The following is a 242451-nucleotide window of genomic DNA, read 5'->3' on the forward strand; positions in this document are numbered from 1 at the left end:
ATCTGATAAGTAGCCAAAGATACTTCTTGCTTGACCTCTCCGCAGCAACACTCTAACAAAAAAGATTTTGCAAATGGAATTTTGAAGGTAGAGTACTTAAAAATGAGAATATACAGCACAAGTGTAGAAGATAGATAGATATAAAACCAGTAACACTTTAAAAGAAAAGTGCTGACAGACAACCAAAATAGCAAAGTGGATTCAGGGGTGAGTGGGTCTCCAACAGCACTACTGTATAATGTCGGAACAATAGGCAACCAGAATAAGCAGTGAGAACTGGAGATGGTACAAATTAGCTTTGTTGTGGTGAGGTCAGGAGCACTGTGCTGATTTACACCAACAGGGACTAAGGACTGCAACTAGGAAGGAATGTGTAACAGCCCTGTGATTTTCCTTTCTCCGTAGAAAGATGTTTCAGTCACAAAACCCAGCAAGTCCAACCCCATGCTAAAGAAGGTTCCCTACAGTGGGTTACACAGGAAAATACTTGGTAGGGATTTCAGTATCTCCAAAGATGGAAACTCAACAGCATCTATGGGTAGCCTGTTCCAGTGCTCTGTCACCCTCACAAGTAAAGATTTTTTTTTTTTTAATTTTTTTTTCATGTACGTATGGAACTTTCTATGTTCCATTTCGTGCCCACTGTCCCTTATTCTGTCACTAAGCACTGCTGAAGAGTTTGGCCCCATCCACTTAACTCTTGCCTCTTAGATATTTATGATCATTGATATGATCCCCTCTCAGCCTTCTCTTCTCCCATCTCAAAAACGCAAGGTCACTCAGCCTTTCCTCGTTAAAGAAAATGCTCCAGGCCTTCACAATTCCTGTGGCTCTCCACTGGACTCTCTCTATAAGTTCTCTGTCTTCCTTGAACTGAGGAGCCTGGAACTGCACATGCTGTGCCAGATGTGGCCTCGAGGCAGAGTAGAAGGGGAAGAAAACCGCCCTCAACCTGCTGGCTGCTCTCTTTTAATGCATCCCAGGATGCCACTGACATTCTTGGTCATGTGGCACACATTAACTGTAATAGAATATTGGTGGAAAGTTTCAGCCTCTACTGCCATACCACCATCTCCCTTGTGGGCCAACATAATAAAATAGAAGGCATTACTTTCAGAGCAGCCCTTGCATCTGCAAACGAATCTTACCCACTCCTTTGTTCTCAAAGCACATCGGGGTAAACCTTATGCTCAGTTCTTGTAGTAACTGACTGGAGCCAGGAGCCACATCCCTTTTTCCTCTTCCCTGAAGGAACAGCATGTTCCCTGTCGTTTGCCCCACAGTGAGAGAAGAGTCCTTTAGTTTGTTTCAAGTAATCTTCAGATATGGGGAACTCCATGGTATTAGACTAAAATCAATACTGAGAGTTTGGAGTGTGTCTTAATTTGAGATGGAGGCAACACATTTTACCTCACCTCTGAATATATTCACAACAGAAAGTAGAAATTAGAAAGAGGCTTGCCCTTCATTTTCTTCAGGGCCATGGCTGGATGGGTACAGAATGTTCTGAGGGATGAACAGTGCGATGGTTGTGATGCCAGGAGCTGTGGGAAGTGGCCTGTTTCTCCTTGTGATAATGCTGTTCCTAATGAGTGACCAGAATGGACCATTACCCTGTAAGGGTTTGGGACTAAACTGGACTAGGGAATTCACTTGATATATTTGCATTTGCTGCCAGTGTACACACACATGCTTACAAGAAACTGTGGATACAATCCCACTAAGATTCAGTTTGTGCTTTGGATTTGCAAAGTAGTTCTGCAGCCCTTCTGCAGCATAAGGAAGACAGAATTCAGTGTTCAGCTACTGCTGTAAGATTTGGTTGACTGAGATTAAAAGCTGAATGCTGCAATATTTAAGAAGTTAGAGATCGGGCTGTGCTTAGTATTCACAAGGCTGTGTTACAAGCTGATTGGGGCTCAGGCAGGTGGGCTGCAGAAGTTGAAGGTGTCACTTCACAGCCTGTGTATCTTGCCCCTCTGCCTACATCTCTAAGTAAGCCTACAAAACGGGATTTCAAAAGCAACAGGAGGGTTGCCTTTATACACAATAATATTCATGAATCATTTCTCTGCTATATTGGCACAACCTTGCTCAATGAGATGGGAAAAAGCAGGACTTATATTTAAGAGAATAACTTTAAATGTATAAAAGATACATGCACATTAGGTTCCTCTAGTTCAATTTGCATTTGGATAAAAAGCTATTTGTTTTTACTGTTCTTCTCTTCCGTTAAAACCCATTTAAACTATGGAGATTTGCTTTCATTTTTGAGCGATCTTCTGTTTGTTGGTTTCCAAGTCAGAGGTAAAATGGATAGCCTTTCATTTTACTTAGCAGAAAATGAATTACAAGAAAGTGGAACCTCTAGGAATAAAAAGCCTTCAGACTGTATGTTCATGTAAGTGTAAAATGTACTGCAAGGCAGAGTGCTTCTCCAATTCTGCTACACATTTGTAATAATAAAAGAATGGACTCCGAGGAGAAGTGAGCCATGAGCTGTGTGATTTGAACTGTTACATTAACATACAATAAAAAGGCACAGAGGTTCAAGGCAGCTAATAGGGAAAAAAATGCAGAATGCAGAAAAGCATTAAAAGGCAGTAAATGAAAGAGTGGATGACATACTTGATAAATGCACATCTAGACTTCCATTTGAAAACCAACAGAAACACACAGTTGCAACGATAGCAGGAAAAGGAAGACACGAGTAAATGATCAGACAAAGAAATGAAGGAAGAATTGTATACATCGTAACACACAGTTATTGGTGCCTGGATAAAATACGGTGTGGGTATGAATGGGAACTGGTACATGATGATAATTTACAACACAGAGATGCACAGAACATTCTGTTGGTGTTTGGTAGGAGGGAAAACTAATGCCTGAGTCATTCAGAAAGCACTGACAGTCTGTAATACCCACATCTGTCACACTGCACTCTGTTGCAATCACATTTCCCTTGATGAGAATGGAGAAGATTATGTACATCCCCAGGGAAGGATGTACTCATATGAATCCACAGACAACATTCAAAGAACAGTCCACTAAGAAGTTGCCTAATTCAAGATGCAATAGAGCATACATTGCCAGTGAACCACATCCCATATTTAACAACGCTAAAAACAGGGAAGCAGACTCATTTCTGAGTAGGCCTTCAATAACCACCTTAAAGCAAGAGAGCTGTAAACTGGGGGGAAATGCCTGACAAATGCTAATTTCTTCTTCCTGAGTTGGCTCCAGCTAACCAAGTCTTAAGGAGATTGGCAGTGTGGCTTTCTTTGGGGGTTTACTCAAAACTAGGTCATATTTTGAACGTAACCCAGACTGATAAGATAGGATTTTGAAGCCTCTGCCTGCCTAGGCTTACCAGAAAGAGAACAAGCTTCAAGAGAATGAGCTGGTCAAAGATTTGAACCTTTAACATTTCACAGAGGCAAAGAGTTCACAGGTCCATTCTTAGGGAATTTGGGGCTTTTGCTTTTATTATGAACGTTTCACATAACTGTCACCCTATTTTCTCTTTGTATGACAGCCTGGTTGCACAGATAGCTCACAGGGCATGCTTGGAGAAAGAATAGGATAAAATGCTTTAGAAGGAAGTCCTGCTTATTGAATACTTAGAAGGAAAAATAAATAAATAAATAAAATAAATCTCTAACTTCTATTTTAAAAGCACCTCACAGAAAATGCCCATCTACTATGGGACAAAAAATAAATTTTCAGGACTGAAAAACAATGAATTTTCAGACACAGAGTTCAAATTCTGGGATATTTGAGTAAATATTTCCTGCTATTCACTTTTCTTTGGGGCAAACCATATTGAAAACAAGCTATAGTACTTTCAACTTAAACTCAGTGCTAAACAATTATATTCCAGGCTGACTATGCTGACATTCAGCTCAGGTGTTGGGAAAAAAAAAAAAAAAAAAAAAAAAAAAAGGCCTGAAGAATCAATAGGATTTTGTACTAATTACGAATCTGTAACAGCTTGGAGTAGCCTGTGCTCTTTTGCTGATTTCTTCAGTGTAATGATAATGCCAAGGAAATGACAAAGATCTGAGCCCTTGCAAGATAATAATAATGATGGAGATTTTAGCAGTACAAGCAAAATGGCAACTTAGAAAGAGGGAGACTAAAATTAGAAGCAAATATTACTGTTGGATTAAAGCCCTTGCATAGACTTTGGAGCTTTGTTAATCAGTCACTGAAGTCTTGCTCCCTCTCTCCTATTTATCTTGTAGAGCCATTCTGGGGTACTGCATCCAAATGTGGAATCCTTGGTACAGGAGAGACATGGACCTGTTGGGGAGCATCTTGTGGAGGGCCACAAAAATAATCTACAGAATGGAATGCTTCCCCTACGAGGACAGGCTGAGAGAGATGGGGCTGTTCAGCCTGGAGAAGAGAAGGATCAGATGAGACCAGAGAGAGGCCTTTCAGTATCTAAAGGAGGGTGTATGTAAGGAGACAGACTTTTTAACAGGATCTACTGTGGCAAGACAAAAGGAAATGGTTTCAAACTAAAAGAGGAAAGATTTAGATTCAACGTAAGGAAGGAGTTCTTTACAGTGTGAGGCACTGGCACAGTTTGTCCAGAGTGGTGGTGGATGCCCCATGCCTGGAAACATTCGAGGTGAGGCTAGATGGGGCTCTGAGCAACCTGATCTAGCTGTAGGTGTCCTTGTTCATTGCTAGATGACGTTTACGGGTCCTTTTCAATTCAGACAATTCTGTGATTCTATGATTTTCTTGGCAAAAAGTAAACAGACTGTAGTTGCATTTATGTGGTGGTCATGTTTTCCATTTTCAAGGAGACAACCAGATATTGCCACATCTGCTGCTTACCTGTGATGCTTACCCCATGTCAGAAGCTCTGCCAAGATCCCTTCCCAAACCAGACAGGGGAGCTGTGGATGTGAGCAGGGCTGCACTTCAGTAACTTCCCCCTAGATGAAAATGTCATTACCAGCTCTGCAGGATATGGTTATTTCATGAGTTGAACTCCTATGCTGAGGTACATATCTTTGCCTGTGGTAAAGTAGCAAGCTCTTTCCTATACAGCAGTGAACACATAGCATGCCTGTCAGAGAATTACACCTAAAAAACTTGTGATTTTTCTGGGAAAACAGGTGTACTCAAATAGGCGCCTGTTACATATGTGTTCTGTGCTCTAGTTGTACAAATGACACTGACACATTTTGCAGCACAGTTTTTAATTTTTATCTCAGATCCCCAGCCTCCTATATAGAAGGGGCTCCTTGTCATTAGATAGTACTCCAGCTGTCTTCATGCTTTGTGGATTTATTCTGTTTTATGCATGTTGCATCAGAATAATTACACACTTAGGCTAGTAGAGGATGACACATGTAAAGCGTCATAGAGAAACTCATACATCCTTCTAGCACCCTTTAACTATGGTCTATTGGTCCATGAGGTATTTATTTACATTACATGACCAATTTGTTTCATGTATAGCTGTACAGGATCTTTACACCCCTCAGACTTCAGTTTATGCTGTTGTCTTTACTGTTCCTCTTCCCTTGTATTTTGCAAAACAAATCTATTGTGTATCTCTATTTTGTGTCTTACCCTTAAGAAGTGCAGCAAGATCTTCAGCTCATCAGTTACTGTCCTTCAAACTGTCCTTTGAGTAACCTGCAACTGGCAAAACACAATCTTCAGAGAACAAGCCCACTCTGGAAGACACTGAAAGATGGAGAATCCATCACTTCTCCTGATAGCTTGTTTCAATCACTCCTACCAGAACAATGTGTGCCTTGATTTTAGAATTTCCTGCTCTTAAGCTTTGTGGTTCTTTCCCTGCCCTTGCTTGATTGATTAGATAGATGACTCACTCGCAGGATTTTCTGTCCTGGGTGTGAATACACTATAACTAAGGAGTTTCTTTATCGTGGATTCCTTATCTAGAAACAAGTGTATGCTCAACCTTTATACAATGCTACAAGGGATACTGCTCCTTGGAGAGAAACAAGTTAGACCATCCCTAGTCATTTTTATATGTACAATTGTGCATGTTTGTAGCAAACAAAATCAGTAGGTTGTTCTCTAGCTAACCACCCCTCACACTGTTTATTGGAGCTTCACTGACCTGTCACTGTGTGCTTCTACCTGGAACAATATGTTGGTACTGCATTTCTCTGTGAGTTTAAATTGAAACATGTCTATACTTGATAATGTAAATGTATTTTTAATTCCAGACACTATCAAACATGTCCAAACCACAGCTAACCATGCTGGTGCATGACCCTTTTTTATACAATCTTAAATATATGGTTTCATCCCACTGTACTTACACTGAGTGATAAGTTTATTGTGATGGTTCACTCAAAAATCAAGTTCTATAAATCATATTTTTTCACATTAGTTATCTAAGTACATCAGCGGTGGTTAATGAATATAATCAGGCTTTCCCTGGAACCACATCCACGATCCTTTTAGATTTCCCTTTAGGACCATCAGATTGATACAGCTTCTGAGCAATTCTCTTCTACCTGTCAAAGCCCAGTGGTGTAGCAGTCTGCCAGGCTAGGCCAATGCTGGGGATGCTGGTTGCTTACTCCATCACTAGAGTCCCTGGGACACTGGTCTATTGCTGCTGAAACTTCTCTCTAAAATCAACCCTCAGCCTGAGCTGCAGCAGGTCTGGCTCCAGAGACTGTCCTTCCTCCAGGGAATTATTTTGGAGATTTATTTTAACCACATTCATTTCATTGATGCTTTTGGTGGGGCAAGTTACTGCGCACAGTTGCATCTGGAAGATGGGAAGTGCAGAGAACGAAAAGCAAGAATGTGGGAATCAGAGGGAGTGCCTTTAAAGAGAATCATAAAACTGTTATTTTAAATCACAAACAATTGTTGACGTGAAGTGCTTGAATTTATCAGTTCTACCACGATTCCTTTTCAAAATCAGAAAGGTGTAAATTTGAAAACACAAGTGTTTTTCTAACCAGATAAAAGGTTTCATTCTTGATTATAATTTTGAAAGCAAAAGCATATAAACAAAGGCAGCACAAAGTCACCCTGCTTAGTATTTAGTGTTGGATCCCTTCTTACCTGCTACACGGGCTCTGTCAATGATATTACACTGACTCCCTGAATTGTGAGTTCTTAGATTTAAATGCTAGTTTAGATACATATAAAGTTAGCTCCAGTCTTAGAGACAATCATCTGAATAATAAAGGGCAAGAAAGAACTTTTACAAAAAAACTGTTTTTTTAATTGCATGTCATGTATTATTCTTCAACTGCATACTTTTATCAATCCTAACCTCAACAATTCCATTGTCATAAAATTAAAACCGGAATTTGAGATTGTATTCCCAAGTTTGATCCTCTTCTTTTTAGATCAGTTCATTCAAATCTTTACGTATGAAACTGAGAGTAGTTCTTATTTGAAGCATCACCTCAAGAGAATCAACATTCAGTACTTCTCTCTTAAGTGCCCAAGTTTGTTCACAAAAGAAAGGAAAATGTTTTTTTCAAGTGCTATATTTGATGTTTGATATTGCAAAAATAAAAATATTAATAATTTAAAAAAAAAAAAGATAAATAAAATTAACTAATAGGAGAGAACTATGACCAGAAGGCAAAATCTTAGTCTATTCCAAAAATACAGGTTTGCATACAAAGAATGGAGTTGCTCATACATTGTTCTGTATGCAGTAGGCATCCAGATTTTTGTTAAGCTCTGGTCCTTTAGAAATTCTTTGTATTTTCTGAACACTATTTTCAGGAAAAAGTCACTGAATTCCATCAACATAAGCTTTGCAGTCTTTCATTATTCTAATTTTAATACACCTTAGAAATTGTTATTGTGAAAGGAGAGTAAGAGAATTAAGTATTCGTTTACTGAAAATGTCTTTTCATTATCCCTATCTTAAGCAAATAAGTAACTGCATCATAAAATACTGAAAAGCTTCTAATATAAAATAAACATTTTCAGACTCATTCATTTCCAGGATTTGGAGATAACCACCTTGCCAAGATGTTACTCAACATTTTCATGCTTTTAAGTTTGACAAAATGAAAACTGCCCTATTATTCAAAAAAAGCATTCAGGAAAAGTAGAAAAAGAATTTAAATTTTCTTTGCACACATTCAGCACCCAACATGAGTCAAAAGCTTCTGCCCTTTCTGTATTATGCAGTGTGTGGACAAGAAGTTTAATTGGATTTCTCATATTAAATTAGCATGTAGATACGGACTGGTGGGAGGTGTGGAGGCTGGGAGCTGTCATGAACAGAGTGACCACGGAATGGTGGAGTTCTCAATTCTTGGTGAAGTCAGGAGGGGGAGGGGGGGCAGCAAAACTGTCCAGACTCCAGACTTCTGGGGGGCAGACTTTGAACTGTTCAGGACACTAGTACAACGAGTCCCTTGGGATTCAGTCCTAAAGGGTAAAGGGGTCCAGGAAGGCTGGTTGCTTCCAACGCTCACGATACAAATTCACGTTGTCTTCAAAGAAAGCAAGTAGGTAGTGGACTAAAGAACTGCCTATCTATCTGTAGAGCTGGAAACATCAACTGAAGTATTCTACTGTCTCTCTGTGTTGGGGTATCAGTAGCCTTTTTAATCTGGGGGGAGAAGGAAGCCTTTGCCACTTGCCAGTAACAACTTAGTTCTGAGTGACTCTTGGACAACGTTCATGGTCTTGTCTTGAAGAAGTGATGTGGCACTGTGGCACTGGGATCTTCGTTGCTTCTGAAGTCACTTCACCTCTTTATAAGCTCATGTTTTTCTTAGCAACAAAAAGTTGGTCTTCTAAACTATGCTACACTTAGGCTTATTATGGCCTCCACTTTCATGGTATTGTACTTCTGGCAGTCTACCACGAGCAACTGAGGTTCTTCACATAAATTGCAATAAATCCTGTAACAATTATTGCTATCTTTACTGATCCTGCAAAATTATTTTTCCATTTACTCTGGAAATTGCAAAGCTCTTTCTGTTTAGGGAGTATATTGTGATTTACTAAAGGAATTGCTATTGCCATCACTGCTAAAATTACAATCACTGTAAAGAGGCAGCTCAGCCAATGAACTATGCTATGGTATTTAGGCTCAGACCTAATCTGCTCATTCTGTGCTGATCCAGACATTAGATACTGTATTCTATACAGATATTATTTAGTTATAATAAAGATCTGTGATAAAATGTTCTTTATTTACTGGAAGCTTGAATACTTAGATTAATCCTAACAGTAATTCCTCAAGGTAGACTTAACTATTCTGATAATGGCAATACAGAGATTTTAAGTGTTATGAAGTGAAGTTTCATCAAAAATAAGTTTAATTCAGTAATTCAGAAGGCTGTGAGCCCTCCACCAAGCCTGAAGAAGAATTTGCAGTGAGCCCATGCTGTGATTCCAACCTGGAAACTTCCAAGTTCTTTCTGAAAACGAGTGTTTCACAGTCCCACTACACACACAGAAGGTACTAGTATTTCACAATAAAACACACTAATGTCTCTTTGTGTCAAGTATTTCATTTTTACATAGCTATTGATGGATCTCACTTAAAGATGGTTTTCTTTTTTTCTTGCAAACTGACTTTCATCTAGGTTATAAGGAGAGAAAACAGCAAAAGTTCTCACACCGTGCCACAGTTATGAATTTATTTAAAGGAAGGCTTGGAAATACAGATAGATAAAAAAAGGAAAAAAAGAAAAAAAAAAAAAAGAATATGTTTTATAAGATTTGTGAATAGTATTCATTTAAAGACCAGCCTTCTAGTCTTCTAATCAGTAGAAGAGCCTTGGCAACACCTCTTGACTCGGTCTTTCTCCTGTAATGATTCCCCTTTCCTTGGCTCCTTACTTCAATGGCAGGAATGCTATGAGAATAGGGAACACTTTATCAAAGACAGATCTGGTACATAACATTCTGTCCCTACTCAATTTCTGGAACTGCACTCTTAAGTATCAAATGTAAAATACCTCCTTGCCCTCCCAGAGAATGTCCTGAATTCATAGTCAAGGCACATTCTTGAATTAACACATTCATTCTGCTTACTAAGGCCTTCCTGGAGGTCAGAACCATTCTAAGATAATTTCAAGATACAACATTTTCACAGTGTTTCATGAAGTATGTATCATAAATTGTGTTCACTGTATGCATACTTTATGAAGTACATAATACTTTGCTCCTTCTGAGACATAGTGCATTAGTAATGCAGATGACAGAGTGCTTTGTCAAAACCACCTTCCTGCTCCCTTTAATCTGTTCAAGAAGTTCATGGCATTGTGATGACCAAAACTGACACTGTAAGATTCAGAAAATATATATATATATCACCTAGGAAACAATGCATTCTTTGGGTCCTGAATAAAGACATCTTTCTGTTACTCTGTTTTTATTGCCTTCCTGTTGGGAGAGGATATTTTTTCTTCCATATGTAAGAAATTTATATTAGATACATTTTCAGCACGAAACAGATCTGCTTCCCTGCCCTCAGAGAATTTCCTCTGAGTAATTACCCAACTAGTGGTCACTGAGCTGTAATTACTCCAGATGAAACCAACTGTCATTACTCCTTGCAGTACAAACACACACTCCAAAAAGCATTCTCATTAGTCAGACCTCCAGCATAACTTGCACTTTTTTTTTTTTTTTTTTTTTTGCTGAGAACAGGTATTGATTTGACACAGTGCTCAGATGATACGATGTATCACTGATTGTACATTTTCGTACTGTATTGGATTAAACTAATGCAGCCAGATTTTCAATCTAATTATCTCTGCTCAGCTGATGGAGAGAGTTGTACCCTGTGCAATTGCCTCGGCAATTGTCAATACTGCTTTATGATAATCCACTTAAACTGAAAGAATCTTAGTGAAACAGGAACAGGCTGAGCTTCTTCCAGAACTTTTCTAACGTTCCATGTACTTTTAAAGGAACATTAAGTTATTCTGAATTGCTGAAGCAACATTTGAACTACATAAATCATCCTGCAAATATCCCAGAAGAAAGCAGTTGATGTTTCCATAACCTTTAGAACACACTGCCTGTCTAGGCTTCCCCATGGATGCACTCCAGTGTGACTTGGGTCTTGGCAATATATCACACAAAATACTTTAATTCCTCAGGCTGTTCTGGATCTAGGTTGAGGACTTCCTCATCTGTAGGAACAGATAATGCATCTCTCTACACTCTACAAACAACACATACTTGATAAGGAATATAATCACAGATAGTCATGCAGTGTTCATCAGGAAAACAACTATGTACAAAAATTACAAAATACATTAATATACAGTTGAACACGAGGAACTAAAGCTCACAAAATGAGCAGAAGACAGTAAGTATTGGTAGCCTTTGGTCACAAGTAGCTCCAGCTTTAAAGAAAGGAAGATTTGACAAAATCCCACAGATTTTTTTCTGTTTTCTGTTATCCTCTGCTTCTCAGGGAATATAAATTCCATCTTTTCATAATTCTTGGCAGTGAACAGCCCATTCATACAATGGAGGTCAGGAACTGGTGGACATCCACATCCATGTGTGTGGGAAATGGTTCTCGTTAGCATATTTGTAAATGAGCTGTCTGTGAAGAACTGAACAGTTTACAAAACTGAATGCCTAGGTAGATCACAGTGGCAGATAGATAGCTTTCAGTACAGACAAGTATAAAGTGATAAGCACTAGAGTAGTGCTAATGTCACATCTTTAATGATGGGCTCTAAGCTCAGTGTTAATGCTCAGAAGTGAGATCATTGAATAAACCCATCAGCTTATTGTTCAGTAGCAGTCAAAAAGACCAACAAAAAACAAAAATAAAAAGTTAGGAATTAGTAGGAAAATAGGAGGCAGAATAAACAAGGCAATTATACCACTATGTGAATCCACAGTTTGCCCACATCTCAAAAGCCATGCAGTTTTAATCCTCTATCTGAGGTAAGTTAAATTAGAAATAGAAAATATTCCAAGAAAAGCGAGGAGGATAAACTGGAATGGGAAGCATCTGTACAAAGAGCAATTTGCAGGCTGTGATTTCTCAGCTTGAAAAATTAGTATTTTTGGTGTGATAATGACTGTTAAAAATCATGATTGGCATTGAGATGGTGAAGAGGAAGTAACTATGAGCTATGTTTCCTGCTACAAGAACTGTGGTTCTTCAAATGAATCTTGTGAGCCAGATACAGAACAAAATAGCAGTGGAAATTATTCTTCCTACATCAGGTAATCAACTTGTTGAACAATTTGTCAAAGGGTACTATGAAATTATAGAGCATTTTTTATGATTCAGAGAGCATCTGAGTGATTATATGATTTCTGGTCAGGACAGTTGTATGAATCTGCATGTCCAGTCCTGCTTTTCATTGATGTTGGACTCAGAAGGTTAGTTAAGACCAGGAAGAAGAAAATTCAAAGCAATAGCAAAATGTATAGTAGGAAATAATACTGCAGATAAATCCTTTAGAGTCATTATTTTCTTTTCATTTAATTCTGTGTTTTCTGAATAGGTAAGAGTCACACCCAGCTCTCACAGGTGCCAAGACAATCGCCAAGAGTGAAAATGCACTGGCTGGAAACCAGTAATTCACTGATGTAATGTTCCAGGTGTTTGTAAGTGGTAAAGTAAGAAGCTCAGGGTCCTGAGGCATTGGTGCAACCCATAGCCACGCTTTGCACAGTAAATCAGGGAATAAACTCTTTTTTTTACTTCTTAGCATAAATATCCAAAACCTCTGGTTCAGAATCTTAGTGGATATAAATTCAAATCAATTTATGTTAGATATTTAAAGTTTCAAAATCAGAAATCCAATTACAAAAGGAAAAACAATCACAAAACAAGGATAAAAGAGACAATTGCCCCTCTGTCTCTCTGACAACTACAAAAGCCTGCTCAAGCTTCAGCCAGAATGTTCCAATCCAGTGATGCAGTTGTTATTTAGATAGTTACCCATTTTGCTGTCTTGTATTCATCTTGTATCCATTATCCCTAAAGGTAAAACATAATAATAATAAACCCATTTCTATTCTATATTCAAGAACTGTGATCTGATCTAAAACCTCTTCAAGTTAGTGCAGACTTTCATTGACTATAGTTGATGTTGGAACAGGCTGAGAATTTAAATTTGTAGTCTGCTAACAAACTTAGTAAAGGTCTATTCTATGTTGAACTGAAGTTGGAAATAGATGCGACTTACATATTGACATCAGTGAACCTATACAGGTCTGCAAGCAGACTGGTCTTCATTCTGTTTGTTGCTTTCCAGTTTACTTCAGTAATTCACTGCATGAGGTAACACATCAAAATGACACTTGAAAATGATTTCAGTATCAGTGGAGACATGAAGCAGAAGATTAAATAGAAATAAAACCAAGTTTCCAATAACAGTACTCTATAAATGGGAAAGGTGGCTTTGCACTATTTATGCTGTGTGCAGGGTTTCAAAAATCAAAGTCAATCATTCTTTCAAGACAGCATGAAATCAAACTATATCTAAAAATGGTGCATTTATTAGGATTTCAAGAGAAAGTATTCTTGCTTGTATATCTCTGGAATAAGATAGACTGTGCAAGAAAGACATAGAAATACTCTTGCCTCCAGAGTTTCATTGGCATAATCTGTAACACCAACAAAATACGATACTGAATTGCAGGAATGTGGAATTGGTCATTTTTAGCAGGAATATCTGGTTCATCTTGAAGTACATCATTGTCACATACATGCTCATGTATATGACACCTGTTGTTCTTTTGAGTTGTTTTCTCTTGCATATAAGATTACTAATTGCATTCTTTATCATAGCATAGAGTCATACTCTTTTGTGGTATCTGGTCAGTGAGGAAGACAGTAAAAGAGAAAGAAAAAGAAATAATTAAGTATTTCTGACATTTGAGTAATTACTTGAATAGAAGAAACTACAACCTGCTGCCAAATTTCTATTCACAATTTTTTCCATTGCCATAGAGCAGGTCTCATAAACTCTCAGTTTCTGCCAATAAATTATACCAAGTTGTTCTTAGCTTCTGGCAAAATATTTCTCTTGACCAGATCCATCTATGAGAGATGACGCAACACTCCCAGCCCAGCTGTTAACGCAACAGGTAAAGCATCCTCTATTTGAAGAGGCATGAAACTGAGGTTGGCTCAGTTCAGGGAGAGGTGAGTGAGAGGAAATCAACAAGTGAGGGTGCAGAGAGTGGGGTGGGAGCTCAGGATGTTCTGAAGCATGAGGAAGAGATGATGGAGACGGGGGCCTGCAGAATGGTTGGGCCATATGGAAGGGAGTGGAGAGTCATCAAAGCTCATCAGGGCAGCACTAACAGACACACTGTCAGAAAGAAATCAGCACCACAGCAGAAAATGCCCTACATTACTCTGCAGGGAAGTCAAATTCATTCACAGCCTTACACGCACGATGCTATACATCTCCAGCCAATCAGGTATAGACTCACCATCATGTCACAGCTCTGCTATGAGTTTCAGTTCTCACAAGTTGTGATTAAAAATATACCGTAAAATTTTTAGTTATGTCATAGATTTTCCTCAAATGTCAGAAAGCAAAGTCAGTCTTGGTGCTTTTGTTGGCGTTCATGGTTTTCTTTTATTTATTTGTTTGTTTGTTTGTTTGTTTATTTTAATTCAAAGACCTTTTCCCCTTCCCCTCCCCCCCTTTATCTCTTAAAGAAAACCTACCAATATTCTTCTTTGCAGTGATTACCGTAAAAAACCATTCTGGTGCGGAAAGAAGACAATCTGCAAGAAAACCATTTGTAATTGACCAGCTCTTGCCCAGGTCCTTCAACTCTTATCACATAGCGAGAAACTTGAATGGATTTCTTGTTATTAAAAGGACAACATACAGTACTCACAGGATCCCTTCCAGTCTCCCATGCTCCTATGCAAAACAGAACCAGATGCACAATGTAGGAGGCAGTGAAAAGCCCATATAAATTCCAGTGGTCAACAAAATTTCCAATAACCCAGAAAAGAGTAGAACTAGAGATTAATTTGTAGGAAGTTCTTCAAATCTGACCTCCTCCTAACTGATTCAGGTTGCTTTGGTACTTGCCTAGTTGAATCTTTAATGCATTCAAAGACATTTCTGCATCTGCAGAAACAGTTTCTTCTCACTATTCAAAACTATTCATGTATAATATGTTAACTTCCGCTACCTCCTATGGGAACTTCTGGGAGTGTCACTGGAACTGCCCTGGGTTCCTTCACTGAGGGAGTTAATATTGAAGTATACAAGTAATGCCTACCAGTTGATTGAGCCACAACACAAAAGTGCCTGAAATTTCTACCTGAATGGCTCTAGCAATCAGTCAGTTGCTTTGTTGTGGAGTAGGAAGGAGATAAGTCTTCTGAGTGGCCTCAAGTGAGGCCATTGACTTCATCTATGGAGAGATCACCTAGGATGTTCTGGGGTCATCCAGGAAGCTGAAGACAAAACATCATGGGTATGTGCAGATACAGCACTGTAAATTTTCACATCTACATCACAAATATTAATTTCATCATTTTAATCACAATCATAGTTTAAACTAAAGCTTGCCACTAGTGTTTCATTCATGGGTTTAGTGAGGCCTATCATTTTCAGAGGTCATGCACTGAATGTAATATGAGCACACTGATCATTATGGGGTATGTTGAATTTCTCACTTCAGCACTTCCATGCATTCAGCCATGTGATGCTGTCATACTTATGAAGCATGTTTCTATTTATATGTTCAAGTACCTGTCATAGCAGCCTCAGCATCAAATAGCTGCTCTACTGGTGTGAGCAGATTGCTGCTAATGGGAAATGTTATAGAGCTCTTGTGAATAGAAATGGCCAGATCTCATGCTAAGTGCTATTGTTACTTACTGTAGGAGTAAATTGAGAAAAAATTCTCATATCTAAAAAACTGCCCCTACAGAAACATGTGTTTTTAGCACAAGGTGATGCCACCATGGAATTACCTCACTATATGGGCTCCATCCACTCATTTTAGAACAAGCTTTAGGAATTGGTGTCCATCTCAGACGAACAGCTACATTGTAGTTTTAGCCCTGGGAGTTTTATCTAATCAAACAATTCTGACAGGGCACCAGAATAACCTTTTGGTTTACCCCCAAGACATATGGCATTTACCATATTAATATGATAAATGAAATACAAGACTGCTAGACTATGTGAATTAATCTAGAAAACAAGCATCATAGGTTTCATTCACACACGTAAACCTTAAATAGGGTAATTGTTAGTACCTCAAAAATCCCATCATCTTTTCCACTAGCTTTTTCTTATTGAGCTGAATACTTTGAGGTTAGGCATTCCTCCTACATGCTACAGAACAGGGACAATTTTATAGATTTCACAGTGGTTTTCCTTTTGTTTATTGCTTTCTTTAACATGGTGACAAAAGAGTATAGTTTTGTTCCTGCCAGTGATATTTTATTGAGAAATACTGCCTGCTGCAATCTTTTAATTGGCCTTTTCCAACAGAACAGTGTTCACAACACTTATTCTTTCTAATGGGAAAGGTTTGCCATTTTAGAGTAAGAGATGCAGTCAGATTTGACCTTGTCTCAGAAGGTCAAAGTTGTCCTATCTCATGGATAGTCTAGAATTGCAATAAGAATAAAATGGTTTTTTTTTATAGCCTAAGGTGTTAACAACATGAAGACCAGACCTCTGAATTTACAGTTTCATCTGCTGTATAAATTCCAGCACTTCCCTTGACAGAAGGAAATGTTTCCCCAGTTGCTCAGATAGGACAGCCCCATGAGAAGAGTTCTGAACATGACAGACTCCAATACTCTTTCTGCATAGGCGCCTCTCACCATGCAGGCAAGCTGGCAGGAAATCAGGCCTTCAGTTCAGTCCTTCCAGAATCTCATCACTATTTTACTACTGCAGTCATGCTTCCAGGGAACATTTCAATTTTGGTTACTAAATGGAGTAACATTCAGAAGAACTTTTTAAACCATCTTTAAGCCCTGGTGTCTATTCTAACTAAATCCTTGCTGAAGCAATTCCTATAAAAGCACCACTAATAATTTAGACTAGTATGCCATGATTCCAGGGGATAAAGATATACAGAAAACAGGGGGACTTTTCTCACTGAAAGACAAATACATGCCCCAAATCTCCCCTTTGCTCCTTACAGATATTGCCATTGATTCTTCACCTGTGTCCACAGCAACTGAAGTTACATTATCCAGAACCGACTATGTTATATGCAGTGCTGCCAAACCTAACCTTCTTGTGGAGGTGGCTGGAATTACTTTTGGTATGTGCACAAAATAACCTATGACAGCTTGTGGAGCCTGGATGTGCTGTACATGTCTTCAGCACTTCTAGTTCAGTTGAAAGGAGTAAAATCAGCAGCTAGAGATCTGGTACAAGAAAAGTACCCAATTAACCAGTTACAAGATGACATGTTAAACATTTTTGAGTTTTAGATAGTCACGAACCCATATCCAAAATTTTATTTGGAGTTCACCACTGAGAATGGATCACTATTTGGATGGACTGTGAGAGCCTGGGCACCAAGGATACATATATATGGGAGCTATTAGTAATAGGTGAACGGTTGGACTGGATGATCTTTTAGGTCTTTTTCAACCTTGGTGTTCTATGATTCTATATGCCAACCAGGGGTCTATATTGTTAACATTTACTTGCCAAAGGGTCAGTGCTAGAGGATTTTGCTTACATTGGAGAAGTCATTAGATACATCAGGTCCTCATTCATCAGAATAGGATGGAGACTTTGGGGCAAATTGAGATTTTAGAAAACTTTGTTCATGAATGAGGCCACAAATACTCTTAACACCAACAAGGAGCACAAGTATACTTGGCCTGACTGCCATGCTGGCCAGAGTAGTACCAGATGCCTCTCACCAGAGACTATGATTGCTCTTTTTTGTTCTGTGATTGTACTTTTTGACAGAATAACTTTGAAGAGAATATAACAAATATCTGCATCTATTAAATGAGGTGTAAGGATGAAAGGGTGTTTTTCTGTTCCAAATCATTAGGTAGCTCCCACCTATAACAGCTGTCATGACTTAACTACATTCTAGCACCCTTGGATGAGACAGCAGCATCTTACAGTGACAAAGATAAAATATAAATGGGTACTGAAGGGAAAGAGATCATTCTGTACCCATTAATGCCAGATCATCTACCAATGATGTAACACAGCTTTATTCTGGCTGGAGTCCAGACTTTGCTACAGTTAGCATATTAGCATCAATTACGTGAGCCTGTAGCTAACCTCTAGGTAGTTTCTCTGTAATCTATCTCAGGAAAAAGAATGATTTTGTCTGTCTTGCACCTGATATAGCTTGATTCAGATTGAGTTTCACACAGAATATTCCTTATCTGTTTGACACATTGCCTACTTCTAACAGGTTTGGAGTCAAGACCCTTCTTCACATCTCCAGAAATACTTGAAGGGTTCTCCTGTGTGCACAGATGAGTGCTACATGCTTGCAGGTGTCAAAAATTTCCTGACAAGGTCTCACAGTGTTACAAGATGCATAGCATAGAAGGGTCCGACCGCAGCCATTCAGTTCAGGAAAAAGCAGGACCCACAGCAGGCAAACACTGCAAAGCTGGGAGAAAGGTTTCACATTGAAGCACAGGCTTCTTACTTAGACTTGAATAATTTTCTGTTTTACTGTCAACTTTGTCTGTCTGAGCTGCACAGATCTGTTTTTTCTCTGTGTTTTCATGCAGGATGATACAATAAGAATAAACACACAGATATCTGCGATGCATTTAGACAATGCAGTGAAAGAGGCTACAGAAATAACTGGCCAGAACTGTCAGTTCTTTGCTTTATGCCAACATATTAACCTTCCTCCAGCAGGGTAGAGACCCAAAGGGCATACTTTCTTTTCAAACAAATTCCTTCTCTCCCCTCAGAACATTCAAGATGTAGTTGAAGCAAGTGAGAAACAAAAGGCTCAAGACTGCAAGGAAACTGAGCACAGTTTAAGCTAAAAGGGAAAAGGTTATGAAAGATTACAAGAAAACCTTGTAGCCCTCCTATACCCTCAGTTTAGCAGAGAAAACCATGACCTACCCTTGTGTTGACCCTGAAATAGTTTAGGAAGACTGTGGCAGCTCAAGGTTTTTCAGCCTTACATCCATCAAGATAAAGAGTCTTACATTAATTCATGAAAATGTGGGACAAAAGGAAGAACAGATATTATTTTCTTTAAAGTAAAATGTATGATAAAACATATCACCGCAATAATCTCTTAAAGATGACATCAGAGAAAAGAAGAAGTATCCCAGATATGCAGTATTCATGGGAGTTAACTCTCTGTGGATAATCCATATTACTCTTTCTTTTTTCCACAGAGATATGATCCAAAACTTAATTTTTCCCAACACATGGTGTTTTATTATGATTCTTTTTAATTATCTGGTGTAAGAACAGAATTTTTTTGTAGCTTTAGGATGACAAACTCAAACTGCTGCAGGGCAATACTGAAAAACTGAGAGAAAAAAAGGAGACTTCAGTGATGCGCAGACCTTATGTGTTGTTTTGTTGCAAGACATATATCACCATCTTCCTACACATTTATTTTTTTTATGCATAAGATATATGGGATGCTCTGCTTGGCACTTTACAGTGTGCCATCACCATCAAACAAATGACAGAAATTTGGCAGCAGGCTGTGGATTTGCTTTCTGAAACTGAATGGAAAATACTGTTCCATACAGACCTCCTGCCCTTTCTTACCTCACCACTCACTCCTACTGTACCTTCAGGTACTGAAAGCAGCTCTCAAGCTGAAGAAAGTCTAAGACCTTTATAAGTTCAGTGTAGTTTGTCAGTGTACTATAAAAACTAGCCTCCTCTAAGGTGTTGCCTGAGCGCCAAACAACCTTCAGTCCCCTCCCTGACAACACTCTACTGAGTATTTTATCTTTTATAGAGGGGCAAGATGAATGAGAAAGTATTTCATAAGGGATTTTAAGAAGAATAAAGATGAGTGGGATGTGATCACTCCATCTCTGATTTCATTACAATTTCATATAAAATCTAAGTAGCCCATTGCACACGCTGCTCTAAACAAGTCTATGACCCAAGCAGTTCACCCCACAGAAAATGAAGAATTTCAGTTAACAGTGTTCTCGGCTGAACAACTCCATGTCACAACTAATATTTTCAGCATAACACTAGTCATACACCCTATAATACACTGAAACATTCCACAGGCTATTAACAACAAATTTGCAAAAGTGGTTGTGAAAAGCCTTGAATTCTTGCTTGAATTAGTGGTGACTAGTGTGTTTCCAGTGTTGTATCCTCCTGTTCTTTCATCTCCAGGGTTAACCTTGTCAGCATGCAAGCTGGAGGTATCTGGATGACCATCTGATCCAGGGCATAGCCTGGATCCCATTAAAAACAAGGACACTAGGCATGTAGTCCCTATGCACCTAGGAGCTGCAAGAAGTTCCACAGAGCTAGGTGTTTCACGCCACTCTTAAAGACCCTAGGCTGGACTGATTTCCCCATGGATCATATATATAAGTAAGTATACAGCATGACCACACATTTAAGCACTGATACTGATAGCATATGTTATTTTATAACATTTATTGGACTGTATATGTACAACCTTAGAGAGTGGTTCTAGACACAATCCAAGGCAAACAAGCAATCTTATGCACATCTTATCCACATCATTTACCTGCCAAAGGTCTCCATCTGAAGGAGTTTTGATGATATTTCTCAGGAGAGAACTTGGTTCTCTCTGCTCTGAGGTCCGTGGTACTGTGGATGTCTATCTCTGTGTCTGCAATTTCAAGACAGAGGTGATAATGCAACTTCATTTCCATGATACCTTTTTCTGGTGCAAGGGCATGTGTGATTGTTAGGTTACCAAACCAACTTGGACTGAAGTTCATCTGCCCAAAATAAATCACAGGATCACAACATGGCTGAAGCTAAAAAGGACCTCTGGAATCCAACCTCCCTGCTCAATCAGGGATACCCAGAGCCGGTTGCCTAGGGCTGTGTCCAGATGGCTTTGGAAGATCTCCAAGGCGGATTAATCCACATGCTCTCTGGTCAACCTGTGACAGTGCTTGGCCAATGTCAGTGTAAAAATTTGTTTCTTGATGTTCAGAAATAGACTCCTGTTTGGTTCATGACCTCTGCCTCTTGTCCTGTCACTGGGAGCCACTGGAAAGAGACTGTCACCACTTCTTTACTCCCCAACACTTCCATCACTTATTTATGCACACGGATAAGTTTCTCCCCATGACCCATCTCTTCTCCTTTTCCATGTTCTTTGCCCCAGGGTCCCCTAACATATTCAACATCAAAGCTACATTTTCCTTAGTCTTCTTTTTTCCAGCTGTATATCTATAGGCATTCTTCCTGTTGTCTTTGTCATTTTCACAGGATTCACTTCCAGTACCTGTAATGTACAGGTCATCCAATCCAAGGATGGGTTGTCAAAATCAGAAACAGGTGGCAATATAGACTATATAGAACAATGTTGAGGGGTACAGCATGATCAAAAGCTTTGCTGATTCTCCTTGAAGCATGTTTTAGAAACATAAATAAACATGTGCTTCACACACATTGGACTTAAACTTGGATAAAACTTCCTCAAATAAAGTGAGGTGTTTTGGAAATAAGATCTAATAGGAGAAATGCCATGTCAAACATAAATGTCTTCCTAGGTTTTATCCAATCTCAGTAACCAGATTTAGATGCAAGCATTTATGTGCCTGCACTGTTATTTCTCACAAGATGTTCTTGGCAGGAAGGCATGTAATTTCCAGCAGAGCTGACTGGGAAAGGAAGTACCACAAAGCCTGAAAACTGAGCAAAAATCTAACCCTAAAAACAAAGAACTGCTCAAAAAAATCAATTAGCACAACAGATAAAACTCATCAACATGTACAAGGATAAACCTGAGGAAGGACAGATCTGAGGCTGGTGTTTTAAGATAAATGCAGAAGTGCCAGTTTAATCCCAGCCAGGTACTCTATGATTACAGAATAACACTTCAGCAGGATGGTGAAGTATGAGATTTCCTATAGTCTTACAAGAAGTAGCTTCAGATGAGTTTCAACAAAATAAATATGCACCATTGGCTTTTATTTAGCTGTACTTAATAGACTCCTGCAATACGCTTTTAAAAATGTACTTCCATTTGATGACTGTTACCTCGTTCTCTCCTCCTTAATCTCTCTCCTCCTAGATCTTTAATTGTGTAGAATAACCACTGTGATGTATTTAACTTTCATATAATTCCCCTGTCTGGCAATACTACCCCCAATTAACTACAATTCTCATTAACCAATTTACTCATTTATAATCAAGGTCAGTGGCTTTAAGAGTTCTAATAGTGTGCCTTTCTAATAATGTTTTAATGAGGATTATCCTTATACAGCTCTCACAGTGTTCTCTTTTTCCCTAAAATGATAAAAGGCTTATTAAGGCAAAATAACCTTCTACCTCCTCGCTGAGTGTTTTGTTGGAATGAAAAGAAAATATTGAAAAGTACAGTAGATTCTTAACCTCCATGGGCTACCATTTGGAATGTCATTGACTTACATGGTAGGTGGAGTACATGATAAACCTGTCTGTAAGTCAGTTCTGGCTTCAGTGCTCTTTCTTACTCATTATTATTAGACACCAAGAATCTTCCTCATATTTTCAGTTGTGATATGGGCATTCTCATCAGTTTCACTGAATGTAGCAAAAGAAATATTGTTGATTGACATAGGAAAAGATGAAAATGAAAAATGAAAATCAAAATGAAAAGATTTAGTCAAGTCTCGATCAGTTTAAACTGAAAGCTCAAATCTAGAAGAATCTTCATCTGTAGAACTATCTAAAGAAACATAACAAAAGTACAGAGATTGAACATATGTTCTGCTAGCAGTAAACCTGCAAATTTAGCATTTAGATTAGGCAGCTAATCAGCCAGGTTAATTAACAATCAACAAAAAGAACTTTTCACAGTTTTATTAAAAACAGAAGCTTACACATATTCAGACTCAATTAAGAAGTTTTTTTTTAAAAAAAATAACTTTCATTTAAGATAAAAGAGAATAGAAGAATAAATCAGTGTATGGACAGACAGCCTCTGGGAATTTAGAGCTTGGAGGAAGAAGCAGTTGGTAAAAGATATCTCTATAATGCTTCTGAACTTAGAGAAAACTGAATGCATCTCTTATTTTGCAGCTTTACCGAAACAGAGAGCACCCACAGAATGTTCTGATAGACTCTGGGGAATAAATATGTGTTCACTATTACTTGTGCAAAGTACATTTTATTATGTTGCGTTCTATACAAATGGAGATTCACTGAGTTTTGATGATTATATTTTGAAACCAAATAATAAACTCTTTAAGCTTAAACCATCTTCAATTACGTTTTTCAAATGTTGCTGTATATCCTCTTTCAGAATCCTGCTTTGGTAATGAATTAGGATTTTAAAGCATACTTCGTTGAAGAAAATGATTTATTTATTTTTTTTTCATTTTAAGCACAGGAGAACTTGGCACTTGTTATGACAAGCACCACTGATGAGATGAGGGTAAATTTATACTCAAAAGTCTAATATTATTAACCAGCTTCTCCGGTTTTTAATTTGCCATGATCGGTATGCGTTTTTCCTGCTATTTTGTTTTTATTGTGTAGAAATTAGAAAGGGAAAAAGAGCAATGTCATGACAACAATTGTCTTTCAGATAAACCATAGCAGCTATATCTAGGAAGTGGCCAAATGTATCAATTTTCACCATACTGGAAAAATGATGAACACCACTCTGTTTCTCAGTATTTTACAGACAAATATCAAAGCCAGTTCATCCTACACATCTGACCACACCCTAATCTGTGCTTCTGATTGAAAGTCAGAAGTAGCCTTAAATTTAATCTGTACAAGAGAGTTCTCCAACATCAAAATAAATAATGTAGAAACATAATTTTGCATTATTCCCTGAGGGCTTTGTTGATATCAAAAGATACATATGGACAAATACTTAGTTCCTCTGAACTAATCAGACATTTTTGTATTGACTTCATTGGAGGTACTACTTAATCTAAGGTATTATGAGGCGTAAATTTAACTCTCTCTATAGTAGTCCACTGCCTTTACTGTTAGGCAGCAGAAATGCTTTATATAGCAATTCCAAGGCAGTTTTGCAAGTGATTGGAACTCACTGAACAAATCTTATGGATTCTGAGGTCATATGAAAAGACAGTTCTACAGATTTGAAGAATAGTTTCAAAAACACTGGGGTACCTTTGATCTCTTCCTTGGTCTCCAAAACAATTTAAAACATCTGAATTTTAATTAGGAGCTTGCCTTGAACTGCATACAAGATAATTGTAAATCACTGGCATGCCAGTTCAATTGCATCACTTATTTTTTTCTGCTGAGAGAATTTAAAGCCAAACTTAATTAAGCTGCTGACACTGTGAGAAGGCATACAGGAAACCATTTAAAATATGGTCCTTGTGTGACTTGGCTCTTGATAGCAATCCAATTTTGAGCTCTTAAGTTATCACTGTTTGAAAACTTATCTTAAAGGCTTTAGTTTTTCCTGTGTTAGGTGTTTGTCATATTTAGCACAGATCTGAGCCTTCCCTTATGCTGATAGACATAAATTTTCACATAGCATTCAGTTGGATCTTGATTACAATATGTTCTTCCCTAGAAGAAAGTTCTTGGGGTGCATATTGTTCAGAGACAGACAATTTCATTTTTTCTTTTCCCTGTGAAAAGGTATCTGGAGCTAGAATGGAAGAGTTGGGATGAAGACAAATAGCACTTGGATCAGATTTTTTATGTCTCCCTCACTTCTAAGGATACTCATTGTTTGCTTCTTGCTCGTAAGTACTGTATTAACTATGAAATAAGCAGGGATATGACAGGCCACAGAGAAAAGCAGATAGAAAAAAAAAATACTGCTTAAGCTTGGATATTTATGTATTAGGCTCACAAAATGTTGGTGAAAATATGGACAAAACATGGCAGTCATCAAACAGAGCATTGGCACAGTAGAAACCATAACTTTTTTAATTCCAAATCTTTCCATAAAACACTACATATTTTCGGGTCACCACCAGACTTTGTCAGTTTTGAGAAATGAAACCAGCAGTTGCTTTTTTCATACCTTCTAGCCAGTATGTTGGCTGTACTACACTTCATTGAATTACAAAACACTTCTTTGAAAGCCAAAATACAAACTGCTCTTCTCATTGATATAGCGATGTCTGTCCATTCACTTAGGGATGCAAAGTGGATTTGCAATTTGATTATACACTAAAGAACACTGAACTAATCAGTAAGAACCAGTACAACTGGCAGAAAAGGCCAGAAGTTTCAAAATGTCTCTTAATGTCATGTTAGTCCTTAGCTGAAAAATTAAAAATGTATTCTGTTCAAAGCACATGAGTAGCATATGTTTAAAGGAAAACATTTGTTTACACAGTCCAGACTGTTTTGATTCAAGAAATAGATATCATGAAAAATTGATTACTTCTTGATACAGCATAATCAGAGACACGGATCCCCATCATTTCACTGTAAATAATTATTTCACACTTCAGCTTTTGCTCATTTAGCATGAATCCGGATACAGTACCTGAATACTTTCGTCTACTTCCTCTGCAGGGCACTGTCAGAGACAAGAACTTACTCCATCCTTCCTCACCCTAATTAAAGAAAAAACTCCTTAGCTCAAGCCTGTGCTAAACATTGGCACTTGCGATCCATCTTCATCTATTGAGTGAGATCTCTCTTCTGAACTCCTAGTCCAGCTGTTACCTCTTCAAGCTTGTGATGGAAAACTGGCAAAAAGTAATTGAACATCCTGCAAGCAGAGGTCTGGCATATTCTTTTATTTCACTGGTTCAATAGCCTGATGTTATTAAATTTTCTTCCAGCCTCCTTGCTATAGGCAGAGCCTTGTTTGATCACTTATGAAAGATGAAGCAAGCCATTAGCTTACAGAGTTTCCTTCTGATCAGAATTACATAATAGTCTGATTCTACATGTATGAGAGAATAAGTAAGACTTCCTTTGCCATCCTTCTTACTTTTCTGTTTGATTACCCCATATTCTTTATCCAAGACTGTCATAAACTAGAAACATCCTGTGATTCCATTTCATACTTCCTTAGCAAGAGTATTTACAGCTTACCTCTGGTAGCAATCTGCCTATGTGAAGGTAAGCATCTTGGGATCAAAGAACACCTTGTTTTCCTCCTGTTGTACGGTAGTGTTTTGGCTAGCTACACTACGTATTTCCCACTACTCCTATTTTGCAGCTTTTTCAACCTTTGCTTCTAGAGATAGGAGGCTTAAACATCAAGATGAATGTCCACTTTTACAACTCATTCCTTGGGGAAAAAAGCAAAACAAACAAACAAACAAACAACAAAAAACAAAACAAACAAACAAATAAAAAAAAACATAAGAATTTGGCTTGAGCTTCAACTGTCTTGGATATTCTCAAGATACAGCAGTGTCCATATCATTAACCTCATATTTTTGCACAGCTCTTTAAAGAGCTGGTGTTGAATGTTTTAATGTTTTCCTAGTAGCACTGGATGTCAGGATGTTCAGTGTATATTCCACAGATGAAACAAAAATCATACCCAGACTCAGCTAACATATAAAGACCAATACATATTTAAGCAAAAACACTTAGATGACGGGAACTTCATATCTATTTTTTGAGATTATTTATGATAAGCACCCTAACTGATGGCATGGAGTTGGGCTGGCCACCACAAGGAGTAAAAGGGAAATTCAGCACTGTGTTAGAATCTAGGCTGACCTCACATCAGATGTTTTCATTACATTTTGTTATACTTTATAAACACAGAACTGTGTGATTCCTACTATTCCCCATAAAAATCCTGTGAGAACCCACCATGAAACATAGAATGGTCTCAATAAACAAGGTCCATGTAAAGAATAACCAACTCGTTTGTAGAAAAAAAGGCTTCAGAAGGCATAGCAATGTGACAGGGCTGACATACATTTTTGTCCTTAACCATATTATCCCTAGCTTTCTGAAGTGGTGTCCCTTTTTATCTGTCTTTGCCCCAGTGATGTATGATTTGTTTTCTATTACCAATTAATCAATTCTGGATACAACCAGAATCAAGCAACTTAAAACCAATATAAATGGCTGAGATTGCACAAATATGCATAAATGTCTACCTACAGCTGATTTTGCCTATGCTGCAATATTGATGATAACACAGAGATAGCTCTGCATGCCTCAAAGGGACACATCCTTCATGTTTCCTCTTTTCCTGCTGAGTCTGTGACTAGAAAACTGTCAAAGACTCACTGTACTGGAGAATACCCTGTAATTATGAGCCTAAGAACTGTTTTCCTCTTCTTTATATTATTGCATAAATTCATCCGTTCCCCAGTTCTCCTCTACTGCATTCATTTTCTATGTCTTCATGTTCTTTCATCTCCTCCTTATTCCCTTTAGATTACCTGTCAATGTAGAATTGTAACAGCATAGTAACCATTTCTTACACCTTCAATGGCATCTCATAATTGCTGACAAAAAGGAGAAGCAAGCCATGTGAAATTACGTATGCATAAAATTGTCATAATGTCATATACAATGCTGAGATCAGTAATGAGAAGGCTGGATCTTAATTAAGATATCTAGACAGCAAATATATATCAGAAAGAAGAGGCAGAATAGTAAGAAAAAAAAATCAAATAAGATAATGGCTAAGCAAATGTAGATGAATAACAAGCACAAAGCTATGTTAGAATCAGATGGAAAAACTCAGTCCCCTTCAGATGGCACAAAAAACACGGTCAATAACTGCCAATATATGACAGTTTTGGCACCCAGTTGATGCCGTTCAACCATTATTCTTCAGGAAAAGTCAGGATAAGAGAAGCCCAAACAGATACCATCTTTCTCACTGTAATCACTGCCACCTGAAAACACCGTCTTCTACAAACCACAGCATCCCATTTAAAGACAGGTTTCTGGGACCAGGCTTTGGATTGCATGGGTCATACAAGCTCATGAACTTGTTGGACAACCAACAATTAACTGACTGATTTTTGCACCTATGCTTCTCAACCCATGCTATTTAACTTAGGCAACAGACCAACAATTTCAGAGCTTTCTGCTTATCCGGAAGATGAGATGCCTGTTTTTGCCAACCATTTTGGAGAATGCAGCAAAAGGGAGATTTTATGACAGAGGGTTGGAGATGCTTCACAGTTTGTTTACTTCTGGAGCAATGCCTGCAGCTCCTGCTTCCATTGGTATCTTTTAGCAGCATACTGTTGTTCACAGTTTAGTTATAAACATTACGAAAATACAGGTGTAATATTGTTCATTATAGAGTTTATGGCTGAATGGGAGATATTGCAGTCCTTCTCAGCTATAAAAAGTGGCTTTACAGAGGCCAGCTATGCTAAAGCCATCTAGTTCCAACACCCTGCTGTGGGCTGGTTACCACCCCAGAACAGGCAGCCAATCTGACCTCAAATACCTCCAAGAATGGGATATTCACAGCTTCTCTGGGCAGAGAGTTCATAGACAAAATTGCATACTTTCACAGGTATGTGTCCTAGCTGATTTATTTTTATAGTAATTTGGTCCTGTGTGGAGCTGGACACAATGATTTTTAAGGGTCCTTTCCAACTCAGGATATTTTATGATTAAACAGCTCTAAGAAAATACTGGTTTAATCCCAAACACAGCTTGCATCTCCCTTCTTTCTGCTATGACTCCAATCTTAGTAAATCAAGGTAGTGGCTGCTTAGTCCTCGGCTTCACTTAGGAAATACAAACCAGTTCTCATGTAGTATTTCCTTCATTGTACAATCCTTTAAGGTACTAAGGCAGAAGAAAGCCTGGAATCTGAATGAGATGGCCGCAGTCACAAGGTTGTCTCTGTATACTGATGGGTCAAAAAACATGCTTGTCAATTAAGCTAAGGAATAAATAGAATAAATATTCCTCATGCTTAGCTGATGTTTTCAGGATGAATAAATGACTGAGTTTCACTACTCCATCCTCAATGTGCATCTCACCAGCTTTCCATGTTACAGAATGCTGCTTGATGTCTAAGATATTTAGATGACTTTCAAACATACATTTCTTTGCTGCAGTGCTTTCCATACTTAGTGCCTATTCTCAGAAACATCCCATTAACATTCTCTTTGCTGTAAGTGCCCCTGGTGACTTGACATTTGGGAATAAGCAGCTTACGTAGCCTAAGATGTCAGTTAATTTTAGCAATGGCAAGGCTACTGATGGCAGTCCTCTCCACCCAGAAATATGGGTGGCATGCTCATAAATCCAAATGTTAGGGGTTTGAAAAGGCCGAAAGCTTCTCCTCCTGTTTCAGGAAATTTAAAAAGAAGTAATTTCAATATGAAAAAGAAGGCATCTACATATATTTGCTACGTGAGTTCACTGGCACATATCTCTTCCGGCTTTATTAGTATCTTTGACAAATACTCTAATCTGGCATATTTTACTGCTTCACGTCCTTTGTCTTCAAATACTAAGTCCAGAGTGCACTGCCAAGGCAAAAATAACCTACTGAACATTACATAGCAGTGCTTCCAGTGTAGCCTGGATTGTGTCAAGCAGCATTTCACCTGAGGGAGACAGGAAGGAAAAAAGTAACTCCTTGTATCCCTAATCCCCCTTGAGCACCTAACTGATTGGTGCTATCTTGCGATGGATCCTGTGAGGAAATGCTTGTTGGCATCATTCCCATATCAAGTGGGAGTTCTAGAAAAAGTACTTTCAGTGTAGCTCTGGTCCCAGGGAGAGATACACCTCCATACATCTCTGCCCCTAAAATCTGAGTTGAGAAGGATAAATCACAGGGAGTCATCATGAGGCCTGCAGCATGCACTACCTTATTCCCATCCCCATGTAATGACAGATGCAGTACACATGGCTGGAAGATGCCACTGCACAGAAAGCAAAATGGAAAAAGAAAGATTTTACCTCTCTTCATTTAGTCTTGCTTAAAGGTCTGCAGAAAAGATGGAGTTCATTGAGTCCTGGGAAATCTTCTTCTCCAAAAGAGTGGTCAGGTGCTGGAATAGGCTGCCCAGAGAGGTGGTGGAGTTATCGTCCCTGGAGACATTCAAGAATCAAGGTGTTGTTCTGGAAGAAATGTTTTAGTGAGAAATATTAGTGACAGGTGAATGGTTAGACCAGATGATCTTGGAGGTCTTTTCCAGCCTTGGTGATTTTATGATTTTATAGTTACATAAGAATAATTTTTATGGAACACAGAGTTCCTGGATGAGATGGATAATTATTCCAATAGAAGATCTTCAGATGAAGAGGTCTGAACAAAATAAAACCCCTCCTGCCTAGAAGTGACATTTCTGTTATCCTGAGTCTGTCTAGAAAACGTGGCAGGAGGTCACACTTGTATCATTCATTCCTCAGTGCATTCCTGTATTCCTTGACCCTGCCCCCAGATAAGTATTCCCAGCTTATTCAGTCTACTTAGCACACTCCAAAATGAGAGTAGTACCCTTCTCCATTCTTACTAGCATAAACCTTGCTTCAGTGCTTAAATTAGAGGTCCAGCCTGGAAAGAAGAACCACTTAGACACATCTTGTTGCTGTTGTTTGTGATGCTGAGTTCAGAAACCATTTGAGAAGATGATGAATACACATTGGAGCACTTTCTTTTGTCCTGTAACATGGAGAAATGTGCAAAGCTAAGCACATAGGGGGAAGATGATAGGATAAGCTTATCCTTGCAAAGTCAGTCACAGGTAATCTGCTAGTCTATGCCTGCATTTTCAGACTGGGCCACTACCAATATATTTACTGGTGCGCTGGCTGAAAAAGGGGAAGCTCTTCTCAAAATTTTGGGATTCAGTGGAAACTGGTAACTCTCAGCAAGCCCAGGTATGCCAGTGCTAGAAAAAGTAATGCTGACAGAACACTTTATACTGTTGAAGCAGAGAGGAGAAAAACACCAGTTTTGTAGAGTTCAGGATATAGTAAGCAGCTAGTATTAATTTTTTTTTTTTTTTTTTTGTAGGTATTCTTTAAGATCACCCATTGTTGAGCAGAGATCTCATTAAAGTAGGACACAAAAAATGTAAGCTCTGGACAGAGTGATAACTTTAAAGTAGATTTTGCAGCTTTTGTTAAATTTCACTGCTTTCTTAAGCTGTCTGTATTGCCAATAACAAGGAACTGCATTGTGCTGGGGGGGAAGAGGGGAGAAAGAGGGTGCTAATGTGCACTTTTTTGTATGCTTCTCTGTATTTCAAACATTGGCAATTAAAATGATGAAGGCTTATTTTCCTGTTGAATTCCAGTCTCAAAGGAAATACAGGACAGTGCTCTGCCCCACCCTAATGCACTCTTTTTTGAGGTCCCAGAAGTTATTTCTGGTGATTGGAAGACCCTAGGACAGTGCCATTTCTGAGGTAAACCAAGCTTTGATGGATTACAGTCAAGTCCTCAAAGTACTGAGCATCTGAAAGGATCGGTCTTTGGATGAAAAACAGTCCTGTAATACTAGGTCCTGGGTGCCCACATTTGGCTCTGATTTACAGATCTGTTGTAAAACTGTAAACCTCAAAGCATTCAGGACATACAAAGGCAGATCCCTTGGAGCACTAAAGATCAGTGGTGCAATGAAATACTTAAATATATTTGTGTGACTGTCCCTTTATTTGCCATTGTGCCTCCCAAGGCTCTGTCCTGCTGAGGTGCAGGCCTTGCCAAAAACATCTTATATGTAATTAAATGAAGTAAAAAAAAGATTGGGCATCAGCCCCATTCTCCATCGGGAGACACAGACAAAGGAAAGTTCACAGAATTGTGCTTTGCTCTCTCACAGGACTGTTTTGCTGTGTGTACCTTACACCCTGCTGTTAATTCTGATTCTCTTCTGTCTCTTTCCTATGTCTTTATTACCTTTTTCCTGGGTGACAGCTCTCACCAGGGAGGACTGGTTTGTCCTTAGATCATCCTTCACTATGTCTTGTCCCAGAAAAACACGGAACTTCTTTAAAATCAACTTTCCCTGTTACTTTGACAACTAATAGATCATTTTTACCATTATAGCAAATTCTTCTGATCTTCAACAGCATCACCATCATAGTTTAAAACATGCCAATGAAAAAAAACAAAGAAATCTTTCCAATTTTTATTAATATACTCAAACAGAGCTCTGTTGGTTACTATAAAACTCCCACATATTATACCAGATTTAAAAGCAATGAGCCAAAAATATGGAAAAATATATAAATATCTTTATAATGTATGATTTGAGCCTAAAAGTCAGAGAATAAAATTGCAGGTGACACTGTTCCCATTAGTTCTGATATGGCCCAGCCTGTGTGGCAGATTTGGCTGTGCACCTCAAATAGAGGGGACCAATCAGTCCTGATGTAAAGTTATGACAGTAAATACAAAGTTTCTGAGGGACTGCCTTTATGGTGCACTAGTGAAAACTGCAGTAGAATGGATAAATATGCACAGACTTCAAAGCCTCACAGGCTCTACTCATATATTGTTATTTAATTATATATATATTTAATATCATAGTATTTCCTTATTACAAAAGATATATCGCACAATTTGAAATAAAATGTTTCTGTCAGAAAGTCAACCCCATCACACACTGAGTGCTCTCTCACCTGACAACGTTAGTATGTTCTTGCAGGAATGGGAATCACTTCACTGACAGTTATTCCTAGATACTGCTCCTACACTGATGCCTGTAGCTTTGTAAACCAAGATAGAACAACAAACAAATCTCATCATGCCTCCATCAAGATGAATAGCTGAATATAAGCTACTTATGGCAAATGTGAACATTCTTTCAATTCCTGCTACAGTTTGAAAATAGTGAGGAAAAAAAATTCATTTCTTAATAGATTTTCTTTTCCAATTCCACTGATCTGCTCACACCTTTAACTGGGCACATGAAAATTCACTGACATTTTCTTTTATGAAGATTTGTACAGGCAAGGCAGTTTGTATTAGAAAGTGAAATCTGTCACAATGAGCTTTAGATTCTTGCTGTTCAGTGATGAATTTGTTTTCTTTCTCATGATAAGCCATTAGAAGAAACAGAGAAGCAAAAGAATAAATATCATTTTTTTCCAACAAATCTCCAAACGTGACAACTCACATGAGTAGTGTGTATATTTACCTGACAGTAAGCATGCATTTGTTCACATGAACAAAATAGATTGTTAGCTACACATCCCTCTGTGAGCACAGAACATCCCTTGGCCTAAACAAACACAACCACAATCAAATACCCTGGAAATATCCTGGCAGAATGACTCACGTTTGCCTCAATAAAGTAAATGGGATTGGGAACATTACTCTGATATTCCTACTCAATAAAACTTTTTAAGCATAGAATGAGAGGTTACCTTCCTCAGGTACCTCTGCATGCAAGTCTGAAGTCCTAAGGGTCAGTCATTTCTTAATGACGGAAGAATCACATTTTGTTACAAAGCAATTTCTTTTCTCCTGGTTTTGTTTTTGTTATGTTTGCACTGAGTTCAAGAGAACAGAGAAAAAAAAGACTTTTGGGAGAAGGACAAGCATAAGTAATCTGTGCACAAACAGTAATTTTGCCAGATGAATGGAAGGTTATATCCTGAGAGTATTTTCTCAGCCATAACTGTAATGCCATGTTATAATGAATGTTAGAAGTCAATCCCTCATATCTCAGCAAGCATCAGAAGCAACATAGAAACACAGCAGATGATTTAGATTTATAACACAGTGGTGATATATTTCCATCAGTCCAATTTATCTTTCTTTTATTATCATGCCTATATTTTTCAAATGCAAATTTTTAGACTGTCTCAATAGCCACTCTTTGGGAATATTTGGAAGTGCATTAGTAGACATACAGCCATTTCTAGCTGTTACAATAAGAAGCATTAATCAGTAATCCTTATTTGAAAGTATCTGATGATGCTGTACTTTGAGTCTTCATCCTAAGAGACAAAAGGAGAAAATTGACTGTTCCATTCTTAGGAATGTGCAGAAAGCCACAGAGGTCTTTTTATAATTCATAACTGCATGCTGGAAAGCAGCAAGTGAAGCAAACAAAGTATTTCATTTATCAAGTAGAAAAACCACTACTTTCTAGAAGACCATTTTAGTTTCCTTCATTACCAAAGAGAAGCTTACACTCCAGCTATTTATTTACTATAGGCTAGTCTGTTCTGTTCAGTCTCTTTTTGTGGCTCACCTTATAGACACTGACACAGCAAATTATTTCTTTCTAGACTTGATTCAGGGTGGAAAAACACTGTCCTTTGGAAGTGATATGGGAGAAGGAATAAGGGAGCCATTACCATTAACATTATCTTATATGGGACATACTGCCAGAAGAATGGCCAAGGCAATGAGAAGATACTCACTAGCATCAGCATTACACAGGGGTCTGGGCTCTCAATGACCTCTTAGAAATGGTACTAGTCTGAAATCCACAGGAGATCTATGCTGGCAGGTCTCATGACCAAAGACCCATCCTTATAAAAGACTGCCTATGGGCTTGCAAATTACTTCTCCCATATAATCCTAATCCTGGAAGAAATCACAAGTTTTTGACACTTTTGAGAAGGACCTGGGTTTTGATATGGAGAATAAAACTTTTTATAAAAACGTAAAATACTGAGGTTAAAAAAGCACATTCTTTCAAAACTGGACAACTATTTTTCTATTATAGCCATGTTCAAACCATGGCCTGTTTAGTGAGAGATTAGTACACCTGCTCTTAAACACTGCTGTTCATGACAAAGACAATCAGGGTAAACATCAGGCAATTCAAAAGACTACAACACTGGAAACTCAGATTTACCTTCCTGTTTTTCAAGCAGAAGTAAAGGATTATTCTGCTAAAATTTATAAACAACTCTATGTCTTCACTGATTGACTTAGTAGAATAGATGAGTAGATCCAGAATACAAATAGGAATTTCCAGTCTCTAATATATACAATATTAGCTATGCAATTTTAGGTAACTGCTTGCACATATCTCTAGTCTGAATAGTAACAACCATTCTCTGAGCTGCTGAGTGAGCTTTTTTTTCAACACTGAGTCACTCCAGAAATTTAGATTAATGCTCAGTAGTAAAGAGTTGAGAGCACTGGGTTGAAATAAGACATCTCTTAAGAATCAGAAGTGTTCTCAGTGGCAATCCTAAACATGATCCAATATGAAAACTGTCCAAGACAGCTTTTAGTAGTATTTCCACCCCTTTTCACTGCAGGCCCACTACAGACTCTTCAGATAGCCCTTGGGTATCAGGGAGGTTTAGTTCTTTAAAATAATAGGGCTGAACTCAGAGCACGCAGAGTACCACATTGAGTCTTAACCATTAAGTCAGCTCCCAGCACAGTCTCCTGAGGAAAGACAGGATGGTTGTAAACTGTTGTTGTATTATAGTTTGGCAAAAGATAAGACAAAGAAAAGAGCAAAATAAAGACATATTTAAGAACCAAATCAAAGGAGATCTATTAGGGGATTGCAAACTACACTACAAAATTTCTTTAATTACTTAATTTAATTAATATGATAATCAGAACTTTCAACATGAAAACAATATAAAAAATAACATTTCTAAAGTATTTCTTCAAACATTTCACATATACAACATTTACCAGAAAACAAAGATTCATTAATCTTTATAGCACACCTGCTGCTCAGATGTCATTGTGCTTTACATAAGAGTAAAAAGTGAGACTTTGAAATTAAAGCAAAAGAGATCATTCACAGAGTTACAAAAGCATCTGTGTGCACAGTTGTTGACTTCTTAGCAAATGTCCCACAGATACCTTAAGACATCAAAGCTGGGATCAGGGAAGAATTCCAAATCAATAGTATAGTTTTGCAAAACTCCCATGAAAAATAACTGAAGAAAAAATGTACCATCATATCAGTGGCACATAACACATATTGACACATATGGAATAGAATGGTAACTTCTTTGAAAGCTGAACCTAAAAGTCTTGCCCAAGATTATACAGTGTCTGGAATTTCTCTTTACTAACTTTAACCACTCAAGACAGTGGCTTGATGCACCTGAAACACAAACACCTCCAAAAGAGCACAGTTTTTTCATGGACCAGTGTACCAGGGCAATTTAGACTGCTTATCTAACTCTCAGGTGGCTGAAAGTAGCAAGAGGGGTTTAAACCTTAGACAGCCTTAGACAGACAATGTGATTTCACGTCATGATACTCACAGTTCTCTAAAATATCTTCATCACTCTCTCTGCCAAAACCAAGATCTAGTAAAAATCTTCTGCTTTTTTTTTTTGTTTGTTTGTTTGGTTGGTTGGTTGTTTGGTTGGTTGGTTTGGTTTGCTTGGTTTTGTTTTTTTGTTGTTTTTTTTTTTTTTTTTTTTTTTTTTTTTTTTTTTTTCATCTCCTTTCACTATCAACTATTTATATTAGAAGAGATTTATTTTTCAGTAAATAACACTACTTTCAGAACAGATCTTTATTTTGAATTATATGCAGTTACCAGAGGCTAAATACACTTCAGTACCTTCCAGAGCACAGCCCACATTTGGGTAACTCTTGTTAAAACACTGAACTAGCTGTGGGTTGTTGGGATTCAGGGGCCAGTGAAATGAGATCAATTCAGTGCAGTGTTGTCCTTAGCCATATCTTACATGCTTATTTTTCAGTTTAATGATGAATACTCAAGCAAATTCTTTACCTGTAGCCACTGTTATCACTAGGTTAAAAAAGTCTTAACTGATCACAGAATCACAGAATCACAGAATGACCTGGGTTGGAAGGGACTTCAAGGATCATGAAGTTCCAACCCCCTGTCTGGCAGGGCCACCAACGTTTTACTTGGTTGGAAACACAGGGTGCTCTTTCAAGGCTCAACTTCAAAAATTATAGAATTATTATCACACAAAAGCCTAAGAAATGTCCACATGTACATTTCAGGGATTTGTTTTGCTCCTTTTAGTGCTTTCCACACATTTAACTTACAGAAGCCAGAAGCTGCGCAGAGCTGTAAGCTGACAGGAAAATATCTATAATCTTTCCACTGCAGAGATGGAGAAATAAAGAAGCGTTCTCATTGACTAGAAAGCAACAAGGAAGAAAATTCTTCACAAGGCCTGGAGGTCATGAAGATGGTCTCTGCTGATCCAGGAATAAATCAGCTGCCAGGTGGAAGACCTTTAAGATAGTGTCTCAGGCTGTGCCAACCTCCAGATACATGCCAAGATTTTCAAGGGAGGAGGTTTGAAAATCTTGGAAATGTGAGATCTGTTACCATGGACACTCCAAGACCCTGAGTGCATCAATAGGCTCTGCAACCTCTTTCTCCTGCTCTTCTACCAGGACAGCAAGGTTGTGAGAAAAAGCTGCAAGGAACCTCATGTTGGGCTTCAACCAATATATCCTTTGCAATCAGTTATCCTGGTAAGCATCAATAGTCCTGTTCTGTTCTTATTTCATAGAGACAGAGCCATGTTGGTGAAGCCACCCCTGCCTCAAAAAAATACTTGATGTTTAGGCACTTTTTAGTGTAAAAAAAATCTTAGCATTTCTTTTATGAAAAATTGCATGGGATGTCATGTGGCTCCAGACAGCCCTATTTCTGTGTTCTCTGCTCTTAGATTTGAGCTCCATGAAGGCTTTAGTTAGGTTGCAACAAATTATTTTTTTAATATAGTCTGTGCTCCTTTGGCCCCCACACAGTACATCATTTCTGCTCCATAATCCTGTTCCTGCAATGCTCTGTTCTCACTCTTTAGTTTTCAGCTTAACTCTACATACAGAGAATTGATTTTGTGGCAAGAAATCAGATGCTGGTGGAGGTCACTGAGCAAGACTACCTCAGTTCTAGTACCATGACACCACAGAAGTTTGTTCCTCAGACAATACAGTCAGTGTTCCAAGCACAACCAGCCCTGATGACTAATGATGACAAATGACTATCTCTGTGCCACGCTGTCACTTTCCTTTCTATAGTAATCTTACTCATTCAATTACTGGTTAACTGAGGCAACATAACAAAACCATAATAACCTGGACCAAGAGAAGTGTCAGCAGCAAAATCTACTCTTTCAGAACTTCAGTCACTCTGTTGATTTACTGCCTGTCCTACTCAGGAGCAAAAAGAGGCTCTTGGGTTAGCTTAGGTCATAAAAAATACTTCAGTTTGATTACAGCGGGATCTGGGGAACAAATGATATGAAGAACGGTAATACATTGGCAAGACCAGATGGTAATCATTCAAGAGTCTTAAAGCAATTCAAGGATGAAATAGATGAATTCCTGGTAGACTTGTGTAGCCTTTCATTTAATACAGTCTGGACACTTAGGACTGGTGGGTAACATGTGATATGGAGGGTCCACTGGAGACTAACAGGAAAATTAAAGCGATGTTAGTACTGGTCAAGCTAATAGGAAGTATATGAAATTATCAGGGTGCTGCATAAACTTTGTATTGTAAATAATCCATCCAGACAAAGTGGGTGGGAACAGAGTTATACAAAAGGCTGTAATCTTGATTTATTATTTTTTTTGTGCATGGAAGTGTGAAGTGTCTTGTGGGGTGTGGTCATCTGGCCAGTGCAGCCTATTCCTAATTTCAGGCTTCGACAATGACCCCAACACAAATCAGCTATTAGAGGCAAGGTTGTACATGAATACAAGGCAGGAAACAGAACCATCAATTCTTTCAATGGAGTAAGGAGTAAAGAGGAATTTTTCAGGATTCTGTGCTGGAACCTTTACTGGTCAACATATTTACAAGAAAACCTGGAAAAGGGTTGAAAAATGGAATGAGAAATCTCGTTGGTGACACCACATTTATCAGCGTAGCAAAAGTGCAGGCTGACAATATGAAGTCTTGGAGCAAGACTTAGAAACAAAATAAAATATGTAATGAAATCATAGATTGTGCTTAATAAAGTTAAATGAAAAGTGCATGGGAAAAAGTAATAATTTCACATACAAAGTGATGGGCTTGAAACTGATTTTTATCACTTAGGAGGTCCTGGGGCTCTTGCAGGTGGCTCGGCAGAAACAACAGTTCAATACCCAGTAGTGATCAATACAGCAACTCAAATGTTAGGCATTTCAAGAAGAGAAATGGAGAGCAAAATGAAACATTTTTCTGTGACTGCACAAAACCGTGTTTGTCCACAATTCGTATATATTTCTGTCCCCATTTCAGAAAAGATACCAGAGAATTTCAGAAGGCATAGAAAAAGGCAACAAGGGTAGGAAAGACTTGTCATATTAAGGACAATTAATAGGAAAATTGAGAGTGATGTGACAAATATTTTAAAAATGTAAAAATAGATGGGTAGGGATTGATTATTCAGAACCAGAGAACAGCAAATAAGGATAACATGAACCAGGTCCAATACAAACAAAATAATTCAATTATTCACAGTATTGATTATTCACTGTAGGCTGTGCAACTTACTGCTAAATTATTTGGGAGTGCTAAAAAATGTACATATATTCAAAGGAAAATTGCACATATGCATGGAAGAAAAATATAATAGAAATAGTTAAATATACTAAAAACACATATCCAAGTTGGGAGGAGCCTGAGAGAAATTTAGGAGGAAGTGTCAAATGCCATTTCTTACTTTTCTTTAGTCATCCTTTCACAGATACTTTGATATCACAATAATTGGGTTAGATGGATAGTTGTTCTGATTCAGCACAGTTCAACTGGCCTCACATATTCCCTTTTGATCTACAGAATTAGCAGAAGATTTAAGTGAATGAAGCCCCTTTGAAATACACAATTCCAAACTGTCACTTGCTGTTCAGTCTGGCACTCCAGGGAATAAGCTATCCATCACACCAGTAGCCGTCCTTTAAGTACAGTTGAGAGAGATTCTAAATTTCTTTGAAGATGAGTTTTCAGTGTTGGAGAATGAGGCTTTCTTGTGAAAATCGTCTATAATCCTTTGAAAGTTGTTTCAGGCTAAAGGTGCTTCATTCACTTCTGCCTGTATAAAATTTATTTCTGGTAGCCACAGCACAGATCTGGAAACCTCAAATACAGAATTATAGTAAATGGCTCAGGGTGAGAGGAAATTGTTTTAGATATTCCAGAATGATTCAGCTTTTGTTGAATACATTAAGACTATATGAAGAGAGTCTCAGCATCTCAGCACTGCCTTGCAGATGAAAAGGAGTAGGAGCAAGGAGAGAGAATGCTAAATCTGCTGAGCAGTGTGGCAGGAGAAACACAGAGAACAACAGATAAGCAGCACAGTAGCTATCAGAAACAATCAGTGATAACAAAGGAAAGGACTGTGAAAGCTTAATCCATTCTTGAGGGCTTTCAGTCAAGAGTCTTACCTTGATAAAGACCTAGATTCCAACACTCTTACTCACATTTAATAGCATCTGTTCTGTCTAGATGCAGTTTGGAACATGTCTCCCAGAAATCGCCAAGGCACCTGAGCTGAGATGCTATTAGTATGAGTAAGAGATAAGGCTCTCAACAAATTAACACAGGCCAGAAATTGTCTGTGTGCTGAAGCCAGTCTCTAAGATAACTGAAATTCTTGTGGAATAAAATTGGTGTTTCAAGTATTTTATTTTTCGTTTGTTTAAACACCGAGTTTTATTTCTTCAAGGAATTTATGGTATACCAAATTCAGAATAAAGATCTTTCTTTTTCTAAAGAGTAATTTGAGTTAAAGGTGATTGGTCATCAGAAAAAGTGAAGCCGATGAGACCTACAGAACTTCTGAAGCTTGAGTGACAAGATAAATTTTGTTGAAGGAATCTTGCTGTCAGTCTGCAGTTACCTCTACCCTACTCACCAGTGTTTCTAGAGTTATAGCAATGGTGTCCTGACATTCCTGAGCATAGAGCTCTAAACTCTTGAACTCTGATCCTTTTCTCCTATGTCCTGGATAGTGCAATGCATTTCCAAGGCCGCCAATAGATATGCAGCAGAGAATTAAAATTCACTGTCTAAAATAGTTCCTGTTTTCAGTCCTCTGTCCCGTCTCTCCCTAAAGGTGTCAGCTGGATAGTAGAAGTCTTGGTCATGAGACAGCTCCTGAACCACTACAGGCTTCATCCCAGGTACCCAGCATCCCAGCATAAAACTGAACTGATTTCGTATTCTGTCTCCCCTTGTTTGTCAGTCTTTCATCTTTTCCTCAACTATTTGTTTCTTTGGCACTGAAGAGATTCTCTGGTAATCACTTCTAGCAAGTTTACACACTGCAGGAAATCTGACTTCTGAATACAGTACTTTCAAGCTCTAATATTACACCATCTTGAATTCTGTCAGAGAAATACTTGTAGGTGGAAATGCAGCCTTAAGACTGAGAGTTAGCTGTAGACTTTTGTAGTTTAGGTGTATGAGTGAGGTATGAGTGCAGAAAATGCCAAAGGAAACAATACTTCTCACTGATCTCTGGGTTTATCCTTGCCTCATAGTGAGAGGCTTCAATACAGCTACTGCTGTTTGCCTTTGGCTTTAACGTTTGCTCTTCTAAGTCCTCAGAAGTGGTGCTAAACAGAATGTGAAACAAAGCGAAGGTTCCTGCTGAAACAGGCTACCTCCTGGAGAATTGGCTGATACTTCAGAGTTGCGCTGCCATTGAGAGGGATCTCGACATGCTGGAGATACTGGCTGATAGGAATACAGGAATCTCATAAAAATCAACACAGGAAAATGTTAACTCCTGATGATGGGAAGGAACATCACCAGACACTACTACAAGGTGGGAGCCACCATATGGAAGGCATCCTGGCAGAAAAGTAGACACTGAAGTGATCAAGAGTCAACTTGCTGATAAGAAGGCTAAGGGAAGCCTCTGTGAATATGGGACACTTGAGAATCCAGGAAAGGAAGGGCAGCACCTAATAGCAACTTCATAAACTGTGCTGTATCCATGAATCTCAGGTGAATTTGATGAAGTCCTTTTTATTAAACTCTAAATTTCAGTGCCTAGAGTTCTTTATACAATAGACTTCTCAGTACGTTAATCACTAGTATTTCTGTTTTACATTATCAGAGTGTATGAAGTGTTTAGTATATTCTGTTTACAGATATTCTAAATGCCCTCAACATTCTGTCACTTTTCACCATTAAACTCCCTCTCTTCAGACAGGGAAGTACTTCAGGCAAGCTGGAAGGAGAGGGAAGTTTTCCTTGAATAAAAAAGCTTGGTGTTCAAACAGAACTAATGCTAACACTCTCCTCTTTGCAAACAGTTCTCAGAAAATGTGTGTTATGGTATTTTTGAGATAGATAGGAAGAATCTCAATGATTTAACTTAGGAGAATATCCTAACTTAAGCATCTCTGTGTGCATTATACAGCTAGGCACTAGTGCTGTTCTCCTTACACCTTCTTACATATAAAGTCTGTGTTTTCTCCAGTTCTTGGTAGGCCTGAGCACCAAAAAGCCACAGGCACTCTGACACTCCTTCAGGTGACACTCAAGCATCTCAGAATTTTCTCACCAAGGAAAGACATTAATTTCTGTTTTGCAGGGGCACAAACATACCATGAGATCACTGAAGTAAACTGAAAAGTAGAAACTTAATCAGACTCTCCCAAGTCTCAGGTCTCTATTCTAATTTGGAATCACTTGCTTTGATTTCAGATGCTTTAGATTAAATGTTTCCTATCTTCTCTTATACCCTGAGCCTCTGTTCCCTCAGAAGCCAAGCTGCAATATTTATCATACGGAACAGTTTCTTGAAGTTGCACACTGTCTTTGCTTTTGCAACATGAACCAAGCTGGCCAGGACTTTGGCATGGATCTGTCAGTACTCTCCTCAAAACAAATATACATCAAGAACAAAAATAGGCTGCATTATTAACTCTATTTTGGTGGAACAAAGTTACTCTTTTAACAGAAAATTCAGGCAGGAATGGATGAGATAGATGAAAATAAAATGAACAGAAAATAAATAACCCCCCCCCCCCTCTCTCCTGGCACTATCTGCATTCTTGCAAAAATGATATTTTTTTCCACTCTTGCTCTTGGTCCAGCAGCTGCCAGTGACTTCATAGGTTTATCAGCACTCTCTGGATTGGTGACTGGAAACTCAGGCAAGTGGGTTTTTTATAATACAGAAAACTGTCCTTTGCTCTTTACAACATTTCATCCTCTCTCTTACAGGATAACTCTTTTCACCTTCTCCATTCAAGAAGTTTCCTAAACTGAGCTCATAAAGAAACATCAGAATCATGGTACCTTTCTGCTTTCGTTGCTCTCTTCTTTCCTCACAGATGCAGCAGTCAGGCAAGTGATTCTACTACTGTCTCTCCGGCTTTTTAGCTTTGAGTTGAATTTCTTTGAAACCAAGAAAGACACAAATGAGGCCTTGCTCTTTTATGGGAAAGAATTCAGTTGTTGTTTCAGCAGAATGAGGTCTGAGTGTCCTACAAAAAAGAAATAAATGCAATTTTTGTACTGCATGCCACAAAACATTACTTTGACTGCAAGTTGCACTGAGGACATACACTTTCTGTACTTTCACGATGACATTTAAAGAAGCGTTTGGGCCTTGGATTCCATAGTTATAGTAGATTAATTTTTCATAGTTACTTTGTCTCAAGGACTTCATTGTAAATGATTGTGGGCATGGTTAAGGGAAAATAAATAAATAAATAAAATCATAGTCATAAAGAATAAAATGTTAACCCTGTAAAATTATTTTTAAAGCAGCTGACTCAGGTTTAACTATTGAACTATCAACAAAGCATCACACTGTCAGTTACTGAGTTCTAAATCATCAAAAGCTCAAGAACTTGTGAAGTGGAAATAAATGTGTGCCAATATGATTTTTCCTAGATTTAAAGAGGTAGAAATAAAGGACACCCAGACAAGTCTGACTCAGAAGACAATGGTTGGGTGCAACACGAACTGGCAAATCCTAATACATCTGCTGGTTTAATTAGAGAGGTCTCTGCAGCATTACTTTGGCTACGCTGATTTTTTTGCTATTTCTTTTTTCACAAGGATTTTTTGGAGCTCTCACATTTCTACTTTCTGCATATCACTTATCTTTTTGAAAGAATTCCTGCTCTTTTTCATGATCCATTTTAAATCAAGTCCCACCCACAGCATATTCTGATATTTCTGAGCTGTCACTTCTACCTATGAATCATTTTTGCATGTTTTGTCATTCCTAATTTTGCAGTTTCTAGAAGTGGCTGAGGAAGATGGCAGGTGATAGAAAGTTCTACAGAAGAGAAGGAAGAAAACATCTTGTATTTCTCAGTGAGCTAAATTGCAGGCTGTGACATTTTCAGCAGTCCATATGGAGGTGATCAAACTGTCTCTAAAGGACAGCAAATGCTTCCCTACAGAGATTGGAATATGCATATATAAGACACTTCAATCACATTTCTATTGCCTATTGCCTGTCATTTCTGCTTAGACTGTGCTTTCTATGTGTTGTGTTTTTAGTCCTTCAAGGTGGAGAAGGAAACTTTCATCACTGGGTTGACTGAAGTTGCATATTCCTGACATTGGAATGGGCATAGGTGCAGTGGAACTCTGCAGAATATATTTTTATTGATGTTGTAAATCTTTAAAGAAAGCGCATTTCATAGAAACAGATCAGTCTTGTGGATTGGTGTATCTTTAGCTTGTACAATTTACCAAGTGATTTTCAAAAATCATTTCTGAGTTAAAATCAGATAAGAAAACTCAAATTAGCAAGATTAAAAGAACTAGAATAGGCAAATATATTACTTCAAGTACTGAATCTTGTAATACCTCTGCTGTATTGGGACAACACTCAGATGTTGTATGCACTGCATTGAGTCCATCATCTTTCCTTTTTTGTGGTTGTTTTGGTCTTTCGCTTAAACAGAAGAGTCTCTAATCAATGTTGTATGTTTTCATTGTCATAATGACTTCCTTCTTTTCTTTCCAGATTGATAGAACACTGTGAGGATCGAGTCAAACTAGATATTCATTCAAATTCATGAGTCTAGACTCATTAGTTAGCCTCACAAGAACCACATTTTACTTTTTAGATGCAAGCTATAATGACAATTGCTTAAATTTCACATGGCTTTCTTCACTGTCTCTATTTACCTCCTCTTTTTGATGCATCTTGGAACTCTTTCAGTATGAAGTGTAGGCAGGGGTGTCATTAGCAATTTGATATATGTACACATGTTACTTTTAGTGCATCCTAGTCTATCTTATTCTAGCCTATTCTATAGTTAATAAAATTTGGCTTCTCTCTGCAATAAAGTATAGGGACTGCTTTCATCTTGAAGGTGCTGGTCAATAGTTTCAGTTTCTTTTAAGGACTGTCCCTAATGAGGTTAATGGGAACAATTTTTTTCTTGGTATTTCTGAAAATCATTCTGCAAATCACTCTTTCTGAGAGCAAAACCATAGAACAATCAGCTTGGAGATATCAACAGCGCACACTGTGATATAAGGGCTTATAGCTGCATGTACATTCCCACTTAGCCTACATCTCCAGAAGAGCAGCCTCATCTCCAATGCTGTGACACGTGGGGCAGTTCCCTCCATCTGAAAAAAAGTGCTGGCTGGAGGTTCTTGAGACAGATCCACATCCAAGACTAGAAAAGGAAAATAAAGATCAAAGTTGTGCTGTTTCTATACCACAGAGACCTGTTCAGAGCCCAAGCTCTGTGCAGTACTGACGTGACTATAATCAATTTCCTGGATTTTCTGCAAAATGCTTCTCTGTGTGGATGTGGTATTTCTAGGATCTCACACACACATATGTCTGCATGTGTTTGTTTTGTCAGACACTTCCCCTGGAAAGCAGTCATTCAGACACATAGAGACAGGAGATAGAAGCTAAACTGGTAATGCTGGCAAGCTATTCCTGAGTTAGAAACCAGCCTCCCACTCATGGTCAAACACTGGTGTGTTTCACCCAGACCAGGCTGCCTCTCAAAGGTCAAAGAAGAAATAAATGCCTCACATAGTCATAAATATTATGGGCTTTAGAAAACAAATGGGAGTGCTGTTTTTGAGGTGAATTAGTCATCCTGAGACTTGCTTGAAGACTGAAGCAGATGAACTATTTTCCCTGCATGCCAGTACACTCTAATAGAATGAACTTCTTATTTCCTATGTTTTGCATAAAAGAATTCAAAACCCATCAAGGTAAAGGCCTAACTGCTACAGTGTAAGACAGTTGTTAAAGACATTTGGGTGCCAACAATTGCAATGGAATGAGATGAACAAGCTTCTCAAATGCAAGGAATCTATCTAGGAAACACATGAGGGAGAACTTTAGAAAAAGCTCAGCATATCATTTCTAGAGAAGTAACACAGTCATCAAAGAATCACAGATTTCTCTATAGAAATAATAACCTTGTTACTTTCAGAATGTTGGCTCAAATCTCCTTTTTGCTTTCATCAAAAATGTGTAAAGTAATGAAGGGATGTTGATTTCAGGTGCAAGGTTAGAGGCAGAAGACTTCTGAATTTTGAATGCCATCATGCCTACTATCACATTAAAGGCTGCTTCATGTTCAAACTACAGAAAATTCATAATCAAACCTCTTAAACATATGTATGTTCTTTTCCTTGTGTATGCCACTCAGCTAGTAAATGTAGATTACACAAGTTCATTTCCATCTTTGAGGTTGCTTGTGATGTGGGCTCAAGGCTAAATATGCATTGGCTTGGTTCAGAAACTTTCCCTTTATCAGCAGGACTCTTGTGAGTTTAAAGAGTTATGACGGAGTCCTTGTGCAACAGTGGGACAATGTAGCGCAGGATGTGCACATCTTTTCTTCTGCTTATATAACTCGTTTAAGGTCTGTTCAGTTTGTGACAGAAAGCCCTTCCCTGGCAGTTATTCTCCATTAGATTCAGTTTATTTTTCAGGAAAGCCTCATCCAGTTCTGTTGTGGAACTGCAGAATTTTTTTTTCTGGTGAAAAACATGTGGTTCGTTTTGTCTACCAGAGATGGTATCATCATATGTACACATGATCCAGAACTGTACACATTGTCTGACAAGAAAGAAAGCAAAATCAAACTTATTTTCCAAGATTTTCACATGGAGGATCCTGACAACAAAATAGCTCTACCGATTAAATAGCTTTTTACCTTTTCCTTGTCAGTGAAATGCTGAGGGCATGAAGAACCCGCCAGAAGTCTATTGAGAGCTACCTATGGAAAGATGATATTTGAAATATGGTTTCTGTAGCAGTCAGTCTGTCTTTGTCAGTAATGTAGCCTTTTCTCTTTATCTCCACTTTATATTGCATCTGCCTGCCTCACAGGTTCCTTTGCATTTCAGCTCCATTCTTCCCATCTGCCCTACACTACCAGCTCTTTAAATAACCACAGCTGTTATTTGGTGACTTTTAGCAGAGTGAGCTGAGCATAATTTGCAATATATTTCCCAGTAAATTCATTAGGCAAGGGGAACACATTTTTTTCTATTACATCAGCCCTTACACACAGGACCATCATTTCATTTTCCATTTTAAATTTAAATCTACTTCAAAACTTTCCATATCGTATTACATTAGACCCCGCCGTTCTCCACTGCTTATAAATGGCAGAAGGAAATTGTGAGTAGCAGGCTAATGGACTAATTTATAGATATGCCAGGGCAGCTGAAAATCAGGTTTCTTCAATGACCATTATATGGGAGCATTTTCTATTTTAAGATCTTTCTGGAACTTAGGTACAGAAAGATTCTTCAAGCTGCTTCAGTGGCCACTGACCGGGACAGTGTGTAGAACTTTATGAAGTTGTCTTCGACCACCTGAAGACATTCTTGGTTATTTTGCCTGTTTTGTTATTTTATCTCAGCTTCTTTTCAGCAAGCAATCTTTCTTCTTGCTTGCTTAGTAAGGATGTTACAGGTAGGTGAAGAACACATCTGCTCCCACCTTCAAGACACTGGGGACAGCAAAACTGCAAACTGCTATTACCTGCCAGCAATAATGGCTTGCTTTTAAAACGGCCCATTGCACAAGAGTGAGGAATAATCTGATTCTCTTCATACTTTATCAGCCACTGAAGACATTAAGTCAGTAAAAAAAAAGGCATTAGGGAAGGTAGAACTAAGCACTTTTGCCTGTCCTGAGAGACCAAAATTGACATTGCCCTGATTCATCTCAGCTGACTCTGCTCTGTTATATAGCACTTTCACCCACATTAAGTAGAGAAAAGAGGTTTCCTGATGTTTCTCTGGGCTGGCACACCACTTCTGGAGCAGCAGCAAGGGTGCCTGTTAAGTGGTAATGCAGCACAGAGCTTTACAATTCTCATGGAAACTATCTCAATCTGAAGGACTTGGATGTTTTCTGATGAATGCTGGAGAGCTCTCCTGGTGCCCTCCTTGGATAATACTTCTGCCAGATCTTAACTTTCCATTGCCACAGGTCCCATGCAGACCTGCCCTAGCTGCTACCAGGTACCTATCCATGGAGTGTTTGATCAACAGATAACGAGAGGGTTATTAAAACTATAGAGGAAAGGGAAATGATACTTTAAGGCTCTAGACATTATTTACTGTACTTGAGTAGCCTATTACCAACTTCTTAGCTCTCTGAGAGGTAATACACTTCTCTGTTGCAGTCTCCAATAATTAGAACATTTGTGGTATAGAATACTTCTCAGTTTTTAGGAAAAAATTTCTTTAAATTATGAGAGGCAATCTGAGGGCAAGACTCTCCACTGCAGGAAGGCAGAGATGGTTTTCGTGTCTGTATCAGAGTTGTCTCTATTCTGTTAATGGGTGTCCCCAGTCCTTCGTGAACTCAACACTGAGACTGGCTGACACAGAACAGCAAATGAAGCTGTCTCTGAGATGAACAACAGGCCAGTACTCTAATATTCCAGGATGTTTTGGAAAAATAATGTTAAAAATGCAGCCATTCTACAAGCAAAAGGAGTAAAACTGACACTTTGCTTAATTACCAGTAAGGAAATTCCTTCAACAACTAGCTGAAGAACATCAGAAACTAAGGCTAAATTATTTAGAGATAAACCTGAGTCTGGGTAATTATTGAAAACGCACATTACTCATAGAAAATCCTTTTAATCTTTGCCTGCCATAGTCTGCAGACTCACAGTTTCACTGCAAGTTTTCTGTCCTCTGATATTGTGACAACTCTCCTGGTCTTTGCTTATTTACAGCTGTTCAAACAACCTCTGTAGTACAGCAAAGTTTGTGTGCATCTTCCTATTGAGTCTGTTTCTTTTTTCTTTCTGATCTATAGCCTCTGTCTGCCTTGGGAAATGAAACCCAGCAGTTCAGATTATTTTTCTTCCTGCTTCCATCTGCTGAATACACGTGCTGCAAGTTAAGGAGCTATGAATGATGAAGTGCATGCAATTTTAGCTTAATGACAGTTGGTTAAAGAATGATGGGTCAGAAAGGAAAACACAAGAGCCTTTGGATTTAGTATGTTGCGGGAGTCAAAGTTTGCACCTAAAGAACTATGTTATTAGGGAGAAAGAACCTGAGAACCAGTGGAAGATTTGAAGGTTGGGAGTGGGATTAAAAGGTCTTGATTGCCACATTGAAAGATCTAAGGCTGCTCAGTTTGGAGAAGTCACCAGGGAGACCTGGTAGCAACCTTTCAGTATCTAAAGAGGGACTATAGGAAAAAAGGGAACAGACTCTTTAGCAGTGACAAGGGAAATCTCCCCTATTTTAGTACCAGTAGGCCAGTACAGACATTGACATAAATTCAAACTAGAATAGGGGAGATTTAAATTGGAAATAAGGAAGACATTTTCTACAATAAAGGTGGTGAGGCAGTTGAACAGGTTGCTCTGAGATGTGGAGGATGCTCTGTCCCTGGAGATATTCAAGGTCAGTCTGGAGGGGCTCTGAGCACCCTGATGTAGCTGTAGGTGTCCCTGTTCATTTCAGGGGAGTTGGACTAGGTGACCTCTAAGGTCCCTTCTAACTTGAACAATTCTGTGATTCTAAGATTTTTTGATCTTTGGATATCTGTAGGGAGGCAAAACCATTTCTTTGGTGAATCAAATCAGGTAGAGGCTCTTAACTACATTGATCTGTTTATTACTAAAGTTTAAGTGAGACTCCTGATAGGTAGAATAGCTCTGATTCATGGTTCTCTAACTTGGATGCAGTCTTAGACCATGGTTATTCCATTCTGTGCTTCAGTGCTTCAGAAAACACTAAAAGCAGGTTTTCTTATACCCCTAACTTGTTTGGTTTCAGAATATTCTGCGTGAATTCTCTAATTTGTCTGTTCAAATGGAAAAGATCACTAGAGTGCTGCAACTACTCATGACCCCATAAGCATCTTTTGTTCGCAGACTAGACAAACTATCTTCAGACAAACTGGCATCCCTCCAGTCATAATCTTTCTACTTGACTGATTCATGTTTCCCAAGTTTGAAGCATTTATCAAGAACCAATTAAACAGACTCTAGAAGAGGCAGGGAAAAAAAAAAAAAAAAAAAAAAGAATCAAACATATTTTGAGTTTCTGGTTACTCATTATTTATAGTGAAATGGAAATTGACATTTATCTGGGAGTTTTTCCACATTATTTCCTATAATGAGTGGGTTTTTATGCTTAAGCATTCAATGACATCATTGCCACAAGCAAAGATGAGAGACACTACTCAAAAAAGAATAATGCTGCAAGCAAAAATACAGAAAACATTCCTGACAGTATCGGTTATAGGGCAGACTCTAGATGTTACACTCACAGTTTCTTACTATAATTAAAATAATAATTAATATTTGACTTGTGATGCTAAATAATTGAGATGCCAGTACTTAAGGACAGAAGGAGTGACAGCAGGGAGAAAGGATGACATGTCACTGCTATTACAACCTTTTCCTGCTGCTAGCACTTTCTGCAGATTCTGTGCACTGCCAATGAATTCTGCAACCTCAATACAATTCTAATTGCATTATGAGATCTGAAAATATCCTCTCACAAACAAATGCTGTTCTGAGCTGAATTCAATAGAAAACGTGCTCATTGTGCCAAAACTAATAACTGAAAATGAGATTTAGCTATCTTCTGGGAAATGCTTTTCATAAGACGGGTCCTGTGGCCTACTACACCATCTTATCTAAGGACACAAGGATGATTTAAATAGTGTAAGGTGAAAGATTGTTGAGCCTAGTCTCCTCCCTAAACAAATAGACTGGACTGAGTGTCTAGAGAACTTTTCATGCAGCATGTCTTCAACATCTGTGCTAGAGAGTTTTTATTTACTCTAGGCAGCATCCAACTCAACAAGAATGAGAGCCAGCTGTTACTCATGCCCCATGCCCGCCCTTCTGGACCTTGATTTACTTTCCACTATAGTTATATTTCTCAGGCAGTAACAGCCACAACTTCTTGAAGGAATAAACACTTCCCTTTCTTTCTCTTTTTCTCTTCCTTCCCCTCTTTCAAGGGAGTAGGGAATAGGGAAGGGTATGTTGGGAGGAGGAAATTTGTCACACATCCTCAATGCTTTTCTTTAAGGTCCTTCAGCCACAGAGTAATTGCTGCCAGTCCATCATCTCCATATCAGAAAATGTGCAACATTTTCATTCCCCCTCGCAGCACCACTTTTCTAAGCCAGCAAACACTAACCCATTCAGTCCCATTTCTCAAGAAAGCTATTCAGCAGTCATATAATAGCTCTGACTTCTTACCTTGTTTTGTCCAGCAGAGGCTGGAACACGTGGGACCAGTACAGATATTAACATCTCTTGGCTGCTGCACAAAAAGAAGGGGAAAGCTGGTGCTGGTTTCAGCACCACCATGCCTTTGGTTGTCCCACAGCTAGAAACATAAGAACTGGAAAGAGACAGAGGAAGGAGTTAGTGTCACTCTTCTGCATGAGGTGGACAAGAATCACAGAATCACGCAGCATTACAGAACGGCCCGGGTTGGGACCTCAAGGATCATGAATCTCCAACCCCCCAGCCACAGGCAGGGCCACCAGCGTCCACATTTAATATTAGACCAGGCTACCCAGGTCCTCCTCCAACCTGACCTTGAACACCTTCAGGGGTATCCACAACCTCTCTGAGCAGCCTGTTCTAGCACCTCACCACTCTCATAATAAAGAACTTCCTCCTGACATCCAACCTAAATCTTCCCTCCTTCAACTTAAAACCATTTTCTCTTGTCCTGCTGTTATCTACACTTTCAAAGAACTGACCCCTTTCCTCCTGTTCATAGGCTCCCTTTAGGTACTGAAAGGCTGCAATTAGGTCACTCCGCAGCCTTCTTTTCTCCAGGCTGAACAAGACCAGCTCCCTCAGCCTGTCTTTGTAGGGGCTTCAGCCTTCCGATCATCTTCGCAGCCCTTGTCTGAACCCTCTCTAACTGCTCTCTGTCTTTCTTGTGTTGGGGGCTCCAGACCTGGACACAGCACTCCAGATGGGGCATCACAAGCACAGAACAGAGAGGGGCAATAACCTCCCTGTCCCTACTCACCACCCCTCTCCTGATGGAGCCCAGGATACCATTTGCTTTCTGACCTGCAAGAGCACACTGCTGGCTCATGTCAAGTTTTTCATCTGCCAGGACCCCCAGGTCTTTCTCTGCAGGGCTACTCTCAAGGACTGCTCCTTCCTGGGATTCCTCTGGCCCAAGTGCAAAACCTTGCACTTTGCTGTGTTGAACCTCACTAGATTCACTCAGGCCCACCTTTCAAGTCTGTTGAGGTCCCTCTGAATGATATCCCTCAACCACACCACTCAGCTTGGTGTCATCAGCAATCTTGCTGAGGGTGCACTCTATTCCATCACTGATGTCATTGATAAAGATGTTAAAAAGCACTGTCCAAAGACAGATCCCTGGGTGACACCGATTGTTACCAGCCTCCACCTGGACATTAAACCATTAATCACCACCCTCTTGCCTGCGGCCTTTCAACCAATTCCTTATCCATCAGGTGGTCCACCCATCAAATCCACATCCCTCCAATTTGGAGATAAGGATGCGGTGGGGAACCTTGTCAAAGGCCTTACTCAAGTCCAGGAAAATGACATCAGTCACCTTCCCTTTGTCCACCAATGCTGTCACTCCATCATAGATGGCCACCAGACTGGTTATGCATGACCTTCCCTTGATGAAGCTATGCTGACTGTCTTGGATCACATGCACATGCTGCATGTGATCAAGCATGTTGTCCAGGAGGATCAATTCCATGATCTTCCCAGGTACAGAGGTGAGCCAAGAGGAGCACCAAGCTAAACAATAACTCAAAGACTGAGCTGATAATTAATGGTAGATGAAGTTTCTCACTCCTTGGAAACTTGCTCTTATCATATTTATTGTTATTACTTTAGGTCTCTTCCAAAACAAAACACAAATCTTGCCAATTATTGACAGAAGCATCTTCCAGCTTACCCTGAAAAGTGGATATGCACAGGGACAGAAACATTAGTAAAATGCAAACTAAAGCACTAAGAAGACGCATTATCAAAATGAGAAATTAAGGAAAATGGAAAAACAAATTTTCTGATGGGTTGATTCCCATTTTCTTTCAAAAGCCACATGACATGTAGATATCTCTGACACAAAAAGTAGCTTTCCCAGACATCTTGGAAATATTATCAGCTCCATGCCAGCCCAGCCCTTTTCTATTTGCATGACATATGTCTGTCACTAGAGACCACATGCAGCTAAAGCACAAGCATGGCCATCATTGTTAATTCTTTTACAAATGGTTTTCATGTCATATATCTGAACCTATGCTCAATTTTGTATGCTTGAAGCATGCAATGCCAATGAATCAGACCTATCAAAAATGTTGTAATTTTTTGCTTAAACATATTTTTAATTAAAAAAAAATATTGATTTTCTAATTTATCCTTCTATTTCATGGTATGTCTGTTTGCTTCTTCACATTTTCAGGCTTTGTTCCACAACTCCTGAAGCAAACTCTGAAACTGGGTGATTCTATACATCGTCTGTCAGTGGGTGACTTATTCATGGCAGTGACTAAGCTTCATCCTTGGTAGCTGAACCTGTCAGACTACTGGGGATCAGATATATGAAAAACTGTTCTCTCATATTTTATAAAGAGCCCAAGAGAGGTTTTAGATAAATACCTATTTCATAGCGTTTAAGTTCTAGTGTAGAAGAAAACGGACACTGGGAAACTACCCAACATCTCTTGAAATGTGAAAACTCACTCCCACATCTGCATTTGCAGTACTTTTTTGCTCTCAGAGAAGGGCATTAGGAATGGGTAGAAATATTTCATGCCTCAAATAAAATTCTACTTTCTTTGAAGGAATATTTTAGGAAAGAAAAAAATAAAAATAAAAAATAAATAAAAATAAATAAAAATAAAAATAAGAATAAAAATAAAAATAAAAATAAAATAAAAATTGAAATTAGTTTGTGCTTTTTGATGTCTGGCAGTCTTCTAAAAGTGGATTAGTTACCAGAGAGCTGGAGATGGTTGGGCTTGAATACCTGCTTCACTCAGCAGTCCTTCAGTTTCTGTTTTGCTGTGTGAAATTTGATAAAAGAAAAAAATCAAAGCTGGGTAACTTTTCTAGGGAGCTGCAGGATATCAGATATTCCCACAATGAGACAAGCAGATGACATGTCCTCCTGTTCATCTTGGTCATTTTCCAACACACGCAGATTCTTTTTTTCTTCTAGTTTTGCCTCTGTTGTGCACAGAGTCACAAACATACACACACTGAAAACTCATACAACCAATTATCCTTTGTTTTTCCATTCATATCCTAAACAGTCAACCATGAAGTTCTATATCTATGTACATAACATTTTCCATAATCTTGGGAAGTGAAAATGATATATCATTAAAATGAAAATCATTTTATAAGAACACTTAGCTTTAAGCGTTAGAGCACTGATACTGCCTAGTGTTCTTTTCTCTCAGAAGTTTCACTGCTATACTTAGCAAACACCTCTTCTTTATTGGCTTAGGCACAAGATTAATGCAAAGCTGCATTCATTCCATACTGTTCAGAAGTCTTAAATTGGTTTGCATTGCATAAGCAGAGCCCATTTTTTTCTACTTTCTTTTAAAATATATCTAGCCCATGGCCTCAGTCTGGATACTGGTCATGTAGATGACTAGACATAGATATAGACAGTAGTCAATCTACCTTTGTTTCACATATAAATTTTCCATTGTGTTTGATGACTTCCTTAAACAAGTCCTTCCCAAAGCCTGAAAAATCCTCAGAAAGGCAATGATGAAAATCTATACATGTATATATAAATATAAAAATATATTCTGATATATAATCTGCATTTCTATATTGCTACATGATATTTTATATACCCTTCTTTTTTTTTTTTTTTTACAAAAACTGCATTTCCATGTATTCCTTCCACTGTTTCTCAGGATGAAAAGGAGGAAAGAACCTGCCATGCCAGATTATTCACGCATGTTAACATATTGCTGGAAATTATTTAGTTACCATGGTGACAGCTGAAGTAACAACACTTGTAGTAAAATTAATACATTAACTGAAAGAACCTGATTTTTCACTCTGTTGCTTAGAGCATACTATTCTTGGTTATTTATGAAACTGATGGGAAGCTTGTAGAATGTGTAAAGTGGATGCCAAGGGAACCTCCTTTTACCCATAGAACAAGTGCAAAAATGACTGAGAAGTTCCCATCTCCCCAGGGTTCTAACTCTGATCTAGGTGGGCCTCCTTTAGGATTAAAGTTGACTTCTTCCCAATCATTCCCATCCTAGTGAGGCCACTCTTAAGGCTGCTAAGTTGGAGGCAGCATGTCTAAAAACCCAAGTTAACCTACAGATCACAAAAATGCTTCCATGTTCTGAGGTTCACTATCCCAGTTGTTCCACAACATCACCAGGTGCATCATCCTTCTTATATCCTGATAACCAAGCAAGGTTTTCATGTCAATCTTTGAATCTGAATAATGAAGACATAGGGACTGTACTACAAGGTTTATCTACTCTATGTATTGCCAGATTCATAGAAACCACCTAACCTGCAAGCAATATTCAGATGGGTGTTCAACAATTGGATGTCCTGTCAACAATGCAACCACCCATCCTCTTGATTATTAAATCATATTACCACTGAATTATGTCAAATTTCAAAGGCTACGCCATGATTAATTTTGCTAGTACTTCTTCAGATTTTTCAAATGATAACAATTAGCTTTTAATGTAAATGCTTACTTGTGGGTCTTGGCAAGTTGATGCCATGTACACACAAAATGTTAATCTTGTTAATGACACGGTTTTATGTTAATTGTAATAATAAAAGTGCAAAGGAAGAAGCAGTCTCTTGGGTGCAACTACAGCACAAAGAGTGCTTCTCACTTTCAGAGTTTTGTTTTTGCCAGAGGAAAAAGCCCTTACATGCTCCAGAGCTCCTAGTCCTGTCTGCCACAGCCAGCTCTTTATGATTGTCACCTCTCATTTAAGCATTCGGATCATTCATGGCCTGCTAGGCTCTACGCTCCCTAGTGCACAGGTGACAGGCATCTGTCTATGTCACCAGTTTCAAGAGCACCAATCTCTTGGCAGTGGCAGAAGTTCAATAACCAGTCCACAACAAAACACTCAGAAATGAAGCGTCAGAGGCATTGACAAATGGCAGAGATGCTCTTGACAGTTGTCAACGGGGTCACACACCCAAGCAAAGCTTTGTTGTGAGCAAGCTACAAAAGTCTGCTACAGTCAGGAATTCTCCAAAGGAAAGCCAAGCAAAGGAACCACCAACGCTCTTTTGTCCTGAAGAAACATAAACCTTTTCAGGTATTGTGACTATTAGTTCACATAAAGTAGAGATAGATTCAAGCTTCCAGATTGGGATGCAGATCTGGATTACAATTCACAACTATATCTTTTTTCCTGATCAAAAAATGCCTTTTCTGTTTTGTTCAGCAGCTTGAGGTTGGCCTTATCTCTATTGCACAGGCTTCACAGTGCAAGAAAACTCTTGTAGGAAGCTCACTGGAAAGAAAAACAAATCCTGTGTCAAAGTTTGAAATAGACTACGCATTGATTGCCTCCTGGCAAACAGAACTCACAGGTTCAGAGGTTATGTTTTCATGGAAACAGTCCTAAACTGATGAGGACTGTTTTTACTGAAAAGAGACCTTCTGAGGCAGCACTACAGGTGAAATTCAATACAAGCAATGAGGTACTGATATGCTGATTTTTTTCTGCTGAGCGTGCAGAAGATTTTCCTCTTTCTCCTTGTACACACGTCATAAACATGAACTTCTCACTCAAGTACTGAATCAGTTGTTGCATAACAATTATTTGTACCAATGGGGCCTAAATGTCATCAACACAGACTTAACTTTGGATTGTAGTCAATGTCGTAACGGAATCCTTACTAAAGTAGCCACCAAAATAAATGTCATCAGATTTGTAGTAGGCTGCACTCTGAACACCGACTGAAAGCTGAACTCCCACTTTCCTAACTGGCTTGACTTCTCTGAACTTCTAATGTATTCAGTTTATATTTGTTTTCAGCAGTAATGGAAATGGTTAAATATATTCACCTAGTTGCAACTACTCTGAAAGAGAATAAACATGTATTCCATAACCCATGGACCTGACAAAGAGGAGAGGTCTTGTTGATTGAACTTAACGTTCAATCTGATAAAATTCCAACAGGAATTAACAAATTACAGTCTCAAAATATGATTTCTCTTACCGTGGTTCTATTAAATTAGATGATCAGCTTGAAATCACTTTCAAATACCTTACAATAAGCAAAAGATCGGGTGTTAAACTGGAATATTTGGCTTTGTGTGATAATATCTCAAAAACCTGGTGCACAACAGCACTGAAAATGATCTAGTCATATAGAAACAACACAGTAGTCACATATATAAATGAGTATTTACATGTCAAAGAAAGCTGAGAGTCAAATAGGACAAAAATATTAAAACTGTCTATAATATGCATTAAATCTATGCAGACTAAAATTTCCAAGCCTAAATTGAAAAGGGATATTATTATTACATTCTTATTCATCCAGAAGAGTGGCTGTTGTTGTGGTACGCTAAGGAAAATGAGAGAGTGCAGAAGATTAATAATGGAGACGATTTATCTCCATATATGCTTGGTAAGCGTCACAATGGAACATAATAAACAATTTTACACATATTTAACTACACTCGCTTGCAACAAATAGTACCCAGAAGAGGAGAGACAATATTTGATTGTTTCCTGAGTGCACTATTAGATTTGGATCAAAATAATACTGAAATAGTGACCTTCATCATTTAAATTCAGTATGTTCTTAGGAGACAAGTCAGTCACCAAAGGAGCACAATTTACAAAGGAACAGCTATGTAACAATAAAGAATCTCAGTAGAAAATTAAAAGAACTAATCCTGATATGACCACATTTTCAGAGAGCAGAAGTAAAAGTTCAGAGGAAATATAAATCATCAATTTTTTTAAGAATAACAAAGAAAAACTAGCACCATTATACAGCAATTTACAGAGAAGCAGGAAGAACAATCTCAAAAGAGAGCAAGTCACATTCACATCAAAAACAGCATTTAATCCTGTCACATTAGAAATACAGAACATGATAGAGCAGCAGCAACCTTCTAATGCAAATGACAGCCTTGTCATCAAATGCATAAGGCAGGAGCCTTTTGGCTCATGGACACTGTTGGTCTGATGGTTGATGAGGGCATGGAAGTGCACACTCATAGAGGTATAACTGATTGAACATCTTGTAATGGTGTTTGCTATGGAGGAGCTTTGGTTTCTTCATCCATGCTGCTTTGGAGAAACAATTTGGAGAAGTTGATTAAAACTGATAAGCCAGTAGCAGAGAACAGATCAAAAGAAATAGTAAAAAATGTTCAGAAAGCAGATATCCCTAAACAGTACTAAAGGAATTCCAATATCATCCCCTTTGGATTTATACAATTCTGTCCCTTCTTACTCTCTAGCTCGGTGGTCTCCTAATCCTCTTCCTTTACAGTTTACTTCTAGTATTCCACCGCTGTGTCCATTATCCCTTTACTTCATTACAGTCTTTGTTTCTCCTCACCAGCAGGACATGACTCCCCAATTGAGAGGATCAGAACGTGGTCTTACAGACATCGAGCTGGTGGCTCTCTTTTGTTCTTGGCATACAAAGGAGGAATTCAAGGTATTGTGAATACTTTACAGTGTGATGAAAATTTGTATGTTAAAATATTTTTGAGTTGCTGTAATTTTGCTGAACTCATCTCAGTGGCATGAACATACCACTTTCTCCAGAAAAGTATTTATAATACATTGAAGAGTGATAGGAGCAGTAATTACCATTAGTGAGAATAATGCCTGGAGGATTCAAATCTGATGTTTCTGTTTTGTTAAAAGCTCTCCAGGAAGATATATTTAGTTTCTCTGCCCTTATGTTAGCATGTGATGCTAACATCACATCTTCAGTGCAGTTTTCCTTCACAGCTGCTATCAACTTATTTGGTTTGAAGGTTTTTAATGTCTTACTTCTCCTTTCTTTCTACTTCAGGTCATGAAACTACAAAAACTTGACTCTGAAAATATCTACCCATTTCATTTTTAGCATTTTCTAACCAGGAAATATTAATTTACTGTTCCAGAACACATGTACAAATTTAAGAAGTATAAAAATAGCATTTGATGGATTGTGCTCCTGTGGTTGTGGCTTCTTAATTTTCTTAGGTCTTCTGCTTACGCATCTTAAAAACTGCAGAATTCAGAGCAGAGAAAAATGGTTCAGTCTGTTACTTTATGTTATATTGTAAATCCAACATATCAAATAGGGTGATATGCTTGCTTGGTTGGGTAGTGTCTCTGCTTCAGAGTTCACATATGATCACTTTCTGCAGCTTGTAATTCTATGCCATGTTTCATGTCATCACTTTTTGCTACATTCTCATTTACTCTGCCTTAGCTTGTTCTTTTCCTTCCTCTGATTGATTTTTCCATTTCTCACATATCATTTATCTCAAGATACTGTGCTGACAACCAGTTCTCTGGTCAATGCTATTCTCTTTAATATCTAATTGCATCCACTCTTGCTGCCCAGCTAGTTTTCAGTATATTTCCTCAACTGAATATAAATATCTGTTGATACACCTTTCAACTACTTCTGCACAACTTCTTGTATCATTGGTGTTTAATCCCATAGAGCACCCCCCTTGATGACCATAGCTCTAGTTTCCCCTTGTCACAGCGGGATATTTCTCCATAACTACTCAAATGTGATTTTATCTGATGAATTTGCCCCTGTACTCAGCATTGGTGAGGCCTCACCTCGAGTACTGTGTTCAGTTTTGGGCACCTCAGTACAAAAAAGACATGGAGGTACTGAAACAGGTCCAGAGAAGGGCAGCGAGGCTTGTAAAGGGCTTGGAGAATCAGCCCTATGAGGAGAGGCTGAGGAAGCTGGGGCTGAAACAGTCTGGGGAAAAGGAGGCTGAGGGGAGACATTATTGCTCTCTTCCAGTATCTAAAAGGTGCTTACAGTGAGAGGGGGCAAGATTCTTCTCACTTGTGACAGGTGGCAGGACGAGGGGAAATGGCCTCAAGTTGTGCCAAGGTAATTTTTGGTTGGACATTAGGAAATACTTATTTACAGAAAGGGTAGTTAAGCACTGGAATAGGCTCCCCAGGAAGGTGGTCAAGTCACCATCCCTGGATGTGTTTAAGAGCCGTTTGGATGTGGTGCTCAGAGATATGATTTAGCAGAGGGTTGTTAGAGTTAGGGTACTATGGTTACGCTGAGGTTGGACTTGATCTTTGAGGTTTTTTCCAACCAGGGTAATTCTATGATTCTATGATTTGAGCTCCAATCTTAGTATTTCATCAATAATCATTTGGCATAAAAGTTCTGAAATGACATGTTGCATTTCATCTTGCTTTTCATATGCCTTTAGCTTCCTGAGCTTCAGTATTCATACAAATTTGTGGCTTGAGAAGAGCACTGATCATATTTTAAGCTCTTTTTCTTTTAAATGACCATGACCTAATAAATTTTTAAACAATTTGTAGTTAACTCTTAACCAGTAAAATAGGCTCTATACTTGCATGAACTGCATGACAGTTTCCTCCAAAACAAATAGAGAAAAAGCATTAAAAATATTCTTACCTTAACCATTCTGTCAGAATTTTTTGTAGAAAATTGTTAAGCAATTTTTAATTTAATGAAAGACTGTAAATTGTTTACAAGTTTCCATAGTCACTCATGTTTAGTTATGCCAGAACAAGTGCAAAACTAAATATTGTTGCTGTAAATACTATGAAAATTGCTCTGAAAGTAATACCTCCTATTTATTCCCATGGAAAATACAACAGATACAAAGAGCACAGTAGCACTACTTGATAGAGCAAATTCTAAGCTACAAAACACTGATTTTCAACATAATCACCACCATAAATTTTGCATTCTTTTCAGTAATGAACAAGATCTTGCATGCCCTTAAAAATCTGCTCCAGAAGAGGTGACCCATTGTATCAGAGCATTTCACCACCCACTACAGTGCTGTGCTCACACCCACCTTTGACCTCCATAAATGTTCAGCAAGAGTCAATGAATGTCAACAGGTGTTATTTTTTCTGTGTAGAAGAATTCATACCTCAGCTTCATATGCACTTTCATGTCAGACACTATTCTGTCAGACTGTCCCACTGCTGCCATCTGTCACATGGAAAGAAAATGTAACAGAATATCAGTGTGAAGGTTCAGCCTCTGCTGCCATGACAGCAACATCCACCTCTGACATTATGGGCCAACATAATGAAATAGGAGGCGTTACTTTCAGAGCATCCCTCATGTAATCAGAACACAGTATTGTTATCTAAAGTCATGGGTTCATATTTATCCATAAATGTACTGAAATTATGCTTGTGAAATTAAACTGTAATTACATGGAAGTATCAAGACAGAGATAAGGTACAGCACAGCATGTAAGGTTGACTCATAGTGTCATAGCAGCAGATACGTATATTCCCTTATACAGATATGTATATATTCCCTTTTTTTTCCCAGGGAAACTACATGCAACATCTCACCAACAGCAAGACTTTAACTGCTTGTATATCTGACAACAGTGAGCTCTATTAAGAACTTGAGTCAGTCATCCAAGCCTAAGGAAGGCAGGGGTACAGAGAAACATATTTAAAGAATGTAAAAAGTTTTGCAAAGAGAAAAATAACGGTGCTTATATAGAAAAGGAAAAGAAATAAAAATGAACCGGATTATCACCTCCCCGCTCCTGCTGACAACACTGTTTCTGATACAAACCAGGATGCTGTTGGCCTTCTTGGCCACCTGGGCACATTGCTGGCTCCTGTCCAGCTGAGTGTTGACCAGCGCCCCCAGGTCTCTCTCTTCTACATAGTCTTCCAGCCACTCTGCCCCAAGCCTGCAGTGTTGCATGGGGTTGTTGTAACTGAAGCGTAGGATCCAGCACTTGGTCTTGCTAAAGCTCATACAATTGGCCAATTTAGCCTGCCCATACCCCACTTGGACTTATGGCAAAGATCAAATGTAGAAATTTAAACAGTCATAAGTGACCCTACTTAGAGGCAAAGCAATCAGTCCTGGTATCTTTTCCAGACTTATATTCTCTAATGATCCAATTGGCCTAGATAAAGGAAGAAAGGGAACTATCTTTTCCACCATCTGCACTAGCAAATGCACTACATGACATAATTGCGTTTTAGTGTTTTTGTGAACATAGATATTTTTAAAGCTATTCCTTTTAAAATAGTTCAAACTAAGCAGAGATAAGGGACTTTTATTCCACATTAAGGAGAGCATCTACTCATGCAAGTATTCCAGATATGTTCTTCCAAAATAACTGCATGTACACTGAAGCCCTTACTTAATAGAAGCATTATGAAAACTCAAAAACAAACAAACAAACAAACAGGCAATCAAAAAAACTCTAACAAAGAAGGCTTGAGAAATGGCTTTGTGTATAATTTACAGAAAACAGAATACAGACGATTCTGTTTTATTGCTTTGATTGAACCTTTTCTCTCCATCCCACACTTTTTTTTCAATTCAGAAGCAATCATTAATCAAACGTGAGGATGTGACATCAAGCTAGAATCAGACATCCAGTAATTAAAAAAAGCTATTTAGAGTCAGGCAAGAGAGATAGCTTCATCTCAATCCAACACGTTTGTTATGAAGAGGTTGTCTAACACTTCCAAGAGTAATGAAGAGTAGTGGAAGTGAAGGATCTAGAGCAGATGGGCAGCGAAATGAAGAGCAGAAAGAATTGCCATGGGACCTGTTAAATGGCAGTGAGAAAGAGAAGTTGGCGTTGTAAGAAATGTAATTATCAATAGCAGTCATCTGTTCCTTTTATTTAGGAGCAAAAGTTACCTACCAAAGCTAGGATAGCATCTGCATTGGCTAACCTTTCACAGCATTTTATATCAGCCAAGAACAAAACTATTCTAAAATTTTGGGATAAATAACCAGTCCTTCAGAATCTTACGTTCTTTTATTATAATTAAAAAATTATTTTGTCCTAAGTTTTCAAGAGTTTCTTTTTTTGCTACAACATTCACAGATTCATCTGGATAGTTGATGTAGCCATTTGCTATCTCCACTCCCTCAGCTCGTACTGATAGCAGGGGTTGCCACAACACATGTGCAAGACCTTGCACTAGGATCTGTTGAAACTCATGAGGTTAACCTGGGCCCACTTGTACCTCTCTAGATCTCTCTGGGTGGCATCCCATTCCTCAGGTGTGTCAATCGCACCACACAGCTGGGGTCACCCGCAAACTTGCTGAGGGTGCATTTAATCCTGCTGCTGACATCACCAAAGATGTTAAAGAGCATTGTTTCCAGCACTGACCCCTGATGGACATCACTTGTCACCAGTCTCCACCCAGACATTGAGCCACTGATCACCACTCTCTGGCTATGATCTTGCAGCCCATTCCTCATCCATCAAATAGCTCACCCATCAAATTTGTATCTTTCCAATTTGGAGATAAAAATTATATGCGGGACCAAAGGCCTTACTGAAGTCCAAACAGATGGCATCCATTGCATCCCTCGTCCACTGACATTGTTACACCATCCTAAGAAGTGACAAGGTCAATCAGGCAGGATCTGCCCTTGGTGAAGCCCTGCTGGTTATCCCATATCATCTCCCCCTCTTCCAGAGGTTTCTAGTCAGAAATTGAAAACAGAGTATAATAGCAGCTAGTCAACTCACCTGATTATCTTGGAAGTGACAAATAAGATAGAAATATATCCATCTGCTCATGTAGATAGAGAGTTCTATATCCAAAGCTGTTGGCAGACCACATTTTGCAAACATTACCTCCACTTCTGTTGTATTTTTATCTGGTATTCCTGTTGTAATTATCCTTCTGGCTACACTTTAAAATACTTAATTCAATTAAGTATTGACAGATGAAGATATCAGGGGTTGCATGCAGTTAAAGAAGTGTGTTAGAAGGCCTTTACGTCTTTGGATATTGTTTTGGCAGATGTTCTGATTGCAAACACAATTTCTTTAATGTTCAAATGATCTCTCAGTGCTGTTTGCTCTCACTACAGTGGCTATAATTTATAAGATGTAAAGCTACTGTTCCAGTTTTTGCTCATTAGTGGGAGTATTGTTGCCCTATTAATACCTATTAAGTCTCTGAAATATATTAAAACTCACTTTCAACGCATTTGTCATGGAATGTTTCAGGCTAATGAATATTAAATAAAGGAGCTAATAGGCAGGAAGCAAATGATACTGTCTGGAATTAAAAAAAAATAATAGGAAAAACAAAAATCTAAATGTGTTTAAAAGGCATAATTACATTTGCACCTGAGGAACAGGCTAACAAGCTAGAAGATATTTGTAGAAAGTCAACACTTAAAAGGACACTGTTGTTAGTATAAGCAAGTAGCGCTAGCAAGCAAGCAAAATCCAAACCAACTGGAAGGTTAACATTTATATCCCTACCTTACATTTCTAGAAGGCATAAATAAAAGCTATTGCTTCACCAAGCGCCAATAATATTTACTTACATCCCTAAATTCTGTGAGTAAAGACCCTGCATTTTAATATGGATAAATGTCAGCAGGGTTTTGAGTCTGCCTCATAGTGTTTTGGCACACCAATGTCTTTCTGGCTAACGGAGAACAGAACTATCTTTGAGTCTGTAACAGAAGTACTATACATCTAATGTGATCAAACAAACAATATTCCAAAAATTAAGAAAGAAGAATTATGCAAGGATTTTTACTGAAAAAAAGCTGAGAAATAGCCAGTCTGAAATTAATGGTAGGAAGAGCTTGAGGGCAAAGTACAGACAGATGGGGAAAGAGAAGTGTATGTGCAAGAAACAGAGTTTAGTGCAGTAACTGTGAGACCGAAACTGGAGATGATAGTTTTGCTTGCCTGTTTCACATGTCATGAACTGAAGAATAAGGATGAAAGAATATCTGACACGAATTTGCAACTCATCAATAGGAAGAACAAATGAGGGTTGCCATCCACTAGATCACATTCATGCCCCATCCAATTTGCCCTTGAACACCTCCAGGGATGGGGTATCTATAGTGTCCCTGCAGCCTGTGCCAGTACATCACCACCTGTTGAGTAAATAATTTCTGCCTAATAGCTAACTTAAATCTTCTTTTAGTTTAAAACCATTCCCCCTTGTGCTATCTCTATCTGCCCGTGTAAAAGTGTGTCTCCCTCCATCTTATAAGCTCCCTTCAAGTACTGGAAAGCTGCAATGAGGTGTCCCCCAAGCTTTCTCTTCTCCAAGCTGAACAAGCCTAGTTCCCTAATCTTTCTTCTTAAAAGAGGTGTTCCAGCCCTCTGGATGGGGCTTCATGAGGACATAGTAGAGGAGAAGAACAAATTGAGCAAATCAGTCAATTTTAACTAAGAGCAGGACAAGGAGAAATATGTTCATTGCTGATTTTCCTGTACAGGAACACAGTACCATTGTCCATTATTACTTCATATCAGTAACATCTATTTCCATCCATTGTATAATTATTTTTCAAGACAAAATTACATTCAGTGTATCATCAATTAAAGATGAACTCTCAGGAAAAGCTCTTTCTGAAGAAAGTGGGCAGGTCACTCAAGGCAAAGTTCTAACTGACTGCTAGGCTTCCTCATTCAAACTGAAAGGATATTCAAACTGTATGTAAAGGACCATGGGGAATGTCTGTCCCAGACAAAGAAAGATGACAGAAAGGTCAAGATTAATTTAAGACTGACTGAAGATATCTTTAAAAATAGCTGTCTGTAGTTACAGAGTGCTACACCTCCCTCATTTATTTAGTGCCTACTGTCTGCAATACAAATCTAATTGAAGGAATTATTCATTCAGCACAGCATAATTTAAGACTAAGAAATTGCATTGTGGAGCTTTACAAAAATCTCTGTGGTTTATTGTGCTTCTGGCTCCTCGAGGCCTTCACAGTAGGACCGTTCATACCACCAACACTGCTGAGAAGTGTAAAGTTGGTCATTCCTTATTCTGCTTCGTACGTTGTTCCCTCTAGTTTATTTTTATGTACTGGATTTGGACCACAAGTGAATCACAACAGATACTAGATACGTAACCCTCCAGGCAGATGCTGTGTCATCAGCTCTGAGCCTGAGCACTAGACCCACTACATCAAGCTGACGTGGTGTGCCAACATTCATCATCCTGTATAATTCCAATGTATCATGACCTGTCTGAGAAGCGAAGAATGAATCATTATGATCAATTTAAAGAAATGTAAACCTCCAAGTCTAGATACTGTTTATTAAAATATTATTTTAAAACATCTTTCTAAATGAGGCAAATCAAATGTGTCATTTCAATGAATTTATGAAGATAGAGCTGAATTTTTAGTCCATGTGTTACACAATTGAATAAATTCATTTAGGAAGGTATCCTATGGGCCAGCTCCATCCCTATGTTGCCTGAGGACCAGGTAGAAAAGTCGAGAAAGGTAATTAGGCTTAAAGAGTAGGTTATCTGGCTTACTGCCCTCCAGTAAGATATCATCTTCATAATCACCATGAACTTTTCAGTGGCCAGAAGTTGAATTGTATATTCAGAAGCCCCACTGTGAAACAGCCCAGATGCCCAATGGATGGCTGCAAGACAGCAGTGGAAGGTAGTGTTCTGTTCAGTTCACAAAGGCAGTGCTCTCTTCTCATTTGTCAACACTGCAGCACAGGCTGCACCAGATAGACAGGCAGCAAGTCCTCAGTATTCAGATCCCTTCTTTTGCAAAGATCATGTTCTCTCCTGTACAATAGATCTGTTTTTAGCTTTTACTTTTTTATTCTACCATGGCAGTTTGTTGCTCTGAAAAAAAAGCTAACTCACCACTTGTTCGGCAACATAGTCACAGTCAGAAACAGCAATGCACATTTTGGCAAGCTCTAAAGCACTGCCTCTTTTCAAATGAATATTGCTAATCATGCATCAGCTGGACCCTACTGACCACGCTTTTGTAACATGGCCTTTCTTTCAGATGTACGGGAATATTGCTAGCATGTTAAGAACCTTCTGAGTGCACTAAGAGCAGCATACAGGCTACATAGGCAAACTTCAGTGCATTTCAAAACATTCTTAAAGCTGTAATCCTGTAACTCTGAAATACAGTAGTACCACTGCTAATTACAGGCCACAAGTTTCACACTGAATTTGCAAGACTTGCCAGGCTTGCTTTGTCTGAACACATCTTGATTTGTTTACAGCTTTGTTTTACTTGGTGTACCCATAACTTTAACTGACCAGGTGTGTGTCACTCATTTGATCAATAATGGATTGATAATAAAGAAACAGCAAAGGTATAAAAGCCTGTTAGTGGTGAGTTCTAGAATGAGGAGGAAGGAGCCATCAATATGAATATCATGTTCCTCCTGGCATGGCTCAGATTTTGACAACTCACAGTAACATCCCCAACAGAATTAAACCACTGACCCTAGGAAACACAGGAACAGTGAAAGAGTGAAGAACCCTCTCAAAATGAGAAGACAATAAATGTTTGCAAAGCAATTTTAACTGAATTCTTATTCTTTCTTTCTGTTCTGGAACAAATTTAGATTAACAGTGACTCTTGAGTTAGACTGCTAAGATTTCAACTATAAGAATAAAAAAAAATCACATGGTGCTCTCTCTCTACATATATACATATCTCTACAGAAACACATAAAAATGTTCTGCTGCCTCTTTCCATAAACAAGATCCTGAGTGCAGCAGACTACCAATTTAATTGATAAGACAAATTCCCAACACCATCTATATTTGTGTATTCTACCAGTGGAGATGGAGGCAGACAAAAGATAGTACTCTAGCACTTATACATCAAAGTTCTGAGCAAAACTGAGTAAGTCCAGTTACAGAATAAATGAAGGAAAGTGTTGTAGTTGTTGAAATTAAAAACATACTGGAGCTGTTTTGAAAGTAGGGAAAGAAAAGTTAGGGCAAAACATGGCAGTTTTGTTTACTCAAGGAATCAAAATTCTAATAGATGCAAGTTTTCAGTTTCATAGAGAATTCAAGGACTCAGATGTCAAATATTTGTCAATGAGTAGTTTCTTGTTGTGAACTTCACCATCTACTGTTAAGAGCAGCTGAACAGACAGAATCCATCTAATTAAGCTTCCTTCAAAGTCAAGAAACAAAATGACTCAGAAGACCTTTCTTTTCCATTTGCTGCTGTCTATGTAGGCAAATTGAACAACATAACTTTCATATCTGAAGATTTTAAGTGCAAATACATGGCTGCTTCATACAGTCAAAATGAAAATTCTCAAGTGGTTTTCTCCTTTCACCTCTCCTGAGATTCCTAATTGCCAGTTCTTCCCAAAAGCAGGCTAGAATTTCCCACAAATTACAGACATGCTAGAAGTGTGTATATTACTGACTTTGATGAAGCCAACACTAACAGTTTTCTTGGTTTTAACAATGAGTGTCATTGACCTTTCTTCTTTAATTAGCATAATTCCATAATTCCATGAGCTAGTTGCCAAATTTCTTGATATGTAATACCAATAATGAGGTAGTACTTCTGCAAGTTACACTGACTGTAAGAAATACAATCGTTTAAATATGTTATTTTGTGACTGTTTCCAGGAATTCCCATATGGAATAACACCCATTATCTTATCTACTGTCAATGCTTGATTATTCAGGAATATGACAGAGGACTGAGAAATGAGTCAGATAGAGCAACAGATACGTAAATCAAGCTGCATGACATTCTGAGAGTGCATTCTCCTGAGAACGAATTTGTGATTAGATGACTATAGAACGTAAGCAAAAGTATGACCAATAGAAGGCACAACACTACATAACCTGAGGTACTCCACTGCAGCCATGAAAATGGAAGGAAATGCCTGTGTAAGCCATAGTTTAGATTAACTCACAAATAATCAAAAGTTAGCTGTGTACAGTTGGTGCAGTGCCTTCAACACTTATCAGCAAGCATCACAGAATATTTTTCAAGTAGTGAAATAATTACAGCTACACTGTTTTTATCATTTTTTGCACAGGCCACATTAAAGATTACAAGCATACAAGAAAATAAAAGATACACACCTTGAATGATACAAGTTCTGTAGTGGATCGGAACTCGAGAGCTGTAAGTCACATTCTCAAGTTTTTCTGCTGGTACTGGGCAACTTGTATTTGTTTTCTGTCTTTCCCTAAATATGCTGTGTCTGTATTTTCTATACAGAATTTAGCCAAACAGAAATTATTTGTGGCAGAACTGGCTCTTGTTACTTCACATACAATCTAAAACATTGTATTTTACATTGTGCCCTGATTATCAGCCAAAGACATCTATTTATTAATTCCATTAATTAATTAATAGCTAAGAGAAATAAATTTCCTAATTGCCCTACTTTTGTTTTGTTTTGTTTTGTTTTGCTTTCAAACCAAAAGAAAAGTTCCAGTATTAGAGATACATGGGTTATAATTTAGTGACATGCATCCCATATATATTATTTCAAGGGCCTGGAAGAGTGATCTAGATGAATAAATATTCTCTGAACTGCTTGCTGTTCTTTCCAGGAAGCACTGCATCATAAATACAGTGTACTAAGAAACTCTCATTTACAGTGTGTATATGGTTTAAATCTAATGATGCAAGCAGATATTTCATTTTCACAAAATTATGTCCAGACAATATCTGTAAATCCTTATTTATGTCATAAGAGGATAGGAATTCACTGACTAGCTGAAATAGGCAGTATTCTTTGTATTTAACATCACTAAATTACTTTCATAATTCTTAGTGAATACTCAATTTTAAGAAATCTACTTTTCTAGTTTGGAAACAATCAAATGACTCATTTCAGAACTATTCAGAGCAATTTAATATCCATATGCGTTCACTGAGCAACACTGACCCTTGATAGCATTGGTGGTAAGCACAGTGATAAACAGGGTCAACTGAGATGCATTATACCAACCGTCTACCATTTTAATGCAGCCATTTTCCTTATCATTACACCAATTTGCCTGAACTGATGGTTTTAAAATGAGTAACAGCACAAGGTCAAAGAGTGGTAAATTACTGTAGGTTTGTGAGAAGCTGTGAGAAAGCATACTTGTCTCCAAGACTGTTCAGTGACACCCACCTGAGACCATGATCAAGCCGATAAGAGGAAATCATGCGGTTGAGTGACCAGAAAGAATTGACTCTCGGCTGATGTTTGCAGGTCAGGCTACTTCTGGGGTAGCTTTGGAGAAAACAACCATCATGCAGTCAGTATGTATGTCCAACAGCCTGCCATGTTGCAGGCACGTGACTGCTGCATGGTCACTGTGGATCACCCGGTGTGGGGAACATGAGCTGTTGCCCTGAGTAACCAGAGGTGCACAAAAGCAGAAGAGGATAAAAACCTGAAGAGTTCAGAAGTAGAATGGATACACCCTTCAAGAAACTTGCAGACAAGCAGGTCAAGATGTTGCTGACTGACCTGCAGCCCACTACAGACTAACACAGCACCACTGGACCCATGACAGTGACCCACTCGCTAGAATTTTTCTCTTTACCATTTCTAATCTTCCCACCTTCCCAGCATTCCTTAACTGCTTAGAATTTGTAATAAACCAATCAGGCAACATTTGACCCTGCTTTTGTCTTAATCTCACTCTGGGTATATACACATATCAAACCATCTCCCATAACTGGAATGAAACTACATTAGATAATCCAAAGAGCACAGAAATGTTGAATAAAAAAAATAAAAAAAAGAAAAAAGAAAAATAAAAAAAACTCAGCTCTTTTCTATGGTAGCCAGCATGTCAATTCAGTTGCAACCATGGGAAAAAAATATATCCCAGTGAACTCCACTGAAGGGATAAAGATCAATGATTCTATGCTTTCTTTTGTCACAGCAGGTCCAGCTGTATACATCATCAGTCCATATCCAATCTTGTAGTTACTTGGAAGAAGCTTCCTTTCTTCTGGCCACTATCTAGAACTCCATCTTTAACAGTTAAAAATGAACACAAATTTACTTCAAAGTTAACAGCATTACAAATATATTAAGAGAAACAAAATAGGAGTGATTCTATTTCTAAAGAAAAAAAAAATATTTCATAAAGTGTGAATGAATGCTATACTACCACACGTATCCTGACAAAAATTAAACAGTGCTTATACAAAACAGAGTATTTCTAGTGCATTCATTACATTCTGACAGTTTATATGACTGACCGTGATGTTCTCTGGGACATTTAGTCTTCTTCTGTGAGCAGCACATTCGTCAAAATTATCCATGCTTTATCGTGATGTTATGATGTGGAATACTGATAGCAAAATTACAAAATTGCAAAACCATGACAAAAATTTTCAGACATTTTAATGGTAACAACATTGCTAGAAGTGCAACATCTACAGCAAATAAAATTGTTTTTAAAACAGTAACTGGGGGTATTTTAAGTCTTGGTCAGGCAAAACGTCCAAGTACTTTCTTACATCAAAATATGAAAGAGTTTGCCTTAGCTTTCTAAAGATATGTATAAAAACTGGGGAAATCATATCATAGCTATCTTCAGGTTTGCCAGGCAGAAAATGACTGTTTTTGAAGATACAGAGAGTAAAAACATTCATTTTCATTTTGGCCTAGATACAGCATATACAATCTTTAATTTTTTGTCATTAAAGCAGGTGACATTTAGAAGTTACTAGCTAAAAGTACACTTAAAAGAATATAATTTAATGTCAAGGTCTGTATTCAGTAAGGTGTGATGGTAAAGTAGTAGGCATGACCTGTTGTCACCATCAATCACTGCCTGTTGTTAGGTGGCACTCTCCTTCAGACAGGCATAAGGAGATACACTTGTAAAAAACAATTACAATAAGCTGTAGCAGTAGCTACAGGGAAAAAAGAAAATAGGACATGCAATGATGGTAATTACTAAAATGAGAATATTTGACTGAAGACCAAACTGTTTCTTCTCCTTTACATTAACCATTCCACAAGGACTGCAGATGCTGTTTTCCTTCTTTTATCTATATCTTTCCTTCTTTTATCTATATCTCCACCATAAAATATGTCATGACCAACTTTGCCTTTTTAATTTGATTTCTAAAGCAGCTGTTCATATACCTTTGTTATCACAACTATACTATTCAGTAAGCGGAAAGATAGCACCTGGCTTTCTATACATCATGTATATGAAAAGAGGGTCATTTTTCTCAGCTTCACAACTTGGATCATTGAAGTCACTCATTATAGGTGAAATAATGCTCTTGAATTGATAGGAAATTAATGCTAGTTAGCAAATGGACAGGGTTAGTTAGCAAACCTTTGGAGAGGGAGGACAGGGGACAATGACTTGGCCAGCCTATAGGAGAACAGAGCATCCCTCTGTATTTAACTACTTATGAATTGTTATATGTTGAACATAATCTTAATCACTTTCAACAGTTAGCAGAACTAAGTCACCAAGTGTCTTCTGGTGCTACTGCAGTGATATATTTTTATGTCATTTAATGTATAGTGAATAAATGTTGAAATTCTCAAAGTGCTTTTAAGTACTTCAGATTTGATTAGCAGCAAAGCATGTATTTAATGTAGTCTGTTAATAACTGAATGTATATATATGGTGCATGTATATGACATTTTATAATCACAGATCTATATAAAATATGCCTAATGACTGACATATAATAAACACAGTTTCAAACAGCAGTAAAAACATTTTGAAAAACAACAGTCAATTCAGGTGCTACGCCAGCTGCAAATGACTATGAACATGTCACACCAGCATTAGAATTTGCCACTATCCAATTGTAAGCAGAAAAAAAATCTAAATATTAAAATCACACTGATGATGTTTAATTTGTTCTTAATTCTCATGCACGGAGCCTACACATGTTTTCTGTATGGTGGTATTAGAAAGCTTTTTTCCTTTCCAGAGAAGACATAAATGGACATGAATAAGGCTACAGGCTTTGAGCTAGAATTCCAGAAAACTCAAATTTGCAACAACTATTTTTAAAAAGTATATAAAAATAGGAGATATGTGCTTCTGGGAGTCGTGCTTTTCTCCTGATGTGTAAACCTGGAAGCATCCTTCCCAGTGTTCCTTGCAAAGTGCTTCTGCTGTAAACAAAGCTAAAGTTACTAGTATAATCCTGAAAAATCATGAGGTTTCTTGAAGACATTCAATGTTGGAATCGCTTCAGGTTGTTATTTAACAAGCAAAACTTCCCTCTTCGATACCAGAAGCATTAACTGAAAGACAGGCAGTTTGTCTTCTCGTCTTCTCTGGTAACAGTTCTGAACCCTTTGATCAGAATTATGAGTTTTCTTCTTTTGCTGGATAGCTCTTCGTTGGATAGTAAAAATACCTGGAGAGGAAAAATATTGGTAGTTAGTATGTGTGGGAAAAATTTTCTGCTATTTACATTCACATGCTCTGGGATCAACCTTTGCCCTAACAGCAGAAAGCTACCATGCTGTGACTATAATGCACAAGCCAAGAAACCTCAGAACTCTGTCCAAATGAATGTTTTAGTTCAGAGTTTAGAACAAAGTTTGGGGCAGAAATGTCTGGATAAAATTATATCACTTATACTATACACAAGGAATTTGTTTGCCCAGTGATCCTCTGACTCAAGATTTATGGATTTGTCTGTACTGCACACAAATAGAATTAAAGTAGCATGGTGCAAAGGTCTCCCACAGCTAATCAATGAGGCCTGAGTGCAACACACTGCATTTGTGGGCCAACTTATGCTGCTGATGTAACGTCTCCAGAGAGTTCAGCACAATGGACAACTTGTCAAAAGCCTTTAACTTCCTTTCCTTTTCTTTTCCCAACTCCTCTTTAGAATGCTGCCCAGAAAACTGGTACAGAAGGTGATGGAGCTGCATTTTTATATTAATAAATAGCTTCTAACAGATATGGGTAACTATCCTCCTGTGCAGACAACACCAGATGATGATAACATAGAATCACAGAATCACCAAGCTTGGAGGACATGATGACCTACACACTTTTCTGGCAGTATAAGAAAGGATATTGTGCACGAGTGCTCTAGCTGTCATAGGCATCCTTTTCAGCTTAACATTTGAGCTTGCCTCCCTTTCTACATATTTCTTTTCTAGGCCTATGATTTCTTCTACCACTCCTTGCTGCACACCATTCTCTTCACCTGGTCAGTACCAGCCACAGATTCTTCCTTCCACATAGCAGTATCTCTTCCAGGATTCCTACATTTTGCCTCCTGCTTATCTTGACTCTATATCGGATTTATCTGCTGCTCATTTTCTAGTCTTGATCTCATCAGTTTCTACTTCTTTGCTCAGATGTTATCTTCCAATGATCAGATTGACTTTCTGTTCTGATGCCTAGACTCAATCTTAAAGCATTTCTGTGATCAGTCAGAACAGTTCAGCACATACATACTGTGATTTTTTTCTCAAAATTACACTTGGTTACACTGGCACAAATGTCTAAGAGAATGGTAAAATTCTGACAAAAGAGCCACTTCTGTGGACAAACTTGAAATCTTTCTTCACAGCTTAATAAAGAAAATGACTTTTTTTTATTATTATTATTATTTTCATTTTTAATAATAAGCAAGAAGTGCGGGGCAAAGCTTTATATTTTTAATGCCTTCATCCAGTGCTTTAAAGCTAAAATCTTTCAGTTCCTTCAGCAGCAGAGATATCTATAGCTATAAAACTCCATGGAAACCTGGACAACTCAGGAGACCACAATGTTTTTACAGATGCGAAATTCCAGAAAGACAAATGGCTTTTTACATAGCTTTCACGTAATTAGTCTTAAGTAAAAGGTTTGAAATTGAATTTAAAAACTGGAACTGACGCTTTGATGAGGTCCTAGAATAATTTTGAGGATTACCATGAAGATCTGACTCCTACTTATCTGTAAATGGAAATTCTACTAGCAAAAAGGCAGTCTTTAAGGGCAAGTGATACAACTACAGTATTTAGTGGAACACTGTGACAGTTACTAACCCTACTGACATCCCAGAACAGCTTTTGTTGTATACTACACTGCTATATCAAAACAACAACTTGTGTGACAGCCTTCCCCTACCACTCCTCAAAGATATCTTGATGCTGTTAAAAAGTTTTTTTCTTTGTATGAATGTGACCTTTAAACACTGAGAACAATCAAGTCTTCTGTTTGTCAGAAAGCTTCCAGATCATCCTACATTTAACCTTAGAAGAATACAAGCCTGTTGCTAAAACTCTTTTCATTTGCATCTTGTTGCAACATGGAAGAGTACTCCATTCTTCTCAGCTAAACTGCCCCAGCTCAACCAAACCATCAAAGACTCAAACTAGAAAAAAGAGCAATTCCCATTCACTTCTACTCAAAGCATGCAGTTTACAGACACTTTATAAGAGTTCTAGCACAAGAATGACTCCAGCCTACAATGAGTTTTCTGAATCTCTGAGTGGGTAACTGCCTTCATATCTGATGTTGCTGAGCAGGCTTTATCTATGCTCTATTCAAGAATTCTGCCAAGCAGATATCTCAGACAAAAATAAATCAGTCTTGAGGTAAATCTTTTCCTTAAGCTATAGAAAGATCCACTGCAGAAGCAAGAGCAAACCTTTATTAAGTCAGACAAACAAGTCTGTGATGACAGATGCATCTAGCAATAAGATGGAAGCTCATATATGTAAGTCTGAGAGCTCAGAGTATACGATCTCTGCAAGAGATCAGTGCCATCTGCCTAGTGTTGAAAACAGTCATTCCCACAGTCTAAAGGCTGACAGCTTCATAAACTTGCACTTTTTCTACAGACAGTATGGACTTCAGGCATTGAGACCATTTGATTTGTGAATTCATCACTGAACGGTATCAATGAGCCAGTGATCCAAAATTCCATAGCAGTTGAGAAACTCCTTTGTTTTTTTCAACAGACTAAAAGGCCCCTTCTCACCCATCTTATTACTAAAGAGAATCTTCAACATATTGAGTGAAGTGAGATGTTCTGTATCAATGACAGTCCTACTGTAGGATCTATTTTGGTACTATAGGATCTACTATTTTGGTACGTAAACCAGATGGACACCTGGCTCACTTCTCTGTTCTGCCCAGCACAATCTCATAAATCACAACCAGGTTCTAAATCTAAGTTACTTACACACAGAAGACCTGACACTATCCAACTGCAGTACCCTTGACACTGACTGACTAGTAGAACCATAAACAGTTTCTGCTACAGTTCCTCTAGTGCTGGTTCACCAAAAATAGCCCAAAATAAAGACCTTAGACTGATTTACTACCCAGATGGGTAAATGTCTTTTATTTTGATAATATATTATCAGAAGAATGAAAATCTTCATGTGTCATTAGGAACTGCCTATTCTTGAAGTGATAGAAACATTTCCAAAGTTCTCTAAAGATCCAGTTAGCAGTAAACCTTCACAGATTTGACCATTTCATTTTGACATGTGCAACTGCTAATATCCTTGCACTTAAGGTTTGGTTTTTTTTTTCAGTTTATGAGTCAATATGTCTTTAAAGCTTTACTGTACCATTATCACAAAGTCTTGGAATTTCTCTTGTATTTCCTCTTTTGAGCATAGTCAATACTGGTTCAGCTGTAATTAGTCAATACAGTTTATTCCTCTAGCAACTAAGGAGTTTATGTCTAGCAAGTGCTGTGTGCCTACTGCCATGTGCAATGATAAACTCTACCTAGCAAGTGTCTTTAATTCATCTCTTGCTCACATATTTTGTTGTCATTGGAACACTCTCTATTCACCAATGTGACAGCAATTAATTACCACCTTATCCTAAGAGGTGGACGGAATTATGATTCCATGTTTTCATTCTGCTTCCTTTCCTAATTTTTGTAGAATCTGTGATTTGATAAAGGTAGACCAATACTGCCTCTCAGTGGAAGACGGCTTGCTTAAAAGATGTAGTCTTTGGGAACAGGGGATATATCAAGGACTCTTACAGACACAAATGTTTGTTAAATAAAAATAAAAATTAAAAATAAATAAAAATAAGATAAAATAAAATAAAAATAAAAAATAAAATAAAATAAAATAAAATAAAATAAAATAAAATAAAATAAAATAAAATAAAATAAAATAAAATAAAATAAAATAAAATGGCCCATTAAGCTTTTGCTTTTTTACCTCACCAGGGAGAAGTGCAAGTCAACAGACTGCTGGTACAACTCTAAGAAACATTTCTGGTGAAAACAGTCTTACTTTTGGTTTATGAGACATAATAGGAATCAACATGGACTATCATTCAGAAGAAGAAACCAACAGAAAATGCCATGCAACATCAACAGAAAGTGGAATAAAAAGTAACAGAAGGTGTTAAAACACCCAGACATTACAAAATCAAAAAATTCATTTTAGATTTCAGGAGTGCTGGAGCTATGTACTTTCATCTACGGGCTATTTTGATCTGTTCTAGAACATTAAAAAATATTAACTAAGCTAAATACAAATTTGAATTCTCTAGTAATTATGAGCCACAATTAAACATATATTAATGTTGAAGAATAAATAGGGCACAGTGAATATTTGCAGCTAGAAAAAGATCCAGTAATGCATTTTTATTTTCAGAAAGCACACCTGTGGACCATAGCTGCAGTAGAAAAGCAGATGCTTCAAACAAGCAAAATTCAGAATTCCTGAGCTATATTATCCTTCTATAATACCTTGAGCTATTCTTTGAGTAGTTAAAAATGTAAAGCTATCATTAGAAGGAGATTTGACAGTGTTCTTCATGAAGCAGCTCTAAGTACATGAATGGTTATTTCTCTAATTCTAAAACTTCAATAAAAATGCCAAAGGTTGCACTGGACAGTCATGAAATTATAACTGACAACATATTAATGCATGCACTTAATTACAGAAACATTTTTCTTCTATTCTTACTTGTTTTGCAGCTGTTTTTGTCTTACAAAATTAATGCTGAAACGTTTTTCTCATAGGTAGACCTCTTACATCATATGAGCTGTATCTCTCAGTTAAACCCAACCACTGTCTCAGACCACTGTTATTTTTATTTATTTATAGCAAATCTTTTTTTCATTCAATCAAGTTACTTATTGGATTAAGTTTCTTATTGCAATTGATTAAAAATAGATTTTCCCATCAATTTGGGTATTACACATCTACTCTAATATAAAGGAACATGCTGAAAGTTTAAAACTAGTATTCTTTTCATAGTCACAAAAGGACTCACAAACGAGGAGCCTGCTTCAGGTGCAGTATAATATTAAATCAAGATAGAAAATAAGAAAGAATGGCACAAAGGGTGTGAATAGAATACTTTTGAAACGTTACCTTTTTATACGTGTTTGTGTAATTTCTATACAAATAAGTAACATCATTGGAGTGCCGAGTAATTTCAGGACATTAGTGATAAATGGGCACAAGTTGATTATTCAAGATAGAGCTGATGGTCATTATCCTCAGCTGGGCATTAATTCCCATGAAATGACTGGTATTGAGATAGTAATTACTATTATAATGAAACGGGGGGAGGGGGAGAAGCATGACATTTTTCTTATGAACCTGCCTCATTTTCTAAAGAATTCATGTTTCTTTCATCACTCAATCAAGTTGCCTGAATCCTTTTTAACTCTTTATATAGTTTATTAATCTTACTACAGTCTTCATGTCACTGACCCCAGCTGAAATTTGGTGTTCTATCACATATTCCATGAATTCTGGGATCACAGCAAGGGACAACAATACTAGGAAAGAAATATTACACATTTCCCCCTAGAAGAATGCATTAGTAAAAATATGCCGTAAAGCTATTTATTCCAAATTTCCTAGTAAAATATAAAAGCATTCTGTATAATTCTTTGTTCCAAAGCACAATTGTATGTATGTTTGAAACACTAACACTGTCAAATTAAATTGCTCAGAAATCATGACAGGAATTGGTCCTAAGAAGAGGAAACAAGCCTTAAAAAAATTTACAAGTGAAGTCTGTGTTGTTCTGAACTGTCTTCTGAGGAACCTTGAGCCTTATCATAGAATCACAGGATGGTTTGGGTTGCAAAGGCCTTGAAGATCATCTAGTCCAATCTTCCTGCCACCAGACCAAGAGGCCAAAAGCCCCATCCAACTTGGCCTTGAACTAAGGATGGGACATCTATTGTGACTCTGGGCAACCTGCTCCAGAGCCTTACATTCTCAAAGTGAAAAATTTCTTCATTATTTCTAATCTATATCTACTCTCTTTCACTTTAAAATCATTACCACTATTACCACTTGTCCTATTACTACAGGCCTTTGCAAAAAATCATTCTCTAGCTTTCTTGTAGGCCCCTTTTAAGTACTGGAAAGTCACAGCATGTCCCCAGAGATATTATAGGATAAGTTTTGTCCTCCTGGATCATTTAAATTCTTTGGAGAATTGGAGGCAAATCCTAATGACACACAACAGCTTGCCGAATAAATCTTTCAGCACTCAACAGCTATCGAGACTGGATTGCTAGGTTACTTGGACAGAGTATGAGATGAAGCAAAAAAGTACTGAAAGCTCTTAATGGCATGGAGTGAAGCATATTTTAGAAAACATGATGAAATCTTACAGAAAAAGAGACAGATGTTCTTGACAGCCAGAGCCAAAGCATGGTGTGTCAATTTTCTGAAAGAGGGAAAATTACTAATTTATTTGGGAGCAGGACATTTATTGAAACAAGATTAAAATAACAATGACAGGGGAAATAAATGTTATTATGCATCACAGCAGATAACAGGATTTGACAGTATAGTGAAAAATCTAGAGAGTATATTGTTGCTGGTGACAGATCAACAATTGAGTTGCAGTACAGCTATTCTGTATCTGCCAGCCAAAGCCAGAACATACTAGAGTGACCCATGTGCAATGGAGGAGGTAAAGACTATGCAACTCCATTTACAAGCAGATATTAACAACTGTAAGCAAGAAACAAAACAAAACAAAAAGATCAGATTAGAGAACATAGTCCTAAATTTCTAAATAAATTTCATTTCATTGCTTACTGCTAGTCCAAAATCAGTTTGGGCTTTGCTACAAGTCTTGTGAACAAAGTATAAATCAGCACTGTCTGTGGATAACACATTATCAGTACTACTGAAGAAGTTGCATGACTTGGGGGAAAAACAATGTGAAGAAGGATGCTGAGCATTCAGCAGACTTCTTCCCCAGTCTTTACTGTATGTGTGGAAATATATTTTCTGCTCATTTTCCATTGTAGGATAAACTTGACATGAGGAAAAGAACCTATACTACCCTGTTAACCTGGGTGGCTATGAAGGATGTTCTCATATGTTTCCTCTAAAATAAAACTTAAAAAAATGTACAAATACGTCTTAAGATTCTAAAGAACAACTACTCTGTGTTGAACTGCAACACAGTAAAAAAAATAAGTGGTCCTGAATAAATGCTGTCACCAGAAAAAAACAATATTAATTACTTTGTTGCTGTTAGTCTCATGTGGCACTCCTGTATTACACGTGGAAAATACTAGTTTTTTTTTTTCCTGTAAACCTTAAGTGTCTATTACATGTCCTTTAAAAGGTATCTTATTTTTATAGCAGCTCATGTAAATACTCATGCCCATATTCAGTACAAACCTGCTTTGTTAGAGTAAATTGCAATAACATGCTTTTTGCCAGTCTGTAAATTAAATGCTTATTCAACACATTTCTACATTTATAATAAATCCTGCTGGATCTCAATGTGAAAAATGACCTGCTGTTACATAGTTTTTTCATTAATCATATAATATTCAATATTTTTTCTACTGCCCCAAATATTAGGAGCATGTGATTGGCACAAAAATGTTCAATATCTGAGAACACTTAGAAACAAATTTGCTACACCTCATGGCTGCAAAAGTGATTTGTAAACATGATGCAAGCACACTCTGATTGTTTAAAGACCAAATTATTATTTTATTTAGGGAGTTCTGAATCATGATATTTCAGTACTTGCAGCTGGCAGCTGCCAGACATTTGTACACTGGAATTCCAATATAGTGAGTAGGCTATAAAAATATTCAGAGTAACATCTGAAACTTCTCAAGCTCTAGTCTATGAATAGTTTCACATTGAAAAAAATTAACAGAGGTAACAAAGAACTGAAAAATGATCACTGAAGCATCAGGACCTGCAGATTCTTAAAACATCTTTGGATTTGGGGTAATTTTTAAATTATTGTTATTTAAAACAAACAAACAAACAAAACTATCTGCAGTATCATGGGAATTAAAATGGAACAGCCTTGGTGGAAGCAGTGAACTTCTTTTTCTACTAAAGAATCCAGGCTTGTAGGTAATGAGAGTAAGAAATGCTATGCTTATGGACTGTATGGACATTTGTCTATTCTTGCATTCCTTGAAGGGTTCTTGCAGCAAAGACTTACCATCTATAGGACAAGGCATATGTCTTGTTTCGAAGACCTCCGTTTTTTCCCACCCTCTACACTTCTGTGCTAGCAATCCCTTTTCCTGCTTTCTATGTTTACTAAGCAGGCCAGCTCCATCCTTTCAACCCCGTAATGTCCCCTACTAAATATACATCTACTAAAACGAAACTTTTCTTCATCTAAGGCTTTATATAGGAAAAACTTGATGAGACTGTTGTCAGACTTGTAGCACTATTGCCTGAGTGAAGAAAACCGATGCAGCTAAAATTAGATTAATTATGCCCATACCAGTTCTTCCTGTGTCCATCCATGTGTGACTATAGTGATGTATCACACTAAGCTTCAATTGAAATAGCAATCATTTAAACAGGCAGATGATACATTTATGTCTAACACATCATAATTAAATATTTTTTAATTTGAATATTCAAACTCACCTGTTCGAAGAGAAACTGTAATAACCACTTTCCTCTAGAACCTCCTCAATTAAGGTCTACAAGTTAAAAGAAATTCATTTCAATAAATTACTTTAATTACAAGCCATAAAATACATTAATACATATCTATAAAGCTTACCTGTAACTGTTCATAAGTCATCCCTTCTGCTATGTCAGAAGTGCCAACAATACCTTAAAGTAAGAGGCAAGTAATGTTATACTCCTGAAACTGGGGTTTATGTTATTTTATCAGTTCCTTAGCAATTCTTAATAATTTAGAATGACACAATATGTTTCTTAATTTTGGTTATCAGCAGTTTATTTCACTGACTATAATGACCCCTTGCAAAAGCAGGAGGGATCTTACAGTATGATGTGGACATTTGAGTCAAAAAATGTTTCCACATTATGAAGGAGTCTCAACTGAAGGAAAATAGTGATTTTTAGAAACTATTTAATGCAAAAGAACACAGCAACTTTGTTCTTTCCCACTTACAGTTTAAAGTGAGAAGGGCACATAGCCCGCAGCAAATTCCGACAAAAGTATTATTTACAGATTAAGAGATTCAAAAATTACCAACATTTGAATGTTTTATCAATTTGTATTGTTATCTCTGGGAAAAAAGGAAAATACTTTACATTTTAAGTTACTGTTAGGAATTAATTTCTTATTCAAATGTCACCTTTGACACCTAGTATTATTCTTAGTTTTTGCATTATGCCTAGAAATTGACAGTTTCAAGACAAAGGCCAGCAAAACCAAGGTTTCTAACCATTCTTCCTGGAATTATATTTTTTAACCTTACTGCATTCTCTAGTTCATTCATAGCTATATGTTTTTCTGCATTTAGAAAAATGGAAATGGCACAAATGTGGATGCTCATTTCTCTTACGTTCCTTCAATACATAGAATCATAGATTCATAGAATCACAAGGTTGGAAAGGACCTACAAGATAATCTAGTCCAGCTGTCCTCCCATAACCATTGCTGTCACAAGCCACTAAACTCTATCTCACAGCTCCTCATCCAGATGCCTTATTCTCTGCTCTATTGAGGTATATGACAGAACACATCTCTGAACTAGAGACTGTAGTTCCTCAACATGATTGCTGCCAATTATAGGACTAAAGATGGAGTTCATGATTTGTCACCGTGCATTTCTAGTCCAAATTATATTTGACTCTATTTATTTTCTAGAATACATGTATGCACTTCACACTATATAGGTACAGTATAGAATCATAGAATTGTTTGAGACTGAGGGGACCCTTAAAGGTCATTTATTACAACTCCCCTGCAGTGAACAGGGATACCTACAGCTACATCAGGTTGCTCAGAGACTCAGGTTGCTTAGAGCTCCATCCAGTCTGACTTTGAATGTCTCCAAGCAATGGAGACATTCCTTCTACCACCTCTCTGGGCAGCCTGTTCCAGTGTTTTACCATCCTTACTGTAAAAAGCTTCTTCTTACATCCAATCTAAATCTCCTCTCTTTTACTTTGAAACCATTTCTCTTTGTTCTATCACAACAGATCCTGCTAAAGAGTCTGTCCCCTTCTTTCTCAGAGCCTCCCTTTAGATACTGAAAGGCCTCTATCAGGTGCCCCCAGAGCTTTCTCTTCTCCGGACTGAACAGCCCCAGCTCTCCCAGCCTGTCCTGGCAGGGGAGGCATTCCATCCCTCAGACTTCTGTACTTTTATTAGAAAAATACATACCACTACAGAAGTCTTGTTGCTTTACCTTTTCTATCTTCTGGAACTAACATATTGCCAGAGGATGAGAGAAATACCATATGCCAATCTGCTGTAAAAAAGTTGGTATCAATCAATTCAGGAGAACCTTGGAGCAGCTGGGAGAAGGGAAAAAGAAAGAAAAAATAAAACCAAAGGACACCTGAAATCTCTCTTCCTGGGACTTCTGTAAAGCAGTGCAGTCCTTCCTACATAAACCTCTGATTGGCACTCTGCCTTTCTCTGTTTTCCACACAATCAGAAGTCAAAGGAGATTTCAATACATTTTAGCTTTATGAAACAGTAGTGAACACAAACACAAATGTTCTACTTTCTTCTCTCCAGAGTCATCCAGTGAACACTGCAAGCTCCCAGTCTGCACATTGTGTAAAGCACTGAGTTACCTCCCAACTATATCACTGTTATCCAGCATAGCTGCAGTGGTGATTATGGTAAAATTCTCAAAATGTCCTTACATGTAAATACTTATTTGCTCTTACTGACTCAAAATATGTGCTACTCTTTCACTCATGCTTATCAATTCCCTGTTATTCTCCTTTTGCTGTTTTCTGTTTTCTTTCAGACAGAAATGCCCAGAATTACATTCAGTATTTCTAACATCTTCAATTTACTACCATTCACTTTATAGGTACTGCATTTCTTTTTCCTCGGTCATAAACACAGTATTTTTGAAGTTAACAGCTTCACAGTTGAAAGAATTTATAAAATTGAAAATTAGATTAAATTTTATAATAAACATTTTCTTTACTTATCATATTTTTGGGCACCCCTTCCTAACACCCACTCAGTAAACATTAATAGAAAACATTTTGTTAGATTCAGTGTTATGGTTAAAATATAAGAATAGGTTAATGTAAAAGCAGGTTGATTTACAGAATAGTAAATATCCCTGAAACTGATAGATTAATGAAGCATCTTTAATTATCTTTCAGATACACAGTGTAAAACACTGTAAACATTACCTAGCCACTTCCTATGGAACTTTAGCATTTCAGATTAACTATTTTAAAAGTAGTGAACAGATTTAGTAATTGGGTCAAGAATGAGTCTGTTCCTTCACAAACTATGATTCCACAATTTGTTGTGAATAGGTGACAACCAGATTAGGTTAGATGGGTTATATTATGTCTCATATCTGAAAAGGAGGTTAATTAATTACCCCTATCAGCAAATTCTCTATACACTAACTTAACTGATTTGTCATCAACTCAAAAATGAAATATCTTAGCTTCCATCTCTTGCAAAACACAGGAGCTGAGGATGTGGCTTTTGAAATCCTCTACTGAATGCAGTCTTCTCTGGAGATTTTATAAGAGCTTTTACAAATTCTGATGTTAGTCATTAGCTCTTTCCCAGTTGGAAAGTATTTACTACACTATGGGAAAACATGAAGGCATGGTTCTTCAGTCACGCAATTCTTGCAGATCTGTAGCATTTTTAAACTGATGATACTACACTCATGCTGACACACTACACCACAGTGGGACTTTCTATATTTTGGACACAATGGATGATTTATGCACTTTCTCAAAATTCATAGTTTGAGAGGGAGGTCATGCCAAAATATCAATAATAGTAGCAATATAATTATAAATGAAAAAGAGCTTACAAAAATGCTTACAAAATATGTTTCAGCTTTTGCCATTAAAAAGTTTATTTTTTCTTCCTTGTCCCTTTCTGAACTCTGATGAGACAAATCGTGTTTTGCAGGGCCTCTCATTTACAACACGAGTTCTACTGATCAGAGACAAACTTGAAATCGCTATATAGCAACTGCTTATTTAAGAGAGCTCCATATTTTCCAAATAAAGGATATGCTAAATTTCCTTCGAAAAAAAGTTGCAAAATTACACTCATATTCTTATGATATTAATATTGATAGCTTAATTCAAATAAAAGAAGAGACCACTGATAGTAATTAATGTACTGCACCTTTTTCATTTCTGATTTCAGATTACAAGGATTGCTCTGCTGGCTGAAGAGGGACTTCTTGAATCTCTCAATGACTCTCCTTTTCAAGTTGTTCTGCAGAGCTGGAGGAAGCTACACAACACAGAGAAACAGATGTTTTCTCCACCCAATTACACTTCCCATAAAGTTCACCTAATCGGCAGTACGATTATTGAGAAAGTAGCTACAGTGCAAGAAGAAACATTCATGCTTAATAGCCTGGTGATAGGCAACAGTACAAAATCTGATTTAAATATACATTAAAATAATTCTCCTTAGTTCACCAACTCTGTTAGGCTTGGCAGATCATATAACATAGTCCTTCTGGACTCAAAGGTAAGAGTCATTATATTAAGCATAGTATAATTAATTCTAGATTTGCTTCCTTGATCTTTGAGATGTCAACATCATTTTTGTGCACAACAACAATGCTGGAGCTTCAACAGCTTCAGCTGTTGGTCATTGCAGTGATACTGATAGCCGCATCCGTCACCAATCCATTTGATCACCATTCCATGTTACCTGCTACTCTTTGGAGAAAATCTCCTATACTGTTTCTCCATAGTATATCTTATTTTCAGACAGTGTTTGTAAAACAATAATTATCTGTCATTTAGTATGCACTTTATAATCACTATCACTGATGTACATTCATGTAGTGCCACTCCATCAAATTCAGAAAGTTATTTAATTACATAAGAAAGCTTTGACCCTTGATGTTTCACATTCAAAACGCTGTCACAGTGTAAATCACAAAGACTGTTTTCCTTCTGAAACAAACTACTGTTCTTAGATAGCTATAAATTTGGAACCAACACACTGGCCTCACAGGAATGACTCCTAATTTCCTCTGGCAAACCAGAGACTGAGTTTAAATTCTAAAACTTCATCAGACAGCTGGCTGCATACAGTTCTCTGTTGCAGATGAATATTATTGCTGTTTCAGGCCTATACATGAGGGGAAGAAAATGATGCAAAAGGAATGGCTGCAAGATACTCTAATAGACTGCATACCACTGCAATGAACCATCTGCAGTTAATGTACCATGGCAGTGATGGGAGATTCTGAAGCAACAGTGGTAAAGGATAAGTTCAATGCATGAGAAAACCAGCAATGCTCTAGGCAGTACTGTTCATTTTTAGCTTTTGTTTTAAGGAAATCAGATGTCAGATCAGTTAAAAAACAAAAAATAAAAAAGGCTGATGATTTACATTGTGCTTTTTTAAAAGCTTTCCCTTACAGTTTTTTCCAACAGATCAGTCTGACTCTTGTTCCCATAGAAACTGGGTTGGGAAGGCTGCTTTGATTGCCAAGAACTAACAGCAAAGAACTCTGCTTTGTAAAGTTCAGTTTCAAATTGTCAGCTGAAATATGTAATTGGGAGTTGCAGAAACAACTATGTATTATAAAAAATATTCCACCTTGTATCTGCAAGAATCCGAGCACTCAAAAAGCATATTGTGCGCAGGAACAAGTACAGGTTTGGATCCTGGTACTCCTACCTTCTAATTCTGAGACCAACTGATACTCAAAGGATCAAAGGTGTTACTACTGCCTCAGTGGCCAATATAGATAGAAAGAGAGCCTTTGAGTTACTGTTAGTTCCTAGCTATGAGAACTGGCATTGACTAGTAGGACACTAGAGAAAACCTTCTTCACTATAGAGGGTAACTTCATTAATATGCATCTGGCATATACGAATAGTATAGTAAAATAGTAATATAGCATATAAAGTCTGAACTGCCTCATTTCATTTGCAGGAAATGAGATTACTATTGCAATAAGTTATGCCAAATCCAGTTACTTTAAATTACCATTTTTTCTTTGTTATGATAATTTATTTCCTGTTATCTCTTTCAATAGATCTGACAGTTTGAAGAAAACACTCAAGACATGTCCAATGCATCTAATTTCAGTTATGCTATTATGTTTTAAACAAGTTTGGCTCAGCAATGTGAAATGCCCTGAGGTGATAAACATCACTTCCAAATACAAACCATTCATTTTACAGAGCAAGAAGATGTTTATTTATGAACAGAATATTTTGCAAGTAACTGAATGACAATCATCTTTCTGGCAAACGAAAGTCTTCTATCACATTTTTAGCTGAGAGTTCAATGCAGGTTTATACCAACTCCATTTTTGCTTCAGAATCAGTGTGAAGTAACTCTAATGCTCTTTCATTATTAAACATTCAAACAGTTTTAAAGTAAGGCTGAAACTTGAAAAAATTTATGTTGACATAGTAAGATATTTAAAATTCAATATTCAGAATAGGATTTCTCGTGTAATATTTCTTTAGAAATTATTACCACATGTTGATAATAGAAATTATTACTTAGAAAATATTACTATGGAGGAAAGAATTTTATGTACTCTTCATGTTGGTGCACAGTATCATCACCTGAAATGTTCATTTTGCTGACATGACAGAATGTTATAAAAATAAACCACTGTATGATCCATTTTTCTGAGGGGAACCAATGAATTTTTTTCATGACTCAATTATTGCCATCCTCCACACACTAATATTTGAGGTTAGTCTTTATTTAAATGATGTATTTTTAAAACATCCTGCCATCTGCAAAAATGTCAAGTTCTGTTGTTTTTAACGAACAGCAACTAAATTAGCAGCACTTTGACAACAGCAAATAACTGAAGTGGATAGAATGTCAGAAGCAACAGTAATGCATACTTGAGTGATGAAGATAATTTTGTGCAGCTGAATAAGAATCTGCTGAACGGGGTCACTGATCTGACGCACTTTCCTTTGTGATACAGCAATTCCTGCCGATGCTGTAGACAACAACACTAAAATCAGGACAGCTCATTTTACTGCCTTTACACATTAACAGTGAGCATTGTTTATAACCTATAGATTTAAGTATTGAGTTTGTATGCATGACTTATTTTCCTAGTAGTGTTAGGAACAACAAGAACAAAAAAGAGTAATCTGAAAACTTAAAAGATTAGATAATGGAATTAATAATGGGTTTCAAGAGGAAATCCCTTCCTCTGATTCATTACACTAACGTTTACTTTATCTCAGAGAAAGAAAAACAAACAAACAAACATTAACATACCTTACTAATGATAAAAGCTTAATTCATAAGGAAATCTAAAGATACTATAAACAGAATTTACTTTATCAAATTGATCCTTTCACAGAATAACACACTTGTTTTGTTCTTTTAAGTACTTTGATGCCATGAAATTAATTCCCCTTTCACTACTAAGAATTCCAAGATTATATCTCATGTGGACAATTTGGAGAATATTAAAATTTATTTTCAAATTGCCTTATAGTGTTGTGCGTTGCTTTATCACAGCTACTTCTTGTTTCCAGTGTCTAGCAGATGCTTGTTTTTACAGAAAGATGCAGAAAATTTGCAAGAAGATCTGAATTTTCTGTGTCTTTTCAGTATTGCTTCAGAAAATTAGCACTTTCTTTTCTTTGTCAGAAATTACTCCCCATGAGAGATAACCCTACCTAAAAGGAGGAATAAGAATATGCTGATGGAGATTGCTGGCTTGTTTTAAGTGATATGGCAACCAGAATGAAAATTCCACTGAGAGGAAGAAATACTAAAATTAATTAGTCCACCACTGAACCACTACCATTTCTTCCTGCTGAATTTCTTTCTCAGTTGTCTCCTATAAAAAGAGTCAGAAGAGAGACATTCACAGGTTGAAGTTTTTAGGGACTAACCAGATCTGAGTTGAAGCCTGCCAGAAACTAAATATAGACAATGCAATTCTTCATGACACAGGTGCACTTCTGGTACGATCATAAGATAAGGACATCATTTCTATTGTCAGATTTCTGGTTGCAATCCCTTTTGGCAGATAGGCTGAGAGTGGCATTACAATTCTACATTTTTTCTGTTCTCCTCTTAACCACCAAAGAGAGAAAGAGAGCATTTCCCTTGAGCTACTTAAAGAAGAATTCAGCTTCACTTTTCAGCTAGGTAATGCCACAAATAGAACATTTTTTCTTTGGCTCTATTCATTTCATTTTCAGCTATCTGCCAACTGTTTTCCAATAATAGATTAAATTCTAAAAGCAGTATCATGGTTTTGCCATTACAGCCTTGGAATCCTCCATTATTGTTAGGACACTAATAAAAACTTATTTCCTCAACATGTTACCTTTCTCACTGGTTCCTATCCTGTGGTATTTGACTTCTTTGTTGCTACTGGCTTATATAAAGAAAATTTTAAAAAATTAAAAAAAAAAATTAAAAAGCAAATAAATCAGTCCCCTTTTTTTTTTTTACATTTCTAAGATGCTTTTTTTGTCTTAAGAAAAATATGCTTAATATGAGAATAGAAATGACTGAGCATAACATAACATGTATTTCTCTGACCTTCAGTGGATAGAGCTTTGTTTCTTTTCTAGTATGTCAACAGTAGGACTTACCAGACTAAGTGGTAATAATTTCTATACTTAAAACACATATAACGTCTGTTTGTTTCAAAGCCAGATGGAGACCTCAGTTTAGCTAGGAAATTCAGGAGTTTCCATAAAGTCATTTACTTTGGGCCACTCTACAGTAATTGTTCTGTTGTTTTTAAATAAAGAAAAGCATTATTTGTGCAATGAAAAAATGTGCCTGTGAATAGGCTCTTCAGAACTTAACACTTTTAAGAGCATAACAGTAACAAAACTTAAAGTACATTGGAGGATTCCAATAAATCAATATATTTATTTGAACTTTCATTTAACAAGAAAGTAGATTTTATTTAAAATATATCTAGATCCAAAAGCAAAGGCAACAGGTTAGACCTTATGAAAATTGTGTTGTTTTTCTCAAGAAGAAAACATCACAGACAGAAGATATCAAAATTGTTTAAATTACCCACAGGACTAAAATCATTAGCAAAGGCTAATGTTTTTGTCTCTAGATCATTGTATCTCTGATGGATTATGGTTGGATAGTTGAAGTGTGTGTCATTATTATAACAGCACTCATCAGTAAACAGCACTGAAAAGTGCTAAAAGTGGAGGACAAATTTTGATTTGTACTCTGCAATGAAAATTCCTAATACAATTTCAATATCAAGAAGCTCTGAAATAGAACTTAGCATGCACATACAGTACTGTTTTTATGAAGATCAATATTCCAGCTACTCAAAATAATTTTATTTCAACTATTATTTAATTCAGTGAAAACCAAGTACTACAAAGTCAGAGCTTAGCAACTTACAGTACCTGCAGTTTCTGAGTTATGAAAGAGAAGTATCATAAGTGCAATATTTGTTTCATCAATGATGATGGATAAATACATAATAAATAATAGATATTCCTTTCATAGAAGAAATTCCAAAAGCATTTAGAAGAAGCAGAGCTAGGTTAACAAACATCAAAATGAAGTCATACCAATGTAGTATTGGAATTAACTTTTTTAAATTCCATAACAATTTTTCAGACAACATATTTCATTTGAAATGTCTCTGCTTTTCTATCATTTTAAAACTCTCATATTGAATAACATCATCACTTTTCTTATTGCAAAGAACTATGAATGGAAGACTATAGGACAGCAACCTCGTTTCTAATCTTAGTTCATGCCTTGTGCATAAGTAGAGGCACTTCCAGGATGATATCAAGTGGAAGTGAAGTTGAAGATAAAAGAGTAGATATTAGATAGGCAATAGAAAAAAACAAATTTTGAAAATTATTTTGGGATTTATTAAGTTTAATTTCAGTTAAAATTTTATTTTATTGCAAGCACAAAATTACCTGGTCGCAGTCTTGATCCCAGGCCTTCAATACAATCTCTACTATTAAAATAGAGTAAAAGAGGGGGGGGAAAAAAAATAAAGAAAACAATGAAGAACTCAGAACAAAACTGTTATAGTTATGCTGGGCATTAGAGGCTGTAGAGGAAATATTAGTATTCACTGAATCTTTCTCATTCCTCTAAACAAAGTCTACCACATTTCACTATCATGAACAATGATATTGATTGCATGACTATGATTGCAGTGCTATGAACTCAAGCATCAGTTTAAGCAGACTACTCAGTATGAAATATCTTAGAGATGTAAAAGCAAAGCAGCTAGGTATATTCTGAAGGCAAGAAGTCTGAGAGGCATGCAGGTTAAAGCAGAGGCTCAGATCTCAAGGTATTATTGGTCAGGATGGATAGAACTAGAAGCACAGGCAAGCTTCCTTGTAGTTATATAGAACTCAACTGTAATTTCACGGTCAAAGAAAAGATCTTATAGAGATGAGCTTACAGAGACATAAGCTCATGATAACAATGCAGTATCCATACAGAAGTTAAAGTTAAAAAGAAAACAATCAGGAGGTTTTTTCACCTGTGAAAGAAAAACAGTAATTAAGCTATAATGAACAGAATCTATGGAATAGGAGAGTGCCAAATACATCAGAAAAAAATATGATTTGTAAAGAATGCATTTGAGGCATTTCTGAATTAATTACCTCAGGAAAGAAAAGGTCTTTGCAGGGAGAATGAGAGTGGCCATACAATATTTTGTTTTGCTTCATTTATGTTTTGGAAGCAATGAGAAGGACTATAGAACTCCAAAAAATCAAGTTTGTAAAGACAGTCTACATGAACTCAAAGGGATGTGATATTATTTGACAATATCAAATATATAAATATGTAAACACAATTTTGTATGGAAAAAAAAACAAACGAAAAAACAAACAAACAAACAAACAAAAAAAAACAGCTGCAAAAAAAAATTAAAACCAGAATTTCTAAACAACTTATTTTCATTTTAATGATGATGTAGCAATGTCCACTTAAAAACTTCCCTAAATTATTCACATAAAGCTGCCATGTGCAAACATCTTCAAGGTCTTAAAGCACTCTAATTATTGTAGGCTGATACAAAATGAAGTAACAATGAATAAGGAAATGTTTAATGGAGGTAACTGTGCACCTTTCTTTTGTGAAGTGACTATAAGTGATCATAACAATGACCATTTATATAATCTATATTAAAATTATAAATCATACATACCTAATCTGAGGTTGTCTTTCAGAAGTACCAAGGCTTTGTTTTATGATACCTGTAACGAATGCATAAATATTATCTCTGCATTAAAAAGTAATCATAAATATTCATGACCATTCTTTCTATTTCTCAGATATGGTTTGAAAACAACTTTTAAAAGGCAGAGGTAGACAAACTAAATTCATATTTGCTCTTTGACATGTCAAAAATGTGCTTGCATTTTACTTTCAACCCTGCAAAATTCAGATCTTCACTGAAACAAGGAACACACGCAGACCACAGGACCACAGATGTATCTGGATTAGCATGAATTACTAAACTCAGTTACTGCTATCGCTATAGCCACAACAGTATCTCTTGTCTGTGTAAGAGGATGAAATATTTACCCACTTTCTAAGAGGACCTTGGATGGGTTGTCTAAAACTTGTTTTACTAGAGTTTCATTGCCACCATTCTATTAATTAACTATTTAAACTTACTTCCTTAATAATTTAATAATGATTTTAAGAGAAGGGTATGATCAGGTACTGGTCAAACATCCAATTAGCAATAAAACTGAACTTGAACATGTATGTCGCATATTGTATACTGCCAAAAAATGTGAAAAAAAGGACTGATATTTGGTAAAACTGATTATTGATGCCTTTGGAAAGTATTGTCCTAAAGCAAGCATTTGTCTTAAGCTACCATCTTAAGCTTAAGACTTAAAATATTGCTACAAAACAATTTATTTGACACTAATTTTGACACGAGGCCACTCTATTCTACACAGTTTCTCACTTTGAAAGAGAAGGAATAAATATATGCTTAAATCAACAGCTATTTCATCTGGCCAAAGGCCTAACTAGAAAATGTGGAAATTTATTTTTCCCATACAATCAAAAATTTTCAATACAAATCCCGACCTTCTTGACTACATATGATGTTCTTCCACACTAGTAATATCACAAGCATTCTTATAAAACAAGAATAGTGCCACCTAGTCATTCAAATAGCTTAAAGGAAAAAAAGATAAACTTCATACAGTATTTTACTTACTGTTGGTATTACTACTACAGTCATATTAGTTTTAGAACAACAGTAGCTTTCAGAGAGCAAATATTTCTGAGAATCTTAAATCTTCTTGTGTTCAACCACATTTTCAACTGTGATCTGAACTATAGTTCCTCTAGTTTTTGTACTTAACTAAGATCCTCTGCCTTAAATGAAAAAAAAAAAAAAAAAAAAAAAAAATCTTGCAGAAGGCTGGATTCTGTCACACAGAATTCACTTTAACCCATCCCTAAATTATTTACCTTTTATTTAAGTCCAACTTATCTGCTTACAAGGAAGAACTAAAGATTGAAAGAAAGAAGAAACATCATTTTATTCCTTGCTCATGTTTGCAAAACAACCATTGAAACTCTGTAGTGGTTAGACAAAAAGTAGGTTTTCTAAAAGTACTTGCTATACACAATAGAAAACAATGTAGTTCCTTCTAGATGTAAAAATATTTCGATTAACTTTAACACAATATGTAGAAAAATGCAGCGTCTACTATCTAGAAAAACTGTAACAGAAGCACATGGCTAGACTGCTAAGTTTGAACACAGTTGTTTCCCACAGTATTAAAAACAAATCCCCTATTCCAGTATTCATATACTAAATTGGATTTGAAATACTATACTCTTTGTTTCAAATAAATGGTCTCTACCAGTAAAAAGCTCATATCCAAATTTTCTTGATCATTTACTTGACTCACAACATTTGACTTGCAAATCTGCCAGCTTATATTACAAGCACAGGATATTTCACACCAAAGAGACTGTCTCACCACTCACTGTAGAGTAGCAGAGATGTAGTATTTTCTGATACATATGCTGAATAAAATACATATTAAAATTTACCGAAAAAAAATAGAAATCATGTTGCAGAACATCACTAAACACCAGTCAACACCCTTCAGCTCCCTTGGTATCACTTATTGTGCTAGAACCAAAATGAGCAGCTACAACAGGGAGAGAAGTCTCTTCATACTAGACACTTTGAAAACACATTGGAATAATTTCTTCATTAACTAAGGACAAGGAGACTGAGACACCTAAAAGCCATTACGACACATATTCACATGTGTATACAAGCATCCATCCAACACTCTCAACTTTGGTTATAATCCTTAGTCTTTTGTGTGGGAGTTATACTAATCAGACTAAGCCACACAGAGAGTAAGAAAAAACAGGCATGTAGGAAACTTAACTAGCGTTAGTCATGGAGCACATAGTAAATTCTGATGTTCAGCTCAGGGTGTTAACTAGATCATATTTCCTTTTACCATGCTTACTCCTTTTCCATTTTCCCTTCCCATTTTTGGGGATCAGGGGGCCCACGGGCCTACTGTCCCCTGTTACGGACACAGATTGATAGATAACTCCGTGACACTCCCTGAATAGGCAGTCTTTATTAAGGAAGCAGTAACTTCTCAAATCCTGAAATCCACCACAAACTATGACTGTCCTGAAAAATAAAAAAAGCTTTGTGATCAGAGAACTTGCAAGACAAGGCAGCTGCCTGCAATTAAGTGCAGAATAAAAATGAAACTACAGTTCCAGACAGCATTTGACATTGCTGAATAGGTATTCATTTCCTAACAAGTTTGTTGTTGCTCTCAAAAACAGTTGAAGTCAGAGCTAAAGGATGACTACTTTGGCACCCCATCATTTGCTATGTACAACATGTAGAATTCTTATATTGACAGTATCCTAGTCTTGGAAGTCTCCAATCACTGAACTGCATTCTTTTGACTGCTCTGAGCATTATCTGCACAAGACTCAAGTTCTAGCACTGTATAAACAAGTTGTTTTTCAAAACACTCAAAGAAATCCAAAAGAGAGTCTTAAAGAGCTATTTCACGAGAATATTCTGGCAGAGCTGTGGTGTCTTACATAAGAATCCTAAATACTATTTGATTACAGAAATTTTGTCAGGAAAAAGGAGTCATGAATCTCAACTTCTTTGATAACTAGTCACAAGCCAGTTAAGATCAAGGATTCCTTCAAATACTAGACACACAAACAGTACGAGGTAAAAGAAACACTTGAGCAAGATACAGAACAATGACAGGACTGTGCATTAAGCCTTGTTAGCCTCGTGAAAAGCTAGGAGCTGAGCAGTTCTGAAATTGATCTGTTATATCCTTATCTTTTTGTTGTGAGGAAGGTCAGAGGTCAGGCATATAACACAAACTTGGGAAGCAGGATTTTTTAACAGCATATTTTGCAGACAACCAGTCTTCTCATGCCTTTCAGAAGCATTATTTACAATGGTATGTTGTCCTCATTGCAGTGCAAGTGAACGTGATTCAAGGAAAGAAACTTTTTTTCCAAAAGGTCTTCCCAGACATAAACACTTAAATTCTCTCTAACTCATCTGACATGCTAGCTTTAGTGAACTACTATTCATTAAAATATATCACATATTTTCTTGCTGTTTGTTTTTACCACTAGAAATGAAGAACAGTTACACTGTAAATAAAAGCAAAATAAAAAGAATTATGAATAAGTTAAGATGCAGTTGGGATGGGAAAGTTCTTAATTTTAAAACAAGAAAAAATTACACAAAAATATAAGCTGCTGCCATCACTCTTTATTGCTTTTTGACTCAGTGTCTTTATCTGTCCCTTTATCATTTCATATTATAAGGATCTGGGGGAGTGGGGAGAAATACTGCCTCTATGCACCTGAAATTTACAAAATCTGCTCCTGTAGAATTAATGGTGTCAAGGAACATGAATCTGTTATTCAGAGTCTATGCAGATTGCATCTGAAAATTTTAGGGATTGCTGAAGAAAGTTATCTTCTGGAACTATATTTTCTTAACTAAGAAAAAAAGTTTATTTCTAAAAGCATAATTAAAAAGCGAAGTTATTTAAAAATAGTTACAACTTTTGGGATATAAAAAAAAAGTGAACTATGAGCATATCAGCTTCTGTAAAACTGAACAAAACAGCAGAGAACACCTTCTTAAAAATAGAACCTAGTTCTAAATTAGAGGGATATTTTTCAACATTTACAGATTATGATCACAGTCAATGCACCTGTAATTTAAACTCATATTTTCCTGGTAGCACTTTCTGAGTATCTTATATGAAAGTTGGTCACATTCTCCTCTCTATAATGTTGATATGACTGACGAAGTTATGTCTGATACATGTTGAACACATTGTTAGCTAATTACTAGCAATCAATGGAGCATAACCCAAGCTGTACTGGAATCTACAATAATTTTGTTAATGTTATCTTTTCTTTCTCTATGAAAAGAAGAAAACTTTGCCAGCATTTATTGCAATGGATTCATACTGCCAAATTCATTATATTAAACAGAACTACAGGTGATCTAGGGTTGTCTGACTGCAAAGGTTGTTCACTTGAAAAAGCAATCCTGAGCTATTTATACATCATCTGAATTGTATATGCTTGGAAGAAAATGTGTGACAACTTCTGAAAATGATGACTTCAGTTACTAGGAATAAGTGGAGCTGGTTGAAACTTTTCATTCAAAATATTTCATTTAATCGGTGGAAATGTGGCAAGAAAATAGAACAAACATCTGAGAATCTTTTAGTGTCCAGATCTTAACACAGAAAAATGAACAACAAGGAAATCATTATCACCAACACTTGGGGTGTGGCAAGTTATAAATTACATAGAGATTTCCAATATCTGTGGACATTGCTGAGCTAGCCCACAAAGAATTCAGTAGGTATCACATAATGTGAAACACAGAACCAGAATAATTCAGCCATATGCTGTTGCTCCTACAGAGATTCTCTCTGTGCAGCCTTCTCTCAGCATCACACTATGCCTCTCTCTATCTGGTAACCTTGCGCTGTCACAGTCTTAGCAGAATAGAGCAACAAAAAAGTTCACCAAGAAAATTTTGGTAATAAATACAGTTTTTATACTATAAAATGTTCTTTAATTTCCACTAACATAATCAGAATCCTATCTCATTTAATAATACGATCTTGGACTTAAAAATTAGATCATATTTAGCAGGCAGCCAATAGTGATTACTGATGTCACTTTTTTTTTTTTTTTCCATATTTTGAGCATAATCCAAAATCTATTACTTAATATTCAACATAGCTGACTCCTAACTTTTTGTAATAAACAAATTAAAGACAGAATGAATGCCGTATTTTGTCATGTAACTCCTTAATTCAAATCTAAACTTTAAGTATTCCTGTAACAGCATTCAATGAACTTACACAGCTAAAACTTGCCTCTATCATCATTTTCTTTTTATACACCCAATAGCTGGGCACTCCATTTCTTCATATGCATAGAATTATTGTTACTGAGACAAAAGTTTTCACATTGTCTGTCTTCTTTCTTATCTACTCCAATTATCTTATGCTTCAAATATAAAGCCAAATTCATTGTCAAGTTTCTCAATAATATTCCCATTTCCATAGCTGTTATTTGAAAATAAAGGTATGAGCTATATAAATAAAATGTCGTGTAAAATGAATTATACTGGAAATGAATGCTTTAGAGGTGGAATTAATTTAGTTTTCTTTTACTTAGGACCCGTAACAGTTGGTGAACCTGCAGTGAATCATCAAATAGCCTAGCATTTCAGAATAAGTGGCTATTTTGCTATTAGAAAGCACTGAACACGCTCATTCTTAAAATTTCTTACCAAAAGAAGCCTGTTTCAAATGACTTGAGCTAGAACTACTTGAGTTGTCCAATGCGTCGAGCTCATCATCTAATTCTGAGAACAAATCTGCAAAGAAAAATTAAAGGAAAGCATTTTTAATCCACTTCCAAGCAGTATAATGATATTTCTGATGATTTTTTTGCTAACAAACAACTACCTTTCCCAGAGTTCTCAAAACTACTGTCGTCCTCTATAAGGATTTCTTCATAAGTTCCCTTCTCATCCTTTCTACATGTAGAATGACAGTTCTCTGCCAGGCTGCCAAAGTTTTCTGAAAAATCTCTTTTGCAACTGGCTGTTCCAGTGGTGCTTCCTTGAAGTCTCAACTTGTCATAATGGTTCTGACAACACAGAGCAAAAACGAAATGTTAGACACTGTTCTTATACAGCACCTGTTAGAAAACCTGCAAATGAAAGAGTCATGAGTTTATCTACACATATAGGAATGCACTTTTAGTTTCCACTTACTAGATGGTGCAGAGAGTGTTCAGTCACTAAGTTTAAATTTGAAGCAAATAATTCAAACCCTTAATCTAAACAAATTATTTTGAGCCTTCACATAAAAGGCATCTCTGTTCCTAACAAAGAAAAATTAAAAATTGAAACAAATGCCAGGACATAAAGAAATTCTGAACATAGCAAAAATGTATGACAAAATAAAGATAGTAGGATCCCATATACAACCTATGGGAAATTAGATTTATCTTTTCTTAAATAATAATAAACAACTGAGTTCTGGACAGCACAAAACCTGCACAGCAGTCAAGCTGGTAGTAAAATATGAAGTGAACTTGATGTGATGGGAGGTGACATCATGACAGAGAGATTCCACAGGGATGAAATGACCAAATGCCGATTTGCATTACCAAAGCATGGCCAAGAAAATCAAAACACGGAATACGTGTAGGTCACTCCAAAATAATGTCTCCTATTTATTTCCATGGAAACCACAAGAGTACAACAACGTTATTTGATAGAGCAAATTCTCAGCTACAAAATACTATTTTTCAACACAGTCACCACCATTAGCTGTGCATTTTCACCAGCACTGAGCAAGAGTCTGCCTGCTGTGCTCAATAAAACCTGCACCAGCAAGGTGAATGTCAGTGTCGCTGTCATTGCTGAATTGCATCATCCACCACCTCACTGTGTCCACATCCACTGTTTGGTCTTCAGATACATTCAGCAAGCATCAGTAGATGTCAGTGGCTGCCACTGTTTCTGCGTGGAGAAATTCAACTCCACCTCTTTGCTCAACTGCACTTCCATGTTAGACACCAGTTTTTCAGACTGCCCCTCTGCTGCCATCTGTCACACAGCAACAAAATGTTACAGAATATTGGTGGGAAGGTTCAACCTCTACTGCCCTACACCGACATGTGCCTCTGATATTGTTGGCCAACATAATAAAAAGGAAGGCATTACTTTCAGAGCCCCTCTGCCTGCCACATTTAAGTACTAAATCTCATCTGTAGCAAAGGGTTCTTTAATGGATATAAAATTCTACTTCTGCTGCTCTCTTTGTTATAGTTTTTCTGGAAAGAATAGAAATACTTGATTTTTGTTATTTCGCCTATTTGAATGCAACAAATTTTGAAAGCAGACTGCTTTTATGATCTCTGTATATATTATTCTAAGTCTTCTCATATTATTGCTGCTGTGCATCAATAAATTCATGTTTCTTTTAGTACTGCCAGCACAAAGTGTGATAAAGAACAAGACATAAATTATGCAAATCCATCAGGTTACTCTGCCCACAGCAGGGGCACTGAAACCAGATGATCATTTTGGTTCTTTTCAATCTAGGCCATTCTGTGATTCTATTATTCTATATCCTGAAATTACCTTAATATTAAAGATAGTCATTTGTTTAATCTGATAGATTTGCATAATTTATCTCTTGTTCATTATCACACTTTGCACTGGCAATACTAGAAGAAGCATATAATACATTTCTAATTAAGTCTATTCTTACAAGGTGTGTCAATAGCAATTTGGACTGTATCTAAGGCATTTTTCTTCCCCAGTCAATCGAATGAAGCATTTCTACCTTATTGGGACACAGCAGAAGGCACATCCTGCAAACCATTGTTTCTCATCTGCACCCAAGCTGGTGCTCATAAACATATGTAACAGAAAAGTTTTACTGAACTTGTTAAGTACTTCAAGTGTTTACTAAACTGAAAATGGGTGGTCAGTAAATTTTTCAGTATCGCTTTTGACCTGGGTCCAAAATTGCTGAGCACAGTCACTGAATTCCAATGACAGACTAGATGAAATTTTGATTAAATGTGCATACAAGCATATCATGTCATATTACAGCATACACACCATATACAATGTTGCATCAGGGCAAATGACAGATTTTGAAGACAAATTTAACAAACTGGAGAAACAAGGGAAAAAACCCTAACTTTAAAGATGAAAAATGCAAAGATCTATACAGGGAGAAACAGCTGTGCACGGCTTGGAAAAGGACTGACCAGACAGCATCTCTACATGAAAAGATATGGGGATTTTGATGGATAAGATATAAAGCAAAAATCAGCAATACCATGCTGTTATGAAAAATGATCACACTGTGATGTGTGAAGAGGAGAATAATCTCTAAGAACTATATAATCTTTCTGCTCAGCATCAATAAGGTTCTCAGTAGGAGAAACTAAGTTCAGTTTTGACTAAAATTACTTTATATATATATATATAGAGAGAGAGAGAGAGACACATCAAAGAAGAAATATGAGAATAATCAGATGTCTTAGAAGACATGAATTAGAAAGTCAGGCTGATAGAATTTGATTGTTCAGCCAAAGAAATGAAATGACAGAGGAGACATACAAGTTATTTCCATTGTTGAGAAAAAGTATGCAGCTTAAGTTGCAACAAGTGCAATTTAAATTAAACTTTAAGACCACCCATTATGAATGAAGGATTTAGCCCTCTGAAATCCTGCAAAGAGAAGTGGGCACACGTTCTCTGTAAATTTAATGCTGAACTTATTGCTCTCAGAACAACTGTATGACAGCTAACAGTGGATCTGGAAATTTCAGAATCAAACATCCCATATATGGACATGCTTATGTCCATCTAGTATCTCCTGGAAATAAGACACAGATAGCAAGTGTATTCTGTCAAGCATACAATGTGAGACTAACATTTTCTTGAATAAAAATAAAAATAAAAATAATAAAAAGAGAGACAAACTGCAGATACATTTTATAGCACAGTTTAGATGTGCTATGGACATGCCTAGAATTTCCAGTTACTATAGGACAGTTCAGTTTTCTACACATTATCTTTGGATGGCATAAAAGATCACTGATGCTAAAGTGAGTTACTATTCATTCAGTTCTGGTTCCAAACTGCTCCCTAACACAGGAGAGTTTACGTTGGCATGATAGAGACTTTCTATCACCAAACACTTTTATGACTGAAGGGTGAAACCCCTGTCAAGAGTGACAAGTAACTATAAGGCTTTCAGACTTGTCTCAAATTCCATGATTTTATTGAAGTACTTTGACATACACATTGAAGCTGAATTAAACATATTATTGTTTATATATATGTTCATCCTAAACAGGAATGTCCTTAAAAGCAATCACTTCCAGCATTTAAACCCCATTTCCAATACTTGCTACATAAATTCCAAAAAAGGTTGCCAGAACAAAACCAATGGGTTGAAAGGTGGACAAATTAAAAACTTGTAGACTGCTAAGCTTCCATGACATCTCTGTGACCTCACCCATGATTGGGCCATATTGCTGCAACATTAATAACCTGTAACATTCAAAGTGATTTAAAGGTAATACCTCTCTTTGCATCAAACCAAGAGAAAAGCACTTGCTATGTTCACACACAGTTGTTTTAAGAAAAAATAAAAAATAAAAAGTATACATTATCATAAGGTCACCAAAGTTGGAAAAGACCTCCAAGATCATCCAGTCTAACCATCCACCCACCACCAAAGCTTCCGCACTAAACTATGGCCCTTAGTATAACATCTAAACATTTCTTGAACACCCCCAGGACAGTGACTCAACCACCTCCCTGGGCAGCCTGTTCCAGCACCTGACCAGTCTTTTGGAGTAGAATTTTTTCCTAAACTTCAACCCGAATCTCCCTTGGTGCAACTTGAGGCCATTCCCTCTCATCCTATCACCAGTTTTGCAGGATAAGTATTCAATCTCCACCTCACCACAACCTTCTTTCAGGGAGTTGTGGAGAGCTATGAGCACTGATTGGCTGAACTAAACAAATAGAATATACATCCAGAGAAAAAAAGAGACTAATATGAACATTGGTTTCTGTTTCTACACTGACAAGAAAAATAGACAAATGCAAACTAAACTGCTAATTAAGTATTACTTTGCAATGCGTGTGGTGGTGCTTGGAAACTACCACCGTTATTATTAGCAGGATCAAACTGCCAACAGTGCAGAACTGAACTTGGGTGTGGAGGAAAATGAGTAGATGAAAATGGCTGAATCATTTTGATCTTTGCCTTTCAAATAGCTGTGAGCCTGTCCTTCTGTTTTTAGAAACTGGATGGATTGATTACTGTTTTTCTTATCATGAGAGTTGCTAGTTGGCTGCAGTGTGGTTACAAATGTATGGATTTGTAATGTATGAGTCTTAGCTCTTCTCCTTTGGCCACACATCACTGCGAGTGAAGAAACAGATTGGGAAAAAGAGAACTGATTCCTGTGGATTTAGAAAAATGGGAGCAGTAACATGCTCTGCATTTAGGGGTGTTCCTACAAAATAGATTATTTATTTTCATTGGGGTCTTTCTGATGTAAGGGAAATACAAAGGAGTCTCAACTTATTTTTAGACTTTTGGTGTGCTGCTTATGTTTCTAAACCAATCCTGAAAAGACATAATACAATATTCTAATTATGCACATGTGGATGATGAAGGTAGATTACTCATGCCACAAATGACAGAAAACTGCCTCAGCCATTTCTGGCTCTTTAATATTAGAATGTTGTCCTGCTGTATTCCTTCTTCCACTATTTCCAGACAATAAACAGACAGTTTCTGCAAGAGTATAAGTCAGGTTTCTTAGTTTAGCCTGGAATCAAGCTGCTGCAAGAAGAATAATCAAAGAATGTTTCCAGTCAGTGACATCTTAGTCTACCAGAAATATAAAACCGTGATATCTGCAGATGTAGGCCTGAAAGAATTAGTGCTTACCTGAAGATAAAAATTCTATCTACAGGTAAGATTACTCATCTAAAAATATCTCATATTTTCATATAAATAAATAAAAATTTCATATATTTATACAAATAAAAAATATATTTTTATATCTCATATAACACTCATATAAAAATATATAAGTGAGAAGCTGATGATAACTATTGTTTATTTTTAGGATTATTTTCAAGGATGGATTTTATGCCATTCTTGTCAGGCAATGTATCCATGGTTCTTCAGCATCATTGGGTGATCTGTCTGTCACACTGCCATTTTCTATACTGGTCTTAAGTTATGTACGAAAGCGATTCTACACTGGCTTTAAAAGACCTATAGTGTATAGTTCCCATAAGCAAAGACATGGAACATGCTCTTTATTTCAGAAACATTAACAACATGACACAACTGTCACTGAAAAAGGAGGCAAAAAGTACATTTTAGCAAAGAGAAAACAAAGAATAAGGCAGCTGGCTTCAACAAAGCACTGAACTACAGGCAGAAAAACTGAATTCTCTGACACCCTGGAAAAATGACAAATTACCTAGCTATGGACTTGCTGGAGCCTTGACTAAGATTAATTAGCTTGTCCATACCTTGTAGCTTTTATTTAAGGATCAGCTGCTTGAAATTATTCCTAATATATGAAGTCAGGATAATGTCTTTTTTCTTAAGTAAAATTTTTCAGGAATAATTATTCTTTTTATTAGAAATCCTCCAACTTTGTAAAGTTTCCCTTCAGTACTGAAAGCAAAGAAACAACTTGGCTCCTTCTAATTCTAAGCCCTGTAACACCTCAAAGATATGTGGAAAAATCCCATCCTGATATGTTCTGTCTTGATTAGAACAAGAACTTACAGCCAGGACTTCCACTTATCATTAGTGAGCCATACTCTCTCAGTTTCCATGGAGTTCTGGATCTTTCTTATCCACTGCAGTGGAAATAGAGTATCCCTTCCTTAAGAAGACTAGCCATTATACCCTAGAGTAGGGAGAGACTTTCCTTCTCTTTTTGTAGATTGGTGTAATTTTTTTCATTTATTTTGTTACATATTTATACAAAGCTGAAGTACTCTAAGTTCAGTGTAAAGCTAGTAGTCATATCATATCATATCATACAGGTTTCTGGATAGGGCACTCTTCTCTAAAAGCAAGACAATTGCAATGAAATCCAAACTCAACCAGTTTTACATCTATTGTAAGTATTTTTGCAGATTTCCTCACAGCTACACAAGAAAATGACTAAACCAAGACACAGAAATTAATGATACAGAATAAGTTCTCAAACATGTAGGGTAAGGAAACTCAAAAAATAGGGAAAATAGTTTTTCATACTTCTTTAACTCATTAATCCTACCCTGTATCATTGTTCTGTATTAATACCTCTTAACATTTCAAACCACATTGGCAAAATTTTATTGAAAATAAATATAAAACAAATAAAAGTGTTGTACCTTTAGTAACAATTTCTAGAATCCTTACACTGAATCAGACACATGAAGAAAACATGAGTCCATGAGTTTGGGTTGAGGTAATCCTGAAAAGCTTTTTAATACACAGAGGTTCTTCAGTGCAAACTATTGACCCATGATCAAAGAAGTCGGTGTTTCTAACAGTGATGCAGTAGTTGGATGGATAAGGGCAGTGGTGTAAATAATAATTTTACTTTTTAACTGTCCTTAACAATAATTATCATGGTGAAAAATAAAAAAAATAAAAAATAAAAAAAATTTTTTTTAAAAAGTGCTTGTACTTTTAAGTGAATTCTCCAGGATCACATTCAAGTTTGGTTCATCATGTAAAATACTGATATCCTTCATGAAGAGTGCTTAAAACAGCCTGTAGCAAATAGAAGAACTTTAAGAGGTATATCTGCAAAAGTGTGTCAGACAGTAAGGAATTATTAACAAATACCAACATCAATGGTCTTTAAATCTCTAATTTAAAGTTCTGTATTTTCCATTTTCTAGATTCCATTGTTTGAGAATCATACCCTATATTATCTATTTGTTCTGCTGTAGAGGCATCTTATTCACAAGTGCAATTAAATATTTATATGTAATTAAATATTTATTAGTAATTAAATATTAGTAAGCATTTATTAGTAATTAAAAACCATCAGATTCTATCAAAACTGGAAGTATCTCCATAATAATATCATTTTCCATTACGGAATGAAAGCAGTTTTTAAGGTTCTGCTAATTTTGCTGTATGAGGACATCCACAACAACAACAACAACAACAACAACAAAACTGAATGAGTATCTAGTTGAAATAAATTAAAAATCCCACATGGAAAATGTTTTAACACAATTGGTCTTTTCATTTTGATTTGTTTTTTCTGTCTCCTATTATTTTTTTTCTTTTTTTTAAACCTTGTTTTCTAAGATATGGCAAACAGTGATAAGCAAAAATAAAGCTTAATACACATACTTACTTGAGGTAAAATAGAAAGCTGATGTTGGCAGGCTGCTGCATTTCGGTTAGCTTCCGTGAAGTACCTCTGAGTTCGTCTTCTCTCCCTATCCAGTTTCTTCTCCAAAGTGAGATGGGATGTTGATAAAACATCCAAATATTTCATCATCACATCAGACAGCAGTGAGCTGACCTCCACTATGTCTGGACGTGTCTCTGCATCAGGGGTCAAGCACCTATAAAAAGAAACATTCTCTAATGAAAGCTAATTACTTCATTCTAAAAACTTTGCTACCACTGCATCCTCTCATTGGTAATTATCAAACCATGCCAGCCAGCACTTGGGACAGAACAGAAATTTAGCAAGGGAACAATTTTCATTTCTTCAACTCTCAAAAATTAAAAATGGATGCACTTCAGAAAGGCATAAATAATTTTACACAGAAAGACTGAAGAGAGAACATCTGCTAGTTTATAAAAATGTAATTTCAAAAGTCTTCATAGTGAGAAATTTATCAAGCAGTATCTTCCCATTTGAGATTGCAACAAATACAGTAAGATAACAGAGATGTGGAAGCTGTCACAACAGGTAGTACAGGGGGTGCACATAGGGGCCCAGAAGCTCTGCTCAAGCCTATGGGGGACTGTCTGACACTGAGTAGCTTTGGTGTTGACACACCAAAGGCTATTGTAGAAACACTAGCAAGACTCATCTGACCCTTGGGTCACTACCCCCCTTCTGCTCATCCATATGGACACCAGTTTATCCCTGGGGCTAATCCTGAAAATACCAAATGTGACTTCAGAGCACTGGGATGGATGGAAAAGAGGACAGGAAGCTGAAGTGGTGATCTCTTCCACTCTTTCAATGACGGGGAAAATATCGAGTCAGAGAGGAAGCAGCCCATTGGTCAACACCTGGCTTGGAATAGTCAAGAGATTATGAGTAAGGATTAGAAGAACAAACCAACATGATTTTTAAAACTTGCTATACCAACAACACAAAAGACATGTATGTGATTGAGAACAGCTGGAATGGATTTATCATGGGCCAGTCATACCTGACTTATTTGACTGGTCTCTGTGATGAGATAGCTCCTCTGTAGACAATGGGAGAGCAGTATATTCTGTGGAGACCTTTACTGCAGCAAGGCCTTTAACATAATATTCTGCAGATGACAGGTTGGGTAAATAACTGTCTGAAATTATTGGCTCAAAAAGGTGTTATCAGAAGTGCAAAGTCCAGATGGTGGCTGGAAGTAGCGTTCTTCAGGGGCTGGGTCTGAGCCAGTACTGTTTAATGTCTTTATTAATAACCTAGATGACGGAATGAATTCTCAAAAAGCTTATGAAAACTAAATTGCTGGGAACACTTGATACACAGATAGATAGTACACCTTCATCACGGGGACCTGAGCAAGATAAATAGAGCTGACTTCTATTTATTCAGTGGGATAGTACAGAAGCTAAATAAATGAATTTTCAAAGGTGATAGGGAAAGAAGCAATATGCACAATCTGCAAAACAGTTAAGTCCAACTAGATATGAGGATATATTTCTACTTCTAAAAGGTGAACAAGAACTGTGGAAGAGGATCTAGGAAAGTTGTGGGATCTCCATCTTTCAAGACACTCAAAACATTGACTTACTATGTCTAAAGTCTCCACTTTAAGTAAACTGAATAAATGTCCTTGTCAACCTACATTAATTTACATTTCTATGCTTTGTGTTTCAGGAGCTCCAGATAGCTGTTTAGTAACCGCAAGAGGTCAATTTTTAAATCCCCAGAATATTTTGTGCTTAGTGAAGGCATGAAAGCTGATAGACACATTTTTCATGTACTATACATGGTCTTAAATCTAATAAATCCAGTGATCTGATAACGTTCTATTATTTTCATGCAGAGTAATATTTAACAGTTACTATACAATGACCCAACACTCTTTCTTAAAGAAAGTGTCACAGAATGATTGTATTATTTCTAAAATAGTACTTTCTAGGGGAAAAAAAAAAAAAAAAAAAAAAAAAAAAAAAAAGTGGTTTCATCATCATAGTATCATAGTATCGTGCGAGTTGGAAGGGACCTTAGAGATCATCAAGTCCAGCTCCCGGATTTCGAGCCCTCTGTGTAGCGAAGTTGCACTTCTACCCCCTGCGCCACAGGGGGGATTCGAACCCGGGCCCTCCGGTGCTGCAAGCAGCAATTCTACCACTGTGTCACCGGGTGCACACGGTTTAATTCAATAATCTTAATAATGAAAAAAATACTGAATAATAATAATACTGAATGCAATTTTTCAGTTATAAAATTAAGTTTTCAGCGTTTCCTATTCCTTAAAAATAACCTTGTTTAATAATTTATTCCTTTTATCTTTAACAGGTACTGTGTTAGAGTTACTTAGAAATTAACTTCTTCATTTATGATGTTTTCTCATCTGTACTATCAGTACAAATTCCCTATTACTGAATTTGTCTCATGTTCTCTATTCCATCTAAATATCACACAAAAATAAACTAAAAACTAAATATAATATCTCATTTAAGGATTAATGCATACTAAGAGAATAAACTTTTTTTCTTTAAATCTTTTCATGCTTCCCACTGCTTTTAAAATAAGCTGGAAAATGCTTACACAACAGGGAAAAAAAATAATGTTTATTTTACATGCAGATACCTATTTAATTATCTATTTAAACCAACTAATCTTCGTAAATAATTAATATTTCAGCCAATCTCATAATTATATGGGACTTAGAGTAGACCTGTTTTATAAAGGTACTGTATCTACAATTATAAATTGTAAATCAATAGCTGACCACTGTAGAGTTTCTTCTCAAGAATGAAAAGGAGAAGATAGAGGGACCAGATTCTCACATCTATGTCATTAATAGAGATATGTTAAAAATTTATGAAAATGTAATACATACAAATACTGATATGTATCTTGACATCTTGACTTGAAAGTATTTTCTGGAAACTTATGGGAATACTACTTTAATCTTAAATGGTGAGCAATGAATTAGTAAATCCAGCTATTCCAACTACAAATACTTGTAAATATTCAAAACATTTCATGACCTTTTAAATCTTAGTTCCATTCTACTAGTTCCTGTTCTCTCTTCTTGTTATTCATCCTCAAGGTCTTTAAATAATACAAACCTATTTGTGCAGAAAATATAATACAAATATGTTACATTCCTTGCACTATAAAGCACTTTTGAGAAACGGAATTCAACATCCGACTGAAAAAGAAAGCTATTAAAGTTGCTTTTGGAGTTTTTCTAAAATGAGCAATCAAAAAGAGCTAAATCTCTTAGAAGTTCTCCAACTCACTTTCTATACTTCGCCTCACACGTTACATTAACACCAGGAACATGTAATCATAACATAAACATAAAAATATGTGGTGAGTGAGTGGAACAAATACAGGTTCTTCTTTTCCTCCATTATTGTGTTCTCTCTGCTTTGTTAACAGGATTGGAAGGTAGCAGGAAATGTACTATCAGTCACAAAACTATGAATGTGATCACACAGTGCTTTATAACAGTACTTGAACATTACTTAAAATGCTGTAATTCTATGGAAAAAAATAATTTGATGTATAGTGGATTAACTAGAGCACTGGCAGTATTAAAATTCAGTGCTGAGTCAGCAGAAGTCAGTGTCAAATAGTCACCATTGGAAATATATAAAACATTTTCAGCAAGATACCAGAACAAAGCAAGATTTTACCTCTTAATGGTAAGTGACACTTTTTCAGAGTACAGTCCATCTGGCACAGGTTCATAAACAGCCCCTACAATCTGTAAAATAAAATATCTATACTTAATTGAAAAAAAAAAAATTCAATGTTTTATTTAGAAATTTCATATGATAAATACTTCTCCTTGAAACAATCTGATGGGAAAGCATTACATAATCAGCTGTAACTAGCAAAATAACCTAGAACACATCTTCTAATGCAAAATATCACTTCTAATCAGGTATCCACGTTGAAGTACAGAACCACTGTAGACCAAGGGGCTGCAATATCTGAATAAGGGAAACATTTACAAAAAACAATTATTTACTTTTATTTTTAATCATATCCAAACATCCACAGAGTTCTATAGGGCAACACACAACCCTACAGAAAATACAATATTATAATAAGAAGAAAATGTATACCTAAAGATCGTATCACATAATGCAACAATAAAAATATGACAGCCTGAGAAGTAACAATATATTTACGAGCAATTTTTGCAAGTAGAATGGAAAAACAGTAACTCATACTGTGAAGAATGCTCCTGCTTATTCACACATCAGAGCAGAGAGCATTTTGTGCTTCTACAGCCCGAAATACAAATTTTCATGGACCTTGTGATCACATGTAGAAATAATTGGTGGGTTGAACTGGCAAATCTGAATACCTTAGTTGCCAAGGAGAGCATATTGGTGCTGTAAAACGGTGGGTTCAGAGTTGCCATCTGATAAAGGATACATCCTGCAGCCCAGACATCAGCTTTCTCTCCATATGGCTCACTCTTTACAACTTCAGGGCTAAGTGAAAAGCAGTGCAAACCACAAGTATTTAATTATTAGTTTTCACCTAGTGTTAGCCTCAATTAAAAAAAAATTCATTAGTCACTGCAATATATCTCCAGAGCATATACTATTACCTACAAGAGTTTGCATTTCCTTTACTATTCTAATTATCTAAGTGGAAGTACAATTAATAGATTTTATTTATTCTTCTGCAATTCTTCTCACAACAATGGTAGTTTAAATTTTGTTCAACGTCCTTTCCACTTATTTCATTCTATGTCTTCAGAACTAGAGCAATCGGAACTTGCTTATGATTATGGCTATTCAATAAAATGAACTAGAGAATGAGTAAATGTATCGCATACTGCTGTAATTCACATGTCAGAAATATTTGAATCATTCCTAATTTAGAATATTAATGTATGTGATTTTGTAACTAACATGAAAAAACAAACTTTGCTCATTATACCATTTTCATCCTGCTAAAACTACTGTAAAACGTTATCAGTGGTGATTCCAAATAGACACTCAGCAACCTAATGACAATTTAAATAAATACATTTAAAATTCTACTTAGAGCAAGTGAAAGAGGGCAGCAATTTCAATTCAGTACAAGGCAGATTCCACTTCCTTCTCTTAATTTAATAATTTTAATAAATCTGGATGACAGTAATTTATATTGGTAGGAATATTCTGACATTGGACTTTCAATTTTAGCAAGAAGTAAAACTCATGTCACATGGTAGTTTTTTCAGTTCACGTCTTCCCTCTGTATCCACTGACAAAACATACTTGTCTGTATTCACAGATAAAATCAATTTGAAAATTGATTTTACTTTACTTTTTTTCATTTCCTTTCAGATTTCAATTCAGTCGTATCAACATTATGACTCGTTCTAATACCTTTGGTAAAATACCTATTTTTGGAGTTAAGAGGCACTGTGCAAATTCAGTTACTGATGCATATACTGGATATGCTGCTAGAAGGTGTGCTGCCAGTATGTACAAAATAAATGCAAAAAGTACATTTTAAAACAAACGGGATGACATCCCTTAGATAAATTATTATGTGGAAATTAGTGATCTTAATAGAACATAAATTCAGAAAGGAGGTCACTGAAGGAAGTTATACAGACAGACAGGTCACACATTCATCAAACAAGATAAAGTTTTCTGTGAGAAAGTTCAATACGTAATTCCCTGGAATTTTGCTTCTGCTATTGTAAAACCATGGAGATGAATAAAGGGTGTTGAACATAATGTTAAAACACAACACGTTCTCTAGAGTTGGACTGTCATTACTCCTCACTTGGATAGCAGTTCTTCAGAAGGCCTCAAAAACTTTCACTTTTATATATCAAATATATCTAATAGAGCAAGGATTGGTGTGGCCATTTACCATACAGATGGTGGTAGTATGGTTTTGCATACCAGACACCAAAAGAATATGTTGAAGACAAAAGGCAATAGAGACATACAGAAGCAACCATGACCTGCCCAGAAGAATCTTGTATTCACGTACAAGGCAGAATCTAGCTTGATCGTCAGAGTAAACAGCAGCCCATTGGGGTGGTGCCTAGCAAAAACATATTTGTAGATACTGTGATTTGGAAATTACAGAAAAAAATACAGTGGCAATAGGTTTATGGAGATTGTGGTTTAAATGCGGTTTCACAAGAACACGTAATTGATTGAAATTATTGAAAATATTTGGTCTGTTTGTTCATGATGTTCACATGTTAGTGTGCCTCCGGTGGCGCAGCGGTAGAATTCCCGTTTTCAACACCAGGGGTCCCGGGTTCGAATCCCCCCCTGTGGAGCAGGGGGTAGAAGTGCCGCTCTGCTACACAGAGGGCTCGAATCCCGGGAGTTGGACTCGATGATCTCTAAGGTCCCTTCCAACTCGCACAATACTATGATACTATGATATGATATGATATGATGAAAGATTTCTCATTCTAAATACCTATCTGATCCCTAATCCTTTTATTTTATATTTATTTATTTATTTATTTATTTGATTCAAAAGGAGGACTTCTAGAGGAATACTACCTGGTCATTTCTTCCAGAACAAATGTCTGATATTTAGCACAGGAAGATGGCCAGTACCTTACTGTATATACTATCTCATGCTTCAGAAATGTTGCAGATGACTGAAGTAAAACTTACATAATGAGACCACAAAAGGGATACAGAGGATCTAAAATCCTAAATGCATATGATACTGTGCTTTCATAGCAAATGAATTCAATGCTTAAGAATTTTAAATAGAATTTTCAAACATTATTTATTTACTTTTGAGAGATTAAGTAGTGAAATTCCTCACTATGTTCTAAAGGCAAACCTCACCATCTGCTAGTTAGAAACGTGGGTGGGGTACAGTACTTGTTGACTAGTAAAACAGTTTTGCAGTCAAGCTGCACTGTTTGGATCTGCACTAGTGAGGGATGTCAAACAGAGAAAGATCCTGGTTCTGTTCCTGTGCTCTGCTGCCCACAAATAGGAGGGTGGTGGGAATACTTACAGTTTAATTCATTTGACAGCTGTGCATAAATTCTTACTGTCTGGTCAAGACAAGAAAGAATGAGTAGAACCAAACTGACATTTATCCCATAAAAATTCTAAAAAAACAACTGTCTTAGTAAAAAGCACAGAAAAATGACTAAAGGGAGTGGCATTGGTATGGTCTCTGGCTTACTTGTAAAAGCAGGCCTTTAATTCTTATATTAAGAGATCTGGATTGGATGAAACAGAACAGTGGCACTAATTAAATTTCTTGCAAACAGATGTCCACATCATAAAATGCATTCAGTGTAAAAATAAAATACTGAAAGGGAGAAACTCTAAGAACTGATAAAGAATTTCCATTGATTCAAGGGCTGATCATACTGCTGCAAAGCAGCAGTTCAGATGCTATACTCTATGACGCCCACAGTCTCAGATATTAAGAGAGGCAGCAGATACTTTAAAAATTAGTCACTTTGTGCTTGCAATTAACTTATTCATAATAATCACTGCAGTTTTCTTCTAAGTTTACACATCACTGCTCATTTCCAAATTATGCATTCATGCGGAGAAGCTTACTTCTGATGCATTGTTTCAAGGAGGGTCCTTCACTGAGTGAATGTCCACAAGCAAAAGCAAGGCTGAATTCTTCTAAATCAGAGAGACTGATTTATCCATATCATATATCCAAAGAGTAATTCTCTAAATGCTCAGTATCCTTGAACAGACTGATATATAATTTCTTCTCAGAAAGCTCATTCTTGCTCATCATATATGCTTTTTATGACAGTCTACACAAGCAGCCTTAAAATGAGTCTTGAACTTGATTATGTCATCAATTAATCCAAAGAGTTTTCTGGTTTATCTTCTTAAAGACCTAATTTAGAAGCTAATTTAATATTGTCCCACATTTTTTTGATTAGGGTAAAAAGCAAATAGAAATTAAATCTTATCAATATTTGTTCTATTTATAAAACAGCACCATTTCATCAAATCATATCTATATAGCCTTGGAGACATTTTTACTATCAAACTTCCATTTATAATTTTAGTCACTGATGTTATTTTGTCATAGTGTTTATTTAAGAATACTCTAATCTTCACAAGCAGATTCTAGATTCTGCTACACTAATACTATCGCATACCTATATGAAATATGACTATATCATGAGGATTAGCTCATGGTCACATTAGTTTTTACTGGATAGATGTTTCAGGATGAAGGAAGAAGTATGGAATTTGGTGGGGAAGGGAGAAAGGAACTGAGAGAAGCATCTTTTCAAAACAGCATTAATTTTGTAGAGCTTCTAAAGCCTGTAAGAAATGCTTTCAATACTATCGGGCTGATTTTACATGAGACAGAGCTGGTGATGATTTCCCACGTTGCAGAGAACTTCAAGAAGTCAATTTTGAGTTGTTTCAGTACAGTGTTCACTGATCAGTCTGTGTTTCTGACAGATGTAAATACAGGTCGGTGTATTTCACTCCATAATACAAGGTGTACCTTCAAATAAGACATGATTTCTATTAGATAGTTATGGATTAATTAAAGAGTGAATCCTCAAGACTAACTCCCAGACAGGTCATTACTATATTAAAAAAAAAAAAAAAAAAAAAAAAAAAAAAAAAAAAAAAAGTCCAAAGACGTAAGAAGCAAATACCACCACAGAAGATTTTAACAATGAATGATAATTATTGCTTTTATCATAATAATTATCTGAATTCACTTTAGTAGACACTTCTGCAGTTATTGGTGGTTCTACAAATACGCATCAGCAACGTGTGTGGTTCAGGAAGTGACCCAAACCACAAATAGCTGGAGGCTAGAAGAGTACAAAATATGGTTATACCATTCTTCCTTCCCTATGGAGATGTGCAAATAGGCACTGATGGAAAGAAAACAAGAGGAGAGATGACAGACAAGTTTGCTTTACTTTTTTTAGCTTCAGATATTCAGATCTCTTTATTACGATATCTATAAAGTAATGCTTGCCGTGGATTGCCTTTTTAGTTGTTGGTAGTTGCTGGAATAATTCATTATAGCAAAATAAAGGAAGGAACTTAAATGTAAGTTCACATGAAATATTCTGTTTTTCACTGAACTACTGCAGAATGGTTTGTAAGTATTTGGAGAGTAGTAGGAAAAGAACATAGCTTCTCTATAATCAGTCCTCTGAATCACAGAAGAGGAGGTGGTGAGGGAGAAAAGATACTCATCCTTACTTCACAAAGGTGAAAAATAAAAAAGCTGCTCATTACAGTCTTCTCTTTGGATAGTTTGCTGTGAGCTATATGTCACACTTAGTAAGTACGGTAAGTTCATAATTACTAGAATAGCAACAAAATAAGGAACAGGAGCCATACAACTGACAATTCAAAGAAGAGGTTCTGTGAAAAGTGCTAAAAGCTATTTGCTTTTCTCACCTACAAGAAGCAATCTTTTGGGGGTAGTCTACTCTGTATCCCTGGAGTGACAAAGCTGGAACAGCATTTTCAGTCTCTCGTTAGAAATTTTGCCTTCACAGTTCTCTATTTTGAAATGTATTGCCAAAGAATTCTACAGTGATTTCTTCCATTGTCTACTAACTTGCATTTATTTTTCACATTAGAAATTCTTAAGTAATTTGTAAACTATTACATGCAGCTATTACGTATATGCTTTTTCCTCACAAAACACACTCCTTCAAACATCCTAAGCCTCTTTTGACTATAGAAAATTAAGCATTTCCACCAATTTTTAAAATGTACAGGGGCGGGGATTTAATTTGCTATGTTCAGTTCTCCATTTTACAGTGCAATAAATCTTCCTGCCACCAGATGGTGAATGTCATTTCAAAATGGGTGAAGTCAGCTAGCAGAGATAACTTTCACACGTCTTATCGCTCCCCTCAGTGTAATCTCAAGAGCAAGCATTACCTTTCTTTATTAAGAAAACTTGTTTACTAATTATTAATTCTTTCCAGTCAAGTCAACTCTCTAATCTAGTTCATTAGTGCATATTTACACATTTGTGTTGACATAGGAGTTGCATAGCTGATTTTGTTTTTCCAGTTATTTTTTAACTTGAATAATTTCATTGCAGCAATTTGTATCACTGTTTTAAAAACAACTGAAACTGACATAGCCCCAGGTTCTGGTCATTTTTTTGGTTTTTTGTGTTTTTTTGTTTGTTTGTTGTTTTGTTTTGTTTTTGTAGGGAAATAATAAATACAACTGCCAAGAGGTTATCGTAATAGAATTAAAAACAGCTTCTACTGAAACAACTTTCAGGTTTAACTTCAGTTCATAATGTTCAGTTGAAACATTATTTTTATCCTTTTCTAAGAAAAGAATAGTTAATCAAAATATAACTAATAAAATATGTATAAACCTTCAGAATATTTCTTCTGAGCACAAAATTAATATAAAAATCTGCTGAACAGATCAAAAGACTTTTACATTGAGAGCTTCTGTGTTCTACTTCAGAAGCAGACTAGGGAGGTACATCCATGTGTTCTACCATCTTTGTACTTGTCCTACAAGAGTATACATATTTAAAGATTAATGTATTTATCCGACAGAATCTTTTTTTTTCTGGCAAATTTATATATTCACTGCTTTTACACACATAAACCTTCATTGCCCAGTGAAAGTGAATTCTATCTGAATCTCACAGAGCAGTACCAATGAAACACTTCATTGCTTACGCAGTTATTTTTAAAGTATCTTTAAAATGGAAGGATAAATCTCACTGATACTTACTGTCTCTGTTGCCTCATCCTCTCTAAACTGAATTAAATCTACATTTACAAACACTTCTTGTTTTATATAGAGAGATGTGTGCATGCATAAATTTGTGTATATCTATACAAGGATAGCTCTGAAAGTAATGCCTCCCATTTCATTATTTTGGCTCAAACATCAGAGGTGGATGGTGATGGTAGAGCAGTAGAGGTTGAGCCTTACCGCCAATATTCTGTTACATGTTGTTTCCAGATGGCAGCAGAGAGGCAGTCTGACAGAATGGTGTCCGACATGCAAGTGCGGACGAAGCAAAGAGGTGTCATTAAATTCCTCAACAGTGAAAAATTGTACACACTGAAATTATTTGACACTTGTTGAATGTTTCTGGAGACCAAAAAGTGGATGTGAGCACAATGAGTTGATGGGTGATGCATTTCAGCAGTGACAACAGTGATGTGAAACACAAGACATGTTCTGGATGGCTATGCACAACTATCACTCCACAAAACAAAGAACATCTCAATCTACTCATCTGTGCAAATTGGTTAATAATGGTGGTATGTTGAAAAATAGTGTTCTGTACCTGAGAATTTGCTCTATCAAGCAGTGTTATTGTTTTCTGTATCTGTTGTAGCTCCCATGGAAACAAATAGGAGGCATTACTTTGTGAGCAATCTATGTCCATTTGCATATATGGACATATATATACATAAAAACATATATACATATATATATATATACATATATATGCATAAAAACATATTTTGAGCTTCTAGAATTTTCCAGCCAGAACAGTATTTTGTGAATACTGTATTTCAGAAATCTAGCAGGGAAATGATTACAGTACTACTTACCTACCTTGGGGGAAAAAAGAAAAAAAAAGAAAGGAAGGGAGGAGAGGGGGGAAGGGAAGGGAAGGGAAGGGAAGGGAAGGGAAGGGAAGGGAAGGGAAGGGAAGGGAAGGGAAGGGAAGGGAAGGGAAGGGAAGGGAAGGGAAGGGAAGGGAAGGGAAGGGAAGGGAAGGGAAGGGAAGGGAAGGGAAGGGAAGGGAAGGGAAGGGAAGGGAAGGGAAGGGAAGGGAAGGGAAGGGAAGGGAAGGGAAGGACACTCGACACGATGCAAAGGCCTGGGTTATCAACATTTAAGAACCCTTTACAAACTGACCACAAGTATTGGAGCTGCACATAATAGCCCATGAAACTGCCCAGCTGAGGGGTTTCTATAAGCTTTTTAAAAGTTAAAAATGTACTTGCAGTGTTATTTCCTCTCATCAGGGTACAGACACAAGTACAATATATAGATATATTGGCAAAATATTTTCTAATGATCCAGTTCAGTCTGAATTTGACCTTGTTTACACATTATATATGTGGATCTGGAAGAAAAGTTTTCTGACAGCGTATAAAACTACTGTATGTTTCTAGACTTTTATTATTTTTAACTTATTTCAAGACAATTTTAAAAGTCTTAAAGGCCCTATCAGAAAAGGTGATTTTTCTATTGCTAACTTATGTTATAAAGAAGCACATTTTACATTAACATTTAAAGAAAAAATTATCTAGTTAAGCTCAAAATTGTATGATTGTTTCAACTGGTTTTATGTCTCTGAATTTCTAAGATTATTATGTGCATGTCTGGGTAAATACAAGGAAAAATCAAAGTGACATCCGTTATGTAGTCTAGTGTTCCAGTATTACATACTTCTGGGAGACATAAAACAGAAAAACACATTGAAGTGCTAATTTATACTGACTTTTCCTTCAAATGCATCATGGAACAAAGTCTAATACAGGATGAGGAGGTAAAAGTCAGAAATTGAAACCTGAAAAATAAAAATCTCTTTTCAATGTAATTTTTATTTATATTACTGGAGGCAAGCATCATCTCATGGACAACACATCTAGTATTCTTAAGCATATAAAAATAACTAGCAGAATGTCAGGCTGTCAGTTTTAACAGAAACGCTGTAGATAAATTATATTTATATGTTGTGGGAAAGTGTTACCCATGTACACAGAAACCGAAACATTCCAAAAGGTGCTGATACTGTGCATCATGGGTCAGCTGTAACAGGTCAAGGGGAAATTGTTTTAAACTAAAAGAGAGGATTGGATATAAGAAAAAGGCTTTTATGGTAAGGGTTGTGAAGCACTGGAACAGCCTGCCCAGACATGTGGTGAATGCCCCAGCCCTAGAGGCAGTCAAGATTAGGCTGGATGGGGCTCTGAGCACCCTGATGTTGGTGTAGGTGTCCCTGTTCATTGCAGAGGAGTTGGACTAGATGACATTTAAAGGTGCCTTCCATCTCAACAGATTCTACTATCCTATAATTCTGTGACAGATAGTTTTCAGAACTGGTTCCTTCTAATCAGACACAAATTTTCCAGTGAATTACAATCACAATTTCCTACAAAATGCTTTAGGGATTGGCCACAAATCTGTAACTTTACAAACAGATCAACAGAAGGAAAAGCCTTTTGTCTTCTCTCAATTTAACAGTAATCTGAACACTTAAAAGTGCTAAATGATTTGCTCATATGGCTTGTAGAATGAATTTCATTCAGTGTACTTTGTACAAGACAGCCAAGCTTAACAAGAAATCACATGAATATTTAAAACTGAAAGGGAGATATGAAAAAATAATTATCTGCAAGAATATGACTACAAGCAGTAGCAAATCCAATTTTACAATGACTCAAAAATAAACTTAAATCTCGAAAAACCAATTTCACATAAGGTGTTAATTTCACCTAAAATTAAACTCCTGAAAATTAGATTTATGATAAGTTAGTGTTCCAGCTCCCTCTGTCGCAAATGGAGAGAGACAAGCACATTGAGACTTTGATTCATCTCACCCTAAAATAGCTGCTTAAGATAGATAGGATGAAATTCATTATGGAAATGACTTTTTTCTTTCCCCTGTTGCTTTCAGAAGTCATCTAACTGCTTGACTTGAATTAGATGTCTAGTTTTTTGATAACTACATCAAAGCAAAATGAAATCCAGTCACATAGAGATTACTTGCTGACAGCAACATACCAATTAGATGACCGTAAGTATTCAGATTTCCTGGAACCTAACATACATGAGAAAGTATCCAGAAACAAAACAGGAGAACCAATGTAAACTGAACAGTCACATGATCCTATGATGATAAAAGTACTTAATTCCACATTTTTCTTCTCTACATTCTCACTAGAATTCCTTTCAGGAATAAATAAAGGCCTTTAGCAACTCATTTTCAAGTTACATCTCTCAGTTTAATAACTGGGCATCTTGACCTCTACAAAACTGTACCAATTGCTTGCTTGCAAGCAAGGGCATATGGCAAAACTCACCATTACATCTCTAGATAATACTGTATTACCTCTTTAGTTATAAAATCATTGACCTATGTTCATGGAGCTGAAATAGTGGAGAATCTAGACTTTGATCTGTAGTATGGGAAAAATAAACTTTCTTAAGAACAGATATATTTTTCAAACACAAACATCTATCTGTCTAAAATCATGGGGTATTAATAATATTCATCCTCTTTATGATGCTTCTGCAAGCAATGGCTGTCCACAACTAAGGTGTTTGAGGACTCTACATGTAGAAAATTTGAGTTTCCTCTGTGAAAAATATAATTAAAGGCAGCTTAACCCAAGATGATTAAACCCACCAAAGCTCTTCAAGTCCTGCAGTTCAGATGGCAGAGTAATAATAAAGTTCATCTCAGTGTAGCTCATTTGACATTACTTATAAGACAAATGAAAGAGAAATAACTCTAGCAAACAAATACCAGTAGCACTGAACTTAAAGATGTTTACAAGCTCATATATGAGCTTGATGAAAAGTTCATTATTATAATAAAGAGTTTAATCATAGTTATCTGTTCCAAAGTGATTATAAATACAGAATCTTTAGCCATTAAGTCAAAAGAGGCAAATATTAAAAGAAATGTGATACAAGTCCCATAGAACAAATTATTTCCAAGAAATACATTGTTTGTTTACAATATATTGTCCTGGCAGAATAGTTCTCACTCTTTCAGATAGAAGTTTAAATTTATCACAAAGTTTATAAAGCCATTACATACTCTACTCTTTTATATTTTTCTCAAGCATTGAACTCTAGAAGCCATATCAGCAGCACTCACTTGTCAGAAAACAGGCATAAACTAACCTACATGTTTTCACATGCACTTTCATCAAGAAAACCTGTGCTTTGACTTTGTAAGGCACTTCTATGCATTTTTTAGCAAAACCCTTCCCTTCTTTGAATCCATAGACAGAACAAATATATCTGTATGAACTAGTTCACATTACTTCCAAAGTGGCATTCTTTCAATCAAAGAATGTAGCATTCTCTCATGGATAGTATTATGTTTTAGGTAGGGACTTCTATCATCTCTACTGAAACGTTTGTCCAGATATCAGTACAGAGGTTTTCAAGCTTTCTTACTCTGTTTTACATCATATCCCATGTAAAAGTTTGTCTAAGATTGGATGTGGTGTTGTCTGTATTTCAAATGTGAACCTATTGTTGTTACTTAGTCAAACTCAGTTACCTTATAACAACTGTAAAAACTTCAGACATGTTAGGTTTCTTTTTATAAGTCAATCACTGTCAATTACTTTTAATGTTATTCCCTGAAATTCATCCTGTTTACCTTTTTTGGAATGGCATGTCCATAATAAAACAATGTTCTGTGTCAAGTTGCACTGAGGTAAAAAGAGACTGTATTATCTGCTGGTCTTTGGTTATACCGTCCCTGAGGATTCCCACCTCAAATTGCACAGAGCTTTTTGCTGACATACCTTATTATAAACTAATGCCTAAACTAAAGCTGCTCTATCACAATTACATTTCACTGCTATGTTTCATTATCAGAGTAAATACTTCTATTAAATGACTTTCAGAAGATCCTCTTATAAAAATGCAGTATTCATATACTGAAATGATTATTCAACTTCTGTCACTCTTTTAATCAAAGCAAATGTCCTCTCCAAGAGCCAGCTGTTCAATGAGGCTTAGGTAATATAACACAGTACACAGACTGAATGTGTACTCCAGAAAAAGAAATTAAGATCCAGGAATCCTCTTTCACAGCCATAACAATAACGGAAAATACAAAAATACAGTACTAGCTTTAATTACAAAGAAATATTATTTTCCTTAAAAGAAAGAAAAAAGGAGGAGAAAACTTTCTGTATTGTTTTGAGTACTTGTTCCCTGACATTTTAGAACAATGATGTTTCAGAAGGATCATGATAAAATCACAAAATATGGTTAACAGTATGGAATGCTGTTACCTGCTTCTTAATGACAACTAAGAGGTCTGCTCTTCTTTACAGTTTTTCAACAACTTTTCAAGATCATTCAAGTTCTTAAGGAATTGCACGCCAACCAAACTCAAAATTTACAATGCTTCCTAGGTTTTTTGCTGTAAAAATTCTGTATGCATATTAAATGACAAAAACAGTTACTGTAAGCAAGACTCAACAAATTTTTACTTGCATCTCTTCACCTCTTTTTTTTTATACACCTTCTTCATAAGTTACAATCCACTTTGTGAAACAAATAAGTGGTGGGTGGTGGGTATACATAAAAATAAACATTGTTCCATTGACCACTCACTCCTTTTTTTTTTTTTTTTTTTTTTTTTTAATAGTCACAATTGGCCGCGTCTTTTTTGGAAGGCCTTCAAGACAGCTGGATAATAAAGACCCTGTCACCATCAACTTGGAACAGATTGTTTCTGATGATTTATGAGCTGTAAAATCACTTCAGAATTCATTACCAATTCCCTAATGCAGTCATCTCCTCAATTTTTTATGTATTAAGCGTAAACAAATCCATTTGATATATTTTGTATTCTAATCTGTTGGATTTTTTAATTCAAGGACACAATTAAAAGGAATTTAATTAGTGTGATATTAGAATAAGAATGGTATGAATTAGAATTTGAAAATATTACAATTGCAAAAAATAATTTGTAAGCTCCTATCTAAACATAAAACTGTGTCTGCTGTTATTTGTGATGATTTAGTTTTCAATAAGTTAGATTAAGAAATCGACTCAGTACTGTCTTTGACAGGTCATATTTGGTACACAGATATGTTTTTATCTAAGCCTGCATAATAACATACAGCCAAGTCTAAAAAGTAACTATCAGCCACTATTTATTTTGACAGTTATTATTTTGTCTCTGTACTCCTCCAAGAAGGGTAAGTTGCAATTCAAACTCCCCAGAGCCATTTTCCTGTCAATTCAGAAGAAACAAATTTCTGCCACTCTAAAATGACAATGCTGTCTTGTCACATAGCTCTTTCTCTCTACCCTTCCCTTTTTATCTGCAGGAACTAATATTGCAGTTCTTGCAAAGTAAGTAATCCCAATATTTTGATTACTTTAAAGCCATTTACCTCCATTTAAATCATCCAAAAATAAAATAAAATAAAATAAATACAATAAAAAGAAGGAAAGGAAAGGAAAGGAAAGGAAAGGAAAGGAAAGGAAAGGAAAGGAAAGGAAAGGAAAGGAAAGGAAAGGAAAGGAAAGGAAAGGAAAGGAAAGGAAAGGAAAGGAAAGGAAAGGAAAGGAAAGGAAAGGAAAGGAAAGGAAAGGAAAGGAAAGGAAAGGAAAGGAAAGGAAAGGAAAGGAAAGGAAAGGAAAGGAAAGGAAAGGAAAGGAAAGGAAAGGAGAAGAGAAGAGAAGAGAAGAGAAGAGAAGAGAAGAGAAGAGAAGAGAAGAGAAGAGAAGAGAAGAGAAGAGAAGAGAAGAGAAGAGAAGAGAAGAGAAGAGAAGAGAAGAGAAGAGAAGAGAAGAGAAGAGAAGAGAAGAGAAGAGAAGAGAAGAGAAGAGAAGAGAAGAGAAGAGAAGAGAAGAGAAGAGAAGAGAAGAGAAGAGAAGAGAAGAGAAGAGAAAAAGAAAAAGAAAAATAGTTCAAGCGCTGATTAAGTCTATACTCTTTAACTTCTGCCCTTCAGCCTGATTGCTTCTGTTAAAAAAACTGTCAGTCATTTGTGAACAAGTTTCTATATTAAAAAAAAAAAAAAAACAAAAACGAAACACCCTCTGTCATGCACAGTACCAGCCAAATACATCAAAGGTGGTAATCCACTCATTCAGTTGTTTGCAAAACGTTTTTAACGTTTTTAAATGGCTGCGGTACTGGAAAGACTTTAGTGCTTTACTCATCACTTTAAATTTCATGCCAGTAAACATTTTAAATGCAAAGACACCAGCAGCCTCTCTTTGTTCTGTCTTCTGATTGCATGCAGGCTAGGATCACTGCCTCTATGATATGGCCCGCAGAGTAGAACTGAAAAGTAATACCCTCTCAAAAAAATTACTTACTAAGAAGATGAAATCTATAAGTGAAAGGTTACCTTTATACCTACTGCTAAATAACTTAGCAAAGCCCTGATGTACCCTTCATGAATGAAGACAAGACAAGAAAAATAAATACTGTGTAAGCAATCATTTATATATATTTGTGTGTGTGTTTATTCAAATCTGTAATTTTTTTCTTACAAAACATGAAAAGACCTGAAGACATCAGTTACATTTCACACAGAATTGAATAGGAGAAAAAAGAAGTGAATGTAGACAGGACAAGAAACTTATGGCCCTGAGGATCACTGGGACAGGGTTCAGAACTTGAAAATTCCAAAGATTGCTGCAGCTTGCAAACACTTTGCAAATAACTTATTTGAAAAACCACATTAAGTTCCCATCAACAGCTGCCCGGGGAAAAGTGAACAAAACCCAATTCTATTAAGAAGCTACAAAAAGATAATAAGGAGATAATTACATCAAAATATTACAACTCTTAACTACACAAACCATCACTCATGGTTTGTGCTATACTACTAGAGAATTCAGGGGGGACAAATTAATGCATCATTGTAATTGCCTTACCCAGTTGCAGGATATGCACTTTAAGATATGGACTTAAATATTTAACACATTACAAGGGATCACTTCTGGAGCCGTTTAAGAGTTAGTGATGTCTAGGAAATCTCAAGTGAAAAGTCTCAGAAGTGGCAACATTAATTATTTTCATTTGGCAAAATTCTGAGTTCCTGAGCTTTCTTCCTAACTCAGAAGAACCACTAATAGTCCCTTTATTAGCCCAGAACTTTTAATAACTTATTACAAGGACATGAGACAAGAACTGGGGTAGCTGTACAGCCATCACACGTGATCATCAGAAAAGAAGACTGACGATCAATGTTACAAAAGGCTTGTTAAATTCTGTCACTGCCTCAGGCACAGTGCTGATCTCAGAAATAATATGGGACGAAGCCACTTTCAGTTTTGCTTAGGATATTATGTTGCATAAGTTTTTTATCCTGATTGGCAAATACTTTGTGAATGAAAAGTTCTGGTGAAAACACAAAACATATTATAGGTAGCATGTTGTGCAGCATTCTTGGTTTGTTTATCTGTCATTGATTGTTTTTGCTTTTTTAATTTCCTACATCAAATAAGCTCCACTTTACAGAGCTGGAAGTGGCAAATTATGGTAAGGGGAATAAGAACAACAGGAAATTTCTAGAAGAGGAAGCAGAAAGCCAGCTTCTGACTTAAGGAAACTAAACACTGAGTAGAAGAAACAGGAAGATGCTGAAGAAACAGCAGCTGTATGTAAAAAGGTGTTGCAAAGAAGCTGGAACAAGCCTGTGTAGGAATAAGGAATATTTTTACCTGCTCTGGCTGAACATATTATAGACCTATTTCTGAAATAAAACTCTAGTAAGGAGAGGCAAAGATTAACCAATAATCTTACACAAGAGAGAACTGGAACTATGATACCAATTAGTAATTAACTGATTAATTTCAGATTTTAGAATTTCAGTTATCAGAAATTCTGAACATAAATGACTTGTCCAGAACAGACCAACTGTCATTAGATGAATATTGGGATTAGCGCTTTCCCCTAGTTAGATTTTTACTCTGATTTTGTTTGCTCACTTCTGTTGGTAACACACCAATCTCAGCTAGATGGCATATAGTTATCCATACATAAATAACATAGAAGTCAACTCTGTCCTGCTCACAATTAACTGTGTTTGAGAGAATCCAATATGCATCTAATGCACTCATACACTACAGACATACTGAGGTGAACCCTGTGGACAGGAAATGCTATCTATGCCATCAAAACAAAACACAAGGCAATATTCATGTAGGAACATGGGTAGCTATATTGGTAATGAATTTTAACATGAAATGGTCCCTCACATTGGCTTGTCCACAGATGGGATGCCAAAGGGAACTGCAGCTCATTCTGCAAACTGAACAATGTATTGTGTGAAGCAAAGCATGAAAGCAATCATTTATGCACTTACTAAATGTAAATTGCAAACAATATCTGTGTTTTGCTTTCTCAACTCTGAAATTTTGAAACAGAAAAGTATTTTAATTTAATTATTAAAACCAAATGCCTACTGATCCAAAACAAACTCACTACAAAAAATTTCAGATTTTTCAAAAAGTAAATTGCTCACATGTACAATGTAGCTGAATATTGAAGCCTCAATCACCTACCTTTTTTTCTTGAAAATTCATTTATTTTTTCTTAAGGCTATAGGTAGATGAATAAGTTACCTCAGAACAGGAGATATTTCATTTTTCTTCCAACTTAACTCATTACTACCAATGCACAAGAAGAGGCAAGAGAAAAAATGGCTGGCAAGCAACTACCACAGAATATCTGTATGTGGGTAACTTGCACCTTGTACCTTACTCCACCACAACTTGTTTGTTTGCTCTGAAACAAAAAAAGAACAAACAAACCACCCTGAAGATGGAAGTCATTCCACAATGTTGTATGCAGTAGTACTTACCAAGAGTATAGAATGGTTCCCACTACTGATGCAAGTTTGCTGTTTTCTTGCTTTTGCTTTGCAAGACCAAAGTCAGCTACAAAAGAAAAAAAAAGAAAAAGAAAATATTCACACACCAATGACAATCAGTGGAGGAAAGATTATTAGTTGATTATTTTTTCTTCAGTTCGTATTCTGCATTTCACAGTGTTGCACTGGACTGTTTTCTTGTTTCCACATGACACTCACTTGGATCAAGCCTATCACCTTTGAAAATGTTATAAGCAAACCTCTGATGTTTTCAATCCAACCTACATGGCCAACTCCATGTTCCAGTCAACTGTATGACAGTGGAAGCTGTATCTAAAATGCAGTGCTATAATGCCCAAATTAATGGAAAAATAATGTAAAGATATTGGAAATGATTTGGCCTTCCTTCAAGTTATGATAAATAGCTGGGAAATACTTTCTTAGAATTTCAACTTCCACAGAGTATAGATGATCTTAAAGTTCTCATTAAAAGACTGCTTTTGTTAAGAAATAATGATGGATCTTATCATTATTTTATGCTAAAAGCTCTAGATAAGATGATCATGCAGTTATGTTAATATGAGTGTCTTCTGACTTTCATCAGTTATTCTTTCACAAAATTGCTACACTGTCTTTAGAGATCATACTTGTAAGTTTCATGCAAGTAGATCGAGTTTATTTTTTTCAGTTCAGTATTATACCATCGTATCCATGCAATGATGCACATAAGATAGAATGCATTTCAATAAATCTAAGTGCAAACAGTAAAGGAAAATCATTGCACTTGTCAACAGTTTATAATAAATCATTTCAATTCTACTTCAGAATTGCTATGATCTGTGTGGTAAAGAATATCATTTAAAATATTTTAAGGCTCCTGTTCCACATGGAACATACAGAGTATGTTAAGAAAAGTACAGCAGAACCCATTGCATTCCCATTCCAGTTATTTTCACAGTGAGATAGGTAATAAGGATTTTAGATCAGAATATTTCTATTCAGTAAGAAAACCATATCTAGGTACCCAGGCCACAGATGATTCTTATTTGAATAAAATGCTCAAAGGACTGACTCCGTGGTGCTCAGAAAGTGTAAACAGAAAAAATGCTGAATTAACAGGATCAGCAATAGATCTCCATTTTGCCCTCAAGTTAAATACATCTTGGATATTTCACTCTAAGAGCTATTAATCCCAATAGAATCAAACATGATTGTAATGTTGAAACTTCTCTCAATTACTTTGAGTAAATTGTTCTAAATCCCCATCCTTGGAACCTTTCACATAATTTTCCATCAAGACAGTATTAAGACATTAGATCATTCAACAAGTTTGGTTCCTGGTGCTTGAAATATTAAGGAAAAAAAATGGGAGAGCTGGACATCCCAGTTCTGCAAGAAGTAGTGCATCTTAATACAACATCAGTGATTATTTATCTGGGAGTCCTCAAAAATGAAGAGAAAATACCTTTTTCAATGATATTTTTAAAAATTAAAAAAATGGTAATAATCTTTCCCAAACACTACTAAACTGCTTTAACACCATTAAGATGCGCAGATGCTCCAAAATACAATTGGTTCTGCTACAACTACAGAACGGAATGCACAGAATAATCTGCTTTATGATAAACATAAACACTAAAATTAACACAGAATTATGCAATCACAGTCTCTTAGATTCTGAAACTCTTCTGTAATTGTTTTCACACACTTATGTTGTGTTTAGGGTAGCAGAATGAGTGACACTGAAGTCTTCTAAGTAAGATTGTTCCAGAAAATATTAACTTGCATGGGAAGAAGTCATAGAATAGGCATTTCTAGAAGCTTGGACTCTCTTGGGCCTGCTACCTGAATCCTGCTGCCTGCTCCCTCTCGGACTTAGCCTGTGGATTCTTCCTGCTACCCACTTGCTGCCCAAGGCTGGCCATGTTGCTGCTGCTCTCCCCCCTTGCACTTTTGCCGCAGACCATTGAAACATCTTGCAAGGGGACCACTGCTGGATCCTGGTAGTGAATTATGCCCAATTTACGCCATTCTTGTCTCTTTCTAGCTTTTCTATAGCCTGCCTTTCCTTCCCTAACACCCTAAATTGTCCGTCCCCCCTTTCCCATCTCCCTGATTAAGACTTGAAATAAACTGGTCGGAACAACATTTGAACCATTGTTTCTTAATCTCACGCCAGGTATACATATACCAAAGAACCTCCTCTCCCTCCTATAAATTGGAGTGAGTCATTTTATTTAACAGAAAGACAAATGAGTTTCTTTTCTATTTGTATACTGATCTATCCTTGCATTACTAGTAATAGCAATAAGTTATCTAAGCTCAATATCCTAAAATATAGTATTTGTTTTTCATTTCCTCTTACTTCTTTCCTCAAGAGCCTGAACAAGTGTTAGGCTGCTCATTTTAATAACACAAAATATATACAGAAGTACTTATTTACTGAAGATCAGAAGTGATCATCATAATTATAGATATTTGCCCTTCAAATTTTTAGTTATCAAGAACAGTGTTTGCTGGCAGAAATAGTGTCATTATTTACAGCAATACTAATCACACTGGTACATCTTGTGCTTAATAGGAACTCTGACAAAAGAGAAACCAATAAGTAGCCAGATAATCTGGTTTTATGTTGAAGTTACCATGTTACAGTGATCTAAAACATAAAGACAGAACTTTGTTTTCCATAAAAGCATGTCCTACAGTCAAGATAAATTTAATCAACAGCAGTGAATAATTATTCTACTCTTTTCCATCAATAGAATGAGAAGAGAATTCATTTCTCAGCATTCCCAAAACCACCTTCTTGGCTACTCTGTTATTTGCCTTTCTTTGTGGTAGTATCAGTGCTTCATAATCTCAGCCTATTGTCAGTTTTGTGAAGTTTGTAACTTCTGCACTTAAGAACACTAGCATTGCTCCCCGCATAGAAATGGGATTTGTGGAGAGCAATGTGTTTGTGCTTTCAAGGCACCTATTGGTGCCATTTAGAACATTTGATTTATAGAGTGAATATAAACAAGCTGATAACTTCACTGAGGTTATTAAGGAAGCTTTGAAAACTAAGTACTAGGAGCACTTCCTTAAACCATGGTATGAAGAGTAGTAACTCTGTTAATGAAGACGGCTAACAAAAAAAAAAATAGCATTGTTGTAAGCGTTTCCACAAAGTAGTGACTAACACAAAAGACTTGTAAAGTTGTATCACTTTACTTCTTGGAGACTGCCTTTATGGCACAGAATCAGGAAGCAATAGGTCTTTTAAAAATTGCACTCAGCAACCAAGGCAGAAAATTAACAGGAAGCTTTCTTCCAACAACTGGCATTAGTGGAACTCCTGAAGTTTCAGTTCTTCTGCCGCAACCTGGCTGCATGCTAGAACTAGTATATCAGACAGATGATTTGTGTCAAATCTGGTATTCTACTGCTATATAATAATCTTAGGTTTCACACAGTTTCATAAAGATCCTTTCTGCAAACTGCAAAAAAGAGCATGCCACCCAAATGAGTGTACAGAAATCTTCACAAATCTGGTAGATAACGGATCTGAAAGGTATGAAAGTGATTCCACACAGACCCCTTGGACCACCAAGATCCAAACCTAACTGAAAGTAGATGCTACTGAAGAAAAGAAGTGTGATCTTCTGTTTTGTCCTGTAGACTCAGCTAGGGAGCTCTAAACAGAAATATGCAATGCTAGAAACAAAATATTGCTGCAGTAATATAGCTGCCATAAAAACAGATACACATTTTAAATTCAGAAATCTCTAGCTTCTAAATGCAATATAGAAAGCTGAGCAAACTGAACTGAGAGTGACAGTCAATATGGGGTCAATCTCTAAAACACTTTGCAAAACATGTACAATACAACTTTTGCTCGGGTTGCATCTGAAATTTCTCTGGATATGCTCATTGCATTTTTTTAAATGAAAAACTATAAATCAGATATTCAGCCCAATCAACCAAGATGAATTCAATTTCAGCAATACTTTTCTAGCAATCTAGAATGAGATGTTTTATGAAATTACAAGTTAGTATGAGGGCTGCTCCAAAATTAATGCCTCCTGTTAAATTGAGTTGGCCCACAGTGTTAGAGGCAGATAGTGGTATGGCATCAGAGGTTGAACCTTCTCATCAATATTTCATTACATGCTGTTGCCATGTGAAAGATGGCAGCACAGGGGCCGTCTGACAGAATGTAACATGACACAGAAGTACAAAAGAAGCAAAGGTGAATTTCTCCACGCAGAAAAAAAACTGCACCCATTGACAGTCATTGATGCTTGCTGAAGATGAATGTGACCAAACAGTGGACATGGGCACAGTGACGTGGTCAGCAGTGCATTCCAGCAACGATGCCATCATAGCAACTGTGAAACAGCAGGTCATCTCCACTGGTGCAGATTTTTATGAGCACAGCACACAGGCTCTTGTTCACCACTGGCAAAAATGCACAGCTAATGGTGGTGACTGTGTTGAAAAACACTGTTCTGTAGATGAGAATTTTCTCTATCAAATAGTGTTATTGTGCTCTTCACGTCTGTTGCATTTTCTGTGGTAATAAATAGAAGGCACTACTTTCAGAGTGACATATGTGTATGTTAACATTTATATTTTTGTGGTATTTGTAGGTCAATTAACTATATTGAAATGCTGTACCAACATATAGAAGAAAACCTGTCTTTTATTGCAGAGAAACCTGTTGAAGGGATACTCAAAGACCATCTCGTGAAGTCTCTTCAGAGCTTAATCTTACACTGTGTGAAAGTAGTTGCTATGTTCTCTGCCTAAGACATTGTATTTAGATTACTCTCACCATAGAACCCTGACTACCAAGTAATGCTGGAATGTTATACAAGAACCTCCCCTATGCAACAGTTTCTCTGCAATTTCCAAGACACACAAGCATAATTCTTCAGCAGCTTTTTTCTTTGCATGCACTAACTGCAATGTAGAAACATCTTCAACACCATGCATTCCCTTCCTTCGCAACCAAAATAAACTCAGAATCTGTATAAGACACCTTCATAGGATTTGGAACACAAGTGGTTCAGATCTCACTTGTGTTCAAATACATATTCATGCTTACTTTATTTTTTCTTAAACTTTAGTTTTGTTAAATCAAAATCTACCATGGGTGTCCAAAACTAAAGCTAAGCTACTGTAATGTTAAAAACAAAACAATGTATTTGAAGAATTTTAGCTAGAAAGGAATGAAATGCCTTTGTTATATTGTCAGCCTTGTTCTCAAAGCAAAAGATTAACAAGTGTTGTTATTTCCAGAAGGACTTACTGAGGTGGATGAAAAAAAGCAGCTTTGTGAGATACACAAGCTTATTTTATGAAGCAAAATAATTTGGACTGTCGCAAACAATACCTTAATTACAAAGTCAGGTATTACTCTAGAAAGATCAATGCAAATCTGGGACAGTTTTAGGATTTGAAATACTCCAGAAAAGCAAACTCACACCTTTCAGGATGTCTGTGCAGCTTGTAAACACAGGACTACAGTTCTGAGCAGATCTGTGAAGAAAATCCTCGTATTTTATAAAAACTAATAGGTTGAATTCACTGCAGAGGCAGATTTAAGATTTTGCAATATTTGAGCATATGCTTCCATCTTTGCTTGACTTTCATCTGGAGCCATTTGAAATCATCAGTAATCATGGATAATGTACACAAATACAAGACATAAATGCTCCAGTATTGGGACTCTGTGTTAGATGTAATACAGCAACACATAGTACATATTTGCTACAAGTGGAAAGGAATTTTTTGAATTTTCATTATGACTGTAAAGGAGAAATGCCAGCAAAATTTGGAAGAAATAGATAAAAGGACTTCAGCTCCCTCTGAAAATGCAATACCAACTGGTACTAATTAATGTGTGAAATAAAATCTTTGTTTAAATATTGCATAATAGTTTTGTACCAATCATTGTAGAAAGTAAGTTTCTTTTGTTTTTTTTTTTTTGTTTGGTTTTTTTTTTTTCCATTTCTTCAGTATCTATAAATCCTTGTTAGCCATATAAAGCTTTTCAAAGTTAATTTTGGGCTTATATTTAAAAATACATTTTTGCTTTTATAGATTTCGTTCAGACTAAAACTATGGCAATGGTGTTAAACTAAGACAAGAGTGCCCCTCAGTGGCAGTGTCTTGGTATAAGATACAAAAACATAGTATACTTCAACATGTTCTGATTATTTATTTTCATCATTCAGGGAGAAATGTTGCATTAAATTACCTTCTTTCAAAGCTATAACATTCAGAGCTTTGAAGTAATACAAATTAATCACGAATGAATTTAAATATGTAACACATCAGGCATAAATACTATAAAATGACAGCTGCTAAATAGATTTGCTTATTATAGATCACTGATTATAGTTTTGCAGTTGGTGTGTGCATAGGTCTGCTTTTTCCCTTTATTTGTAAAGGAGATAAATTAATTTTTGCATCAAGAGTTCTCATAACAACTCTGCAATATTCAAATACTTGGTTCTGTATCATAAGCATTAAGAAGTCATGCAGGAATTCTTTCAGAACATTAAAATCTACGGTACCTCAATCGTTTGTGATTCTTGATGTAAATTTCTAGTTGTATTAATTCGTTCAAAGAGTAAAATTTTGACATAGAGTAGAGCAGTGTTCACACATCTGCAGCTTTCAAATCCTACCCTGACACATCACTGGGTCACTTTCTCACAGCACAGAGATTGTAGAAATATACAACAAGAATTTTCATCACGGTAGCCTGACATACAGAATCTTACTGCAGCTGAGCACAGAACAATTGATGGATACTTACAGTCGTGTGGTGAGAGTGGAATGGGACAGATGGTCATTTTATTCTGCATGCTCATTAGCACTGGCTATATAATCTAATTATCTTGACATATAACTATAGGGTTGGGTTTGGATCTCCTTGGTCATATTAGATAGACACAGCGGCAAAAAAAAAAAAAAAAAAAAAAAAAGTCTGGTAACATCTAGAGGCAGCAATCATATGATCACACAAGCTGCGATAGAAAATATTTTAGCAAACATAATTTATAATAACATATATAATATATATAACAATTTACTAGCTTCCAAGTATGGTGGCCAATGCCTCAATCTGAAACCTTCTGTGAGTTTCAGTGAAGAAATTCTACTTACTTTCATCATAGGAAGTTCTCTTAAGTAAAAGAGTTCTACTTACTAATTTTAACTTTGTCTTTATCCCCCAGCATAACGTTGTTCGGAGTGAGATCTCGATGAACAATCCTCTTCTCTTTATGTAAATAACGAAGAGCTAGGCAAAGCTTATAAACAAACAGAAAGAGCTTTACAAAGATTTGTAATAACTTAGGTGAAGTCAAATCAAATTACATTCATATCAGGTATTAGTGCCTGATATAACTATTATTTTGCTTATTATTAGCCTAACAAACATAAATGGAGCTAGTAACCACTGGTAGACAAGTCCTAGTGAAAAATATATATATATATATATATATATATATGTGTGCCTCTTACTTACTTGGATGAATATATTCCATATTCTTTCTTCTGTAAATTGTTGTTGCTTTTCCTTCAAAGAGTGAAAGTGTTCTCCCAGTGGCACCCCATCTATGAGTTCCATGACTATGTACAGTCTGTCATCTACACAGAAGAAACTTCAATTAAAAAATACATTCATACAGAAGGCATTTGATAATGGAGTATTTGGGGCTAAAATATATATTTTTAAGCTGTTCTTTTTTCATTTTAAGATTTTTTGTACATTACAGTTTCATTCCATGTTTTTCCAATTTGTCATAAAATCACTAAGATTGGAAAATGTCTCTGAAATCATCTACTCCAACCATCAACCCATCCATACCAACCATGTCTCTCAGTGCCACATCTACACACTTCTCAAAAATCTCCAGGGATGGTGGCTCTGTCTCATCCCAGGGCAGCCTGTTCCAAAGCCTCACCATCCCTTCTGAGAAGACATCTTTCTACCTCTGTCACTTGTACAGCTCTGAGTGCATTCCCTCCCTCCTGCTCTGCACTGCAAGAACAACACTCATTTATATCACAGCAAATAGAAATAACTCCATACTTGTTAACCACCCAATAATAATCACTCAGTGGGCAGGTGTAGGTAGACAACTCCTCAAAAAGAAAATGGAGACAGTATGGCTAAGCCATACTACCATTCACTCCACTAGTCACATTTTTTCACCCTACTTAATATTCCAACTGTAAATTTGGGATCTTTAGCTCTATAGGATGAGAATGACACTTTCTACATGTTTACACTTTAGTTTACTCATGTAATAATAATAATCCTTATTCAATTTCAAAGAAATCTAAGCTCTTTTGAAAAGTAGAATCACAGAACTGTAGAGGCCGGGAAGGACCCTACTGCTCAAATTTGATACACCCCTTCCAAAAGTTAAGTACTCCTATTGTATATTTCTACTTCTTCATCATGTACAATATAGTAATTCATTACATTTATACTTACTTTCCAAGAAGGTTCTATAATAACGTACAACATTTGGATGATAAAGCTACAATGAGGAAAGAAATTCAGTTGTTTAGACTAGTTAGACTGATGGCATAGTATTTATAATGCTTAGCTACAAAGTAGAAGAAAGAATGCCACAAAGATTCCAAAAACTTGCTAATGAACTGCAGTAGACCTTCACTGTTACCCCCAAAAATGTTTTCATAAAATAAAATTATACATACATATACACATACATACATACATTTATATACATAAATATAATTACTCAAGAAAGAGTCATACCAACACTCTTGTTAGCAACTGGAACAGAGTAAAGGAAGTTTGAAGACAGGCAATTACACCTGCACAAAAGTATTTTCTTTCACAGACAAAAAATATTAATTATTTGTCTGCATTGTAGTGGGTTTCTTTTAATATTTATTTACAATGACAAAAAACAGCTATATTTTAGACCCAAGAATTTGTTTACAGTATTCCGGAGAAAATTTCATGCACTTCCAACAAAAAAGTGTAAGAATCATTTGTAACAAGCATCTGCACTCCTGCTAATAGTGCAGTAAGAATTGTTTTAATATTGACACCACTTAGGTTAAAAAGTAGCAACATTGTACTGAACAGATGAAAACAATAATAGTAGGCAGAGGCCCTTCTGCAAGAGAACTCACAGTTAATAGTATTTACAGAATGCTTGTACATGAATCTAGAGTCCGTAATACCTACCTGCTCTTTGATGATAGTTAACTCGGAGACAATGTTCTGTACTCTAATTTCTCTGTCTTTTTTGTCCTTTCCAAATGCTGGATTGTGTAAATTGACTTCTTTCATTGCCAGAAGATTTTGCCCATTTTGTTTTCTAACCTACAAAAAAGATAAAATCTTTGTAAAATTGGCATACGGTGGAAACAGATTGGATATTATTATGGCTATCATATCAGTCATCTGAGTACAAAACCACCTCACAAATATTACAGTCATAGTCTTTTCTGTATATAATGCAATTAGTCAGAAGAACTGGAGCAGCCAAAAGAACTTTACATTGCAGGTTAGGAGTAAACTGGTGAACTTGTCATCATGTCTAAAGAAATGCTACCGGTGCCAAATGTTTTTTTTCTGAAATAAAACATGCTTGAACTCTGTTTCACGCACAGCAATAGACAGATACACTCTCTGTAGAGAGAAATTAATACAAAGTAAAGCTACCAAAACTAAGAAATATACTTTTCAATACAAGAGGTGACAAACATAATCACAGCAAATGCTAAAAGAAATGTATGTCTGTTTACAACATTCTCAGAGGAATAACAACCTTCTGGTAACTATGTTACCCTACTGAAATTCAAAGGAAATTTGTGCTTAAAACAGGTATTAGACCCTCTTCATGAAGGTTGCTCTCCAACCTCTATGCTAGTACCAAAAGGGAAGCTTACCTTGTATACACTTCCAAAAGCTCCACTGCCAAGGTGTTCTAAAATTGCATAATTGCCTATATGTTTTGTAGGTGCTTTATTCTGATTGACACTCTCAATACTTTCAGCAATTTGCTTCAATTTATCCTCCTGGTTATAAATTAAATGACAAATAAGTCAATATAAAATATTTCATGCCTTTCTTGTGCTAAGAATATGCAAAGAATATAGATTCTTAAAGCTACAAAGCTCTTTACTTACCTGTAATAAATTCAGCTTTGATACCAGCTCTTCATAAGCACTAATATCACGCACATAATGTCCAATATCAATGAAGATTTCAAACAAGTCAGTAGGAAAAAGTCTACAAAAATTTAACATTTTTATGCATCTCAGAAGATGTTCACAATAGCTATTAATCTACAGCAAGTTTTTATTGTTAATTCCTACTTTGAAACCTTCTAAATAACACACTTATTCTTGAATAATTTATTCAGATATTTACCGTTTAACTCAACACACATATAGGAACTGAAGAACCTTCCAAAAGCTAGACTTCAGCCTTCATGGATCGGGTATTACCATATATGCCAGTTCTCCAAACACTACAAGACTCTTCGCAGTCAATGCACTTCCCAAATTTCTTCTTATTGATCCAAATCTTTTTTTAACACTCTTAATTAAACTGCCTTGATGTAAAATCTTTCCCATGTGAAAGACAGGAGGATTGAGCAGCAAGAAAAGGGCTGTAAGTTCTATCTGATCATCTTCAGATGAATGTATGGTTTATCTCCAACAGTCTTAAATGTCCTCTACATATTTTAAATCTTGATTCACAGGGGAAGAAAAAGGCCCTATGGAGATAAGTTCTCTGGCATGCATAGCAATAGAAGTCCTCACATTGAATGCATACATCTTGTAGGCTGGAACTAATACAAAGCAGCAAAATCTATCTGTGACTGCAGACAGAAGTTGCCTGTAACTTGTTCCTTTTGCCGAAAATAACTGGAATTTAGAAACAATTTCTTTCTGATTGGAATGATACCTTCTGAAAGCTACTGTAAAGGAGTTTCACAAAACATTTTAGTAGTATACCTTCTGAAGATATGTCGATTTCTTTCCATACTGAAGAGAAATCTTAGGGCTCTGAAAGCATAGCACTACAGTAGGAAAAGCTATAATTAATGACATATCTATACATAAATAAAAAAGGCAATCATAAACATCAGGGATTCCCAACAGTTCAATAGCCTCTTCCTTAAATGTCTAGGTAGGTTAGGTTACATTATTGGTGTGATAACGAAAAGAGTAAAACCACTATTTTAAGTACATTCTATTCTTTAAAAGTAGGCAAGATTATTTAGACGGAACAAAGAAAACAAACCAAAACAAAACAAAAGACTGGAGAAGTTTCAAAATCATCTCTATTGAAGAAAGTTTTATTTGTAAAACCTCCAGTGACAGGTAGTTAATACATACACTTTTATGTAATGCAACTTGAATTCTCTGTATCAAGAATCATTTACTTTACTTGCTATACAAATATGGCTGACCAGAGAAAGTTGATTATAAAGTAAACCAAAGGGAAATAAGGTACTGACACCTGAAACAGTGGAAGAAGTAAGGAAACAACTGAGAATTAATCTCTTTCAAAAACAAAAATCATTCTACACTTACTTGCTACTTATTTATTCTGCATTTAAATTTAATTTAAGTTTCCTGTATTTAACAGCTGCAGTAGAATGCTCCAAAAAGAAGTAGATACTAGTACAACATCAAGTCTTCATTGAATGCCAATGAAGACCAAAGCACACAAGAAGAAGACCTAATACTGAAAAGCCTGAAGAAGCAGGGGAGAGGGGATGGAAGGAAAAATATTAATTTCCCTTCACACTATATTATACATTGTGCAAGAAACAAAACAGAGCAGAATAGAATACCATAAACTGAATCACAGTCAAGTCTTTACTTCTTGGACCATTTTTTATTACTGATTTTGGTTTATTTTCTCTTCAAGTAAGATATCTACTGCACTTTAATATAATTTTTTTAAACAGAAAACAACAAAAACAAAAACAAAACAAAAAAAAATCAGGGACTGGAGTTTCAACAGGTAGTTACACTAGAGGAAGTTACCTGTAATAAATACGCTTTTTCAGCAGTCTTTTCTTTGTCTGGTAAAATCAGTTTTGCTATTATATATATCCCATTTGCCTGGGAAAAGAGAAAGGTCAACATTCATAGCATTCCTTCACACAGAAACCATGAATAAAAAACATTGTTACTTCAAATAAATCAGAATCTAATACCAACTTGCAAAATCTCAGCCTTCTACTCCATACTGGATTTATAAGCTGAAATAACTTAAACAAAGTTTTCTTCATTTCTTACTTATATAAGAATGAAACCATCCTAACACTTAAATGTTAGGATGTACAGAGACAGCTTACAAACATACAATGAAGCAATATCATAAGCTGGAGAGACACCAGAAAAGATAGCTTGAATGAGTCTCCAGTAGGATTTTGTGAAAACCATTCTGTGTTTCAGCTTCCATTTTCATGTAACTATGTCCTCCGCTAATATACTACTTTTGTTGTGTTGGTTTGACAGATGGAGACTAGTACAGTCGTGTTTCCTAACAAACTCACAATTGGAAACTACTGTCTTCTCCAGTAGAACTGAAGGGAATAAGTGCCAGTTCTGTAGATGCTCTGCTGCAGTTCCTGTATATCTGTTTCAACTGCATGTGAAGTTAGAGTTAAGCTTTTAGACCTTTTTAGACCTTTTAGCTTTAGTTGTGCTGTGCAGTAAACACATTCTGGCCTGCAGACTGCTAATGATGCTGTAAGTTCAGACAAAGACAAAATATGGACATGTAGAGAGCAACTATAGCAAAAGCAATTGACTGAACCAAGAGTTCTTTTGCCTCTAGGTATTTAGCCTGATAAAGTTCCATACAGGCTTCAGTAAAGAGCTGAAAGCAATGCAACTCTTCTGCTTCTAACCTGAATTCTTTAATCTTGTTCATTTTGCAACTCAGAGTTATAAGAGCACAGAGAAAAAAGTAGGTCTGAAAATGGAAGTGGCTGTTGTAGGGCGGAAGTCAGTTGAAATGAAAATAGGTGAGACTATGCCCAGGTTTGAATGGTGGACACAGGCTAGTTTTGATAGAGAAACATCACTGTCTTTTAACAGGATGAGTGGGGAATAAGCTAAGCATGAAAAATCTTACTTCCAGCTTGTAGACTGTTCCACTTACTTTAAGGAATTTCATCTGACAGTACAGTTATCATGCTATGCTGAGGCAATGAGTTGCAATGTTTTCAAAATACAACTACTTTAAATAAGAGACATTTTACTTTGATGAGACCAGACACAGCCTAAAACATATGAAGCTTTAAAAGTTAATGAAATTTTATTGTTTAAAGATAATTTTAATGTTTTAGACATGTAGATAATATTTTTTTCTAAATTTACCTCCATTCCATTCTGCCTGAACAATGATTTTGACATATGTATGAACTTTCTTATCTAGCATATTCAAGACTCTCTGGTCTCTCAGTTCCTTTTAGGAATACCTCTAGCTGGATTTTAACCTAATATGGAGGTGATGAATTTTAGCTGGAATTACTGTTCTAAATATTATTGTCTTTTGCAGTGCATGCAATACATACCAGAGATTTTTAAGAACAGTTTTCAGAACCATAGTCCAAACTAATTAAAATACTGCATTTTAAAATGCAGTTCTGAAACACACCCCTGGGGATGGAGTGTGAGGAAGTTCTTTCAGAAATACCAGACCCTGATGAAAATGGACATTTTTCTGTGAAAGAACACAACACTCAGCTGTACAGTTGAAAACTAACAGTTTGTATTTCTCACATAATTCCATGAGGTACCTACTAGTCTGCAGCAAAACTGCAGCAAAATCACAGCAGGAGATGCCAATGAAAATAATCCCTATGTAAAGCTGTCTATCCAAACAACTGGATACATATGTTAATATCTTTGTGTACATTTTTATGTTCATAAATGTATGAAACATTGTGTGCCTCCAGTGGCGCAGTGGTATAAGTTGCTGCTTGCAACACCAGAGGCCCGGGGTTCGAATCCCCCCTGTGGCGTAAGTGGCAGAAATGCTGCTCTGCTACACAGAGGGCCCGAATCCCGGGAGTTGGACTCGATGATCTCTAAGGTCCCTTCCAACTCGCACAATACTGTGATACTGTGAAAAATATATACTACTATATAAAATGCGTATGAAAGTTACATAGAGATTCTGCACAATCACATTAAAACGTATTCTGCTTGTTAATTAAATTATGTGATCGATAAGAATAAATAATTCAAATCTATAATGCCTATAACTATAAAGCCTTACTTAACTGAATAAAGTCTTCCTACCTGTACTACTTGGTAAGCGTTAGTATCATTGAGCACCAGTTCAGTAATTGCAGCACAACAAGCTAGAACAAAAATTCAGACGTAATGTTTAGGGCCAGATTCATAAAGATATTCAAATGGCACTGCTGGTAAGGGCCAAATGTGCACCCTACCACTCATTCACTCATCCTCCTCAACAGAAGATAGGGAGTAAATAGGATAGAAAAGCTCATGGGTGTAGATACTGGGAAACTGCTTACCAGTTATCATCACAAGCAATATAGCCTCAACTTGGGGAAACTTAACTTAATGAATCACCAGTTGAAGTAGATTTGGACAGGGAGAAACAGAGCTTAAACAAAAACAAAACAAAAACAAAAAAACAAAAAAACATAAAAGAACACTTTCACTCTACATTCTCCTTTTTTCCACAGAATCATCTTCACACCCAGCTCTTCTAACACTCTGTTCATCAAGCAGCACAGGAGAAATCAGAAGAGCTGAATCAGTGCTGCTATGCCAGGTGGGAGTACATATACTAGCAGGTGTAAATGTGTATAATATCAATTTTGAAATATTTTGAATCCCTTTGCACAAGACATAATTGAGAACACAACAGAGAATTATGCCTTGTAAACCAACCAGCTTGAAGGGAGAAAGTATTTTCTTGTATCTCATCAAGACTCAAATCGTCTGACAAATGAAGAAGTTGAATTCTCCCTGCTGCATTTGCACTAGATAAACTTCCAACTGAAGAGCGATCAGAAATGAGATTTTTTTCCCTGAAAAAATGATTTTAAAAAATTAAAATTAAAAACACGTAAAACACTCAAAGAGATCAATGAAATAAGCACAGTTGAAAAATACACAGATTTTTCATTATATTTAAAATTGCTTTTTAATTTCTATAGTAATCAGGCACAACTGAGCCAAAACTATTAGATGCAATGCTATTAGATAAAATAGAGAATGATCAAATGTAAAAGATGGCCGATTCTCACATAACTGGCAAAATGCTCAGGAAAGAAAACCTACCCCTGTAATATATGAAGTAGCTGCTTGATTCCACCCCAAATTCGGATTTCCGTGCTAGTCTCAGGGTCTTCACAAACCTGCACAAGAATCCAAACTACACTCCACAAAAGCTTGATATGATCAGAATGGAGTAAACTGAGCAAAACTGGAACTCCTTCATAAACTTTAACTTGTTCTTTGACTTGTGACTCTGCACAGAGAAGACGTAACAATTCTGCTGTGAGCCTAAAAAAAAATCAGTGATTCATTGTTAATTTGTATTGTCAGCAAAGAGGAGAAAAAGCCATCAAATGTTTAAAAAACAAAATAGACCACATATTGACAAAAAGAAAGAGTTTAAAGACAACTTCTTGCCAGTAGCATTACAAGTACAGCAAGTAGTACTGCATGTGTAAAGCATGTGTAAAGCGTGTGTACATGTGTGAAGTCCATCAATGGAAACTGAATAACCCGACAGCCTGGATTCTTCACCTGTATGGTTTGAATAAGATGTTTACAAAAAGGATTGGACATATAATTTTTAAAGTTCCTATTGCATTTCCATTAATTTCACTGTAATTAAGATGGATTTTCTAGAGAAAATGTGGTTAGGGATTTCAATTTCCACTTGAGTTGCATTCATGTTTGATGAAATATGAAAATCCCTATCTGAAGTTAAAATTGTTTTTATTAGACTGATGTGGGTTCTGACACACCTTCTGACACAAACTACAGCAGCTACAAATATTGCAGTTTTTTAGTAGTTTATATTCAACATCTGAACTGAGTTCAATATGCTTTCAATCCAGCCACTCTGGTTTCAGCAGTTAAGAGGAGATACATTAAAAAAAAAAAAAAAAAAATCATTTGATGTCACTTTATAGTAACACTACAATTTATTTGCAGTGTAGAACATCATCAGCAAGAGAGTCTATAACAGAATTACTAGAAAATATGTCTCCATATGTGTGCCCCGGTGGCGCAGTGGTAGAATTGTTGCTTGCAACACCAGAGGCCCGGGGTTCGAATCCCCCCTGTGGTGCAGGGGGTAGAAGTGACGCTTCGCTACACAGAGGGCTCGAAACCCGGGAGTTGGACTCGATGATCTCTAAGGTCCCTTCCAACTCGCACGATACTCTGATACTGTGATACTGTGATATCAACTATTTACCATTATATAACTGACAGAAAATGCATAGGTTTCAGAACTTCACCCTGAAAATATTAAAATGGAACATGATCTAATTCCTCTAAATAAACATATCTCTAAATGAGGAAGTCAAAAATAACATAATTAATGCATAAGTGAACTCTCACCTTTTAGAAAGCAAATCGTATTCACGTAATATCGCCAGCAAGTTCTCAACAATGGTGAGCTCACTTATCTTCTCCCTACATTCTGGACTGCAAATTGATTATTCCTGGCATTTATATCAAATTAAACTATGCCAAAAACACATTGCTCTTTAAACTCATTCTTTATACATTGCTTTGACCAGTATCCCTTCCTCCAGACTTATCTACTAAAATCACAAATACTTAAAGCCACAAAGATACGTTATGTCAAGTCCAATTTTCTTAGGAAAAAAAATAAAACAACCATAAATAAAAGTAAAGATGCAAATGTATTTAATTTTTTAATGCTGGATATTAAGCAAATGAGGTATATCAAGACTGAAATATTATTTCTACTATTAAAATGTATGTATATTGTGTGCCCTGGTGGCGCAGCGGTAGAATTCCCGTCTGCAACATTTTAAAAATCCATAAATTGAAACAGAAATAGAATGAAAGACATTTGGGGAAGGAAAAAATAAATGTTAGTAGTTAACCTCTTAATGATCTCAAGGAATTGTTCTACTCTTTTCAGTTTTACAATTTTCCTCATATTTTTTTTTTTCACTTAAAATTGTTATACGAGTCTGGCAGACATTAAGAATTATGTTACTAAGAATGAAAGATGTTGTATCTTCCTTTTTTCCTTCTGCTCACAACAGGAGAAAAGAGAAAAAACAAACATCTTTATTTAGAACAGTCATTAGAAAAGAGAGGATACATGTACATAAATGTATGTATTCATTATGCACGGGTTCTGAGCACCCTGATGTAGCTGCAGGTGTCCCTCTTTGTTGCAGGGTGGGTGGACTATATGAACTTTAAGGGTCCCATCAAACTCAAACTCCTCTATGATAATTTACTCCACTGAACAGTATTAGTTATGGTTGAGTTTAACAAAAATGTTTTTATACCGGTATAAATCAATAAGGATTACAGAACCCTACACAGTGATAACAGAGGGATTCCTATGACTCCAGTCTTGCAAACTTCTCCACACAAGGGAGAAGTGTAAGTTAATGCAAAGACTGAGGTTTCTGCTTAGAAGCTAGTAAAGTCTTAACTTCTCATTTTCACTGTTTTAATGTAAACAAGGCACATTTCCTAGACTTCTACAGAAAACATTTCTTTCTTTCTTTCTTTTTTCTATTTTTTTTCCTTTTTTGCGGGGGGTAAGAGAGGGAGGGAGAAAGTCTTCCACACCAACAGCAGTTTTAATAGTTTATAAACACATAACATTAAAATACTTATTGTGAACAGCATGTGAAGGTTAGCCTACCTTTCTGCTAAGCTTATCAGGGCAAGGAGAGCACCCAGGAGCACATTGCTGTCTCTGGCAGATAACAAATTTACTAAGGTCTAGAAAACGAAATACAGAACAAATATGGAACAAGATAAATAAATATAAATTTAGCATTTTCCTTCCACGACTCAAACAATGAAATAATTATGTATTGAAAAGTCATAAATTTTGAAAACTAAGATACAAGTATCTTAAAGAATACAATAAAAGTTTCAGGGACTTTTAAAGTATGCTCTGGATACATATAAATACACAGAGACTTAGAACAAGTGAAGATATTTCATATTTAAGGATGTATCTTTCAGGACTGTTCAAGTGTCTGTCCAATTTAATGTACACTTGTAATAACTATTCCTGTGCAAAACACTTCAAAATTCCAGGTTAAGGTCTCCTGAGGTAAAAAGCTGTTTTTAAGCCAGTATTTAAATTACTGAGTATGTAATTTAAGACCTCATACAGATTTTGTTAATGACATATATCAAAGAAAAAAATCATATTTGTCTAGATATTCTAAAAATAATACCTAATCATAATTGCCAACTGCAGCTTAATAGAATCACAAATCATTAGTTATACTAACTTTTATCCCTAACATTACTGAGTTTGGACAAAAATCAACAATAAAATACATTAAGAGTAAAACATTACATTGACCATAACCTCTAGCAAGGTTGGTACACAGTGTTGTCTAAGTGAATAACCATACCACAAATTTAATAACAAGTTATGTCATCATAATGTGTAGTTTAATACAGTGTAAATTTGACTACTGTTTGTAACAGGAATTGGTTTATTCGAAACATTTAGGATTCAACTTCCTCAAACAACCAATAACCGTGCATTAGATCAATTAAGTCATACACAAGCAAAAAAAATTATGCTAACTCATACCAAGAAAACTGAATTTAGATTATCTTGCTCTTCCAACTTAGCATTATTAGGAGTTCAGTGTTAACTAAGTCTGAAGTACATAAGTCATTTAGTTAAGCAGCTAATTGGTTTTGAGAAGTAATTTTATAAAGCACTTACTTTATGTGCTCCACTTGCTACAACCCATTGTCTTTGATTTTTAACAGCAGCAATCTTTTGAAGAATGTCTATGGAACAAAGAGAGTCACACCTTTTGGAGTTTCACTTATTAGTATTTTTAATTTTACTCATTTCATAATAAAAGAAGAGTAAGCTATTTGAACCATGACTAGCTCATTTTACTCTGCTATTTTATTGCATACAGCTATTAATTTCTTAAGATATATTACACGAGCATCAAATCAAGACATGCTGTTGCACAAAAATTTCAGTTATCTTCATACTTTTATTATGATGACTGCAATGAATCTAGTAACATCTTAATTACTGGCATTTCAAGTATTCTCAACATTTTTAAACCTCATGGAAAAATATCATAAGAGCATTTTATTATGCTTTTATTAACTGTTATGTTAATAAAACTTTATTAACTATTTACGCCAGCGAAATCACTTACATGTCATGTTGACCAACTTGTCTACATTATGTTTCTCTTCTCCACACTCTAGATAGCCATTTGCTACTGTTTCCATATACTACAAGAAGGGAAACAAATTAATTAATTCATAGATCCAGGGCGTTATGCATGGTAATAGCCTGTAGATGGCGCATCTGTTTCATAAAAATGTACATTCGCAATGGGACTCGTATTTAGCTGTAAAACTTGTCAGAGTACTGAAGAGGTCTTAGAAGTACAAGAAATCAAAATCAAACGAAAAAATTCCACCAAAGTGAAATCTGTTAAAGACAAGCAAACACAAAGACATGACTTTTTGAGCCAAAATTCTTTTTTTTACAAGCTATGTGACTTTGTTTTCTGTTGAACTGAATTGTCACTTGATGTTCTGGTTCTTATACTTTTCCATATGTATCTACTATTGGCCACTGTTTGGAGCTAGTCCACAGGCTCAGACTCTGCACAGCATACACAATGGTGACCAGCAGGAGCTGTTGGGGGAGTTGAACATACCCAACAGGTGGGAAATAATGGTCCACCTTTTTAAATATCCCCAATAGGTACCTAGTGAAATATAATCATCCAAGCAATTAAAATTATCACAAGGATGAAATTTCTATTAGCACATAAAATGATAATGAGATTCTCAGCAACGCTTGCATATTGGTCTTCACATATCTTTACAACCCTTCAATATTGGACAAATCTTTAATGTGGTGGCATCTTACAGTCTCCAAAACACTGTAAGGGTAATCAAAATTGGTTTCAAGTACAGAGAGGCTAGAATTACTGTAGCAGTACACTATGTAAAGTATTATCAGTAATAATAATTTAATTAGTGCTTTGTAACAATATACCTTATAACACCTGAAAATGAAAACAGTACTTTATGTGAAACCATATCACGAAAAATCACCAAACTACTTGAATGAGAGCTACACTAGAAACAATCTTTGACTCCCATTAAGGACATTTATGAGAGATTACTGTCTGAACTAGGAGCTACAGCACACCATTACAACTTCGAAATACAGGTGGCACTGTAAATATTAATGAATGACGGTTGCATTCCAGAAAGATACATTTGTTTAAACAAAATATACAAATTCTGATTTTTCATGAATGCACACTCACAACAATCAGTCTCAATTTCAAGCATATTTAAGATACACCATATTTCACTGGTACATGGACAGCTGCCACTCATTGAAGAACAAGTATTAAAATCCAGAAGTAAAGCAGGGTTAACATAACGCAATAACAATGTAGCAGTTGATTAGCAATAATGTTTATGAATTTCAATCTGTTCAACCATTCTATTGCTGCACTTTTACCTTTGATAAGTCGTTTGCTTAATTTCAGGGGACTTTTAAACATCTCCCTTCAAAAGTCTACAGTTTCTTCTGAATGAACCAATTGTGCCGACTTCTGTAATTCTTAGCTCAGGAGGCATTTGTTAAGTCTCCTATTGAAAGTCTTGAGTTAAATACTGCTAAGTTATAAGGATATAAGTTATAAGGACAGCTCCCTTATGCACTAGTGAAAAAGCACACCAACTGCTTGTATGTAAATAGATAAATACACTTCTTTCCAAAAAATGAGAGCATATCCACACTGCTTTTTACAATGAGTTTCTTTCCACCCATAATAAGCAGGCATACAACACTATAGACACAATTTCCAGGAAGAATTTTACCTGAGCTAGATTTTCAATCCCACCCAAACTGTAGAGCATTTCCTAAAAGGAAAGAAACAAATGAACAAAAAAGAGTTAATATACAGAAAATACTACAGTAAGAGATACTTGAACATAAGTACCTTGACTGTCATGAGTGCTGAGAAACCTTAATTCTAGCAATCAAAGTCAGTGTGTTTTGGATGTGCTAAGCAGTTTCAGAGTTTAGAATTACTTACAATAAGTAAATAAATAAACTATAGCAATGAAATTTGAAAGGCTCTAGAATCAGAACAGCATACATCAGAAAGAAATACAAGAAAATAAATTTCCTAATAAATGTCTGGGGTTCAGTCTTATGAGTAACAGCTATAATTATCAGAAAAAATGTTTTAAAGCTGAATGTTTGTAACTAAGAGGACTGGGCTGCCAGAAGGAAGAAAGCTTTCAGTTTTCTTCAGTTGCTACATTATGGAAATTTCATTTACCTATTCAGAAAGGCAAAGTAAATACATAGTCCAGAGCTCCAGGCAATGGCCAAATCATTTGTTGTAAATTTCAAGGTTATTTATTAGGGTTAGCAACACCAAAAGCTACCAAATATATATCGGAAATTGAGCAAGTTATCCAACAACAGTGAGAGTTCATATGTGCAATCTGTCTGCAACTCACTTTTATCTTCAGACATAGAAATACAGGTATATACATACATATGAGTAGTAAGTATGCATTCACAAGAATGTGCACCTTTATTATATACATTTGACAACACAACAGTAAGCATGATGCATAAATACATCTTCTTATGTGAGAAAAAAATACTTTGACATACAGACCTGATAGCATGGATCCCTTATTAATAATCTCAGGCAGATTAACACTCTAAGAAAATGGATGGATGGAGCTTGATTAACCCATTCCCTGTAAAATAAATATCCAAAACAGAAACCAAATACAATAAACAAAACCAAACATATTTATACAAAAGATTTTGATTCAGGAAGCAATTAACTGTATGACTATTGGCCTGCAACAACTTAAGAATATACAACACTATAGAATTCTATTCCATTTTGTGCAATTCTTTACCATTTATATTCCAACATAGTGACAAAATGATAAGTTTAAAAATTCTTGATACAGGATTATACTTCCTAATAGAATTTCCTATTTTTCTTTCAACATGCAGTTCCAGACCAAGACTTGGAAGAAAGCACTAAGCACCCTGGGACAGCAAGCGTGTATAAATACCAGTGACAGTAACTATTTCCATTGTCTGTTAAAGTTATGGATCACCATTTTCCCATCTAAAATAAACCTAAATTCAGATATATTAAGGGATTTTTTGGTTGTTTTAACTGAGAGGACAGAAACTGTATCTGGGCAAGTTTCCAAGAAACAGAAGTCTATGTAATATGGCAGTTCTCAAATTATCATTGCTGTTGGGAAAGATGCCAATGGCTAAAAATATTTTGATAAAAATAAATGTTTTGCAAACAGATACCAGCAAAATCTCAGCCCTTCTATGCCAACATTTGCCCAAAATAATAGTATTTTTCATTATGCTTCCATACTTGGCCACTTCAGAAAAGTGCGTAACTTTCATGGGCAGAAACAATATACTGGCAGGCAAAAGTTAGTATGTCAGATTGGAAAACTAATTTCAACTCAGTATTAAACGGTGGTTCTTCAAAGTTTTTCTTTCAAAACATATTGATACTCAACAGTTAATGTCTTCAAAGGAGCAAATAATTTGTCACATTTCTGCACAGAGACAGTAATTCTCTGAGCCTGGTTGACATTTACAGGCCTCTTCTACTATAGCTACATTTACATTCCATGTTACTGGAGAACTTAGTGTAATAGTCAGCATATGCCAGCAGGATTTTTTTCTTTCTGCTTTGTTAAACTTCATATCCAAACAACTTAAGCTAAACTGATTGCACTTTCAGTTTTCTGTGAAACAGAACCAACAGAATCATCTCCCACTTCTGACAAGTGGGAGATATTGGTAAGTAAGTGATATTGGTAAGTAAGCGTGCTGGATTTTTATATTACTTTATTTTTTTGCATCCCAATCAACACAGTTACACATGCAAAAGTGTGTAATGCAGGCCAGGGTGACAGCTTCTACAATTCTGACACACTGCAGGGGCACTAGTTCCAAACACTTGAAACTGTCACGTTCACAGTAAAGCATTTACAAAGTGCAACTGAACCACCTTTGCAACCATACTTAAATTATCAAGGATAAGATGGTTCCTCAGTTTATTCTGCCAAAGGGTCCAAGCGAACTATGCAAATATTGTGGTAGTTTTGAAGTAAAACTGTAAAATCTATTTGTTACGTATTAGCAGATTTAAATGCTCTAGGATTCTTCCTTCAAGCTTTTGCACCGAGAATTCTTCATAAAATGTGTTTGATATTCAAAAATGAGAAAATCCAGCATATAGCAGTGGTAAATATTAATACAAATCCTGAAATTCTGAGATTCTTTTCAGCAAACATTCTTTACCCCTCCATTTTTTAAAGATCTTGCAAAATTTTCCTGCTCATCCAAATGAAAGCAGCATAAGAAAGAGTTTTTCTCTATAAAATGCTAATTTAAAAAAAAAATCAAAATAAGAATGAAATTACTTAGAAAAACAAACTATAGATTACAAATGATTGAGGGAAACTCAGCATTTTTTAGAACTTTGGTCTTTCAAATTTCAACAAAATACTCCATCCTTCCTTCTTCACTCCCAGCCACCCAAGCCTTTCAATTCTATGATTCTATGATTCATCTTTAAAGCTAGTACCAAAATATGTATTATTATAACTCAGATTATGTAAAAATATGAAGCTACTGGTTTCCCCACAGAGATCTATTGTTGAAACATATATACCAGGCATTATCCATGCATGCTCTTTCCTTGATAAAGGCAAGAAAGAATGATTTCTCCTCATTGGAAATGAATGTGTTTAATATACTGACCTGCAGTTAAATCTGTTCTTAACTAAAGCAGTAAAAATATCTTGAAACAGCTTATGGCTGGGATGTTTGCTAAAATTTCTCTCGTTCTTGTAGGTCACACTAATGGTAGGGGGAAAAAAAGAATAAAAGGAAAATGCTGAGCTGGTAATTATATTTTAACTGGTCAAAACTTAAGAGTAATAAGAAAAATTAAGAAGTGTCATACAAGCACTGCAATAGAGTAGCACATTTTCAGATTTCTAGACAGCAATAATTTTGAAGAACAGTCCGACTTGCATAACTATTATAATAGTATGATATAAGCTTTCCAAACAAACCATTACTTTATTTAAATTGAATATATTAACTTCCAACAGTTCACTCTACTGAGCGGGAGCATGTGTCAAACTTACAAAGCAAAAATATTCACAGTTAGGTTTAGAAAAGTAAAATTGCATCTTTAGTATCTCAGCAAGTCAACATGAATCTACAAGTAACAGTCACAAAATATAAATGATTTCCACAACTCAACAAGGCTAAGACACAAAAAGATGCTCAGAAATATGACACAGTGTCATCACACCGGCTCTTTCTTTTACCTAAAGTTTTCAAGCTCAACAGCTTCAGTTGACTCTTGCCACTGACGATGGAGTTTTTGTCCATCACTTTTGACATTTTGCGGAGATCTCGTTATGCTGATTTGACCATTTTCAAAATGTATAGCTGAAAGCTAAGGAGGAAAGAGGAGGTACTCATGAGGCAAACACTGTGTTTGAACAGTTTTACAAAAATGCTAACAAGCAAAATAGCCTTTTCTCAGTTTCTCACGTAAACTATAAGTGCTGCCAAACCTTTGATCTATGACTGCCATTGAAAAATACAAACACATACATCATGTGATGAAAAACTGAACTGGGAGAAAAACGATGCAAAGCAAGGCTGGAAAACACATACATGGAGATATGTGAAATGTAAAGGAAACTGCCTCTTTAAATTCATAACAGCAAAGCTCAAGAGAATCTCCAACACACACATTATTTATGTGCACAGCCTCCGCATTTCTTTTAGGTTGTTAAAACTGATGGTTCAGCTTTTGGCTCAGAAGCAATTCATGCCTCTATCCAGGAAAGGAAATGAGTAACTCCTGTATTCCATAGATATTTCCCTAACTTTTGTCGTATTCTTTTTACAGAATACAAAGAGATAAATTGCTTTGGTATTCCCAGGACTCACACCCATCTTCACATGTTGGTTTTCATTGCTTCAAATGGCAAGCACAAGCTCCATCAAATGATTTGAGGTGAAAATTTTACAATATCCTAAAAGTTTCATGCACTAACATTCATGCTTAGAAGACTTCGCTGAATTATTCTTCTCTGAAGACAAATCGCTTGTGGTTAAAATGTTGATTTTTAATTTTCTGTTCCTTGTTACTCTTACTTTATTACATGTTACTTTATCACTTATTGTAACTAATAAGTCTCTAATCCTACCTTCTACTGAAATTTTGGAAGGACACTGAAGAAAATAAATCCACAAGGCTACTTGGTTATTTCTGTTAATACGACCTGTTCAAGATAGTAGCAAAAATTTTTTTCTTGTTCAAATAAAGATTATGGCAGAGTAGGACAAGAATTGGCTGTGAGTAGGATTTATCTCACAGAGAAGCAATAATATTGCCAAGGAGGAAGGAAAAAAAAAGGACACCACATACACTGCATGAGATTTTACTAACATAATTCATCATAATGGAACACAACAATATCACAGGCATCTGCTGCAAACTATAGCCAACTGAATTTGTGATTATACAGTTCCACAGCATGTTTAATAACAGCTATCAAAAAGTACCTGTTGTTTGCTTGATGGAGCATTTAAGAGAGACTGAAGTCTTTTAAGGTCAGAATAGTCCCTAGAATAAAACACAACAGCATAGTACGTATATTAATAGTTACAAAAAAGTACTTCTTAAGAGTAAAGGAAATCAATAAACATGGCTACTGACAGAAAATAAAACTCTCTATTGTCCTCATTTTGCATGGATAAGAATTTAAAACTTCTCCAGAATGCCTTAAGTCAACAAAGGTGTAAATAAACTTTGTGACCAGAGTAACAGTTGTCATGTTTATACCGCATTTCAAATTAAAGCATTCTGCTTTGGCAGCTAGTACAAATTCCACACGGGCTCTGCTGAAGTTCAAACAAAGTAAGACATCAGATACTATACCTCATAGAAACCCCATGAGGCTTTTTGTCTGTTGCTTTTTCTGTGCTCTTTAGCTTTTTGTCCTGATCAGGCATTGTGCACCATTCTCATCATCTCATGGCTAAAGCACTCATTTCCTTAAAAATAAAGAAGATAGAGTTATATCATTGCAGCATTGAGCACCAAACATCTACTTACAGAACTAAATGAAAACAACAACAACAACAAGGCAGCTCTAGCATTTTCTCAACATGAAACCTTAGGCATTACATGAGGATACCCTTTAGAATTCCAGATATTAACAAGAAATTTATAAACCTAAAATACATAAGCCTTACTTTCCCAACAAATATGTGGTGAGGGTAGATAATCCTAGCTGTCTTGCTATTGTGCTTCCCTTTTATTAGGATTTTTGCTCTTCTTGCTTGTTTTTACTATTATTTCTCACAATGATTTGTTTATATTAAAGTATTGCTTTCAGACTGGCATTTAGGTTGTGTCATACAAGGTATTGTTCAGACATAACAATTTTACCATATAACTACAAAAGATGGATCAAGGATAGAAAAAAAGAGGTATCTGGCAAACATATGAGATGTAATACATCATGCCGTCTAGAAAACGATCAGATAAATTTTCTGTAGAGGTTGGAATCTGAGTCTTATGAATTTCAGTTGAATGCCTTATGCCCATAGCACTCAGCTTCTCTTGCAAAGTAGGACATAAAGCTTATTTCAGTAGGTGAGCACAGCTGTAATGGCTTGGCCTCAGGAGAGTCAATACCATGCATTAGATCCACTGCAGATAAACATTCAGTCTATTTGTGTTACATTCAGTAGGTCTGGCTTCTATGGTTCTTGTCTGCAGATCTGTTCAGAAAGCTGTAGAAAAGAAAATAAATGAGGGAAATTATGTTGGTCCTCATAAAGGCAAAAAAACTAAGTCAACCAGGATGGAAACAAAAGGAATACAAACAAACCAGAAGATGCTGCTTCGTACTGAAAAGTCTGAGTTTTTTTCCCAATTATACGTTCTCACACTAGACACGAAACTAACCAAAATGCAACTGCTGACAGCATGAACCCATGCGTTGTACTAACTCACTCTGGGAAGTGTTCTGTAAGACCAGTTCATCTGTTTCTGTTCTATGGAAAAAGCCTTTATCCTACCACTTGTAATCCCATAGAGAACAATGGACCTTGATCCCCAAGAAATTCCTCTATTCTCCTCCATGCATCCGCTCAACAGCGTTATTGAAAACACTTCAGAACATTGCTGTTGTACCAGCTATTGCTAGGGAACAAATATAAATACCAACTATTCTATCAGTAAGTAGACAAAACTCTTAATCTCATATTAAACTAAATGAAAGCAGCTCAATTAATTCATTTAATTTTCTTCAAAAGAAGTGAAAGTTAGGAGGAGTCAAATACATTGTTAAGCATGTATAAGAAATCTCACGAGTATGGATTTCCACATCTTTATTTAGTAATATTTTTGCTTCTTATCCTCTCACCAGTTCACCATTCCATATGGCACACTGCTGAGGCATGGCTTGATGGAACCATCACCTCACGGTTACACACCAGCACGGTGACACTCCCAAACTATCAACTTGCTCAAGAATACACACATACAAAGAACAGATTTCAATCACTTAACAAATAATCTTCATGATTATTTAAGAAGTACCTCACAAATGTGAAAGCTTACAACCACAGACTGCACTCAACCTTGCTTTAGGGCTGCCAGTCCACTAATCTTGCTGTTGGTGGTGCCTTAGTCGAGAAGAAATAGAGTAGCAACTGAGCAATACTTTCAAGGCTCACTGCTGTTACAGGTGCAAATGCTCAACATGAAGCCAAATTTCATTCACTGCTGTCTGAGGAAGAAGGAATGCAGCACACCAAGGGACACAGCCCTCACCCACAGCAGAGGGTTCATCCTGAGGCTGTCTCTCTGTTTCCCAGAGGACAATGAGCGTGTGCAAGTCAGTAAATACTACAATGAAAAGCGGGCAGCCCTGGCCGCTGAGTGACCCTGCACAACCTCCTACTGCCAGCACAGCATCATACGGCTGCACCGTCTGCTGGACTGGGAACACTGAATCAGGTTACAACTAATCTTCTCTGTGTTAACCCTGATTACCTTATAGCTTGTCCCCAGGTACCGTCAGTGTACAAGGGCAGGAACAACATGCAGAACAAATAATTTATCCTTGTGGTTTAAAGTGCTTGAGCCCTTCAATATACCTCCAGAGCTAAACCAATGGAACAACCATCTGCTGGTGAAAATAGCAGCTGCTGAACCCCTCCCAAAATCCTCCACTCCCCTTCACTTGCTCAGTTTATTCAGTCCAAATCTGAGAGTTTAGAGAACTAAACAGGCAAAGAGTCATGTGCTTCTCTTTGTAAAGTTAGTTTTCCATAAATATAGGTCACCATTACAGCAGCCCAATGAGCATCTCTGCTGGCAAGAAAGGGGACAGGAGTGCACAGCTAGAAGAGCAGAAAACCCTTTCATTAGGAGCCAGTCATTAAACCAAGTGTGTGTATGAGCATCACACCCTGAGTGAGGGGTACCACAGGAAACAACCTCTTGTTTTCCACATACCAGCCATAATCCTGAGAGAAAACAGACGTGGAAAATGTCCTTAACGATTCACACAGTTACTTGACTTTCTTGAAAGCATCAAGTACGTTCCCACCCCTATGTTTTGTCTTTACTTGTGCCAGACTATTAACTATCTTACTAACTATCCCCCAGCTAGTAAGCTGGCCTCATGAGTAATGCATGCAAAACAAACCAAACAACACTTGCACCCCACTCAGGTACTGCCAGGAAAAGACTGAGATTGGACAACTTTTAAAAACAACAGGAAATTATTAAGGAAGACATCCTACAGTACAGATAGAGCCTTATTCGATTTCATTTAAGACAATGAAATGAGAACAATATTAACTAATTCATTATAACCAGTGATAATTACTTTCAGTTAGTTATGTTAACTCAGTTACATAGGAAGAGAGATGCATTCTAACAGTGTTGTTGTGCAGAATAGGACAAGGAACGTTCCAAGAACCTTGTCAGAAAAAACCCACATGATGAAAAACAGGAGACAAAGGAATTACCACAACAGATTTGATCTGTGGCCCAGTCTGTCTCAGATGACACAAGGTCATAAAGCTTCAGAAGGTGAAAAAAAATCCAAAATAAACAAAACCGCAAAGACATATTGAAGAATAAATTATCTCCATAAATTACAGTTTTAATGTTTAAAAACACTCTTGAAGAAAAAGATATCTTATGTTCTTTATAATATTTATTAGTACTAACTACTGGATGTGGATAACAGATACAAATAGCTTTGTAATCTAACTAGCTGCTTGATTGATTGTGAACTTCTTCCTTAATCACCCTGGTGGCTGAGTTCCACTACATAACTATGTTCAGAACTTTAACTGGCTTGAGCTGGATAAAGAAGCGGTAGAAGATTTTTGATGTCGTTGTTAGATAGGAATTTATCTAATACCATAAGCTGGGTGTGAGGTCAGATGAAAAATCACTCCTTAAAAGAGCAACTATCAGCATACTAGAAATGCATTTCCAGTGCAGTCAAATGTTGGCTAAGAATGCATCAAAGAAGACTAAAAAGTTCCCAAGATGTACTTCTACTTCTCTAGTCAGATGAAAGCAGAGGGCTAGGCTGATTCCCTCTCATTTGCATTGGGCATGGATGTTAGAAGAGTCACCACTGGGAAGTACAAGACTTGGAAATTCCCAATCTATGAATATGTACAGACAACATTTGAATAGTACTTCTCACAAGTTCCTTCAACAGTATCAATAAGGAAATTCACACATTTACTTTACATGAAAACTTCCAAATGCATGTATTTTCTTCTTGAACTTTGGTTAATCGCTTCTTAGAAGATTCTCTGAAGATAAACTAGGATTCCAAACGAAGGTTGTGTTTTCCCAACAAATGGAAGGAAATGGAAGTCCTCTGCTTCTCCCCCTGCACCAAACCAGTACTAGGGAAGCCATAAAAGGCCAGACCTGTTTTCACATTCTTGGGCACACACAGTGTGAGACTCTGGGCTTTTTTCCAGATTGTATCTTGTATCCACAATTTCTGCCTAATCTCACAGTTCCAATCTGCAGCTCATAGATGAAGGAAAAGTAGATTTCTGAGGGGTAGATAGCAGCCCTGTACCAAGAATCAAATGTAGCTATACAAAATTCCTGCTGTTCGCCCTACTTATCAGGCAGCCTTTGGGGGTCTGGAGACACTGGAAACCATGAGGGAGGGTTTAGTGCCTTCTGGACACAAAGGTGGGTGAAGGTTAAAGGCTGGGGACAACACCATTAGAAGAAAGATGGGAAGGTCCCCAGTAACACCCTTCTCAACAAATTAGAAAGACAGAGATTTGATAGGTAGTCTGTTTTATGGACAAGGAACTGGCTGCAAGACTGTATCCAGAAGGTGAGGGTCAATTGCTCAACATCTGGATGGAGATTAGCAACAAACAGTTTCTCTCAGGGGTCAATACTGGGCCATTGTCCTTTAATATCTTCATCAATAACATCAACAGTAAGTTTGTAGACGACAGCAAGCTGTGTGGTGTGGTTGACACACCTGAGGTATGGGAAAGAGACCATCCAAAGAGACCTGGACAGGCTTGAGAAGCCTAGTGGAAGATCTAGCACCTGGATCGAGGCAACCTCCACTACAAATACAAGCAGAAAAATAAAAGGATAGAGCACAGTGGCCTGTCGAAACCATTTGGGGTAATAGCGGATGGCAAGCTGGACATGAGCCAGCAATGTGCCCTCACAGCCCAGAAAGCCAACCATACCCTGGGCTGCATCAAAAGAAACGTGGCTAGCAAGTAGGAGGAAGTGATCCTGCCCCTCTGTTCTGCACTGATGAAGACTCACTCAGAATACCACATCCAGATGTGGAGTCCTCAGCAGGGGAGAGATGTGGACCTGTTGGAGCGTGCCCAGAGCAGGGCCACAAAAATGATCCCAGGCATGAAACATCTCCTCTACAGGAAACTGGCTGAGAGCTTGGGGTGTTCAGCCTCAAGAAGGCTCCAGGCAGACCTGAGAGCAGCCTTCAAGTATCTAAAGGGGGCTGTAAGAAAGAAAGGGACAGACTCTTTAACAGAATTTGTTGTGATAAGACAAAGGGGAAGGGCTTCAAACTAAAAGAGGGGAGATTCAGATTGGACATAAGGAAGGAGTTCTTTACAATTGGGGTGGTGAGGCACCGGCACAGGTTGCCCAGAGAGGTTGTGGATGCCCCATTCCTGGAAACATTCAAGGTCAGGCTGGAGGAGGCAGCCTGAACTGTTCATTGCACAGAGTTGGACTAGATGACCTTTGAAGGCCCCTTCAAACTGAAACGAATCTCTGACTCTAGGGCAGGAACAAAGCAGATCTTACCCAAGAGGCATTACTTCTATCTTGCTGGGGGAGAACCAGGTGTGGATGTGACCTCAGGCTGGTGGATGGCACCCAGTACAAACCAGTTCCCTGCACTTTCTATGTGTTATTTACGACTAGGCAGGCCTGCCCCAGCGCTCGATACCCTTAATGTGTTTTGTACCACGTAGAACATTCGCACGCATTCTCAAATGCTAAAATCACGTTTCAGTTTTCTGACACCTTTGACATCCTTATGCTGCACCTCTCTGTGACTTCAATCACACAACAGACTCACCATCACACCTCCCGGTTGCTTCCTGATCGCACCACGAAGCTCTGAGGAAGCTGCAGCCCGACTCTCCGACCTCCCCCACCGCACCCCCAGCCCCCCTCCCAAACAGAGGCCTGCAGCTGACCCTCGGGACACGGCCCAACAGCCTCCCCCCGCACGGCTCTCACTGGGGCACCCATGCCCTGCCCCACTCACTCGGCAGCTCCCGCACGCAGCCTCCACCACCTCTCCACCATCGTCGGGAGCGCGGCCCCAGGCGGCGGCCACCAATCGCATATCCTCTTCTTCGGGAAGAGACGACCCGGCGGCCAATCGCAAGGCGCCGTGGTGAGAGGCACGAGATATCCTTAGCGACCGCCGACGCCTGTCCCTGTTACCATGGAAGCGAGGACGCCCGGCCGGAGCGGCAGCCCGGCTCTCCGTCACCAATACAAGAAGGCGAGATATTGTTCAGTAGGTTTTTATTGCTTTTTGCCAACTTTTGGAAACGTTACAAAAGATAATTTTATTCTACCAGTCATTAAAAACAACGAAGGCTGGATCGTTCACATTGAAGACAAGTCTGAGATCGGTGTTTCCTATACAAACCGAAGAGCAATCCTACGTTTGGAACAACGCCTCGGTTGGGATCCCGTTATAAAGTAAGAAAGCATCGTCGCCATTAGAAAAGCAGTCATACAAAGGTGGGAACCGTACAGTATGTGCTGGCACCTCCGACCATCGGCACTGAGGTGCTGAGCCTCGGAAGACACAGGAGGGGGCTGTATTGCCAAAGGGTGTGTGCCTTGCCCCAGCGCTGTCACATAGAAAAGGGCTGGTTTTTAAACTCGTTATTCCAAACAAATGCCAACAGATACTAAAATTCAGTATGAAAATGTCTTTTCTTTAAAAAAAAACTTCAATGCCAACTAAAAAGTTCCTATAAATTCTCCCTAAAAAAAAAACCAAAAAAGATACAAAATAAAACAGACTTAAAATCCTAAGCGATTCTCATAGCACTAGCCTGACATTGGCTCAAAGCTGTGTGCTTCTAGTCTTAAAATCTGCTGTAAAATAAATTACTGTTGGTATAAACAAAGTATTTCACACGTTCGCACTGTACTTTATAATAAAGTTTTTACCTAAATGAGTAATTAAAACATTACTAATCACAGAAAGCAAAAGGAAAAGTAAAAATCATCGTGATGCTCATCTAAGAGGCTACACTGTGAACCGAAAATCGTGAGTCGTTTATCTTAGATTTACAGAACGTATGTACAAGATCATCCTTTAGAACTGTGCAGGCTCTGTGACAGGATGCCAGTTTGTCACAGGTGTATTTTACAGAAGCTGAACCTGCCTGACACGGGGCAGGAACCAGGAAACTACCACATAAAGACAAAGATGCATGTGAAGCGAATGAAAAGTGACGGGAAAGCTTTCGTTACATATAGGGGAAAAAAAAACAACAGTAAAAATGGCCTGTACATTTGGTTGAAAAACCCCAACAGGGCACCGAGTTCTACCCTAGCGACCGGACCACGACAAACTTGGCAATTTGGAACATTTCACTAAACAACAATATATTCTGTTGCAGCTGCAAAACTAATCTAGGAAGGTATCGTTAACTTGGGCGTATGTAAACAGAATGAAAGCATGCCATTGTAACACATGAGAAGTACTGAGGAGGAGTTTTGTAGAATTTAACTTTGTTTAAAAAAAAGACGATGTTTTAAGTGAAACGTTTTAGATGATAATTTAAATGGAGCGGTCAAAATTAAGACCCACACTTTATGTAAACATTCATACTTATAAATAAATTAGGAAAAGAAAAAGGGAAAACAAAACAAACTAGAAAAAGAAATAAAATAAAACGACTGGGGACTTCCTGAGGTGGCTCTGCAGCCAGATACACAGTAGCACTAAGCTCCATTCCGGGAAACCAAGGCATCTAAAATAAAAAGTGCAGGACTGTTTATTTACCTCTAACTGCTGGAATGGAAATACATTGGCTTAATTTTTTATAGGGCTTAACCCCTATGAAAGAATCAGTGCGCAATTACTATCACTGCTCTTTTGCACCTATTAAGGCAAAATTTACCTATATACAGTCCACGATATCCTTAGCTTTACTTCAACTATGCACAATCTTAAAGCAAAAGTGGTATACAGTGAGCAGTAAATTACCTAACTGTAAGTTATCCATGGGTTTCTACGCACTCAATACCAGGTTGTCTTCCATTCACATGGGGAAAAAAGTGCAAGCGGGACACGCTATTAACAAAGAACACTGGAACTAAAGGTCACTGTAAACTGGTTTGCAAGTCACGGTATTTCTGGCACTGATGAAAGCATCTACAGAATTAGAATTAAAGAAATACTGCAATTAAACTTGTGGGCTTTGGTGGTTCATTTGCGGTTTTTGAACTTCACAAGGAAAACACCTGCTTCCTGCAATATTGGCCATTCATTAACCCTTCACAAGCACCAGGGAACCCTGATTTCTGGCACTGAAGAGTTAAAAATCTAAGAGGCTTATAATAATCTTCTGAATCTTGGAAACAATCATAGCGCTCTGAATATGATGTATAAAATACTACTAAGAAGAATGGTACAGGAGTATTATATTGTGGATAACACTATGTAAACTGCTCAAAATAGTACTTTTCTTCTTAGATTCACCAGTCACCAGCTAACAGCCAGTAACTGATGAGCAGATGTGTTGGGTTGGTTTTTTTCTTAATGCTAACAGTTTTGGGCAAGTTTCTGCCACACTTTCATTGCATCTCGGTTTCACTAGAGGGAAAGCAGCTATTTCCTGAAAGAGCACATACTCAAGCTAAGGCAGAAGCTATGCTGTTATCTAAGGATAACAGACATCATCCTATAGAGGTCATACACGGTACTAGTCAAATTAGTAATGCAGACCTCACTTTCTTTTCCACTGAGCCTTTGTCATGAGAGTTTGGGGAGGATCATCCATATTGCTGTACGCTATTACGTATTTTCAGTAAACTGCCTTATCAATTGAGTCAAATGGAAAGAACAGAAAAAATAAACTACTATATTGTGTGTAATGGTAACAGTTAACAGCCCATACAACTTAAGCGTTGTTTTCAAATATTTCCTCTTATTCCAACTGATGGGTTTGTTTTCATAATATATGATTATCTTTCATCTCACTGTTACTTGTCTGAAGAATACCCGAATTCCACCTCAGGTGGTACTTCCAGATGAACAACACTTTCCTCTAAAATCTGCTCCTTTTGCATTCACTGAGAATTTTACCACGATGTCCACAGTAAAACTCACAAATCTACCAAAACAGAATTAAGCTAACAAGTATGTTCTGGTTTGAAATGTGCACAAATTCTAATTGAAGCCTTTATAATACATCCAGAAAGGGCTGGCAGAATCTAAAATGACCAAATCAGAAATACAAGCTAAAAACGAAGGCATAAGGCAAGAAAAAAAAAAAAAAACATTAGTAATGGAAACTGCAGCAGGTAAGTGATCGAGTTTTTCATTTACACATAAAATTCTCATCATCTCAGATTTTACATTGCTAAACACTAAACCTCAAGAACATAAGTACAATAAATGCACTTTTTAAATCAATGCATTTTTAATCAATGAACCTCCAAAATCCTGTTTACGTCAATAAATGAATAGTTACTTTTTCAATTCCAACACGATAAAATTTTATAGTAATTAAAATAAATAAAATGCTTAAAATAAGTTGGTGTGCTATCATATATGCCCTTTACAATGAAGAAAATCAGAACTGTACACAGAAATACCACAAGCAATTTGTAATCTATAAAATAATACTGATCATAAACCTATTACAGAGTTCATCTGTGGCTAATTTAATCGAACATATAATAAATTTTAGAAATGAATTCAACAAGAAAGATATTTGGATAAGGACATGAAATACTCCTAAGTGTCAGTCTTAGAGATGAGTAAATCAGTTTTTCAGTCAACGGAGAGTGTAAATAAAAACAGGTAAAGAAATCAAGAGTACTAGTGTAGCAAGTGAAACTTCCTACGGAACAAATTGCTGCCTACAAATTCAATTTACGTTGTGTAAACACGGATTTCAGAATGGCAAATACTGACTTGGGATTGTAACTACAGTTATTAAAACCATATGGCTACTGGATGACAGTGAAAAATCAGGGGTATGTATTTAAAAGTAGCAGAACAGGATATTTACATGTATTTCAAGGGTTACTTTTCCATCTGACTTAGAGCCCTAGGCCTCCTTTGTAAAATGTGAGTGACAGAATCCAAAACATATTAGCATGTAGTGGAGACAGAAAGCACAGCAGTTCATTTAACAGTACATTAATATTTGATCTATGAAATCACAAATAATAATAACAATAATAATAATAATACCCTGCAAAAACAAGCAGTAATTTCCTGCATGGAAAACAAACTTCTGTAGCACACATTATAAACAGAGGTATTGCAGAATTCTAAGCAACGTGGACCAGTAATCATCAGCAAAAGCTGATTAAACTTTTATGCACGTACTGATTATTGAAAATAATATGCATTCATTACAATATTCCTATTTAAAATGAAAATAAAATTCCCAATAAAATAAATAGCTGAAGTGTGATTACCACTCAACTGATCTGTAGGAAAATCTTCTCATGTCAGCATATCTACAGTTCCCTAAACAATGGCAGAATTAAATACATGTTACTCCTTAAATTGGAAATCACACTTCAATGGTATAATATCCTACAATGATATATATATACACACACACAAATACACACAATTCCCCCTCTTTCAGTTCTATAAAGATGTTTCGGCATCCACGTATTTCACAATAGGTGAATCTTCCACATTTATTTTCACGCTTTCTGGTTTCTCAGGGCTGTTGAAAGCAAAGATGATCATTTAAGATATTTTATTTAAGATATCATTCATTTTTCTCAAGGCTAGTCATCAAACATTTTACACTCAAGAGTCAAGACAGTACTTCATTAAAGTATATTTCATATCCAATGGAAATACTATCTGAGCCAATTTAATTTTTAGAAATCTAAAATAAGTTGGGCAAATATCCAAACCCACTAACCCAGTGGATGATCCAAGAAGCAGTGAAAATGCTGTACTTACCTTTTATTCTCTCTGGCATTTGTAATTTGTAACAATTTCCATGCTCAAATGCACTCTAATAAAGGTTTTAGATCACTTAAACCCATCTGAGCAGCATACAACCGTATTAAGCAAATTAGAAGTGGCATTCAAATAGTAATAATGCACTTAACAATGTCCTTAGACATTGTTTGATTTCAGAGCAGAGAGCAAAAATTAAGCTCAAAATCAAGTTCCTTGCAAGTGAAAAGTCAATTTATAAACCATGTATGCTCTTTATCTGATATATACTTCAATAAATATGAGTACAATATTTAGCTACTGAAGACGTGACAAACGTTAGAAAACACGTGAGTAATTATAGCTACCTCAGGTTAGCTCTGGTTACTTTGGCATTCTCAGTACTCATGGACAGAGCCTTCCACTGTGCAGTTTTGGCCATTTCATCTGATATGTTTACAACTGAGGGATCAACGCTAAAGAACAAACATACTTTCTGGTTAGTATTCAATGCCCTTCAAAGACGTTATACTTGTTGTCACTCATAAATTACATCAGTTGCGCCTTTTCTCAATATTTACACAGCCACAAGTTGAATTCATCACTTACCACAGAGTACTTCAACAAAAACTTAATGATTCACTAATGCTGCCTTAATCTCATGCTATCGTCAACAGTTTGTCACAGACAATCACAATCTGTTAGTGGTATCTCATTTCTAAATTTCCTCTTACTTCAGAAAATTATTCTGCATATTTATCAATAATAAAATGAATCATAGAGTTTTGTTAGGTATTCATACATCAGAATTATTTTAAGCTATTTCCAGTAAATGACCATGCGCAAAAAAGTAAACATTAATAGAATTCTGGAACTGGTATCTCAGATCAGACTAAGAAGTAGCACAAATTTGAATGACTTGACTCTTTTTTCCCCCTACTGAAGTGCAATATCACAGATGGTAAGCTTTCAAAATTTATTTTGACCTTTGCCTTTCACACATTTACAGGTAAAGCAGACTTCAGCATCCCTACTGACAACACCTAAGCTTCAGAATCTACTGCAGACTACATCAAAGCACCACAGGAACATTTCAAAGCCTATTTTTCACTGGGAATCCCCACAAGTTGCAACACAGTGAAATACATAGCAAAAACACATGCAGACACTTGATGAATTCATCATTCTACCATGAGAGCAATTAGCAATTGCTCAATTAAAAAAAAACAAAAAAACAAAAAAACACCTGTTTTTGCACAGTCATCACTTCAGTTGCTAAAGTTGGATTAAGCCTGTTCTTAGAGCAGACAATAGGACTGAGCAGGAATATGTATCTAAACTGAAAAGCTGTCCATCCCCAAGCCAATTTAGATGCTATACTAAAGGATGTGATTTAGTGGAAAAATATTGGTAGTAGGTGTACAGTTGTACTAGACGAGTTTGGAGGTCTTTTCCAACTTTGGAAAACTTTGGTGGTTCTATGACTGAATCACTGTAGACCCAACACCTGATTTGTAATCTAGGAATTTTTAGAATTAGACTTGTCACAGCTCCTGAACAGTTGTAAAATATCTGACAACTAACTAGAATACATCTCTAGTAAAAGACACATACTGAGGAAAAAACCTTCCAGTGCTGTGAAACTGCAGCGCTTCCATTTCTGGAAGAAAGCTGACAATCCTGCTGCCCTCCAATGTACATTTTCTTAATTATCTTAATGACCTTCTTAAGCAAAAAAGACTGCCTGCAAAACAGTTTTTTTTAGGTCACAGAAACTAGCCTTCATTTAAATAAACCATCGAAGAACTGCACATTTAGACTACTGCTGAAAAATCCAAGTGGCTGGTAAACACACGGCTCAACTGATGCTATTAGTCGCTTAATACTCAACATTTCATGCACAGTAGCACACAAGTATTCTACGAAAACTGACCAATGAAGCTTCTTCACCTTGAGAACAGCTGGTTGAAAGGGAGTCATCAGATCTGTTCAAGACGGTCATGTAAATTTATAATTAAAGACGTTTCCACCAAAAAAAAACCAAACAAACCCACAAAACCTACTACCACAGCACCATGGGATATGCTTTAATACTTGATAATCAAGGCTGAGTTACTAGCTTGGAGGAAAAAACTAAGCTCTTACATGACCAATTAAACATGAAGGAAATTACAGCATTTGATAGAAATACTTCTAGGAAGACAGACATCTTATTATACCTGTATTTTAGAGTTTTTACAGGAAAATTCAAAACATTTCCTTCTCCATACTGGAGGTGTACGCTTTCATTGTCCTCTGTCTGAAGCATTCTCTCTGCCTCCTGTAGATTTGAAGTAAACATTTTATTAAATTTTTCATACAGCAGAAACCAAGAACTATGCACACTGACAATGTATTTCCACAAGGTTATGGGGCAAAATACTTCCCTGTAGGTACTGCAGCACTGAAATCATGACATCTAGCTAAGACTGTAACATTTTGCAGCCTAAGAAATTCAGCTAGCTGGTGTACAACCTGTTGGTACTTCTACTGAGAAGTCATACAACTATTATTCAGCTATACATTATTACCAACTAGCAGTTGGTTTTAACCATCATTCTACATAAACACACAGAGAGAATGTCCTTTGTACAGTAAAGCTTGCTACTACTTAATGCGAAGTAAAGATTCCTACTTCACTGTTTTTCTTTCCCATTCATCCATACTTGCCTTCAAACCCGAGGAATGACAGAAGTAACAAAATGTTGTGCTAAGAACCACTTTGTTCTATTTTGCTTGCTAACTTCACATAGAAGAGTCATAATTCATAACAACATCATTAAAGTAGTGACCTGTCCTTAACAGCCATTAACTGTTGCTTAACCAATAAGTTTCATTAGTAAAGGATTTCAAAACATATGCTTGCGTAAAAGAATCTTAAGTGCTAATTAAGTGTTTTCTATTAATTTATAACATGTTCAGTTTGAGTATTCGTATACTTACTGCTTTCTCTTTTTTCTTTTTGTCGTCTTCTTTCTTCTTTTTACTTTCTGGCATAAGATCATCGAGCCAGCTAAGCTCTCTTTTGGTAAAACATAAATCCATGAGCTTGCGAATGAACACTAATGCTAAAACCTTAAGAGAACCATAAAAGGAATCATTGATATTAAACTACTGAAATAAATATTATCACACACTTTCAGTACATTCAGTGTTTTTAACTGTAGCCTTTTCTCCTTGTAACAGTTTTATCTTACTGCCAAGTTAGATCATTCCTCCTTTTGTAGCTTTTCACAGCTGAATTGCTAACTTTCAGGAGTTCTCATGTTTCAAAAGTCAACAGCTACTGAAGTTTGCTTCTTTTTCAGTCTCTTCCCTCATAAGGTAGCAAACACATTCTGAAGAGATGTTGGATGCTGCACACACTCTTGGCAAATGATTAACTTGTAGAACAGATAACTTACCATCATAGGGAAAACAACAGCAGCTGCAGATGCTTTAATGACCCACAAAAGAACTAGACAAGTGAGCTGAATAACTGTGAAGATATGGACCTTCCAGAGTGGTACATAACGCAGATATATCAGGTCAGGTTGATGCTTGGCGGGCATTCCAAACAATTTTATACGGTCAAAAAACTGCAGTGAAATATAAAATCATCCTTCAGTTAATGATTTTCTTCCTCTCCAGAAGGAAATGTATAAATAAAATAAAATAAATTAAAAAAAAAAACAAAACATTTTTTTTTATAGAGGACAAACATTTTTGTTTATAGAGGAGACTCTATAAACAAGTTAATCCTGATTAAAATACTAGTAAAGATCCCCAAAAAACAAGGGCCTAGGGTCTCTATTGTTTGTTTTCCTCTCAAACATTACTAGCATAACATTTTAGAGTATCTCAGAAAATTTACTATTCCACTACACTACTGAAGGAATAGAAGCAAAAGAATTAAAGACAGTGGTAAGAACAAACACTGAACGTGACACTTTAGTTATTATCCTACATCCTACTCAGACAATATGGGTTAACTTTATTGATTCTGATGTAAAATAATGTCTTACATTACCCTTTTCACTTAAACAAAAGCAGACTGTTCCATAAAGTCAGATTTTACCTGAATGCCTTTTAATGAAGACACTCCCATGTAAAGAAAGACACCATACAAAACTGGCATTGGAATAAACTGCAGAGGAAAACAACACCAATGTAGTAACTTGTAGAATCAACATGATACAACTTAGCAGTTCCTATTAGTGAAAGATGTGAACCAAATTATTTTAATACCCATTTTATTTATGAAAAATCTACAAAGGTAGAGCTCTATTTACAGAAGGAATAAATGCAGCACTGAAAAGCAAAAATAGCTGGGAGCTGCAGAAGGACCTGTCATTCCCCAGAACTAATATGGCTGTCACCAGAATTAAAAAAGTAGTTCAGACTCGACTGCCCGTGGATTACATTTTCTATGTTGCAACCAGTGTTTCTATTAATGCTAACAATACTGGTTTAATGTTGCTATTTGAAATGAATCATACTGGGACAACCAACTTCACAGAAACTCTCATATGAAGCTGAATTTTTTTCCTTGCTAACACAGTTTTTCCAGAGCACGTGAAACAAAATGAAACCATAAACTATAAAAATTTTTTAAGGGCTAAGTTTGTTGTAAAATCAATTTACTAAGATAATGCCGTCCACTGATTTCAGTGGCACCTACATCAAACATGAGCAGCCAACAGAAAGCAAGTGAAGCTTACTTTGCTACCAAACTGATGGAAATTCTGAGTAGAGAAATCTTAACAGAAACTGCTGCCTTCAAGCCTGAACAAAAGCCTTCACTGAAACTTAAAATAGTGTGGAATAAAACTATGCCTTAGGGATTAATTACTGTGTGTACGTGTATTAGATGGCATCTTTACCATGTACAATGTAATTTGACATGCTAGTACTTCATTAGCATGAATTTCCACTGAATTAAATCGGCATACATTCACACATGAACCAAAAGCACAGTCTGCAGTTCAAGTTATTGTCCTCCTTTCTTCTTTTGAACAATAACATTCACTCACAGTGAAAAACAAAAATATTTCACGGGATGAATGGTAGTAATCTCATTGAGACTGATCCCTTGATCCCATAACAAAAGCAGGTTTTACTTTCCAAGAATCAGCTGCTAAAAAATGGGATAAACACTAGGGTTCAGCAATCAGCACCTTCACCTTTTGAGCAATAATAAATCCATTTTAGTATTCCTAATTTTGATTCTGATAGTCTCTGTTATACAGCTGAGCTCCTGGTGGCTTTTCTACCAGAGATTCTTTGATCTAAATATTTAGTTATAAATACCACCTGATTGTTTTCAAACCCCTATGGTCTTTAACTTGTACAAATAGACAGCTATTTAGAAAAGGAGGCAACACCATTTCTGATTATCACTTCTTGAGCTCTATTTCTGCTTCACTGGCCATATTATATTACTTCTGCTCAAGTAACTTTATCACACTCCTTTTCTCCCTCCACTTCTATATTCACATAAGAACTACATAACTATTTTGAGTAACACAGACTTGTACATCTAAAAAAAAGCACTAGGAAGAAAATCATGCAACATGGACAAAGGTTGCTTTCTTTTCTACTCACTATACTTTTAGCTCATTCAGTTTTCCCACATCTCCCTCCACTGGTTGTTTCTATTAAATCAACACCTGATGTTAAAAACATAGTTTGACAGAGGACCTAAAAGTGCATTACTTGATGTAATAAGATGTAATAACATCACAAAATATCTCATCCCAGTAAGAAAATACAAGTATTTTGGTAAAATTCCTACCTTTAACACAGAGGTCATGAACACTGACAGCCCCATCAGGACAAAAATCATCAATCCTGTCACTCGCTGCTCCCGGATTCCCAAAAACTTTGGTTGCTCTCCTGGTGCAGAACACTCAGATTCAACTTTCAGGCTGTTAACATGACTTATAGACAGGACAGTTGCTGCGACAAACCACGGTAAGCCCATTATGGAACATACTCCCAACATAATACCAACCATGAACAGATCAAGATGATAACCACAGCCTTTCTGTGAAATCAAGCAAAGAAATGAATCATTTGATAAACTTTCTATTTACATGATGTGAAATTTATAACTAACTTGGTAAATAACATTTATATGGAAGTAGTAGACTTTTAAAGTGCCTGCAAAATTACAGTCACTCTATATTAGTCAATATACCCATTCATTTTTTAGCTGTATGTATTGCAAACTTAGACAGGATATGATTTAAAATAAACCTGACTTATACAAAAGTAGAGTTTAGTGAAAATTGATAGACTTGCACCTTCAGTTTATGCTCTTTTCTGTTTATAATAACAGCAGTTATTTGTTGATCCATGAAAATGAGTATGGTACAAAGTAGAGCAGGAACAGCAGCTACCAGGAGCGTCCACCAAGGATTGCCTCCAAGAGGGTCTATAAACCATCCTCGGTCCTTATGTGTGGGCTGGAAAAAATAAACAATTATTCACTAAAATGAAGTATAGATTTCGTTACAAACATTACCTTACAAACATCACCATGTAAACAGTCTCTTAAGTACGAGCTTTACTTTTTTTCCCCAGTGGCTTTGACCTAAAGATTGACTAACTGTTAAATGTGAACGAGACATGGAAAAAAAAAAAACAGACCACCCATTCCTTGATTTCTGCAGATTTGCAGTAAGGACTACATACTTTTCAGTAATACTACAGCACAAAGCAGTGTTTTGTCAGGAGAGACGCTATTCAGAACAGAAAAGTGAGATTACTGAAACTACAATGCAAGTTGAAAAGTTAAATTCCTGTTTTTATTTAATACTACTATTCTACTGTCTATGAAGCTGCAAGCACTTAAAAAGCATTAAAAAAAAAAAAAAAAGGCTTTATTTCTTACTTCAAATTTCTCTGGAACATGAAGCTTAGGAGATGGCACTCCTACAAGATAGTCAATCAAAACCATGATTACAATTGTCAGAAATACTGCAAAGTCACTGATCGTAGAACGCACCTATAAAGAAAAAAGCTTGTGTTAACTCTCATGAATTATAATGATGAAACAACATCAGCAGAAAGAGAATCTTCTTCCCTATGAACAGGGAAGTCTATTTATATTATACTACATCACTGAACATTACATGCATTTTATTTTTATATTTAAATTTAAGCTGCCTGCCAGCATAGCATCAAGTTGAGTATTCTGTACAACATTTCATCTGGTAATCCCATCTAAAGTTATCGAGAACAAGAAGCAGACTGCTTCATATTAATTCTTCCACAACTTTCTGTCCTCTCAGCCTGGCTGAGTCATCACAGCTAGTTTCCTGCAGCGTAGTTCAGCGAAACCACTGGACTGTTCTGAAATCAATAATAATACATCTGATGCTCAATTTGTAGGGGAGGGATATCATCTAACAAATTCAGGTTATCAAGGGTGACTTTGTTAAGCATTAGGAGCACACTGTAGGTACAAGGTGAGGTCCAGAGAAGATCTACCCACTTTATTTTGCTTAGTAGAAATATACTGTATAAATCAGTCCAAGGACAATCACCATATTATTATTATTATATTCTATTAGAAACAGCAATCCCCCTCAGGAACAACTCGACACACTTAAGACATCATCAGGTTGGAAAAAGTGACGAATTATTCTGTGCTACCAGGCAAGGGAACTGGGAAAATAATCCCTCCAGATGATATCTGCCAATAGCCATTAGTATGAAAGACAGACATGCTCAGATATTCTCATATTCAGAACATTCTGTTACAATGGCATGAAAGAATACTAAGCACTGAATTTTCAGCAGTCAATTTCATACCTTAATTTTCTTAACTTTTAATTTAAAGAGAATGTTGCTTACCATTTCCTTTTCTATCTTAGAGGAAACACATTTAAAGTTACACTCTCAAAACAATGTTCTGAAGCAAAATAAGCCCTTTTAAGCTATATTAATGTATTTAATTTCAATGTATTTACCACACAGTAAAAGTCATCTTTAATTGGAATTACCTTAGTTGGGAAATAGCGTTTGGTCTTGAACTGCTTAAGGAAAGAGGAGAGGAAAAATGTTGTAAAGAATAATATGACAGACCAGAAGAGAACATCTGGAATATATGGTCCATGATGGCCACAAGCAGATCCAAGAAACACACCATGAAACTCTAAACATTCCTGCAAAGAGAGAAAATCCTTAAATATCTAAATTTTCAGTCATTTAATGTACTCAAACTTGTAACCTACCAATGGCAGACACACATAAAAACCTTCTCTCCTCCATCAGTATCTCACCCTGAAATGCCAAAAAACCTGTCTTTTCCAGAAGAGTCACAGTAGCAATTATTCATTTTTTTCATGATCTCAGAAAGCCCCAAATAACCTTTTTGGGTTTTTTTAATCACATTCACCTCATTTCTATTCTATTTCTCAATGCATCAAAAGACTGAATACGTAAATTAAGGCTGAGAATTATGTTCAGGAAAAGCAGACTACTCATTCAACTTGCTGGACATATCAATCATCCTCATCTAAAAGGCTCATTGAAAGGCAAAGGGAAGCAGACACAATGCACAAGGAAAGATGAAGCCAACAAAGCAGGAAGTAATATTTCGACAGCCAAGTTTTTAAACAGGTTTGTTTATGAAAATAAGTTATATCTATGTAAAAACAAATTCCAACTAAGAACTAATTTGGATTATAAGTGCCACAAAATTTTGCATCAGTTCTGCCTGAGAAAAATAAAACTGTTCAAGAGAAAGCAAAGTTGCATAAGATAAATAAAAAATATAAAATAAGTTTTAAATACTACGTTCATTGCCTTTCTGGGTAATTACAATAGTCAAGGAGTACAGGGATGGTATGCAGATAACACTACAGATGAAATCCTAGTACTGAGGACTAGGCCACTGAGGCTTTTAATGGCATTTTTGCTGAGCAAAACACATCCTAATTTCAGTGTAAGCTTCAGATTCAGACACCAGCAGATCTAAAGACATGTACCTGCTAGCACATTGTAACTTTGATTTCTACCTTCACATTTTCTTAAAAATATTTATCCATCCTTTACAGGAAATAAAAGGAAATTATCTCCTGTTTATTCTGCTGATCATATTTATCTGCACTTCAGGAAGATGACTGCTCTGCCATCAGTATTCGCTTGGCTATCCTCAAGTGATCATTTATGATACTAGAATTTACTGTCACAAAATGAATTATCCAAAACAGCACAATGACGGCTTAGCATTATGAGCACAATAAAAGAACTGCAAATACAGTTATAAAGAAAACAATTCATGCTATGAAAAAGTAACCAGATAAGAAATATTAATAATCACCAGTATTGTGTGTTGTGAGATTTAGTTTGTGTGTGTGTTTGTCTATGTACGTATAAAAACAAAGAGACTAATATCTGCCTTTTAGATACTCACAGTTACTGTAAGGTTACTCCATGCGATAGTTTCCACAGATTTATTCATCTTCCCCCAAGCCTTCAAGGTTTCATTGCTGGGGTTCTGAGGCTCAGAACATACACATCTGAGGGCAAGGAAGGGAAAAAAAAACCAAACCAAATGATATGCTTTTAAGTGCTGTCTCATTTACAGCTGGGACAGAGCTCTTTTCTTCAGAGTGTCTGTTATGATACTATTATGTTTTGCTTCTAGGAGGAAAACAATGTTGATGACGCTAACAGTTATAGTTGCTGCTAAGCAGTGTTGTACAGAGCCAAGGCCATTCGCAGCAGATGGCCTAAGGAGGTGGGAGGGAACAGAATTAGGACAGCTGACTTAAATTGGCCAAAAGGATATCCCGTATCATATGGCATCATGTGGAAAGTTTTCAAGGGGAGGGGGGAGAGTAGGAGAGGAAGGAAGAAAAAGAAAAAAAATGGGCCTCATTCAGAATGATCTTGGGCCCCTTGAGTGTGGCACTGAGAATGGAAGCCTCTGTACACTACACGTCCCATGCTCCACTACAGGGTACAGATTTGGTGCTGCACATGAACAATAAATACATTCATAGCCAGGATGTACAACATTCTACGAAAGAAGCGAAGTACAAGTCTCCTCCTAACATAAAATGAACTATGATTACAATGGGGAGGTGATGAAGAGATGCTGAAAGTCACAAAGAAGTGACCGCACACAAGATTTTATAGACTGGACAAAAAAACTCAACGTATATCTCTTAAATAATTAGAAGAAACAAGATATTGACTTAACTATACAACTCATCTGCCAGTTGTTAAACAGACTAACACCTGAAAACAAAGTGAACATACTTCATTTACATACTGTGAAAGTGGTATCATTTGGATTTTTTATTTCATTTATTGTAGATAAGATGCATAACTCCCACATCTATCAAATACGAAAAAAAGGTACATCTAAATAGCTTGCTTACTGCATTCCTCAAATGAATTGAAAAAAAAGGAAATACTAAAAAAGTCAAATATCCCTCATAATTGCAATAGAAAGCCACAGTCTTTAAATATGTTAATTCCTCGTTTTAGCACATCTCCATGCCTCATCTGCCTGGAAATAATCCCCACCCAGATGAGGGAAGCCATCATGATTCCCTGAAGTGGCAAGGCAAAACTCCTGTTTAGTTAATGGAACATAAGCTGACCTTTAATCAAACTGCAGATAAATCAGGCATTGTCACAGCCCCTCATCCCTTTAAACCACCCATAGCTAACAGAAATTTCAATTCCACAGCACCCTGAATAGAATTGTTCAGAGATTTCTCATGCTCCTGCCACCCCCAGCATTCCTCCTACCCTACCACTAAGAGGCACACACTGCAGTTTCATAAATGCTATGTCACCATACTACACACATTTTCATTATGTATTGTACTAACAGATATGAACACAATACTTACGAATATAAAGTCAGTCTATCCAAATTATTGTGCATATTGAAGGCATATACCTCTCCCAAATGAAAAAGCTTTTCCAATGCCTCATAAATAAATATGATGCATATAAGTGCTGCAAAAGCTTCCTCAGTAAATCGAGTGATGTAACAGACAAGGCTGCTGGCATCTGTTGCTACAAGCACTATGCATAAAAATGCAGTCCACAGACCAATGCTTGTTCGTAAGGAGAGGTAGGAAAGCCCGTAATCCCTGTGTAAAAGAAATCAAATTAAAATAATTAACTGAATCTAAAATCATTCATCATATTCTACTTGAAAATGGATACTGAGGCCAAGCTCTGCAGGTATTCACAACTTTTCTCATCCCTGATGCTAGTTTTGAAGAAAGCTGAAACTTTTATCTTGCCCTGGTGCTAAACAACACTGCAGAGTGTCTCTAGGACTGAGGGTACAACAGCCTTTCCCAAGAAGCATCACGAGGATGCTCTGTCCAGAACAATTTGGATAGTACTTCCCCAAGGGCAGATCAATCCCTGTCTACCACTGCAGAATCAAAGCCAGTATTCCCACATAAAAGGAAAAAAATAACTTCTGATTAAGTCCCACCCACTTCATCACCAGCTTTCCCACCAGTGCGTAACAGCCTCAGAGCTTTTACAAAGTATGTGCACAGCTCAGTTTCTTGCTGCTGCCTTTATATATTCATGATCATCTACTTTCAGTTATAGCTATCTAAACAGTTTCTTCAGTTACACAGTTCATCAAGGTAATGCCAACATCACTACTTACCTGCAAAATTTAAATAATATTTTTTCAAATACTAGAACTGGTCCGGTACTCCCCAAAATAGTGAGAGGTTGCCCAGCAAAGAGAGAGTAGGCAATCCCAGTTAACGAGGCTCCAAAGAGGGATTCTATTGCACTCTGTTCAGGGGAAAAGAAACCGCTTTGACTATACTGCCTTTCAGGTTAGCACGTAGCGCCACATCTGCATAAATACATTTTTAAGATGCATTTACATAGAAACAAGACAAGATGTAAAAATATTACAATTAATATCAACGTTTGAGACACTGTTAACACTGTTTTGCAGTAACAATACCAAGGACAAAAAGTTTGGAAAGCTTTGCTCTTGAGAAATATAAAGCCATCCAAAACCATAAAAACAAGTTACTAGTCCTGCTAACTAAGGAGGAAAAACATACCAACAACTACTACCAATTGAAAAACAAAATTACTCAACATGTAGTGTATGGAAAAAGTTCTCTCTCTCTGTAAAAAAAATGTATATATATACATCTAAATATAGATACATATTGCAACACGCTTGTACTAAAACACAACACAGTGTGCTGCATCAAGCCTGCATTGGTCAGCCAAGCATTACAAAACGAAACAACAAAACAAAACAAAATCAAATTGACACGGAGGTGCAGGGGAAATTACTGAACAATACTGGTTTTTGTATACATGACACCATAAATAAATGAGCTGTAAACCAATGTCCCACCTGGTAATGCATTTCTTTTAATTGAAGAAAGATGTTTATTTTAGTTCTTGATTTGCAAGTTTCTACTATAATATTTATTTTTAGCAAGAAATGTTATGATGTACCTCAAGAGAAAGACAGGGCTTTCTGGAACCTAAAATGATGTTGTTGTAAAATATCTAAATATACCACTTAGAATTATGAAAAGTAATACATTACAAATTATGGGGCTTGCTGTGAAATTTTCATGCATTTGCTATTTTGTAATGACATGAGTTTAAGAAAAGAAAAATTAGGCAAACTTAAGCCCAGTTCAGAAAATCATCTAAAATAGGCCAAAGGCATTTGCTGAACTGGGGCTATTAAAAACAAAAAAGCATGCATTCTTTTTTCATTACATTAAATAAATAAATATATATATATATAAACACAATCTCTTATTTAGCTAGTGCCTTTCAACTACTGCTTTTGGAATAGTCAATGCATTAACCTGGGGGCTGTCAATCAAGGTGGCAGGGACAGGAGTACTGTGGAGGTGATGACCTCTGGGAATGTGAGGAAAAGTTTCAAACACAAACTGTGTACCTTACAGTGTCAGCTACAGTGCTTGAACATGTGTGTGCAGTAACTAAGTTTTATATTCAATGATGCACACCAAGAATCTGAAGGCAGGAACAAACCCGCAAACAATTCCAGATAGCTAAAAGAAAGAAGGTATTTAAGAATCAAGCTTTAAAAGGAGAATATTTTCATAATTGCATGAGGTACATTCATAAATTACATCAACATTTTGATAACCACAAGAAAACCCATCCCTACATTTACAGTGGCAGAAATAACAAATGCAGAAGTAAACTACATTTTTTCTGTGCACTATCAGCTTGAAGAAATACATCAATAAACAAATATTCAAGTCAGCAGCATTACTTGAAAGTGATAAAAGTTAACTAAATTTTAACTTAGTACAAGTTTAAAATTTGGTCTAAGTATCACAAAAAATTTTATAGCATTGTAAACTTTACCATAACTTGTAATTCGTAAAGGGACATTTCTGAATTTACCCTTTCCCCAAAAGGACAGAGCCTTATTTCTTAGCAATAGGTTTAGAAACAGAAAATACACTTCAGACTAGTTTACTCACACACCGTTTAACACAAAATATGTTATTAATGTTGCTGATAGAAGTATTCTTTCCTCATTCCAAAAGCTAAAGTGCAACCAAACATTTTGGTTAAAAAGGTGTTGGCGTTACACACTGCCAATACAGCAGTACCAGATGTTTATGGTTAATATCCAAGTTACTTTCAGTGAAGAGTATTTTCCGCTCTTAAAACTTCTCTTTTTTATTTTGATGGATAACATACCACTGGCAAAAGTAAACACATATCCTGTCTGTTGTTTACATACAGAATTGACTGCTTCCTGTAATGCTGTAGGCATTATCATCCTCATAGGCCTACTACTCAAGGCCAGTACATACTCTTGGCTATCCACCTTGAGCCTCTGACTTTGCCTAAAGTAGGCCTAGTGGGATGGTGCACCTTTACTGCTATTCATTAATTGTATTCCAGTAGCCAAAAAGAAGGCAATGCCCTTTCTCAATTCATGAAGATACTCTCCAATGAGGTAGGATAAACATTGTTTTATTTGATTTTATTATTTTATTTTTACCTCCACTGTGCATCTTCTCCTGTTCACATGGGTTCCCCACACTTTCCACAGCAATTACCTTTTGGGGAAGATCTGCTTTGGGGCAGGCTAATCAAGTGCTGTGGGTAAATTCTTCAAATACAAGTATAAATAAACGAGACAAATGCACACAGTGACTTGCCTCTGAAGGTCTAAAAGCCTGGCCACTACCATTTTTTTTTGTACTCACTATTCTGCCTTGTGTAGCTTCTCCCAGGAGCCCTCCAAAAGTGATTACAGGAGACATACAGGCACAGTATAGGAAAAGAATCGAGGCCAGGCACTGCAGGCTTAATGCATCCTTGAAGTCACTCAAGAAAAAAGGTGCTTTCCTTTGGATGTCAAGTATCAAACCACCAAAAAGCCTAAATAGGTGAGATGAAACTCGTCAAACTGTACACTAAAGGATTCTAGCTAGTTCAAAACTATGGGCTACACAAGACTGCCAGTGCCTACTACCAGCACAAATTAGCTATTTCATTATCCAGATTAAATCATAACACAGTTTAAATATATATGACAATCTTAGCTATTCCGATTCAGTATTTTTCCAAAATATAATCAAACAGATCATCCACATTTTTAAAAGCTGGCTAGGTATGCATATTAAGGGCTAGATACTGAAAAGATATCTTTACAAATACTTTTACCTAATTAAACATTACCTAAGTAATGTTTAAAGGTAAACCTGGTTTATGATACTCAGAACAAGAAACAAGAGCTATATTCTAAACCTCAGCCAAGACCACCACACTGATATGTTTCAATATCAATACTCCAATTGGTAGTTGCAGCTTTGTTTTTGATCCAAATTCACTTCATGAGTATGGTTAAGTCCACAAACATAATAAACCTGAATTTATTTAACAGTGAAAAATTTGGGGCATAGAGATATTTCTAAATGGTACTAATACAAAACCAAATATATACTGATCAGTTGAACTGAGAAAGTTATAAGCAAGAAATCAAAAAAACATTTTTCATTAAAAAAAAAAAATTCAAGACTTAAAATTTAAGTAAAAATTGTATTTGCAAAAAGCTGTATTTACTGTTCTTTGTAAGAACTCTATATTATTTTTAAGGCTTTTGTAATTCACAATAATTTTAACTAGAGATAATTCTGTGGGTAGAAATTATCCAGCTCTATATACTGTACCAGAAAGGAAAGAAACAAGTATAATGAAGCCAAAATGGTCCCTCTTGCAAAGGTATGGGGAAGATGCAAATCACTTGGACATTTATCATTTTAAGGATAAAACCTTTTTACACCTTTTCCAGATCTTTTCAGTTAGTATAATTGCTCATATGACATAAGACAAAGTCTTATCCAGATACATTTCCACTGTTTCAGAGCATTTTGGGAAGTATTTCTGAACTAACAGAGTTAACATAATACAAGTCAAAAATTCCTTCTGCTTTATTTCAGATTTAAAAGAACCTTAACCAAAACAGTATTTTTTTTTCACCACTTTATAGTCCTTGTTGTTTGGCTTCATATACATTCAACAAAACAGGTTTGCATTAATGGAAATTTTTAGTACCTAGCCCAATATTGAAAACTGTACATTCCTACTATAATTACAATAATTGCATGCTCTTGATAATTTTAAATTAAAAATCAGTGCTTAAAATTCAATTAAATTAGGCAGCATCCTATACAAAATCCTTCACAAATGTGTTGAGAAACATTGCCACAGGCTTGAAAATGCTTCAAGCAGATTTCCATTTACAGGCAAGAACCCAACACTTGAAAAGGAAAATGGATGCATACTGTATTTTTTTTTCCTTTTCAAATCTCATCATTAAAGGCTGTGAAGATTTATCACTTCTATTTCTTTGTGGTAGCTAGTATTTAGGGAAGAGAACACACCTTCCAGTTCTCTCAAGTTCAGGTCCAGCATGATGACCTTCTTCTTTGAGAGTCTCTCCTGTAGGAGTAGATCCATTTGGAAACTTAGGTATCTTCCTCTTCTCCTACAACAAAACCCAGCACAAACACATTTTAAGAAGATTACTTTTGAACTAAAAACAATTTAAATAAAGTGTTGAGAAACTCCACATCTTCCAAACCTTTTCATACTCCCAGCTGATCATAAGTTCTTCATTTGCCAAACCCATTACTTATTAAATACAGATGACCAGAGCTGTAGAACACTCCCAAAAAGATCTTATTAGTGGCTTGCACAATGGTATAAATCTTCCCTTTCTACAACAATTACCTCCCTTGAGATATGATGAAACAAAGTCTGCCTTTTCAAAACACAATAAAGGCTCAGCGACGTGGCCTAGAAATCAAAGTTGTTTTTCCCTCAGTCATTTCCAGAGCAGTAGCCTCCAGCTAGCATCAGAAACTGACCTCAGTTTATAACAAATACAGTACTTAGTGAAGTATAAATGAGAAGTCATTCCTCTGTTCAGTAAGCTCCTTGTATGTTTCTTAGCCAATCCTGCATTCCCAAAAAACAATTTTAAAAAAAAATCCATCATCCCTGTTGTTTTTTTTTTTTTTGGGGGGGGGTGGGGGAGGAGGGTTTGGCAACACATCAAGTAGTAGGCTTGCACTACTCATGAAATAGACTGTACTGCTGTTCCTTCTCAATTCCACTGACTCCTCAGATTACAGTTCAACACCAGCATCAACCTTCTGGATCAAGAGCATCAGCCTTTTGATCCCTATAGCAGTTGTAGAGAATAAGAAAGGGAAGAAGCCACAGCTTCCTAAGGTAGCACCTCTCCATTGCTCTTAATTCTAAACCCTGTGGAACCAGGGATCAATCTTGACCTACTTTTATCTATATCATAAACATTCAGTAAACATTACTTGTCAGCCAATATACACTAAAATTTATTTTCAATCAATGGTGCACACAAAGTTTTTATAAGAATTACAGTATTCTTACTGCCCACTGTTAGGTTAATAATAAAATTTACAGTATGAACACAGGTACAATATCACAACTCTTCTTTCACCTCTTTCACCTCATTTCACTGTTTGACAAGGAAATTGATTAAACACAATTTTCTTAAAGACAAAGCAGGAAACTGATCCAATATTTTTTTCATAAATGAATGATCGACTCTTTCTTACAACCTTCTTGATACTTTACTGATGTAAATACTCAGTGAACAATTAACTTGCATTTGGAAATGCATGGGGGGGGGCTCCCTGCTAGATATTTCTTTTCTGTTTTATTTGTTTACCTGGGAAGGAACACTTTTTGGTGGTTCAATTCGTATAGATGGATCCCATTCTCCTGGAGGTAGAACTGTCACTTGGTCTAAAAATTCATCAATTCCTGATAATAAATCATTTCTGTCCTTAGCTTTATAGGCAACATCATGAAAAACCTACAAAGAGAAAGAACCCAACAATCATGTTTTATTTCTTTAAATTCTCAAAGGAGGAAATTATTATAAAGAACACTTGTTTGTTCTTAAGAAAACATGGGAAATTTCTAAAAGGTCAAAGTTTCTGAAGGTTATAAAAGTAGTAAGACTTGCATACTTTTACATTAAGGACAACACGTATGCAAACCTTTATGGATCATAAAACAAGGCTGTTTCATCTTCAAAAAACAAAAAACTTCCAAAATTTCTTAAAACTATAATCGCTAAACATTCACTAAACCAAATTAGTATTGCATTGCCCTAAAATTTTGCCCTACGGTCACTGCAGTGCCATACTGTGCTAAATGAGGACAAAGCTATCCAGAAAACCTAACAACAGAAAAACTATAAACAAGCTTTAAACAGAAAAATTTCTTGAGAAATTTTGTCACTCCTCCAGCTCAATCCAACCTTAAAAATCTCTGAAGAGGTAGAAGTAGTCAATCTTCTTAATGTTCGAAAATAAATAAATAAACAACCAAACCCCACCTCAGCTATAATGTTTCACAGGCCACTACAACACAAACTGTACATTTTACAGAGAGAAAAGAAATGCTAGTTTTGATATTAAAATCCGTCTGCAGAAGATGATCCTAAATGCTAACTGCACATACTGAAGCCTGAATCATTAACCTCCAAAGATCTAAACATTAAGATTTCCTACAGTAAATTGGATAAATTAAAGCCTGATTATGTTTTCTATGTCTTTTTTAGCCACTGAATATTTTTTTCAGTGAACTACAATATTCCTGAAAATCAGGCCACCTGAAAATCAGGATCTGCAACTAAAGCATGCTGAACAAACGCTATATTACAGATTAGTTGCCCACTGTAAAATGACCAGTTTGGTTTACATTCTAAACTTAAATTTTTTTCTAAAATGAAGAATTATTAAGTTATTTAGCTTTAGTAATTCTCAATTCAGTAGATGGCGCTCAATACAAGATGAGAATTAAAACATCCTAATTTTGCTCAGTAGAATGACCACAGTTGAGTCACTGTGGACTTCAAAACTGTCCATCGGGGCTCTATTTCCTAGTAAAATTCTCCTATTAATTATTCAGTCTTGCTTTGATAGAAAATACCTGCTATGACTCAAATGAACTCACTCTCAACTTTTGTCTTAAACTCTCATTTGCTGACATTTTTTTATCAGCACTCTTATCAGATGTAGCTCTATTTAATAGCTTTATTTCCTAATGCAAAAATAAAATAAGTTAACCGAACCTAAGAAAACTTTTCTGAAATACATTATGCAATTCTACAAGGAAAGCAGGAGGAAAAAAAAAAAACAAAAAAAAAACCACATTTTATTGCCATCTAATTCACTAACACAAGAAAAGTTTTTACTATTCTTCATTTAGCCACTTTGATTCCCTTTCTTTAACATGCCACTCCCTAAAACATTTATTGACAAGTCTGTAAATACAGTATTTGTCTTTAAACTACAGATGTTTAAAATACATCACCCACATCATCTGTCATAAGTGTTGCTATTGATCTTCCAATTTCATGATACTGCGGAGCTTTTCCTGCTGGTCCCAGCAATAAAAACAAAAACCTACAGAGAAATCAAACAATAAGAATTTCAGAGACTTCTTTCATAGTAATGTTTGAAGAAATTCTGCTGGTAAAACAGAGATGTCTTCTTTGCCATTTCAGATCTCATAGACTGCCACAAAACTAAGAAAAGACCTCTATGTTAATACTGGAACTCTTTTAGAACAAAAATTACTTTGGAATCTTAATTAGATATAATTTTTCAACTTCTTACAATAAATAAATAAATATATAATAAGCATATATATTCATTATAAGAGGTTGAATATACACATTTATAGTAAGAAGCTGAATATAGTTAATAGCATTTCTTCTGCCATTCTCAATGGCGAAGAGCCCACAGACAGGGCTTCAGAGCTTTAGGACGTGTTCAAAGTTTTATGATGTTCAGCCCGAAATGGGAGTCAAGCCCCTCTCAATTTCTGACAAGGTGCACCACAAAATGGTTTTACAGATGTATTTCAAGCAACACATCAGAAATACTCATAGGCATATCCTGGATCTTGTGTCAGTGGAAGAAAAGGGATTCTACATTTTGGACTACTACTAAAAAGGTGGAAGTTACATTTTAGGAGAGAAGTCCAATCTGGGGGTGGGACACAGAACATGCTATCAGATAAGCTCCGTTTCCACTCACAATTATCAGAACATCACTAGCAGAATTATTATTGTTGTTTTTATAAAAACAGGGCTAGTACTTAAAAGTTCAAAAGGATATAAAACTAAGAGTAAACTTCAGCAAATGTTTTTACTATATTCTGTGAAAACAACGCTCCCATGTCAAAAAAGCAGCACTTCCATTTCAAGGCACAAAAAGTTCAATGTTCTGTTTATTGTCTACAATAAACAAAATTGAGATTGTATCCTCAGAATAAAATATGCTATTCCATATATGCCAGCCTGTATCATTCTGAAAAATTTAAGACTGGAAAATTTTAGCTCCATTAGTAGAATAATCTGTTTGGATTTCCCAAGAACCATCATGAGCTCTTTTGGTAACTACCATCTCAAAATTCCGACACTGAAGCAAACATTGCCAAGACTATTTTTGCCTGTTGTTATGGTACATGGGCTGAAATAATGAAGACAGACACACGCTTTAGAAATTTTTAAAATAAATAAATAAAACCCACATATTTACAGACTGTTGCCAAACACCATATTGTTGTATGTAACAATGCAGCAATGTGTGTAGAAAATGGTCTCCTCTAGGGCTGAGGTATGACCAAACACTCTGTTACAGTGTTCAACCTAAGTCTAGATTTTCAAAGCTGACAGTCTGAGATTCTGTATGTACCCTACTTTAGATGTGAAACATTATTAGCTTATACTACAGGTTTACTTGTACAAAAAGTAAAGCCAGACTTTCCAGGCATTTATTTACCGTGTAGGTACCGGAACTTCTGTGAGGCCTGAGAGAAGCACAGCAGGAGAGAGCCTCACAAAAGCAATAATGGGTCTTTCTAAAAAATCTACTTCTCCCACTAACACATTTGATGCTTCTGCTCCTGAAGGAATTTTCCTCATGAAGTTCATGTCAACCTAGTCATGTGAAAATGAAACAAGTGCATTTGTTAACATAAACTCTAACACATAAAATCTTGGCTTATCAGTACTTACTGGACATAAAAGCTACAACGAAAAATATAAAAGCAAAATAAATACCCCCAAAACATGGAAAAGACAGACATGTGTATAAAATATCAGCCTGCCAGTTATTAATAATGAATTATTTTTATACGTACAATTACTACTTCCTATTATATTCTAAAAGACTCCAGACCGCATAACCATCTTTCTAAGATTACTTATCATGACAAACATATTGTGACAAGACATGCTTAAATGAAGCACAATCAACTACGGAGAGTTCATGTAATCACTCGTGGTTTCTGGGATGCAGTTATTTCACAGTTGTGTATTTCAAATATATTAGGAAGTTGTAATTTTGAAAAAGAATTTGTATGTTTACATTTCATCCACTAAGAGTGACAGCTGAAAGATCTAAGCTTTCACTTCTGCACATCATTTCAGAAAAGCACATGAACTCTTTCGTCCACACATATTACATGCACAAGCACCAATGACACCGCTATCTAGAGAACTTACAGATGGCCTCTTGAGTCCCACACCAAGTGTGCCACAACTACAGTGCCAGGAGATTGACTCCTGCTCAACAGGAGACAAGGCAGGTGTACAGAAGGACAGGCCAAGCAAAAACACAAAAACTGTGACAGAGGAGCAAGAATAAATGGCACCTGCTATCATCAGATGAGAACTACAATGTAAGTTCCCTTTGCTTAAGCATAATTATTTAACGTGGCAAACAAATTTTCTTTGTGTTACACAATACAGATGACACTACAGACTGATTATTACAGTAATGGCCATAATGCAACTTACCCAGCAAATTTTAATGATCAAAGAGGCATGGAATGAATTTATAGTACAAAAGATTTGATTCATAATGTAATATTATACACTCCTAGTGATTAAGATGAACAGTAATTTTTGTATAGCAAACTCAAAGAATGAATTCCCTGTAAGGGCTACGTGCCTGCTCTCAAATAAAAGCACCTAGGAGAAAGCACTTCCACATTGTTTTCATAAGCCTTTATAGCAGACCTGAAAACATCACCTTTTACATGAGAAAGTACAGAGGCTACACTTAAGTTAACAAAATACCAAAAAGTTCATCAACCACCAAACTAGAAGTTCAGTCCCATTGAGTTACAGAACATTTGACGTATTTAGCATATGCCACATTCTGATACTATGCACCACTTGTATGCAACTAAGACTGTAGTAAGAGCTAATGCAATTTTTGCTACATAGCTCTTGTGCTAAAAACAAAGGCATGTAATGTGATTTACCTTACTAAAATCAACAGTGCTGTTTTCTCTGCTTCCACCTGTCCCAGTACCTTTAACCTCTCCACTCTTCCCATTGTCCAAATTTCCAGGTGCTGACTGAGGAGATGCTAACAGTCCTAAATTCAAATAAAGGAGATAAGCTCAAAATGGCATTGAAAGTGAATGAAGGATGCAATGTATTAAAACAAACTGTGGCAGCTCACTTAAAGCAAATGTGCAAGTTATTCAGAGTGCTCTACATTAGTATCATAAATGCAACATTAACAATTCGCTGTGCTCTCAAAATAACAATACAATTAAAATAAATAAAAAGTAAATATTGCCTTAGGCAATATGATGGCCATTTGTAGAGCTGTCATTAGAAAGGGAGATTCTGATTGTAGAAAAATTTAACAAATGTTGACATTTTAACTGTAACCAACCCAGTAGTTGTTAGACAGCATCTTCACTGTATTTAGAAGACCTTAAATACCAAACACTATTACCAATAACCTTGCTGTGTAGCAGGTATTCCAATTGTAAAAAGATTGGTAGCCCTCAGGCTACAACTATAAGAAGCAATACCAATTGTAAAATAAACCCATTCAAGCAAATAGCATCGTACATACAAACCGTGACTTCAATCAGCACAACAAAGCTCTTAGTCTTAATCCAACCAGATGATTACTGTACTAAATAGTCTCTTTAGCATATTAGCTGAACAGTCGTGCACAGTGAAGATACTCAAGTTAAATGTTCACCATCCCTCTGATATCTACACCAGGACAAAATAATTTTAGCTTAGCAAGCTATGCAACACTGAATTGCATGTTTGGTGAAGGGTGCAAAAACTAAGTGACTCAAGTGTTCTAATATACCAACTTTCATGTTGCCATAGTCAGCCCTGCACAAGTAGCACTTAAACTGGTCTAAGGATGCATAACTAAACCTAAATCCTATTTTTTGGATTACAGAGTGTTCCTCTGTTCAGTTCAATGTGTATTGGAGGAGCATTTTGCATTAACTGTCTAAACTAGACCTTTCAGATATGGCGTTAAGCTTGCCTTAACATCCTTCCAAAACAACTTAACAAAGCCTAAAGCCTGTATTTTGTGCAGAAAGTTTCTATTTAGATCAATTATCACTCCAGTCAAAATAAAACCCACGTCCTCAGTGACTACCTTCTGGCTACTGTTCTACTCTAACTACTGCTGGAAATGCACAGTTGCTTCCCTCCATGCTTACTGTTTAGCAACTTGTGGTTATTTAACACTTCAAATTACAACTAAATTCATTTTATTAGTTCCCCAAATTTATTTCCAAAAAACTCTTTCAAAGTGCCATCATCAATCAAAAACATGCAGAATTTTCAGTTCTATAGCTTATATGAGTTTAAGTGGTGTGGTCAGTTTTTCCTGAAGCAAAAAAGCAAATGAAGTTAATAAGCTGTAACTTCCTTTGTGAAATCTAATCATGCACAAGTAATGAGTTAACATAAATAATATACTCAGTTAGTTTAACCAATCATAATCGTTTTCTACCCTTCAACACTTAAGCATACCTATTCCAACAGAATTATGTCCATACAGACAATAGTCATTAAATAGAGAAGTTTTAAAGACAAAGTCACATCACATTTCCCCTTGAAGAAATACTTTGGTTTTTGTCTTTTAAAATTAAAACGCAGCAGGTGAAAAAAAATATAGGACTTACTCCTAAAAATCAAATATGTAAAAGCCTTCTGAATTGTATTTCAATTAGTAGACTTCCATAAAAGTTGTTCTGAACATTATTTTATAAAGCTTTATAACACAATTAGCAGGGAATTAAGAGATCTCACGTAAAAAGCTCCTTAGCTGTTATTCACAGGGATTACAATTCACAAGCACCGTTAAACTTTTAAGTGTTCGTCTTTAGCTCTGACACAGTTGTCCTCCTAGCTCAACCTACAAAATTCATAATGCAACCATTTCAAAGTTTGAAAAAAAATAAAGCTGCTCTTGATAGATGACAAAAAAAAAAATAATAATTTTAAAGGGAATTTTTTGCCTGCTTCACTTTATATAAACTGATGACTGGTTGCTAAAAATCAAGTGGCAGGTTAAGAGTGTGCCCACCTGACTTCCTTTTATAGGAAATCACATCAATTTCAGTATCCTTTCAGCTATTTACAAAAGAGTAAGAAAATAAAAACTGAATAGCACAAGGACAGAAGAATGCTGAAAAGAAAGACATCTATTAGCAAATTAAAACACTTCACTGAGAGAAGGCAAACTCAATTATCAAGATGTGGAAAAAGTATGCAGACTGCAATATTCAGAATTACAGACCATAATCCCTAAATGGAATGAACTCAGACAAGTGGGTTTTTCTGACAAGGAAGATGACTTTTACTTCAGAGTCCCATTCTGAGTCTGTCTCACAGGACAGAGATCAGCTCAGTTACAGGCCAGAAATCATAGTCTGAGAATGTCTTTAAAAGCATCTGAAGGGAAAACGTCTCTCTGTGGTCAGACGATGTCTCAAATTAAAAACTGGGAGTGGGGAGAAAACCAACAGAAAACAAAACCGTGTTCCATCATTATTGGTGTGGAATTCTCTGGAAAGATATTTACTTAAGGACTAACTGGGAAATCATGGCTTTCAGATTTTTCAGTTATGAGAAACAGCCCCTTGAGGGGCAAGAGTAATATGAATGTGACTTGGAGGTTCTGGTGGAAAGTTTTAACAGCGATAGAGTAATAGCATCAAGTATTCAATCTTCATTTGTTTGCTTTCTGTTGGGTTCTTGAGATCTTGAGTCTGGAACTCCTGTCAGATGAGTAGAAAATAAGAGAACTGAAAACTGATTACAGCTGTTACTTTACTTCTGGTTTTCAATTATCTTAGAAACGTCATCCATAAGAGAGATCGGCCTTCATGTGAATTCTCTTTGTGTTCCTTCACAGAGGCAGAGAGGGATCTGTGTTCACTTTTCTGAATTGAAATAAGGTTGGAAATCTCAACTCAAGATCATAGTCTGTAAAATAACCTACTCTTTCCTTTCAAGCAGCATCGCTGCAAAATGTGAAAAACCAGATAACCACAGCCTTTTCTGTTAGCTTATTTTTACTGCTCTATCTAACGGTGTGCTCTGCTTTACACTGAAACTAATCCTAGTAAAGAGATGAACAGATAAAGTTGGAAGAGTGGGGAAAAAAAGGGATATTTACACTAAACACATTCAAACAACAAAACAAATTGTATTTTTCAAATATTTTTCAAATAACTTTTCAAATACAGTTTGTGCACAGCAGCAGCTCAGGGTGAACTACATTCCAACAATCTTTCAGTCTAACTACTAAATAAGAAAGGAAGGAAAGCAAGAAAAACTTCCCTGATGAAAGACTTGGGTGAAAGCAGCTTCTGTTGTTGTTTGTTTTAAATACACGTAGATACAATGCAGAAAAACCTAAAAGTTAAATTATGTCAGGAAAGTTCTTAAAAAGAAAGAAAGCAAGGTTATCCCTTAAAAAAAAAAACAAAACAAAACACAAGATTTATCCAGGAGTATCCTGAAGTCTCTGTGTAGGTGATGATTTTGCCAACAGCAAAGCAAGTATTACATTAAATACAGTAGGCTAATAAATACGCTAAGTAAGCAAGCTAATAAATTAATGAACTCTGACCTAGGAATGTTCTGAACTACCATACCTTACTATTGCATATCAAATAACAAAATAATATCTGATGTTGAAACACTTCACTAATGGAAAGTTACCTGAAACAGGTATAGATGCATTGAATTTGCCAGTTCCATCAAACTGCTATATTTTATAATAGTCCTGTTTTTTAAAAGCACAAAAGCAAAAATAAATCTGCTCAATGACTTCATAATAAAAATATAATCTATGGATAAGACTGACTACTGCATTCTTCCTAATTCTTTCAATAATCACTATAATATTTCACTATAACTTAGGCTGTAGCTACCTCTGGATATCAATCACTTGTGTAAAATATTGCTTCATCCAATGACAAAAATACAATAAAAACAAAACCTGGCAAGGACTGTGAGTGATAGAAAAAGGCCACCATTTTTGACATTCTGCTAAATATATTAAGTTTTAAAACCTTATTCTTTTTCAACTATGCCAATGAAGGTTAAATAAATAATTTTTTCGCAAGCTTTCATTAAAAAAGCTAAAAAGTTAGAAGTGCTGACAAGAAAACAGTCACAAGTGAGAAGAAATAAAACATGCAGGCAGAAGTAACTGTTATCACAATCCTCTGTGCCCAAGTTATGTGCCAAAAACATCACAGTGCAGTGATCCCGATGCACAAAGCATCACACGTGGATAGATTAAATTTCGATAGTTGCCTGATGTTTTGCCAACATTCTCCTCTGTCTTCTCTTCCTGGCTTTCCTGCACTTCTAAGTCCTCCTCAGGTGGGTGGATAATTACTGAAGGAATATCCTTGCCCTGAAGTGGACTTGGCTGGGCACTTGTGATTGGCAGGTGGCTGCAGGTAGGACTGGAGGGTGGTGTGTTTTGAGGGGTAGTTACAGGGGTTGTACACCTTGAGGTTGCCGGGGTTCCAGCTCTTGAAGAGGGAAGAAGGTAATTGAGAAGAACTGACAAACGGTTTTCTCCTCTCAGGGAAATATTTGAGGCAGAGAGACCTCTTCGCAAAGAGTGGCGGGAGGCTGAAAGGCCTTCCCCTGAGATAAAACAAATGAAACACCATGAGGCTTACAACAGGGAAATACTAAATCAGAGAAACAAACATGGATTAACAATTTACATAGTAAATTGCAAGCTTCACGGGCCAAAAGCGTCACACTCATGCAAGTAAGACAAGGTGAGAGCAGATCTGATTTTTGACATTAGAAAAGTCAGAAGTTACTCGGAAGTATAAATCAGAACACTAAAGAAATGTGGGAGAAGATATTGTTTTAAAATACACAACATTTTTTTTAATAGCAGAACAAAACTAAAAAAGAGTATCTCTTGAAAATGACTCTTCATGTCTCCTAGAACTTATTCCAAATCACACAGCAGCTACCTCTAATGCCATCAAGAAAACCTACCTTAAAAGTCATTAGCAGTTAATACATTACAAGAGTTCACCATTAATTGCATTCATTAAGTGTAATTAATTTTTTTTATGAAAATATTTTTAAAAACAACATGATCAAACTACCAAATCATGTTACATGCAACTGTCTTCCTACAAAGGTCTTGTTTTAAGTGTAAGTTTTCTAGCCAGGTGTAGTCTTAAACAGGTTATAAAGAGGAATTTACATGGTTCCTTCTCCATCTTTTTTTTACTATGACTTACCAAATACCCCCCATTTGCCTAAAACCAAACACATCTCTCCAAAATTCACTGTCACTTCTCTTCCCCTATCCAGTCTCCACTGGATTCATCCCCACTATTTTCATGTTAAAGAGAATATTCTTGTCATAGGTCCTTCAAGATTTCAGTTTGTAATGTGTTCTAATTCTTTCTAAAGCAGGAATAGAGACAGTATCTTCATATTTCCATTAGAATGTTTAGTGCTATCCACAAAAAAAAAAAAAAAAAAAAAAAAAAAAAAAAAGAGAGAGAGAGAGAAAGAAAAAAAAAACACTTTTCCTGAGATGAAAGTTGCCTTGAGAAGAGAAACATTTACTTCTCCTACAATTCGTGAAATCAAAGCCATGCTCTTTTCACATAATACGCCAGCAAGCAAAACCAAACTAGACATATTTAGTCTCACATTTGTACTAGGCACTATACAGAGACCAATACACCAGGCAACTCCAGAACAAGTTGCAAGACAGAGGCACAGAAAGCATACCTAGGTAAGTGTCACACACATTCCCCTGCAGCATGGAAAAGTGGGTCTTACAGATACAAACGATTTAAAATAAGAACTGAAGTCTTAGAGTTGAGCTATTCTAATGGCAACACAGTGAAGTCACGAGGGCCAGCAAAGCATATTGGTTGATTTTATTAGGGTTAATCAATAAGGATAACCGCCGCTTGCAACACTGGAGGGCCCAGGTTCGAATCCCCCCTGTGGCGCAAGTGGTAGAACTGCCACTCTGCTACACTAGAGGGCTCGAATCCCGGGAGTTGGACTCGATGATCTCTAAGGTCCCTTCCAACTCGCACGATACTATGATACTATGATCTATACTGGACTTGTAAGGATGTCTGAGTTATGAACATTGGATGTCCTAAAACTCAACAAGGTGCCTAAGAATTATTATACGCATGTGTTTGTTTTACCTTTTTAGTAGAGGATGACTATATGACAATAAAGGAAACGTTAGCAAGCATATGAAAAGTCAATACTGGGGATGTAACTGTTAAATAATCGGTAAAACCAAGTTTATATTGGGAACTTTCACATTTGCTAAACAAAAAAGAGAGTCAGAAGTGATATGGGAGAAATTGTGCTTCTAATCAGTCACATTTCCTTTCTAGGAAAAACTGATTCTGAAACTATCAGTGAAAAGTATGAATCATTTACTCACTAGCTAAGAATATGCATCAGAAAGTTTGGGCTTGAGAACACTCCACAGATGTACTGAACCTGGATTCAACCCAAAAAGCACTTAACTAAGCAAGAGCGCATGTTTTAAGAAATGAGATATTTCCAAAGACTGGAAACTTTGTTGCAAGGAGTGACTCATGAAATCAGTATTAAGTTTTCACTATACTAATAAATTCAGCTTCAAATGGCTTAGTTAATGCAAAGTATAAAAACAAACAAACAAAAAAAAAAAATCAGGGATTGAAACAAGCCATAAAAAGAAAAGTAAACTGCTCTGTATTTTATAGTCACTAAAAATATTGCATATATTTTTCCTGAGCATTTTCTTTTTCCTCCCCCAGATAGATCTTTCTATAGAAAACATGGCAAGAACAGTGTCCTAGATAAAACTGATTTCTTCACTATTAGAATAGTGAGCTCTCTCACCATGTAAACATAACACAGAATTAAAAGTCAGTAATTGTCAGCATCACTGAACTCACGACTTGACCACAAAGCAAAATCTCTTGCATAAGCTAAATAAGCAAGCAGTAGCTACCTGACAAATGTATGAAACTACGCCACAATGATGAAATTCCTCAAACATTATGCATTTTATTCAAGCGTACCCTAAGAAGCATTAGGGCCAATGTGCATCTAATTCTACACTTCAAAATAATAATGCATGCTACATATACAGGCAGGAGAGAAGCATTTGAGTGAATTCAAAAATATACAGAAATACCATCCATAGCTACGCATGGCATTCATTGTTACTATTAGTTCATTGCTTATTGAGAAGAAAACACTTATCTGTAATTATCAGCTGAATTTTCCTTCATCTCCCAGTGAAAACACTATATAACAGGTTAGAACAAATTGGACACTACAACTTATCTCACCATTTCTTTCAAGCAAGTGAGGGTCAGAATGTTTCTTGCCTATATCTGCGAAAGATCGAACCAAGGGAATCCGATTGCTGAATTTTTTCTCATTCTGATGATGGTGCCTTTTTAGAAGTGCCACTCTCACATTCTCCCTTATGGATTCATCCAGTTGGCCAGAAGCAATCATGTTGTCCAAGACCATATCTACAGAACAGCAACAACAGAAAGATGAAATTTTTATACATGTAGCTATCCCCTCCACACACCCAAACTCTGTAGTTCCAACAAATCATATGAAAAAGCAGAAATAAGGATAATAATCTGTGGCAGAGTGTACTTCCATAACAGCACTAAACATTAACTTAAAACAAATTCATGCACTCTCTTCATATGTTCCAGATCTACCTAAAATATTTGCACTGCTTATGCAGAATTAAGCAGTAACAATCTCTCTTATGAACTAAGATTACTTCCATAATTAATTTAATAAAACTCTATTAATGATCGAAACATTGCTTTTACAAACCATGTACCATTTTCAGCTTTCCACGCTGATTCTATAGTACTCAAAATGACCATGTGATAAGTGAGGCCATTCAAGACAGTAGGTCAAACATAGAATTTATTTCTGCTCACCTCTTACAAAGGTGAAAAAAAAGAATAGCAGATGTGCAACACTCAACTGCACTAACGGCATCAAGTTAATATCAACCAAGTTATGATTAATAACTATGGTACTAAAGAGCACAAATAAGTCCTAAAAGGCTTTGGAAGATATTTATACTTCATCTGTAGAAACAAAGAACACATTCAGGAATTAGAACAAAGGTAAATTCTAGACCTCACCCTAAAAACATTTAAATAAAGGAGGTGCTACTCAAATAGCAGAGCTCCTTTTAAGTGAAGGACCAGCTCTTTATAAGCAGAAGAAAAAAAACCTGCAAAAAGCATGTACATACCTACTTCTTCAATACTACATTTTCAAGAATATTTTTAAAAAGCATTTCAAGTAGCAGTAAAAATTTAGAAATATTTCAAAAAGTTTTGCTGCAACCTGCTATCTCATCTAGTGTGTTTGCTCTCATGTCCAACATAACCGTCCCATTAAGAATGCAGCTTCGCAGTTCAAAGAGACTGTGTAGAGACAGCGTTGCTACATAAGGCTTGCTCCACCGATCACCACCATCTTCAACATCCTCTTCAAATTTTAGCCATCTGAAACAAATACACATACAAATATTTATATTTCGCCCAGAAAACAGACAACTTGGCAAGCCCTTCCCTTTGTGGCTCTAAGCAGCACTGAAGAGGGAGATCCACCAGTACATACTGACTTTCTTTTCTCAGACAGCTAAGCAGATTAACAGAACACCCACCTAGCTCTTTGCCCAGGCTCACCTGTTTTAGTTCTAGCCCATTTTGTTTCATTAGGTTTAAACAATACCTATCTATTCACAAATTCAGAAGAACACTGTAGGATCGTGTTACATTACTTGATTTGCATGTCTCAGTTTCATCTGTATTTTAGGATTAAAAAGCCATCTCAAATGCACTGTATATAATGTTGATTCTAGGGTGCCAAGTCAGACGTACGAGAGTTAAGTAACATTAATAGTTAACTATTAATTGGCTTTTATTCTATTCACAGGTATGACAGAAGCTGAACTTCTACAAAACTCAGAATGCAATAAGGCAATTGAAAGTACTACATCTGGAAGCATGCATATTACAACACATGTAGAAGGAAAAAAAATAACTGTGGCCTCCTATGAAGTACACACATACAACCTTTCAAAACAAACAAAAAATTTGAAAAGCCTCCAAAGAAGAACGGATGTAAATGCCCAATATTGTTCAGGTGTGATTAAAACATAAATAAATAAATGACACCGATTTATCAACAGTAATAGAGCAAAGATTTCTGAGACAGTAAATCCTGTGCACCTGTATTAATAAACAAATGTAGCTTTCACAAAGCTACAACTCGCAGCAGTGAAATTAACACGGCTTCTCAGAAGACCCTGAATTTTTCCAGGATTTGACAATAACACTAAAAGTTTTAGTCTTCCAAGAATGAAGAGTTTTTCTGAATGGAAAAACTCACACAATCCAAGAAAATTCCAACTCAGGTTTAGTTTGCAGTTCTTTGAAATAAAATCACTAGAAAATGCACCTTGAAACAATCTACTTTTAGCTTACCTAGCAGTTTCTTTCCACTCATACTCTTCTCCATCCCTGAAGCAAAGTTCATCCATTTCAGTGAAGAGATCATGAGGAATGTGTTCATCATCATCTTCAGTACCCAGGATAAATTGCACTCGTTGGGATGGCGTGTCTTGAAGAAAAGGAGAAACTCAACAGGTAAAACAATTCACTCTTCTATAATAGAATAAATACAATGTAACAGTTGCATTTCCCAGCAAGAAGCACAGAACACAAAATTCTCTTTAAGAGTATTTTTTAGATACAGATGTAACATCTGAATTAATAATAAACTCAGAATTTTGCTTTTACAATGTTATCATCATCCAATAACCCACTTCTGAAAAAAAACTCTTGAAAACAATATGTATTATCTATGAAGATCTACAGTAAATAGCTTCTGTGACAAATCCAATATATTTAAAGAAATCCATCAAAACCTCATCTCAGGAGCCAGAACAATTCCTTACCATCAGACAACTGGAAGGCTCAAGTAAATATTTTAAGATCACAGATCAAGTTAGCTTGGAAAAAATGATGCTTCACAGCTTTATCCGTACTTTTGAAAGTATTGAGTGACAGAGAAAATACAAGATCACAAAATCTGAGAAATTGAGTTTAATGCAAATAACCAATATTTTCATGCTAAGTAAGTATTATAAACCCAGTCTAAACTATACAGTGCAGGCTGCTGAACATTCATTTACATACCTGAAACCCAACACTTCACAACTATATGAAACACAAAGACAAAATATTTGCCTGATTGAAGATTGAAATGCATAACTACAGTAAGAATAAAAGAAACCGCATAAACAATGCTTGATCACAAACTGCTATAAGACTATTTTCAAGAGACACAGAGAACTCCAGACAAATTCCTTACCGTATGATGGAGATTCTCTTCCATCCTCTCTATCAGTTTCCTTTTCTTTTTTTCTTCTGTGATGTCTATGCCCACGATGTCTATGACGTCGACGACCTTGCTTTCCAAATGGGACATGAACGCCAATATACACAGCTCTGTGGCCTGTCAACAAAGTTCAAGAGAAATTACCCACACAAAAAGATGATCTGAACAAAATTTATCATTACTGTCAAAAAAGTCAGTATGGTTAGGTTGCAACTGAACTTAATGATCTTTAGGGTCTTTTCCAACCTGCGTGATTCTATGATTCTATAAGACAAAGAATTTGACAAAGTCAAAAAGAAATCCTAAAGTACTTGGCAAAATGATATTTATTGAATTACTGTTCCTATTTGCCTTCTATCCTTCTCCTGTGTCAAGGAACTAGCATTATACTCATTTCCCAAGTAAACTGGGTAAGAATAAATTTCCTTTTTTTATTCTAGAATCTTTTAATAATTAAATTTCAACATCACATCTTCAAAGCAGTGCAAACAGCCCTATACAACATTTACTTTCACCATCTTACTTCTCTTTGGCCTTTCACATTAAAGCAATAATAGCACCAGCATCCTGGCAGAAGAAATCAAGTTGTTTTGAGCAAGCTACTGCTATGCTTATTCTAATATAGTTGGCATATACAATAATCTTTTCATTTTCTTCTTAAACAATCTCAGGAAGAATCACATTAACAATAAGCCTGGAGGTTAACACTGAATACTTCATTTCATATTGTACAACTGTCATTACAGAAGGCTGACATTAGCAAAAGGTTTAGCAAAAGGAAGCGGTTTTCCACCTCTTAGAGAAATGTAAATTCAGCAAATTTACAGAAGTCGAGCAAGCCCCCATGAGTTGTGATTATACACATATGTGCATGTGTGCAAAGAGAGAGACAGATTACAAAGACACTGAAGAATCTGGCCATTTCATAGCTTTGAGAAATAAAAGTAATGTGTTATTATGCCAAATTTGCCTTCCAAGAATAGCATCTCTAAGCTCTCCGCACAACATAAATCTTTTCCATAATACATTTTAAAACAGTACTTTCATGGTACTGGACAAGAGAGAAGACAAGAAAATAAAGCATGAACAAACTTAAAGTTTGTTTCATCTGGTGAAGATTGCTTTCCAAATTATGAGACTTGATTCTTGATGCTATTTGAACACTAAGCTTTAATTAGAGCTGACTGACTGGGACTGTGACCAAATGTGAAATGAAGCATATTAAAAATAATTTGTTTCCATTAAGAGTGGAAAATTGATTAAATTGTTGACGCATTTATTACTCCTATTTATAGACAGAGAATCTTTCATGAGTTTCTTACAAAAATAATCTGAATTTCATCCTCCATAGCTACTGCGTGAGAGGCAATTCCAGAGCATTTATCACCAACAAGACCCCTGAACGTTAATCAATCTACCTGACAAGTGTGTAACAAGAATACTATCTCCAATTATCTTTGCGCCTGCTTTACACCTTCACAGTGATCTAACAGCTACATCCGCAGATGGATTTCAGGACTAAAGCAAAGCACAGGAAAGACAGATGACTTTGTAAAACACATCACAATCCAATGTGATTCTATCACAGTCACTTAAAGAGAAGAAACAGTGCAAAAGCCTCCCTATTTATTCATTTTTTAATTGGAGGATGGGAAGTCCAATATACTAATCAAGTTTGGCCACTTAGTTTTTTGTGCAATTTGGGTTTTTTGTGTTTTTGGTTTTTTTGTTTGTTTGTTTTTAAATCATAGACATGCATAAACAAAGAAATCTCTACTACTACCTAGGAAATAAAAATCTACTGCTTATGGATGCTGTCAAGTATATTGACACCAGAAAGCAGGGAAAGAGCACCCAAGAATTAGACACGTTTAGCCTTAATTCTAACTTCACAAAGAAAAGCACTAAAAAGTCCCTGCAAATACAGGCAGTTGTACTGAGTAAGCCTGTGTTCGTTTTCATTATTTAGATAGCAGTAATTAATGCTAGAAAATGAACATGCATAGTTACTAGCACAATTGCCAATAAACTGAAACAAATAAATTAATAGGATTTTCTTCCTTCATTCCCAAAGAACTGAGCAACATGGCTTACAGTTCCCTTCACCCAGGTCTAAAAAATAATATCAGATAACGACAAGTGAAGTCTAAAGGCCAGAATCCATATTATTGTCATCCATGTCACTTTAAAAGGAACATAATCTTTTATCTGAATATTATTTTTAAGCTTTTAAAAGGTACAACTGCCTGACCTTCAAAGCTTAACTCACACAAACACATCTGTACCATAGTACCATTCCCAAGCAAATCTTGTTAAAGAATTACACTAAACCTATCATCAACAGAATTAGTACGCTGCCTGATACTAAATTTAGTGATACAGAACTGAAGAAATAATTGTTCATTTTAACCTAACATGACTTTATCCATGCTTAGCTGTTCAAATCCACCAAGGGTATTTACTATTAAGGCCCTTATCCCTGTGAAACAAATTTAAATATTAGGAGCCCGCTGTACATCTCAATTAGATGGTCTTACTCTGCAAGTCAGTTTGTGTAAAGTCCTATAAAACTGACAGAACAAAGACGGCTGTGTTTAATTTCCTGTTTTCCTCACTGAGGCCTACGTAAATAGTGATAGAAAACTTCTAAAGTCAAAAGCATAGATGCAGAGTGCTTTGATGTGGCAACTGTGTACATACAAGAAATCCTTTTTCTAACCATCACTGATAACTAGATGCCTTTCAAGCTACATAAAAAGGAGAACATTCTTCCCCAGGTTACCAAGGAAAACCAAGTTTATATCTATGTGAAAAGGAATCCTATACATTCCCAAATCTTGATCCTGCAAAATTTGAACTGCAGAGCTATTAATTAATGTTGTATGGGTCATGTGAAGATTCACTAGCTGTTATCAACTCCTAAAGCAGGACCAACTTCAAAGCTGAAGCCATCTTCATGATCAGTTTGCTCAGGATGACAACCAGCCAAGTTCTGAGTATCTGAAATGATGCATACTCTACAGTCTCCCTGGATCACCCATTCCAGCATACAACCAAACCCCCTATGAAAACCATTTCATGATGCATAAGGCTGCACTTCCAATCCTGCGTTTTTGCATTTATTCCCCCTTGCCCTTTCACTGTGCACCTCTGGCAGGAGATTGACTCCATCTTCTCCATAAGCTCCCTCCAGTAAGTTGATGACAAGAGACTTTATAACAGAAATGGCTATTTCTCAAAATCTTCAGATAAGAAATTGAAAAGGTCATCTATTTTACACAGAAGCCTGTTCATATGCAATCACCTCAGATTTCCAAGTATCAATTTTCTACAAAAAGAGCCTTATAATCAAAGGGGCTTTTTCTGGGTTTTGTTGAAAGAATTATTTGACAGAGATTATCACTTCCCTTGAGAATAAAATATCTGAAATCTTTTTTTTTTTTTTCCTCAACAGATTCACATAAAGGAATAAAATAATTTATTCCACAAAGCACTATATGCCTTAGCTAGAGGCCATGGCACAGTATATTTTAGAATCCGGTAATGCTTCCGGGCCCTATTCTGAAATCTCCTGTTGCTCCTAGTAATTAAGTATATCTCTTTGTACTGAAATATCTGTGCAGATAAGACTGAAAAGCATAACTGAAAATTTCTGTATGCACAGTGTATGGTAAAGCAGCTCAGTAAGAAAGACTGTATTCTCACCACACAATAAAAGCCTGCATCACATTATGCTGACGGGCAGAAGCAACAAATACCACAACTCTCATTATGCACAGAAGTGGGTTTCTTCTGTAGATTTAAAAATCAAATATGAGTTGGTAGCAGCATTCAGAAGAGAAAAACGCTCCGAATGTTTATTTCTGTTTGGCTCAATCAACTACTGTTGCTACTACTCAAGAAGGCACAGTCAGTAATTACATCAGACGTGCAGATAGTAATAGTAATGGGAAAAGCCTAGTGCCAGCTGACAGAGCTGCACAGGGATTTTAGCACTGTAGGCCTGCAGGTCTGTCCCAAGGCTTTGTGGCCCACAATCAGCACCCATCTCTATAGCCTGGGGAAGGAGCCAACACTGGATATCTGAGGGAGCTGCCTACCCTCACACCACACATCCAAACCAGGCCATAGCTGAGTGTGATGCTCTGAGTTTAAGGGCCTCCTCCTGGCTGCCTCCATAGCAACACTCAGAAAAACATAGGATAGAAAACTGAAACTAAACAATTCAGGCAAAAGTTTCATTAAAAACAATGGCTGGCACTCCCAAGAATGCCAAACGATAAGGATGCTGGCTTATGCAATCATCACACTGTTCTGGTAAAAGGTTTCAAAAGAAACATTTGCCAAAAAAGGTTTCTGTATGTCATTAATGGCCACAAATACATTCTTGTTGCAGATCTGAGCACATTCCTCTCTCTTGTACAAGCGCTGCAGAATGTCTTTAAATGAACTAACTTGCCCCTCAAGTGCATCTAGTTTCTGATCTTCATAAGGTAAGAAAAACATTAAAGAGTGAATCTTGTCCCATATAGAAGTTACACGTTCTTAGGAAAAGCTTTCACACTTGTTTTACAAAGTAAGTATTCAGAAAGCATACTTGGTAAGAGTGATGTTTTTAGGTTTCAACTGCTTTGAAACATTAACTGTAAATAAATTTCAAATGGAGTCATCCATTCAGCAGGACTGAGATCCATCAAGCTACAAGTTCAGCTAGTTTTTAGAAGAACTGATTTTAAATGGACTAAAAGTAGTAAACACTATGAAAATCATGATAATGATTTAATAATAAACACTATGAGCATCAAGAAACAAAAGGCTGCAGAATAGTTTCCCATATCTTCTGTCTCATTTCAAAAATCTTTGAGCAATTTTGACCCATCAAGTTCACTTCAAGTTTTAAGTTTCTATAGTACCATTAAATAAATCTTCCCTTTCGTAGCTCTAATGCTTGAGTAACAGTTTTATACACTTCAGGTTATGAAGCTGCCACCTTTTCACAAGGTTTATGACGCTTCATAAACGTGGATGTATCAAAACACTTCCTCACATAAAGTAAGTTTGCAAATAAAAATATAAATATACACCTTATGCCAAAAACTTTTAAATAGTGTTGCTTCCATCTTGCTGTATTTTATATATTTACTTCAAATCTTTCTGCTACGTAAAAGGCGTTGGCTTGTTTTTAATGGCATCTTTGTTAAAAATAAGTTTGTTTCAAGAAGAAACACTAGAATTTGCATGGGAGTTTTGAGATTATGCAGAAGTTATATAGCCAGGAATGAATTTGGAGGTGAGGCAGTTCATGCCTGTTCCATTCACTCCTGTTAAGCTACTATCAGTAGTTCTTCTAATTTTTTGTTGTTGCTTTTTTTAATAAATAAGTAAATAAACTCTCTTGGCTCAGGCAACTTCAAGAGCTCCAGTAACACTCAAATTCCAAAACGTTCAGTTTGGCAGGATCAGATTCCCTAAAAGACTGTTCTAGAATTTAGAAATAATTCTGTCCTCAGAAACAACAACATGAACGCTGAAAATTGTGTCTATTCAGTTTGGGTGCTCTATTGAGTTTTATGTCTATACAACAAGGTTGCCACATTTCCTTCTTAAAAGGAAGTCTGAAAATAGTTTCAACAGCATTTATTAAGGACTTGCCTTTGTAGTTAATACTGTAAAGAACAGTATGTTTAAGAAAGTTGAGAATTATTCTCTCTGCACAGAAGTCTGAATACTGTAGAAATGAACAGTAAAACAAAATATGTGAAACTTGGCTGTGGACAGTAAAATGCAGAACTCCCACGGAAAAAAAATATGTGTAAGTTTCAACACACACATGACAAAGGTGTAGTGATGCAACCTAACTCCAAAGTCTACCTAATAGAGACTGTATTAAAAGTCATAATAGGAAAATATCCTTGACTTTTCACACTTACAGAGCAGAGCTAAAGACAGGTAACATTTATTTCTAAACGAAACAAAAATTACTGTGCAAGTCAACTCTTTGGTTGATGTTGCATATGAATCAGAGCATGGTTAACATTCCTGGCTAGTACTGTTATGTTTTATATTCACCTGCTCCTGTGCCTGCTCTCCTAAAACATTTTACAGGAAATATTTATGGCTTTTTGAATACCTGCAATTTAGATGCATCTAAAAGGTAGAATATTAAAGCTACCACCTAAATTAAAAACTAAAAACACAAGCCAACATAGCAGTACATTCCACTACAAGTTACAGAATAAGTTTTCTTAGCTCCCCTAAGCCTTTTTATAGTACTGAAACAATTTCCAACTGTTCCCAACACACTAAACTGCAAAACATTTGCAGAGAAAGTTTTCCACTTAGATATACAAATGTTCACTTCTAAAGGAGGAAAAACTGCAGGATTATTTATCTACTTATCAACTAAGATTAACAGAAAAGCACAGCTGTTTTCTCAAAGGAAAAATACGGCTTTAAGCCATCAAGGTATCAGAGCTAATAGGGTCACTTGAAATGTAAACACTACTTACACCTGCCAAGGGATAGTGTTAGAGTAGCTAGTAAATCATCTTAACTCTTGAAAGCTGCTTCTTGGATTTATGCCACAGAATACTATTCTGTTGAGACAGACACTCGACCTCAGATTTTCTACTGGAACAAAACCTCTGTTATGCATAAACCCCTTATCTTCACTATGCCTGTAACTTGTCTTCTGTTATTCTTAGCAGACACCTCTTTTCCATTAAGCTAGATCTAATACATGTATCCAAAAATCTACTTGAAAAACCATAGCAACTCAGGTTTAAGAGAGCTTTCCTTACATATGGTTCTTAATAGACTAGTTTGGGTTGTGGGTTTTTTGTTTGTTTGTTTTTTGTAATTTGTTGTTTTGTTTTTTTTAAAAGACAAAATGAAGTACCTCTGCCACTACTATTCTTGCCTTACTTCCTTCTGCACTTTGTTGTTATTCTCATTAAACCCATTCTTTGCAGCTAGAAGAGTTTAACATCAAGCTAAGAACTTTAAGGGTCCTTAAAGATGCTGTTTTAAAATGTTCTTGTCTTCTCTAGTTCTTCGAAAATAACAAAAACAGCTTCAGTATGAAGTGTTACCTTAGTTTAGTATTGATTTAATCCAACCATAATTGCAGTTTACCATTTTGACCCATTTCTCTTTTACAGGAAGAGTTATGAAACAAGTAGCCATGTTTAACCTTTGTAACCTAAATACTTTCACTACTTTCGTACCACACTTTCCCAGCAACCATAAATAGAGTACAGAGCCCAGACTATTTTTGTTTTCAGCAACTCAACTACTTTCCATTAAAATTTCATGTCAAAATTACCAGAAAATAATTATCCCATACTGACAGGACCAAAAAAATATTGCTTTAGTACTAAGTTATACCTTCTATGGAATCAAACCAATCAGCATCATTTTGTAGTGGCTTTAAAGCTGTTAAACATCCCGTCATTGCCGACTCTCAAGGTTTGGTGCTTCAAACCGTAGCTGAACTCAATTAACTGTTTGCTGTCCCTCCTTTAAAATGAACTAACGCACGTTTCTGGAAAGTTTCCAAATTCCTAGAACTCCTCCTTTTCAGGTCACTGGGAGAACTGGATTGAAACAGCTTCAGGTCTTGAAACACATTACTTAATGTTACCATCCATCTTTCCAAGACTACAAGAAAATTTTCACAAGTTCGTAATGAAAAATAATACTATCTGAAATTTTCTACTGCTTGCAGACAATAATTCTATTTCTCTCCTTGTCAGATTTTAGTTTCAGAATTAAAAACAAAGCAGCTCCAAACTCTCACGTCTAGTCTCATCATCATAGCTTACAATTAGTGATCCCATAATAAACAGCTCTAAGTTCACATACATTTATCATCTAAAACATCCTAAATCTAAACAACTTCCAGTCAAACAACAGTATTTACATGAAAAGAAAAACTTACTGTTAGTACTTTGGTACAGTTACCACCGACCGAAGTCAAAAAGTACAGTCTTTGCCTTTCTCTATTCTAAGGTCAGATTTTCTCACAAAACAGATGTAATTGCCAAAAATATTTTAATACAGAAGTGGGAATACTGCACCTACCTGAAGCTTCAGATCTGTGATAATTCTGATAGAACACATTTTTCTTATCAGACACTCCTTATTAGTTACTTGTTTAATCTCTACACTGCCAGTGCAGAAAATTTTACAGGACGCTCCATAGAAAGGGTGAAATAGCCAAAAAAAGAGGGCAAGGCTGTATGGCTAAGAGCAAGGTGAGGACAGAGATAACCCCTCATCTCTCCTTCCAATTGCTATTGACTCAAGTGCTCATGAAATACAAGCCTTGGTTTCACCTTAATTTATTCTTTGGCCACAGGAAACACAGGATATTTTCAGAGTAAGTAATGCAACTGCTGAAATTGCCTCAAGCAGCCTTAACCCATCTCCCCACCCCTGCCCCGTACCCCTTGCAACGCTGTGCTGGCTGCAACATTCTTGTGCCTGAGCTATCAAGGAGACTGGGGAAGTGATCTGGTTGCTCGTTTTGTTCCCATGCCATTTTTCTGCTGAGGCATTCCAGCTGTTGGGTGCACTGACAAAATGCTCCAGCTGAATGTCTGCCTCCTCTTAACCCCTGCCTCCCTGCAAAACACACATACTTTTTTGGGGTCTTGTCCCAGATAAAAACAAGAGAAGGAGATGAAGGAGGAGACAGCTTAAATCTGCACTAAATATTTAACTGCAAAAGCAGACATGGCAGTGGTTTCACATGAGCTTAACTGTATATGAAGTGGCATTGTTGTCATCTCCACCTCTGTACCTCTCAACCTTAAACTCACACCACACTTCCTTCCTCCTCTCAGTATTGGCAGACATCCATCTGCAAACTGGGCAGATTGGTTCAGGGTGCTCAACTGATGAGATCTTTCTCACTATTTTCCTTTGTAAGGGGTGTTTCTTTTTCTACTAGCTTAACGTATTTAACAAGACTTACTATACAGTTGGACAGAAAGTGTCAGTTCAAGATAGAAAGCAGAAAGAGGGAAGGAACACAGCAAGAATATGACTGTAGCAACACAATAACTATGAACTGTCTCATAATAAAAGAAAATGTGACAGCAACCTAAGCTCAACTTTTATCCACTAGAAACTGCTGCTATAACATCTGTCTGGGGTTCTGAAGCAGCAAGTCACTTCTCTCAGAAAATACTACTTACTGTAACTACTGATCGCATTCTGGCATTTCACAAATGTTAATTAAGCTTCTGAGCACAACTAACTAAATAAGATTTAAAACACTGCATGTCCTCTAGCCTTTTCCACTTGCATCGCTAACTGGCATGCATGAATTTTCATGCCAAACTACTTCCTTTTCAAGTCAGCAAGAAATTAATTCCTAGACAAAGTATTTAATTTTGCACTTTTCAGTATACAGTGGACTCAATATATTTTCTTCTTTTTTGCCCAAATGCAAGATATGGAATTAAAAAAGAAAAAAAGGAAATTCAGTAGGGTTCCATAATACTTTGACTGCAGGCAGACAAATGCACAATCAGTATGGAACTAAAAAAACTGTCCATCTAAACAGGTACAGTGCTTAAAAGTGTATGACCACAGTCACAGAGACAGTAAACTTTGAGATAAGAAAACAAAAAGTCTTCCTCAAGTCTCCTATGAGTTTTGACACCATTCATGCTGGGAAACAATCTGCCAAGAATAATCATTTATCCATAACAAAATTCTGATTGATAGTCTCATAAGCAAAACTTTCCCTTGGAAAACTTCATGAATGCTTTTAAAATACTTTTTCCTGTGACAGATTCAAAGAACACAGAGGATTTACTTGTAAGTGCAGAGACCAAAAACAGCATAGGTCATTTGCAGTTTCCAGGTTTTACTCCTAGAGCTGCATGCCGGCCAGAGAATTCAGGTTCTCTTCAGCAACACTGGTTGCACTTGAAGGAAAACAGGTATTTTATCTAGAGGCAAAAGATTAAGCAGAAAACTCCCCATAAACTTACTCTCTAGTTCTTCTTTCTCAAAGTTTGTATTGATAGTAGAACTGATTTTGCCCATATCCACAACAGCTTCCTCATCGTGACCCTAAAGAAGAAAGAAAACATAAGCTTCAATTAATACATAAATAATACTAACTTCTTCTGAATTCCTAAACATACTCTTCAGTTTCGAAGCTGTTGGCTGAAGTTACGTAAAATAATAGAAGCTCATCCCTTAGAAACTGAAAGAAAATGAAAATGAAAAACTATTCACACAATTCCTCAGGAAAATATTATTCTGCATTGAAGGAAAGCGTTTTACTGTTGGTAGAAAATATCAAAATAACAGTAAGATTAAAGCTACAAAAGTATGTGGCATACAAAAATGAAGTAAAATGTGCTTAGTTATTTGTGTAAAGACAAAAGAGAGGACAATGCAAAACTCCTTGACTACTATTTACTTTCACAAAAATAATTGCTACTGTACCTTAAGAGATTTTGCTCCACGTTTAGAAAGAGAATCAACTACCATGGCAAAAGGCAAAAAGATGGGACAAAATTGACATCAAATTTCAGCCAACATCACAGTAAAGATAAAGAAGAGGTGAAGGACAACAGCTGAACAGCATCAAGAAAAAAAGGAAAAAGAAAGGAAACCTCAGAGCAAACTCTGTCTACAGAAACATAAAACCATTTAGATTAACACCAGCAAACAGAATTCAAAGCTGGAAAACAGGAGAATAAATCCACTGATATACTAAACATCATGGCATTTCCCTTTGCAAGGCTGCTGATTTCCTCTTATCAAGGATCAGACACGCATTCCAGGAACATAATATTTTTTCAGTTTTACATTGGACAGTAGCAAATCTCCTTCACCAAACCAGCTGGCAAATTTTAACAGGCTACAGAAGTTCACATTCAGAGATCTTGAACCCATTTGTTTAGGGAACTAATCCCACATGAGATTTTTCCGGCACAGATAAGGAGCTTTTATGAACCAAAGGTAATGTGAAGGGGTAAACAACTCAAGCGTCTCTTCTAGACCGAAGATCCAGTTTTGAGCAGGTCATTTGTATGCTACAACTCTCCCCAATTCACGCTGCTTACTTACAAAATTATACAACAGCAGTTGTGTCTTCTGTTCAGGTTCCTTTACTACTGAGATGTTAACACCCATCACACTAAAGTGTGATATTTAAAACAGCCACAGGCACCAGAGTAAGTTATACATCCCTGAATGCTTTCTCTAATCCCACACAGCACCGGAGAGAACATGCCTAATGCAGCCCTTTGCAACTACTTTCGGCTCAATTTGACAAAGAAATCTTAAAAGAACTGTTACAGCAATATGTATGTCAACCTTGTCTCAGAACAGACACCTCAACAACTTGAAATTTACCTCTTTCCCAGCAGTGTGTATTTTACAGAAAGCAGCTCACTCATACTAGCTCACCATAAGCAGCCTGCTGGCAGAATCAGCTGCCTGCCGTAAGGGCAGGGTTTGGCCATGCACCTCACTACCAGCAATACAAGGATACCCAGTGGAGAATGCTGTCCCTTGCTCTTACCACTCCTTTGGGCAAACACTTCTTTCCTCCTCCCGGGTCATATATATCAGTCGTGAAACTGAATATAAAGAGTTGAACCATTTACTTCTTTATTTTAAATAAATGATTCTGTTTTCCAACTAGCTAATCTGACTTCTATTGGGGACATGATACAGCTTGATCCACCACAAGGCATCAGGCTGCTCCTCATCCCTGAAAGCAGCCCAGTGGCACGTTTATACAGCTCAACACAACATCAGAGGTTCTGGCTTCATGCTGTAAATATGCAAGTTAAATCATGAGTCTTTACAGGGACCCAAACAGTGTTGATATTCACCTAAATTTTGACCTCTGAATTACTCAACAGCACAGTATTTTCTCACAGGGAAGAACTGAAAATGAACATCACCACAATGTATAGCAGCTGTAAGCCAAAACAAGTTGTAGCACCCCACTCACCACCCCCAGAAACAACCAAACACACAACTCCTCAGTGCCTCTAGAGCAGGTACTATTACAGCATGTCACCCACTCAAAAACAAATCTGAAACATTGAGTAATTAGGATGAGTATAACAAAGGATATAAAGACAACCAATTCTCCAGCACACAAAGGAAAAAATAATTTTCAGATGAGATTTCGAATGGATCCCATAACAAGTGTCCTTCCATTTCTGGGAAGGCTGTAACAAAAGCAGTTAGACCACACGACAAAGGAAAGCAGCTGGCACCATGTAAATAAGCAAGATGTTGAATAAGGGGTAGCATAAGACAGAACAATCTCATGAAAGCTAAATAAAGGAGGATTCTGTCTCCCTAAGATTGAGGATGTCAAGAAGCATATTACACAGTAATTTCTTTTTGTTGCTTCAGTTGCATTGCAAAGGCAGAGATATGCAAGTGTGTCAGAAAAATCAGACTCTTTCACAGTCTGGACTACTAGAGGCAGTAAATTTCAGTGAGTAAACCAAAGTTTTGCCTGGTGCACAAACCTGTGGAACTATTACTAGGATGGGAACAGTTAATTTTAATTTATTAATAAAGAAGTGGTAGAAGTTTAGAAAGTACCACAGTATTAAGATCACAGCCGCGAGAAGCATTCCTGCCTCCTACACATCCAAACAGGATTAAAGAGCCCTCCAGGAGATGCCTGCACAATGCAATCAACTTCTGCCATCTCTTTGGTAACAGTTCTGGAGGTAGGGGAGAAACAGTTCCAGTAGGAGGTCTTAGCTCTTGATTTTACTGAAGATGTGTTTTCCAGTACAGCTCTGGGGGGAAAAATTAACATACAAAAAGCCAGAAACAAAAAGAGCTCTAGAAGCAAGCAGCAACATTACAGCATTTAGGTTAACAATCTGTTGGGGCACCAAAGAAACACAGAAAAACATCTAACTGCACTGGTATATTCATAACACTACTCAGGAAGCATTAAGCGTAACCACTTTCCAGTTTATCTTAGTAACACAAAACAGAAAATAGTAGGTCTGTAGTCACATCACTTCGCTGAATCTGATATACGAGCAAAGCCAGCTTCCAGAAAACTCTAGAGATGGAAATAAAGATAATTTAGGTGATCTGTAACACTTAAGTCTGTTAAAGTTTGAGATGTTTGCAGCCATAGAGCCCACAAAAATATCATATGCCTTTTTTTTTTTCCCCTTCAGTCTCTTGTTTAGGATACTCAGAAGATCACCAAGCAGTTTTCTAGCAACAAGACTTTTCCCTGCCTCATTATACAGACCAATGCATACTGAAAGAAAACCAAACACACTGTGGAAAATTCACACGTGAGAAAAGACTTCTTTTCTAGCAATGTTCTCAAACTGCGCTTGTTGAATCTCTTACACTGTGACATTAATATCTATCCTTTCCTTTTAATAAGATGCCAGCTTCATACATACAGATGCAGCCTTCAAAACCACACCATGTGAAACTAACGTCTTTTGAGATTAGATTACAGAAAGGCATGCATGCCCTTGTAAACCATTCTATCACTATCTCAAAGTACTCAACATATGCAAAGACTCTTCCAAGAATAAACCATTAGCAACCACAAATATCATACATGAAAAAGTATATTATTTATAGCCTTTGTTTAGAAAGGCACAAAGAACCATTTTAATGGAACTGTGTTGCCAACAGCAAGTCCTAGGATACTTTTGACTTAGGTCAAATAAAAAAAGAAAAATTCAAACTGATTCCAACCTTCAGCCTTTTCCTTGCTAAAAATAAAGTCTGTAGGGCATAGGTTTCCAGTAATTATAGAAGATCCACCACGTCAGTTTAAGGCACGAGCGAGAGACAACTTTCAGCTGGTGAATCAAAATGCATTCCTACTTCAGTTCATCTTTTACTTTGTAAACTGTTTAGAAAGTAAAAAAGTACAAAGAAAGGTAGGACCATTTGCAGTTTGTCAGCTTCCCCTTCCTAGGCACCTAAAGATAACAGCATTATCTTATTAAGCATTCTTCTGCAGTTTATCTTCGATTCCATGTGAAACTTCATGCACAGTGATCCCACAGTTGCTCAGAGACAGCTGATGAAGATAAACCAGAGCAAAATTCAAGACCCACTTCTAACATGAGTAACTCTTCTCACTGAAGAGACAGAACAAATGAGATGAGAAGGGGGAGCACAAGAAGCCCAGTCGGCCTCCCAGCTTTTCCCAGCATGAATATCACTCCCCTTTAATGCTGCAGAGCAAACACAACTTTTAACTTCTCTTTTCTGTTGGCAATTCTAAAAGATCTCTGCTAGATTTCCCCTTGCCACGTCTGGTTTTCAAGTGTCTTTTTTCAGTCCGGGAGAAGAGCTTAATCTACCTTCCAGTGAAGACAATCAAGTACCCCAAAATTGCTCATGCCTTCCTCATTTGTCTTCCCAAACATGCGTCTTCATTTTGTACAGTACTCTTTCTTATCTAAATATCAACATTACATGTTTCATAACACTACTATTTTCATAACAGTACTATTAAAAAAAAAAAAAAAAAATTAAAAAAAAAAATTTAGTCCTACATTGCGCAAAGCATGAAGGAAAACACTCCAGTTTGCTAGGATTAAGCTGTCAGCCTCCAGCAGCATGTGTCAGTTACTATCTAGCATAAATATGACGCACTGGCTATGAAATGTAAAGGAAACTTTCCACTGCCATCCGCACATGCTCTTTTCAACACAAAGCTCGCCTGCCCTCCTGCACTCAGACAGGACAGGCTTCAGAGGGCACACAGCACTGCTGAGTAACTGCTTCCAAGAGATGCAGCAAACTAGCATCAGTTTTAAGGTACTTACAATGCAGTACACTCATATTCAGGTGAAAAACAGTGATCATGCAGACGACTGATCCAGTTAATTTTTGAAATGTAAGTAAATAATCTAATAATGTAATAAACCAATTATGTTGTGAATCGCTGAGGTTGGAAAAAGACCACTAAGATATCTAGTCCAACCACCATGCCCACTAACCACGTCCCTAAGAAGAGTCTGAGCTCAACTGTAACTTTGCTAAGACAACACTCATCTGCTCCTCTTACATCTCCTCAACTGAAGCTCTCCAACACAGCACAACTAATTAATTGCAGCACCAGAAGAGAGCAGTGGTGTTCATGGGAAGAAGGGCATAAGAGGCAATACACAAATGCACACGCACACACAAAGACAATAAAAATTATTTCCAGCAGTTCTGGAGATGGTTTGCCTTTTTGTCAACTCAGACATACAATGCCATGCTACCAGAACCCCTACTGCAGAATTTCAACTAGATGCATTAAGGCGGAGAAGGGCATGGGAATGTCATCTCCCTCTCTCCCTGGCCCCAAGTCCAAAGCTCCTCATTCTGGTGCTGTACTACTACCATTGCCCACACTATCACACTGGACCCATACACTGCGCTGATGGCAACCCCTCTCTGGAACCCCATAAGTGCACTGTACTGTCAGGCCTCCTTTAGCTGGAGTTGTACTCAGAAAATAGATTCTACCTATCAAGGTTTCAGCATCCAAAAAAAATAAAATGAAATACAGATTAGTTGCCAATAGTATTCTGCTTCAAGCCAAATGAAGAAATGAAAAGCTCTACTTTGAGCACACATCTCACAAAAAGACAAAAAACCTAGAGACTACAAAACCTGATTCTGCACCTATTTTCCAGTTGTGTGAACAAATGTGTATACATGAAAAAAATATAGAAAAAAGACTTTTAATAGATAGGCACACATGCATTGTGCAGAAAAAATAAATAAAAAATAAAAACAAAAACCAAAAATCAGATACAATCAGTACTTCCTAACTATAGAACAAACCAAATAACAACAGCAAGTCTAGAAGTACATAAGAGGAGAAGCCTGAGAAATAATGCTGTCTGTGACTTCCCATAAGAGACCGACACCAGTTACTTCCTCTGGCAGCCACCAGTACCAGGTCTGGGCCCCAGCTCTCCTCTGCTACCTCAAAGTGCATTGACCAGCCCAAGGCAAAGGACTTTTGACCTGGTTCCCCTGCAGGAACCAGTAACAGCAGCACTTGAGATTGTTTTACTTCTGTCAGAATGATTCCCCTTTAAATCAGAGGTAAGATGAGACGACAGTGGGGAGGAGAACAGGCATCTCCAGTTGTTGGCACCTTGAAGGACAAGCAGGATGTGAAAATCAAATGTTCTTTCCCAACAGTAAGAAGTGAAGGCATAGGTAAGAACAAAACTAGTAGAAATTCACAAACAGAATACTTGCCAGTTTTAAAATAGAAATCATACTGTATTGACGGGTTCCTCTTGGTCCTACTTGCCCACGCTCTCAATTGCTGAGAAACAGCTGTTTTCCTGATACTTTCTTGTCCCGTTATCACAGCCGTAGCTATTTCCCAAGCACTACAGAAAAGACACAATACAGCTCCAGGGCTTTGGGTCACCCCCACCTCCTCCTTCCTACGGATTTTATCTGTGGTTATCCCACCACTGTTACACAACTATCCTCACAAGTCGATGGGAATCCCTCCCAAAGCAATATCCAGAGCCATACAGAGAAGCCGCACACTCAGATTTCACTAAGACCACAGCTATAGCAAAAGAGGTTAGCAATATTTAAAGAAGTTTTTCTAGCCTGCTAATCCTCTAATTAACAGCACAGCTTATCCTACTAAACACTGAACTCAGACCAATCTGCTTCTAGAACTCTCACAACAAGCACAGGCGCTACACAAACCTTCAGATTGGATAAAGAAGTCCAACCGACATCAACAGATTTGGAAGAAGAATAAAAAAGCAGCTCTAAAAACCGTTAATATGTTAATATCTTTCCCTTCCTGCACAGAGGAACATACAAACTAGTTGTTTATGAACATTAAAAGTAGTATTACTTCAGTGGTTCTAGCAAAGAATCAGGTCACTGTCTGGCTGAGCACCACAACCTGCAAGAGAAGCCTTAGCTCTGACCAAAGGTCAAAGAAACCACCATAGTCTTTATACCATAACCACAAGGCCATTTACTAATCACAGTGCAAAACAAATTGAATTCAACCCCAGTGTTCTGTAAGCTTGGAAATTTACTACTGCGCATGAAGTTAGCAAATAATGTCACCACTCCAACAGAAGGTGTCAAGTTGCATATTTAACAGCCCAGTCATCATTTTACAAAGCTCATTCTATTACTGCCTCACAGCAGTGGGTTTCATTCAAAAATACATGGCTCCTTTCAGCTCCATTATTTCTAAAATCACACTTTAAAAAGCTCGAAAGTCAAATAATGAAAGGATCTGTAAAAACCACCAATATGCAGAAATGCAGTCATCCTGGTGTACGCACACCCTTCAAGCTTTCCATTGGCTTTAACCAGTGCCTGCCCCTACCAACACACAAACACCTGAGACAGCCCTGTGTCGAGCTCAAAGCAGCACCACAATGAAAATCAAAGGCCAAATGCTGCACGACAGAGCTCAGCAAACAAAAGCAACACAATTAAACATATACTAACACGTGTAAATGAAATGCTTGTTACATTCATAAAGGAAAACAAAATTTAGCACTCTTCTCATAAAACTTGCATTAAATAATTGAAGGGTTTTTAAAGGTTTATGGCTTGGGAAAATTCCACCCCATAGATGTTAGTTTCCAGGGAGCTGTAAAGTAGCAACCCCCGTTACCTCCTGCATTGCAGGTAAATATTAGTGATAAAGACTTCCTATATAAGAACAAAGCAAAGTTCATAATGCTGGCATTAATGTTCACTGTAGAAATCCCCACAAATGGGTTTTTATAGCCATGCTGCTCAAGTCAGAAGAAAACAACCAGGAACATTTGACTTGTAACAGAAGTGACTGCATTCGTTGCCCTGGCATTTTGGGGGGGGGGGGGGGGGGGAGCAGGGGTGGGAGTGGTGGCGTGAAGAGGAAAAATCAATTCACTATTTCAGGAATAGAAACTCCCCTGCTACCCTTGCACAGAATTACTCAGAGCCACAGTTCGTAACCTTCAGATTAAGGAAAGTTGACTCAAAACAACACACACAAAACAATCCACTCTCAAAATCCGGTAGTACGCACTTGTGTTTGTACAAGCAAATCTTTCAGTTTTAAGTCACTCACTAAACTTCAGCAATTCTAATTACACAAAAATATCTCTAACAGCATAAAAACACTGCTGCTTCCAGTCTGTCTTCTCCCATCAGACCTTTTCCTTCACTAACAGAGCTCTGAGAGCACAGAGCCCTGCACCCAAACCCACTCACACCATTTGGGAACCACACGCCGCTATTTACATACATGTTGCGCTTTCTTCCCCAGAGGAGCTCCTTCCATGCTACCCGCAGTGCCCTTGCACAGCGCTCCCGCAGCTTGGCAGCCACACGCAGACAGCTGCACGTACCGGACTGCTGCACGTACGGGACTCACGGGAGAGCCCAAGGAAGCAGCTCCTGTCCGGCAGCCAATCACACTCTCGCAGGCCTCCCATCTCCCAGGACACCGAGGTTCGCAGGGCAGCAGAAGGAGCACAGCGGTGCGTCTCTGATTCCCGCTCAGAGAATACCAAAAAAGGAGTTGAAATGGAGCTCAAGACTTTGCATTTTCTGCAGCAGCCACATCTAAGGACAGCTACAAGGTTATACTTTCACTCTGATCCTAACCTTCATTAGCACTATGAAATGAAATGTACCTTGGTTCCCAGAAGTTAAAACATCTGCTAAGCATGTTTATAGCCATGTCATCGACCCCTCGCTGAGCACTCATTCCAAAGCAGTTTTTTGTTCTGACATAAACCATACATTCTCAATCTGCAAAATGAACTAGGGATTACTAAAAAATCCTTGTGCAGTTTGTTCCCATTTCAGTAAAGAGATGATCAACAGCAAGCATGTGTGTATGCAAGCCTTTCCTCCTGCAAACTGCTAAAGGCCCTCTTCATTGCTACGCAAATAAATAAACAATTTGTATAGGAAGAACAAAGGTAATGAAGGGAGCAGACATCCTCACTCCTAGTAGGTCTTCTCAGCTGAGCATCCTCAGCCACACCTATGCTGTCTTGGATACACACAGCACAGACATACACAGTCTTTCAGCGTCTCTGCTAGCAATGTGGCTACGCTGAACTGTATTCTGGGGTGGCTCTCCTACATTTTAAAGCAGCCTTCCTTAGGAAAAACCTATATTAAAATTATTTTAATTCCCACGACGAGTGCAAAGTAGGTTTCCACTGGGTGAGGTGGAAGGCTATCTGCTCCTTTGGGGCAGAATACATTTTTTTGGGTCTTTAGTCATATGGTTCCCAGCTAACAGACACTCAGTCTTGGAACAAAGTATAAAAAAAACTCAGAATATTTCTTCCTTTAAAAAGAAACAGAAAAAAACACACATGTAGAGCCATGCTCAAAACCCAACACTATAAAGATTAAACGTGTCTTTATCAAACAGACTCAAGTTTTCATCTTTTAAGCCTCATACCAAAACACTCTGCGGATAAAAGTCTGCTCTCACCCAGAAGTAAATACCAGAGCTTTATTTCAGATGGGAAGTTATGCAGTAACACAAAACTGCAACTGTCTCAACACGCTTAACTACAGTAAGAATCCTTCTGAAACAAACTGTAGCCAACCATACTCAAAACTGTCCTTGAACATGTTCAGTGACAACAGCGTGAGAACTCAGCTAAACTATTTGTGCTACAGCAACCTTTCAACCACATATTTGATGTTCCACATGATTCTTGAGGAAGTGTATGAGAGCTTTGTAGCTATGATAAATGTTTTGTCCATCAGTCTTTCCTCCTGATTTTCACTTTCAGACATGTTCAAGGTGTATCTCATGTCACATGTTACAATCAGCTTCTGCATCAATTATCAAAACATCCATTATCACTCATTACCATTAACAGTTCAACCAGCAGTCCACATCTATTACTACAGTCACAAACTCTTCTTTTCTACCCTTCAAATTTTGCTTTTGAGATGATAAAGCAGATACCAGCCCAGCTTGTCGTGCAACCTGCTTTCCTGGGCTTCTGCAGCATGTCCAGGGCTGTGCTCTCAGCACAGGTGCACACACTGCTGTCACACTTACCAGATGGACATGGGCACAAGGAAATGGAGAGCTTGTTGGAAGCCACACTGACATACACATATATCTAAGTTGAGGAATTGCTAGATCTAGGATAAGGTTTGTATTAATACTTTAAATTTCTCCCTCAGAAACAGGATTTTTGAGCTGCATCCAGCTCAGCTCATCCCTATAGAAATCAGTCATGCCAGGCCAACTCTAGTCTTCTTGAATGCAGCCCATCCACATAAGAGCACCACCTCTCCCTTCTCAGCTGTACCAAGTACCACTAAAGATGGTTTTGCTCAGCTTCTTTATTATATGGAAACCTACTAACCTATACTAAGAAGGGTCTTCTATAATACCAATTAAATGTGTTATTCCTCTTAGCAGATATTCTTCTCTTAACAAGGAAAAACAGAACCCATGGTAGGCAGTGGCTCATCATTTAACAAAATGAAATCGCCCATAAGAATAAAGGCTTGACTGCATACAAGCATTTTTTAGAACACAACTTGCACAAATAGCTAGTTCACAAGAGGTGCATCTACACAGCACACATCAGGCTTGCTTCACTTCATATAGGCACGTACTCACAATATGCATGTGTACAAAACCACAGCAGTGTTCTGTGCTGATACTCTCTGGTGTGCTGCCCTAATGGTGAACTCTGGGATTTCTCAGGCTGTTGTAAACCACTGGGACTAAGAGTATCAGGCAGGCTGCGCTCTGGTAATGTTACACAATCAGACACCATTGGGAGAGCTGCATTTCAAGTGACCAGAGGACAATGCTGAAGGTTGTAAAATAGACCTCAATGGTGAGACTACTATGTATTTCACTGCATAGATTACTTTGTTACTCAACCTGCAGGTCTGATCTGGATACATCATAATGATGTTGAAAAAAAAGTATGTCACATTTTAGAGTATGTACTTTCTGTACACAGAAACATCCTCCTGTAGAGACTGATGGAAGAAATTCCTGTTCAAACAACACTCTATCAAGAATTTTGCTCCCACGTGTATGAGCAAGTGGTCACCATGCAAATAGCTTAGAGCTAGCTAATGTTTTTGGGCTTTTTCTTTCTTTTTTCCTGGCAGAAGGAGGACACTTTCCAAATTGAAAGCTACTCCCTGTACAACTACAACAAGTCTCTCATCAGTTGCTTTTACATAAATTTGTCTCTAGGCCTTTTGGCAGCATTTTTGACAGATATTCAAGTTTTTCTTATCTTAAAGCAGTCTTAAATCGCCACCTGAATCTACAAGAAGTACGAACCATGTCTGTTTCAACACTATTAAGGCAATCTAACCAAGCTCATATATTTATATGTTCCACAGTCACTTGTACAAACATGAAACATACATGCCCTAGAGTAATAGATGGCACAGAATGAACACTAGATGAGTTCAGATATGAAGCAACATAATACGGGACAGATAAAATTAACCAGTTTGTACTGATGTTATTTGAAGTACATGCAAACCAAATCCTTACCCTGACAGTAGATCGTCAGGCAAGGAAAGAAAAGAACAAAGGGGGTCCATGTATTCAGTTATGACACTCTCCAGATTTTATCAAATCAAAGTGCATCCACATACAACAGCTCCTGTACAAGATCAAGTATCAGCAGATAACACATAAAATATTACTCTAGGAATGTTGTAAAATTTGACTAATTATTCACCTACATGTTTCTCTTGACACAGAAGTAGATCATGGATCTCACCAATCCCCATGAATCTGAGGCCTAACTCTTCACCTTCAGCTTTCCCTTCCTCTTGAATTCTCCTTTATTCATATTTGTTTGGGACGCAATTATATCTATGTGATAAATTCACTGATAACACATTCATTCTTACACTGATGAAACATTATTACCTACAAATCAATGTACAGCAAGCTGTAGCATGAAGGCAATGCAATGAATAGGGCTTCTGATAAAGAAAGAGGTAACAGTTCCAGCAATCCACATCCATCTTATTAGCAAACAGGATAGTAACAGAAAGCTGCAATTCCCTTTCTTGTGATAGAGCTGGCAATCATGGGAGCCTGTAACACCATAGAAGGCCGGGGTATCCACCAGAAAGCCAGCCCATAGAACATTTTGCCACTTCAGCTGTGAAGCCACTGCTGCCAAGTCGACACCAATGACATCAGGAGGGTGTCTGGCCCAGGTGGCAGAAGAACAGGACCATAGGGGCATTTCCAGCTGACACAGACATGCCCTGCAGAGGAGCCCTATCCTAAAGTTGGGTAAAATCAACAGTTCAATGGACAATGTTTAAGGGAAAAAATCTGACAGTAATTTAAAAAAATTAGCTATGAAAGAAAACCCACACCTCTTCTGATTCCACACCATCCTTTTTCTAAAGAACAGTCATTAAAACAAGACTTTTTAATACTCAATTACAATATTCTTTTTTTCTTTCTTGAGTAATCATGTAGAAGAAACTATACAGTAGTGCTTCCAAGACAGATGCACACATCAGTCTTTTGAAGAGCAAAACATGAACATTCTAGGACTGTTACTGAAAACTCATGACTTGAGTGGCTATTTAGTAAAAACAGTCTAATGCATCCAACAGGCAAATTATTTGTTATCCAATTTGTTTAACAAACACTTGGAATTCTCCACTTCAGTCAACATTACCATGTAAAATGCATTCTAACGAGCCTCCTACCAAAATAAAGGGTGCTTTCTGAAACAGCTACCATGCAGAAATGTTTTTTTACCACAGTACCATGCACCTTAATCACTGTGCCACCACCCTGTAGCAAAAGTATGAGTTTGAAAAAGACAGATCTCAAGTCAAATTAGAAAATGGAACAGAATTTGCACAAGTTTTTTGCTGACTCCTGGAAGACAGGCTATTATCTAGTGTTGCATAACATCTGCTTGTTATTTACCACCATAATTCTCTTACATGGCAAATTTGAACTTCCAGAACAAACCTGCTCCAAGCCTATGCTTTCCGAGATGCAACCACGACAATTCTGATCCAGCCTTAAGAACCCTAAAGCTTCAATATATCAAACCACACCCTTTGGTACATACTCTCCTCCTGCATTCTCTTCCTAAACTGGAAAGGAGTTTCAAAAGCCTTAAGATGTCCTTATGAACATGAACAATCCCATTAAAAGTCAGAAAACTAAAATGCAAACTCAAATGCATAGTACATCAAACATTACAGAAATGAACAAAATTCAGACTGGAGATCTAAACAAAAGATCTTCCATCAATATGACTCAAATATGCCATATCCAATGGCTTCAGGCACAGGCACTCTGGCCCAGACGTTTGTAATTCAGCATTTTAGAGCCAGTATGGAATTTTTAAGTATTATGAGGAAAATATGTGTTTATCCCCACAATGGCAACTGCACACCATAGCCAAGTCAAATTTCTATGAATGTTACACAAGGCAGAGCAGATAAAACAAAAAAATCGCACAGCATTTTCTAGCAACTTAGATACCAAGCCGCCAAAATAGGTTTGTATTTCCAAAACTATCAAACCTGTAGAGAAACCTGCATAGAAGAAAACACCTGTTTTTACTGTGACATACAGGAAAAAAAAAAAAAAAAAAAAAAAAAAAAAAAAAAAAAAAAAAAAAAAAAAAAAAAAAAAAAAAGGTTAACTACAGCTTACAGACATGGGGACATGAAACAAGTGAATTTCTGCCACCAGATCATTTAATTAATTACACATGTACAAATATCAATGTCAGTGCTTAACAGTGGTGGTAGGTCTTTTTTGGTATTACATATTTGGTGTTGTTTTGTGTTGTTTTTTTAGGGGAAGGGAGAGAAGAAGTATTTAAGGGTATTTACAGAGACACCTTCACTTTTATTAAATGAGTTACATTAAATGAAAGTTGAGATATATGTGACACAACAGTTAAGAGTAGAAATATTGAAACCTTCCCACCCAAAGCCAAAATCAACATGTAGAGAAATATTTAAACAAAAAACAAAAAACAAAACAACAAAAAAAATTTTGAATATTCCTGTCCACTGGGCAAGTCTTTATGCCTACAGTGATAATGTTTTAATTTGCCTAGATTACAACCATATTATCAGCAACTTCTTACTCTATTATTTTTATACAGTGTTATGTTGCCTAAGTTGCTCTAAGTTGATTAAGTAGAACCATAGAATCACAAGGTTGGAAGGAACCTACAAGATCATCTAATCCAATCATCCTCCCTTTACCATATCTACAGAAAACCACTAAACCATATCTCCTAGCTCCCTATCCAGATGCCTCTTGAACACTGCATGAGATAGCGACTCCACCACCTCCCTGGGCAGCCATTCCAATGCACGATCACTCTCTGAGAGAAAAAGCTCCTTCTTATGTCCAGTCTAAACCTCATAAAATACAACTTGCGGCCATTTTCTCTAGTCCTGTTTGTAGCCTCAATCAAATGAAGTACCTTAATGGCAACACTACACTCATCTTTAGTAGAAAACCATAAAAAAAAAAAAAAAAAAAAAAAAAAAAAAAGTACTCTTTTACTGAAATACTGAAATTCTAATCACCCTTGAAGAAAATTGGATATTTTGGGAAAGCCAACATCACAGCTTTTGGTGAACTTTATGTTTCACAGAATCACAGAATCACAGAATGACCCGGGTTGGAAGGGACCTCAAGGATCATGTAGTTCCAACCCCCCTGCCTAGCAGGGCCACCAAACATACGCCTTTACTAGATCAGGTTGCCCAGAGCCCCATCCAACCTGTTCTTGAACACCTCCAGGGACGGGGCATCCACAACCTCCCTGGGCAGCCTGTTCCAGGACCTAACCACTCTCCTAGTAAGTAATGTTTATTTCAAAGCTCCTGTCTGGGATGCAATTCATATAAATAAAAGCAGTAGATCTCATATTCTGACTTTAAGAATCATTTACAAGATTTCCTTGAAGGCAGGTTTCTAAAAGATTTCTCTTAGAAATTTCTGTTTTTTCTTCTTAGAGCATAAAAAAAAAAAAAAAAATACTAGTAGATGTATTAATAAAAAAGGAATATAAAGAATAACATGTGTATTCAAAGTCTGTTTCAATTTCTTGATCCCATAAGATAAATGGATATATATATTTTTATAGCATGCAATGTTATCAGCAGTTCATACACATGTACACTCTCCTAAGCAGCAGCATCACTAACACCTTCAACAATGGAGGTATGGGTGCCATAATGTCAGACTCTGAACCACGTCAACATGCTTCTAGTTTGGGTCTTAGCTTGAATTTAGCACACATGGCTAAAAGCTCTGAAAGAATTAAGTAGCATTAGGAGACAAAGATAGATATGCAGGTTCAGAAGATGCCATTAGCAGCACTCACAGATTGTTTATAACAAGGAGGGTGGAGGAAGAGGGTGGAAGAGAGTTCAGAAGTTTCCTGGAACTCACCCCTTTCCTTTATCTTTAAATAATTGCTTGCCTACTTTTATAGCCCTACGTCCTTATTGGCATTTTAAAGTAGTATTATATTCCACAGCAAAGCTTACTCAAACAAAGAAACAAAAAAATCCAGTTAACCACCCAAATATTTTCTTGACGTTGAAATTTAACCAGACTAATCCAGAAGCTTATCAAGACACTTATCAAACAATGCATTTAATTGAAAACACAAATACAGGAAACACATCTATGCTTACACTGCTAAAAAATCAAGTATCCTTAACCTTTCATATCCATTGTAAAGCACTGACTCAAATACACTTTCTCAATTCTTTGTCACCAAGATTTTATCAGCCAAAAACAAAGACAACACAAAATACCTTCTTCTTAAGTAGGTTTTATTGGAACCTCAGAAAACTACAAATGAAAATTATATCAATACTTTCAAGAAAAACAAAACCCACAGCTGATTCTCAGAATTTTCTAAAGAGATCAAATCCAGAAGTCTCCACTTATGTGTAGTTCCATTACTCACAAATAAAGTTGTGACACATAAGCACTCAGAATCTCTTTATTAAGGAGTGTGAGGGCTGAACTCTGAGGTGATGAAAAAAAGCCACTGAAGGAGGGCAGCAATCAAAAAAGTTACAGTTCATATCTGCATGATACTAACAGATAATCTAAGAAGAAAATAACTCTCCTGTCAATTGACTATACTTGTCAATTAGAGACCACTTCAGAAACACATTGTGAGCAAGCCTTCAGGTACAGGCTTTCTCTGCTGCAAACAAACTCCAAAAAGAAAGTATTAATTATGTAATTATCATTCAAAACCAACCCTCAGCTGGAAGGGAAGACAAACTCTGCTATGGTCCATGCTTCTCAGTTCTGCAGTAGCTGTACGTTGGGTGGCCCTTCCTGCGTTGAAAAGAATTCTCACTCATTGCTCTGTCTCTCTTGCAGGGTCCCAGTTACAGGAACACATCCAATTATTCATTTTAAAGCAAGTAAACCTGGCACTGTTTCATTGTATCTAGTCTCTGAACAACTCTGAAGGAACATTATCTCCATTAGTAAGACTTCTGCCAAACTACAGGCTACTATTAAGTTTAATATGTTAGCTTACATAATCAGTGGAGGACAATAACAAAGAACAGTTTCCTATTTTGTAGAGTCCCACAACTAACACTACCAAAAGCTTTGCTGCTATAGCATGATGTGAGCTCTTTCAGACTACCTTTTTGTTTGACTTCAAACTAACTGTCCATTTTCAGGTTTAGATTTCCTGTGTCTTGATTTAAAATACTAGGTACGATATAAAGCACAAAGCTTGTTTCAAAATCTGTGTCCACACTGGTGATGTCAACACTGACAACAGCCACAGTGCATGAACGCTGTGCATACTAAAAACAAAGAGAAAACAGGATTATTTTCGTAAATTTCTGATATTTCTCCTAACAAAACTGATTCATTGGGATCCAAGGGGTTTAGAAACACTTTCTTTAGTAATACAGATAGCACAAACCAGGAAAACCAAAACTTTGAAGAAGAAAAGTTTACATCCAGGAGAATATTTACAGTTCAGTTTCCATTTCTAACTGCTTAAAATCAGGCCACTGGAAAGCTGCTGTGGGTCTCTATCTAGTTACTAAAGAAATAAAGCAGGCACTTCACTAAAAACTTAGTAACCCATTTGAAAGTGAACCAGCAGAGTAACATAGTAATGCTACACAACTTGAAAGAACTCAGTGTTTAAATACATACAAAGCAGTACATAACACCTAAGTAGAGCTGCAAGCACCCCCTATCCAACTCAAATAGAGGGGCACTTGTCTGTAGTCACCAAGGGAAACTCTGCTACTGCAACGCAAGTCACTGTCGATCCTTGCAGGTATGTGGAGAAAACACCAATTTCTCTGGAGTCCCAAACTATTTCCTAGGGGAGACATTCCATAGGACTCTTTCCACATCACTGCATACAGATTCACTGCTCACACAGAACAGTACGCTCAGTGACAATCTAATTCCTTTGAAGCCATCTTTCAATAGATCAGGTTATGGATAAAAGCCAAAGTTTTTTCTAACAAAGAAAGGCATTAGATATTTTGTGCCAAAGCTGGAAACCAAAACAAATGGGAAAGTAAGAAAGTATCCCTTGCCAAGGTATACTCAATAACTTACCTCTGTTCCTAGCTGCTACATGCAAATTTCCTGCAGAACTCTTGAGAAGCAACCTGGCCATGAACAGCCACAGGACACACACAAGCTCTCCATCACCTGATATCATTTTTCACAAATTCCTTGATCATTATCTTATTTTAATTTTTCCCATACAAGCAACAGGAAATTGAAACAGTTCCTCAATTTGTTCCCTCATATTCCCCCCTGTACTTCACTTCAGGAATACTAATGGATTCAGAAGATGTTGATCACAGAATCATAGGGATTGGAAAGAACCTCTAAAGATCATTGAGCCCAATCCCCCTGCCAAAGCAGGCTCCCTAGACCAGGTTGCAAAGATAAGCATCCAGGTGAATCTTGAATATCTCCAAGGAAGGAGACTCCACAACCTCTCTGGGTAACTTGTCCCAGTGCTCCATCACCCTTACTGTGAAGTTCTTACATCTGTGCAGAACTTCCTATGCTCCAGTTTGTGGCCATTTCCCCTTGTCCTATCACTACATACTGCTGAAGTGTCTGACTTCGTCCCTTTGCCTCCCACACCTGAGATATCAATAGACACTGATCAGATCCCCTCTCTGAGTTGTCTTTGCTCAAGGCTGAACAGACCCAAGGTGCCCAGCCTTCCCTCATAAGAGAGGTACTCCAGGCCCTTTATCATCTTTGTGGCCCTCCACCAGACTCTTTCCAGGAGATCCCTGTCTTTTTTGCACTGGGGAGCCCAGAACAATCAGTGGTCTGTTCGCAATGCTAACAGTAGATTTGCATATTTAATATATATATTGTTTTTTGTAGTGACACTTAAGACAAGAAAAGCAGTTTCTCCCATCTTTGTCCCAAGCCCATTATATACTGCCAAACAACTGAAGCAAGAAACAGGTTTTCCATACCATAATGTTGCCTTTATTTGCACACTCTTGCACCATAGCACCACATATCACCTTGATCTTCAAGTCTTCAAAACAAATAGTAGCAATGCAAAAGTCACAAGTCCCAATATCTCATCTTGGAAGTGTGTGTTATTTATTCTTAAGCAAAAGCTCACACACATCATACACACACATCACACTTCTTGAAACAAGCACAAATACAGGTATCCCTTCTGTCACTTCCCCATGCACTCAGTTCTGCTGCCTTCCCCAGCCAGAACCCAGCCTGGGCTCCCTCAGCTTCCACAGCACCTGTCCCAGCTCTGACACCTGCATTGCTGTTGTTTAGATCTCTTGTCACTTCTACAGCATCTAAAACAAACTTATGCCTAGAGACAGTGATATCTTTCACTAGCAGCCATTTCTGAAAACAGGTATACATTTGCCTGGTTCCCTGGTGCCCCTGCTGCCACCAAGCTCACTCTGGCTTCCCTCAGCACCTAGAAACAGCACTTGTGACTTTCCCCTAATTGCAGTAGCCTCTTATGGCAACAGATTAGACTGCAGCTCCAATCACTTGACCTGATCCACCTAAACAGTGGTTATCAAACTCTTACAGACCTTGTCCAAGGGTAGCTGGCAAAAAAAAGGAAAAAAAGAAAAAAGATAAAGAAAAAAAAAGAAGCTTCTTGTCAAGAATTTGAAGTTAATTACCTGAGAGTGTATTAATCTTCACTATATAATTTTGAACTCTTGACCTATTCTCCTCCCTCTCCCCCACAGGAAACTCAACCACAGAGCTGCTTGATATGGACAAGCAGGTAAACATTCACACCCTGTACACACAGAACTATATAACCTGGAAGTCCACCTGGTCTGATAGCTACTGTTAGCACACAAATTCTCATTTTACACAGTCTCCAGGACTGGTACTTCATACTCACTCCTGGGCCACCAGTACCATAGTGCAAATAAAGTAAATATCTTGCCATATAACAAACCACTGGCTGTAACAGAGACAAATTAGTCACTCTATTTAGCAAAACAGCATGTTCTAAATTATTTGCTGTATTCAGATTAGCTAATGTTCCGCAAACTAAATAAGTTATGAGTTGCACCATCATCAACAAGAAAAGCACACTGAAATCCCTTGTTTTCCTTTATTTTAAGATGTACAGGCCCAACTCAATCAAATACGTAACAACTAGCCTGGTACATACAGACTAGCTAACAAAGAGAGAACGCATTGCATAGCCAAGAGACCTTAGAGAGTCCAGACTACCAATAGCATCTTTCCAGCAAGGACTGGACTGAGGGTTCAGCACTGAGTTGTACCTCAGTGCAAAGAAAGAATTAGCACAATAGATAGTGAGTAGTAGCAAAACAGAACCATAAGAAACCACATTATAGCAGATATCACTAACTATACATTAATAGATTTAGAATTAGCACAGGCTGACTATAACTAACAGACAACTTTTTTCCTCTGTTACAGTTTGAAGCTTTTCATCATTACTACACCTTTATAACTGGGATATGCGATTCACTTCTTTAAGATATCCTCAAAATTGACACATTATTCTCATTGAGTAGTTGGGAAAAACTTGTTTTGGCTTGCTTTGAGCTAGAGAACTGTAACGAAAAGCAGAATTAGTAGTAGTCAGTTTGAGACATCTAACAAACTTCTAGCTTATTCAAAACTCAGCATATAAGCAGTATATATTTTCTTTGGTTTGAGGCATATGAAGTTTCTTCAGCTCCTTGTTTGCATTTTGCCTTTCACTTAGGTCTTCCTCACAGCAGAAGTAACTTACTCATGCTCAAGAACTAAAAATCTCAGACTAACAGTTTGTTAACACCCCATAGAATACTGCCATCTTATTTCTCAACTGCAAACCAACTGGCTACCTGCCAAGGAAGAACACATTATACAAAAGCTCAGTTAGAAAACCTTGAAATTTAATTGTCTGTAAATGGATCCCTGATTTAAGTACATTTAAGCATGCCAAACAAATGGTTGAGAGTCACTTGGGCATGCTGTTATCCCATAAAATAAATAAATAAATAAATAGTTGAAGCTAGAATTCTGCCAATATTTAATTTGCTCTTTTTCTTCGAGATCAGATGTTTACTTCAATTCTTTTGGGTCCACTGTTCTGAACACCTGAATCTGTAATTTCACATAGTTTGAATTAATGCTCACCCTAGTAACTCTCAATTTTTGAATAAACTGATTCTTCAGTTTTAATAATTTTCCTTGTATTTACAATGTAGCTTTCCAGCAATTCTTATGAACACTTAATTTAAGCTGAAAAATGTCCCTGTACCCTATCACCATATAACTATTTGCAAATCAAGCAAATATTAATGACAAAAATGTACATCCGCTTAAATTCCTTGTTGGTAACTGACAATGGCAGGCAAGCCCAGAAATGTTAATAAAATCAAGTTGAAAAAGGAAAAGACTGCTGCTGCTCTTGTGTTTTATCACTTCCTTAAGTGAGTCATAACAATCATCTGATGCTATCTGTTTGTTTTCATATAAACAGTTTTAAAATGCACGGCTGGTGAAGTGTAGTTATTTGACAAACAGAAAACGAAGAAATTTACCATCAACAGCAACGCCAACTGCGGCTATTCACTACAAAGTTTCTCACTTCCTTTTTCGTACACTAGGTCTGTCTTGAAGTATGTTTGACGTGTTAAAGAGACGCGTATGCTTACACTCAAAATAAACACACTCACAGTAGTATATCCTCACAATAGCGAGGTACAAGCCAAAGAGGAAAAAAAAAACATGCCAAACACACTATCCCTAAAACAAACAGTTTAAGGATAATCTTTAAGTCTTTTTTTTTTTTTTTTTTTTTTTTTTTTTTAAGAAACAAAGAAGTAATAAATCTAGTTATAGCCTAAATAATAATCCCACCTTATTGTTCAACAAGCTAATTAAAGAATGTGCAAACAGCCCTTTGAATTCACGAATCAGTCAAAGAACCCACAAATGTGTAATATACTCTTGATTTGTTCCAGAGCAGCACTGAGAAGGTAATTTGTAACCTTCTGGTCCAACAGCTTTCTTCTATCATGAACATATTCATCATCTTCATATTAACAAAAAATAAATAAAAAATAAAAAATAAAAAATCCCACTGCTCTTTTTAAGCTTATTTTAATAGGCTTTGGAGATTACATAAAGACAAACCATCTGAGTCTCAAAGCAAACACACACCACCTCTCTGAAAAGACAAAAAAGAAACCTCTGAGAGAATACACCTGAAAACCAGAGCCTGGCAGATTAGTAGGGGAAGGACAACATCTCTCAGAAGCTACAGTTGTGTCCAAGTGAAGCAAATACCCAGGATCATAGAGATTGGAGTTTCAATGTAGCTACATAATACACTGGCAAAACACACATCAGAATTAAAAGTAGCAGTATCTTTTCAACTGTAATGGAAGCAAGACTGACTGCTACAGAATCTATATGGAAGACATAACCAAGAAAGAAAAATCAGTGGTCATAGTAGACCTGGATCCTGCAGGAAACCAGGAGTGGTTTTGTTTTGTTTTTGTTTGTTTGCATTCAGGCTCACAATGGAGAAACTCAAGCTCCTGAAATGCCTCAAACTGCCCTTAACCTCACAGGGTTAATGTCACAGCTGCTTAAGAAGTCGGGTATACAGAACAGCTTTCACCTGATTTCACAACACCACTTTCAGTTCCACAAATTCACATTACTTCCTACTTCATTCTTAATTATTCTTAATTATGCTTCCCTTACTTTGTTTTTCAAGGTTTGTAAACTCCACAGACTTCAAGCTTCCTAAGTTTTCAACTAGGAAGGCTGAAGCCTGGAAGTGATTGCCCCAACAACACCTGCAACAACCATCAGCAACCACAGCTCTCCTGGATGACCAGTAAGACTGCAAGTAGGTAATTCTGAGCAGATATTATTACAGCTATAAGAATCTGTGCAAAAATAAAACCTCCAAAGGTTGTATGAGCATAAACAGATGTTTAGTGCTACACTCCTATTTAAACAACTGAACCCAGGTCTGAAATTTCCTTGTTTGACACAGTGTAAAAACCAAAATATTTCTTATTTGAGGACTGAAATGATTGTGACCCGATTTTATTCCACCGCATCCTGTAGAAACTACAAACAGGAACAACATAGTAATCTAACAGATTGTATATACAGTTGTCCAAAGAGCTTGAGGTGTTAAGTGAAGCAAGCTACACTTGCAACCAACACAGCAAGAAGATGATGTATCTAAAAAGGACATCCTTATTTTAAGCATTCTTTCTAGAGATGGAAGCAGTACTGAAGTTTCCACCTGTGACAAATTAGAGCTACAGACATTACAGAGGAGAAGAGCAAAAATTCTCTTCCCCCTATGTGACAGCATTTAACAAATACCTCATTAAATAATTCAAGGTAAGGCAAATAAATGTATATCACTATAAATACGTGACCTGGGGGAAAAAAAAAAAAAAGAAGTTTCCTTGGGTTGTCCCTCAATGAGCCCATTAAAAAATATTTATTTATTTATTTACTAACAGAGGTAGCTATCAGATGTCAAAGCAGTCCACGTGGCATAGATACCAAGTGGCCTAAAACTTGCTGGCTGGCAAAATCCCTATAATAAGCTGGAGCAACCATTCCTCACAGAAAACATTCCTCTTAGAACGTCACTGTCCAGATGCTGCACTGCCAGGAGCAGCAGGTGCTCCTCCCCAGGGGCTGGTATAGCAGCAGCCTCATCTGTGGGAGATGAAGTAACTGCAGGATGGGATGACACCATGCACACACAGTTAAAGATCAACAGCAAGTCCTTGCAGGTCTGCTTCTTGCTGGATGTTGGGATCTAAAATGTTTTGGAAAGATTGTCAAGGCTCATCCAGCCCTCAAAATACCATCCTTTGCTACTTACCCATGTAGTCACCAGCAATACCTCCAAAAAAAACAAATAATTATTGTTGAGCGAATCTAGCATAAATAGCACACTCCCCAGGCAAGGGAGAAAAGCCCCAGGTGGCATTTTCAGTCCTTCCAGTGAGAAGCAGAAGGCTCAGGGTATACTACATGCATCCACATGGTATTTCCAACAGAGCTTTCATTTCTATGGCCAGCTTCTTTTCAGGATCAAGGATCCACCTGATGAAGTGGGGCAAGAGCATCTTTGCCACCTATCCTGTAAATAGAGCTTGGTAGAGAAAAGTTGTCAGACTTCAGTGAAGACATGGAGAATCCCTAACAGAAAAGGCACTCGTTCACTTTGTGATGGATGCATACCTGAAGGCCCATCTCAAGTGCTTGCACACAAATGCACAAAGAATGGGAAGTAATAGGCAGACTTACAAGTCAGAGTTAGAGCCTCACTGGAATTACAGAGTAACACTGGAACAGCTAACATGGTTGGAGTGCAACAACGGATGCAGGCTCTGAAGAAAGCCAGGTTGGGAAGATAATGAACAGGAGAACAGAATTCAACCTGCAGGAAGTTATGTGGGCCTGAAAATGGGACAGCATTGCAAGAAAGGGCAACTTATGACAGAGTCCAAATGTGAAAATAGAGTATGAAAGGTGGAAACAGACAGGAGGAATAACACAGACACCCAGATGTGCAGGAGTAGAATTAAACAAGCCAAAGCAGAGCTGAAACTAGTAGTTATTTAGAAGTTGAAACTAGTTGAAGCAACAGATGTGGAAGGCAGTAAGGAATCTAATTTTTAAACAGAAGCTATAGAACAGAAGCAGAAAATTAGTCTATACAGGAAGGTTTTATGGCCATTAGCATCTGCAGTACATCCTTTTCTTACAAAGATAAAAGAATGTCTGAAGACTTGGAGCTTCCAAATGTCAAGTGAGTCTGATTAGTTAGCAATAAACACCATTTATCAGCTATACTCACTCCCTCATAACCTTGTGTGAAAGAAGAAAAAAGAAGGAAAAAAAAAAAAAAAAATCACATGTGCTTCAGCTTAGTATAACTTTTGAGATCCAGAACACAACAGCCTGAAGGTCTTCCAAAGGCAACAGAAATTTTGGTTTGGAAAGTTGTCCCGCTCCAGAAATGGACACCAAATGAGATTCCACTGAAATTTCTCTCTAATACAAGTTTACTTTAACTTCTTTCTATTCTTTGATAACAGACATAGACCACCAAGACAGCATGATTAGAGATTCTCACATCACATGATAACTCTACTCTGCTAATGAAACAGTTGTAGTATTGAGAAGTGGTACTTTTGTTGAAACAAAATCTCAGCTTCCTCTATAATGGCAAAACTTCCAGCATTATCTTTACCGTAACTCAAGTATTTACAACCACTTGACAGTCTTACTCCTCACTGTTTTTAGTAGACATTAGTCATGGAAAATACAAAAGAATCCGCCCAGCACATAAATGACTAGGAAAAAAAAAGAATCTCTACTTTTCACGTTAAGGAAGCATAGCCTTCCAAAACACACTGCCTATACACGTGCTTTCAGTGTACATGTGTTCTCATGGTGAAAAATGATGATAGGGAAAAAAATTAAATCATTCAGTCAAGTTCTCAGGCAAGTCTCCAGTTCTCCCTGCCTTAAAGCACAAATCCTACATATATAGAACTCCAGTATTACAGCTATACCAGAGGGAAGTAGCAGTAGCAGGTCAAACAGCAGAAATCCAATATACATCAGACAGCAGAATCACAAGAGAAACAGTTCCATAGGTAAATCCCACATCCGCTCTTCAGTATCTGTCTGCATACCGTACCCACAGCATTCTCCACTCTATTCAGAGGCAAATACCAGGAAATCTGTTAAAGCAGTGCAATGGTTTGATGACTGGAAACTTCTACTTTAGACTCTCTTTCACTAATAAAAGCCTTCAAGCCTGTTTTGAAGTTTAGAAACATTTTGGTATTGGTCTTACTCATACTGCCAATAAGACAAGACAAGGTGCCTTTCAATACTACAGCTTATGAAAAACACTAGTACTTGTTCTACGTCCTTTGTTGAAAATTCCAATTTTCAACAAGATGGAATAAAAAGCACAAAATCACCAACACTGAGTTAGAAGAAATTTCAAAATCCCTCACAGTAGGAATTCTGGGGAAAAAAAAGAAAAAAAGACATACCTATACCTCACAAAATACCATATAATAAGAGAATTCGAAATGAAAAGTGTTAATAAGGCTCTAGTCTTACTAATATATTAATAATACCATCTCAAGATGTGATGGCATTCACCAAGAAGAGCATTCAGAACAGAAGACTTGAAAGAGCTGGGGAAACTGAAGGCCTATCAGGTAACACTGCTAAATATAAATGCAGTTTAGACACAGGTTACTTCACCAACAGGGTCAAAGAGTCAAACCCTAAGAAAACCATATGTTTTAGAGAAGTGGTTGCTGAAAGAAGATAGGAGGCAAGGCAACAAATACAACATTTGAAATGTTTCTGTTTAAAAGAGACTTGCTAGAACTAATAAACCAAGGTTTTGTTTTTAATGTTATGGAGCACTCTATCACTGCCGAAATGAGTAAGACAACTTGTGCCAATATATCCAAATAGGACAACCAATCTACTGCATGGTTTTGAGTCAGTTTAGTTAAAGCACTGGAGTAGGAAAAACAATATCTCAGTTCTAGCTGCCCTCCCTGCTCAGAAGTCACAAAAGCATCCAGCCTGAGAGATACAATAATATGGATCAATATTCTGAAATGTTATTTCAGGTATCACAAGGTGTACAAAAGCTATAGGGCTCTACCCGTTAGAGTGGGTAATTTACAAAGATAAATGTAATACTCACAGAGCACAAACATTCACCCTCTTTTACACACCCTTAAAATACAAAATGACTCAGGAGACTTAAAAATATATATATATATATATATATATACAGTTTTTTTAGCATATATAAGTAAGCATGTTGAAATGCAAATGAAATGGCTCCATCTAGTGGTTAAAATACACATTTCTTTTGCCCCAGAAACTGCAGCAAATTTTAATTGCCTATGAAACACAAACTCAGAGGGTGCCAAACACTAACACAGACTCTTGAACAGATAATCCCTTCTAATAACCATTGAGATATGCTGACAAGGTAGATTTGGATGCTTGCGTAATTGATGTTTACTGCCAGTAACAAAAAAGAGATTCTAAGATACCAGGATTGATTTTTTTTTGTTGTTGTTGTTTTAAATGCAAATGCTGAGCTATTTAAAACTAGTATTTTAATCATTCCACCTCCCACTAACTGTGAATTGAGTCAAAGAATCAATACTCATCTTTGCATTCAGACATCTACTGATATAAAGGGTGGTGCACTTCTCAACCCGCTGATTTATAGAACCTTTATTTGAAGCTCCCTATTCATTCACATTAATATTTCAAAATATTAGCTAGTCAACTACCTTAACTTTAATAAATACTGTGAAATGTAGACATTCCTAAACTTTACCATTTCAGAATATGCTATACCAAACCCAAGACAATGTCTCAATCCTGTGGATATTACACTTACTCTACTCCACAGCTCATCTTCAACAACAAATTAAATGTACAGCAATTAAGCCTAATGAACGCTCTCAAGTCTGGGGCAGCCATAGGTAACTTTCTAAGAACACAAAAAGGCTGACAGCATATATTGGTAATAGCAGCCTACAGCACTCCTAACCCAGAAGCAATCACAAGCATTGCCTACAGGCCCATATGGTGCAAGCTGTCCAAGGTACACACCTTAACCAAACCTAGAACATCCAAACATAATACAGAAAAGCAGTCTGCCTATCAAAGCCAGAGACCCCAAGTCAGGAAGGTCACCAGGCCAGCAACACTCCCTCTGGCCAGGGTTATTTAGCAGGGACATCACCACATCAGTGTAATAGTACTGGTTTAACTCCTGGAGAGCATGTGTTCAACCAGATGCCACAGACTGGGGGGAGGAGAGATTCCCACACTGTGCTCAGTTATGCAGCACAGACATGCCCTCAGTTACCCTCGTCTAGCCATAAAGAGAAAGCACCATCTCCAGCTGTGTTAATATGAAAAAAAAAATAAATGTAAATCTACCAGCATAATATTCTCCAGAGACATGTCATTTGACTTACCAGCACAAAAGCCGCATGTCAAACGGGAAGACTAGCAATCACAACAAGAGAAAACTTCTGCAGCAGCTCATTTGTAAAACAGTCATACAGAACACGTGTAAAGATATGAAGCAGTCAATCCCATCAAAGTTTGTTTTACTGTACAGGTGGTATGTTCTTACGCATAAAGAAGCACCTATGGAAACTGAAACTTTGAACACTTTTCAAAAGGAACTGTTTCAACTACTACCCAGTAAGACAAAGTTACTGGGCTATCTGAAACGTATTAACTGTACCTAAGCTTAGTTCCAAAGCTACGTACTCCAATCCAGCTGCCAGCAAACACCTGGTGTTGGACAGACTCTACTGCGGTGATTATATTGGTGAAGTGAGCTGTATCTCCTAAGTGTTCAAGTGAAGCCTAAACTGAAAGCCTGAAGCTGCCATTGAAACATGATCAGTCGTGAACGGCAAAGTCTAAACCCACCTGATAATACACGTATAGAGCTGCTGAGAAGTAAAGATAGTAGCCAATTATGTAGTCACTTCAGGAAAAGCAAAGGAATGTGAAAGCTATCTTCAGCACTATCCAACAGATCACATTATGTCATGCCATCATGTCATGGAAAGCCAGAAAGAAAAGCTTCTTCTCCAACAGGAGACACTTTCAGTTTTATCATAATATACAGTAGACTAGTGATCAAAACCAATTTGCCATGCATGGTCTACCACTTAGTGCATCACACATATCCTAAGGGGGTCACAATCAAACACTTGAGCAAAACAAAGTTCCCACATTTTTTACTTTTAGCCTGCCCTACAGTCCACAAAATCTTGTATACAAATCACATAGAAAGCTTACTTGTAAAATCTCTATGCTGTGTGAAGAACCACCTCCTTTTGTTTGCTCTGAACCAAGCTCCCGTTGGCTTCATTTAACACTGCATGCCTCTCTTCCCCCTCCATCTGCCTTCTCCACAGTAACTTTATAACACCTCAACATACCACTGTCCCATCTCCAAGTTATCTCTACAAGACTGACAAGCCCTAGCCTGTTCAGTCAGTTCTCATCTAAGACCTATTTCATATCTTATTGCCCTTCAGTAAGCCTTTTCTAGTAACAATGAACAGAGGGGAGCAGAGCAGCTTACCGTATGTAAAGCATGAAAGAACGTTGGATTTATTAATTTGCTTATCTTTTTCCTATTTTATTCCCTATTCCTACCAGATATTCTGACCATCAGTTTCTCTTTGGTCATAGTAACTACAGCAGCAATTTGTTTTGCCTCCACCTCTTGTATACACATTGCCACTATGCCATCTCCTCAAAGTACCAATATCATGCTACCCTCGGGACATGGTGATTCTCATCTTTAGGTATGGACATAAACATAAGGGAGGTTAAAAGTACGTAACATAAAATAAGTGAGGTTAAAAGGTGTTTTATGCTGATGATTAAAAAAGTCCCATGGGAGGGATGGGGGCCAATTGACAGAGGTGCTCCTCCAGCCAAGAAACACTAAAGTTGTCTTTTATCTAACCATTATCAAAAAGTAGAAGAGGAAAGAAACAGAAGGAACAACTTGTTTGATTGCACTTCCGCATTTCTAAGACCCAGCACTTGATTCACACTTCCTATAGAGTTTCTGTCACCTTTCAGAGATGTTTATTCCTTACAAAGCCTTGCACGTGTGAGCAGTTTCAGCAAGCTCTGCTAGCAGCAGTAATAGAGGCACAGGATTAGAAAACTAAGCTGTACTGTCAAAAGCACTCATATTTGGGATTCAGTAGTGTTACACTAAAGCTCCCAAGAACGTACTAGGGACATGGTTTAGTGTGCATGGTAATGATGGGTTGACAATTGGAATAGATGCTCTTAGAGGCCCTTTCCAACTTTTGTGATTCTATATGATATTACTTCTCATACAGAAAGATCACAAGTCCTGTGTTACTATACTAGGTAACTGCTAAAAGATCAGCGTGTGTCCTGTTCTTTCTTTAAGCCACAAGCTCCATCAGTCATCCCTAGAAATTCCTTTTTTTCCTACCTCTTACCAATCTCTCCGTCCTCCTCTCACCACCTTTCTGAACATTTCACTCAGTCTCAATTGCAGTCACCACCCAACTACCCCTCTGCACCCACAGCAGCTTCTGCCTAATTTCTGCTGACGCACAGAAACCATCCTGGACCACTCCTCCGAATACCTCAGTTCCCATGTTCTACATGAAAAGCAACTGCCATAGAACAGCAGCTCATGTGGCTGACCCGAAAGCTCCTCCTTAATTTCTGGTACAACAGAGCCTAAGTGACTCCTGCAGGGCCTGACAAAGATGTGCTGGGGCACATTGACTTTCATGAAGTCTGTAATCCTCTTTTCATTAGGATTCACCTGAGGGTAACTATTAGCATCCCTCACATTAATCTCATGCACTGGAAGCCCCAAGGCTTTGCAATTGGCTCCATGCAGCCTCATATCTCCCTACTGGACAGGAGTGTTCTACCGCCAGCTGAGAAGTACCTCCTATAGAGAGGCAAGGTAGCTTTAACATGGTTAAAGGCACCAGCTGTTTGCTTTCACTGTGGATTTACCCCAAACAAGTGGCCATAAATTTGGAATATGCTATTCTGGCAGCAGCAACAACAAGACAACGAAGCAACGATGCAGAATAGATTTACAGAAGTGTTAAGAGACATGAAATTACTTTGATTTCTGAAGCCATCACACAAAGCTGAGAAGAACACAGAGAAGATGCACACCCTGGACCTTTGCGAGATGGAGTTCCCAGAGCTGCGTTACAACAAAGGAAAGGCATCGAGTACACTGATGTCACAGGAAGGCAGCACTTCATTTGAGTGCCGGTTTTGTCAAACGTGACTCAATTCTCTCCTTGAAGAGCAGTGGGCAGATGAAAACTGGCCAGTCCCGTATGCTATTTCTCTGTCCGTCACTGCCTTCTTTGTGTCACTGAACTCACATCCGTCCTCTTCAGGCACCAAAAAGCCGCTGCTGTGCAACACCTTTTTGGAAAGGGCCTCCAAGAGGATATCAAAGCAAAGGCATAGAGGCTCATTAACAAAATCCAGACCTTGAGTCATCCGAAGGGAGGGGAAATTACAACTGGGGAACCACATGTATTTTTCAGTAGCACAGGAAGTAAGGCAACAAATGTCTGCTTCGCTTTCCGCCCCCGCGAGCCCCCCAGGCCCACGCCCCGCCGGGATGGCGCCCGGCCCGGCCCCGCAGCACGCGGAGGGGCACCCCGCAGACAGGAACACCGGCGGCAGGAGCGAGACACGAGCCCGGCGGGCGCCTCACAAAGGCCGGGGGACGGGGCCGGGCCGCTCGCGGCGGAACAAAGGCTGCCGCTGCCCCGGGAGGGGATGCGGTGCGGAGGGCGCCGCGCACGAGGCCGGCGAGCGGCACACCTGCGGCCCCCCGCCCCGCGGCCGGGGGCGTCCCGAACGCCCGATACCGGCGGCGCCGCTTCCGCCTTCCCCCGCCGAGGGGCGGGAAGCAGACGACGGGTCTCCGCCGCCCCCTCCTCTTGCCCGCGGCCCCCGACTCCGCGCGGCCCCGCGGCGGCCCTTTGTGCGCGCCCCCGCTCCCCCGCTCCCCCCCCCCCAACGTTACCGTGGTGAGCAACGGTCTCATCTGCTCGCCAGCCCGCTCCTCTTCCATCGCGGCCCCGCCGAGCTCGCCGGCAGCGGGACGAGAAGCGGAAGGCGGGCGGGAGCCGGCGCTACTGCCTGCCGGGCGGAGGCACGCGGCGTCGCTACCCTCGGGACGGGGCGGCCGTGACTGCTCCGCCGCGCCGGGGGCCGAGCCCAGGCCGCCTCGCCGCGCCCCCTCCCCCCGCGCGGCCGGCGGCGCCGCCAGCCAATGGCAGGGAGAGCAGCGCCTCGCGCGAAGGCGCCCCCGCCCGCCGTGGCCCCCCGGGGGCTGGCTGCGCGCTGCGGCCCGGGCGAGGCCGGGCGGAGCGGGGCGCGGCGGGGCGAGGGGGCGGTGCGGAGCGGAGCGGCGCCCTGCCAGCGGCCGCGTGGCCGTCGCGGTGCCGCCTCGGGGCTGTCCGGCGTGCCTCGGGGCGTGTTACCGGTACAGCTGACGTTTTCCACTCCATGTGTTTGCCTCGAGCTTAATCTGCCTGTTCTTTTTTTCTAATTCTTCTTTTTTTAAAATGTAGCCGAGATCATTTAGTCACTTCCAAAAACGGTACTGCTTCCCCTTGTCCAAATATTCCAGCAGTCTTTCATTCTGAAGGTTTGATACCGGTGTTAGTGCCAGGGACGTGCTTGCGGCTGTCTCTGTAGAGACTTGAGTCAATAAAGAAGAGCTGGTTACACTTGCCTCAGAGGAACAACTTCCACCTTGCTGCCTCAGTAAGATGACGCCCTCCTCTAATGCCCTCAGTTCTAAACCAGCTGGTGCTGGACTTAACGCACATAGGGGAGAAGAACCATCCTTTCATGCAGGCCTGGTCCCAACTTGTCCTCTGAAAGCGCTGAACTCCGAGTGGATTGCTGAGAGGCACGGAGATCACACTGTCATTGGGGGGATGCAGCGTGACAGACAGCAGGCTGACACAGGTGACACAGGGTCAAGGCAGATCACAGCAAGGGGAAGACAGCCTGTGTCTCACACAGTCCCCCTCAGATGGAGCTCCAAGAGCTGCTGGTCATACCAAGAGCTTCAGAAACAGCAAATGGACGGAATGCCCACATCAGCAAACGCCACGCCAGACTGAGAGCACTATAAAAGGAGGCCCCGCGGGGGCTGGCTGTGAAGGCACACCAGGCTTCTGCTGGCCACTAGCACAAGGCATTGCACAACCTCAAGGGCCACACACTTTGGAGGTCAGCCACAGCTGAGCACATGGCCCTGAGCATGAACACCAGCAGCACTTCTCAGTGCTTCTCAGAAACGTGCTGGTAGGGATCAGCCTGAGATAAAACAGCTGGTGGTTCCTCTGGATGGCCTGGAAGGAGCAGCAGGCCCACACTGCTGGATGGCAAAGGAGGACTTCTGGCATGAGGATGGAACTCCCAACTCAGACAACTTGGAGGAAGCTTTCTGATGAATGACTTGGCATGGGTCTATATCGGGTCATCATAACCTGTAGTTTGAGGAACATATAATTACCGGCAGCTATACCTGCCCAGTTGTGCAGATGAGATAAATGAAGGCAAGCTGTGTAGAGCTGATTGAACAGGCAGCAATCTTAGCATGCTATTCAGTCTTCTCAAGGCAAGATTGTGGCCTGGTTATTGCCTCAGCTGAGTTTGAACTCAGAGAGTTCAGACAGCACAAGAGAGAAAAGTAAAGCACTTTGCTCAACCACCGACCATGCTATGAAGTGCCATAGCACACCTTCAGTGTAACTGTGACCCATTCTGTCCTTTCCTCGTCCAGTTACAGGTGGACTGGCAGTGTTCCAGCTCAGACTGTTGAAAATGATCCTGCACCAAAAACCATGGGTGTAATGAGGATAAACTCTAACCCCACAAGTCAGCCCAATCATCGGTGTCTTGGGAGATAAATAACAGAGGTCCTTCTTTGATACAAGCCACCTTCACGAGCACAGAAATACTTGGTTTGCTGGGGGATGATCCCAGAGAACAGTAATAAAGTAAGGACTTCCATAGTGTAGCAAACTGCAGTATTTGATGAATCTCCTCAGGGTGCAGAAAACGGATTCTGAAAAACTCAGCCAGAGTCAGAATGTTTAGTCCATCCAAAAGGAGTCTATTGGCATGGATGTCAGTTAGGTTTTGGCATTAGAGGATGCTCCTTTCCTCTTGATCTGTTAAGAGGGTTTTTACCTCTGGCAGAGAACAGGTGCTCTGGCACTCTTCTCCACAGGATCAGAGAATACCCAAAAAACAGAACAAGGTGCAGAACAAAAAAAAACAGCATTCATTCACCGTACTTCCTTTGGCACTCAGTACTGAGAACAGCATCTCCAGGTGAACACCCTCTTCAGTCATTTGCTGAGCTGAAAAACTTGTTTGCTCACTGCATTCCATCAGGTCACTGTACATATAACTATAGCAGAAAAGGCCAACCTGGCATCTCCACACCATGCTGCCCGAGTGAAAAGAAAGTGATGCTTCTATTCACCTGAAGGTGACTAGAACTTGGCTATGACCAAAACCTGCATTTTCCAAAAACAAAAGCAAACCCACAATTGAAATAGAAAGAAATCAGCTTTATGCATGTAAGTGCAACTGTTACTGACACACTGGATGATGTTCAAAAGGAGCTGCACAGGGCCAGAATGCCACTGGAAGAGAATTCTCAGTATTTAAATTTGACATACCCTCTCCACCGAAAGTGTCACAGTGATGATTTTCCTCCACTCCTCTTCCTCCTTTCCCTCCCACCACCCCCACATACATTCTTGGACATGTAATGGAAGAGGCAGAAGATTTTGGATAAGCCAAATCTCTGATTAGGAAACCACCTGTCTCCTTAGGGCAGAGCCATCAGCATCAGCTTCACACCTTACACTCCTGCTGTTGCATTTCTTGCCAACCATCATGCACCTGCAGGGCTGAAAGGAAGCTAGGTGCTGGTACAAGCACCTTCCTCCCATCCTGACATTAGCATCCCATTCATGGCCATCACCAGCTGCTCTGGCAAGTATGACATCTGGAAGGAATTTACCACAGACTTCATGAACCGGATGACAAGACCACGTCTGATGGGCCATTACGACAGCCCTGACCACTGCCAACGCAGGCTCCTTCTCAGGGTTTTTGTCTGTTAGTCAGGGTTGTGTCCACAGGCTAATAAAATATCATTAATGAAAACACTGACAATGGTGGGAAGTACCTGTTGCAGATAATTGCAAGACACTGTTTTGGCAACAGTGGCACCCCTAAGAAGAGCCCTAAGGTTGATGAAGATAGAAAATGCTGTAGGAGTCAGTATTCCCTAGTTCCTGTCTCTTTTCTCCCTCTAGAAAGGCAAAATCATTTCCATGGCTAGAACAATGTCTCAGACTGAGGAACCACTAATGGGAAATAAAAGAGGAGCGGCGCTAAAGGGGAAACAAGATAAGAGGTCAGCTCCTGTTAGAACATCTGATGGTGGCAGAAAAAAAAAGTACAAATTCAAGAAATGAAACCACTGTAGGAGGAGGAGAGGGATGCAGTGTGCAAACAGCTGGTTCCTACAGCTGCACTAGGACAAAGAGCGTTGAAAAAGGAGTAACAAAAGTCAGACAAAAGGGATAAGGGCAAAGACAGACACAAATAGCTGCACAAAGAATCACAGGAGCAGGAGAAATACCTGGGCAGGATGAGAAGCCTAGCTCCAAGCAAATCAGTGCAGATAAAGATGCTGCTCTCTGGGGAACTAGAAGTATAAAAGCTAAATGTTAAGGAGGAGGAGGCAAGAAAGACACAAAAGTAGGAAGTAACATTTTGGCCAAGTGCTCCGAATGAAAAAGAAAAGGGTCTAGGGAGAAAGGAATGTAGCAGAAAAACTGAAGTCTCAGGACTGAAAGCTAAAAGTAAGGTCATTTAAACTGAGATTGACCCCTGCCAATGTACTTCCTACATCACAGTTTCAAAAATGAAACTTGCTCTTACATAGTCAACTAAGTTGGGCGTTCCTTATGTCAGGTGCCTGTTTATCTGGTCCAAACTGTGAAAAGGCAAATACGTTTGCAAAAAAAGCTAGAGGATGTTGCATTTTGAATATCTGCATCATAAAGAACTAAACACTCAAAAAAATTATGAGTTGAAGGTGTCTAAAACTGGATGTGATATGGAAGATTAAATGAAGCTCTCAGCGCTCTCATTAAAGCTCTCTTATGTGAGTGCTGAATGCAGTAAGAATGGTGTTGTAACTAAACATAACAAACAAAAACTTAGGCAACTGTGCAAATGAATACCATACCATCTTAGAAGGCATATGGACAACAGAATCAAATAAAAACCAAAAGCAACCTGCAAAAATTGTGACTAAATATTTATTGTATATTAGTATGGTCAAGGAGCAGAGTTATTCTTGTATCTTTGCTGGAGATTTATTGTTCAATGTGGTTTTTAAATGCTTATGAGGAAATAATCACAGGCCTGAGGAGATTATAATCTAAAGCTCAAGAAAAAAAGCAGACTAGAGGACAAGTGCAGCATGTTTGAGGTATACCATCATAATTACCAAATTCCAAAGATGAAGCACAATCAATACCTGTCCTTAAACCATCTCTGTTGTGATGCCCTCAAAAGACATTTCGGTGTAAACAAAACAGTGATGTCACCATTCTTACAGTCACTTACTTCAATCAGTACAGGTTTAGATGAGTAAAGTAGATTTGAAAGGCGTACAGCAAGTCAAGGCAGGTTTCTTAGGAAATAAAATCACTTCCCCTTCATTTTCTCTCCTCCTTTCTCTTGTCTCTAAAAGATCAATTATCCTTATGTTTCTTTGTTCTCCCACATGAAGATAAATACACATCTTAAATCTGTTGTGTTTGAGGAATTATACCTTTCAAGAACAACTTTAAGTGTGGGGAAATTTGTTTCAGTTTCAGTGTATATTTGGGGGGGGGGGGGAGGGGGAAGAAAAA

At 37.1% G+C, this 242451-nt stretch overlaps 2 protein-coding genes and 1 long non-coding RNA gene across 6 annotated transcripts; 1 reads left to right on the forward strand and 2 right to left on the reverse strand.

The window, feature by feature from the left end:
* Positions 1-37054: 37054 nt before the first annotated feature.
* On the forward strand, positions 37055-88606 carry LOC140248472 (uncharacterized). Its single transcript, XR_011902846.1, has 5 exons — positions 37055-37418; positions 58965-59063; positions 69427-69515; positions 85922-86254; positions 86865-88606. It is a non-coding gene; the product is annotated as an uncharacterized lncRNA (long non-coding RNA).
* On the reverse strand, positions 73294-159056 carry NEK10 (NIMA related kinase 10). Its single transcript, XM_072329234.1, has 37 exons — positions 159012-159056; positions 153113-153228; positions 152737-152797; positions 151485-151615; positions 150907-151005; positions 148766-148850; positions 147951-147992; positions 146255-146333; positions 145798-145865; positions 144745-144824; positions 143448-143534; positions 142152-142376; positions 141759-141898; positions 141138-141199; positions 138867-138944; positions 137826-137890; positions 136992-137094; positions 136752-136880; positions 136045-136182; positions 135319-135364; positions 134344-134465; positions 134023-134125; positions 126813-126888; positions 110631-110760; positions 109951-110021; positions 106241-106454; positions 98767-98950; positions 98589-98675; positions 92916-92964; positions 91663-91703; positions 88615-88715; positions 85901-86011; positions 83958-84066; positions 82355-82407; positions 82216-82271; positions 79959-80014; positions 73294-73745 (listed from the first exon to the last, which is right to left on the reverse strand). Exons 2-37 carry the CDS (start codon positions 153184-153186, stop codon positions 73585-73587), a joined length of 3516 nt encoding a protein of 1171 aa, XP_072185335.1. The 5' UTR covers positions 153187-153228; positions 159012-159056; the 3' UTR covers positions 73294-73584.
* Positions 159057-159269: 213 nt separating this feature from the next.
* Positions 159270-237723, reverse strand: SLC4A7 (solute carrier family 4 member 7). 4 transcript variants are annotated; one of them, XM_072327567.1, is made up of 27 exons: positions 237510-237723; positions 206292-206373; positions 196261-196404; positions 195372-195507; positions 194227-194387; positions 193188-193376; positions 190141-190482; positions 185802-185917; positions 185038-185097; positions 184313-184470; positions 182842-182929; positions 181183-181329; positions 179852-179955; positions 178172-178346; positions 175594-175727; positions 174809-175054; positions 173356-173461; positions 171941-172102; positions 170827-170940; positions 170237-170398; positions 169726-169977; positions 168010-168078; positions 167357-167530; positions 166896-167027; positions 166133-166233; positions 164282-164389; positions 159270-163689 (listed from the first exon to the last, which is right to left on the reverse strand). In XM_072327567.1, exons 1-27 carry the CDS (start codon positions 237555-237557, stop codon positions 163608-163610), a joined length of 3792 nt encoding a protein of 1263 aa, XP_072183668.1. In that variant the 5' UTR covers positions 237558-237723; the 3' UTR covers positions 159270-163607. The 4 variants fall into 4 exon arrangements, with proteins under 4 accessions (XP_072183668.1, XP_072183665.1, XP_072183667.1 ...); XM_072327564.1 differs by lacking the exon at positions 190141-190482 and having other exon boundaries at positions 193227-193376; XM_072327566.1 differs by lacking the exons at positions 185038-185097; positions 190141-190482 and having other exon boundaries at positions 193227-193376.
* Positions 237724-242451: the final 4728 nt, after the last annotated feature.

Source organism: Excalfactoria chinensis, chromosome 2, assembly GCF_039878825.1.
Source record: "Excalfactoria chinensis isolate bCotChi1 chromosome 2, bCotChi1.hap2, whole genome shotgun sequence".
In the NCBI taxonomy this organism is placed as follows: domain Eukaryota; kingdom Metazoa; phylum Chordata; class Aves; order Galliformes; family Phasianidae; genus Excalfactoria; species Excalfactoria chinensis.

Excerpts from the sequence above, each read along its gene's own strand:
- NEK10 (XM_072329234.1), bottom strand. The coding sequence starts at position 153,186 with ATGCCTGATCAGGACAAAAAGCTAAAGAGCACAGAAAAAGCAACAGAC. Across the intron at positions 136,183-136,751 it reads CTTTTGGAAGTGTATACAAG|GTTAGAAAACAAAATGGGCA; the intron begins GTAAGCTTCCCT and ends TCTTTTTTGTAG. Across the intron at positions 110,761-126,812 it reads GGAACCATTCTATACTCTTG|CCCTGAAGTTGTAAAGAGTG; the intron begins GTAAGTACTACT and ends CTTTTCACTTAG.
- SLC4A7 (XM_072327567.1), bottom strand. The coding sequence starts at position 237,557 with ATGGAAGAGGAGCGGGCTGGCGAGCAGATGAGACCGTTGCTCACCACG. Across the intron at positions 181,330-182,841 it reads CAACACTTATGACAGATGAT|GTTTTTCATGATGTTGCCTA; the intron begins GTGGGTGATGTA and ends TTCTCTTTGTAG. Across the intron at positions 170,399-170,826 it reads ATGTTCCAGAGAAATTTGAA|CCCACACATAAGGACCGAGG; the intron begins GTAAGAAATAAA and ends TATTTTTTCCAG.